The 238817-nt window shown below is 54.7% G+C and overlaps 20 protein-coding genes and 1 non-coding gene across 29 annotated transcripts; 12 read left to right on the top strand and 9 right to left on the bottom strand.

Moving 5' to 3' along the window:
• Window positions 1–70024: 70024 nt before the first annotated feature.
• On the bottom strand, window positions 70025–70718 carry LOC134428418 (basic proline-rich protein-like). Its single transcript, XM_063175136.1, has 2 exons — window positions 70569–70718; window positions 70025–70483 (listed from the first exon to the last, which is right to left on the bottom strand). Exons 1-2 carry the CDS (start codon window positions 70716–70718, stop codon window positions 70025–70027), a joined length of 609 nt encoding a protein of 202 aa, XP_063031206.1.
• Window positions 70717–80198, top strand: TGFA (transforming growth factor alpha). Its single transcript, XM_063175137.1, has 6 exons — window positions 70717–70747; window positions 74112–74165; window positions 75857–75971; window positions 77139–77288; window positions 78712–78848; window positions 79665–80198. The coding sequence occupies exons 1-6, from the start codon at window positions 70717–70719 to the stop codon at window positions 79670–79672; spliced, it is 495 nt and encodes a 164-aa protein (XP_063031207.1). The 3' UTR covers window positions 79673–80198.
• Window positions 80199–81291: 1093 nt separating this feature from the next.
• FAM136A (family with sequence similarity 136 member A) lies at window positions 81292–84231 on the top strand. Of its 2 annotated transcripts, XM_063175372.1 has the most exons (4): window positions 81292–81400; window positions 82145–82285; window positions 82647–82902; window positions 83754–84231. In XM_063175372.1, the coding sequence occupies exons 1-3, from the start codon at window positions 81314–81316 to the stop codon at window positions 82833–82835; spliced, it is 417 nt and encodes a 138-aa protein (XP_063031442.1). In that variant the 5' UTR covers window positions 81292–81313; the 3' UTR covers window positions 82836–82902; window positions 83754–84231. The 2 variants fall into 2 exon arrangements, 1 of the variants encoding a protein (XP_063031442.1); XR_010030418.1 differs by lacking the exons at window positions 81292–81400; window positions 82145–82285; window positions 82647–82902 and adding an exon at window positions 83210–83505.
• A 143-nt stretch (window positions 84232–84374) lies between these two features.
• Window positions 84375–89336, bottom strand: LOC134428567 (prenylcysteine oxidase 1-like). Its single transcript, XM_063175371.1, has 6 exons — window positions 88983–89336; window positions 88009–88215; window positions 87290–87464; window positions 86799–87010; window positions 86497–86649; window positions 84375–86110 (listed from the first exon to the last, which is right to left on the bottom strand). The coding sequence occupies exons 1-6, from the start codon at window positions 89071–89073 to the stop codon at window positions 85452–85454; spliced, it is 1497 nt and encodes a 498-aa protein (XP_063031441.1). The 5' UTR covers window positions 89074–89336; the 3' UTR covers window positions 84375–85451.
• A 355-nt stretch (window positions 89337–89691) lies between these two features.
• Window positions 89692–91291, top strand: SNRPG (small nuclear ribonucleoprotein polypeptide G). The gene is made up of 4 exons (XM_063175374.1): window positions 89692–89783; window positions 89992–90014; window positions 90471–90595; window positions 91122–91291. Exons 1-4 carry the CDS (start codon window positions 89752–89754, stop codon window positions 91170–91172), a joined length of 231 nt encoding a protein of 76 aa, XP_063031444.1. The 5' UTR covers window positions 89692–89751; the 3' UTR covers window positions 91173–91291.
• Window positions 91292–91434: 143 nt separating this feature from the next.
• On the bottom strand, window positions 91435–96162 carry LOC134428570 (prenylcysteine oxidase 1-like). Its single transcript, XM_063175375.1, has 6 exons — window positions 96075–96162; window positions 95259–95465; window positions 94522–94696; window positions 94031–94242; window positions 93238–93390; window positions 91435–92871 (listed from the first exon to the last, which is right to left on the bottom strand). Exons 1-6 carry the CDS (start codon window positions 96160–96162, stop codon window positions 92213–92215), a joined length of 1494 nt encoding a protein of 497 aa, XP_063031445.1. The 3' UTR covers window positions 91435–92212.
• Window positions 96163–96267: 105 nt separating this feature from the next.
• Window positions 96268–96338, top strand: TRNAG-CCC (transfer RNA glycine (anticodon CCC)). Its single transcript has one exon. It is a non-coding gene; the product is annotated as a tRNA-Gly (tRNA).
• Window positions 96339–97555: 1217 nt separating this feature from the next.
• Window positions 97556–109318, top strand: TIA1 (TIA1 cytotoxic granule associated RNA binding protein). 4 transcript variants are annotated; one of them, XM_063175232.1, is made up of 13 exons: window positions 97556–97635; window positions 100600–100696; window positions 101951–102044; window positions 103095–103149; window positions 103261–103298; window positions 103753–103840; window positions 104142–104217; window positions 104732–104840; window positions 105292–105387; window positions 105502–105586; window positions 106158–106281; window positions 107111–107250; window positions 108232–109318. In XM_063175232.1, exons 1-13 carry the CDS (start codon window positions 97610–97612, stop codon window positions 108341–108343), a joined length of 1140 nt encoding a protein of 379 aa, XP_063031302.1. In that variant the 5' UTR covers window positions 97556–97609; the 3' UTR covers window positions 108344–109318. The 4 variants fall into 4 exon arrangements, with proteins under 4 accessions (XP_063031302.1, XP_063031303.1, XP_063031304.1 ...); XM_063175234.1 differs by having other exon boundaries at window positions 97619–97635; window positions 101955–102044; XM_063175233.1 differs by lacking the exon at window positions 103261–103298 and having other exon boundaries at window positions 101951–102049.
• A 386-nt stretch (window positions 109319–109704) lies between these two features.
• C23H2orf42 (chromosome 23 C2orf42 homolog) lies at window positions 109705–118236 on the top strand. The gene is made up of 9 exons (XM_063175306.1): window positions 109705–109800; window positions 110746–111572; window positions 112204–112314; window positions 112690–112824; window positions 113252–113356; window positions 113972–114079; window positions 115633–115733; window positions 115806–115968; window positions 117985–118236. Exons 1-9 carry the CDS (start codon window positions 109775–109777, stop codon window positions 118170–118172), a joined length of 1764 nt encoding a protein of 587 aa, XP_063031376.1. The 5' UTR covers window positions 109705–109774; the 3' UTR covers window positions 118173–118236.
• A 654-nt stretch (window positions 118237–118890) lies between these two features.
• LOC134428519 (small ribosomal subunit protein uS3m-like) lies at window positions 118891–122540 on the top strand. Of its 3 annotated transcripts, none has more exons than XM_063175282.1 (4): window positions 118891–118956; window positions 119468–119536; window positions 119998–120109; window positions 121875–122466. In XM_063175282.1, exons 1-4 carry the CDS (start codon window positions 118930–118932, stop codon window positions 122156–122158), a joined length of 492 nt encoding a protein of 163 aa, XP_063031352.1. In that variant the 5' UTR covers window positions 118891–118929; the 3' UTR covers window positions 122159–122466. The 3 variants fall into 3 exon arrangements, 2 of the variants coding, with proteins under 2 accessions (XP_063031352.1, XP_063031350.1); XR_010030402.1 differs by lacking the exon at window positions 118891–118956 and adding an exon at window positions 122477–122540 and having other exon boundaries at window positions 119012–119536; window positions 121875–122228; XM_063175280.1 differs by lacking the exon at window positions 118891–118956 and having other exon boundaries at window positions 119017–119536; window positions 121875–122470.
• A 1668-nt stretch (window positions 122541–124208) lies between these two features.
• LOC134428528 (NPC1-like intracellular cholesterol transporter 1) lies at window positions 124209–139530 on the bottom strand. The gene is made up of 18 exons (XM_063175297.1): window positions 136532–139530; window positions 135653–135753; window positions 135393–135565; window positions 133875–134003; window positions 133035–133217; window positions 132642–132756; window positions 132057–132184; window positions 131518–131655; window positions 130578–130667; window positions 130227–130417; window positions 130010–130137; window positions 128873–128993; window positions 128690–128745; window positions 127870–128020; window positions 126848–127079; window positions 126149–126262; window positions 125240–125402; window positions 124209–124558 (listed from the first exon to the last, which is right to left on the bottom strand). Exons 1-18 carry the CDS (start codon window positions 138316–138318, stop codon window positions 124266–124268), a joined length of 4293 nt encoding a protein of 1430 aa, XP_063031367.1. The 5' UTR covers window positions 138319–139530; the 3' UTR covers window positions 124209–124265.
• A 2682-nt stretch (window positions 139531–142212) lies between these two features.
• On the bottom strand, window positions 142213–154315 carry LOC134428440 (probable ATP-dependent RNA helicase DDX56). 2 transcript variants are annotated; one of them, XM_063175160.1, is made up of 14 exons: window positions 154226–154315; window positions 153678–153839; window positions 152068–152228; window positions 150796–150966; window positions 149661–149751; window positions 148318–148562; window positions 147412–147525; window positions 146472–146645; window positions 146096–146190; window positions 145941–146014; window positions 145358–145447; window positions 144432–144537; window positions 143432–143520; window positions 142213–142347 (listed from the first exon to the last, which is right to left on the bottom strand). In XM_063175160.1, the coding sequence occupies exons 1-14, from the start codon at window positions 154286–154288 to the stop codon at window positions 142267–142269; spliced, it is 1716 nt and encodes a 571-aa protein (XP_063031230.1). In that variant the 5' UTR covers window positions 154289–154315; the 3' UTR covers window positions 142213–142266. The 2 variants fall into 2 exon arrangements, with proteins under 2 accessions (XP_063031230.1, XP_063031231.1); XM_063175161.1 differs by lacking the exons at window positions 142213–142347; window positions 143432–143520; window positions 144432–144537; window positions 145358–145447 and adding an exon at window positions 145643–145708.
• Window positions 154316–154536: 221 nt separating this feature from the next.
• LOC134428520 (transmembrane emp24 domain-containing protein 4) lies at window positions 154537–158013 on the bottom strand. 2 transcript variants are annotated; one of them, XM_063175284.1, is made up of 5 exons: window positions 157837–158011; window positions 157532–157632; window positions 157113–157238; window positions 156344–156490; window positions 154537–155153 (listed from the first exon to the last, which is right to left on the bottom strand). In XM_063175284.1, the coding sequence occupies exons 1-5, from the start codon at window positions 157979–157981 to the stop codon at window positions 155004–155006; spliced, it is 669 nt and encodes a 222-aa protein (XP_063031354.1). In that variant the 5' UTR covers window positions 157982–158011; the 3' UTR covers window positions 154537–155003. The 2 variants fall into 2 exon arrangements, with proteins under 2 accessions (XP_063031354.1, XP_063031353.1); XM_063175283.1 differs by lacking the exon at window positions 154537–155153 and adding an exon at window positions 155585–155767 and having other exon boundaries at window positions 157837–158013.
• Window positions 158014–158017: 4 nt separating this feature from the next.
• LOC134428421 (interleukin-1 receptor antagonist protein-like) lies at window positions 158018–160775 on the top strand. Its single transcript, XM_063175138.1, has 5 exons — window positions 158018–158290; window positions 158596–158891; window positions 158989–159077; window positions 159167–159297; window positions 159943–160775. Exons 1-5 carry the CDS (start codon window positions 158018–158020, stop codon window positions 160153–160155), a joined length of 1002 nt encoding a protein of 333 aa, XP_063031208.1. The 3' UTR covers window positions 160156–160775.
• A 1032-nt stretch (window positions 160776–161807) lies between these two features.
• On the top strand, window positions 161808–166407 carry LOC134428521 (interleukin-36 receptor antagonist protein-like). The gene is made up of 5 exons (XM_063175285.1): window positions 161808–161881; window positions 162025–162134; window positions 163481–163636; window positions 164220–164344; window positions 166141–166407. The coding sequence occupies exons 1-5, from the start codon at window positions 161853–161855 to the stop codon at window positions 166330–166332; spliced, it is 612 nt and encodes a 203-aa protein (XP_063031355.1). The 5' UTR covers window positions 161808–161852; the 3' UTR covers window positions 166333–166407.
• A 3336-nt stretch (window positions 166408–169743) lies between these two features.
• On the top strand, window positions 169744–174005 carry LOC134428422 (uncharacterized). The gene is made up of 2 exons (XM_063175139.1): window positions 169744–172408; window positions 172513–174005. Exons 1-2 carry the CDS (start codon window positions 169744–169746, stop codon window positions 173862–173864), a joined length of 4017 nt encoding a protein of 1338 aa, XP_063031209.1. The 3' UTR covers window positions 173865–174005.
• A 379-nt stretch (window positions 174006–174384) lies between these two features.
• LOC134428423 (PH and SEC7 domain-containing protein 4-like) lies at window positions 174385–183145 on the top strand (the record flags this gene model as incomplete). The annotated part of the gene is made up of 11 exons (XM_063175141.1): window positions 174385–174518; window positions 175105–175188; window positions 176029–176109; window positions 176726–176838; window positions 177759–177817; window positions 178390–178479; window positions 179022–179065; window positions 179546–179697; window positions 181083–181287; window positions 182384–182528; window positions 183101–183145. Coding segments are annotated over 11 exons (1152 nt in total), but the record flags the coding sequence as incomplete, so codon positions are not given.
• Window positions 183146–185714: 2569 nt separating this feature from the next.
• STARD7 (StAR related lipid transfer domain containing 7) lies at window positions 185715–191536 on the bottom strand. The gene is made up of 8 exons (XM_063175227.1): window positions 191385–191536; window positions 190646–190785; window positions 189983–190032; window positions 189270–189380; window positions 187751–187833; window positions 187197–187296; window positions 186502–186586; window positions 185715–186193 (listed from the first exon to the last, which is right to left on the bottom strand). The coding sequence occupies exons 1-8, from the start codon at window positions 191450–191452 to the stop codon at window positions 186057–186059; spliced, it is 774 nt and encodes a 257-aa protein (XP_063031297.1). The 5' UTR covers window positions 191453–191536; the 3' UTR covers window positions 185715–186056.
• A 1363-nt stretch (window positions 191537–192899) lies between these two features.
• Window positions 192900–200336, bottom strand: TMEM127 (transmembrane protein 127). Its single transcript, XM_063175293.1, has 3 exons — window positions 199196–200336; window positions 197018–197182; window positions 192900–196205 (listed from the first exon to the last, which is right to left on the bottom strand). Exons 1-3 carry the CDS (start codon window positions 199425–199427, stop codon window positions 195898–195900), a joined length of 705 nt encoding a protein of 234 aa, XP_063031363.1. The 5' UTR covers window positions 199428–200336; the 3' UTR covers window positions 192900–195897.
• Window positions 200337–200461: 125 nt separating this feature from the next.
• Window positions 200462–204216, top strand: CIAO1 (cytosolic iron-sulfur assembly component 1). The gene is made up of 7 exons (XM_063175295.1): window positions 200462–200649; window positions 201222–201370; window positions 201614–201725; window positions 202133–202224; window positions 202457–202649; window positions 203163–203241; window positions 203442–204216. The coding sequence occupies exons 1-7, from the start codon at window positions 200511–200513 to the stop codon at window positions 203683–203685; spliced, it is 1008 nt and encodes a 335-aa protein (XP_063031365.1). The 5' UTR covers window positions 200462–200510; the 3' UTR covers window positions 203686–204216.
• A 257-nt stretch (window positions 204217–204473) lies between these two features.
• On the bottom strand, window positions 204474–235953 carry SNRNP200 (small nuclear ribonucleoprotein U5 subunit 200). The gene is made up of 45 exons (XM_063175294.1): window positions 235813–235953; window positions 234653–234816; window positions 233380–233551; window positions 231615–231807; window positions 230909–230964; window positions 229929–230027; window positions 228990–229142; window positions 228568–228667; window positions 227989–228125; window positions 227607–227690; window positions 226671–226844; window positions 226072–226209; window positions 225333–225488; window positions 224508–224678; window positions 223753–223946; window positions 222834–222957; window positions 221671–221820; window positions 220855–220965; window positions 220364–220495; window positions 219814–220002; window positions 218948–219145; window positions 218355–218507; window positions 217846–217926; window positions 217428–217511; window positions 217079–217185; window positions 216881–216999; window positions 216044–216198; window positions 215291–215480; window positions 214652–214825; window positions 213834–213994; window positions 213213–213440; window positions 212518–212709; window positions 212035–212213; window positions 211328–211479; window positions 210599–210707; window positions 210250–210358; window positions 209788–209977; window positions 209184–209348; window positions 208721–208842; window positions 207845–207988; window positions 206985–207161; window positions 206207–206367; window positions 205717–205798; window positions 205277–205369; window positions 204474–205095 (listed from the first exon to the last, which is right to left on the bottom strand). The coding sequence occupies exons 1-45, from the start codon at window positions 235855–235857 to the stop codon at window positions 204952–204954; spliced, it is 6411 nt and encodes a 2136-aa protein (XP_063031364.1). The 5' UTR covers window positions 235858–235953; the 3' UTR covers window positions 204474–204951.
• Window positions 235954–238817: the final 2864 nt, after the last annotated feature.

The raw sequence follows: 238817 nt of genomic DNA on the forward strand, positions 1-238817 counted from the left end.
CTGCTCCAGGAGTTCCAAACTCTCCGCAGGCCCCGGTTTGGGCAGTGGCAAATTTCAAATTTCAGCGCAGTTCCCAGCACTGAAGCCCAGCCAACAATGGCTGCTTTGATTCTGATATTCCTGAAGGGAAAAGCAAAGAAAAGGAGCCCTTCAAGAAGCACACTGGCCTCTTTCTCCCCCAGTCCCCTGCCCTCTCATCTCCAAAGGAATTTCTTGATTGTTCTCTCCAACACCGTTACAAACTTAGCTTCAAGGGAAGGGAAAAGAGGGGTTTTTTGCCTTTTTTTTTTTGCCTTTTTCTCTCTCTGCTCCCCTGAGTGCTCCTGTTTTGAGTCCTTCAGCCTGATCTCTGTTCAGCAGGGCTCCTTTGCTGACCACAAAGGCAGCAAAGAAAACCTTTGAGCAGAAGTTACTCGCTAAGTTTGGTTTTTTTTCCAATCTTCTCAGAAAATTTCCTAATGGTGTGGGAACATCAGGAGTTCAAGGGTGCTTTCCTGCAGCTTCCACTGTTTCCCCAAAGCCTTGAAATGATATTTGAAATCCCACAGATGTATCCACACAGCCCTGGGAGTAATTCTGAGCCATTTACTTCCAAAGGTGAGTCTGCTCAGGGAAGGGGTGCGGGGTGAATGGAACAGGTCTCTACGTGATTCTTTCTTAATTTAAGGAGCCTTAGAGGTCACATGGGGTGTTGTTTTCCACATAAAAACTGCCTGTTTACCACCACACCAGGTTTATGTCTGGGACAGCTCAGGGAGAGTTCACCAATTGTAATTGGGAATTGTGGAAGGGAAAACTCGAGTCAATCCTGTTGGTTTCTCAAGAGAATCAACATTTTTGTTGTCTTGTTTACCCATCCCTGTGACGGTGTTCATGGGGGTCTGAGGATGAGGGAAGAGATGAGGATCTGACTCCATGTTTCAGAAGGCTGATTTATTATTTTATGATATCTGTTACATTAAAACTATACTAAAAGAATAGAAGAAAGGATTTCATCAGAAGGCTAGCTAAGAATAGAAAAAGAAAGAATGATAACAAAAGCCTTTGTCTTGGATAGAGTCTGAGCCAGCTGGGCTGTGTTTGGCCATTAATTAGAAACAACCACATGAGACCAATCACAGATGCACCTGTTGCATTCCACAGCAGCAGATAACCATTGTTTACATTTTGTTCCTTAGGCCTCTCAGCTTCTCAGGAGGAAAAAATCCTAAGGAAAGGATTTTCCATAAAAGATGTCTGTAACACATCCCATTTCCACTTCTTTTCAGTCCTCACTCCCACGGGCAGGACCCACTGTCCCTGGGTGCTCCCAGCCCGGTCCAACCTGGCCTGGGACACATTTCCTCACTTTAACCCAATTACCCCCTGATAACAGCAATAAAATTGGATATTTTACTCCTTTATTTGCCTTTGCAGCGGTGTCACTGTGACAACAACCTGTCCTGCTGATTACAGAATATCAGATGATGGAAAACGTTCTTTCCATTCCCCTCTCCCTCTCTTTATTTGCTCTCCAGCCTTGCCCTGTGCTTTCTGTGATGCTCAGGGGTGTTCTGCTGTCACCCCACTGTTGCTGCTGCTGGATTGGGGTCAGGAGGTGCCCCCAGGAGTGATTGACTGCAAAGGTGCAGCAGCAGATAAACCCTCCTCAAAAAGAATGGAGCCCAGGATTTATATTTAGCAATCCATTTTAGTCTCACCCATCTTTCTCAAAATGGAATTGATAATAATAATAATACCTGGCTGGACTGTGCGCTTAATGAAAAGCAGCAAATGGAAAAGTTAACAAATGTAAAAGTTGAATTTTTTTTATGGGAGCTTTGCTTTTTCCAGTAAGCTTTTAAAGCCCTGTTCTCATTGGAAGCAATCTACTGATACATTTAACAAATGTCAAGATGAAATGCTCGAGCAGAGATCAAAAGGAGCGAGGTTTTATTGTGCTGCTCTTGCAGCACTGATAGCCTGGACTGGACCTTCGTGGGAAGGATCAATAGCTTGATTTGATCAAATATGGGCAGCTATCAAAGCCATCAGGCTCTACCTAAAGGACACTTCAGATTGAGCTGCCTCCCTCGAGAGCATCTTTGATATTTGCTCGTGGCCCTGCTTGTTTGGAAGTTGGGTTTTAATTAATTTGAAATAAAAACCGCACGTGGGTTGTTGGCTGTTCCTGAGTACTCTCCACAATCTGTGGGGATCAAAGGCACCACGTGCCACTGCTGGGCCTCCTGGCTTTGAAATTTGGTGGCTTTAAAAGGCTTCAAATCCCAAGGGATTCCCTAAATGTGATGCAGTGAGGGCGGGAAGTTCAGAGGGCCTCAGAGGGGAGGACAAAACAACCCTTGTGTTGAGGAGGAGGAGAAGGGGCAGAGATGCCTCTCCCGAGTTGGAAACTCCATAATTTACCCCCAAAACTCAACAATTTCCTAAACTCCACAATTTGCCCCCAAAACCTCCACAATTTGCCCCCAATACCTCCACAATTTGCCCACAAATGTCGCCCAAGTCTTCCCCTCCCTCCCTCCATCCCACCTCCCTCATAAATGATTAAGAACATTTGCTGGTGAACTTGAAACTAACATTTGTATTTATTGGCAGAAAAATTGGTGGCCTTAGAAGACTTAAATCCCAGAAATTTCCTTAAAATTCTCTAAATTGAAGGAAAGTGATGCAGTGAGGCCTGGAAGTTCAGAGGGCCTCAGAGGGGAGGACACAACACCCCTCACACCAATGGAGGAGGAGAAGGGGCCCAGATGCCTCTCCAGAGATGAAAACTGCACAATTTCCCCCCAAAACTCCCCAGAGTGTTCCCCTCCCTCCGTGCCACCCCCACCATCAATGATTAAGAGCTTTTGGCTGGTGAACCTGGAACAAACATTTGTGTTTATCAGCCGAGCTGCCGAAAGAGGAAAGCGGTGGGAGCAGGTGGAGGTGGCGGGGATGGGGAGGAGAGAGGGAAAGAATTGGAAGGACACGGGGAGGAGAAGCAAAAAAACACCAGAACTGAGCTCCCCCCGCACTCCAGAGCAGCTTGGCTAAAGGAATAAAAGGAATGGCAGAGGCTGCAGGAAGTGGAGAGGGTTGGGATGTGGTGGCAGGTCCTGGTGGGTGGAGAGGGGGCTCAGTGAAGCCCTCGGAGCATCTGCTCTCCTCTTGACAGCAAGAGTCACTTGTAGCAATTTTCTGAACTGCAGAGATGAAGAGGGAAACGATTTTCAAAATTTTAGGTGCAGTTAAAGGTCTCTTTCAGCCTAGGATATAACCACGACACAATGAGAGGCTTTTGTTTGACGCGGGTTGAAAGTTCTGGGGATGGAAGGATTGGATTGCAAAAGAGTCTAAAACCCACCAAACCCTCTGAAATTTTCAAAATTTTAGGTGCAGTTAAAAGGTCTCTTTTAGCCTAGGATATAACCATAACACAGTGAGAATCTTTTGTTTGACTCAGGTTGAAAGTTCTGGGGAAGAAAGCGCTGGATTGCAAAAGAATCTAAAACTCCAGGTTTTTTTCCCAAAGTTAGTTTTGGGGAACCTTGAGAACATCCAGACTGATTCTTGTGACCAAAAAAAAGTGTTTGAATTTCTCCTGAGCTGCACGAGCTGCTGGGTTTGGGAGCTCACCTGTGCCCAGGTGAGGGTTTGGGTGGATGAAGGACCAGGATCAAGCAGCTCTGCAGGGATAGGTGATATTAATCCAGAAAATAATCCAGAAAAAAACCCCAGAGCCTCCTGGTGACATTGAGAGTGGGGTTTAGCCCTGATCCCAGCTCAGAGCAGTGCCAACACCCCTAGAGGTGACAGTACAGGCAGAAATGTGGCTTTTCTCTTTCCTCCTGTCCCACCTTTGCTGCTTTTTGGGCTGAATTTCAGCACAAGAGGGTCAGGAAGGAAGCTGGGGAATAAAACTCTGCTGTGCTGGTGCTGCTGGGAGGAGCCCAAGAGGCTGAAGATTGGAGGGAATATTTCAACAGTGCATTAAATCAGTCTGCAGTGAGCCTGGTTTTATTTCACTCATCACAGCAGAGCTTGTTTGGTTTTTGTCCCAAACAAATCAACAAGGGAAGGAATGGCTGTGAATCATGAATAATTCAGGTGGGAAAAGAGCTCTGAGAGCATCCCAGGGGATTTTGGGAAGGAATGAGGGGTGGGGAAGGGCTGGGATGGAATTCCTGGAAGAGCTGTGGACCCCTGGAAGTGCCCAAGGCCAGGTTGCAGCCACCTGGGACAGTGGGAGGTGTCCCTGCCATGGCAGAGGTAGCACTGGATGGGATTTGAGGCTCCTTCAACCCAAACCATCCCAGGATTCTGTGACTTTCAAACCAGCCCAGAGCCACAGGTGGATCCTTTAACTCTCTGTAAGCAGGGGAGGCTGCAAGGAAGAAAAATAAAAAATAAACAAAGAGAAAAACAACTTTCATCAGGGAGGGATCGATTTATCCCAGGCTGCTGAAGAGAAGAGGCTGCCCGGGACAGATTCTCAGTGCAGCAAACACATCAAGCACTTGTTCCTCATTCCTACAGCTGCTTTTCCCTCTCCAGAACATCTCAAACAATCAGAAATTGCTTGTGGTGCTGCTACAGAGCAAGCTGTGCTGTGTCTTTGCTCCATGGAGCCTCCAAAACAAAGCCCATGAAGAGTCTCAGCTCTCTGTGCTGCTCACCCTGCCCTTCCTTAGCAGCAGGATGAGCTTAAAAAAAGACTAAAAAAATTAAAAGTCTCTGATTCCTCGCTGCAGCCAGGACTATATTCATCACTCTGCAGTGGTCCATGGCCCAATTTCAAGATTTAAAAAGTGCAAGGGGTCAGAGTGGAAGAGAAAGAGGCAAATTCAGACACCTCTCCCAGCTCAAGGAATTTGCTCTGCTTGTGGTGAATTAATTAAAGAAATGGCAAATGTGAAGGAAGAGGGAAAAAAGAAACTCCTCACCCAAATATTCTTCCCTCTCAGAGTGCTTAAACTTATTTATGACACCCATGACACACAGCAAGTTTGCCTGAATCACCCTGAAATCCCCCCCAAGTCCAGGCCCTGCTTTGAGCCCTCTGAAAACAGAGGCTCAGTCTTTCCTGCTACTCCTTGTTTGCATTTTAGGGTCACTGCAACATTTTGATTTTAGGGTTTTTCTGAACCATTTTCACTTTAGGGTCACCCTGAACTGTTTTTATTCTGGTTTTGCACCCTAAAATCCTCCAGGGCCCAGCCCAGGCCTGTCCCTGCACCCACAGCCAGAGTGACAAATTCCTGGTTCATCATGGATTTATTCCATAATTTCAGAGAGTATTTAGGTTGGAAAAGAATAATTAAGTTGAAAAAGAGTATTTAGGTTGGAAAAGACCTCCAAGGCCATGGAGACCAGCCATTAACCCAGCTGGGTCACGGCAGACAAGGCACTGTACATAACCTGGCAATTATTACATTAATATCACTTTGTCAAGGGGTTCAAGGCCACAAATGAAATGAAAATGTTATTACAGGAGCGTGGACCCATCTCTTAGAGGCACTTAAACCTTTACTCTCTGAATGGAAGTCGATTTACCCTTAAAAACGTCCAACAATTCCCTTCTAAAGCACAGACAGGGCTGTGCACAGGGAAATGACGCAAAAAAAAATTTGGTTTTATAAAGCATAAGTAACGCTCATGTACAGAGAGAGAACAAAACCACTTCTCCTCTTCCCAAAGCTCCCTCCATGCCAGGAACTTGGGATCAATCACAGGGAGAAGCCCTGAGGTCGATGGTTCCACCCTCCTGCAAAGGGCAGTGGGTTGTTTACAGCCTCCCTGGCACCACACCACAAGAGAAGAGGAAAAATAGGTGAGGGCAGGGCTCCAATAAATCGCCAGAACTCAACTCCTGGCCTGCCTTATCCCATCCATCACGAGAAAGGAGAACCCATGCTCGTTTCCCACAGAAAAAATACGGTGGAGGTGAACTCCCCCTCATCCCAGGATAACACAGCCACCCTCCCATAAATGTCAGCTCTCAGATTGTTTTAAAAGTAATCTTTAGAGCAAGTTCCCATCCTGATTTATGGCAGGGAGAAAATGCTGGGCAGGTACAGCCCCCAGAGCCAAAGGGAGGAGGAGGAAGAGGGGGATGATGGTTCTCCTCATTTTTCAGGATTTGGGAATGGAAAACTGGGTCAGGACAAGAGGAGCAGCTCATTGAGGAGGGAGAGACAATTAGGAATAGAGCAGGTCTTGTAGATTTTGAGGAAATTTTAAATTAATATTGAAATTTAGATTTTTAAAAAGTCAATTCTCTGTGAGGCACTGAAATGGCCAAATTAAAACCACAAATAAAAAAAATGAAACTCAGCCCAAGCAAAATGGAAATGTGGCCATAGGTGGCACAGGGAGAAATTTTGAGGAGTGATTTTACAAAATCCATTGGAAATTTGTAGGTAGGCCAAACCTTTTAAAACTTTAGAGCTGCAGACTTTTGGACACTCGACCCTTCTGGAATCGCGCTTTCCATCCTCCCTGAGGAGCTCCAAAAATCTAAAATTTGCTTTCTAGGAGCAAATCAGGCCCTGTGAAATGCACCCAGTGGGAGCAGAGACCCTCTGAACAAAAGCTGCACATCAGGGCAACACAGCCAGAGCTGCTTTTGAAATGAGTTCTAAAAATCAAATCAACTTAAAAGGAAAAAAAAGAAAATTGGTGTCGGGTGCTGCTTCCACACAGAGGCCACACAAATACCCAGAGATTTCTTTCATTCCAGCACCGTTTTCCTTGAATTTCTGTAATTATTGTTGCAGTGATGAAGCATTTAATCATCCCAGAGCAAACCCTCCCCATAAACAGAGGTATTTTTAGGAGGGAAGAAAATACATCTGAATTCTCATTCACCATTTCCATTTCTGAGGCTCCACCAATTTACATTTAACACCAACTATAAAAGACACCCAAGGAATACAAGAGCTGTTTAGTCATTGGTTTAAGTCTGGATTCCTTCTTTTATTTTCATTTTTTTAAATTATTTTTTTAATATCAAACTTCTGCTTTAATTAGCAGCAAATGTAGGACACTTAGGGCCTGAAATGAGGAGACCTTCGTGCTCATTTCACTGGAGCAGCATGGCCCTCAAGTATTAATTAAATCTTAAATTGCTTTCTGGGGCAGAAGGGCTGCTCTGGTTTTTCTGGTCACAGGAGCATTATTGAAAACAGGGTCTGTGCCATGCCCAGAGACATTCCTGGATCTATGTGAGCTCCAGAAAAGTGTGAATTCAAAGGCAAACCTCAATTTTCCCCTGAAAATCCACGCTCCAAATTTATAAATGTTGGAGCAGTTGAAGCAGCCAGAGAGGGACCAGTGAGGATGAGGCAGGTGCTCCAAGTGACCCCAAAGTCTGATTTGTTCAATTATTTGGTTCCAGAGAAAAGAGGTGGGGACAGGGAAGGCAAAGGATGAGGGTGATAATGGATAATGAGGCTGGATTTCATTTACACCATGATCTTCCTGCACGCTAGCCTTAAGATAGGTTTAAAATAGGCAAAAACAGGCTTAATATAGGCAAAAAAATGACTTAAAATAGGCCAAAAAAAAAGGCTCCAATAAAGATTTTTAGCACAGGGTGCTCCCTCAAATCAGGGCTGCCACTGGGTGGGATTTAAAGTCACACCCTACCCAAACCATTGCATGGATAAATTTAAAATTCCCAAGGTCTCAGAAGACTTTGGGGCCCACAGGAGCTCAGAGCCTGGTTCAGAAAGGCTGGAGAGGGGCAGGATTTAGGGAAATTACTTGTTCCACCTGACAGAGCCTTTTGTCATCTTTATTTACCAGGATGGAATTCCAGAGCTCATCCCAGTCACCTTCCCAGGGCTGCTGAGAGAAAAACCTGCTCAGGGAAAATGCGTTTGTGAGGCTGAACTAAACCCAGGGTAAGGATTTCACTGCTCCAAATGTGATGGATTTATGGGAGTTCTGCTGAGCTAAAAAAAAAAAAAAAAAAAAAAATTGAAAAAGAAAAAAAAAAATGGATTGTCCCGGGAAGAGCTTGGAAAACTTCCAAAGCAGCACAGGGCAAACACAAAGTTCACTGATTTGTGCAGGAGCTGCCACTTTAATGTTTCAAGTTGATTAGGAGCAAAAATTAACATTTCATGAAAGCCTCTGACAGGAGCCAGGAGCCTTTCATTAAACACAAAGTGTGTAATTAGTGGTACTAATGATACCTGGGGGCTCTTTGTGCGCAGCTCATTCCGTGGGAGGTGGAACAGGGAAACACCATTTGCCCCCATTGTTGGCAGCTGAAAACGCTAAAATTCCCAATTTCTTTTCCTAATCGGCACCAAACTCCACTTTTTTAAACTTTAAACATTCACAAGGATGAGAAACCTGAATCCCAACCCGTGGGACACCAACCTCCCTGTATTAGCCTGAAAAATGAGGAGCAGACCCCACAAAACTCCTTCTTGTTTAAACCACAAAAATATTGGTGTGTTTGGGATTCATTCCCATCAAATTTGTCACTAAAATTCCCAATTTCTTTACAAACTCCACTTTTTTAAACTTTAACCATTCGCTTCTTAGTGGATACACTTTAGATATTTTTAAAACTTCTGCGCACACTTGTTTATTTATTATTGTATTAATATATAACATTAATATTTATTATAATGTAATACAAACCTTTCAATATTTATCATTCAGGTATTTTGCAGGTCATCTCCCAAATTTTTACATTTTTTGGTCCAATTCATGCAAAAAAAATGACACAGAAACACTGGAAATGGAAGAATCACCTGCATTTAGCTCATTAAACACCTACTGAGCCAGAGCGAGCACCAACCTGTATTTTGGGACTGTCTTTTCCAGCAATCCAATTCCCAATGATTTACTGCAGGCACACACAGACAATTCCCAGCTACTGACTTCAATCCTGCAGGATTTCAACCTAATTAAAAGCCCCTGAGATTGTCAACCTCGAGCTTGATTTTTTAAAATTTCTCTATAAATGTCAGAAGCAGCCAAATGAAGCCAAACAAGGGCCCAGAATCAGCTGTGTGAGTTTGGAATTTCCATAATTTCCATTTCCCACTTTTTCTGGGGTGTATTAGGCACGTGTTTAAGGTTTAAAGTGAATTTTATTTTTTTGCCACATGTATCAAAAGGCAACGTTGGATTGGATCGGATTCCGAGTGTTGCAAAACCAACACTTGGAGAGGGACGGTGGAGGGTTCAGCCCTTGAAAATTTCAGGAAAATGGCAGCAAATGGGAATTGATGGGATGCTCCTTTGGTCTGACAGCAGGAATGGGGGATTTGGGCTCCTCTCAGCTCCAGGATGAGCAGATCCACCCTGGGTTGTACTGACAACACCCATCAGCTCTCAGGGTTATTTTCCTTTATTTTGACAGCCCCAGACTCTGCAGAATCCATGGGAATCAAACCCGGGATCACGTGCCTGGGCAGGGATGCCAACCTGTCACTCTGCCTCCTCCAGAAATTCTCCTCCTGCTGATGCAACAAAGGGGAAGTGGGCTGAAGCCAGGAGAATTTTCCATTTGCAGCTCCCAAATTCCGAGTGTTTTATCCCAGGGAGCAGAAAAGTGACAACTCCATGCAGTGTTGCATCAGCAAAGGCTGAAATTCTGTTTTCTTTTTCATGAAACGTTGTGGAATCAGCCCTCCCGCTCAGCTGAGTGGGAGAAAAACACTGCCAAGGTTTCAGGGACTGGAGGAAGATTTAGGATTTTCAATTCCTCCTAAGGAAGGAAATTTTGGAAATGACATTTTTCTGTTCTCCATCCAACAGACAAAATACCTACAAAGGCATAAATATTGGAATTTAAAAACACAGTTTGCAAAATCCCTTAAAAAACAACTCACCAACAGTAGGGATGAGCACGTGGGATCTGGGATTTCACACTCCACTTGGGGGTCTGGGACTTCACACTCAGTTTGAGGGTCTGGGATTTCACACTCAGATCAGGGATCTGTGATTTCACACTCAACTTGTGGGTCTGGGATTTCACACTCAGATCAGGGATCTGGGATTTCACACTCAACTTGGGGGTCTGGGATTTCACACCCCAGCTCAGGGATTTCTTTTGGAATCAGCCCAGTTCCCATCCCTAATTCCTCTCAGGTTTGATGGATGAACCCCAATAACTCCAACCCCACAAAAACCATCCCAGGGTCCTACAGCGAGCCTGGAAATGGGGAAAGGACAGGTGACACCATCAGAAATGTTGTTGTGGCAGAGTACATCATCAAAGGGGCAGTTTTGCTGATGAAAACTCAATTTTGGAGATGAAGAACTGAAATCTGGGAAAGAGAGCCCAGCTCTGTCACGGGATCATGGAATTGGGTGGGAAAGGACCTTAGAGATCGTTTCATTCCACCCCTTGGACACTTCCCCTTATCCCAGGGTGTTCCAAGCCCTGCCCAGCCTGGCCTTGGGCACTTCAGGGATGGGGCAGATGAAGTTTCAGGATACCCTGAGCTCCAATTCTATTTTTCCTGATTATTTCCCTCTTCCTTCCCCTCACCAGGGCTGGATCCACGATGCCCAGGGCAGGTTGTCCTCATTTATCCAACCTCCATCCACCTTTTTTGGGGTCCTTTGTGTTTTCAGGGATCTCCTGCCCCTTATTTCCAGCGCATTCCCCCAAACCTTCCCCCCAGATCCAATTAAATCTCCTCCACGGGGGTTTTTTAATGGCTCTCAGCTCTCTGTTTTGGAGATTTTCACAAACAATTTATTTTCCACGGCGCCTCCAAGAGATAAAAGACAAAATGTCCGAATGACAAAGAGCAAATGGAGAGAGGGAGACTTTTAATGGTCAGGGGAGACCACTAAGCTGAGGTGTTTAATTTCCAGCGTCCTGGAATGCAACGCAGGCAGTAACAAACACCCAAATCCAGGTTTTCCATCACTTCCCAGCACAGCTCTGATTGCCCAGCTCTTTTGGGCTGGAATATGCAAACCAAGAGCAATTTATTTTTTCTTCCTGCAGTGCTTGGGAGGTTTTGAATGGAACTGAATCTGCCAGGAGAGAAATCTCTGCAGCATCACTCATCCTCCCCTTGCAGAACATTTCCTTCCAGGCACAGCAACTCCCTCCAGCAATTCATTTCAGTCAGGACAGGCATTGCTGGGAGATGAAATTTATCCCCATAAAGAGATCCAAGACTGGTCCTCTGAGCAATTTAGCTCCTGTTTTGGAGGCTCTAAATGGGACCTGGAGCACGTGCTGACACCCCAGACAGTGATTCCACCTCTGTTGTGCTGTTTTCCATTCGGTGTGATCGCATTTCCAGAAAAAAAAAAAAAAAAAAAAAAAAAAAAGAGGATTCTCTTCAACAGTTGCTAATTTGAGGGGGTATTTAAACAATCACCTGCAGAATCGTTTGCTCTCCCAGGGGGGTTAATTAGGGAAGACCAGGATGTGTCTGCAAAGGCAGGGATACAGATTCCACTGCAGCTGAAAGGAGGGAAAACACTAAAATTGATCAGCAGCAGGAACTTCCCCCCTGAAATCTGAAGATGCTGGCGAAAGGCAGCATCTAAAGCTCAGTGGCTTTAATTACCCCCGTAATTAGTAAATCTGGTTAAGGAAATAACGATTCCTGCTCCCAGAGTGGCTGGCCCAGAACAATCCTTTGGATTTTTGTTGTTATCAGTGAATTGTTGTGCTCGAGGCTGAAGATTTGAGGGGACACTCAGAGGGGTTATGGCCATAGTCACAGTCACCCAAGTGTCCCCAAATTCCTGATCTCCCTGAGCAGGCTCATAACCCTGCACAGGGCAGGTAGAAGCTCATAAATATTGGATATTTATGGAATTCTGGAATGGTTTGGGTTGGAAGGAACTTAAATCCCATCCAGTGTCACCCCAGCCATGGCAGGGACACCTCCCACTGTCCCAGGGGCTCCAACCTGGCCTTGGGCACTTCCAGGGATCCCAGCTCCTCTGGGAATTCCATCCCAGCCTCTCACCCAACGTTTCTTCTCCAAATCCCATCCAAACCTGCCCATGGAATCCTGGAATGGTTTGGGTTGGAGGAGACCTCAAAGCCCATCCAGCCCCACCATGGTCCCCACACCTCCCACTGTCCCAGGGTGCTCCAACCTGGCCTTGGGCACTTCCAGGGATCCCAGCTCCTCTGGGAATTCCATCCCAGCCCCTCCCCACCCTCACAGCCAGGAATTCCTGCCCAAAATCCCATTTAAATCTCCCCTTTCCAGTCTGAAGCCATTCCCTGTGTCCTGTCCCCCCATCCCTTGTCCAAATCCCTCTCCAGCTCTCCTGGAGCCCCTTCGGGAGCTCTGAGCTCTCCCTGGAGCTTTTTCCTCTCCAGGTTGGACCGTCCCAGCTCTCCAGATGTTCCCCAGCCCTTGGAGCATCTCCATGACCTCTGGGCTGTCCAGCAGCTCCACATCCTCCTGCTGTCCCACAAAGTCTCCTTTGAGACAAAACCAAAACCTATGAGAATCACAAATTCACTTTTTCCTTAACTTTTAATTACAGTTCTCCCTGGCTGTTGTTTGTTGTCCCATTTTTGATGATTTTTTTTCCCCTGGTAGAACATTTTTGCTCTTTCCCTGCCCCAAGAAAGATTTTTTTGGGGAAGAAAAAGCCAAAAGCAGTGCTGGAATTAAACAGGTCAAGGCACTGCTGAAGTTTTTGCCTTAAAATCCATAAAATAAATGTAATCCTGTGGAGGTAATTAGTCTGATGAGGAAAAGTGACCTTTCTAGCAGGGAACATAATTGCATTGTCATGGCCCATGATTTGACCTTCCCCCAACACAGCTAATGAGGATTGTTCTACATCCTGTTGGCAGCCAGGACATTGTTGGGAAATAAATGGCTCTTGGAAACCAAGCAGCAAAATATGAAATGCACAGAATGATGCTTATTATTTATTAAAAAAAAAAAAAATAAAATCTCTACTAATGGAATTCCTCCTGCTGCAGTAATTGGTGAGAGCTTGACAAGGTTTTTTTTTCCCCTCACATTTCCTTGTGGAGCCTGAGGTTTGTTCTATGGAACATCCCAAAGCCACTGAGATCCTAAAAATAATTTTTAAAGGGTCCTTAAGGGCCCAGAAAACAAACATTTAAAAATGACCAATTGCTCGGATTTATCTGGGGGTTATTTTTTATCCAAAAATCCCAAATAAATTCAGACATTGGAATTATATTACGTTATATTATATTATATTATATTATATTATATTATATTATATTATATTATATTATATTATATTATATTATATTATATTATATTATATTATATTATATTATATTATATTATATTATATTATATTATATTATATTATATTATATTATATTATATTATATTATATTATATTATATTATATTATATTATATTATATTATATTATATTATATTATACCATATTATACTGTATTATACTGTATTATACTGTATTATACTGTATTATACTATATTATATACCTTATTTTGTAATTATATTATTTTGTCTTATTTTGTAATTATATTATATTACGTTATATTATTTTAATAATGGGCTGTGTCCCATTTTTAAAATAATTTAAAAACCAGGATGAGGCTGAAAGTCAGAGATGCACTTCTGATGAAAGAAGAAAAGACACAAAGGCAAAAAATACCCCTGAAAAATTTTACTTTTGAGCTCTATGAGGAAAAACATTTGATGTCAGCACTTGGCACTGGTGGAGTTGGACTCAGAGATCCTGTGGGTCCCTTCCAGCTCAGGATATTCCATGATTTTGTATTCTGTGACAGCTCCAAGAGGGTGTTTGGCTCTCACCTCCCTGCACAGACACACACATTGATTTTTTTTGTGTTTAATTCTTTTCCTTCTGAAGGAATAAAGTGTCTCTCATAGCTCTGCTGCTTTGGCAGGGCTGTTTCTCCACTGAGATGCTCCAGGTACCCTGGGGGCCATTTGGGAATTGTCTGATAACACATTTCTGACATTTTCCTCACACTGAGAGGAGCCAGGTTTTCAGAACAAAATTCTCCTTTTAAGAGAGGTTTGTTTGTTTGTTTTTCATGGAGCAATTAAAACAAAAAATTGTCTTTTTTTCCTGCTCCAGCTGCAGGTTTTGTGTTTGTGTCTTAGCCTAGATAAAAGGAGTGACACCAATAGTAAATCTTTGCCTTTGTCAAAGGATTTCCACAATTGAAAACAAAATGGGCTTTTATTCCTCAGGGATTCACTATTTCTGCATCACAGGTGGAGAGAAAAGGGGTGACAATGCCCCCTGCTACAAAACAATTGAGTTCAATTTATTAAATTATTCCAACCAATTTTCCTGAATTAGTTTAATTCTTGCTTTTCCTGATGCCTCAGTGTGATATTGAAAGAAACTCTTTTTGTCCTAATAAGTCATTAAGGGATGTTCAGGAATTTTCGTTCTGTTTCCTCCAGGGTATATTTCATCACACTTCCCCCCCTCTGCCTCTTGGTATTTTCCCCCCTTTCTAAGCTAAACACGGGTGATCTTTTCAATATCCGCAGCACTGGCATTAAAAAATAAAAATTAAAAAGGTTTGAAATCATCCCATAAAATGGGAATTTTGTGTTTATGTAATGTAATAGGAAATGTTGGCTGTGCTGTTGAATTCTGCTGCTCCAACCCTAGAAAGGGAATAATTTTCTATCACGAACAGAAAGGTTATCATTTTCTATCACAAATACAGAATTTAATGCACTTCTACAAAATCCTATTGGGATTTACTCCTATTAAATTCCAAAGGACTGGAGATGCCCCCAAGGATTACTCTGATAACAGTAAGAGACTTTTGGTGGAGAATGGATCTCAGGCTGTTTTCCAGCTTCTCTTTTGCAGTTACCTGGGAAAATTTTATCACCCCTGCCCTGGGAAACACAGGTGATACAGTGATAACACTGAGTGAAAACACTCAGTGATAAAATGAAGTGATAAAGGCTGGGAAGGCGCAAGTTCCTCTGGGATTTGGGATGTCCTCACTCCATTTTCACGTTCCTCTGGGATTTGGGATTTTCCCATTTCCCTTTTCATCTTCTTCTGGAATTTGGGATGTTCCTCTGGGATTTGGGATGTCCTCACTCCCTTTTTTATGTTCCTCTGGTATTTGGGATGTCCTCACTCCCTTTATCTCCTCACTCCTGGAGCCCAGTTCCAGTGGGGGATGTCTCTCTTCATGTGGCTGTCTCTGTCATATTTTCTGAAAAATCCCTTCCCCAGAATTTCTTCTCCTAGGAAGCTTCAGCTTCTCCATGTTTTGTTCCTCTGGAATGTGATTTGGAGAAATGTTTACCCAGCATGTGAATTGTTTTTAATTCATGATCAATCACAGTCCAGCTGTGTCAGACTCTGAGTCTGTCACAAGATTTTATTATTGGTTTTTTTTTAGGCTTCTGATGTCTCCTTTCTCTTTCTTTAGTGTAGTTTTAGCATATAAATATAATATAATATAATATAATATAATATAATATAATATAATATAATATAATATAATATAATATAATATAATATAATATAATATAATATAATATAATATAATATAATATAATATAATATAATATAATATAATATAATATAATATAATATAATATAATATAATATAATATAATATAATATAATATAATATAATATAATATAATATAATATAATATAATATAATATAATATAATATAATATCAGCCTTCTGAAAACTTCAAATCAATTCTCATCTCTCCCCTCATCCTGGGGACCCTCAACCCCACAACAATTAATAACCACAGGTTTCTCCTTCCTCTGCTCCACTCCTCATGGTGTCATTAAGAGCAAAGATGTTGAGCCACAGGACATAATTAGAAAAAATCTGAGTGTGTTAGAAGGTAAGAAATCATTGTTTCTTTCGAAATATCTTTTTAAAAAAATCTGATTTTGTGCAGTGTTCTCATCCAAGCCCTGTGCTGGCTCATTTTGGCACCTTGGGAATGAATCATCAGCTGCAATTGTCTCATCTAGGAATTCCCATCTATCAGAATCCTTCTAAGAAACTTCAAGGAAAACAACAGAAAAAAAAAGCAAAATTAATTTTCAGCCCGCCCTTCCTCAGCCCCCTGTACCTGACTCAGATGAGATCAGGGATTTTGGTTCCCTGGCCAGAGCCTGGGAATTCTTCCCTATATTAAAAATAACCCACCTCAGCCTCCCACAGCACAGCAGGATCTTTCATAAAGCCTGATTTTAATCTTGCAAGAGATAATCTCACTTCTTCCTTAGGAACTATGGGAATATTTGGGGTTGATGCCCAAGGGCTGAACATCCCCCATGGAAAAAAACAAAACCTGGGTGGCCCAAAGCAGAAAATGTGTTTGATCATCCTTTCAGTGCCTTTTCTGCATTGGTGGTTCACGTTGCAGTTCCCACAGGAGTCACTGGAAGGTGGCAATGAAGGTTTTCTTCAGGTAGAGACAAAAAAAAGAGATAAAATTGGGGTTTTTTTTCTCTATGCCTACAGCACAAAGTCCATCAGGTTCTACCCTGAATTGATGAAAAATGAATTCTGTAATATTTAAGGAGGAAAAAATGTGTTTTCAGAAGGATGAGAGGAAGGAAGTCCACAAGGACAGGTGGCCAAAATCTTGTTTTCATCCCCAGACAGAGCTGTTGGGTATTGAATTTGCAGGGAGCCCCCAATGAGGGGACAGAAATGATGCATCTGAGAATGTGAATCCCAGAAATATTCTTGGGAAGAATTGTGCCTTGGGAAGAATTTCTCTGGGTAGAGAAATGTGGGGCTACAAACTCGGCTCTGACAGGCCAAGGAACCAAAACACCATCAGTCTGGGTGAACAATTTCCATATTGAATTCTACTTTTGCACAAACACAGGCACAGCAAATGAGATAAGAATTGTTTTATTCCTTTCTCTGAGGTTCAGGACAGGTATCAGGCTGTTTAATTCCCCAGCCCAGTGTCACTGTCCTATTTTCTGGAAAAATCCCTTCACCCAGGATTTTTCTCCTGTGAAGCTGAGAAGCCTCAGAGAAAAAGGAAAACGAGAATTATCTTATTTGCTTCTCTTGTGTTTTGCTGCTTTGGAATGTGTTTGGACATTGTTTATCCAACAGGGATTGTTTCATTTGTTTCTGGTGTGAATTGTTTTGATTTATTAGCCAATCAGTGCCAAGCTGTGTCGAGGCTCTGGAGAGAGTCACGAGTTTTCATTATTATCTTTTTAACCTTCTGTCTGTATCCTTTCTGTATTCTTTAGTACAACATAGTATTCTTTAATATAATATAGGTACATAAAATAACAAACTACCCTTCTAAGGACATGGAGTCAGATCCATCTTTCCTCTCTTTGTCTGGGAACCCACAAATCCAAGAGCCCAGCCCTTCCTCCCAGCCAGTCTGGGTTCTGTGATTCCCCTTTTCCCCCCCAGTACCCAAATTGTGTTGGACATTTCCTGCTGAACTCGCGGAGAGCCTCTGAAATATCCAACACTTTATCCCCAGGAGCCCCTCAGGAGTTGCTTTTTTTAATGGATTAACTATGACAGGGACTGCACTCCCACAGTTTTTTAAATATACAATAAGTATATTACATACTTTTAAAGCTATAAATAAGATTTATACACAACCCATGGGGATTTTCCATTAAAACTTCATAAATCACATTGTACATTATCCTCTTTAATCCTCAGCCTTGCCGTGGTAGTCACCAGAAAATATATTTAACCCTGTATAAAATTGATGATAAGCACGGAGAAAGAATGTTAACGAGAGCTTTTATGGGCCCTGTATTTTCTTAGCCTGATTCATTCTTTTTCCTGGCAATTATTTGTAATAGGAGCAGTTATCTCCTGCCCTTTATTAACTGAAAACTCAGGTGTTCTGCCCAGAATGGAGCCTGGGATGAGCTTTTCCTGCCTTATCCTCTCTTTAGCTGGGGGGTTCCCATTGTCTGGTGCTTGGAGAAGGCAATTTTCACATTCCACGTCTCCTCCACGCTCTCCCTGCTGATTCAGCTCCTCCTCGAGCCAATGGCATTGCCAGAGGAGCATTGATTTAATTCTGGGATCATGGAATTAAAACCCTGTCCATGATGAGCACTCCAACTCTGGGAAGGAAATCACTTTTAAAAGTCCTGGTTTCAAAAGATCTTCAGAGCTTGGTGCTGCTTTGCTGTGGTGTCTCAAGATCTGCCCTTCCCAATCCTCTCCCAGCAGCTCGTTTCCTCCAGAAATAATTTTGTTTTCCATGCAAAGGCCCCATAAAAATCCACTCATCCTTCTTCCTCCTCCTCCTCCTCCTCCTCCTCCTCCTCCTCCTCACTGTGGGTGCCCCTGGATCCCTGGAAGCATCCAAAGCCAGGCTGGAGCCACCTCGTTTATAGAAAATGTGGGAACCATGGTGGGACTGGATGGGCTTTGGAGTACCTCCAACCCAAACCATTCCAGGATTCCATGGGATGGGATTCCATTTAGATGGGATTTGGGGGAAAAAAACATTGGGAGAAGGGCTGGGATGGAATGAGATGAGGACCCATTGGTCCTGTGTGGTCTGCAGGCCAAAAGATGGTCAGGATTGTGGAGTTTGTCCCTCATCCCAAAGAATATCCTGGCTGTCACCATCCGTTGTGTTTTCCATGGCAAAACCTCCCTGATTCCACTGGAGTGAGTGAAAAAAGGCAGAGCTGGGCTTCAAACACCCTCCAGCTCCTGCAACAAGTATGAAAAATTAACATTATCACTTCAAAGAGCTCCCAGAAGTGGAGATTGTCCTGAGGGACCCGCAAGGATCAGCGAGCCCGACCCGGTGCTGGACTTCAAAACACATAAATTAAAAGACAAATCAGCCTCACATTATTTAATTGAGCAAATCACAACCAGCACTGGAGAAACTGGGCCCAAATTCCTCTTGTGTAACCAATATTTAGTCACAGAGTGTGGAAAACTGGAGCTGAGATTGACTCATTGGAGGCTCTGTTAGAAAATAGTTCCTCTCTATTTTTCCAGAGCTGCCTCATCAAACGTACACTGAGATTGGCAGCTGCTTTCCCCCATCTGCTGGGGAAATTCAGGAGGGCTGGAGGTTCATTCCAGATATTCCAGCTTGTCCCTGGCTTGCTGGAAGTGTGAGAGTGTTTAAGGTGCATGAAACCGAGCTGTAAATTGAGCAGGTTTTTGTCAGGAGATGCTGCAGTTTCTGCCTCTCCCCTCGTTCAGAACCGAACCTGCCCCAGGAGTGTTTGGACAACTCCCTCAAGGAAAAGGTGGGAACTGGGAATATCCCTTCCCACCCAGGATTGTGATTTTAATTGGCACAAAGAAATGGCCAAGGTTGGAAGGAAGACATTTGACATCAACACAAAGCAACCACGAAAAGCCCATTGCAGTTTTGGTTGGGTTTCTAAGAATTTGGAGATTGGATTAATTTAGCTTGGCTTCAACACTGATCAGCTCCCACCAGGGGAGCAAATTAATCCTTTTTGTCCTAAATTCTAATTAATTTCGTCCTAAATTCAGAGCTCAGCTGACTTTGGGCAGGGGCTTTTCTCAGGGAATGTGTTCAGCTCCATCATCCTTTGGGACATTCCCAGCCTCTCACCCCACACTGGCTCGAAACTTTGTGTGGAGATTTTATTTTAGCAGGTCTGTCTCCATGGAGAAGAGGCTGGTGGACTTTTCTGGGGATTGTGCCTTGTGTGAATATGCAGATTTCCCAAAAGTTAAATTGGAATTGTGAAAACAAATGGGATTTTATGCACGAGGATCTTTGTAAGAGCTTCATAGTGAGCATTTATTTTGTGGGATATTTGAGAGCATTGACTGGGATGGAGGGACAGGACACAGGGAATGACTTCCCATTGGAAAAGGGGAGATTCAGATGGAATTTTGGGAAGGAATTCCTTGCTGTGAGGGTGGTGAGGGGCTGGGATGGAATTCCTAGGGAAGCTGTGACTGCCCTGGATCCCTGGAAGTGCCCAAGGCCAAGCTGGGACCCCCTGGGACAATGGGAGGTGTCAAAAACAAACTTTAGGGTCCTTTCCCACCCAAACCACTCCAGAATTCCCTGCTGCCTTTCCAGCAGCTCACAGAAACGCTGGAGCCGCCGTGGCTGTGGAAATCCCTGCAGGAATTTCAGCGCTCCAACAGTGCCTCCCTTCATCCCCAGCAGCTCCAGGCGGGATGTGGGATATCCAGATGGTGCCTCCAACAGCTCCTCCTCACCAGCCTGGGCTCAGCTCTCACATTCTCCCTCCCCTGACAGGGCTCAGAGCCCGTTTGGAAAGTGCTCAGGTCCTGCAGATGGGCGGGATGTGCTCGGAAAGGCCAAACGACGCAATTAGAGCGGTTAAAAATTAATGGTGGTGGTGATTAGGAGGAGACAGGAAAGGGAGAAATACCTGCTCCAGAAATAACCAGGTTGGGTTTAACCATCACTTTTTTGGGTTTGGTTTTTTTTTATTTTTATTATTTTGGGGCTTTTTTTGTATTTTTGTAAAGTGAAGAGGCAGGTTGAGGTGGGAAATTAACTAATGTGGTTTATTTACCACGTTTCTGGTAATAACCCATAAAATTAATGGTGGTGGTGATTAAGAGGTGAAAGGAGAAGGGAAAATAACTGATCCAGAAATTACCAGGTTGGGTTTAACCATCACTGGTTGTATTTTTGTACAAAAATGTAAATTTGTATTATTATTATTATTATTAATATTATTATTAATATTATTATTCCCCCAAAGCCTGTTGTCCATAACTCACAGCAAACACAGATTATGCTCCACGCCAGCGATGCAGTTGTCATTCCTCATCCTTATTTATTAATGCTTTTTCTGAGCACTTTAGATAAGAATTTCAAAACCCAGCTCCAGCAGAGCAGCACTTTGCACATTGCACTTTAACTGGGGGAAAAACATTGTTGTCTGATTTTAATCACAAAAATGAAATGCTCCTAATAGAGCAAAAAACCCAATTTCCTGCAGAAGCACTTGGAGGCTGATGTGGCTCTGAGATTCCTGCCATGACAGGAGAGAGATGTCTTGGGCATAGGGAAATGTTCTGGATGTCCCTGAAACAAATGGAGCTGGACCATTTTGAGGGTTGCATTTTGACTTCCAATTTTCATTTGTTGATAATTAATAATTAACCTCCACCTCTCACAGTGCTTTAATTCTGGGCATCATGAGAGGAGGTAAAACCCCACCAAATGTTGAGACAGGGACAAGAGTTGAGGATGGTTCTCCAACATTGATTCCATATTTGGAGTTTGTTTTGTGCCTCCTCTTCCAGGACCCTGACCCTCCAGACCATAAATCCCTCATTATTTCCAGGCTGCAGCTCATTCTGCCCCATCCCAGAGCCATTCCCAGCGCTGAAAATCCCATTTTCCCAACAACCTTGCATCAAAACTGAACAACACCGAGCAAGGCCCTTGGTAGCCCCAGGAAGGCCATTAATTACCAGGGTGGGACAATCCATGTGCAGCACAGTAATTAAAAGTCCAGGAGCTGCAGCATTTTGTGATTAATGCCTGAGGTGGGCACTCCAGCTCCTAAAAAACTAATGGGAAGTGACTCCAACTGCACCAGGGTCCCCAGGAGGAATCCAGGTTGCTCCAGGCATATTGCACATTCCTCAGCTCATTAATTACAGCTGCTCCGAGTGGAAAGTTTATAATTAAACACATAGTTTACTCCCCAGCTTTGGGGTGGAGTAAATGAAGGGAGTTTGATTTATTTCGGGATAAGCACGTGGAGGCATTAATGGGGCGTGCAGGTGACGAGGAGGTTTTGTCTGGAGCTCATCCAGGAGCCAGAGCGGGATGATGTCATGTTTATAATCAAATTTATCAGTTTAATTACATTTCTTGGTGTGGTTTGACTCTTAAAAAAGGAGGGAATTGGAAGTTTTACGTCAGTTTGGGTCTGGCCCAGTTTGTGGCTTCTGTCTCGGTTTGGGTCTGGCCCAGTTTGGGTCTGGCTCAGTTTGGGTCTGGCGCACTTTGGGTCCCTTGTCCTTTTTGTGGCTCCTGTCTCACTTTGGGTCCTGTCTCAGTTTGTGCCTCCTGTCTTGGTTTGGGTCTGGCTTAGTTTGGGTCTGGCCCAGTTTGGCTCCTGTCTTGGTTTGGGTCTGGCTTAGTCTGGGTCTGGCCCAGTTTGGCTCCTGTCTCACTTTGGGCCTGTAAATGCTGAACCTGCACAGGGACTCCCACAGATTTCAGTGGGATTTCTTTTCATGACATTTTTTCCCACAATTTGGCTTCTCCTTGAGCTTTTATTTTGCTTCCTGCTGCAGTTCTGTGAAGTCCTGAATTCACTCTGTGAAATCCAGATCTTTAACCTCTGAAGTCCTGAATTTTTCTGTGGAATCCTGGCCTTCAATCTCTGAAGTCCTGAATTTATTCTGTGAAATTCTGGCCTTTAATCTGTGATATCCTGAATTCACTCTGTGATATCCTGGCCTTAAATCTGTGAACTGCTGCCTGTATTCTGTGAAGTCCTACATCTGATCTGTGAAGTGCTGCTCTTTAATCTGTGAAATCCCCTGTGCCAGCCCTGCTGTAAATTTATTTCCATTCCCCTGCTCAGCCCTGACTCCTGTAAATCCCAGAGCTCTGCCTGTCAGAATCGCTGTCCATCCAAGAGGCACACTTGCTCCTTCACTCCTGTGCCAGCTGGGAATTGTGCAGCTTTCCAGGGTGGTTTATTAGTGCAGGAAGGCAGGAAAATGTGACAAACACCTTCCTGAACTCGCTAAAACACCGAAATGTGTCACACGGGGAGGAGCAGCTCCGGCCTTGGGCCTGTGGGAAGGAGCAAACAGGTTTTGGGGTGGTTTACAGGGACACAGAGGCCGAATCCCCTGGAGGAGCCGTCTCAAATTGCTGTGAAACCCCAGCAAAGTCCTCTGGATGCCAGAGGAGCTGTGATCACACTCACACCTCTTCCAGCACAGGGATTATTTAATGGGGTGTTTTTAAACCTGGCTTTGAGGAGAGGTTTTGTGCCCCTGGCTGGGTCAAGGTGTCACCTGAACTGTGGCAGTGCAAGAGCTGCTGTGACACCTCGTGGTGTGTGAAAATGACCCCCAAACTATCAATTATTTGGTACAATAATTGATATTAATATTTGGGTAAAAATAAATATTGATATCGATAATATTAATTGGGTAAACGCTCTGGATTTTGCCTCCCTCCCAGGGAGGAAATCCCTCCCAATATCCCATCTAACCCCTCTTTCAGTTTGAAAAAATCCATATCTCTCATTCCCAGTCCTATAATATTATTCCAATAATTATATATATTGTTATATTATTCCAATAATGACATGTATTATTCTATTATTCAATAATAACATATATTATTATATTGTTCCAACAATAATATATATCATTATATTATTCCAATAGTCATATATATTATTATATTATTCCAATATATTATTATATTATTCCAATAATTATATATATTATTATATTTTTCCAATAATAATTCCAAACCCTCAGGTGGGCAGACACCCCAGGAGCTCCACACAAACCATGCAGCACCCTGGCCCTAAAATCCACCCACTAAAACATGCTAATCCCAAGGAAACAGCACCCAAACAGCTGAAAAATCCATTAAAATTCTATTTTTTTTGCCCTGAGCAGGCATCTAAAGCCTCATGCAGAACAGGAGATGCCTGGCCTGGTTTGTGGATGATTATTCCCCCAAACAAACCCACCAAGCTCCACTGCTCATCCTCAGTGCTGACAGGCACGAAGGTTAATTGGTCACAATTGCATCCCCAAATTCCCAGCCCAGAGAAGTGCCAGGAGCCAGAGGTAAATCACACAACCACCCACTTGCTGCCTCCGAGTTTAAATAAATAGAAATCCCAGGCTAATTAATATTTAGGAAAAGCAAAAGTTGTCATCTTAAATCAAGCTGAAACACAATAATCACATTAAGTGCTTACTTCAGCAAAATAGCCCTGAAATGCAAAGTGTTGGTGAGTTATGGGAGTATTTATCCCCTTAATTGACTCCTGGCTCTGGCAGAACTCCATTACCCAGGAGTTAGGAGGAAATTTAATTCCAATCCTCGTGTCTGCACTCAAGGACTTCTGTTGGACTTGGGTTTATTTTCAGCTGCAGCACTGAAGGGCTGCATTTTTCCAGTTGCAATCCTGCTCAGTTGAGCAACAAATGTGACATTTCGTGTTTCGTCTGCTGACCTTCCGCTCATATCTGGGAAATTTTTCATCCTGTTCTCCTTCTGTTTTCCCTTCCAGGTGTCCTTTAGGCCAAGAAGGAACTCGGTGTTTTAGCAGGCAGAGTCTGGTAAGAATTACTTAGACAAAGAGGGGGATTCAGACACTTTTTTCCTGGCCTCAGTGAACAGCTTGGGACCTCAATTTCTGTGGAATCGTGGAATATTCTGGGTTAAAAAGGGGCCTTGAGGATCTTTGAACCCTGGGATAGTGGGAGGTGTCCATGTCCAGTCTCATAGCCCTGGATAATCTTGAAATTCCTTTCCAACCCAAACCATTCCGTGAAAAGGATAATTCTCACTGCAGAATATGGAGCATTTCCTACATCAGACCCTTCAGAACATCCTGAATCCCTTTGGGACCTCTGAAATCCTCACCCTGTGAAATCCAGGAGCTCCCAGGCCAGCTCCCGGTGGATTTGTGTCATTCAGCTCCTGTGTGGCAGGGAGAGAAGGTGGAAACCTCAAAAAGGTTGAGATTAAAAGACTCTGGGCACCCACAGCTGCTTTGGAGTCCAACCAGAATTTGTGAATTTGTGTTCTCAGCAGCAAAAATGGAGTTTTATTTTTTTTTTTTTTTTTAATATATATATATTATCCAAGTGGAGCATGGCAAATCTCCCCCCAGGAATCCTGCCCTGCTTCTCCACCCCAATCATGGCCCTCCTGGCTCTGCTGTCCATGTAAAGAGCTGATGGTTGAAGGATTCCAGCTGCAATGGCCACCAAATTCCCTCCAAAACATCTTTCCCTTAAATCCCTCCCCTCTGCCAGCCAAATTCCTGAATTTCCTCACAAGGAGCCGTTTGCCGTCCCCCCAAAAGGACGTCACCAATCTTGTTGATGCTTATTGAAACTTTGCATCATCTCTGGCTTGGAGATGTATTTTTAGCTCCGTACTTCTTGAAATGTGAAAGTGTTGCTGGCCCCCAGTCAGGGAACAGCAGGGTTAATGCAGAGCCTGGAGGAGCTCTCCCATCTGTTCCAGCTTCCATCCAACCATGGAGTTTTACGAGAGCTCTCTAGGAGGGCTCCGAGTTCTCTGTTTTGTAGTATTCCCTAAAAGAAATCAAGCTTGGAAAGCTGCCCGTGCCAAACAGGAGGAGGTGAAGCCTTGGAGGAGACAAAGGAACTTGGGAACATCAGATTTCTTTCGCGTTTTTTCAGGAATTCTGTTTGTTTTGATTGACGTTGAAATTAGAGACGGAACAGATGGAGCGAGGGTACAGCAGGATGAGCCGAGCCGAGGCTCTGACACTCTAATGAGGGATGAGGAGGCAGGAGCTGCTGATTGGGTTCTTCTTTGGAGCCTAATTTGTGTTTTATTTGCCCTGATGCTTCTGCCAACAGCAACAGATTCCTAACCAGGCTGGCCCTGGACCCCTGGAAGTGCCCAAGGTCAGGATGGACGGGACTTGGAGCAATCTTGGACTGTGAGAGATGGATGGGATGGGATGGGCTTTGAGGTCCCTTCCCACCCAAATAATTCCTTTGCTCCCTCCCTCATTTGCACCCATGATCTCACCCCTTTCCAGCCCATTTTTATACCCCTCTGGTTCTTGTTAGTCGACCTCCAGCAAGTGAAGAGGGAAATTGATTGGAACTTCCCCAAAACCAGCTTTGGTTTGCTCCAAGGAAAAGGCCAGGACCTTGACAACCAACAATTTAATTGGGAAAAGGAATTTTATCTCCATTGAGAAAGGGAGTTTTTTTTCTTCATGGAGAAAATAAATTTTTTGTAGTTCCTTTTCCGCATGGAAAATCTGAAGTCCAGGCTCAGAAGAACAAATCCCTCACACTCCACATGAAAAATGCACTTTTTGAGGCTGCCCAGGTGTAACAGCCCTCGTTGGTTTGATGGCCACAGCTGTCCATTTCTGATGGAAAATTTGTGCTGATTTCACGGTGGCTGCTTGGAGAAAAGTCACCACACGTTACGGTTGTTTCATAGCTGGGGGGCAAGCGGAGAAAATTATTTAATTAGGTTTCTGTAATAACAGCTCCATTTCCAAATGGCTGCCCATGTGTATTAGCAGGGAAGGATTTCAATTACTCTGTTTCCTTTAATTCTGGGATTTTTAACGCCGGTGGAGGCAGAGAAAGGCTGAGATCAAAAACTAAACCGGGCCCTCTTTGTCCGCAGAATGTATTGAATATATTAAATTAATGTATCGTGGATGGATGGAGCATTTCACACTTCATCTCCCTGCAGCCACATCCACGTGCAAAACCCAAGCTCAGACCAGAATGAGGGTTGGAATTCCAGCTTCTCCAAAATTCCATCCCAGCCAGGAATTCCTTCCCAAAATCCCATCAAACCCTGTACCCCAGCAGTGGGAAGCCATTCCCCCTTTTCCTATCCCAGGTCTGGACTCCACAGCCCAAAATCCTCTCTTAGAGTTCAAAGTTCTGGACTCCACAGCCCAAAATTCCCTCGTAGAGTTCAAAGTTCTCGACTCCACAGCCCAAAATCCCCTCATGGAGTTCAAAGTTTCACATTTACAATATAAGAACATCAAAACTGCTTTATTTAAGAATATGTGGAACTGGAATGCTGTGCAGTTAATGAACATCCTGCTGGGAGGAATGAGGCAGATCCAGCAGGATTTAACAGCACCTGAGCAGGTGGGGCAGCTCAGCCATGTGTGTGTGTTTGTGTTTGTGTTTCCCAGGCTCTAAAATCAGGATTTATTTTATTTTATGCACCTGCAATGTGTCATTTTTTACTTTCCCTGTGCTGTGTGTCTCTCTCTTCTCAGCTTTGTTGGGAACTCTCTGTTCCTGACAGCCTTCCCCTGGGAGCAGCCGGCGCAGGGGAGACAGAGGTTGTGTCTTTCCCTGGCGGTGTTTTCCCTGTCGGATGATGGATGTCACCAAGCTCCTGGTGGCAGTCTCCGTGTCCTGGCACACCCTCAATCACTGGCTGTCCTCTTTTGCCCCCCTTTCCCCCAGCTCTCCACTCCTCACCGAGCAGTTTCCCACCTGGATGAGGGGAAACGCTCTCAGAATCTCTCATCAGAGGCAGAACCATCCCGGCATAATTGGAGGCACTGGAAAAGGATCATTTTGTGTTTCTTTTCTCCCCTAATTTACTGACAACTGTGGCAGCTGGGACTGAGGGTTGAATCACCTCCCCGAGACTCCACATTTCAATGATATTTTTATTATTTCCCATTAATCTGTCCAAGACAGGGGAGGAGGCTTTCAAAGTTCCGCAGATGGAGCAGAACACCCAGGGGCCCGTGATTTTTCAGTGGGAAACAAGCATTTAACTGCTCCTTTGTGCCTTTGAAAGCCTTCTCTGCTCAGGTTCTCCCCGTGGTGGAACCAGCCCTGGTGTGGATTAGTCCTTGTTACCTTAATTTGAGGAGAAAAATCCTTCCAAAGGTAACTTGATGTGGTTCATCCCCGTCCACGTGGGGAGGACGGTTCTGATCATCGAGGCTGTTTAATGTGCCTGACAAAAGCATCACAAGACCCAAGAGTTGGGGACCTGAAAGCAGCCAAGTTCAGGCCAGGCATGGAATTTATATTTTAAACACTGTTGAGTTGTTAACCCTGGAAATAACTTGACAGATTCTCTCTCGCTGAGTTAAATTGGTGGTGGCTGATGCTCGTTGGCACGGGGGGACCGGACCAGACCCAGCCTCATCACGTTAATGATCCCAAACTGATGCTGGATGTTTGGAGCTATGGAGCTGCTGGGCCAGGTGCTGGATCTTCCCTGTGCTGCTCTTTTGGATGAATCTGATTTTTCCGGGCTAATTAGGCTGTGTCTGAGACAGCACTTTGTGCAGCCGGTGAAAGTTGAGGTCAGGTAGATCGAAAAGAGGTTGGGCCGTGACGTGAGCATTTCCTGCTGCTGCTGTTATAAACACCAGAAAAAGCAGGATTATTACCAGATCTTGGGGGTTTTTTTCAGATTTTTATGTGCCTCTTAAAGCATTTTCTGATGCCCTAAAAAGCAGCTGAACTTTGCTGAAACCCCTCCCATGCTGTAGAAGCCGAGTAAATCCAACTGTGCTTGTTGTTCTCTGCATTGAGGGCAATGTCAGCCTCATTTCCTCCCCCTGCCTTAGCCCTTCTCCAGGGACATCTTTTGGGAAAAATCACTTTGTGCTGCTCTGTGTGACGCCCCAGACCTGCAGCCACCATGGCCAAATCATTATTTCAAGGACCAGGGAGGCTGAACTTGCCATTGACTTGAGACTCTGCTGGAATTTCACTGCCAACCCTGCTCTTCAATAGGAACTTATCTCTGTGCCACTGCAGATTTTAATGGAATTCGTGTCACAGCAATAATAGGGTCAGGCTCAGCCTGTCCCAGCACTGCCAGCAAGGTTTACTTTATTTAGTTTTATTTTCACAGCCACCAAACCCTTAAACGGAGTTTTTCTGATGGGACCTCCATGGGGAAGGTGATGGGGCCTTGGAAAAGAAAACTAAAGTCAAGTTCTAACAAGGAAACTCCTGTCACTGTCCCAGCCTCAGCAGAAAGATGGGAATTTGGTGAATGGTGAAACACAGAAACGTTGCTCCTGGCTTTGCTGCTGAGTTTTCCAGGGGGATTCACCCAGGGGTGAGAGCTGCCTCTGAACTGAATAAATCATGGAATCATTAAGGTTGGAATCATAAAGACTTTTGAGATCCCTGGAATTGCTCAAGGTTGGATGCCTTTGGAGCAACCTGGCAGAGTGGGAGCTGCCCTTGTCCATGGCAGAGGGTGGAACTGGAGATCTCTAAGGTCCCTTCCAACCCAAACTATTCCATGATTCCATTCCATGCAATGATGTCTGACCCTCTGTCCTGTTTAGTTCAAATATTATTTGTTTCAGCCGTTTTTATTGTTCTTTTTCTTGGTGCTGTGTACAAAATTGTCAGCGTCTGTTTGTACACTTTTGCATGCTTGGCCTCAGGCCAGGAAGAAGCTTCTGGTCCCTCCTGAGCTCATATCTTTAAATTTGCAAGGAGGAACAAACCCTCCAAGGAATCCCCCATGGTTCATGAGTGCCTGGGGCTGTTTACTGTAACAAATGGATTTGTGCGGCACATCCTGGCGCTCGGCTCCCCGCGGACACCGCGGCAGCAAAAGGGGAAGAAACCATTTCCAAGTCCTCAGATATTCCCTCCTGCAGCACCTGGCTGCACTTTGAAAGACAAAAGGTGCACGAGAGGTCACGGAGCTGCTGCAGCTCAATTGAAGATGTTTTTGTCAGTTGATTGAGGGGAGGTTTCAAACCTCCAGCATCAAAAAAGGCAGCGGTTAGACGGGATGGAACGGGCAGAAGTGGATGTGGGCGGCTTTGGGAATATTTTCAAGATCAGGGGCACTGGTTTGCTGTTTCTTGGGTTGGGTTAGAAAGATTGAGTTGGAAAGGATGGATGGGTTGGAAAAGTGGTCGGGTTGGAAAAGTGATTGGGTTGGAAGGGGTGGATGGGTTGGAAAGGGTCGTTGGGTTGAGAGGGTGGTTAGGTTGGAAAGAATGGATGGCTTGCTAATGATGGTTGGGTTGGAAAGGGTGGTTGGGTTGGAAAGAATGGATGGCTTGAGAATGATGGTTGGGTTGAGAAGAATAGCTGAGTTGGAAATATTGGGTTGGGTTAGAAAGATTGGTTGGGTTGGAAAGGGTGGTTGGGTTGGAAAGAATGGATGGGTTGGATGTGACATCTTTGCGGTGACGTGGGAGGGTCTCTCCTCCTGTCTGAACTCCCCCTCCCACCTGGATCACCTGAACCCCTCCAAACTCCACCAGGCTCTGCGTGCTGAGCAGAAGCTGGGGCTTGATAAAGCCCGAGTGACTCTTGGTGGGACACCAAGGCAGAGCCAAGGCACGTCATGAGCCGTGTTTGCCCAGGAGGAGACTCTCGGTGGGCTTTGATTAATAACAACCACCGATATCTCTCATCCAAGGACATGCAAATATTCACTGATTGAGGAATTCCCTGCACTCGCCGCCGTGGCGGCTCCTTGTTTGTTCTTGTGTCGTGCAAGAACTTCTGAAGGTCACATCTCAACAGCTCCAGACTTGAGGGAACGTTCTGAACATCAAAGAGAGGAACCAGGAGTGGCTGGGAGAGATAAACAGGGAAGGGAAGGGAAGGGAAGGGAAGGGAAGGGAAGGGAAGGGAAGGGAAGGGAAGGGAAGGGAAGGGAAGGGAAGGGAAGGGAAGGGAAGGGAAGGGAAGGGAAGGGAAGGGAAGGGAAGGGAAGGGAAGGGAAGGGAAGGGAAGGGAAGGGAAGGGAAGGGAAGGGAAGGGAAGGGAAGGGAAGGGAAGGGAAGGGAAGGGAAGGGAAGGGAAGGGAAGGGAAGGGAAGGGAAGGGAAGGGAAGGGAAGGGAAGGGAAGGGAAGGGAAGGGAAGGGAAGGGAAGGGAAGGGAGCCCCTCGAGTTGTTAATCCAGGAGGTGTGAAGGAATAGGAATGAGGATAAGAGGTTCTTACAGCGATGAAGATGAAGGAATAGACAGACCCTTTGTACATGTTGAGACTGAGAAAAGTGACACAAATAGGCAAACAGATTTTTTTAAAAAGTGAAGATTTCATGGAAAGTCAGTGTAGTGGCACACTGGGAGCAGAACTGATGTGTTCCCATCTGGGATTCCCATATTTTAAAGCCAAGCCCAACCTTTTAGGACCGGTCTCCCAGCTGGTGTGAGCTGCTGTACATGAAGCAATGTCAAATTATGCTCGCTGCAGATCTCTTGATCGGGATCTACGGCGGTAATTATTCATGCTCACCATTCATATTTGGGGATTAATTAACTATTCGTGGTTCCTATAAAGAATATTGTCAAGCATTTAATGGCTCATTGAGTTCAGCAGGATTTCGAGCTTCTCTCTTACGATTTCCACAGAATGGTTATTGTGATTTGTGACTCGGAGTGAGCTGTGAGCAGACCAGGAGTGTTTCTGTTTTTACCCTGTGACAAATGGCCTTTAATTGGCTTTACACGGGTTTTGCTTGGTGAGATGAGGCAGATAAAGAGAGGAGATACAGTAGAGTTATTTTAAAAAATATAAAAAAGATGCTTTTGTCCTCTTGAGTGTTCCACGTGTGGTTTTCAATTTTATCAATGAGGTTGACTATTTAAAATTAATTCCTGCACGTGTTAGACCACTGGTTTTGCATCTCCCTTCATGAAGATGTTTGAGTCAAGGTCTTCAGCCTGGTTTGAACACTCTGGAAGTGTTTTAAAAAATGTGTGGATGTGGCATTTGTTTAAATGGTTTGGCTGGGAGAAGAGTTGGATTCCATGACCTGAGAAGGCTTTTCCAATGATTTTATGATAATGTGATTTTGTACAAAAAAAAAAAAAAAACCCTTCAGGTTCTGCCTAACTCAGCTTGTTGGCTATTGAATATTTCTGAAAATGTTCATTATTCCAGTGAGAAGTGTGGACTGTCTGGAATGAATAATCCCAGCTGTGGCTGCAATGGCCTGGGGTGCTCCTGGAATGATTAATCGTTCAAGTAAGTCTTTGTAGCTCACTGCTCTGCATTTATTTCCAGGGGAAAAAAAAAAATGCATTTTTGAGAGAGTAAAAAAGGCCTTTCTTAAGGTACAGGTTGCTGTGCTGGGAAATCCTCTCAGAATCTGCTCTGTGTGAGGGTCTGAGGTGGCCAAGAGGGGCGAGGGGCATTTTTTGATTTGCTGATGTCCTTATTCCTCATATTTTCACAAGATTTGTGATGCTCAGAGCTGAGGCTGACCAGGATGAGAGAGAAAAAGAGCAAGTGACTCTTTGAGATTAATCCGGTTTACAGAAAAATTTAGGATTTTGCCACCTGCACAGAGCTGTGGCTTTAAACCAAAAGAAAGAAGTTTAGATTAAATATTGGGAAAAAATTCTTTCCTGTGAGGGTGGGGAGGACCTAGGATGGAATTCCCTGGGATGGAATTCCCTGGGATAGTGGAAGGTGTCCCTGCCCATGGCAGTGGAATTGGTCTTTAAGGTCATTTCCAACCCAAACCATGCTGGGGTTTTATTAAAAACTTTAAAGAGAGAATGGAAGGAATTGAGAGCCTGGAAGAGTTTTTGGGGATGGAAACGCTGGAATTGGGGAGGTGAGAGGCTGGGAGGGATTGCCAGCAGGAATTTCTCCTGATCCCCTAAAACATGGTCGCAATTTCCCAGTTTCTCATCGCTGTGGACGAAGGAACTGCGCCCAACTCCCTTTGGCTCCTCAGGGTCTCGGCTCAGTGAGGCGTTGGAGCATTAAATAATTCAGGGTCCTCAGCATCTGCACTGAGTGCTCACAGCATTCCAACGAGCCCGTGCTGAGGGATCAGGGGAAAAAAAAAAAAACAACAATTTCCCAAAGTAGTTTTTTGGCAATGGACCCGCTAAATCTTGAACAACTTCCTCGTGCTAAATGGTGAAGCCAGTTTGCAAATTCCTGGCGTGGAGGTGATTTCCTTGGGCCATCGTCACCTGCTGCCAACGGGGGAATAAAAAAAAAACCCAGAGGGGGGGGAAAAAAAAAAAACCTCATGAAAATATTCTTATTGATGTTCTGGCTTTGCTGAGGGAGGAGAGGAGCGTGTGTGGAGGTGGGGAGTTTATCTGGGTGAAAAGACAGGGAGAGGTGATCTCCCTGACATTTTACACTCTGGTTTTGGAGCCAGGCTCGTGCAGTGACGGAATTGTAAAAGCAAGATTTTGGATCGGGATTTACTTTGGCTTTATGGTCTCTCTCTCATGCCCACAAATAAACAAAATGTGTTTCCTTATTCCCCTCAACACTTAAAATAATAAAAGAAGCCCAGAAGCTTAAAAACCAGCGATGTAACTGATAAAGGGCTCGTGTTTATCTTCCATCTCCCCAAAATCCTCAAGGGAGCTGGTGCCTGATCCAACCTGTCCTGCAGGTCTGGTATCCAGGCTGCAGATTTATTGAGAGCCTGATCCATGCAAGGAGCTCCTGGGTGGCAGCAGAGCCTCCCCCTCTCCCTGTTCTCAGTCTCTGCCAGGTTTAAGCAGGTTTTGCTTTTAGTTTTATTTATTTTCCCTGCTTCGTTCTCTTTTTTTTTTTGTTTTTTCTCATCAGTCACTGCAGAGGCTTCGGTGAGGGCTGCCCTGACAAAAACACTGCACTGGCATCGATTTCCTTGATGCTTGAGGATGCAGAAAATAGGAGAGACCCGTTTTCCTACAATATTGAAAAGCCTTTTCCACTTTGATTTTCCCTTCCCCACTTTGATTTCCCCTTCTCCACTTTGGTTTCCCCTTCCCCGCTTTAATTTCCCCTTGTCCACTTTGATTTCTCCCTTTTCAACTTTGATTTCCCCTTCCCCGCTTTGGTTTTCCCTTTTTTCTCGCTCCCACTCCCAAACTGGCTCCCCACAAAAATCCCATAATTTGGGTTGAGTGCCAACTTGTACATAAATTAAACTCTTCATTTTGGGGTTCATGGCTGTGTCTCAATTTGCTTTAAATTTCTCCCAAATATTCCTCAGCACCATCAGAAAACCTCCTTCCTCCCCAAAAGTGATTGTGCTGCTCCCCTGCCCCAGCTGGGCTCTGATAATGCAGAATTCAGGATTTTTTTTAAAGCACAGACTTGGTTGGGGTTTTTATTTTTTGGTTGAATTCCATGGGCACAGCAGAGCTGCTCAGAGAAAATCCAATCCATCTCCTGTGAAATGAACTCAGTCATCCTTCAGTTTATTGAGTGAGAGGGAATACAAAACAAATCCACAAATGTCAAAAGCGGTCTACGAGGGATCATTCCATTCCTTCCTCCATTTGTTTCCCTGATTAAAATGATTTTTAACTGATTCCCCTCTTAATTTTAATACAGTAAAATATAATTCACTTGAACATCCTCCACAGCCCCCCCTGCCAAAGTTTGTGCTTGGTCAAATTTCCTGGAAAGAGGGGAGGGAATGACTGGGAGGGACTTGGCTGAGTCACCTCTGGAGCACCACGGAAATGTCTGAACACGACCAGGAAAATTCTTCTTGCTCCATTAAATTCACCAGTGGGTTCCCACTGGTTTTAATGGGCTGGCAAAGTGCCCCAGTGGTGATCCAGTGATTTCTTTCCAGGGGTTTGTCTTTTCTCCATGATTTTCTGCCCATGAGGTTTTTCTGGAAGCCTTGGACTGAGGATTTCTGTGGGAACACAGAATTGTAGGAGCATGGAATGGTTTGGGCTGGAAGGATTTCCAGGATTAGAAATGGATCCTTTCAGGGCATTGCAAACTTTTTCCACTCTCTCATAAATCTCTGAAATGGCTTTTCCAACATCATCCAGAGAGATTGGGCAGGACCAGCATTCCAACCCAGATTATCCAACTCAATCACCACATCCAGCCCCCAATTCCCATAAAATTCCCTGATGAGGGGGTAGCTGAGCTCACCCCAAAGCCTGGGGGGCTCTGGGTGCTCTTTGCACCATGGAAATGAGGAATGGAGCGAGCACACAATGGGGAGGGAGATGGAGAAGGGCGATCGTGCCGAGGCAGGAAAGATAATTCTGGAAAAACCTTTTCCCTCTGCTGAGGCCATTGTTGTTCTGTCAAATCCAATACCCTGGAATGAAAAGAAAGCCTTAAGAAGTTGAAATTGAGGAGTGATGAATGAAGAGCCACCAGATATTTCATTTAAGGAACTGGGTTTAACGAAGGCACCGTTAGGAATTTTCCTGAATTAATTTTAGAGCCCGCTCTGAAATTTGGGGGGAAATTTGGGCATCTGCAGAGATCCAGGTGAGTGGAAGGTCCAAGCTTTTGTGCTGGGATTTGGAGCAGCCTCAGGAATACCTTTCTCCCTCTGCCAAGGCCACCAGCCCAGGTGACAGAGCTGTGTCCCTTTGTCCCCTCTGCCCAGCCACCCCCGGGCCCAGAGCTGGCAGAGCTCTGGCAATTCCATGCAATCCCAAAGCCAGCATCAGAGGGTAAATGAAGGCTTAATTAAAAGCTGACATAGGAAGGGAAATTAAATTAATGTACTAATTAATGCTTCGGGTTTAGTCCAAATGGGAAAGTTTCTGATTCGCCTTTCCCTGTCGAAGCTCCACGCTCACCTCTGGGCACTGATGGATTTAGGCTCATTTGGCCCCAGTCCTGGAAAACATCCTCGTTAAAAATTGTGTCCAAGCCCACATTTAATTCTCTTCCTGTCGCGCTTAATTGCAGGCCTGGATAGGGCTGGGTTTAGGGATGGGATCAAAAAAAGTGGAGCTGTTGGGGAAATTCTGTACAATTCTCCCAAATGCTGATTTGACTCAAAAACCTTCAGTTACTGACCTGTATTATAATAAAATCTATTAAATTAATAATGGATCTAGTTAATCAGAATCCCAGTGGTTCTTTCAACTCAGTAATTTTTGTGGAATTGGGATTTTTGTAGCATGACTTCCTTAGGATTGAGAAGAACCTCAGAGCAGGGAGGTTTCCATGAAGAAAATCAGGAAAGGAGAATCATTGGAAGGATTGAGCACATTCTCATTTCCAAGGTTCAGAGAAGAAGAACCAAAAGGCTTCCAGAGCAATGAGGTTTCCATGAAGAAAATCAGGAAAGGAGAATCCTTGGAAGGATTGAGTACATTCTCATTTCCAAGGTTCATTGAAGAAGAAGAAGAAGAAGAAGAAGAAGAAGAAGAAGAAGAAGAAGAAGAAGAAGAAGAAGAAGAGGAAGAAGAAGAAGAAGAACCAGAACCAGAAGAAGAAGAAGAAGAACCAGAAGGCTCCCAGAACAGTGAGGTTTCCATGAAGGAAATCACAAAGGGAGAATCATCGGAAGGATTGAGCACATTCTCATTTCCAAGGTTCATTTCCTGGCCTTGGACCTTTCCAAGGATGTGGCAACCACAGATTTTTTTGCATGACACCACTTTACCTCTGTCTTTTTAAGGTGTGAGGAGCCACATGAGTCAAATTCCTGGCGGCTGTTGGTGTCAGAGGGGAGGAATGCTGCATTCCCAGCACCACACCCACCCTTTTAATCCCTCTGGATTCACATCAAATGTGTCCTGACAAGGTGAGCTTGGGCAGGAGAGCTCATGAGGTCATGGGAGGCAGGGAAAAAATGTGCTTATCAAATCAAACCCAGCTTCACAGCTCTTCCTTGTGTGTTTTGCCTTTTGGGTGGGGCCCTCACAGCTTTTTCCTCAGAGGTTTTTCTCAGAGGTTTTTCTCCACGGGGAGACGAACAGGCATCAAAAATCGGGATGCTCATTCATCTCAGAGTTGTGCTTTAAAAAACAAATTAAAGATGTTTTCATAATTATCAAGAAAAATGCCACAAGAGTGAGAAATCGCCTCAGTAGGTGGCAGCAGCTCCCTTGGAATCAGATTTTGTGGGAAATCGATGGGAGCTCCGGGAGAGGAGCAGCTCCTTGGGTGTTATTGATCCAGGACTGAGGGATGGCTCTCCCAGCCTGGGATGAGCACTTTTCTCTGCCTGCTCCGTTTTCAATCCTTTTAGCTTTAATAAAAATTGGCGCTGGAAGTTGGAGAGTCTGTTTTGTAAAGCTCAGGCTGGCGCAAGGTCTGAGGGTGGGGAAGGGGCTGGGATGGAATTCCTGGAGGATCTGGGGATCCCTGGAAGTGCCCAAGGCCAGGTTGGAGCCACCTGGGACAGTGGGAGCTGTGGGACCCATGGTGGGGCTGGATGGGCTTTGGGGTCTCCTCCAACCCAAACCATTCCAGGATTCCCTGGGCAGGTTTGGATGGGATTTTGGGGAAGAAATATTGGGAGAGGGGCTGGGATGGAATTCCTGGAGGAGCTGTGGATCCCTGGAAGTGTCCAAGGCCGGGTGGATGGAGCTTGGAGCACCCTGGGATGGTCCATGACCATCTGGATGGGTTTTGAGTCCCTTCCAACCCCAAACCATTCCATACTTTTGTGATTCCGTGATCCCATCCCTGCCTCAGCCACCCAGGAACGATCAGAAATGTTCTTTCCCCCTCTCCAAATGTTCCACCAGCATCCTCCAAATGTTCCTCAGCCGTTCATCCAAGGACCCTCGGGAATTTCTGGGAACAAGGAGTCAACGAGCTGCCGAAAAACCACATTAATGGCTGGGAATGAGCTGCCAGATGGGCTCCCTCGGCACCCGGGAAGTTTTATTGTTCCTCCAGACAGAAAACGCCTCGGGCAGTGCTGGAATCTGCATCCCAGCCAGCTGGGGGGACCGAAAATCAGGAAAAATCATCCACAAAATAAATTTTCCCTCTCAGCAAAGGAGGATCTGGGTTTCCCAGTGCCAGGTGTTGGCTCTTTGCTCTCCCCCGGACTAGGAAGGAAAACAAGAGCCATAAAACACAGCTGGGAATGTCTGAAGACAAAGGGACATTTGGAAAAAAAAAATAATAAAAATTAATTCAGCTTTCCTAATTCAGAAGTGATGGAGGTGCTGAGCAAAACCACAGCCAGGAAAAAAAAAATCCAATAATTAATTCTGCTTTATTCCAGAGTTTCCTTGGGGGAATGCTGTGATCCATGTCCGTGTGCATCCACCTGACAGGAAACTCAGCGCTCCAGGTCCTGCACCTCGATCTGGCTGGCATTGATTTAGATATCCTGCAGAACAGAGCCTTTCCCTGGGAAAAAAAAAAAAAAGAATAAAAATCCACGGATTAAAAAGCGCTCTAAAAAATGGCTCTGGGTTTGTACTAATGGAAATGTGAATTATTCAGCTCCAAAAGAGAGCAGAAGGACCACAAATTCTCTTGGTTTTGGTCTTGAAATGGGTCAGAAATGTTCCAGGGACTTCAGGATTCTCTGGGAATTCAATCCCAGCCTTTCACAGGGAGGAATTCCCTCCTAAAATCCAGTATAAACTTGCCATTCCTTCAGTTTAAACCCCTTTTGCCCTTCCATGGGTGAAGAATTCCAACCTCCAAAGCAACCAACCCAACTTTGGGAGCAGGTGCCGGGAAAGGGTGAAATCACCCAATTTTGGAACAGAGAGGAAGTCTGGACTTTTCCTGGGTCTTCTGAACGCCAAGACATCCTTGCTCTCAGTTTAATCTCGCTTGTAATTTCCATATTCTCCAAACCTTCTGCCAGGCAATCACATTTTTATAAGGTTTTCCCGTTCCATCTTGCCCGAGAGGATGGATCTGCCGCAGCTCCAGGCGAGGAGCGGGTGTGAGAAGTCACACCCTCAGCGGGCTGAGGAGCTGCTGACGGATCTCTCCAAGCCCCAAAACCGCCTTTTCCCTGCTCCTGCTTTTAGCCAGCACCTGTCAGGGCAGATTAGAGCAGGGGAGATGACGTGGGATGAAGAAAAAGAGTTCTGAGATGGGGGTAAAGCCCCACCATGGCTCAGTCAATTTCTGCTTTGTGGCCTTGCCTTGTTAGCAAAGAAAAGGGAAAAAAACCCCAAACCAGCAGTAAAATCAGCTCCTGGATGACCCGGATGTTTTCTTCACAGGGAAAATGGGGATGTTTCAAGTAAATTGCTTTTGGAATTTAAAAAAAAAAATTAAAAAATAAAAACACTTTCCCTTTTCAGCACCTCGTCGGTGGGGAGAAGGTGAAGGCTCCTTGCTCCCACACCTCCAGCCTCTTCTCAGCTGAGATCCCGGGGGAATTCCAGGAGGATCCCTTGGAATTCCCAGTCCTTGGCACTGCTGTGTTTGACATCCCAGGTCAGCACCAGCCAGGCTGGAGAGGGGCACTGGCAGGGAGAGGATGTGGGAGAACTCCAGATGAAAAACCTCTTTTGCTTTCCAAGCAAATCCTTCTGGGATATCTCAAGAAGGCTTCCAGAGCAAAATCTCAGAGCAATTTGGGAAATTCCAAAATTCCCAGAGCGGCTGTGGCTGCCCCAGAATCCCTGGAAGTGTCCAAGGCCAGGTTGGACCAACCTGGGGCAGTGGCAGGTGTCCCAGCCCATGGTGGCACTTTTAATGTCCCTTCCCACCCAAACCATCCCAGGATTTTTCATCTCTGTGGGTGCAAATCCACAGATGGAGTTGGAATCGCTTCCAGGCAATCCCAGACTCATCTCAGGGGTTTGGTCACAGAGTTTTGAGCCACAAAAAAGGCAGAACCTCCTGGTGATGGGACAAGGGGACATTGTCTGTGCAGCTCTAAATGGAAAGGACAACAACCTGGGAGCCCCAGGATTAATCTGGGCATTTCTTGGCGTTTGGAAACGGCCTCAGGTTGTGCCAGGGGAGGCTGAAGTTGGATTTTGGGATAATTTGGGATTATTTGGGATAATAAGTAAGAAAGGGCAGTGGTGCAGTGCCCATTCCTGGGGGGATTTAACAGCCCTGGGCATGTGGCTCTTGGGGACGTGGTCAGTGGTGGCCTTGGTGGTGCTGGACCCAATGACCTTAGAGGACTTTTCCAACCCAAAAAAATCCCACGATTCCCTGATTTCTGTTGTTAATTTTGCATGGTACAGCTGAAGTGAAGAAGCAAAACCAGCTCCATCCCTGTCCGAGCCACTGGGGAGATCCAGAGGGTGTGGAAATGCTCCCTTAGAATTCCAGGTCTCCCCTCAGAACCAGTTCTCTGTGCAGGGCTCATTTGTGCTTCTGGAACCAGCTTTGAGTTTGATATTTTCACCTTCCTGGGAATTCTTTCCTTTGGAAACAGCTGGAATGGCTGAGTCCTTCTTCACTGTTTCACCGGAGTAAAAAATCGCTTTCCACAAACTCTCCCTTTTATTCCTTTGAGGTTTCCTGGTTTTTATGCCAGTGAATCCATGCATTTCAAATCCCTTTCCCAAGCTCTGGAGCTGATTTCCGTGGCAGATAGGAGCAGCAGCGCCCTGATCTCAGCCACGGTTTATTTTTATTTTTATTTTTATTTTTACATTTATTCCAGGGGTTGTTTGTCACGCTGCCTGCACGGGGGGGGACTCACATTGCCGTGCTCTGGGGAGCTGTAACTCATCTTCTGTTTAATCCACTGTCTGTCACAAGCGTGGATTTAGGATGGAGCACTCGGCCCCTCCTGACATCCTTCGCAATCCTTTTCTCCGGGTGTTTTTTATTTATTCTGCGCTCTCTGCCCTTCGTTACCAACAGAAAAAGGTTGGGTTTGCAGTCGGTGTCATCTGAGGGAAAGCTCTCCCTGTGGGTTGTGTTTGTGGGGTGCCCTGATGGAGGAAGGAATGATGAATCTGATTCCATGTTCTCAGAGGGCTAATATACTATATTATATTAATTATATTAATTATATATATTATGTTATGTTATGTTATGTTATGTTATGTTATGTTATGTTATGTTATGTTATGTTATGTTATGTTATATTACATTATATTATGCTATATTATACTAAAGAATACAGAAAGGATATAAGGAATAGTACTAAATAATACTAAACTAAACTATACTAAAGAATACAGAAAGGATACAGACGGAAGGCTAAAAAGATAATAAATAAAACTCGTGACTCTTTCCATAGTCCTGACATAGCTTGGCACTGATTGGCCAATAAATCAAAATAATTCATGGCAGAAATCAATGAAACAATGACCAGTTGGTAAACAATCTCCAACCACATTCCAAAGGAGCAAAACACAGGAGAAGCAAATCAGATAATTATTGTTTTCCTTTTTCCCTGAGACTTCTCAGCTTCCCAGGAGAAGAATCCTGGGAGAAGGGATTTTTCTTTAAATATGTGAAGGTGACACCTGTGGAACGGGGCTGCATGTGGGATTCTGCCAGGAATATTTAATATCCTGGGATATTAAAGGTGTCCAAGTGAGCAGATTGGGCTGTCACTCCTGCTCTGCTTTGAGGGAAGTGGTGGAAGTTGTTCTTTCCATCCCAAACCATCCCACTGCAGGATGGTTTGGGATGGAAGGGACCATGAAGATCATCTCGTCCTACCCAGCAACAGAAATCAGGGAATCATGGAATTGTTTGGGTTGGAAGGAAGGTGTGGAGCTCCAGGATGGTTTGGGATGGAAAAGACTGCACAGATCATCTCGTCCTACCCAGCAACAGAAATCAGGGAATCATGGAATTGTTCGGGTTGGAAAAGCCACCTAAGGTCATCGTGCCCAGCCATTCCCCAGCACTTCTCTCATGGGAAGAAGGAAAAACAAAAAGGAGGCAAAAAAGAAGGAAAAGAAGGAAGAAGGCAGGAAAAAAGGAAGAAATCAGAGGGAAGGGAGAGGGAAGGGAAACAAAGGTGTCCTTTGGGGTGACATTTGCGGTGACATTTCCTGGCGGAGCGGCGCCTCCCGCCTCTCCCATCACATTAAATTTTCAGGATGTCTCAGAGCCAGGGAGCTGAGATGGATTCCTGGCTGTGGATATTTCCAGGCCCCTGCAAGAGCTCCTTCACCCCAGACAGGGGAGACAACGCGTTTACTGTGCCAGAGCCATGCCAGGGACACGGCTGGAGGGGAGGAGAGGCAGATGGAGGGGAACAGGGGGTGAAATTCAGCCTCCCTTGGATCAGCCGTGCCTGGAAATGCTGAATTTGTGATTAAGGAATAAAATATCCACCTTTCCCTTAAAATTTGTGTTGTGAAATCTGCACCCAGGATGTGTAGCTTGAGTTTTTTCTTCCCTCTGTATTTCTGTCCAATGTGCCGGTTTGGCTTTCCAGGTTTTGTGCAAAGTGAGGTGGAAAAATCTGTTTTTCTGGGCATCATTTGGGAGTGGAGAGCTCAGCCAGGCACCCCCAGCACATGAGGGCAAACCAAGGGGGAGGATTTCAGAGCAGAACATCCAACCCAAGTAAATCCATGGGGTGAAAATCCCAGTTTAACCTGGCTCTGTGAAATGTGCACAGGGCGGGGGAGAGCAGGCAAAGGCCATCCTGAGTCCTGTGTGTTTTGATATTATCATGGAATTATGGAATTGGGGTGGGAAGGACCTTAAAAATCACCCAGTTCCAGCCCAGACACCTTCCACCATCCCAGGAGGGTTCAAGCCCCATCCTTGGAGAATCCCAGGGATGATTTATCCACAAATTCCCAGGCCAACACTCCCTGTGCCTTCAAACTGAACTCCAAACTCGTCCCCAAACCGCCTCGACAGTGTCATAGCTAATGACTTTTATTAACAATGCTAATGAGATTGCTAAAAATGTTTATGGGACAAATTCATTTAGAGAGACAAAGCTGCTGGAGCACTCAGGGCTCTCCTGGGCCTGACTCTCCTGGCTGTAATTATCATTATTTCATAACCAGCCCGGGAGTTTGGATCTATTTCATTCGGATATTAAGCAATAGCTTTTCTTTTAATCTCCTCATGTTTTCCTCAGGCTTTTTGGAGGTGGTGGGGAAGATCCTGGGTAATAAAGCGTGAAAAATGTGAGAGCAGGCCCGGGGAGCGCCCGCGCCACGTCAACATCGCTCTGTCTCAGATGTTTAACACCAGCAAAACATCCAAAAGCTTTCTTTGGACTAGCAGGATCTGCTGTTCAGGGAGGTGAAACCACTCATGATCCTCTCCTCACTCTCATTTCAGCCCCCAGGATGGAATTGCTCATTGAGTTTGGGGTTTTTAGGGGAAGTTCCTTCATGGAAATTGTTGTTCAGGGAAGTGGTGGAGTCCCCATCTCTGGGGGGGGTTTGAAAATGGACTTGGGGCACTTGGGGACAACTTGGGGACGTGGGTTAGGATGGCCTGGATGGTCTTAGGGGGCTTTTCCAACCCCAAACAATTCCATGATTTTCCAACCCAAAAAATTCCATGATTTTCCAACCCAAACAATTCCACGATTCTCTGCCTCAGCGACTTCTCTAATTCCTTTTCTGAGGTTAAGGAGTGATGTAGGAGCAAGGAATTTATTGCAGTTTTGGGATTCTGATACCTGAGGGGTTTGAAAATGGACTTGGGGCACTTTGGGACATGGGTTAGGATGGCCTGGATGGTCTTAGGGGGCTTTTCCAACCCCAAACAATTCCACGATTCTCCGCTTCAGCGACTTTTCTAATCCCTTTTATGAGGTTAAGGAGTGATGTAGGAGCGAGGAATTTATTGCAATTTTGGAATCTACAGCTGAAAAACACAATCAGGGATGTCCAGAGGGGGAGCTGGGAGGTCTCTGTGCGTGGAGCTGGAGGCCAGCAAGGAATAATGAGTGGGAAATCATCCTGCCAAGGCCTCAGCTCCCAAAAAATGGCTTTTCCATCTCCGGTCCGGGGCGAGGAAGGGAAGAGAAATGAGAGAGGAGAGAGGGGAATGCGGCAGAGAGATTGATTTTGGCTGCTCTCTCCCGGAGAAAATGGAGGTGGAACAATTCCAAAGGCAGCTGGTGCTGGAATTGTTCCACCCATTAAACCCCAGAGAGGCCTTGAGCTCAGCCCTGTCACATCAGACTTGTAACAAAATAAAGGGGAAAAAAAAGGGATTTTTGAGGGAAACAACCTGGATGTGGCAGAGATTAAACTGCGGGGGATCAATGCGAGCACAAGAGCTGCTCTCCAAAATAAGGTCAGGGATGGAAGGAAATGGGAAGTGATGGGGGATTTGTCAGTGGGTTTAGGGGGAAATTCAAATCCCTGCTATCAGGGCCTCACTGAGGTGTTTTATTGGGTATTTTTAAGGGGAAAAATGGTGTTTTAAAGGAAAATAATCAGGGATGAGAAATTGGATGGAGTGTGGAGCAAGCTGGTCTAGTGGAAGGTGTCCCTTGGTTGGACTCGATGGCCTTTGGATGTCCCTTCCAACCCAAACCAGTGCAGGACTCTGTGAAATTCCAACCTAAAACCAAAAATTTAATTTCCCACTGCCTGGAATAACAGGATTGAATGGACCTATTCCTATCCCAGCTATTGCACTTTGATGTTTGAATTATATTTTTAGCAACCTTTTCCTTTGCTCTACACCAGGACACAAAAAAGAGGTAAAACTGCCTATCAAAAAGTTCCTTTTTTTAATTAAAAAAAAATATGGCTCCAGCCATTTCCTAAATGGGAATGGGAAGCTTAAAAAGCCTCTTTCCAAAATCCTTGCCTGGTTTGTTATGAATATCTTAATTAAAGGAGATTAGGGAATCATCTCCAGGGGGCCACTGGAGTCAAAGTTGGTAACTGCAACTTTCAGATGGGTCTTTTCAAGCTGTTAATTGGATGTGGTTTAATTATGGTCTGGGCTTTTCCAGGAATTAATCTTGGGGAGATTTAATATCCTGCTCCATATTCCTGATGCCACAGTCGGTGTGTGGAGGCCTGGGAAGGCTGGGGAAGGATTTTCATTGAGGAAAAAGTTCATAATTGTATCATTTTTTGTTTATTTATTTATTTTATTTATTATTATTTTGTTTAGTGTATTATTTTTGTTTATTTTCTGTTAATATTTTGTTTAATATTTATTAGTGGAAGGATTTTCTTTGAGTAAAAGGTTCAGCATTGTATTATTATTTTTTTATTTAGAATATTTATTAGTGGAAGGATTTTCATTGAGGAAAAAGTTCAGCATTGTGTTATTTTTTGTTTATTTAAAATATTTATTAATTTTTTGCTTTGGATGACCAAAAGCAACCGCGTTTTTTCCCCTTTGGAGGGGGAAATTTTCCCCAAACCTGGTCTTAGCAATGAATCCCTTCCTAGAGCTCGGTGTTGATGCGGAGTGGCAGAGGAGTGAATTCCAGAGCCAGGGAACACCCAGAGTTTTGTTCTCAGGGCTGTTTGTTGTTCCTGCTCTGATCAAACACGGCTCCGCTTCCCCCCGTGCTGCTCCAGCTTCTCCTCCTCTTTCTGCTGGAAACAGTGGGGAACATTCCAGTGAACAATGGCACCGAGGGATTCGCTTTCCTCCTCCCAGGAGCGAGCTTCTGCGGAGAACTATTGTTTCTTAATTAATCATTTATCCACTTCATTAGGTGCTGTCAGCAGCGGAATGAGAAATGGGGCTGCCGAGACGGGGATTTGTTTTGTTTTCCGGGGAGCTGGAGACCATTCCAAGGAGCAGCTGTGCCAGGAGCACTGGAAACGGGGAGTTTGGGATGAGCAGAACCAGGGCTGGGGGTCCCGGTTTGATTCTGGGGTTTAATTTGGGGTGTGGAGCTGCTGGAGAGGGTCCGGGAATGACCATGAGGAGCCAGACTGGGAGAGCTGGGAATGGCTTCAGGAAATTGGGATTATGAGAAATTTTGATATCATGGAAAATCCCTTTGCCCAGGATTTCTCTCCTGGGAAGCTGAGAAGCCTCAGAGAAAAAGGAAAACAATATTATCTCATTTCTTCTCCTGTGTTTTGCTGCTTTGGGATGTGGTTGGAGATTGTTTATCCAACAGGTGATTGTTTCATTTATTTAACGTGAATTGTTTTACTTAATGACCAATCTGGGGTTTGATTCTGGGGTTTAATTCAGGATGTGGAGCTGATGGAGAGGATCCAGGAATGACCATGAGGAGCCAGGCTGGGAGAGCTGGGAATGGCTTCAGGAAATTGGGATTGTGAGGAGTTTTGGTGTCACCATCATATTTTCCAAAAAATCTCTTTGCCCAGGGAAGCTGAGAAGCCTCAGAGAAAAGGGAAAACAAGAATTATGTCATTTGCTTCTCCTGTGTTTTGCTGCTGTGGAATGTGGTTGGAGATTGTTTATCCAACGTGGGAATTGTTTTGAATTAATGGCCAATCGCTGTCAGGCTGTGTCAGACTCTGGAAGGAGTCACAAGTTTTTCATTATTATCTTTTTAGCCTTCTCACTGTATTCTTTCTCAATTCTTTAGTATAGTTTAGTACAACATTCTTTAATATATTATAATATCAGGAAATAATAAATCAGCCTTCTGAGAACATAAAATCAGGCTCACTAATTTCTCCTCCATCTGGGGAGCCCCAAAAATCCCACATTTTTGGGGGAACAGGGATGTCCCTCCCATGTTCCTGTCCCACACATGCTGTGCCCCAGATGACACAAAAAAAAAACCGGAGAAAATCCAGAGGAAACCATGAAGGACTGGAGCAGCTCTGGAGCTGAGCTGGGAGAGCTGGAAAATGAACCTCAAACGCCCAGAGCCCGTTCAGTGATTTTATATTTCTTTAATGATCATCTGGCTTTGGTTTTTATTCGTGGAAATAAAAAGGCTGCGGTGCAAATGGAGCATGGGATGCCTCTGTGTGCATCCATCAGCAGCAATTCCTCCTTGCTCCGCAGATTCCAGTCCAAGGCAGGAGCTGAACACGCCGCATTGATTAGAACCAATTAGGAACCCTTTTTTTTTTTTAACTAAACAGAAAATTGTTATTCACTGCGGGTTTTGATCACCTCAAAAGTCCTCATTTAAAAATCAAAACCAAGAAACGTTGACCTGGGAGAACCTGGGGTGGATTTTTAAAGAATCAAAATGAGTAAAAATGGAAAAATGATTTAAAGCAAGCGGAATAGTGAAAGGATTTCTCATCAGGTGTTTTTTTCCATCTCCTTTCCTTGGAATTTCAAGCCTTGGGTTGGAACTGGATGGGCTTTAAGGACCCTTCCAACCCAAACCATCCCAGAATTCCACGATATTTATTCCAGGGAATTCTCTGGGAATTCCATCCCAGCTCCACACCACCCTCACAGAAGACAAATCATATTTGTACTAATTTTAGGTTAAAAAAAAAGCTCAATTTTTGGTTCATAACATCAATTCCAACTGGTCAGTCCTCCACACCCAGGAATCAATTCCAATTTTTGGTTCATAACATCAATTCCAACGGGTTCCTCCACACCCAGGAATCAATTCCAATTTTTGGTTCATTACATAAATTCCAATGGGTTCCTCCACACCCAGGAATCAGGAGTGGTCTGCCCTCCTTTTGGAAAGGGAACAGACAACGCTGGAGGCTCTGAAATAAAATTTAATTCACTTTCTGCTTCTTCAGGGCAGCCTGGAGCTTGTTTAGCCTCTCCTGGTATCTGAAAAATCATTATTAGGCCGATAATTTCTGATTAAGGTGCTCTAGGAAAAGGTGTCAATTAGAACTGAGCAGGTCTCGGGTATTTCAGTCCATTACCTGGAAATGAGTTATTGGGAACAAGCAGTTCCATTGATAAATGGGAAAAAAATCAATAGGTGAGATTGTTGGGATCAATACAGAGTTCATAATGGATTTCGCCCCACCTAGATTTCCAAACTTTTGCAGACTCAGTCTCAGACCTAAACTGAAGTTTCTCAGAGCCAAATTTGCAGCTGAAATCAAGTGAAACTCCAGCAAATCTTTATTTTGCCCAGAGTTCGTTCATAATCCCAAAAGTGCAGCCGCTGGGGAGAAATGAGGAGAGCCATAAAAACACGCCGGACCCTCCTGAGTGGAAATTGCCGGAAATTTTCTGGATGCAGCACATTAATGAGTGGGATGGTAATTGAGTTTAATCTTTGTTTTATGGTGCGTGGCAAGGATCAGGATGTTGCTGCGAGGCTGCTGCTCAAGGAGACTCCTTCCATCAGCGAGGTTTCATCTGAACACAGAGGGAAAAGGGAATATTTTACTGTGGCGGATTAAAAATTGGATTATAAATCCTGGGCAGGATTACTGGGGTTGACAGGAATTGGGTAACTGAGAATGTTTGGAAGAAAAGGAGGCTCAGAGGAACCTTCAGGCTCCGCACAACTCCCTGACAGCAGGAGGAATGTTACTTTTAACCTCATGTAGCAGTTTTGGTTGGCCAATTTGAGATTTTCATAATTTTGAGGTTTCCTGGTTAATGTAGTAATGAGTGTGGTTGGGTGTTGCCAATTACCAACGAGCTCACTTTGTGTTGTGAGATAGGATTAGGAGAAAAGTAAAGCAGTTTTAAAACTTTTAAAGGGTATGAAGAAAATTTTATTAATAATAAAATATATAAGGAATAAACTGTATATAATAATAATATAATATACAATAAGTACATACAATATAATATATAATAAATACAATACAATATACTATATACAATATACAACATACAATATACAATATACAATATACAATATACAATATACAATATACAATATACAATATACAATATGCAATATACAATATGCAATATACAATATGCTACATACTATATACTATATACTATATACTGTATTATATACTGTATATTGTATATTGTATATTATATTGTATATTGTATATTGTATATTATATATTATATATTATATATTATATATTATATATTATATATTATATATTATGTAGAATGTAGAATATGTAGCATATAGTATATAGTATATAGTATATAATTAATAATTTTTATTAATTTTATTTATATATTTTAATAAATATATTTTATTTCTTCCAGTAACTAAAAGTCCTTCAAGGTCAGGGTTTCCATGTGAGCAGAGCAGATCCCTCAGGGTGAAAGTTCTGCCGATTCCGGCCTTGTGCTGCTGTCTGATCCAGGTGACATCCAAGTTTTTCATTTCCCTTTCCCCCTCTCCTGCTGAGCCAGCGTTTCCCATCTCTCCATCCATCCCAGCTCCCAGCCATCATCTGCATCTCCCGGCCCATTAATTAATTTCTGTTCTAATCAAGGGACCGCATCTTTCTCTCCAGGCCCATCCATCATGCCGGGCTCTTGGTGGAGCTGCAGACGTCCATCCATCATTTCTGCTGCCTCGTTCCTCGGGGAAAGGCTGCTGTGCCAGGAATCACAAAATCCCGGAGTGCTTTGGGTTCGAGGGACCTCAAATGCCGCCCAGTGCCACCCCTGCCATGGCAGGGACAATTTCCACCGTCCCGGGGTGCTCCAGCCTGGCTTTGGAGCAGCCCACTCCAAACAGGATCATCCATCAGGTCTCCAGTGGTGCATCTCTAATTAATAAAGCATAGAGAAGCTAATTAAATGGCTGAGTTAGTGACGTCACGTCTGTGCCTTGTTAGCACCGTGCTGGTGGGACCACAGAGTGCTGCCATGACGCTCACAGGCATGAAAAATTATATAAATTCATATTTTAAAATTCTATCATTTTATTATATATTATTATATTACATAATATAATTATAATTATTAATATAAAAACCAATATATAGTAATAATATATTATTATATTAAAATTGTATACATTATAAAATTATATTAAAATTATATAAATTGTATCATTTCAAAATTTTATTATATATTATTATATAATTTGATATATTAATATTTATTAATATATAAATTAATATATAGTAATTATATATATAATTATAGAAAATTATAAAAGCTCTATAAGTTCATATAAAATTATAGAAATAAGTCCTTGATGCTTTTCTAGGGTCAAGGAGAGATTATATAAAAAGTTTATAAATCATATTAAAATTACATATATTATTGTTATTATATCATTTATATTTTTATAAATTATATTAAATTATATAAATTCATATAAAAATAGGTAATTTTGTTATATTAGTGTGGTAATTAATATAATTATAATTAATACTATATAAATATATTGTAATAATATATATTATTATATAAAAATTATATAAATTCATATAAAATTATGGAAATAAGTCCTTGAAGCTTTTCCAGCATCAAGTTGAGAGTTAAAACATTGCGGCTCCAAAGAACCAAATGGGAGGGAATCACTCTTTGCACGGGATAGAAACAACTCCCAGATGTCAGAAAGCTGCACAAAAATCCATCTTTGCACCCAGGGTGATTAATCACCAATCAGTTCTGCTGATAAGAAGGAGTTCAGGTGATAAAATCTGTGGAAGAGGGATTTTAGAACATCGAGGACCATCCACTCAGCCATGGTTTTATTTCAGTAGAATTTATTCACGTTTTCTATCAGAGAAGAGAGAATGTGGGAATGGATCCAAAATAATCACCCAGATTGGTGTCACCCTTTTTGCACCGGGTCAAAGCATCTAAAAAATGCAATAATTTTAATTTGAACAGATCAAATTCGCTCTTTAGCCCCAGATCAAATATCTGTTAATCCACACAAACAGTTTTGCTGCATAAACCACTTCAGCATTCCTCTTGGAAAAGAAATGTGAGCTCTGGATTAAGCATGAAAATAAAAAAAAAATGCTGTTTTTTATTGAATCTCTGCAGCAAAAACTGAACTTATTGGGAGCAGCTCCAAAAAACTGGATTTCTCCCTTGACTGGGCGATATTCAATGTCAAGACTCAAGTGGAGCTTGGATAATTTTAAAATATTGTATGAATAAAACGTGCAAGTGGCTTTCTCTCCGCGCTGTCACTTTGCCAGTCTCGGCTGGAGAGCGAGGCAATGATTTCCCCAGATTTTCTGCCTTTAGACTGGAACAAAAGACGTCACAGGGAGGCTGAAGAAGGAATATTTTTCTTTTTTTTTTTTTTTTGTCTTCTTTTTTTTTTTTGCCCTTGAAGGTGAAAAATAAAGAATTGGGTCTGAGAGAGGAGGGGGAGCCTGGATGTCTAAAAGCACCTGAGATGCCCTGCCCAAAACCCTTCTTTTTCTCTGCAAAAAGTTGGGATTTTTGGTTTGTGCTGATGTGTTCAGGATGATTTCCAGCCCGTCTCCTTGGAAAAAACAACCCCTTTTATTTCCCAGCCTGTTGTGTGACTCCAAATCTTCTCTCAACTCTCCTCCTGTGGCTGCAGGATGCTCAGGAAACAATTTTTGTTCTAGGAATGGTTTTTTAAACTGGAAACTGAACCCAATTTCCAAAAGGAAACAGTGCCCCGGGGTGGAAGGAAGTGCAGCAGGAAAAGTGAATTTTTTCCCTTGAGGAAACAGGGAGGGCACGTGAATTTTTTTTCTCCCTTGTTTTTATTCCAATGCTCCATCTCCCATAAGAATTTCCATAAGAAATTAATTCCCTTTTTCCTGCTGTTGTTTTGATCAGTTTTCCCCATCTTTCCCAGCTTCCTGGCTGTCTTCTTCCCATTGAATCCAGGTTTTCTTCCCATTGAATTTGGTTTTCTTCCCACTGAATCCAGGGCATTTACCCATTGAATTTGGTTTTCTTCCCACTGAATTTTGTCTTCTTTACACTGAATTTGGTCTTCTTCCAGTTGAATCCAGTTCTTCTTCCCACTGAAATTGGTATTTTTTTCAGTTGAATCCAGGTCTTCTTCCAATTGAATTCACGTCTTCTTCCCATTGTATTTGGTCTTCTTCCCATTGAATCCAAGTCTTTCTCCATTTGAATCCAGGTCTTCTTCCCATTTAATTTAGTCTTCTTCCACTTGAATCTAGATCATCTTCCCATTGAATGTGGTCTTCTTCCAGTTGAATCCAGTTCTTCTTCCCACTGAATTTGGTCTTTTTTCAGTTGAATCCAGGTCTTCTCCCCACTGAATCCAGGTCTTCTTCCCACTGATTTGGGTCTTCTTCCCACTGAATTTGGTTTTCTTCCACTTGAATCCAAATCTTTTTCCATTTGAATCCAGGTCTTCTTCCCACTGAATTTCATCTTCTTTCCACTGAATCCAGGTCCTTTTCCCATTGAATCTGATCTTCTTTCAGTAGAATCCAGATCATCTTCCCACTGAACTGGGTCCTCTTCCCACTGAATTTGGTCATTTTTCAGTTGAATCCAGGTCTTCTTCCCACTGAATTTGTTCTTCTTCCCATTGAATCCGGGTCATCTTCTAGTTGAATCCAGGTCTTCTTCCCATGGAATCCAGGTCTTCTTCCCATTGAGTTTGGTTTTCTTCCCATTGAATCCAGGTCTTCCTCCATTCCAATTCCCATCCCTGTTAGTGCCCCAGGCCTGGCTGGACAGGGCTCAGAGCCTTGGTCCAGTGGAAGGTGTCCCAGCCCTTGTTGGACTGACCTCAAGGATATTCCAACCCACCCCATCCCGTGGCTCCAGAACATTCCAGCTGGGATCTACAATCGCCTTCCAGAGGGGAACACCGCCAGTGAATTCCCTGTTAATTTGTTAATTCTCCCCCTCTAATCAACCCTCTGTAAACACCAGCCCTCGGAAAATCACCTCGGCGGCAGCACGAGCCAGGTTGGCAGGAGCAGGGAAGGGGAATTAAGGTGATTTTCCTCCTCCTATGCAAATCTCCCTGCTAATTATATTTTATTAATATCGGGAACGCCGACGCTGCCGCTCTTGTTTTCCCTCATCACGCCCGTGGTTAAAATCAAATTGCAAATGAACCAGCTCAATATTTGTCTGGATCACTTAAGCCTCTGACTTTCACTGTTCTCACAAGCAAATCCCCCAGATATAGCAGAATTTGGAGTGTTCCTTTTCCCCTTTTTCCCCTGTTTCTGAGGTATTTTGCCATGATTATTCCAAGGGTGACACTGAGATTTTGTTATGATGAATTGGCTGGGTCATTATCATCAGGAGGTGGTTGAGTTGTCTTGTATTTATAACAAGGTGCTTTTCACTGCAGAATGGTGGGAAATGGGAAAAAACACCCTTTTTTTTGTTTTAAACAGCCTGATCTCGGGCTTTTCTGCTGGAATTGAAAAGAACAATGTTACATTTTTCCCTTTTCATTCCGGAGAGAGGCTTTGAAAGGGCCTAATCAAACACAAATTGGAGCATTGGGCTTGGAGCTCTCTGCAGACGAGGGAGTCTTTGAGGTTGAAGGGTTGATAATCTCCCAAATCAGCTCTTCCAATCATCAGCAGCACCCCACAAAAATCTGGCTGTTATTTTTATGGAAAATTGTGTCAGGACCACATCCACCAAGCTGTGAAATACCCAAAATCTTGATTTTTTTAAAGTGTATAAACCGCTGGCTTTTCCTCAGTCGGGTCGAGCCTTGATCGTGCCTCTGACATTTGTTTATTTTTCGGGCCGTTTTGTTGCTCAGGTGCAGCAGCAAAGCAGAAAAAATCCTGGGGAAAAGAGACCTAAAATGTTTGTCAGGCTGAATTTGGGAGCTTCTGCTCCAGATCTGTTGTGATAGAAATGCCAAATTCCATCAGCTTCGTTTACTTCAGGTGGCTCCTGCAAATTCTCCCGCTGCCTTGTCCATCTGTTGATGCTGATGTTTCTCATTCCCTGTTTGGGTTTTTGGTTGTTTTTTTTTTTAATCTAAATGGAGAAATGAGGATTCTTTTCACCACCACGGACAAGTTGGAAAATATTCCCCGTGCTGTGGAGCTTATCCAATAAATTCAAATTTATATCAAATAAATTGATGGGTTGAGCGAGTTGGGGTTTGGAGTGGGGTTTTTTTTTCTTCCCAGAAGAAACAGAATAATTGAGATGAGAAAAATATTTTCTTAGTTGACAGAAAACGTTTAAATCCATAATTATCACTGGGAGGGAGTAATTTTTTGGTAGGCTGATGAGGGTGGGGAGTTGGTGGGGTCATGATTCAGCAGGTCATTGATTGAGGATTGATCGATTGATGGATGGATGGATGGATGGATGGATGGATGGATGGATGGATGATGGATGGATGGATGGATGGATGGATGGATGGATGATGGATGGATGGATGGATGGATGGATGGATGGATGGATGGATGGATGGATGGATGGATGGATGGATTGAAGGAATGATTGATTGATTGATTGATTGATTGATTGATTGATTGATTGATTGATTGATTGATTGAAGGAGTTGGATTCCTGATGCCTCAGGAGTGGGGCTCCAGGAGAGTGGGGACAGGAGATGGAGGGACAGGACACAGGGAATGGCTCCCACTGGGAAAGGGGAGATTTAAATGGGATTTTGGGAAGGAATTCCTGGCTGGGAGGGTGGGGAGAGGCTGGGATTGAATTCCCAGAGCAGCTGAAATCCCTGGAAGTGCCCAAGGCCAGGTTGGAGCACCCTGGTCTGTGGAAATTGTGGGACCCATGGTGGGACTGGATGGGCTTTGAGGTCTCCTCCAACCCAAACCATTCCAGGATTCCATGGGCAGGTTTGGATGGGATTTGGGGAAGAAATATTGGGAGAAGGGCTGGGATGGAATTCCCAGAGCAGCTGTGGCTGCCTCTGGATCCCTGGAAGTGTCCAAGGCCAGGTTGGAGCCACCTGGGACAGTGAGAGGTCTCTCTGCCCATGGCACTGGATGGGATTTAAGATCCATTCCCACCATTCCTTCCATTCCCAACATTCCTGCCATTCCAGAGGCTTTGGAGCTCCATCCCTGTGATGGAATTGGGCCCAGAGCTCCTCATTATCCAAGGAAAAGGGAAGAAATCCCCCCAGGAAGCAGCAAAACAAGAAACACCACACGTTATTTAAACTCTGCCTCCCTGAGCAGGGTCGTACCCCGGCAGAGGAATTATTTGGTTTGAAATCCTCACTTTTTCTATAAACGAAGATTTTCAAAAAGAAAACCTGGCTGGCAAATCTGCATTGAAGACCTAATCCAGGTGCATTGTGTCTCCTTATCCCATGAAGCTGTGCTTGAAAAAGGGGGAAGATAATGGGAGCTTTTGTCCTGTATATCTGAGGAGACTTTGGGAAGCCAAGACTTTCATGTGAGCCGTGTTAAAGGATTTTCTGCAAAATTCTCTGTCTGAGGGAGGAAAAAAAACCAGGCCTGCAGCCCTCAGGAGCTCTCATTTCGAGTTTGTTAAACCTTTAAAAAGTTTTACCTTTATTTATCTTGGGGGTTTTATTTTTCCCCTCCCTCCGGACGCGATCGCTGTCGGAAAATCCCGGTTAGGGGAGATGGCAAAGCTGAAGATTTATAAACTCAACAGAGGAGGAGCTCAGCATTTTTTCTGCATGGAAATCAGAATTCAACCCCAGCCACGTGAGAAAATTCAGGAAAAAACAAAAAAATTCAGGAAAAAATGGGGATTTGGTGAGGTTGGCTGGAAAAGCGAGATCCCCGCGGCTGGAAGCGCAGGAGGTGTCAGGGCTGAATTAGCACCATGCTCATTCCATAATTTCCTGGTGACAACCCCGGCCCTGGTGGCATCTCCAGCATTGCCTGGTCTCCAGCTGAGGAGCTCTGAAGCGCCAGATGTGAGCAGTAAATCCTGGTGTTCTCCTCTGGGAACGGGGGCAGATGCAAAGGAGGCTTTGCCAAGCTCCAGTCCTGGAGCTGGGAGTAAACTTTGGTCTCCTGCAGCAGGAGCTGAAGCTCTGAACTTCCTCATTAGTCTGATCCCTGATTAGGCTGCAGATAGGCCCTGATTAAAGTGCTCTTGGCTATTTTGGAGCTCCAGATGAATATTCATGAGCGGAGGAGAGGAGAGAAGAGTAAACAGAAAACAAAGCAGGGGCTGGCAGCCTTGCCTGGAGATCCAGGGGGAGGATCCAGGTCTGGGGCTGTGGAATCCTGGGATGGGTTGGGTTGGAGGGACCTCAAAGCTCATCCCAGTCACCATGAGCAGGGACATTTTCCACCGTCCCAGGTGGCTCTAGCCTGGCCTTGGGCACTTCCAGCGATACATGAGTAGCCACAGTGCCCCCGAATTCACTGAATCCACAATGAATTTTGTGAATTCAGCGCCAAAAATTGGATTTATTTACATGCCAAAAAAAGCCTTTTTTTCCTTTTTCTCCCTCCTTTTTTCCCCTTGGGTGCCATGGTTGAGTTGAGGGGTTGGGACATGGGTTGGACTCCATGGCCGTTAATGTCTCTTCCAACCTGGTGATTCTGTGAATTCTGTGAATTCTCTGATTCTGTGAATTCTGTGAGTTCAGTGCCAAAAATGGGATTCATTTCCCCTTTAATGTACAAAGATCAAGCCCAGGCTCAGTTTTCCAGAGGGAATGGGGCATCCTTGTCCAGGCTGATGCTCAGATCCCACCAGGACACTGCTCTGGGCCGGAATTGAGGACAAACCGGGCTGGTTTGGGGTTCAGGAGCAGAAAATCCCAAATCCTCATTTCGGGAGAGGAGATCCAGCCCCATTCCCGCAGTTCCCGTTTTCCTCGCAGGAGCTGCAAGCGCAGGTCTCTGCAGCCCTCTAGTGCCCGGAAAAAACCTGGAAAAACCGAATTTTGTGGAGTTTGGGTGAGGACAAAGGGCGAGGACAGCTGGGGCTCATCATCCTCATCCTCAGGAGTGTTCCCGATCCATTCCCCATCCTGAGGGCAGGGATGGATGGGATTTTGGGAAGGATTTTTTTTTTTTTTTTCCAACTCAGCCATGGAAAAAAAAACCATGGAAAAGGCCATGGAAAAACCATGGAAAAAGCCAAGTTTTTTCCCAGCTCAGCCAGGGAATCCCTGGCAAGGCTGTGCTGGAGGAAGGTGAGGGTTTCTCCTTGCCAGAGATCCAAAACAAAGTTTATTTTGGGGTTTAGCTGAGGCAGAACTGACTCCTTGAAGCCTGACCCCTCTCTCCCTGAGACGGCTGAGGAATCCAACGGGGATTTTCATGGAATGCCAGGAATTTGGGCTGCACAACCACTCCATGCCTCAGTTTCCCTTCCCAGGGGCTGAGCATCCTCCAGTGAGAAGCCCGGCAATGCCAGGAGGTGGCACCATCCTCCTGCCTGGAGCTGCCACCCCAAAAAAATGGGTTCTGCAGGCCGGGAAATCCTCTGGGGTCGTGGAATCGTTTGGGACCATGGAATCGTTCATTTGAGATCATGGAATCATTTATTCGGGATCATGGAATTGTTTGGGACCATGGAATCATTTATTCGGGGTCATGGAATGGTTTGGGACCATGGAATGGCTCATTTGGGATTATGGAATCATTTATTCAGGATCATTGAATGGTTCAGGATCATGGAATCATTTGGGACCATGGAATCGTTCATTTGGGATCACGGAATCATTTATTTGGGATCATGGAATGGTTCAGGATCATGGAATCGTTCATTTGGGATCATGGAATCATTTTGGATCATGGAATCATTTTTTTGGGATCATGGAATCGTTTGGGACCATGGAGTCGTTCATTTGGGATCACGGAATCATTTATTTGGGATCATGGAATGGTTCAGGATCATGGAATTGTTTGGAACCATGGAATGGTTCATTTGGGATCATGGAATCATTTATTTGGGACCATGGAATGGTTCAGGATCATGGATCCGGTTCTCCCTGCAGAGCTGCCAGCGCAGGGATCAACGGAAAATCCAGGGGGAAAATCCCTTTTTGGGGATCAGTTGGGATTTCTGGAGCTGGCATGGGATGAGCCATTCCCAAGGAGGAATTTCCCCAAGATCCGACCTAAACCTCCCCTGGTACCATTTGGAGCTTTTTCCTCCCAACCTCATTCTCCTCATCCTCATCCTCTCCACATCAAAGAATCCAAGCACAGGGAGAATCCAGGGGGCAAAATCCCCTTTTTGGGATCATTTGGGATTGCTGGAGCTGGGATGGGGTGAACATCACCCCACACCTCACCCGGGGACACTGGGACTCAGCAGGAACCAGATTTTTATGGGAAATTCTTATTCCCAGGTGCCTGTGGGTGCAGGGGGAACTTTCCAAAACCCCTGGCTGCAGGAGCAAGAGGGAAAATTGGGATTTTCTCCTTTTTTTTTTTTTATATTTCTCCCGGCGCTGCGCCCGCTGGATCAGCACCTTCACCCCGCTCCCAGCCCCACCCCAGCCGGGAGCAGGGCACCATTCCAGCCTCCCCCCGAGCCGGGATGTGTCTCGGAGCCAGGAGAAATCCGTGTCCATGGATTTTGATTTTATTTTATATTTTTTTTTCGGCGGGCTGGCCGCCGGCCGAGCCGCTTTCCCCGGCCCGTTCAAAGGCTTTTCTTGTTCCTGCAGAAGGGCTCCTTTCACAGCCGCCTTTCCTAGACAGAAATTGTCATTTTTCCCAACACAGCTTCCCTTCTCCTGGCCTGGAGCCCTGCGCCTCCCTGACGTCAGCCGCCTTTGTGATGCTCCGAATGGAATTTTGCCCTCCTGGTTCTTTTCAGAGCCTTGGAGAGAACGAGAAGGGGGTGAGGGGCAGCCATGGGGGGATTCTGGTGGAGACGGGGGCTTGGGTGTGGAGGAATTGGTGATCTTGAAGAACTTGAGGTGATGGAGAAGAAAAATTATTATTATTATTATTATTATCATCATCATCATCATCATCGTTATCAGTAATTGAACCGGCACGGAGATCCCGAGGATGTGGAGGACTTTGTAATCTTGAAGAATTTAGTGTGATGGGAGAAGAAAAATTATTATTATTATCATCACTGATATTATTATCATTATTGTTATTATTATTGTTATTATTGTTGTTATTATTATTTCAAAATGCTTATATAATATATAATATATAATATATAATATATAATATATAATATATAATATATAATATATTATATATTATATATTATATATTATATATTATATATTATATATTATATATTATATATTATATATTATATATTATATATTATATATTATATATTATATATTATATTATACATCATTTATTATATATATTATTTTATTATTGTTATATATTTTTATTATATAACGTATATCATTATAATTATATTATTGTAATACATTACATTATTATATAATTATTATGTAAGTATATAATTTATTATTAATAATAATAAAATTAAATTATTTAATTAGATTATAAAATATTATTTTTACAATTATAAAAAAATTTTAAAAGGGGATATTTAGGTGGGACATTGAAAGGAATTCCTGGCTCCAGCCCTGTCCCCACGGCAGTGGTGGCATTGTCACGCGGTTTGTCCCCTCCTTTGTCCCCTCCTTTGTCCCCTCCGGTGACTCCGGGCCGTGCCCTCACCGCTCCTGGCACTCGAAATTTTCCAGCCTGGCTCGGTCCCAGGGCCGGGGCTGGTTTGGCAGCGCAGCAGAATCGGCTCAGTGTTGTCGCCGGGGCAAAGTCCGGCTGTGCCCGGCTGTCCCCACAGGAATGTTTGTGTTGTGACGTGTCCCCTGCCCTGTCCCCTCGGCTCCTGTCCCCCGAGGGTCACACCTGGCCCTTCAGGGGGCTCTCGGGGCTCTCTATTGGGGTGGAGGGGGTGGTTCTTTGTCCCATTGCCACCTCATCCATGGAAGGGATCCTTGTGGTGCCACCTTCTGCTTGAGGGTCCCCATTGGGGTCACCAGCGCTGCCCGGGGCAGTGACACTGAAGGGGGGACACTGAATTCCCGAATTTCCCATGTGGCAGAGGGGGGGTGGTGGCTCTTCTGTGCCCCATAAGGAGCCCAAACCGGAGTTTTGGAGGGTTTGGGGCCTGGTGGTTCTTTCTGGCCCCATAAGGAGCCCAGACAGGAGCTTCGGGGTGGTTTGGGGTCTGACATCTCTTCCCTGCCGCATAATGAGACCAAACCAGAGATTTGGGGTTGTTTGGGGTCTGACAGCTCTTCCCTGACCCATAAGGAGCTCAAACCGAAGTTTTGGAGGATTTGGGGTCTGGTGGTTCTTTCTGCCTCCACAAGGAGCCCAAACCAGATCTTTGGGGTGTTTTGGGGTCTGGTGGCTCTTCCCAGCCCCATAACAAACCTAAACCAGAGCTTTGGGGCCTGGTGCTCTTCCCTGCTCCCCAGACTGGAGATTTGGGGTGGTTTGGGATCTGGTGGCTCTTCCCTGCTCCTCAGATCCAACCTTTGGGGTGGTTTGGGGTCTGGTGACTCTTCCCTGCTCCCCAAACCGGACCTTTGGGGTGGTTTGGGGTCTGGTGGCTCTTCCCTGCTCCCCAAACCAGAGCTTTGGGACGATTTGGGATCTGGCAGCCGCAGCTACGCTGCCGTGACCTTGCCGAGCTCGGCAGCAGCTCCCAGCCCTGCCCCGCAGGTGTGCCTCCCTGGGGAAGCGCAGGTGTGGGGCTGTGCGAGATCTGCGGGATCTGGAGCTCCTGGGAACATCCCGTGGCTGCGGGGCCCGGCTCTGCCGCTCCCCGGGACCCGTCGGACCGGGAGCGCGTTCCTGCCGTGCCTGCCGTGCCCGGGGCTGAGTCACGCGTGGCTCCCGCGCTGCCAGCGCTGACTCAGGGCCGTGGGAGGCGGCCGGGGTGGGTGTTCTCCCGGTTCCTGGGTGTTCTCCCGGTTCCTGGGTGTTCTCCAGGTTCCTGGGTGTTCTCCAGGTCCCTGGGTCTTCTCAGGGTTCCCAGGGATGGATGAACGGAGCTCCCTCCATGCGCCTGAGTGTTCTCCCGGTTCCTGGGTGTTCTCCCGGTTCCTGGGCACTCTCCCGGTTCCTGGGGCTCTCCCGGTGCCAGGGATGGATGAACGGAGCTCCCTCCGTGCTCGGTCCCGCGGAGCCCGGTGGACGGGCCGGCCACACCTTGAGGTGCCCGGGCTGTGCCCAGGTGCTGAGAAAGTCCCAAATCTCCAGGTTCTGCTTCTGGCAGCGCCATGCCCAGGTGTGGGTGCCATCCCCAAGGTTCCAATGTCACCCCCAAGGTCCCAATGCCATCCACTTATCAGTTATCAATGTTACTGATGCCCTCCAAGATGTAACTCCCAATGTCCCGATGTCACTCCCAGGTGCCGATGCCCCCCAATATCCCAATATCACCCCCAAGTTCCCAATGCCATCCTCAAGTTACTGATGCCATCCCCAGGTTAACCATGCCCCCCAAGGTCCCAATGTCACCCCCAGGTGCCAATGCCACGCCCAGATGGTGATACCAGTGCTGATGCCACCCCGGATTACCAATGTCCCCCATGTCCCCAGTGCCTCCCCCAGGTGCCAATGCCCTCCCCAGGTGCCAATATCCCCCCTGATCCCAATGCCCCCCCAGATCCCAATGCCCTCCACGTCCCAATGCCCCTCCAGGTCCCGATGCCCCCTCAGGTCCCAGTGCCAACCCAGGTGCCAATACCCCCCCCAAGGTCCCAGTGCCCGCCCAGGTGCCAATGTGCTAATGCCCCCCCAAGCGTCAATTGCCCCCCCAGGTGCCAATGCCCCCCCAATATCCCAGTGCCCCCCCAGGTTACCGGTGTCCCCCCAGGCTACCAATGCCCCCCAGGTGCCAGTGCCCACCCAGGTCCCAATGTCCCCCCAGGTTACCAATGCCCCCCCAAGGTTTCGATGCCCCCCCAGGTCCCGATGCCCCCCCAGGTGCCGATGGCCCCCAATGTCCCCCCAGATACCAGTGCCCATCCAGGTTACCGATGCCCCCCAGGTCCCAATGCCCCCCCAAGGTTTCGATGGCCCCCCAGGTGCCAATGCCCCCCCAGGTCCCGTTGGCCCCCAATGTCCCAATGCCCCCCAGGTGCCAATGACCCCCCAGGTGCCAATGCCCCCCAGGTTACCAATGCCCCCCCAAGGTTTCGATGCCCCCCCAGGTCCCGATGCCCCCCCAGGTGCCGATGGCCCCCAATGTCCCCCCAGATACCAGTGCCCATCCAGGTTACCGATGCCCCCCAGGTCCCAATGCCCCCCCAAGGTTTCGATGGCCCCCCAGGTGCCAATGCCCCCCCAGGTCCCGTTGGCCCCCAATGTCCCAATGCCCCCCAGGTGCCAATGACCCCCCAGGTGCCAATGCCCCCCAGGTGCCAATGCCCCCCAGGTTACCGATGCCCCCCCAGGTCTCAATGCCCCCCAGGTCCCGATGCCCCCCAGGTTACCGGTGCCCCCCCAGGTGCCAGTGCCCCCCAGGTCCCGATGTCCCCCCAGGTGCCAATGCCCCCCAGGTGCCAATGCCCCCCCAGGCCTCAATGCCCCCCAGGTTACCGGTGCCCCCCCAGGTGCCAGTGCCCCCCGTGCCCCCCGTGCCCCCGCGCGTTCCCGGATTCCCGAGCGGTCGCGCGTGGGGAGCGGGGCCGGCGGGGCCGCGGCGCTGACTCAGCTCCTGCCGGGCGGGCGCACAATGGGAGCGCTGGACAAACAGGCGGCACAGGGACAAACAGATCCCGCTTGGGGACAGCGCCAGCATTGTCACCGCCCGGACACTGAGCGCCTCTGTTCCGCCGCCGCCGCCTTCCGGGGCCTTTGCGTCCTGCCCGGGCACCGCTGGCCCTCTGCCCCGCTCCGGTGGCTCCTGGAGAAGGGAGGGACACGGGGAGGCTTCCTGAGCTTGGGCACCTTGGAGGGGTGTGGGGACATCCCACCTGAGCCTGGAGGGTGTCCTGAGAACTTGGGGTTTGGGTTTGGGGTCCCGGCACAAAACCCTGGACACCCTGGATGGACATCAGGGATGTCCCACCTGAGCCTGGAGGGTGTCCCAAGAATTTGGGGTGAGGGTTTGGGGTCATAGCACAAAATCCTGGACATCTCAGATGGATGTGGGGACATCCCACCTGAGCCTGGAGGGTGTCCTGAGAATTTGGGGTCCCAGCACAAAACCCTGGACACCTTGGATGGACATCAGGGATGTCCTACCTGAGCTGGGACACTGTCCCAAGAACTTGGGGTGTGGATTTGGGGTCCCAGCACAAAACCCTGGACATCTCAGATGGACATCAGGGACATCCCACCTGAGCCTGGAGAGTGTCCTGAGAACTTGGGGTGTGGGTTTGGGGTCCCAGCACAAAACCCTGGACACCTGGGATGGACATCAGGGATGTCCCACCTGAGCTGGGACACTGTCCCAAGAACTTGGGGTTTGGGTTTGGGGCCCCATGGCAAAACTCCTGGAAGGATCCTGAGGAGAAGGAGAAGAAGCAGGGCATTAATTTGGGGTCCCATCACAAAACTCCTGGAAGGATCCTGAGGAAGAGGAGGAGAACTGGAATGTGGATTTGGGGTCCTATCCTAAAACTCCTGGAAGGATCCTGAGGAGAATGAGAACTGGGGTGTGGATTTGGGGTCCCAGCACAAAACTCCTGGAAGGATCCTGAGGAAGAGGAGAGGACCAGAGTGTGGATTTGAGGTCCCATTGCAAAGCCAAGGAGAAGAACTGGGGTGTGGATTTGGGGTCCCATCACAAAACTCCTGGAAGGATCCTGAGGAATAGGAGGAGCAGAACTGGAATGTGGATTTGGGGTCCCACCACAAAACTCTGGAGAGATCCCAAGGAGAAGGAGGGGGACTGGAGCAGGAATCTGGGGTCCCACCACAAAGCCCTGGAAGGATCCCAAGGAGAAGAAGTGGAATGTGGATTTGGGGTCCCACCACAAAACTCCTGGAAGGATCCCAAGAAGGAGAACTGGAATGTGGATTTGGGGTCCCACCACAAGGCCCTGGAGGGATGCCGAGGATAAGGAGGAGGACCAGAGCAGGGTTTGGGGTTTCTGAGGGCGCAGCCAGACGTGCAGCTGCGCGGGTGCTCTGCGGGCTCCGGTCACCGCGGCTCAATGATCCCAGTGTGCCCAGCACGGCCAGACACGGCTGCCCGTGACCACGGAGAGCTGGGAAACCCCAAAACACCGGGCACGGGGACCTGCCAGGGCCACCACGGGGTCGTGTTCATGGCAGGACCTGCCAGGGCCACCACGGGGTCGTGGCCAGAGCAGAACCTGCCAGAGCCCGTCGTGTCCAGAGCAGGACGGTAGGAATGTGTCCCCTGTTGATGGAGTGACAAAACCATCCTTTGTCCCCTTAAAAAGAAAATAAACCCAGAAGTTTCTCTCCTCAGTGAGGTGAAAAAACATCTCATAGGACCTGGTGGACTTCACCTCAAATTTAAGGACAGGAGCCAAAAAGTCCCACCTGAGCAATTCACTAGAAAAAGAAGAGAACAAAGAAACAAATTGCCTTTGTGACGTGAGGGCACCTCTTGCACCTGGCTCGGTTTTTCTCTGTAAATAAAAAATTATTTTGCTTTTTATTAAAACCTTTTTGTTTCCAACACCACCACAGAAGCCATGCTGCTGATTTTCTGCCTTCTGAGCCGTCTTGGGTGTGAAATAAATCCCCAAGAGCTCACGAGACCTGGCTGGAGGAGACCCAAATTCCACTGGACGTGTCCAGAGCAGGACTACAGGAATGTGTCCCCTGTTGAAGGAATGACAAAACTCTCCTTTGTCCCCTTAAAAAGGAAAAGAACCCAGAAGTTTCTCTCCTCAATGAGGTGAAAAAACATCTCATGGGACCTGGAGGACCTCAAACTTAAGGATACCCAATTGGACAGGAGCCAGAAAGTCCCACCTGAGCAATTCACTAGAAAAAGCAGAGAACAAAGAAACAAATTGCTTTTGTGAGGTGAGAGCACCTCTTGCACCTGGCTGGGTTTTGTTATTTTGCTTTTTATTAAAACCTTCTTGTTTCCAACACCACCACAGAAGCCATCCTGCTGATTTTCTGCCTCCTGAGCCCTCTTGGGTGTGAAATAAATCCCCAAGAGCTCACGAGACCTGGCTGGAGGAGATTCCCGTTCCACAGGACCCGTCGGGGTCGTGTCCAGAGCAGGACCGGCCCCTGTCCCACATTCCCGGTGGGAATTCCTGCCCAGCTCCAGGACGTGCTTATCCCCGCTGCTGGAGAGGGATAAAAACATAAATAAATAAAATAACGTGGTGCTAAGTGATCCAATATTGACATTTTTGCCCGGAGCTGCCAGCCCGGAGCCGCCGGCCAACAAAGCCCTCGTCAGTGGCCAGGCTTGGAACGCTCCAAAATCTTTTATTTATGGAGGTTTTGGGCAAAAAAAAAACGGGACATAAACAGAAAAAGGGGGAGCGGGGAGGGGGAAAAAAGGGTGGGAAGGGAGAAAAACCCCCGAGGAGTTGTTTAGGAAAGGAAGAAAGAAAAAAAAAATTTGGAATAAAATGGACATTCACGGGGAAAATCGCGGCTATGAAAGAGCCTTTGAAAGGCGGCGGAAAAACAGGAGCTGGGAGATAAAGCCAGGAAAAAATTCCCAATAAAGCCCCGCTTTTAGTGAGGTGGGGGAGAGGCTGGAGGTGCTGCCTGTCTCAAAACAGGGCCAGGATGGATGAGACCCCCCCAAAATTTGGAATTTTGGAGGCACTGCCCATCCCAAAACAGCCCCAGGATGAGCCAGAACCCCAAAATTTGGGATGAGGGAAATGTCAGACACGTTGCCCTCCCAGGATAGATCAGACTCCCAAAATTTGGAATGGGGGAAATGTTAGACACGCTGCCCTTCCAGACCCCCAAAATTTAGAATTTTGGAGGCGCTGACCGTCCCAAAACAGCCCCAGGATGGAGCAGACCCCCAAAATTTGGGATGAGGGAAATGTCAGACATGCTGCCCTTCCAGACCCCCAAAATTTGGGATGAGAAGCACATTGGAGGTGCTGCCTGTCCCAAAACAGCTCCAGGATGAGCCAGAACCCCAAAATTTGGGATGAGGGAGGTGTCAGACTTGTTGCCCTCCCAGGATGGGTTAGACCCCCAAAATTTAAGATGAGTGAGATGTTGGAGGCGCTGCCTGTCCCAAAACAGGGCCAGGATGAATCAGACCCCCAAAATCGTGGATGGGGCAGATGCTGAAGGTGCCCCCTTCCAGGATGGGTTAGACCCCCAAAATTTGGAATTTTGGAGGTGCTGCTTGTCCATCAACAGGTCAGACCCCCAAAATTTGGGATGAGGGAGGTGTCGAAGGTCCTGCCCTTCCAGGATGGTTCAGAACCCCAAAATTTGGGATGACTGAGGTGCTGGTAGAGTCAGACCCTCAAAATTTGTGATGGGGAAGATATCAGAGGTGCTGCCCTTCCAAAACCAGCCCCAGGATGGGTCAGGACCCCAAAATTTGGGATGAGGGAAATGTCAGACACGCTGCCCTTCCAGACCCCCAAAATTTGGGATGGGAGAGATGCTGGAAGGGTCAGGCGCCCAAAATTTGGGATGGGGAAGATGTCAGAGGTTCTGCCCTCCCAGAATGGGTCAGACCCCCAAAATTTGGGATGACTGAGATGCTGGTAGAGACAGACCCCCAAAATTTGGGATGAGGGAGCTGCTGGAAGGGTCAGACCCCCAAAATTTGGGATGGGGAAGATATCAGAGATTCTGCCCTCCCAGAATGGGTCAGTCCCCCAAAATTTGGGATGACTGAGATGCTGGTAGAGTCAGACCCCCAAAATTTGGGATGGGAAGGACATTGGAGGTGGTGCCCTTCCAAAACCAGCCCCAGGATGGAGTAGACCCCCAAAATTTGGGGTGAGGGAAATGCTGGAAGGGTCAGAGCCCCAAAATTTGGGATGGGGCAGATGCTGGAGGTTCTCCCCTTCCAGGATGGGTCAGAACCCCAAAATCTGCAATGAGCAGGACCCTGGAGGTGCTGCCCATCCAAAACCAGCTCCGGGATGGGTCAGACCCCCAAAATTTGGGATGGGGAAGATATCAGAGGTTCTGCCCTCCCGGGATGGGTCAGACCCCCGAAATCCAGGCTGGGCCAGCAGGAACGGGCTCCTCCCGGGGTTCCAAGCCAGCAGAATTCCCTGCCCTGGGAATCCCATCCCATTTTCCCCCCTCTCCCCTCCTGCTCGGTTCCAGGGCCCCTCCGAGGAGCCCAAACCCTCTGGGCAGCGACAATTTGGGATTGTTGGAGCCCCGGGCAGGGCAGGGGGGAGCCCGAGGCCGTGTTTTCCTTCCCTCGGCCTCGTTTTCTCCTCCCCCGTCCAAGATCAACAGGGACCCGAGGGTTCCTGCCGGGCACCAGCACACAGCGCCCTTGTTCCCGCTTTTGGGGGATCTTTCCTGCTTTTTTTAGGTTTTTTTTTTTTAGTTTTTTTTTTTTAATATTGCCACGTGTAAAAAATGAGGGGTTTTTGAAGCCGTGGAAGAGTAAAAGGGGTGAGGGTTTGGATGGAGAATGTTGCTGGAATGTCTCGGGGTGTTGGAGTCGTCGCTGTGGGGGCACGGAGGGTGTTTGGAAGTCCCTAAATCCCAAAATCACGGGGTTTTTTTGGTGGATTTTCCCATTTATTGGGGTCTGCAATGTCACTCTCAAGTCTGGATAAGTCCCAAAATCCCATTTTTTTTTGGGTGGGATTTCCCATTAACTGTAGTGTTGCCCTCCAGCCTGGATAAATCCCAAAATCTCATTTTTTGTGTAGGTTCTCCCATTAACTGCACTGCCGTGTTTCAGCCTGGATAAATCCCAAAATCCCATTTTTTGGGTGGGGTTTCCCATGGAATGGGGTCTGCTCTCCAGCCTGGATAAATCCCAAAATCACATTTTTTTGGGTGGGTTTTCCCATTTATTGGGGTCTGCAGAGTCGCTTTTCAGCCTGGATAAATCCCAAAATCCCAAAATCCCTATTTTTGGGTGGGTCCTCCCATTAGCTGCACTGCCACATAAATCCCAGCCTGGATAAATCCCAAAATTCCATTTTTTGGGTGGATTTTCCCACTATTTCCTACATGTAAAGACCCAAACTGCCACATTCCAGCCCAAAAATCCCGTAGGATTTCCCGCCCCAGGAGAGGGGATGGAATTTATGCCCCTTTTTCAGGGATTTGCCCTAAATCGATGGATTTAGCCCAGATTTTACCCCAGGAATGACCCTTTAATCCCAAACCCGAAATAAACCACAAACAAAGAACGATCCCAAGAGGAAACCCCAACAGCCGGAGGCTCCCCGGGCAGGAACAATTAAAAAACCCCAAATTTAATTATTATTTATTATTGTAATCCCAAAATAAACCCTCGGTTTGGGGTTGTGGTTTTGGAACTGGGAAAAGGGACTGGGAGCCCTGGGATTCCTGGGATTTTGGAGGTCAGGAAGGGATTTTGGGATCAGGAATAGGTTTTGGGATCGGGAAGGTTTTTGGGGGTCAGGAATGTTTTTTGGGCTTGGGAAAGTTTTTCGGGGTTGGGAATTTTTTGGGGGATTTGGAAAGCTTTTTGTTGGGGAATGTTGTTTGGGGTCAAGAATGCTTTTTGGGGTCAGGAATGTGTTTTAGGGTCAGGAATGTTTTTTGGGGCTGGGAATGTTGGTCAGGGGTCAAGAATGGTTTTTGAGGTTGGGAATGCCAGTGGGGATTGGGGATGGATTTTGGGATCAGGAATGTTTTTTTGCGGCCAGAAATGTTTTTGGGGTCAGGAATGTTTTTTGGGGTCAGGAATGGTTTTTGGGGTCAGGAATGCCAGTGGGAATTGGGAATGTTTTTTGGGCCATTGCCATTCCCACCTGGCCCAGGCTGTGGGATTTTGGGATGGTCGTGGCACTGGGATGTTGAATTTTGGGATCGCATTCCGATGCACTTTGGGACGAGCCCCGCAGGGTGGGAATGCCGTGGGATCCCTGAAGGAATGAGGATCCCATGGGTGGTCCAATGGGTTCCAGTGGGATTTTGGGATGTTCAGGTCCTGGGATATTCAAGTTTTGGGACGTTCACGCTCTGGGATCGCATTCCAACGCGCTTTGGGATGTTTGGGACGAGCCGTGAAGGGCGGGAATGCTGTGGGATCCCTGCAGGAACGCGCAGCCCCCAGGGCCGCCTGTGGTCCAGTGGGTTCCAGTGGGATTTTGGGATTTTCAGGGCACTGGGATGCTGAATTTTGGCATGTTCGGGTCCTGGGATGTTCACATTCTGGAGCGTTCAGGCTGTGGGATCGCGTTCCAATGCGCTTTGGGATGTTTGGGACGAGCCCTGCAGGGCGGGAATGCCGTGGGATCCCTGCAGGAACGCGCAGCCCCCGGGGCGATCCCACAGGCTCCGGTGGGGTTTTGGGAGGAATTTGGGGTGGGATTTTGGGCGGCCTCTGTGCCGGGACTCCTCCAGAGCTTGCGGGGAGCCGGGATCGGGATCGGCGGCGTCGGGGAGCGGCGGCTGCGGCCCCTTCAAAGCGGCGCTTTCGAGCGCCGAGGGGAGATGAGATGGAATCAGATGGTATCGGCTGGGAACGGAACGGGAACAACGGGGAACAACGGGAACGGGCAGGGCCGGGCCGGGCCCGCCTCCCCCCGGGGCTGCCGCAGGCTCCCACGGGAGGGGACGGCCCGGGGACACGGGGGGGACATGAAGGGGACATAGGAGGGGACATAGGAGGGGACATGCCGGGGGACACAACAGGGGACACAGCCCGGTCCCCAAATTCACCTGGCCCCACACCCAGGGGCTTCCACGGATCAGATCTGGGGTCCTCAGGGATGATCCTCATGGATAATGGGGGATGTGCTGGCCGCTGGCCAGATTTGGGTCATTGCTGGCCAGCTTGGGGTCACCACTAAATTTGGACACCGCTGGCTGGATTTAGGTCACCACTGGCCAGGTTTGGGTCAGTACTGGCCAGGTTTGTGTCACCACTGGCCAGGTTTGGGTCAGTACTGGCCAGATTTGGGTCACCACCAGGTTTGGGTCACTACTGGCTGGATTTGGACACCACTGGCCAGGTTTGGGTCACCACTGGCTGGATTTGGGTCATCACTGGCCAAGTTTGGGTCACCACCAGGTTTAGGTCATTACTGGCTGGATTTGGGTTGCCACTCAAAGTTTTGGGTCACCACTGGCCGGATTTGGGTCACCATTGGCTGGATTTGGGTCATCACTGGCTGGATTTGGGTCACCACCAGATTTGGACACCACTGACCAGATTTGGGTCATTACTGGCTGGATTTGGGTCAGCAGATTTTGGGATGACCGAGGGTGGGGTCGCAGGATGAGGCCTCCATGGGTTTCCGGATGACCAAGGCTGGGATCAGCAGATTTTGGGTTGACCAAAGGTGGGATCAGCAGATTTTGGGGTGACCGAGGCTGGGGTCAGCAGATTTTGGGGTGACCGAGGCTGGGGTCAGCAGATTTTGGGGTGACCGAGGGTGGGGTCAGCAGGATGAGGCCTCCACGGGTTTCAGGATGACCAAGGGTGGGATCAGCAGGGTGGTGGCCCTGCAGATTTGGGGATGACCAAGGCTGGGATCAGCAGCAGCTGAGGATGACACAGGATGTGCTGGCAGGGGTTTGGCAACCCGGGAGTCCCGGGGGGGGACAGGGAGGGACACGGGGGGGGACAGGGAGGGACACGGGGGGCCCTGGTCCCAGGGAGATCTCGGGGGTCCGGGGGGTTCAGTGCGGGTGATCCCGAGGGGGGGAACCCGCAGGGTGTCCAGGGAGGGGTCCCAAGGGTGGCTCCCGCAAGGTCCCGGGGGTGGGTCCCGCAGGGTCCGAGGGGGGGTCCCCGGGGTGGGTCCGGAGGGGTCCCGGGGTGGGTCCCGGTGGTCTCGGGGGTGTGTCCCATACAGCGTCGGGGGGTCCCAGGGATGGGTCCCGCAGGGTGTCCGGGACGGTCCCACACGGTGTCAGGGGGTCCTGGGGGTGTGTCCCGGTGGTCCCGGGTGGTCCCGAGGGTGGGTCCCGGTGGTCTCGGGGGTGTGTCCTATACGGTGTCGGGGGGTCCCGGGAGCGGGTCCCGCAGGGTGTCCGAGGAGGGGTCCGGGTGGTCCCGGGAATGGGTTCCGGTAGTCCCGGGTGGGTCCAGGGGGGTCCCGATGGGTCCCGGGGATGGGTCCCGCACGGTGTCGGGTGGTCCCGGGGGTGTGTCCCGCACAGTCCTGGGGGTGGGATCCACAGGGTCCCGGTGGTCCCGGTGGTCCCGGGGGTGTGTCCCGCACAGTCCCGGGGATGGGTCCGGCAGGGTCCCGGTGGTGCCGGGGCTGTGTCCCGGTGGTCCCGGTGGTCCCGGGGGTGTGTCCCGGTGGTCCCGGGGGTGTGTCCCGCACAGTCCCGGGGATGGGTCCGGCAGGGTCCCGGTGGTCCCGGGGGTGGATCCCAGCGGTCCCGGGGGTGTGTCCCGGTGGTCCCGGGGGTGTGTCCCGCACAGTCCCGGGGATGGGTCCTGCAGGGTCCCGGTGGTCCCGGGGGTGGGTCCCAGCGGTCCCGGGGGTGTGTCCCGCCCGGTGCCCGGGGCGGTCCGGCCGTGCCGCTGCCCGCGCTGTCCCCGCCCCGGCCCGGCCGGTGCCGCCCATTTCCGCCGGGCGGAGCCGCCCCTCGGCCCCGCAGCGGCCCCGCCGCCAGCGCCCGCCCGGCCCGGCCCGGCCCCGGCCCCGCTCGCTCCGGTGCAGCCCCGCCATGGCGGGCGGCCCGGCCGCGCTCGCCCTCGGTACGTGCGGAGCTCAGCCCGGCCCGGCCCGGCCCGGCTCGGTTCGGTTCGGTTCGGCCCGGGGGGCTCCGCGCCCCCAGCCCGGCCGGACCCCGGAGCGGGGCGGGCTCGGGGGGCTCCGCGGGTGGGTTCTGGGGGTCGCGGGAACGCGGTGAAAATCCTATAAAAAATCCTATAAAATTGCTATAAAAACCCCATAAAATCCCGTGAAATTCCCCCGCGCGGGCGCTCCCGAAGTTCGTTCCCTGTGGGAAAGGCGCCTCCGCCGCGACGCGTGAGTACGGCCGCGGTCAGACGCTTAATTAGAGCGGCTAATTAGGGCTGGGGGCTAATTAGAGTGGCGAGGGGGGGTGTGCGAGGGAAGGGGGGTGGGAAGCGGGGGCGCTCCGGGCTGGAGCCGAGCCGAGCCGAGCCGAGCCGGGACGGGACGGGACGGGACGGGACGGGAGCGGGGATGCTCCCGCGGGAAGGACGGACGGACAGACGGACGGACGGACGGATCGATCCCGGTGCGGGCGGTTGAAGCTCGGCTGGCTTTGTCCCGCTGTGTCCGGCGGTGGCACCGAGCCGCAGCTCCGGTGTCCCGGTGGGAAAGCGGCTGCGCTTGGCCCTGCTCCAGCGCCCGGTGCCGCCGCCGCTCCGAGCGTCCCCCGGTGGCTCCGGCGCCGTGTCCCGGTCCCGATCCCCCACCGAGGCTCCTCCGGTGGCTCCGAGCGTCCCCCGGTGGTTCCAGTTCCGTGTCCCGGTCCGAGTGTCCCCCGGTGGCTCCGCGCCGTGTCCCGGTCCCGTTCCTCATCCAAGGCTCCTCCGGTGGCTCCGAGCGTCCCCCGGTGGTTCCAGCCCGGTGTCCCTCCTGCCGGGGCTCATCCCGAGCTCCTGTGTCCCGTTCTCTCCCGTTCTCTCCCGTTCTCTCCCGTGGCTCCGGGTCTCTCTCCGGTGCCGCTGCTCGCCCTCGGGGCGCTCCGAGCGCTCTCCGGCCGTTCCCGGTGGGATCCGGGTGGGATCGGAGCCCTCGGGGAAGGGGAACGGGAGCGCTCCGCGTCCTTGCAGCGGCGATTGGGACCGGGACGGGAATCTCGGGAGAAGCGAGCCGGGAATTACCGGGGATTACCGGGATGGAGCTGCTGGAGTCGCGGTGGGAAAGTCTGGGAGCCTTTCCGAGGGAGAGATCCCAAAGAACGGGGTGGGATGGGCTGGAACGGGGGTGGGATGGGGCAGCTCCAGCGGGGACCGGGGGTGTCCCGGGGTGTCCCGGGGGTGTCCCGGGGTGTCCCGGGGTGTCCCGGGGGTGTCCGGGGGTGTCCCGGGGGTGTCCCGGGGGTGTCCGAGTGTCCGAGGGTGTCCCGGGGGTGTCCGGGGGTGTCCGAGTGTCCGAGGGTGTCCGGTGTCCCCGGGCTGGGCCTGGGCATGGAGAACTTGCCAAGATTTTGGGGAACTTTCTGTGGGATCGGGGCTGAGGGCTGGGCCAGCCACCTGCCCACGGAGGGGAACGGAGGAGCTGGAATGCCAAGGGATGGATGCCCACCTGGGATTCCAGTGCCAAGGGATGGATGCCCACCTGGGATTCCAGTGCCAAGGGATGGATGCCCACCTGGGATTCCAGTGCCAAAGGGTGGATGCCCACCTGGAATTCCAGTGCCAAGGGATGGATGCCCTTCGAATGCCCAGGGGATGGACATCCGCAGGGATGGATGCCCACTCAGAACCCCAGTGCCAAGGGATGGATGCGCCCAGAACTGGAATGCCAAGGGGATAGATGCCCCCCAAATGCCCAGGGCATGGACGCCCTTGGGGATGGATGCCCACTGATCCCACTGGAATGCCAAGGGGATGGATGCCCACCCAGAACCAGAATGCCCAGGAGATGGATGCCCACTCAGAAATGGAGTGCCCAGGGGATGGATGCCCGCTGATCCCTTCAGGATGCCCACAGGGATGGATGCCCACTCAGAACCAGAATGCCAAGGGATGGATGCCCCCCAAATGCCCAGGGGATGGACGCCCTTGGGGATGGATGCCCACTGACCCCAGCGGAATGCCAAGGGGATGGATGCCCATTTGGAACCAGAATGCCAAGGCATAGATGCCCACCCAGAACTGGAATGCCAAGGGATGGACACCCACAGGGATGGGTGCCCACTGATCCTACTGGAATGCCCAGGGCATGGATGCCCACAGGGATGGATGCCCACTTAGGACCAGAATGCCCAGAAGATGAACACCCACTCAGAACTGGGGTGCCCAGGGGATGGATGCCCCTCATCCCACCCTGATGGCAGGGGGATGGATGCCCACCCAGAACCGGAATGCCAAGGGATAGATGTCCGTGGGGATGGATGCCCACTGATCCCACTGGAATGCCAAGGGGATGGATGCCCACCCAGAACCGGAATGCCAGGGGGATGAACACCCACTCAGAACCTGGATGCCCACTCAGAAATGGAGTGCCCAGGGGATGGATGCCCACTGATCCCATCAGGATGCCCACAGGGATGCATGCCCACTCAGAACCAGAATGCCAAGGGATGGATGCCCACTCAGGACCTGGATGCCCACTCAGGACCTGGATGCCCACTCAGGACCAGAATGCCCAGGAGATGAACACCCACTCAGAACCTGGATGCCCACCTGGAACGGGAATGCCAAGGGATGGATGCCCACTCATTCCACTGGAATGCCAAGGAATGGATGCCCAGCCAGAACTGGAATGCCCAGGGAATGGATGCCCACAGGGATGGATGCCCACTGATCCCACTGGAATGCCAAGGGATGGATGCCCACTGATCCCACTGGAGTGCCAAGGGATGGATGCCCACCCAGAACTGGGATGCCAAGGGGGATGGATGCCCACTGATCCCACTGGAATGCCAAGGGATGGATGCCCACCCAGAACTGGGATGCCAAGGGATGGATGCCCACCCAGAACTGGGATGCCAAGAGGAATGGATGCCCACAGGGATGGATGCCCACTGATCCCACTGGAATGCCAGGGAATGGATGCCCACAGGGATGGATGCCCACTGATCCCACTGGAATGCCAGGGAATGGATGCCCACGGGGATGGATGCCCGCTGATCCCACCGGGATGCCCACAGGGAATTGCTGTGTTTTCCTTCAAACTCCTGGAGATTTTTCCTTAAAAAGTCTCCAAGGGATCACTCGAGGGGGCCGTTCCTGCCACAGGGAATTCCTGCACTTCCCTTAAAAACCTTGGAGATTTTTCCCTTAAAAATTTCCTAAAAACTCCCGCGTTTCCCTTCTGTATCCCGGGGTGCTTTTGCCGACCCTAAATCCCCCTTTGGGGTTTTTTTTTGGGGGGTTTTTTGGGGGTCAGGGCGTGGCTGACCCCACTGTCCCTCCCCAGGTGTCCTGCTGGCCGCGTGCCACGCGCTGGACAACAGCACGGCCGGCCGGAGCGGTGAGTGCCCCGCGGGGATCTGGGGGCGTTTGGGGGAATTTTGGGGTTTTTTGGGGTCCCGCCCTTCCTCTCTATGGGGTTATGGGGCGCTGGGTGGGATACCGGGGCTGAGCTCTGAGGGGAAAGCCAGGAATGGTTTCCTGCTCCCAAAAAAGGGGTTCTGGCCCCAAAAGCAGAGTTTCTGGTCCCAAAAACAAAGAGGTTGTGGCCCCCCAAAAAAGAGGGTTTCTGGCCCCAAACACAAAGGGTTTCTGGCCCCAAAAGGAAAGGGTTTCCCTGCAAGGAAAGGGGGAGCTTTCAGCACCCCCAAAAAAGGATTTCCAGCCCCACAAAAAAGGGTTCCTGTTCCCCAAAAGGAAAAGGTTTCCAGCCCCCCAAAAGAAGGATTTCTGGCCCCAAAAGGAAAGGGTTTGGCCCCGAAAGAAAGGGTTTCCCTACAAGGAAAGGGTTTCCAGAAGAATCCCCAAAAACCCCCTCAGACCTGGGGACACAGGAACACCCCAGGGTGGCTCTTCCAGCTCTGGGGACACAGGGACACCCCAAGGTGGCCCTTCCCAGCTTTGGGGACATGGTGACACCCCAAGGTGGCCGTTCCCAGCTTTGGGGACATGGTGACACCCCAAGTTGGCTTTTCCCAGCTTTGGGGACATGGGGACACCCCAAGGTGGCCGTTCCCAGCTTTGGGGACACAGGGACACCCCAAGGTGGCTCTTCCCAGCTTTGGGGACACGGGGACACCCCAAGGTGGCTTTTCCCAGCTTTGGGGACACCCCATGGTGGCTTTTCCCAGCCCTGGGGACACAGGGACACCCCAAGGTGGCCGTTCCCAGCTTTGGGGACACAGGGACACCCCAAGGTGGCCGTTCCCAGCTCTGGGGACACGGGGACACCCCAATCCCATCCCACATCCCAGGCTTTGATCCAGCCCCCACCTTGGGGCTGCCATAAATCCCAAACGATCCCAGCAGGAAATTCCCTGCGGGATAATTCACACCAGGGCGGTTTGGTGGGGTTTAATGGGAACCAGGAGCGGGGCCGGGCTTCCTCCTCCTCCTCCTCCTCCTCCTCCTCCTCCTCCTGCTGAGCTCTTTAGGAAATTCCTCAGGGATTATTGAGGCTGCACCCGGCTGGGATCTTTGGGGTGGATGCACAGAGATCCCAAAGTAAACCCTAAAGCAGCTCTGCTCAACTTTGGGGTGGAGGAAATCTCCTTTTGGGGTGGGAAATATTTTGGGGTGGGAAATCTCCCTTTTGGGGCGGAAAAAACTCCTTTTGGGATGGAAAATCTCCTTTGGGATGGGGAAAATCTCCTTTTGGGATGGGGAAAATTTCCCTTTGGGATGGAAGATCTTTTGGGGTGGGAAATCTCATTTTGGGGTGGGAAAATCTCCTTTTGGGGTGGGAAAATCTCCTTTTGGGGTGGGAAATCTCCTGTGGAGTGGGAAATCTTTTGGGTGAAAAAAACTCATTTTGGGGTGGGAACTCTCCTTTTAGGACGGGACACCTCCTTTTGGGATGGGGAATCTTTTGGAACGGGAAATGTCCTTTTGGGGTGGCGGGGAGCCATGCCCGGTGTCCCTCTCGTCGCCCCAAGGCTGCTGCCACCCCAACCCTTCCCGGGGGCTGCTCCCCCATTTTTTTTTGGGGATTCTCCCCAAAATGCCCGTCTTTCTCCTCGTTTTCCCCCCCAGCCCCGGTGGCGGCGGCGGTGAGGTCGCACTTCAACGAGTGCCCGGACTCGCACCGGCAGTTCTGCTTCCACGGCACGTGCCGCTTCCTGGTGCAGGAGGAGAAACCCGCGTGTGTGTGAGTGCCTAAATCCCCTAAACCCGAAATTATGGGGGCAGGAGAAACCTGAGTGTGTGTGAGTGCCTAAATCCCCTAAACCTGAAATTGTGGGAGAAACCCGCGTGTGTGTGAGTGCCTAAATCCCCAACCATAAACTGTGGGGTCAGGAGAGCCTGCGTGTGTGTGAGTGCCTAAATCCCCTAAACCTGAAATTGTGGGGCAGGAGAAACCTGAGTGTGTGTGAGTGCCTAAATCCCCTAAACCTGAAATTGTGGGAGAAACCCGCGTGTGTGTGAGTGCCTAAACCCCTAAACCCGAAATTGTGGGGTCAGGAGAAACCGGCGTGTGTGTGAGTGCCTAAATCCCCTAAACCCGAAATTGTGGGGTCAGGAGAGGCTGTGTGTGTGTGAGTGCCTAAACCCCTAAACCCGAAATTGTGGGGGCAGGAGAAACCTGAGTGTGTGTGAGTGCCTGAATCCCCTAAACCCGAAATTGTGGGGTCAGGAGAGCCTGTGTGTCAGTGCCTAAATCCCTGAGAAACCCCAAAACTGTGGGGTCACATCCCTCAAAACTATGGGATCAGGAGGAGAAACCCGCCTGCGTGTGAGTGCCTAAATCCCCTGACCCTGAAACTCTGGGTTTGGGGTCTCAGTGATCCCAAAATTCCAGGGTCAGTGTCCTGGCCATCCCAAAACTATGGACTTGACCTGCCCTGTGTCCCTGTGTGTCCCCAGGTGTCACTCAGGGTACGTGGGGACACCCTGACCTGCCCTGTGTCCCTGTGTGTCCCCAGGTGTCACTCGGGGTACGTGGGGACACTCTGACCTGCCCTGTGTCCCCAGGTGTCACTGGGGGTATGTGGGGACGCCCTGACCTGCCCTGTGTCCCCAGGTGTCACTCGGGGTACGTGGGGACACTCTGACCTGCCCTGTGTCCCCAGGTGTCACTCGGGGTCTGTGGGGACACCCTGACCTGCCCTGTGTCCCCAGGTGTCACTCAGGGTACATGGGGACAGCCTGACCTGCCCTGTGTCCCCAGGTGTCACTCGGGGTCTGTGGGGACGCCCTGACCTGCCCTGTGTCCCCAGGTGTCACTCGGGGTACGTGGGGACGCCCTGACCTGCCCTGTGTCCCCAGGTGTCACTCGGGGTCTGTGGGGACACCCTGACCTGCCCTGTGTCCCCAGGTGTCACTCGGGGTACGTGGGGACGCGCTGTGAGCACGCTGACCTGCTGGCCGTGGTGGCAGCCACCCAGAAGAAGCAGACCATCACCGCCCTGCTCGTGGTGGCCGTGGTGGCCTCGGCCCTGCTCGTCACCGTCTGCGTCCTGGTCCAGTGAGTGCCACCGGGGCTTCCTGGGGACAGCCCGGGACAGGGGACCTGTCCCCATCCCCATGCCCTGTGTCCTTGTCCCCATCACCGTCCCCATTCCCTATCCCTGACCCTGTCCCTGTCCCCAACCCCATCTCCAACCCAGTCCCTGTCCCCATTCCCTGTGTCCCCATGTCCCCTGTCCCCATTCCCATTTCCTGTGTCCCCACCTCTGTCCCCATTCCCTGTCCCCATCCCTGTGTCCCCACCCCTGTCCCCATTCCCTGTCCCTGTCCCCAACCCCATCTCCAACCCAGTCCCTGTCCCCATCTCCGTCCCCCATCCCCATTCCCTGTCCCACCTCTGTCCCCATTCCCCATCCCTGTCCCCATTCTCTGTGTCCCCATGTCCCCTGTCCCCATTCCCATTTCCAGTGTCCCCATTCCCTGTCCCCTTCCCTGTCCCCATTCCCATTCCCTGTGTCCCCATCCCTGTCCCCATTCCCCATGTCCCTGTGTCCCCATTCCCTGTGTCCCCATGTCCCTGTCGCTGTCCCCATGTCTCCATGTCTGTGTCATTGTCCCCATTCCCCATGTCCCTGTCCCTGACCCCCTGTCACTGTCCCATCGTTGTCCCCGTTGCTGTCCCCAGCTGCTGCCACCTGCAGAAGCGCTGGCCCTCTCCCCATGTCGCATTCCCTGTCCCCATGTCCCTGTCCCTGTCCCCATGTCCCATCGCTGTCCCATTGCTGTCCCCAGCTGCTGCTACCTGCGGAAGCGCTGGCCCTGTCCCTGTCCCCATGTCCCTGTCGCTGTCCCCATGTCCCTGTTGCTGTCCCCATGTCCCTGTCCCCATGTCCCTGTCCCCATGTCCCTGTTGCTGTCCCCATGTCCCATCGCTGTCCCATTGCTGTCCCCAGCTGCTGTCGCCTGCGGAAGCGCTGGCCCTGTCCCTGTCACCATTCCCTGTCCCCATGTCTGTCTCACTGTCCCATTGCAGTCCCCATCGCTGTCCCCAGCTGCTGTCACCTGTGGAAGCTCTGGCCCTGTCCCCATGTCCCTGTCCCCATGTCCCTGTCCCCATGTCAGTCCCCATGTCCCATCGCTGTCCCACTGCTGTCCCCAGCTGCTGTCGCCTGCGGAAGCGCTGGCCCTGTCCCTGTCCCCATGTCCCTGTCCCCCTGTCCCCATGTCTCTGTCCCTGTCCCCATGTCCCTGTTGCTGTCCCCATGTCCCTGTCCCCATGTCCCTGTCCCCATGTCCCATCGCTGTCCCATTGCTGTCCCCAGCTGCTGTCGCCTGCGGAAGCGCTGGCCCTGGCCCTGTCCCTGTCCCTGTCCCCATGTCCCTGTTGCTGTCCCCATGTCCCTGTCCCCATGTCCCTGTCCCCATGTCCCTGTCCCCATGTCAGTCCCCGTGTCCCATCGCTGTCCCATTGCTGTCCCCAGCTGCTGTCGCCTGCGGAAGCGCTGGCCCTGTCCCTGTCCCTGTCCCTGTCCCGGTTGGTGCCGCGAGCCCGGAGCCGGCCCCGAGAAACCGGGGGGGCTGCTCAAGGGGGGAGCGTCCTGCTGCCACAGCGAGACAGGTGAGGGACACCTGGGGACACCTGGGGACACCTGGGACAGGGAAAGGGACACCTGAGACACAGGGGACACTTGGGACAGGTGAGGGGACATCTGGGGACATCTATGGGACACCAGGGGACACAAGGGAAACCTGGGAGCATCCATGGGACACTTGGGACAGGTGAGGGGACATCTGGGGACACCTGGGGCAGGTGAGGGGAGACCTGGGGACACAGGGGGTGGGTGAGGGAACACCTGGGACAGGTGAGGGACATGTGGGGACACCTGGGACACCTGGGACAGGGGAGGGGACACCTGGGACACAGGGGACACTTGGGACAGGTAAGGGGACATAGGGGACAGGTGAGGGGACACCTGGGGACATCCATCGGACACCTAGGGACACCTGGGACAGGGGAGGGGACACCTGGGACACCTGGGGACATCCGTGGGACACCTAGGGACACCTGGGACAGGTGGGGGACACCTGGGGACATCCGTGGGACACCTGGGGACATCTGTGGGACACCTAGGGACACCTGGGACAGGTGGGGGACACCAGGGACACTTAGGGTCACTTGGGACAGGGGAGGGGACACCTGGGGACATCCGTGGGACACCTAGGGACACCTGGGACAGGTGGGGGACATCCATGGGACACCTAGGGACACCTGGGACAGGTGGGGGACACCAGGGACACCTAGGGACACCTGGGACAGGGGAGGGGACACCTGGGGACATCCGTGGGACACCTAGGGACACCTGGGACAGGTGGGGGACACCTGGGGACACAGGTGACACCCTGGTGTGTAACCGCTGCCATTCCACGCCCACAGGTGTGTGACAGACCCGGGACCACCTGGGGACACCTGGGGACGCCCCAGGACCGTCCCCTCCCCGCCTCGGATCCTTTTTGGGGCGTTTTCCCCTTTTCCCGCCGTTTCCCCGGGGTCTCCCTCGACTCTCGGGTCGCTTTCCCGGGACTTTTCAAACCCAAATATTTGGGATTTTAACCCAAACCCCAGCCAGGATGGGGATTTATTTTTCTACAGAAAAGAAAAAAAAAACACCCAAGCCCGGCTCATTTTTGGGGACAAATCCCAGCTTTTTATTAATAATAAATGAATTTAAATCCCAGGAAACCTCCTCGGGCTGGAGGCACAGCCTTAACTCCCCCTTAGTAACCAACCCAGAGCTTTTCCCTCTGTTTTGGGGTTGTTTTTGGGGTTTTTTGGGTTTTTTTAAAGTCATGGTTACTCTCATGTCTTCTGTATATGTTGCACTGAAAGTTAATATTTAATGTTTTAATTTATTTCGCCTGGTTTAAATTAATTTTGATTCCTATAAAGATGTTCTTGTCATCGCCTGGTCTTTGGGTTTTTTTTTTCATCCTAAAAACCTGACTTGGAGTTATTTAAGATTTAGATGTAAATTATTTAGTTATTTAGATGTAAAAACAATTTTTTTTACAGAAAATTCGTGGTTTGGGGTTTTTTTGGGGGGGGATGTTTGGGAAGGAGATGCTGAATCCCACAGCTGGGAGTGGAGGGATATTCCCAGGGGTGGCTGAGCCCCAAATTCCAAAATTTTCATCCCAAATTTTGAAGCCCAGTGCCCCAATATCGAACTCAGACCCATTTTCCCATAATTTTATCCCAAATTTTGAAGAACAGTTTTAGGATCAGCCCCAAATTCCCAAATTTTCATCCCAAATTTTCAAGCCCTGATGCCCCAGTTTTGGCCCCATTCTGGGGCAGATTTGGGGCAATTCCCATCAGTTTGGGGCTGGTCCTGGAGGTTTTGGGACAATTCCTGGCAGTTTTAGGGGGATCCTCTGCAGTTTTGGGTCACTTTGGGGGTGATTCTCAGCAATTTTGGGACAATTCCCTGCAGTTTTGGGGGGGGGATTCTCCGCGGTTTTGGGGCGGCTTTGGGACGATTCTCAGCAGGTTTGGGGCGATCCCCACTAGTTTTGGGGCTGTTTGGGACAATTTCCCTCAGGTTTGGGGCGATTCGAGGCTTTTCGGTTTCCCAGCGGGTTTGGGGGTGATTCAGGGCGCTTTCGGGGCGGGTTTTGGGGCGGTTCCCGTTGATTTTGGGGGCGGTTCCGGACGGATTTGGGGCGATCCTCCTCACATTTGGGGCGGTTCCCCTCAGATTTGGGGCGGTTCCCGTTGATTTTGGGGCTGTTCCCCTCAGGTTTGGGGCGGGTTTTGGGGCGATTCCCGTTGGTTTTGGGGCGGTTGCCCTCAGGTTTAGGGCGGACCGGGGCGGGTTTGGGGCGGGTCTAGCGCAGGGCCGGGTGCGGGCCGCGGTTCGGGGCGAGTTCTAAAGCGGATTTAGAGCGGGTTTAGGGCTGGTTTAGGGCGGATCGGGGCGGGTTTGAGGGCAGGTTTAGGGCGGGCCCATGGTGGAGGCGGTGCAGGGCCGGGTTTAGGGCGGATCGGGGCGGGCTTAGGGCGGGTTTAAGGTTTAGAGCGGGCCCATGGCGGAGGCGGCGCAGGGCCGGGTGCAGGCCGCGGTGGAGAGCGCGGTGCAGGGGCTGGAGCGGGAGCAGATCCGCGGCATGCAGGTACCGGGCACACTCGGGGACACTCGGGGACACGGGGGGGACAGGCAGGGAGGGGTCCAGGACACCCACACACACACACGTGGGTGCCCGAGCAGCGCCGGGACCGGCCCCCATACACACCCTGAGACTCCCCCCCAATTCACTGTGACCCCCGCATACACCCTCTGTGCCCCCCAAGTGCATCTCCTGTGGCCCCTAAACACACCCTGTGCCCCCCACACACCCTGTGCCTTCCACACCCTGTACCCCCCCCAGTACATGTCCTACCCCTCACACATTCCCTGTGCCCCCCAACACACCCTGTGTCCGGCAAGTGCATCCCCGGTGCCCCCAAACACACCCTGTGCCCCCTAAACACACCCTGTGCACCCCCAGTTCATCCCCTTGTGCCCTGTAAACGCACCCTGTGCCCCCCACAGTTCATCTCCTATACCCCTCACACATCCCCTGTGCCCCCCAACACACCCCCTGCCCCCTAAATACATTCTGTGGCCCCCACTACATCTCCTGTACCCCTCATACATTCCCTGTGTCCCCGAGACACGCTGTGCCCTCCACGCCCTGTGCCCCCTAAATGAACCCTGTACCCCCCAAGCTCATCTCCTGTGCCCCCCAATAGACCCTTGTCCCCCGTGTCCCCAGGGTACCCCGTGTCCCCAGAGTACCCCATGTCCCCTGTTGCTCCCCATTACCCCGTGTCCCCAGGGTACCCCCCGTTAACCCCTTGTCCCCCTGTGTCCCCAGGGCGCCATGTTCCGCTGCAGCGCGCGGTGCTGCGAGGACGCCGCAGCGTCCATGCAGGAGGTGCAGCGCTGCATCGAGCGCTGCCACGCGCCCCTGGCCCGCGCCCAGGCCATCGTCACCGCCGAGCTCGAGCACTTCCAGGTGAGGAGGGGGCACCAGGACCCCCCTGAGACCCCTGGGGACAGCACTGGGACCCCTGGGACAGCACCGGGATAGCACTGAGATAGCACTGGGACCCCTGGGGACAGCACCAGGACCCCTGGGACAGCACTGGGACCCCTGGGGACAGCACTGGGAGCCCTGGGATAGCACTGGGACCCTGGGCAGGACGTGGGCCCCCAATCCCTGCACCCCCAATGCATTCCCTGTGCCCCCTACACCCAGTCCATCCCCTGACCCCCCAGTCCCCCCAGTGACCATGCCATCCCTAGGACTGGCTGAGCTGCTGCCCCCCCAGTCCCCTCAGTGTCCCCAGTGTCCCCAGTGACCGTGCCATCCCCAGGACCGGCTGAGCCGCTGCTCGCTGCAGTGCTCGGACCAGGCCAAGGACGCCCTGGACTCGGGGGGCTCGGAGCCGCGCGTGCGGGGCCAGCTGGACGCCTGCCTGGCCACCTGCGGGGAGCAGCACCTGCGCCTCGTGCCCGCCATGGCCAAGAAGATGCGGGACGGGCTGGCCAGCATCCAGCAGTGACAGCGGGGACACCCCCGGGACACCCCGGGGACGCCCCCGCAGCAGCACACACTCATTAAAGGCCAAGGTGGCACCTCCCAACAACCGCGGGTGCTGCTGGGGGTGATGGGGGAGAATAGGAGGCCCTGGGGGAACTGGGGGTGATGGGGGGAACTGGGGGGGTGATGGGGGAGAACAATGGGGACTGGGGGTGATGGGGGCGACTGGGGTGATGGGGGAGAATAGGGGGAACTGGGGGGCACTGGAGTGGGCGATAGAGGGTGATGGGGGGCACTGGGGGAACTGGGGCTGATTGGGTGGGTGCTGAGGGGACACTGCAGGTAAGGGGAGGTATTGGGGGGTGATGGTTGGGAACAGTGGCACACACACACACACACACACGCACGCACGTGTGACCCTGTGCACACACACCCTCACCCAGGTGTGCACACCTGCACACGCCCGTTGGCGCCGCACGCCGTGGGGGCCATGCCGCCGTACCCCCCCGTGTAGCCGCGCACTCCCCTCACCGCCCCCTGCTTCGCTCCCTTCCCGCCCCGCTGCCTTCCCCCGGTGCGCCGCTACTCGGGTGAGTGCGGTAGCGCCCCGAGCCCCGCCATTGGCTGCGCGGCAGGGACGGGCCGGGCGCTGCGGGCGCCATGAGCAAAGCGCACCCGCCCGAACTGAAAAAGTGCGTCCGGAGGGGTCGGGGCCGCGCCGGAGAGCGAGGGGAGCCGGGCACGGTGTGGAGGGAAGCGGGCACCGGGCACCGGAATGGCGCGTTCCGCCGCTGGCCGGTGTCCCGGCGTGCATCGCCGCTGGCCGGTGCTCCGCTGCAGTGGCGCCGGGAGGGGGGAGGCGGTTCGTGAGGGGATAATGGCGGGGGGCTCCTGCCCCGTCCCCACCAGCCGGTGCTCACCCGCTGCCTTCTCGTTGCAGGTTCATGGACAAGAAGCTGTCGTGTGAATTCTGGAACTGATCCCACCCCGATCCTCTGCCCCGGGACCCCAGCCCGCTCTGATCCCTGTCACGGTGCCCGGGGACCCTCACGGTCATCGAGGAGTCCGTGGAGATGGCGGCGGGCAACAGAACAACATCGGCAGGGTGCTGAGGGCACTGGGAACGGGGTGCTGAGGGCACTGGGAGCACTGGTGGAGCCGTGTGTGCGGAATGAGGGGGAATTTTGGTAAAGCACAGGAATGGGAATTCAGAGCTTTGGGTGCTTCTCAGCTCCCCCCCTTCCAGGTGATCCGAGGGAACAGCATCATCATGCTGGCAGCTTTGGAACGAGTATAAAACCCCTGGAAAAACCTCAAATTCCCCAGCACCAGTTCCATTCCGTTGTCCATGACTCTGCTCCTGAGTGTACAATTATTTTGGTTTTGTTATTAAATCAGTTTTGTAATGGTTGAACTAACTCAAGCCTTTCTCGCACCAGTTTTTGGTAGCTGGGTGTTAATTCCACTCCCAACCCTGGGAAAGCTCAAGGAAAACTTTAATTTATTGATGTGAATGTTAAATTTGTGCTATTTTAGGTGGTTTTCTCCTTCAAAACATGGACATTGTTAAATTCTTTATTAGCTTCATACCTGAACACAGTGATGGATGTTGGTGGTTTTTCCTCTTTCCCACCCATTTTGGCAGCTCCCACCACCCCATTCCCCCCAGTTTCCACCCTGAGGAAAAATCCATTGGCAGGAAAAGTTGGGGCAGAGGGATGGACAGCCAGGGAGTTGATATTCCCAGCTGGAGGGCACTTTTGGGGTCAATATGGCATTTTTCATGAATTCCCCAATCTCAGACAAGGATAAATCAAGGTCTTTGAGGAGTCTGTGTGAGGCAAATGTCCCAGCTTACTTGGGAACGCTTCACTGCTCCTGTTCCCTCCTGAGCTGGCCTAAGAGCTTTCAGGTAGCACCAGGGGAGGTCAAGATGAGATATTGGGAGGAATTTTGTCATGGAAGGAAGGCTTGTCCAGCCTAGGCTGTGGCAGAGTCATCAACCCTTGGAAGTGTCCAAACAACGCATGGACGCGGCACTTGAGGAGATCGTTAATGGTGAACGTGGTTGGGTTGATGGTTGGACTTGAAGGTCCTAACAACTTCGAGACTCTTGATGGTTGTGAAGGTTTTGATGTTTTTGAGGGTCTTGAAGATCCTAATGGCCTTGAAAGTTTTGATCATTCTTGGAGATCTTGAAGATCTTGGTGATCCTGAAGGTCTTGAAGGTTTTGATGTTCTTGATGGTTTTGAAGGTCTTGAAACTTGTCCAACCTTAAGGATCCCATGATCCTGTGAAACACCTCCTAGGAGGGGTGAAGCACTGAGTTCATTAGTGTTAATTATGGCATCCTGATGGTCTTGAAGGTCTTGATGTTCTTGGAGGTCATGATGATCTTGAATATCTTCCAATCTTAAGGATCCCATGATCCTATGAAACACCTCCTTGGAGGGGCAAACTATAGAGTTGATTAGTGTTAATTACAGCATCTTGAAGGTCTTGATGTTCATGAAGATGTTGAAGGTCATGATGTTCTTGAAGACCTTCCAATCCCAAGGATCCCATGATCCTACGGAACACCTCCTCGGAGGGGCGCAGCACAGAGTTCGTTAGCGTTAATTAAGCCCCGGGGGTGTGTCAGAGCTCCGTTTTGAGCCTCTCGTGCAGGTCCTCCTGGTCGACGCTGGCGCCGTGGCCGTGCCAGCGGTGGAAGGCGAGCAGGGCGGCGTTGCGGGCGGCGATGGCGCTCATCTCCATGGCGCTGGCGGCGCGCTCCAGCCCGTTCAGGTAGTAGAGCTGCTCGTGCAGCACGATGGGGGGAAACCTCTCGGGAGCGCTGTACTGGGGATACGCCAGCCACGGCTTCACCTTCACCGAGTCGTAGGAGGAGAAGAGCAAATTGAGCTGCTCCTTGCTGAGCTCCTCGTTGGAAAACACCTTCCAGACGGCCGAGGGCAGCGGCAGCGTCTCGCCCGTGCCCGCGTCACCCACGGGGGGCTCCAGGTTCACGCTGTTGAAGAACAGTTTGGGGTTGTCCGTAGTGAAAACAGCTCCAAGATGAAAATCCTGGGGGTCCTGGTAGCCAAAGAAGGAGGTGTTCAAGCGCCCATGCACCAGGGTGGTGAAGATCTGCTGGAAGGGATTGGGGAATTCCGGGATGGGAGGGTCGAAGTTGCGGAAGGTGATGTTGGCCATCTTGCGGCCGAGCGGCGCCGCGATGACCACGATGTCGTAGGTGTCCCCTGTGAGCCCCGAGGACGTGTTGTAGGTGACCTCGTAGAGCTTCACCGTGTCCCCTGTGGAGAGCAGCTCGGTTATCCTGACCCTGCTGGGAGGGAATCCCAACTGTCCCTGGCATCCCAAAATGCCACCAACATTTGGGTTCATCAATTTGTGCAGCTGGGTTTGGAGCCCTGTTTTCATGGAAGGTTTTGGATTGGAAGGGATCCCGAAGCCCATCCAGTTCCATGGCAGAGACACATTCCTCTATCCCAGCTTGCTCTAAGCCCACCCAGTCTGACCTTGGACACTTCTAGGGATGCAGGGACAGCCACAGCTCCTCTGGGAATTCCATGCCAGCACCCCAGGGAGGAATGTTCATTTTGAAACCCTCCATGGGGCCAAGATTGCTCTCCAGTGTCACCATCCCCTCCCCACTGAAGGGAACTCCAGCCCCACTCACCACCACGCTGGTGTCTGGTTTTTGGCTCTATGGACACGACTGTTCCCGGGATAACCTCGGCCTTGGAGGAGTAGATGAGGCCGGAGCACACGAGTTTGTTCCCCCCTTTCACAGACCAAAGGCCTGACTCCAGCCAGCCTGAAAGGAGAGCACCTGCAAGGAAACCACCTCTGTCAGAGCAGGGAAACACTGGAAAAACAAACTGCAAAACTGGGGAGATTAACGTCCCTTTGGGACACAGAGCTGGGAGCCAGAGAGCAGGAACCCAACATCCAGGATGGGAGGCTCCTCCACACACTCACCAACAAAGCCATTGACGGTGACCCCTTGGCCATAAGCAAACCTCATGACCGGACACACCACGTGGTTGATGAATTTCTGGGAGAAGCCTGCTTTCTGCATGGCCTCGTCGATGCTCTGGTTCAGCAGCCGCGCGAAGTCGTCGCCGCCCAGGGCGTGCAGCAGGCGCTCGTTGCTGCTGAAGGCGTAGTCGTGCATCTGGTACCGGTAGATCCTGTCAGTGCCCACAGGGATTGTCCCGTCAGTGAGCGCTGGCCCTGGCACCCGCGGGGAGCTCACGGGGTGCCTCTGGGGGACCGCAGGACAAGGAGGCTCAAGAGGGCAGGTTCAGGTTCCAGACTGGGGATTTTTATGAGGATGAAGCGGCTGCACCACCCCTGAAAGTGCCCAAGGACGGAGCTTGGAGCCACCAGGGACAGAGAAAGGTGTCCCATGGCATGAGGTGTCCTTAAGGTCCCTTTCCCACTTTTTACCCCTCAGGACCCCAGCCCACCTCATGAACTTGTCCAGGATGTCCTCCACCCACATGGACATGCGCAGGGGGTTGAGCCCATAGTGCCACAGCAGCTTGGGGCGGTTGATGAAGGACCAGCTGCTCTCCTCAAACACAAATTCCTCCCCGTTGTAAACACCTGAGGGGCTGCCCTGGAGTGTGTTGGCTGAAAGGCCTTTGGGAAAATGACAGAAAAAGGTATTTCTGGGAAAGGCAGAGCTATTCCACCTGGGTTATAACTTCCTCAGATAACCTGGCTTCGTGCTGATAAGAATGAGTGATTGAAAACTGGAGTGCCAAAGTGTGGAAAGGGGAGTTAGCCAGGGAGTGATTTGAGGTGGTTTTTGGACCTTTACGATGCCATAAGTGGGTCACTTGTGGACAGAGGTGAAACCATTCCCACTGGGATGTGGGTTTCCTTTGCCTGGAGTGGGGCATGGGGGAGGTGATGGGCTATTTGGGAAGGAAAGTGGCCTGTGAGTGGGGGATGTTGGACAAAGGTGATTACTGGGGAAGTATATGGGGGAATATTGGCAAAAGAACAGGAACTATTGGGGAAGGATATGGGGGACTACTGGGGATGGATAAGGGGCTACCAAGCCTTGTTCTTTTGAGGGATGTCCCCCAGCAGAGTGGGACCCAGAGCACAGGGGGATCATTTTCGGATCAAGGCACAATTTTGGGACTGGAAAACACCAAGGTGGGGTGTCCATGCTCACCCAGCTCCTGGACAAAATGCTTCATGTGCAGGTTGAGGGGGTGGATCACAGACCCCCCTGCCTCGTAGCTGGCCCCCTCCACATCCAGCGTGTCCAGCCGGCCGCCCAGCGCTGCCTTCTCCAGCACGTGCAGCTGCACGCTGCGGCCGAACTTCTGCCGCAGGAAATACGCGGCGGCCGAGCCGCCGATCCCGCCGCCCACCACGGCTGCGAGAAGGGGGCACGGTCACCTTCACAGCCCCATGAACCCCCCCCCTCACACACCCCCCTCACAGGCCCCTCATGGGCTCCCCACCCCAATCCCCTCACAGGAACCCCTCACAGACCCCTCAAGCACCCACCACCCTTATTCCCTCAAGGGAGCCCCCTTACAGATCCCTCACGGACCCCTGCATGACAGATCCCCTCAGAGGAATTCTCTCACACACCCCTCATGGCCTCGCCACCCCAATCCCCTCGAAGGAGCCCCCTCCATATCCCCTGGCCCTAAAGGTCCCCTCACAGGCTCCCCTTGACCTTCAAGGACCTTGAGGCGTCCCCCATTGCACCTTCCTCACAGATCCCCTCAAAGGATCCTCTGCTCACCTTCCCCTGACCCCCACAGATCCCTCACTGTTCCCCCCACTTTAGATCCCTCATGGGACACCCCCCATACTCCCTGACCCACATAGGTCCCCTCAGGGGCCTCCCATGACAGATCCATTCAATGTCCCTCAAGGAATTCCCCCTTATCCTCACGGATCCCCTCAAAGGATCCCAGGGGCACCCCCTGCTCCTCCCAGATCCCCTCATCCCTTCAAGGGACATCCCCTCACCGCGCCTGTGACAGATCTGACAGATCTGCTTAAGAGATCTCCCCTGAGCTTTCCCCTCACAGATCCCTCCCCGAGTTCCCCGTCCCTGGCAGCCGCCCTCCCTCACACAACCGCCTCCCCTGATCCCGCGGCCATGGCCCGCTCTATCCCCGTTCGCACCGATCTTGGAGGGCCCATGGCGGAGGCTGAGGGCGGGTGGGCAGAGCGCGGCGAGCAGCAGCAGCGGCAAGAAACGGCCGAGGCCCGGCATGGCGGCGGGGAAGGGCAGAGGGCGATGGGCGATGGGCGGACCGGGAGCGGGTTCGATTCCAGGGGGCGCACGGACCTTTTGTGTCCCTCTGAATTGTTATCCAGAATTACGAAATGCGTCCTTTTATCCTGAATTCCAAAGTCCTTTCTTTTACGTCATTTACTTTTAATTAATTCAGTTTAAGTCCATTGCTTTAATTTTCCCGGTCCCCCGGCCCCTCTGGCCGCCCGCCCGCCGCCATCTTGCGAGGAGCCGGCGTCCCTCGGGCTGCCCAGGGCTCACGCGGCAGCACCGGCGCACGGCGACAGCCGGAGAGGGCGGCGCCGCCGCCATGGAGGATGAAATGCCCAAGACCCTGCGCACATGTGAACATTTCACACACACACGTGTGCACATGTGGACACACATGTACAAAGGCAGACTCACACACAACATGCGCGCACACGCGCCGCACGCCGTGGGGGCCATGCCGCCGTACCTCCCCGTGTAGCCGCGCACTCCCCTCACCGCCCCCTCTTCCCCCCCTTTGCGCCCCGCTGCCTTCCCCCGGCTGCGCCGCTACTCGGGTGAGTGCGGTAGCGCCCCGAGCCCCGCCATTGGCTGGCGCGGAGAGACGCACGGCGCGGCGACGTCAGAGCGCGGCAGCGCGGCAGAGACGGGCCGGGGGCTGCGGGCGCCATGAGCAAAGCGCACCCGCCCGAGCTGAAAAAGTGCGTCCGGAGGGGCCGGGGCTGCACCGGGGGGCGAGGGGAGCCGGGCACGGTGTGGGGGAAGCGGGCACCGGAACGGCGCGGTCCGCCGCTGGCCGGTGCTCCGCTGCAATGGCGGCGGGAGGGGGCGGTTCGTGAGGGGATAATGGCGGGGGGCTCCTGCCCCGTCCCCACCAGCCGGTGCTCACCCGCTGCCTTCTCGTTGCAGGTTCATGGACAAGAAGCTGTCGTGTGAGTTCTGGAACTGATCCCACCCCGATCCTCTGCCCCGGGACCCCCGTCCCGCTCCCCTCACGGTGCCCGGGGATCCCCGCTCGCCCCCCAGCAGGGCCCGGTTTTGGGGACCCCCGCCCACCCCTCACAGAGCCCAGGGAGGGGGTCCCGGCTGCTGGGGCTGGCGCTCGGGTCTGCCCCCTGCCACATCCCTGATGGATTTCAAACCTTACTGCTCATTAATTAAAATTCTAATTCACTCATTAAGCCGTAATTCATTAACTTAACTATAAGATGAGTTGAAAACTCATTCTTTTCCCCTTATCTCATTATGGGTTGTGCTCAGTCCTTCCTTCCCATTCACCCCCTGCGGGTCCCGCTCATTCCAAGCTGCAGATCTGGGGGCAAACAGTCCCGTTTTGGGAACCGTCCCGTTTTGGGAACTGTCCCCCTTTAACCCCTGCGTTCCCGCAGTGAAGCTGAACGGCGGCCGGCACGTGCAGGGCATCCTGCGGGGCTTCGACCCCTTCATGAACCTGGTGATCGACGAGTGCGTGGAGATGGCGGCGGGCGGGCAGCAGAACAACATCGGCATGGTGGTGAGGGCACTGGGAGCACTGGGATCGGGGTGCTGAGGGCACTGGGAGTACTGGGTGTACTGGGATTGGGGTGCTGAGGACACTGGGAGCACTGGGAGCAGGGTGCTGAGGGCACTGGGAGTACTGGGATCGAGGTGTTGAGGACACTGGGAGCACTGGGATCGGGGTGCTGAGGGCACTGGGAGTACTGGGATCGGGGTGCTGAGGACACTGGGAGCACTGGGATCAGGGTGCTGAGGGCACTGGGAGTACTGGGACCGGGGTGCTGAGGGCACTGGGAGCACTGGGATTGGGATGCTGAGGACACTGGGAGCACTGGGATCGGGGTGCTAAAGGCACTGGGAGCACTGGTGGAGCTGTGTGTGGAATGAGCAGGAGGTTTGGTGAGGAACAGCAATGGGAAATCCATCTGGTTTCATCCTTGTGGGGGAATTGCAGCCCAATTTTCAGGGATTTTTGGGGAAACAAACTGAAACAAGCCGTTACTTTCAATCAGAGGAAACAGCTCTCACCTTCCCCGTTGCAGGTGATCCGAGGGAACAGCATCATCATGCTGGAAGCTTTGGAACGAGTATGAACCCCTGGAAAACCCCAAATCCCCACCCACCCCTTCCATTCCCTCGTCCACGATGCCGCCCAGGAGTGAACAATTATTTTGGTTTTGTTATTAAATCAGTTTTGTAATGGTTGACCTAACTCAAGCCTTTCTCATATCAATTTTTGGCAGCTGGGTGTTAATTCTGCTCCCAACCCTGGGAAAACTCATGGAAAACCTTTTCATTTATGGGAGTGGGTGTTAAATTTGTGCTATTTTTGGTGGTTTTCTATTTCAAAACATGGACACTTAACAATTCTTTATTAACTCCTTCATACCTGAACACAGTGATGGATATTGGTGGTTTTTCCTCTTTCCCACCCACTTTGGCAGCTCCCAGCAGCTCATCTTCTCCCTGAGGAATTTTTCTTTGGCAGGAAAAGTTGTCCCAGCTTACCTGGGAACGCTTCACTGCTCCTGTTCCCTCCTGAGCTGGCCACACAGCCTCCAGGTGGCACTGGGGGACATCAAGATGAGACACTGGGAGGAATTTTGTCATGGAAGGAAGAGTTGTCCAGCCTAGGCTGTGGCAGAGTCAGAATCCCTGAAAGTTTCCAAAAAACACATGGAGGCGGCACTTGAGGAAATCGTTAACGGTGAACGCAGTTGGGTTGATGGTTGGACTTGAGGGTCTTGAGGATCTAGAAGGTCTTGAAGGTTTTGATGATCCTGAAGGTCTTGATCTTCTTGAAACTCATCCAACCTTAAGGAACCCCTGATCCTATGAAACTCCTCCTTGGAGGCGCAAAGTATGGAGTTCATTAGAGTTTATTACAGCATCTTGAAGGTCTTGCCGTTTTTGAAGACCTTGATGGTCTTGAAGATCTTCCAGTCTTAAGGATCCCCTGATCCTATGAAACGCCTCCTTGGAGGGGCAAAGTTCATTAGAGTTAATTATGGCATCTTGAAGGTCATTATGATCTAAGACCCTCCAATCCTAAGGATCCCATGATCCTACGGAACACCTCCTCGGAGGGGCGCAGCACAGAGTTCGTTAGCGTTAATTAAGCCCCGGGGGCGTGTCAGAGCTCCGTTTTGAGCCTCTCGTGCAGGTCCTCCTGGTCGACGCTGGCGCCGTGGCCGTGCCAGCGGTGGAAGGCGAGCAGGGCGGCGTTGCGGGCGGCGATGGCGCTCATCTCCATGGCGCTGGCGGCGCGCTCCAGCCCGTTCAGGTAGTAGAGCTGCTCGTGCAGCACGATGGGGGGAAACCTCTCGGGAGCGCTGTACTGGGGATACGCCAGCCACGGCTTCACCTTCACCGAGTCGTAGGAGGAGAAGAGCAAACTGAGCTGCTCCTTGCTGAGCTCCTCGTTGGAAAACACCTTCCAGACGGCCGAGGGCAGCGGCAGCGTCTCGCCCGTGCCCGCGTCACCCACGGGGGACACCACACCCAGGCTGTTGATGAACAGTTTGGGGTTGTCCGTGGTGAAAATGGCCCCAAAGGGAAAGGCCTGGGGGTCCTGGTAGCCAAAGAAGGAGGTGTTCAAGCGCCCGTGCACCAGGGTGGTGACGGTCTGGTGGTAGGGATTGGGGAATTCCGGGATGGGAGGGTCGAAGTTGCGGAAGGTGATGTTGGCCATCTTGCGGCCGAGCGGCGCCGCGATGACCACGATGTCGTAGGTGTCCCCTGTGAGCCCCGAGGACGTGTTGTAGGTGACCTCATAGAGCTTCACCACGTCCCCTGTGGAGAGCAGCTCGGTTATCCTGACCCTGCTGGGAGGGAATCCCAACTGTCCCTGGCATCCCAACATTTGGGTTCATCAATTTGTGCAGCTGGGTTTGGAGCCCTGTTTTCATGGAATGGGTTGGACTGGAAGGGATCCTGAAGCCCATCCAGTTCCATGGCAGGGACACATTCCACTGTCCCAGGCTGCTCCAAGCTCCATCCAATCTGGCCTTGGACACTTCCAGGCAACAGCTCTGGGAATCCCATCCCAGCCCCTCCCCAGCCTCCCAGGCAGGAATTTTCACTTAGACGCTCCGAAGGCGCCGAGTTCTCCAGTGTCACCATCCCCTCCCCACTGAAGGGAACTCCAGCCCCACTCACCACCACGCTGGTGTCTGGTTTTTGGCTCTATGGACACGACTGTTCCCGGGATAACCTCGGCCTTGGAGGAGTAGATGAGGCCGGAGCACACGAGTTTGTTCCCCCCTTTCACAGACCAAAGGCCCGACTGCACCCCGGCCAGGGACACAGCACCTGCAAGGAAACCACCTCTGTCAGCAGGGAAACACTGGAAAAACAAACTGCAAAACTGGGGGGATTCACGTCCCTTTGGGACACGGAGCTGGGAGCCCAGGGAGCAGGAACCCAACATCCAGGATGGGTGTTGTAGCTTTTGTCACTCCTCACATGGGGCACCAATTGTTGGTGGACCCAGATGAAATTCCCCATTGCTGCTGGACTTGAACAACTGACAGCCAAGAGAGTGGCTAGCATCAGCCTTTTATTATACTTCAATCAAACTTCCAAACCTTTCCCCATTGACAGTGGGCTGAAATGACTGATGCTGAAGATGTGGCCAGCACCAGCCCTTTATTATCCTTTACAGTCAACTTCCATTTTTTTTCCTGTTAATGGGCAGCACCACGCAACACTGACTCCTCTCTTCCCCTTCTCTCTTCCTCCTTCCTCTTCCTCACCGCTGCCCAACCCACTCTTTTATACCACACATCCTCACTGGGCAGGCTGGTGACCTGTCCAGGGCAAGGCTGCTTCCATTCTTTGGTAATTAGTACAGCTGCCAGCTCATCGAGAACAAGGCTGCCCACAGAACCATCTCTGTTCTCTTCCAATCCATTCTCCTCACCCAGGATGGGAGGCTCCCTCAAACACTCACCTACAAAGCCAGGGATGGTGACCCCTTGGCCGTAATTCACCCTCATGGCAGGACACACCACGTGGTTGATGAATTTCTGGGAGAAGCCTGCTTTCTGCATGGCCTCGTCGATGCTCTGGTTCAGCAGCCGCGCGAAGTCGTCGCCGCCCAGGGCGTGCAGCAGGCGCTCGTTGCTGCTGAAGGCGTAGTCGTGCATCTGGTACCGGTAGATCCTGTCAGTGCCCACAGGGATTGTCCCGTCAGTGAGCGCTGGCCCTGGCACCCGCGGGGAGCTCACGGGGTGCCTCTGGGGGACCACAGGACAAGGAGGCTCAAGAGGGCAGGTTCAGGTTCCAGACTGGGGACTTTTATGAGGATGAAGCGGCTGCACCACCCCTGCAAGTGCCCAAGGACGGAGCTTGGAGCCACCAGGGACAGAGAAAGGTGTCCCATGGCATGAGGTGTCCTTAATGTCCCTTTCCCACTTTTTACCCCTCAGGACCCCAGCCCACCTCATGAACTTGTCCAGGATGTCCTCCACCCACATGGACATGCGCAGGGGGTTGAGCCCATAGTGCCACAGCAGCTTGAGGAGGTTGATGAAGGACCAGCTGCTCTCCTCAAACACAAATTCCTGCCCGTTGTAAATGCCTGCAAGGCTGCCCTGGGGTGAGGCGACCGAGAGGCCTTTGGGAAAAGGACAGAAAAAGGTAATTCTGGGAAAGGCAGAGCTATTCTACCTCAGTTATAACTTCCTAGAAATAAGCTGGCTACATGCTGATATGGGTGAGTGACTGGAGTGCCAAAGTGTGGAAAGGGGAATTAGCCCTTGATCACAGGCCAAGGAGTGATTGGAGGTGATTTTTGGGCCTTTATGATGCCATAAGTGGGTCACCTGTTGACAGGGGTGAAACCATTCCCACTGGGATGCGGGTTTCCTTTGCCTGGAGTGGGGCTGGGGTACCACAGGGGGCATGGGGGAAGTCATGGTGGGCTATTTGGGAAGGAAAGTGGCCTGTGAGTGAGAGATGTTGGACAAAGGTGATTAATAGGGAAGTATATGGGGGGAATGTTGGCAAAAGAACAGGAACTATTGGGGAAGGATATGGGGGACTACTGGGGGTGGATAAGGGGCTTCCAAGGGGATGTCCCCCAGCAGAGTGGGACCCACAGTACCCAGGGGGATCATTTTCGGATCAAGGCACAATTTTGGGACTGGGAAACACCAAGGTGGGGTGTCCATGCTCACCCAGCTCCTGGACAAAATGCTTCATGTGCAGGTTGAGGGGGTGGATCACGGACCCCCCTGCCTCGTAGCTGGCCCCCTCCACGTCCAGCGTGTCCAGCCGGCCGCCCAGCGCTGCCTTCTCCAGCACGTGCAGCTGCACGCTGCGGCCGAACTTCTGCCGCAGGAAATACGCGGCGGCCGAGCCGCCGATCCCGCCGCCCACCACGGCTGCGAGAAGGGGGCACGGTCACCTTCACAGCCCCATGAACACCCCCCTCACACACCCCCCTCACAGGCCCCTGCATCAGAGATCCCCTCAAGGGAGCCCCTTCACAGATCCCTCATGGCCTCCTCACCCCAATCCCCTCAAAGGAACCCATCTCATATCCCCTTGCCCCTCAAAGATCCCCTCACAGGCCCCCACTGACCTTCAGGGGGTCCCCCCTTGCACCTTCCTCGCAGCCCCACTCCCAACCTCCCTGACCCGACACAGATCCCTCGTGGATTCCCCCACTTCAGATCCCTCACGGAACATGTCCCCCATACTCCCTGACCCACATAGGTCCCCTCATGTCCTCTCATTACAGATCCTCTCAAAGTCCCATAAAGTCTCACTCCTTCCTCACAGATCCCCTCAAAGGGTCCCACTGGTACCCTGCGCCCTCACAGATCCCCTCACAGTTTTCCCCTCCAAATGCCTTCAAGGGATCCCCCTCACAGCGCCTCTGACAGATCCCCTTAAGAGCTCCCCCTGAGCTTTCCCCTCACAGATCCCTCCCAGATTTCCTGTCCCTCACACAACCGCCTCCCCTCAGCCCGCTGTGTCCCCGTTGGCACCGATCTTGGAGGGCCCATGGCGGAGGCTGAGGGCGAGCGGGCAGAGAGCGCCGAGCAGGAGCGTCAGGAGGCGGCGGAGGCCCGGCATGGCGGCGGGGAAGGGCAGAGGGCGATGGGCGGGCCGGGAGTGCAGCTCTGGCCGGCTGCGGACAGCGGGATCATCAAGGACACGGAGAAGCGCTGTTTTCCAGCCGCGCCGCTGGTGTAGTGGTATCATGCAAGATTCCCATTCTTGCGACCCGGGTTCGATTCCCGGGCGGCGCAGATACCTTTTACGTTTTTTTAATTATTTTAATCTGAATTTCAAAGTACAGTCTTTTGCTGCCTTTACTTTTAATTATGTTCATTTAACTCCTTTATTTGCATTTTCCCGCCCTTGCAGAAGGTGCCCCTTTCTCGGTGCCCACATGTACCTTTTTGCTCTGCTTTTAATCCCTTTTTTTAAATCTCTTTACTTTTAATTATTTTATTTTAATACCTTGGTTTTAAATTATTTTCGTTTAAACCCTTTTCTTTTAAACTCCTTTATTTCAGCTACTTTATTCTAACTCGCTTATTTTTATTCTCTCCTGCCCCGGCCTCTGTTGCTGGTCCCTACATGAACTTTTTCACGCTCTGCTTTTAATCCCTTTTCCTTTGATTTTTTAATTTTTAAATCCTCATGTTTAGTTCCTCTAATTATTAAATGTTTATAATTTATTTTAATTACTTTATTTTAGTAATCTTTCTTTTAGTCCCTGTATTTTATAAACTTTATTTCCCCACCTCATTGCCTCATTCCCAATGCCCACCTGTCCCTTTTCACCACGACTTTACTTTCAATTCTTTCATATTTAATCCTGTAATTTTAAACTCCTCCTTTTTAGACACTTCTATTTTAACTCCTTTATCTCCTTTACTTTTAATACCTTTATTTCCCAGCCCTGCTGGCCTTATTCTTGGTGCCCGCATGTCCCTTACGCGCATACCCCTTTCCAACGCGGTTTTAACTCCTTTTAATTATTTTCTTTTTACTTTTTAAATTTTAAATTTCTTTCTTTCAACACCTTTATTTTCCCACCTTTATTGCCATTTCTCTGGTCTGATGCCCCCGTTCCCTGTGTCCGCTAGCACCTTATCACCCCGCTTTTAAGCGCTTTCAACGCTTTTATTTTTAAGCCCGTTATTTTAAATCCCTTCATTTCTCACCCTTTTATTTTTAACGCCTTTTAAATCCCTTCATTTCTCACCCCTTTTACTTTTAACGCCTTTATCTTAAATCACTTTTCACCACCTTTCTCGCCATTCCCTCACGGCCGCGCATGCGCGGAGCTGCCGCGCGTCCCCGCGCCGTTCCCGCGCTCTCCCCGCGCACGCGCGTTCCCGCCCCCGGCCCCCCCCGGCCCCTCAGCCCGCCCGCCCGCCGCCATCTTGCGAGGAGCCGCCGCGGGACCGTCCGCCGGCAGGGCCGGCGCCGCTCGGGCTGCCCGGGCTGCCCAGGGCTCACGGGGCCGCCCCGGCGGGCGGGAAGAGCCGGGGCGGGCGGCGGCGGCGCCATGGAGGATGAAATGCCCAAGACCCTGTGAGTGGGGAGGGGGCGAGACCGCCTATTGTTCCCGGCTCCGCGGGGAGGGGCGGCCCGGGGTCGCCTCACGGACGGGGCCCCTCAGGGCTCCGCCGCGGAGCCTCGGCCGCCCGCAGTACTGAGGGGCAGCCGGCCCCCTCCGGCAGCGACGGAGCCCGGCTCCCGCGGTATTGCTGCCCTTTCCCCGGTGCAGTGCTGGGCACCGCCGGCCTGCCCTCCGCTCCGGGCGTTCCCCTGGGCCTCCAGCTCACACCTGGAGGGCCAGGGCTGTGTGGAAGCTGTGTGTCCCTTCCCCTGTACGTCCCAACTCACATGTGGAGAGAAAAGGGGTCTTGCAAGGTGTGTGCCCCTTGCCAGTCCATGCCAGGTCACACCCGGAGGGAAAAGCGGCCAGGAAGGTGTGTCCCTCCTTCTGGATAGAAAGGGGGTCTGGAATGTGTGTGCCACTCTCCGCAGTCCATGCCAGGTCACATCTGGAGGGAAGGCAGTGTGGAAGGTGTCCCCTCCCTGGTACATCTGCACACATCTGGAGGGAAGGGGCTCTAAGGTGTGTGTGCCCCCCTCCCTTGTCTATCCCAGCCCCTGGCAGGGCATTGAACTGGGATGATCTGAGTCCCTTCCATCCTAAACCATTCCTGGTGAGGATCCTGTCACTCTGTATGATCCACGATGGGTTTTGTGAGTGACTGGCTGGATTTTGGCCTTGGCACACAGCTGGAGCCCCCTGGCCTGCTCAGCAGCTCCCTAGGAATGTCCAGGCAGTGCCCATGAATCCAGGGCTTGTCCCAGTGTTCAAAGCACTCTCTGAACCTGTTGCTTCCCGCAGAGTGAATTAGGAGTTAAGGAGCCACGCCAGGGGAGGTTTAGGTTGGATTTGAGCAAAAGGTGCTGCAGAACCTGACTGCTGTGCACACCTGGGCTGTTCCCCTCCTTCTCCCAGGCAGGTGTTACTGGAGCAGCTTTCCCTTGTTTGGATCAGGGGAGTCAGGCCCCACTGTTGCCATCCCACCCCCAGAAGCCTTGTTCAGCAGTGTGGCAGGGAGGGAAGGAGGGAATCATTCCAAGCTGAGGGATTGTTGTGCCCTGGGACTGCGAGTGCCCACAGGACAGCAGGACCCCGACGTGCCTCACCCCAGCTGTCCTGAGCACTCCCTGCTTTCCAACCCCGCTGTTTCCCCACATTTTGGGAGCTATTCCTGCCTCTGCACACACAGTGCTGGTGTGTTTGTTTGGGAAGGTGTTTTCCCCAGCCCAAGGCTCAGATATGTGCCAGGGAATGCAGGTCCCTGTCCTGGAGCATGTGCAGCTGCTGGCACACGCAGAACATCACAGAAGAGCTGCAGGATCACTGAGTGCTGCCTTGAAACAGCCCAGGGCTCAGCAAATCCAGGCTGGGATTTCTGTCACTCCCTCCCCGAGGCTCTCTGGGGTCACACAGGGAATTGTCCCCAGCTGGTGCCATAGGTCGGGTTGGGAAGGAGCAGAAAGTGCAGCTCAGGGTGGGTGTTCAGCCTCCCTGAGCCCCCTCTCAGCTGGACTTGCTGGGGGGAGAATGCCCTGCTGTTGATTTAATTGCCTTAATGAGGTGCTCTGGTCCCTCCTTGTTTTACCATTCTGAGGAAACAAAGCCTATGAAGGGCTTTTAAAACCCAATCCTGCCTTCTGCCTAAAAGTTGCTTTAATAATTAGCACAGAGCTGCTGGATGAGCCATTCCTGACAGAACTGTGTCTCCTTCCCCCACAACCAAAGCTTGGAGCACAGACGGATCCTGGACGTGCTGCTGGCTGTTTCCTGCCCCTCTGGGGGCACTGCAGGTGCACCAGGGTGGTTCCAGGGCTGCCATTTGGCCACGATTCCTGGGCTGAGGTTTTTCCCACAGAACATTCCTGTGCAGGAACTGTGGCTGCACCTCGAGGGCTGAGGTTTCTCACTGGGCTTTTTATAAAAACCCCACGGTTTGGGCACAACAACACCAACAAAACAACAAAACAGCCACCCCTGGGCCTTGGTGGGAGTGGGGGTTTGAGCTGTGGTTGTGCTGCAGAGGCTGAGCCCTGCTCTCCAGCACGTTCCAGGCACATCTGGGGCTTCCAAAACCTCAGGGCTTTGGGGACAACCATCCAAATGTTGTGGGAAATGTGGAAAAACAGCGGCCTGAGCTGCTGGGGCAGGGATGGGGGGGTAGGGATAGGGGAGCTGGAACTTCTGTACTGGGAAATCATCATAGGAATATGGGAACTGGAGTTCCTGTACTGGGAGATCAATAGGTGTAAGAGTATGAGAGCTGGAATTTCTGTTCTGGGAAATTGTAGTAGTAATATGGGAATTGGAATTCTGTACTGGGAATTCAGTGTAGGGATATGGGAACTGGAGTTTGTGTACTGGGAATTCAGTGTAGGGATATGGGAACTGCAGTTTCTGTACTGGGAATTCAGTGGAGGAATATGGGAACTGGAGTTTGTGTACTGGGAATTCAGTGTAGGGATATGGGAACTGGAGTTTGTGTACTGGGAATTCAGTGTAGGGATATGGGAACTGCAGTTTCTGTACTGGGAATTCAGTGGAGGAATATGGGAACTGGAGTTCCTGTACTGGGAATTCAGTGTAGGGATATGGGAACTGGAGTTTGTGTACTGGGAATTCAGTGTAGGGATATGGGAACTGGAGTAGGGATATGGGAACTGGACTCTGACCTGGGAAGTCAGTTTGGAAGGTCAGCTTCATGGAGCCATGGAATCCTGGATTGGTTTGGGTGGGAAGGGACATGAACCTGCCCAGTGCCACCCCTGCCACGGGCAGGGTCACCTCCCACTCTCCCAGGGTGCTCCGAGCCCTGTCCAGCCTGGCCTTGGACATTCCCAGGGATTCTCCTCTGGGAGTTCCATCCCAGTGTCCCACCAAGCCCCTCTCCAGGCTCCAACATGTCTCCATCCCTGTCCCTCTCTGTGTTTGTCCCTCAGGTACGTGGGGAACCTCTCCAGGGACGTGACCGAGGCTCTGATCCTGCAGCTCTTCAGCCAGATCGGGCCCTGCAAGAACTGCAAGATGATCATGGATGTAAGAGCCCCAATCCTCTGATCCCCCTGCTCCCCTCAGGGTGCTGCCTCCAGGCTGTGCCTGTGCTCAGGGAGCTCCCCTGGAAACGGGAACAGCGCCCGGAATAAACCTGGGCATGGTTTGGCATCGTTTCTGGATGTGCCTGGTGGGGAATTTAGGGATGGGCATGGAGAGGGACAGTGAATCCCCTCATTAAATCAGGAGGGGATTGCCAATGAGGTTTGAAAAGGTCTTTGCCATAATTTTCACTTTCTGAAGGAGAATTGAAAGCTCTGAGAGCGTTGTTAGTCCCTGTAGGGTCAGAAAACGTGTCCAGGTGGAGCTGTTGAGGTGTCAGCAGTCAGAGACTGAGCAGAGCAGAGCCTGGCTTTGTGTCCCTAATCCTGGGGTTTTGTCCCTAATCCTGGGTTTGAGTCCCTAATCCTGGGTTTATGTCCTAATCCCGATTTTGAGTCCCTGATGCCTGGTTTGTCTCTCCGGTCCTGGCTCAGTGTCCCTAATCTCAGGTTAATGTCCCCAATCCCATCTCAGTGCCCGCAATCCCATCTCAGTGTCCCCAATCCCATCTCAGTGTCCCCAATCCCAGCTCAGTGTCCCCAATCCCAGCTCAGTGCCCCCAATCCCAGCCCAGGTCCCCAATCCCAGCTCAGTGTCCCCAATCCCATCTCAGTGTCCCCAATCCCATCTCAGTGCCCCCAATCCCAGCTCAGTGCCCCCAATCCCAGCTCAGTGCCCCCAATCCCAGCCCAAGTCCCCAATCCCATCTCAGTGTCCCCAATCCCAGCTCAGTGCCCCCAATCCCATCTCAGTGCCCCCAATCCCAGCTCAGTGCCCCCAATCCCAGCTCAGTGCCCCCAATCCCAGCCCAAGTCCCCAATCCCAGCTCAGTGCCCCCAATCCCAGCTCAGTGCCCCCAATCCCATCTCAGTGTCCCCAATCCCATCTCAGTGTCCCCAATCCCAGCTCAGGTTCCCAATCCCATCTCAGTGACCCCAATCCCATCTCAGTGTCCCCAATCCCAGCTCAGTGTCCCCAATCCCAGCTCAGTGCCCCCAATCCCAGCTCAGCTCCCCAATCCCAGCTCAGCTCCCCAATCCCAGCTCAGCTCCCCAGTCCCATCTCAGTGTCCCCAATCCCAGCTCAGTGACCCCAATCCCATCTCAGTGATCCCAATCCCAGCTCAGTGTCCCCAATCCCAGCCCAAGTCCCCAGTGCCAGCCCAGGTCCCCAATGCCAGCCCCTGTCCTGTCTCAGACAGCTGGCAATGATCCCTACTGCTTCGTGGAGTTCTACGAGCACCGGCACGCGGCCGCAGCGCTGGCTGCCATGAACGGCAGGAAGATAATGGGTAAGGTAAGCTGCCCTGCTCCTGGTGAGTGTGTGCCAGGGGCAATCCTGCCGGGAGAGGCTGTGCCAGGGGCTGGGGGCACCCAGGGGCAGATCCTGCTGGGAGAGGAGGGCTCCTGCTGCAAATGGGGGATTCTGCCTTTGGGGCAGGGATCTCAGTGGGACGGGGCTCAGAACAGGAGTTCAGGGTGTTGGGAGCAGTTCAGAGGGTTGGAAGAAATTCAGGATTTTGGGAGGAGTTCAGAGCCTTGGGAGAAGGAGTTCGGGGTGTTGGAGGAGTTCAGGATTTTGGGAGAAGGAATTCAGGGTGTTGGAGGAGTTCAGAGCATTGGGAGAAGAAGTTCAGGGTGTTGAGAGGAGAAGTTCAGGATTTTGGAAGGAGTTCAGGGTTGTTGGGAGGAGGAGCTCAGAGCATTGGGAGGAAGGTGGAGCTGGGGATGTGCAGCTGGGAGCACAATCACACAATGCCATGGCTGGGCTGCAAGGCCCCTCTGGAGATGATCTCCTGCCAGAGCTCATTCAGAGCAGTGCAAGGGCAGAGCCCAGCAGGGTTTTGATGTGTGCTGAGAAGGAGCTCCCACAGCCTTGCTCCAGCCCTCCAAGGAAAGTTTTCCTTCATCTTTTCCCTCATATTTTCCTTCTTTTCCTCATACTCAGGTGGAGCTTCCCATCTTTCAGTCCCTGCCCTGTCACTGGGCACACTGATCAGAGTCTGTCCCCATCCTGTTCACAATCACCCTTGGGACATTTGAATCCATTCCCTGTGTCCTGTCCCTCCATCCCCTGTCCCCAGTCCCTCTCCAGCTCTCCTGGATCCCCTTCAGGCCCTGGAATGTTCTGGAAGCTCTCCCTGGAGCTTTCCTTTCTCCAAGTGAACCCTCCCAGAGCAGTTAATCTAGCCTTGTTAATTTAAGAACAAACCCCCTCCCCAGAAAAATATCTTAAACCTGACTTTGCCCCCCAGCCTTGCCCTGTAGGGTCAGATTTGAGTGCTGGAGGTTTCTGAGCTTTTTGGGATTTGCCAAAGCTGATGTGTGGTTGCCATTTGCAGGAGGTCAAAGTGAACTGGGCCACCACCCCCAGCAGCCAGAAGAAAGACACCAGCAGTAAGTGTCACCTGAGCCAGGTGTGAGACAGAAACAGCACACAGAGCTCTGTGGGGATGGTTTGCATTGGAATCCTAATTGCTGATTGTGTTTGTGTTAATTAAACTTCAGGGCAAATCTGATCTTTGCCATCACACAGCGTTCACAAGGTAATTGTAATTTCTTAAACATCAAATTGTGGATCTCCAGGGTGTTCCTGAAGCTGAGTTTGGGGCTTTTTGTTTGTTTTCCATTGAACTTTTGTGGAAAAATTCCTTTAAATTCTCTTCCATTTCCCTGTAGCGTCAGGAAGGGATTTGGTGCTAATCTGTGGGCAGTTGGGATTAAAACCCAAAATGTCTCATTCTGGAGTTCTGAGGCACATTGAGCATCTCCCTCAAGGAGCATCCAGAAGGTTCCATCACTCCCAGCAGTTTCTGTGGGGAAATTATTGGAATTTCAGGCTGGTGTGGCTAAACCCCACCAGTGCCTGATTTTTACTAATGAATTTTTAATGACAGCTGAGTTTTAATAAAGAGTTTTTTTAAGAAGAGTTTTTTTTCCCTCTGCTCTGCTCAGAGGGCATCTTCAACCATTGAACCTCCTTTCTGTTTTCCCCCAAAGACCATTTCCACGTCTTTGTGGGGGACCTGAGCCCTGAGATCACCACTGAGGACATCAAAGCAGCCTTTGCTCCCTTCGGAAGAATCTCGTGAGTGTTTTTGTGGGGCAGCTCAGGGTGGGGACAGCTTTGTGTCAGTGTGTGACACTGTGGCACTGCAGGGACAGCTCTGCTCACACCTGGTTTGCTCTCCCATCAAAATTTACAGCTGCCCAAAAATGGGGTAACCAATTGACCTGAGAATTAAAGAATTCACTTAACAGGCAACACATGCCTTTCAATTCCTGCATTTTTATTTTTATTTTCTATCATTTCTATGGAGCATTTGCAATGAGCAGGTGGAATATGATGGCAAATAAATCAGATTTTAAAGGTTCCCTTTGTGCTTTAGGGATGCACGGGTGGTCAAGGACATGGCCACGGGCAAGTCCAAGGGCTACGGCTTCGTCTCCTTCTTCAACAAATGGGTGAGAGATCTTTGTTCCTTTCCTCAAAAATGGTGAAAACCCTTATTTCCCTCTTCAGTAAATGGGTAAAATCCCTTCATTTCCCTGTTCAACAAATGGGTGAGAGATCTTTGGCTCCTTCCTCAAAAATGGGTAAAAACTCAGGAGGGCACTGGGGTCACCCCCATGGCCCTGTCCCACGGGAGGGGTTGGGGACACCCCAGGGTCACTCAGGAGGGCACTGGGGTCACCCCCATGGCCCTGTCCCATGGGGAGGGGTTGGGGACACTGCAGGGTCACTCAGGAGGGCACTGGGGTCACCCCCATGGCCCTGTCCCACAGGAGGGGTTGGGGACACTGCAGGGTCACTCAGGAGGGCACTGGGGTCACCCCCATGGCCCTGTCCCACAAGAAGGGTTGGGGACACTCCAGGGTCACTCAGGAGGGCACTGGGGTCACCCCCATGGCCCTGTCCCACGGCAGGGGTGCCAGCAGTGGGGTCAGTGGGGTTTGTCTGTCCCTCTGTCCCCCGCAGGACGCTGAGAACGCCATCCAGCAGATGGGGGGCCAGTGGCTCGGGGGCCGGCAGATCAGGACCAACTGGGCCACCAGGAAACCTCCAGCTCCCAAGAGCACCTATGAGGGTGGGTGCCCACCCTGTGCCCTGGCAGCTCCTGGCATGGGGGAGCCCTGAGGTTCTGGGGTGGGAAGGACCTCAGAGCCCATCCCACCCCATGACAGGGACAGCTCCCACTGTCCCAGGGTGCTCCAAGCCCTGCCCAGCCTGGCCTTGGACACCAGCAGGGATCCAGGGCAGCCACTGCTGCTCTGGGAATTCCATCCCAAAATCCCATTTAAATCTCCCTTTTCCAGTTTGAACCATTCCCTGTGTCCTGTCCCTCCACCCCTTGTCCCCAAGCTCTCCTGGGGCCCCTTCAGGCCCCGGAATGGCTCCGAGCTGTCCCTGTAGAGATTTGCAGGTCATTCCCAACAATCCTGTTCAGTCAGGACTGGAATTGCCCCCCAGTTCCCATCCCTGCCCTTTGCAAACCCCAACCCCAATGTCTTTGAGGACCCCAAGCCCATCTTTTGCAGCGAACACCAAGCAGTTGTGCTATGACGAGGTGGTCACTCAGTCCAGCCCCAGCAACTGCACCGTGTACTGCGGGGGCGTCACCTCGGGCCTCTCAGGTACGTGTGGCCCCGCCCACCGCGCCGGCCCCGCCCACCGTGCCAGCTGTGCCTCACCTGCTGCCTGTCTGTCTGTCTGTCTGTCCGTCCCTCCGTCCGTCCTTCCTGCTCCAGAGCAGCTGATGCGCCAGACCTTCTCCCCCTTCGGGCAGATCATGGAGATCCGCGTGTTCCCCGACAAAGGCTACTCCTTCGTCAGGTGGGGAAAATGGGGGGGCCAGGGGGGAGTGGGATTGGAGTCCCAATAAATATCTGAGTAAATATCCCTAATAGATATCCCAATAAATATTCCCAATAAATATCACCAGAAAATATTCCCAATAAATATCCCAATAAATTTTCCCAATAAATTTTCCCAGTAAATATCCCAGTAAATATTTCCAATAAATATTTCTAATAAATATCCCAATAAATATTTCCAGTGAATATACCAATAAATATTCCCAATAAATATCCCAATTAATATTGCCAATAAATATTACCAGTAAATATTTCCAATAAATATTCCAAATAAATATCCCAGTATTCCCAGTAAATATTTCCAATAAATATCCCAATAAATATTCCTAATCAATATCCCAATCAATACCCCAATCAATATTCCCAATCAGTATCCCAGTCAATATCCCTTCAATATCCCAATCAGTATCCCAATAAATATCCCTTCAATATCCCAATCAGTATCCCAGTCAATACCCCAATCAGTCAATACCCCAGTCAATCAATTGATCGATCAATCAATCAATCAACCAATCAATCCCCATCCCCAGGTTCAGTTCCCATGAGAGCGCCGCCCATGCCATCGTCTCCGTCAACGGCACCACCATCGAGGGCCACGTGGTCAAATGCTACTGGGGCAAGGAGAGCCCTGACATGGCCAGCCCTGTGCAGCAGGTGCTAATTAACCTCTGCTAATTGGCTGGGGAGGGAGGGAGGGAGGGAGGGAGGTGCTAATTAACCTCTGCTGATTGGCTGGGAAGGGAGGGAGGTGCTAATTAACCACTGCTGATTGGCTGGGAAGGGAGGGAGGGAGGTGCTAATTAACCAATGCTAATTGGCTGGGAATGGAGGGAGGGAGGTGCTAATTAACCTCTGCTGATTGGCTGGGAAGGGAGGGAGGTGCTAATTAACCTCTGCTAATTGGCTGGGAAGGGATGGATGGATGGATGGATGGATGGATGGATGGATGGATGGATGGATGGATGGATGGATGGATGGATGGATGGATGGATGGATGGATGGATGGATGGATGATGGATGGATGGATGGATGGATGGATGATGGATGGATGGATGGATGGATGATGGATGGATGGATGATGGATGGATGATGGATGGATGGATGGATGGATGGATGATGGATGGATGGATGGATGATGGATGGATGATGGATGGATGGATGATGGATGGATGATGGATGGATGGATGGATGGATGGATGGATGGATGGATGGATGGATGGATGGATGGATGATGGATGGATGGATGGATGATGGATGGATGGGATGGATGGATGGATGGATGGATGGATGGATGGATGGATGGATGGATGGATGGATGATGGATGGATGGATGGATGGATGGATGGATGATGGATGGATGGATGGATGGATGGATGGATGGATGGATGGATGGATGGATGGATGGATGGATGGATGGATGGATGATGTCTGCCTGCTGGCTGCCCGGTGTGTGCCCGTGGCTGACGGTGCCCGTGTGCCGCAGGGCCAGCTGAGCTACCCGCCGGCCTACGGGCAGTGGGGGCAGTGGTACGGCGGTGCCCAGCTGGGCCAGTACGTGCCCAACGGATGGCAGGTGCCCACCTACGGCGTGTACGGCCAGGCCTGGAGCCAGCAGGGCTTTGGGTGAGTCCTGGCACCTCTGATCCCAAACTGATCCCAGATTGATCCCACAGCAGGGGGGGACATCCCAGCATGGGGGGACATCCCAGCATGGGGGGACATCCCAGTGAGGTGGGGACATCCCTAAAGGATTTTTTTCACCCCAAACCCTTTTCCCTGCAGTCTTCAGGCGTTTTTTAGTAATCCCGAAAGGGTTTTTATTTAATTGAACAATCCTTAAATGATATTTTAGCAATCCCTAAAGGGTTTTTATTTAATTTAACAGTCTCTAAATTATTTTTATTTAACAATCTCTAAACTATTTTTATTTAAGGTAACAATCCCTAAAGGACGTTTTTCCCCCCTCTTCAGGCACAGCCAGTCATCACCCCCCTGGATGCCCCCCGGGTTCAGTGTGCACCTTTTCTAGCAATCCTTAAATGATTTTTATTTAGTTTAGCAATCCCTAAAGTATATTTATTTAATTTAGCAATCCCTAAAGGATTATTTAACAATCCCTAATTATTTATTCCCCCCTCCAGCAGAGCCAATCGTCCACCCCCTGGATGCCCCCCAGGTTCAGTGTGCACCTTTTTAGCAATCCCTAACTGATTTTTATTTAGTTTAACAATCCCTAAATTATATTTATTTAATTTAGCAATCCCTAAATGATATTTTAGCAATCCCTAAAGGGTTTTTATTTAGTTTAGCAATCCCTAAGTGATATTTATTTAGTTTAACAATCCCTAAAGGATATTTTAGCAGTCTCTAACGATTTATTCCCCTCCCCAGGCCGAGCCAGTTGTCGCCCCCCTGGATGCCCCCCGGGTTCAGCGTGCACCTTTCTAGCAATCCCTAAAGGGTTTTTATTGAATTTAACAATCCCTAAGTGATATTTATTTAATTTAACAATCCCTAAATGATATTTTAGCAGTCCCTAAAGGATATTTTAGCAGTCCCTAAAGGATTATTTACCAGTCTCTAATGGTTTATTCCCCTCCCCAGGCAGAGCCAGTCGTCGCCCCCCTGGATGCCCCCTGGGTTCAGCGTGCAGGGCCAGAACGGCGCCGTGGTGCCCCCCCAGCCCGGGTTCCGCGTGGGCTTCGAGACCCCCTGAGCCCCCCCAGCGCTGAGATTGACCCAAACCCCCCCCTTTTCACCCCAGAGCCACCCCGGATGCTGGATCGCCCTCACCGCCGCCGCCTTCGCTCTTTTTTTGGGTTTGTTTTTATTTTGAAATGTGTTTTTTTACAAACACAAACTGCAGGGACTCGGCTGCCTCAGCTGAGAATCGGGGCAGGAATTGCACAAAGTCATTCTTGGGGGGTTTGTTGGTTTGTTTTTTTTTTGTTTTTTGGGATTTTTTTCCCTCAGAAAGAGCTGGGAAAAAACCGCCCCAAAAGAAGCCAAAAGTGTGGGGATCTGGAGGTGCCTTCAGCCCCACAGCTCTGTTTGAAAGGAGCCTCTTGGAGGAGGCTTTTTTACCGGAGAAATCTTCGTTTACATCCTTTTCTTGTGGATCTCAGTGTGTTTTTCAGGGTTGGGTTTTTTGCCTTATGCTGGGGAAAAAAACAAAATACAAAAATAAAAATAAAAAAGGGACTCAAAAGTGCCCAAATATCCCCACATGAGCCAAGATTCCCACCCTGGGACAGCAAAATTCCTGTTGCTAAAACAGATCCCTCCGGGGCTTGGTTGGTTTTTTTTTAATTTTTTACTGATTTCTACATTTTCCTGTACTGATTCTGTAAAATATTCCGAGCAAATTGAAGAATTTTTGCACAACCTTCGGCCACTTTTGTACGTTTTCCTTATTTAAAGGTAGGACACAAAGGAGCCTTTTGATGTGATTTATGCCTCAAATCTTCCTTTTTTTTTGGTCCTTCTTTTTGTTGTGGATATGAGATATCTCTTGGAATATAAAGTTTTTAATCCATTGTGTAAAATTCCCTCCGTAGCCCAGGTGTGTTTCACAAGGGAGTGAAGGTGAGAAGAGCTCCCAAACCTCATCTATCAGAGGCCAAAAAACGCCCTTTTTTATCCTACCTCTCGCCCAGCCTTTAAAAAAAAAACCACAAAAAACTCACAAAAATGGAAAAAAAATATGAAAAAACTTTTTTTTTAGAAAAAAAAGAAAAATGAAAAAAGTGAGCTGGTGTGTGCTGTGTTTTGTCAGGTGGTGGTGCGGCGGGGTTGAGAGGGGGCGGGTGGAGCTGCTGGGATTTGAGGGGGGAAATGGGCGGAATTTGGGTGAGAAAAGGCGAAATTTTTGGAGGGGAAAAGGGAAATTGAGGAATTGGGGAGGGAAAAAGGGAATTCTCGCCGCGGGGTCTGCTGGGAGTTGTAGTCCAAGCGTCGTGAGGGGTTTGCCTCCCCTTGGACTACAACTCCCAGCAGCCCCCGCGGTGCACCACGTGACGCCAGCGGGCCAATAGGAGCGCGCCGATGGCGGAAGTGGAGCCGCTCTGACGGCGCTGCCGGCGGCGGTAACGGGGCCCAGGTACCGGGGCGGGCCCGGCGGCGGGGCTGACGTCACGGGCCGCGAGGGATGCTGGGAAACGCCGGAAAACGCCGGTGAGGGGGGACGGGACCCCCGGGGCTGGCTGTGATAGGAACCGGGGGCTGGGGGTGAGGGGAGAGACCCCCGGGCCTGGCCGTGAGGGGAGAGACCCCCGGGTGCGAGGGGAGGTGGCGCGGGGAGTGCCAGGGTGACCATTGGGGTGGCACAGGCACTAGATAGAGTGGCACAGACGCTGTCAGGGTGGCACAGGGACTCTCAGAGTGTTCAATGGTTGGCACAGGGACGCTCAGCTGTTCACTGGGGTGGCGCAGGGACTCTCAGGGTGGCGATTGGGGTGGCACAGGGTCTGCTGGGGTGGCACAGGGACTCTCAGGGTGGTCACTGGGGTGGCACAGGGGCTCTCAGGGTGACCATTGGGGTGGTACAGGGACTCTCAGAGTGACCATTGGCATGGCACAGGGTCTGCTGGGGTGGCACAGGGACTGTCAGGGTGGCACAGGGACTCTCAAGGTGGCATAGGGCCTGTCAGGGTGACCATTGGGGTGGCACAGGGACTCTCAGGGTGGCATAGGGCCTGTCAGGGTGACCATTGGGGTGGCACAGGGACTCTCAGGATGGCCATTGGCATGGCACAGGGGATCTCAGGGTGGTCACTGGGGTGGCACAGGGGATCTCAGGGTGGTCACCGGGGTGGCACAGGGCCTGTCAGGTTGGCACAGGGACTCAGGGTGGTCACCGGAGTGGCACAGGGACTCTCAGGGTGGCCATTGGCACAGCACAGGGGATCTCAGGGTGGTCACTGGGGTGGCACAGGGACTCTCGGGGTGGCCATTGGCACAGCACAGGGACTCTCAGGGTGCCACGGGGCCCGTCAGGGTGGCACAGGGACTCAGGGTGCTCACTGGGGTGGCACAGGGACTCTCAGGGTGCCACGGGGCCCGTCAGGGTGGTCGCTGTGCCCAGGCTCCCCCTGTGACCCCTCTCCCACGTCTCCTCAGCGCCATGGACCCGTGCCCGGGCAGGCCCAAGGCCCCGTCCTTCCTGTCCGACCTGGGCAAGGCCACGCTGCGCGGCATCCGCAAGTGCCCTCGCTGCGGCACCTACAACGGCACGCGGGGGCTCAGCTGCAAGAACAAGACGTGCGGGGCCGTGTTCCGGGCGGGCGCCCGCCGCGCCCCGGGCGCCGCCGACGCCGTGCGCCTGCTGGGCGGCGCCCAGGGCCAGCTGTACTCGGTGCGCCAGCGCCAGCGCCGCTGCTTCGTGGAGCTGGGGGTGTCCGAGACGGCCATCCAGACCCCCGAGGGCACCCTGATCACCCAGCTGAGCTCGGGGCGCTGCCACGCGCCCGCCTGCGCCGGCCGGGCCGAGGGGCAGTGCCAGCACCTGAAGCTGGCGCTGGGCTGCCGGGCCGAGGCCACGGCGCTGCCGCTCAAGAGCTCGGTGCTGGGCGCGGTGCAGGCGCCCGCCGAGGCCAAGCGCAGCCTGTGGGAGCTGGCCGCCGAGCCCTCGGGGCCGCTGGTGCAGAGGGTGACCAAGAGCGTGCTGGTGGTCAAGTGCCAGGCCAGCCCCAGGCACAGCCTGGGCTACCTGCACGCCAGCTTCGGGCAGCGCCGCTTCTCCTGCGCCTGCCGCGTGCCCGGCCACGGCCGTGCCAAGGGGGAGCGGCGGGAGGACGACGAGGAGGAGGGGGAGGAAGAGGAGGAGGAGGAGGAGGAGGAGTCGCCCCCCGCGCGCTGCATCCATTTCCTGGCCTGCATCTGCGCCTTCGCCAGCGACGAGAGCCTGGCCCAGGAGTTCTCCGAGTTCCTCACGGCCGACGGCAGCGGTGGGAGCGGGCTGGGAATGCCACGGTCCCGAATGCCCTGGGCAGGGGCTGGGGGACACCCTAAAAAACCTCCTGGTCCCAAATGCCCTGGGCAGGGGGTGGGGGAACCCTAAAAACCCCCATGGACCATTCCGTGGTCCCAAATCCCCTGGGCAGGGGTTGGGGGGCACCCTAAAACCCCCACTGGTGCCAAATCCCCTGGGCAGCAAATAGGGATGGGGGGCTCACTAAAACCTCCCCCCTGGGCTCTGCCAGCAGCCATTCCATGGTCCCAAATACCCTGGGCAGAAATGGGAGCGGGCAGGGCTTGGGGGGCACCCTAAAAACTCCCACCCTGGGCCATTCCATGGTCCCAAATCCCCTGGGAAGCGATGGGAGTGGGCAGGGCTTGGGGGGCACCCTAAAAACCCTCCTGGGCTCTGCCAGTGCCCATTCCGTGGTTCCGAATGCCCTGGGCGTTGGGTTTGTGCTGCCCCGTCCTGCTGTGAGCACAGGGATCCACTGGGGCTGGGGGGCAGATCCCAGTGGCTTTGGGGTCTTTTCGCAGGGCTGAGAGCCCTGAACCCCCTCCCAGGGCAGGAACATTTGGGGTTCATTTGGGACGTTTTAGGGACAGTCCCCGTGTCCCCAGGTCTCAAGGGGACGCTGATCCCGCAGCTGCTCCGGGGCCCCGGCCCCACAGCACGGGCACGGGGGGCGGCTGCTGCCAGGGCCAGGAGGAGGAGGAAGGACCTGGGCACAGGTGAGTGTCCTGGGGAGGGCTGGGGGCTGCTCTGTGGGGTCAGATCCAGCTGTGGGACCTCTGGAGCTGCTCCGTGGGGTCAGATCCAGCTGTGGGACCTCTGGAGCTGCTCCGTGGGGTCACATCCAGCTGGGGAACCTCTGGATGAGCTCCATGGGGTCAGATCCAGCTGTGGGACCTCTGGATGAGCTCCATGGGGTCACATCCAGCTGGGGAACCTCTGGAGCTGCTCTGTGGGGTCACATCCAGCTGGAGAACTTCTGGAGCAGCTCTGGGCATTAGGAACTCGTGGGGGTCCCTGGTTGTGGTGTGGGGGTGGAAGCCCAGAGGAGGGAGGTGACGTTGGGTGGCACTTGGTGACAATCCCTCCCTCAGGCCCGCAGGTGCCCGGGCCCCTCCTGGCTCCAGAGCCAGCTCATCCCAACCCCAGGAGGAGCAGCCTGAGGAAGCTGCCCGTGGTCTCCTCCTCACCTTCCCCATCCTCATCATCCTCCTCATTGAAGAGACACGGTGAGCCCTGGGGCACTGCCAGCTCGGGGTGGGCACTGCCAGCTCGGGGTGGGCACTGCCAGCTCAGGGTGGGCACTGCCAGCTCAGGGTGGGCACGGGTTGATGGGGATTTGGGGAAGGAATTCCTGGTTTGAGGATGAGGAGGGGCTGGGATGGAGTTCCCAGAGCAGCTGTGGCTGCCCCTGGATCCCTGGCAGTGCCCAAGGCCAGGCTGGAGCCACCAGGGACAGTGCAAAGGGTGGGACCATGGTGGCACCAGAGGAGCTTTGGGGCCCTGGAGTGGCTGGGCAGTGTCACAGAGCCCTGGGGTGATGTTGGGGACACAGTGATGTCCCAGTGTCCCCTCCTTGGCTGGGCAGTGTCACAGAGCCCTGGGGTGATGTTGGGGACACAGTGATGTCCCAGTGTCCCCTCGGTGTCCCCTCAGGCTGTCCCCAGGCGCTGGATGAGTCCCAGGTGTCCCTGTCCTTCCAGGAGTGGCTGGGCAGTGTCACAGAGCGCATCCACCAGACCATGCACTACCAGTTTGAGGGTGAGTGAGCTCCTGAGGGACTGGGATTGTCCCCTGGAGGTTTTGTGGGGTCCCTGGAGCCCGGCTGGGGGAGCTGGGAATGCTCCCCTGGAGATGGGAGATTGCAGGGAGAGCTGGGAATGTTCACCCAGGGAAGGGGAAAGATCCAGAGAGAGCTTCCAGCACGTTCCAGGGCCTGAAGGGAACATTCCAGAAGAGCTGGGGAGGGGCTGGGGATGGGATGAAACCCAAGCCATTCCACAATTCCACAATGCTCAAGCCCCTCTGCTCTTTGGGGGACATTTTGGGAACACTTTTGGTCCCTTTTCGGGAATACTTTTGGTCCCTTTCTGGGAATACTTTTGGTACCATTTTGGGAACTCCGTGTCCATTTTTGGGGATCATTTGGGAACACCTTTGGTCCCATTTTGTACCCTCACCATCCATGCCATTGTCACCATGCCCTCCCCGTTCTCCTCCCGGTGACCCCAAAACAGCGACAGGGCGGGTGCGGCCTCCAAATCCCAAACATTTCCCTGGGAATTCCAGCACTGCTGACCCCATCAGCCACAGGGACATTTTGGGGTGACACTTTGGGCCCCCCAGCCCCTCCCTGATCCCGCTGTGCCCTCCCAGGCCACCCAGAGCCGCTGGTTTTCCACATCCCCCAGTCCTTCTTCGAGGCTCTGCAGCAGCGAATCTCCAGCGGCAGCGGCAAGAAGAGGCTGCCCAACTCCACCACGGGTGAGGAAAAAGGGGAAAAACGCCCCAAAAAGGGGGAGAAAACACAATAAATCCTGCTGGGAGCTGAGTGTGGGGCAAGGAGCAGGGGCACAGAGAGGATTCCGGGGTTTTTCTTGGGTGCTGGGGAGGGAAGGGGGGAAATAAAGGGGAAAAAAGGGGGGAAATAAAGGGGAAAATAAAGGGGGAAAAATAAAGGGAAAAAAAGGAGGAAAATAAAGGGGGGAAAAAAGGAGGGAAAATAAAGGGGAGGGGAGAAAAATAAAGGGGGGGGAAATAAAGTGGGGGAAAGAGGAGTGGAAAAATAAAGGGGAAAGGGGGGGGAAATAAAGGGGAAAAAAGGGGGAAAATAAAGGGGGAAAATAAAGGGAAAAAAAGGGGGAAAATAAAGGGGAAATAAAGGGGAAAAAAGGGGGAAAATAAAGGGGGGAAAATAAAGGGAAAAAAAGGGGGGAAATAAAGGGGAAAAAAGGGGGAAAATAAAGGGGGAAAATAAAGGGAAAAAAGGGGGGAAATAAAGGGGAAAATAAAGGGGGAAAAAAAGGGAAAATAAAGGGGGGAAAAAAGGAGGGAAAATAAAGGGGAGGGGGGAAAAATAAAGGGGGAGGGGAAATAAAGTGGGGGAAAGAGGAGTGGAAAAATAAAGGGGAAAAGGGGGAGGAAATAAAGGGGAAAAAAGGGGGGGAAATGTGTGGGGAAATAAAGGGGGGAAATGGGAATGGAAAAATAAAGGGGAAAAATAAAAGGGGGAAAAATTAAGGGGGGGGAAAGGGGGATGGAAAAAAAGGGAAAAATAAAGGAGGAAAAATAAAGGGGGAAAAAAGGAGGGAAAATAAAGAGGAGGGGGGAAAAGGAGGTGGAAAAATAAAAGGGAAAAAAAGGGGGGGAAATGTGGGGGGAAATAAAGGGGGGAAATGGGGATGGAAAAATAAAGGGGAAAAATAAAAGGGGGGAAAATTAAGGGGGGGGAAAGTAATGGGGGAAAAGGGGGGATGGAAAAAAAAGGGAAAAATAAAGGGGGAAAATAAAGGGGGAAAATAAAGGGGGAAAATAAAGGGGAAAAAAGGGAGGGAAAATAAAGAGGAGGGGGGAAAAGGGGGTGGAAAAATAAAAGGGAAAAAGGGGGGAAAAGTGGGGGGAAATAAAGGGGGGAAAAGGGGGTGGAAAAATAAAGGGGAAAAATAAAGGGGGGAAAATAAAGGGGGAAAGGGGCATGGAAAAATAAAGAAGAGACAAAATAAAGGGGGGGAAATGGAGAAAAATGGGGAGAGGGAGGGATGAAAAAATAAATGGGGGAAAAGAGGAATAAAAAAGAGGGGGGAGGAGGGAGAAAGGGAATTAAAAAGTGGGAGGAAGAGGAGAAAATAAAGGGAGGAATGAGGGCAAAAATAAAGGGAGAAAAGAGGCAAAAATGGGGGAAAAGAAGCAAAAAAGGGAGGGAAAAGAAGGAAAAAAAGGGGGGAAGGAGAGGAAAACCAAAGAGGGCTGATAAAAGCAAGAGGAGGGAGGCTCAGAGGGGCCGCAGCCCCCGAGCCCGCCCCGACCCCTCCCCGCAGCCTTCGTGCGCAGGGACGCGCTGCCCCTGGGCACCTTCTCCAAGTACACCTGGCACATCACCAACGTCCTGCAGGTCAAGCAGATCTTCGACACGCCCGAGGTAAGGCCGGGACACCCCCCCGGGCTCCCCCCAGCCCCGCGGGGCCGGCCCTGAGCGCTGCCCGGCCCGCAGGTGCCGCTGGAGATCACCCGGAGCTTCGTGCAGAACCGCGACGGCTCCTACGAGCCCTTCCGCAGCCCCCGCGTGGAGGTGGAGAGCGTGCCCGAGGGGCTGGGCCCGCACGACAGGCAGCCCCCGCTGCGGCCCCTGGAGCTGCAGACCTTCCTCAAAGTCGGTGAGGCTCGGGGGGCACGGGGGGACCCCAAAATAGCGCCGGGGAGGGGCAGGGTGGGACCCCAAAACAGCTCTGGGAAAGCCAGAGTGGGACCCCAAAACAGCCCCAGGAAGGGCAGGGTGGGACCCCAAAACAGCCCCAGGAAGGGGCAGGGTGGGACCCCAAAATAGCGCCAGGAAGGGCAGGGTGGGACCCCAAAACAGCCCCAGGAAGGGGCAGGGTGGGACCCCAAAACAGCCCCAGGAAGGGCAGGGTGGGACCCCAAAACAGCCCCGGGAAGGGCAGGGTGGGACCCCAAAACAGCCCCAGGAAGGGCGGGCGGAGTATGATCCCAAAACAGCTCTGGGAAAGCCAGAGTGGGACCCCAAAACAGCCCCTTGGAAGGGCAGGATGGGACCCCAAAACAGCCCCAGGAAGGGGCAGGGTGGGACCCCAAAACAGCTCTGGGAAAGCCAGAGTGGGACCCCAAAACAGTGCCCAGAAAGGGCAGGGTGGGACCCCAAAATAGCCCCGGGAAGGGGCAGGGTGGGACCCCAAAACAGCCCCAGGAAGGGCAGGGTGGGACCCCAAAACCCAGCTGGGAGAGGCACAGCATGACACCAAAACTCAGCCAGGAAGGGCAGGGTGGGACCCCAAAATAGGTCTGGGGAGGGCAGGAATGGACCCCAAAACCCAGCTGGGAAAGCCAGAGTGGGACCCCAAAACAGCCCCAGGAAGGGGCAGGGTGGGACCCCAAAACAGCCCCAGGAAGGGCGGAGTATGATCCCAAAACAGCGCCCAGAAAGTGCAGGATGAGACCCCAAAACCCGCCTGGGAGGTGTAGAATGGGACCCCAAAACAGGCCCGGGGAGGGCAGGAATGGACCCCAAAATAGCCCCCGGGTAGGGCAGAGCATGATGCCAAAACAGCGCCCAGGAAGGGCAGGGTGGCACCCCAAAATAGGTCTGGGGAGGGTAGGAATGGACCCCAAAACCCAGCTGGGAAAGCCAGAGTGGGACCCCAAAACAGTGCCCAGGAAGGGCAGGGTGGGACCTCAAAATAGCCCCAGGAAGGGCGGGATGGGACCCCAAAACAGCCCTGGGAAAGCCAGAGTGGGACCCCAAAAAAGCTTTGGGAAGGGCAGAGTGGGACCCCAAAACAACCCCCAGGAAGGGCAGAGCACGATCCCAAATCAGTGCCCAGAAAGGGCAGGGTGGGACCCCAAAACCCGCCTGGGGAGGGCAGGGTGGGACCCCAAAACAGCCCCAGGAGGTCCCAACTCTCCATAGGGTTGGGGGGCTTCAAGGCAAGGGAAAAGAGGGGTTCCGTGGGGTTGGGGGGATTCAAGGAAGGGCAGAGGGGGGGTTCCGTGGGTTTGGGGGTTCAGGGAAGGGGAGAAGGGGAGTTAATGAGGTTGGGGTTTTCAGGGAAGCAGGGAAGGGAAGAAAGGGGCGTTCCATGGGTTTGGGGGTCCATGGAGGGGCAGCAGGGAGGGTTCTGTGGGTCCATGGAGGGGCAGAAGGGGGGTCTCCATGGGGTTAGGGGGTCTCCATGGGTTTGGGGGTCCATGGAGGGGCAGAAGGGGGGTCTCCATGGGGTTGGGGGGTCTCCATGGGGTTGGGGGGTCTCCATGGGGTTGGGGGTCCATGGAGGGCCAGCAGGGAGGGTTCTGTGGGGTTGGGGGGTTCCATGGATTTGGGGGTCCATGGAGGGGCAGAATGGGGGTCTCCGTGGGATTGGGGGGGGTTCTATGGGGTTTGGGGGTCCATGGAGGGGCAGAAGGGAGGGTTCTGTGGGTCCATGGAGGGCCAGCAGGGAGGGTTCTATGGGGTTTGGGGGTCCATGGAGGGGCAGAAGGGGGGTCTCCATGGGTTTGGGGGTCCATGGAGGGCCAGCAGGGAGGGTTCTATGGGGTTTGGGGGTCCATGGAGGGGCAGAAGGGGGCTCTCCATGGGGTTGGGGGGTCTCCATGGGTTTGGGGGTCCATGGAGGGCCAGCAGGGCCCCCCGAGGCAGCCCCCCCGCCGTGCCCCCCCAGGCCACACGTCCCCCACGCAGAAGGAGCCCACGCCCTTCACCATCGAGTGGATCCCCGACATCCTGCCCCGCTCCCGCCTGGGCGAGCTGCGCCTCAAGTTCCAGTACGGGCACCACGGGGGGCCCCGGCAGCCCCCCGGCCGCGGGACCCCCCCCGAGCCCCCCCTGGGCTCCGTCGCCTTCCCCTGAGCCCCCCGAAACGGGACGGGGGGCTCCGAGTGCGGGGGGCACCCGGGGGCGCCCCCAGAATAAAGCTGTGCCACCCGCAGCGGGCTGAGCGTGTGTGTGCGTGGGCACCGGGATGGGGGGGACCCCAAAATGGGGGGGGGGACCCCTGTGAGACCCCGAAAGTGGACGGGGGACGCCTGAGAGACTCCTGGAATGGGAGGGGGGACACCTGGGAGACCCCAAGAGTGGAGGGTAAGGGGCAAGGGAGCTGGGAGACCCCCCCAAGAGGCTCCCAGTTGCTCCCAGTAAGCGCTCGTGAGGAGCCCAGTTCAGGAGTTCCCAGGACCCCCGGTACTCCCAGTATCCCCAGTGCTTGTAGTATTCCCAGTGTTCCCAGTCCATCCCAGTATCCCCAGTGCTCCCAGTCCATCCCAGTCCATCCCAGTATCCCCAGTGCTCCCAGTCCATCCCAGTATCCCCAGTGCTCCCAGTGTTCCCAGTCCATCCGGGTCCATCCCAGTATCCCCTGTGCTCCCAGTCCATCCCAGTTCATCCCAGTGTTCCCAGTCCATCCCAGTCCATCCCAGTATCCCCAGCGCTCCCAGTCCATCCCAGTATCCCCTGTGCTCCCAGTCCATCCCAGTTCATCCCAGTGTTCCCAGTCCATCCCAGTCCATCCCAGTATCCCCAGCGCTCCCAGTCCATCCCAGTCCATCCCAGTTCCCCCCGTGCTGCCCTCCCGCCGCCAGGGGGCGCTGCTGCCGCTCCCTCAGCCAAGATGGCGGCGGCCGCGCGGGGCCTGCGGGTGAGGGGAGAGCGGGAATGGGGGAAAAACATCGGGAATGGGAAATACCGGGAATGGGAAATACCGGGAATGGGAAATACCGGGATTGGGAAATACCGGGAATGGGAAATACCGGGAATGGGAAATACGGGGAATGGGGGACAAACACCGGAAATAGGGGACACTGGGAATAGGGACACTGGGGATGCGGCACACTTAGCCTGGGGCGCACTGGGCATGGGAGACACTGGGAATGGGGGTGACAAGGGACACCGGGAATGGGACACACCGAGGGTGGGGGCGCTGGATGAGAGGGCCGAGGGCTGCGGTGACACTGGGGACAGCGTGGGGACAGCTGTGGGGTCACAGCAGCGCTGTCCCCACTGCGGGGACACCGGGGCTGCTCCGCTGCTGTCGCCCAGCGGCTCCTGGGGACACGCTGGCGGTGCTGGGGACAGGAGACTGCGATGTCCCCAGCCCTGGGGACCGGGATGTCCCCTGCCAGCCGTCCCCAGCCCTGTCCCCTGTGCAGGTCCTTCCCCGTGCCCTCCATGTCCCCAGCGCCGCCCGGCAGCTCCACACCAGTCCCGTGTGCCTCAAGGTGAGTGCTCGGGGACCCTGCGGCCGTGTCCCCTTGTCCCTGCTGTTCCCTGACCCCACTGTCCCCGTGTCCCCCTGTTCCCAATGTCCCCTGACCCTGCTGTCCCCGCTGTCCCTTGTCCCCTGTTCCCCGACCCCGTGTCTCCCTGTCCCCCTATCCTCGTGTCCCCTGTCCCCTGTCGTGTCCCCTGTCTCCTGACCCTGCTGTCCCCATGTCCCCCCTGACCCCACTTTCCCCATGTCCCTGACCCTGCTGTCCCATCCCTGCTGACCCTGCTGTCCCTGATGTCCCCCGTCCATGTGTCCCCTGTCCCTGACCCCGCTGTCCCTGTGTCCCCAGTGTCCCTTGTCCCTGTCCCCAATGTCCCCTGTCGCTGACCCCGCTGTCCCTGTGTCCCCAATGTCCCTTGTCCCTGTCCCCAATGTCCCCTGTCCCTCTCGCTGATGCCGCTGTCCCCGCAGGCGCGGGCGGCGCGGGTGCGCGCGGGCAAGGGTGACAAGCTGGTGACGTACGAGCAGGCGCACGCCCCGCACCACATCGGGCACCGCAAGGGCTGGCTGTCCCTGCACACCGGTGCGTGACACGGGGACAGGGGACACGGGGGACATGGGGGGACAGGGAGGTGGCCTGTGGGGGCACGGGAGCGTGGTGGGGACGGGGCAGCGTGGGGTACGTGGGCACCGTGGGAGCCTGGTGGGGACAGTGACGCGTGGTACCCATGGGCATCCTGGGGACAGGTCACACAACTCCTGTGGTGCCAGGACCACGGCTGGGCTGGTGCCACCAGTGCCACCGGTGCCAGTGTCCTCAATGTCCCCAGTGTCCCCAGTCTCCCCAATGTCCCCTGTGGGTCCCCCCAGGTAACCTGTGTGGCGAGGCAGGTGCAGCCCAGCAGGGAGGTCACCCAATGCCACACGTGTGTCCCCAATGTCCCCAGTGTCCCCAATGTCACCAGTGTCCCCAACGTCCCCTCTGTCCCAGGTAACCTGTGTGGTGAGGCAGGTGGGCAGTGACCCAGTGTCCCCAATATCCCCAGTGTCCCTAATGTCCCCAGTGTCCCCAGTGTCCCTAATGTCCCCAGTGTCCCCTCTGTCCCAGGTAACCTGTGTGGCGAGGCAGGGCTGGCCCAGCAGGCAGTGACCCAATGTCCCTAATGTCCCCAGTGTCCCCATTGTCCCCAATGTCCCCAGTGTCCCCAATGTCCCCTCTGTCCCCAGTGTCCCCAATGTCCCCAGTGTCCCCAAAGTCCCCAGTGTCCCCAGTGTCCCCTGTCCCCCCAGGTAACCTGTGTGGCGAGGCAGGCAGGCAGTGACCCAGTGTCCCCAGTGTCCCCAATGTCCCCTGTGTGTCCCCAATGTCCCCAGTGTCCCCAATATCCCCACTGTCCCCAGTGTCCCCTCTGTCCCCAATATCCCCAATGTCCCCTCTGTCCCCAGTGTCCCCAATGTCCCCTGTCCCCCCAGGGAACCTGTGTGGCGAGGCAGGCGGGCAGTGACCCAGTGTCCCCAAAGTCCCCAGTGTCCCCAATGTCCCCTGTCCCCCCAGGTAACCTGTGTGGCGAGGCAGGCAGGCAGTGACCCAGTGTCCCCAATGTCCCCAGTGTCCCCAATGTCCCCTCTGTCCCCAATATCCCCAATGTCCCCAATGTCCCCTCTGTCCCCAGTGTCCCCTCTGTCCCCAAAGTCCCCAGTGTCCCCAGTGTCCCCAGTGTCCCCAATGTCCCCTCTGTCCCAGGTAACCTGTGTGGCGAGGCAGGCGGGCAGTGACCCAGTGTCCCCAATGTCCCCAGTGTCCCTAATGTCCCCAGTGTCCCCAGTGTCCCCAATGTCCCCTCTGTCCCCTCTGTCCCCAGTATCCCCAGTGTCCCCAGTGTCCCCAATGTCCCCAATATCCCCAATGTCCCCAGTGTCCCCAATGTCCCCAGTGTCCCCAGTATCCCCAGTGTCCCCAATGTCCCCTCTGTCCCCAAAGTCCCCAGTGTCCCCAATGTCCCCTCTGTCCCCAATGTCCCCAATATCCCCTCTGTCCCCAGTGTCCCCAAAGTCCCCAGTGTCCCCAGTGTCCCAAATGTCCCCTCTGTCCCCAATGTCCCCTCTGTCCCCAGTGTCCCCAAAGTCCCCAGTGTCCCCAGTGTCCCCAATATCCCCTCTGTCCCCAGTGTCCCCAAAGTCCCCAGTGTCCCCAATGTCCCCTCTGTCCCCAGTGTCCCCTCTGTCCCCAATGTCCCCAATGTCCCCAATGTCCCCAGTGTCCCCAAAGTCCCCAGTGTCCCCTCTGTCCCCAGTGTCCCCTCTGTCCCCAGTGTCCCCAGTGTCCCCAGTGTCCCCTGTCCCCCCAGGTAACCTGTGCGGCGAGGCGGGCGCGGCCCCGCGGGCCCTGGAGGACGCGTTCCTGCGGCGCTTCCTGGCCGGGACGTTCCCGGGGCTGCTGCTGGACGAGGCGGTGCTGAAGCGCCGCGGGAACCTGCTGGTGCTCTGCGCCCTCCTGGCGCGGGCGCTGCCGCCCCACAAGCTCTACTTCCTGCAGGGCTACGCCGAGACCCTGCTCGGCCACTTCTACAAGTGCCCCGTGCGCCTGGAGCTGCAGACCCTGCCCGCCCGCCTGCCATACAAGTTCATCTAGGGTGAACCGGGAAACGGCCCTAAAAATCCTGTAAATGGTCCTGGAAAACCTGTAAATGTTCCTGGAAAACCTGTAAATGGTCCTGGAAAACCTGCAAATGGTCCTAAAGGAGTGATCTGGCGTGTGCCCTATAAGTTCCTCTAGAAATAAACCTGTAAATGTTTCCAAAAAACCTGTAAATGTTCCTAAAGGACTGCTCTGGGATGTGCCCTACAAGTTCCTCTAGGAATAAACGTGTAAATGCTTCCAAAAAACATATAAATGGTCCTGAAAAACCTATAAATGTTCCTGGAAAACCTGTAAATGTTTCCAAAAAACCTGTAAATGTTCCTAAAGGAGTGATCTGGGGTGTACCTTACAAGTACCTCTAGGAATAAACCTGTAAATGTTTCCAAAAAACCTGTAAATGTTCCTAAAGGAGTGCTCTGGGGTGTCCTCAGTGTGCCCTACAAGTTCTTCTAGGGATAAACCTGTAAATGGTCCTGAAAAACCTATAAATGTTCCTAAAGGAGTGCTCTGGGGTGTGCCCTACAAGTTCCTCTAGGAATAAACGTGTAAATGCTTCCAAAAAACGTATAAATGGTCCTGAAAAACCTATAAATGTTCCTAAAGGAGTGCTCTGGGGTGTGCCCTACAAGTTCCTCTAGAGATAAACCTGTAAATGTTTCCAAAAAACCTGTAAATGTTCCTAAAGGAGTGATCTGAAATGTCCTCAGTGGGCTCTACAAGTACCTCTAGGAATAAACCTGTAAATGTTCCTAAAGGAGTGCTCTGGGATGTCCTCAGTGTGCCCTACAAGTTCTTCTAGGGATAAACCTGTAAATGTTCCTGAAAAGCCTATAAATGTTCATAAAGGAGTGCTCTGGGGTGTGCCCTACAAGTTCCTCTAAAGATAAACCTGTAAATGGTCCCAAAAATTCTGTAAATGTTCCTAAAGGAATGATCTGGAAGGTCCTGAGTGTGCCCTACAAGTTCCTCTAGAGAATAAACCTATAAATGTTCCTAAAGGAATGATCTGGAACGTTCCCAGTGTGTCCTACAAGTTCTTCTAGGAATAAACCTGTAAATGGTCCCAAAAAAATCTGTAAATGTTCCTAAAGGAATGATCTGGAAGGTCCTGAGTGTGCCCTACAAGTTCCTCTAGAGAATAAACCTGTAAATGTTCCTAAAGGAATGATCTGGGATGTTCCCTACAAGTTCCTCTAGGGAATAAACCTATAAACCTATATATAAATGTTCCTAAAAACCCTATAAATGTCCCTAAAGGAGTGCTCTGGGATATCCCCTCTGTGCCCTACAAGTTCCTCGAGGGAATAAACCTGTAAATGTTCCTAAAAACCCCAGAAATGTTCCTAAAAAACCCAGAAATGTTCCTAAAACCCCCAGAAATGTTCCTACAGGAGTGCTCTGGGATATCCCCTCTGTGCCCTACAAGTTCCTCGAGGTGAATAAACCTGTAAATGTTCCTAAAAACCCCATAAATGTTCCTAAAAAACCCAGAAATGTTCCTAAAAAACCCATAAATGTTCCTAAAAACCCCAGAAATGTTCCTACAGGAGTGCTCTGGGATATCCCCTCTGTGCCCTACAAGTTCCTCGAGGTGAATAAACCTGTAAATGTTCCTAAAAACCCAGAAATGTTCCTAAAAACCCCAGAAATGTTCCTACAGGAGTGCTCTGGGATGTCCCCGCTGTGCCCTACACGTTCCTATAGGGCCGGGAATAAACCCAGAAATGCTCCCAAAGTCCCTGTGCCCCACACGGCCTCAACATTCCTGTGTCCCACGTGCTGTCCCCATGTCCCCACGGTGTCCCTGTGTCCCACAGTGTCCGTGTGTCCCACATGGTGTCCCCACTGTCCTTGTGTCCCACATGGTGTCCCCATGTCCCCACAGTGTCCGTGTGTCCCACATGCCCTCCCCATGTCCCCACTGTCCCCGTGTCCCCACAGTGTCCCCACAGTGTCCCACACGCCGTCCCCGTGTCCCCAGCCCTGTGACACTGTGCGGCGCCTCCCCCCCCCGATCCATCCCAGTCCAACCAGTGCAGGATGTGACAAAACCAGTTTAAATAGAAAGGGGGGAGGGGCACGGGGGGGCGTGGGGGGCTCAGCCCTTCCTGGAGCCCTTGTCCTTGTCCTTGTCCTTGTCCTTGTCCTTCCCCTTGCCCTTGTCCTTGTCCTTGTCCTTGTCCTTGCCCTTCCCCTTGTCCTTGCCCTTCCCCTTGTCCTTGTCCTTGTCCTTGTCCTTGTCCTTGTCCTTGTCCTTGTCCTTCCCCTTGTCCCTGTCCCTGTCCGTGTCCGTGTCCGTGTCCTTGAAGCCGGGGTTGGCCAGGCCCAGCCCTGTCCCCTGCACGGTGTCCCCCGGCGTGTCCTCCCCCGGTGGCACCTGCAGCGCGGGCCCTGCGGGGACAATGGGGCATTGTGTCACTGTCACTGTCCCCAGGCCCTGGGGACAGCGGTGTCACTGTCACTGTCCCCAGGCTGAGGGGACAGCGGTGTCACTGTCCCCAGGCTCCGGGGACAATGGGCGCAGTGTCACTGTCACTGTCCCCAGGCTGAGGGGACAATGGGCACCGTGTCACTGTCACTGTTCCCATGAGTGACACAGTGTCCTCATGCCTGAGGTGACACTGTCCTGGTGTAACCCCGTCCCTGTCCCCATGTCCCCGTCCCTGTCCTGCTGTCCCTGTCCCTCTCCCCAGGGGTGTCCCTGTCCTGTCTGGGTGTTCCTGTCCCGGTTCCTAGAGAGGTGACACTGTCCTTGTCCCGGTGACCTTGTCCCCAGGGGTGTCCCTGTCCCCATGTCCCTGTATCCCTGTCCCTGTCCCCATCGGTGTCCCTGTCCTGGGGGAGGTGACGCTGTCCCTGTGCCCGTGTCCCTGTCCCCAGGGCTGTCCCCTGTCCCCATGTCCCTGTCCCCAGGGCTGTCCCCTGTCCCCATGTCCCTGTCCCCAGGGGTGTCCCTGTGCCCGTGTCCCTGTCCCCAGGGGTGTCCCTGTCCTGGGGGAGGTGACGCTGTCCCTGTCCCCGTGTCCCTGTCCCCAGGGGTGTCCCTGTGCCCAGGGCTGTCCCTGTCCGTACCCACGTAGCTGAGCAGCACGGGCAGGAACACGAGCCCGTGTGCCAGCCCCAGCAGGGTGACGATCAGGTTGAGGCGGAAGAAGAAAATCTGCACGAGCCGCGCCTTGGCGAAGGCCAGCACCACCACGCCGGGCAGGTTGGTCATGGCCACCCCCGCCACCACCTGCGGGGACAGCGGCGACAGCGCCGCGCTCGGTGACACCGCCCCGGGAGGGACAGGGACAGCGACCCCCACAGGGACAGGGACCCGCGGTGACACCGCCCCGACAGGGACAGGGACAGCCATGCTCGGTGACACCGCCCCGACAGGGACAGCGACCCGCGGTGACACCGCCCCGACAGGGACAGGGACCCGCGGTGACACCGCCCCGGGAGGGACAGCCATGCTCGGTGACACCCCCGGAGCAGGAGGTCCCCCAGTGTCACCTCCCGGTGCCAGGAGAGTTTGGGGTCCCACGGTGCCACACCTGGACCGGGAGGTCCCACGGTGCCACCTGCCACTCCCAAAAGATGCCACGGTGCCACCCCGCACCCACAGGAGGCTTTGGGGTCCCCCAGTGTCACCTCCCAGCCCAGGAGGTCCCACGGTGCCACCCCCCAGTCCCAAAAGGTCCCGCGGTGTCACCCCCAGCGCCAGGACAGTTTGGGGTCCCCTGGTGCCACCCCCAGGACAGTTTGGGGTCCCCTGGTGCCACCCCCTGCCCAGGAGGGAATCCCACAGTGCCACCCGCCAGCCCAGGAGGGCTTGGGGTCCCCCAGTGTCACCCCCACCCCAAAAGGTGCCCCAGTGTCACCCCCAGCCCGGGACAGTTTGGGGTCCCTCAGTGCCACCCCCAGGACAGTTTGGGGTCCCTCGGTGCCGCCCCCACCCCGGCAGGGTTTGGTGCCCCTCGGTGTCCCCGTGCCCACCTTGCTGCCCATGGTGACCGTGGCCTCCTTGGCTCGTGCCACCCGCGTGGGCTGGCGGCTGCGGGCGAAGGCGCAGGTGATGTGGGACACGAACTCCACCGAGATGCCCACGGCCTGCGGGCACAGCGGGCTGGGCTGGCACCCCGGGCACTGCCTGTGCCACCAGAGCCACCCCCGTGCCACCAGAGCCACTCCTGTGTCCCCAGAGCCATCCCTGTGCCCACAGAGCCACCTCTGTGCCTCCAGAGCCACCCCCGTGCCACCAGAGCCACCCCCGTGCCACCAGAGCCACCAGAGCCACCCCTGTGCCCCCAGAGCCATCCCTGTGCCACCAGAGCCACCCCCGTGCCACCAGAGCCATCCCTGTGCCACCAGAACCACCCCAGTGCCACCCCATATGTCCCAGCTCCTGCTGCCACCCCCCTGTGCCCACAAAGCCACCCCATGTGCCACCTCACCTGCTCAGTGCCACTCCATGTCCCCCGTGTCCCTGTGCCACCCCAAATCCCCGTGCCACCCAACGTGCCTTGTGTCCCCGTGCCACCCAAGGTGCCCCACATCCCTGTGCCACCCCCCGTGCCCTGTGCCCCACGTCCCTGTGCCACCCCCCGTGCCCTGTGTCCTGCTGTCCCCCGTGCCCCACATCCCCGTGCCACCCCCCGTGCCATGCCCCGTGTCCCGCCGTCCCCGTGCCCGCACCGCCACCAGGTTGATGAGTGCCACGGCGTTGTAGGGCACTGCCCAGAGCGCCATGCAGCCCACGGTGCCCAGCAGTGCCATGGCGATGGTCAGCAGCGTGGCCAGGCTGGAGCGCCCGTCCATGCCCAGCAGCAGGAAGGACACGGCGAAGGTGGGCACCAGGCACAGTGCCAGCGTCAGCAGCCCCTCGGGCACCACCGTCAGGTACTGCTCGTAGTACACGTACGTCACCCTGCGGGGTGGCACCGCGCTGGCACCGGCCGGGGCACCGGGCACCCGGGGAGGGGCACCGGGCACCCCAAAACGGGCACCGGGCACCCCAAAATGGGCACCGGGCACCCCAAAATGGGCACTGGGTATCCCAAAATGGGCACTGGGATCCCAAAACGGGCACCGGGCACCCGGGGAGGGGCACCAGGCACCCCAAAACGGGCACCGGGCACCCGGGGAGGGGCACCGGGCACCCCAAAATGGGCACCGGGCACCCCAAAATGGGCACCGGGCACCCGGGGAGGGGAACTGGGCACCCCAAAATGGGCACCAGGCACCCCAAAAAGGGCACCGGGCACCCGGGGAGGGGAACTGGGCACCCCAAAATGGGCACCGGGTATCCCAAAATGGGCACTGGGATCCCAAAATGGGCACTGGGCACCCCAAAATGGGCATTGGGCACCCGGGGATGGGCACACAGTATCTCAAAATGGGCCCCGGGCACCCTGATATGGGCACTGGTATCCCAAAATGAGCACTGGGCACCCCAAAATGGGCACTGGGATCCCAGAATGGGCACTGGGCACCCCAAAATGGGCACTGGGTATCCTGGTATGGGCACCCAACAAGGGCACTGGGGCACCCCCAACATTCTGGAATGGGCACCCTTCACTGGGGCGCCAACTCGTGATCCCCAACAGGGGCACTGGGGCACCCCCAGCACCCCAGAGCGGGCACCCTGACCTGGGCACCGCTCCCCGCCCTCCCTCAGCGGGCACCCCCGTGCCCCCCGGGCTGGCGGTGCCACTCACGTGTAGGGGAAGACGCGGAAGGCGGGGTCGGTGCCGGGCACGGCGCGCAGGGTGGTGGTGATGTACTCTGCCAGGGCGCGGGCGGCGCGCAGGGCACCCGTGTACTCCTGCGACGTGCGCAGCGGGCGCTGGTACGCCATGAACCGGGTGGCTGCGGGCACGGCAGCGTCAGTGCCAGGCGGCAGGCACCGCGGGGCAGTGGGCACCACGGGGCAGTGGGCACCACGGGGGCAATGTCAGCGCGGGGTGGTGGGCACCGCGGGGCAGCGGGCACCACGGGGGCAATGTCAGCACGGGGTGGTGGGCACCGCGGGGCAGCGGGCACCACGGGGGCAATGTCAGCGCGGGGTGGTGGGCGCCACGGGGGCGGTGGGGACCATGGGGCAGCGGGCACTTGGGGACAATGAATGGGCGCCACAGGGACAGCGGGCACCGTGGGGGCAGTGGTGACTCCAGGGACAGCAGGCACTCTGGGGGCAGTGGGCACTCTGGGCGCAGTGGGCACCACAGGGACAGCAGGCACCGCAGGGACAGTGGGCACTATGGGGAAGTGGGCACTTGGGGACAGTGGGCACTATGGGGAAGTGGGCACCACAGGGGCAGCGGGCACTTGGGGACAGCGGGTACCACAGGGCAATGGGTATCAAGGGGGCAGTGGGCACTCTGGGGGTAGTGGGCACCGCGGGGGCACCGTCACCACAGGGCAGTGGGCACCATGGGGGCAGCAGGCACCACAGGGGAAGTGAGCACCAGGGGGGCAGTGGGCACCCTTGTGGGCAGTGGGCACCCCAGCCCCCGTGCCCGTGCCACCCTCACTCACCCAGGATGGTGCCATTGTCGTCCATGCTCACCGAGGTGTCGTAGGCGCCCAGGCCACTGCGGGGACAGGGGGGGTCAGGGGACATGGGGGACACCCGGGGGACAGCCAGGACAGCCAGAGGGGACACAGGGTCAGGGGACGCCCAGGGCGGTGCCAGGGCGGTGCCACCGTGGTGCCACTCACCCCTTGGGGCAGTGCAGGGAGGGCCGGTCCTGCAGGAACCAGGGCAGGAACCGCTGGAACTCCTCGTCCGTGGGGCGGCGCAGCCGCTTCAGGCACTGCCCCAGGATGCAGCTGGGGTCAGCTGTGGGCACGACGGGGCAGTGTGGGCACCGGGCACCACCGTGGGCACACACGGGGTCAGCGTGGGCACACACGAGGTCAGTGCGGGCACACGGGGTCAGTGCGGGCACCGGACACCGCTCACCCCGCTGGGCACCACCACAGGCACACAAAGGGCACGTGGTGGCCGTCACAGCAGGCACCAAACTGGCACCCAGTGGGCATCACAGTAGATGCCAAATGACCACTGTGGTGGGCACCCAATGGACACCCAATGGACAGCCAGTGGGCATTCAATGGGCACCCAATGGTCATCATTGGTACCCAATGGCCCCCTTGGTGGGCACCCAATGGCCACCCCATGAGCACCCAATGGCCGCCATGATGAGCACCCAATGGGCACCCCCGAGCCCCCATGGTGGCACCCAGCGGCCACCCAACAGCCACCAGGGTGGGCACTCAATGGATACCCAAGAACCCCTTCATGGTGGGCACTCAATGGCCATTCCATGACCACCCAATGGGCACTCAATGACCACCATGATGAGCACCCAGTGGCTGCCATGATGAGCACCCAATGGGCACCCCCGAGCCCCCATGGTGGCACCCAGCGGCCACCCAACAGCCACCATGGTGGGCACTCATTTGCCATGGCGGTGGGCACTCAATGGATACCCAAGAACCCCTCCATGGTGGGCACTCAATGGCCACTCCATGACCACCCAATGGGCACCCAATGGCCCCCATGGTGGGCACTCAATGGGCACCTCCTGGCCCCCTGGTGGGCACTCAATGACCACCATGATGAGCACCCAATGGCTCCCATGGTGGGCACTCGATGGCCACCCCATGAGCACCCAATGGGCACCTAACAGCCGCCATGATGGGCACTCAATGACCACCATGATGAGCACCCAGTGGCTGCCATGATGAGCACCCAGTGGGCACCCCCTGGCCCCCATGGTGGGCACTCAATGGCCACCCCATGAGCACCCAGTGGGCACCCCCTGGCCCCGCGGTGCCCCCGGGCGCACTCACAGCTGGTGGAGGGGCAGAACTCGCCCTTGTGCTGCCCGCTCAGGTGGACGCGGCAGCAGCGCACCGTGGGGTTCAGCCAGTCCAGGAAATCGTCCAGCCACGAGGTGGCCGGGATGGCCAGGTAGGACCTGCGGAGGGCACGGCGCAGGGAGGGGCTGGCAGGGCCGGGCGCTGCCGCCCGGGCTCGGGGGTGCCCGCGGGTGGGGTGGGCACTCACACGTTGGGGTAGCGCGTGGCCAGCTGGATGCTCTGCGTCAGCGAGTTGGCGTCGCAGCCCGAGCTGGAGCAGATGGCGTTGGTGCCGTTCTCCGAGGAGAAGTTGTACCCGCCCGTGGTGACGAAGTAGGTGGGCACGCCCACGGCCAGGTACCGGTTCATGGCCGAGTAGTACTCGAGCAGGTACGAGTCCTGGGCACGGCTGGCATCAGAAGGGGCACCCCAGGGGCGCCCCAGAGGGCACAGAGGGGGCTCAAAGGGGCGCAGAGGAGGGAAAGGGGCACGGGGGCCCAAAGGGACACTGAGGGGCAGAGAGGGGTCCCGGTCTCCCCCATGCCACCCCTGTGCCCACCTCGGGCAGTGCCAGCTCCTGGTCCAGCCCCACGGACACGTGGAAGAGCAGGAAGAGCCCGGAGCAGGCCAGGAACAGGAACAGCAGCACCTGGGGAGGGGGCTCTGCTCAGGGACCCGGGCACCAACACCCCCAGAGACCCCCCGGGCACCAACACCTCCAGAGACGCCCCTGGCACCAACACCCCCAGAGACCCCCCGGGCACCAAAACCCCCCAGAGACCCCCCGGGCACCAACACCCCCAGAGACCCCCCGGGCACCAAAACCCCCCAGAGACCCCCCGGGACCCCAAACCCCCCCCACGGCCCCTTGTGCCACCCCCAAACCCCCCCACAGCCCCTTGTGCCACCCCCAAACCCCCCAGAGACCCCCCGGGACCCCAAAACCCCCCCACGGCCCCTTGTGCCACCCCCAAACCCCCCCACAGCCCCTTGTGCCACCCCCAAACCCCCCAGAGACCCCCCGGGACCCCAAAACCCCCCCACGGCCCCTTGTGCCACCCCCAAACCCCCCCACAGCCCCTTGTGCCACCCCCAAACCCCCCCACGGCCCCCCTGTGCCACCCCCAAAACCCCCACGGCCCCCTTGTGCCACCCCAAAACCTCAGAGAACCCCCAGACCCCCAAAACCCCTGACAGAACTCTGGTGTCACCCCAAAACACCAAATCCCTCAGGTCCCCCCAATGCCTCCCTGCCCCCCATGCCCCCCGTGTGCCCCCCAATGCCCCCCATTTGCCCCCATGGCCCCCAATGTCCCCCAATGCCCCCTTGTTCCCATGCCACCCGTGCCCCCCATGTCCTCCAATTCCCCCCATGCCCTCAATTGCCCCCAGTGCCCCCAGTGCCCCCCATGTCCCCATGCCCCCAATTCCCCCAATGCCCCCCGTGCCCCCAATTCCCCCAATGCCCCCCGTGCCCCCCGTGCCCCCCGTGCCCTCACCACGGCGGGTCTCACGAGGGGGTGCAGCAGCACGGGGGTGTAGCAGCGCTCCAGGAAGGGGCGCAGCAGCCCCCGGCCCGCCCCGGCCGTGCCCCCCTTGCCCGTCCCGCAGCAGCAGCAGAGGTCGAAGCGCCCGGCCTGGGTTGGCACGGCGGGGTTGGCACGGGGAGGTTGGCACGGCAGGGTTGGCACGGCTCCTCCACAGCCCCCCCCCCCGTGCCCTGTGGGTGTGCCCTGCCCAGCCTGGGCACTGCATGGGGACCCTCACCCACCCTGGGCATCCTTACACCCACCCCGGGGGCTTCGTGGGCACCCTGTGCCCACCCTAGGGACATTCTCACCCACCCCGTGCCCACCCTGGGGATCCTCACACCCACCTCGGGATCCCCCTGCCCGCCCCGTGCCCGCCCCGGGGTCTCCACGCCCACCCTGGGGACTTCTCACCCGCTGTAGGGACCCTCTCACCCACCCTGGGGTCCCCGTGCCCACCGTGTGCCCGCCCCTCGCACCCGGCCCGTGCCCCTTCGCCCCGGTGCCACCTCCTGTCGCCGCCTGTCGAGCGCCACCAGTGCCACGAAGCCGGACATCTGCAGCACGAAGTCCAGCGCGATGGCGAGCGCGGCCGTCAGGGCGAACGTGCGCACGGCGGGCATGGACGAGAGGGCACCTGCGTGCCCGGGCACCCCCCGGGTCACCGCAACGTCCCTGGCACCCCCTGGTCCCCCTTGGCATCACCAGGACCCCGTGCCAGCCCCCCCAGACCGCACCACACCCCCCGGCCCGTGCCCCTTGTCCCCCGTGTCCCTGTGCCCACCCTGTGCTCCCTGTGCCCACCCCCGTGCCACCTCCATCCCCAGTGCCCCCCGTGCCGTCGGTGTCCCTGTATCCCCGGTGCCCTCTGTGCCCCCCATGTCCCTGTGCCCACCCTGTGCCCCCCATGTCCCTGTGCCCACCCTGCGCTCCCTGTGCCCCCCATGTCCCTGTGCCCCCCATGTCCCTGTGCCCACCCAGTGCCCCCCATTCCCTGTGCCCCCTGCATGCCCCGTATCCCTGTGCCCACCCTGTGCCCCCCATGTCCCCGTGCCCCCTTTGCGCCCCCGGTGCCCGCGGTGCCCCCTGCTCACCGAACAGGAAGCAGATGGTCTCGGAGAGGCTGCAGAGCAGCATGCTCGGTGCCACCTGTGCCAGCACCCGCCCCAGGTGCTGCTCCCGCGTCTCGCCCGGCTCCCGATGCGACTGCTGCTGCCACGGGGGGGGGTCAGGGGCACCCGGGGGCACCCGGGGCACCCCCAGACCCAGGGAACGCCCAGGGGGCACCCCCGGATGCCAAATTCCCCCATGCCCACAAATGCCAGCCTTGCCCCATGGGGATGCCTGTCCTGAAATGTGCCCCCACCCCTGATGCCACCCGGTGCCCTCCAGCCCCCCGGTGCCCCCATCCCCAATGACACCCCCATTCCCCGGTTCCCCCCGTGCCCCCCGGTGCCCCCCGATGCCCGCGGTGCCCCCGTGCCCACCTGCAGCTCCTGCACGAAGATGAAGATGTTGTCGGCGCCCACGGCCAGCACGAGGAAGGGCACGACCTCGATGATGATGAGGGACGAGGGCAGCCCCAGCAGTGCCAGCAGCCCCATGGCGGCCAGCACGGCGCCCAGCACCACCACGATGCCCCCGAGCGCCAGCGTCACCTTGGACTCCACCTGCGGGCACCGCCGGGTGGGCACCCCCGGGTGGGCACCGCCGTCAGAACCCCCGGATCGGCACCCCCAGAACCCCTGGATTGGACCCCCGGATCGGCATCCCTGGGTCAGCACCCCCAGATTGGCACCCCCGGGTGGGCACCGCCGTCAGAAACCCGGGATTGGCACCGCCGGGTGGGCACCACGGGTCGGCACCCCCAGATTGGCACCGCCGGGTGGGCACCACGGGTCGGCACCCCCAAACGCCCCGGACTGGCACCCCTGCATTGGCACCTCCGAACCCCTCCCGGGCCGCTGCCACCCCCCCGCAGTGCCCCTGGGACCACCGGGCTCCACCCGAACCCCCCGAACCTCCCCGGATGTTCCCGATCCGCGACCCCCCCGAACCCCTCGAATGCCCCCGAACCGACACCCCCGGGGCTCCCCGGTGCCACCTCCGCGCCCCCAGGGCTCAGCGGGTCCCTGTGCCACCCCCGGTGCCCCCAAACCGGCCCTTTCCAGGTCCCTGTGCCACCCCCGGTGCCCCTCGTCTCACCAGGTCCCCGTGCCACCCCCGGTGCCCCTCGTCTCACCAGGTTCCTGTGCCCCTCTCGGTGCCCCCCGGGCTCACCGGGTGCCCGTGCCCCTCCCGGTGCCCTCGCGGTGCCCCCCGCTCACCAGGAGCCTCCTCCAGGCCGTGTACTCGCCCAGGGCCAGCGCGATGTAGGCGAACACCAGCAGGTAACTGACGGCGAACACCGGGATGTCCTCCCCGCTCGTGCGGTTGATCTCGTCCTCCAGAGAGCGCTGAGGGCACGGCGACAGTGAGGGGACACCGGGGACACCGGGGACACCGGGGACACCGGGGCACCGAGGGCACAGCGGGGCACGGGGGCACAGAGGCGGGACAGGGGCAGGGAGGGCACTGCGGGCACCACGGGGACACGAGGAGCACAAAGGGCACTGGGGACACAGAGGAGGGACAGGGACGTAGGGGGCACGGGGGGCACCGGGGGGCACGGGGGGCACCGAGGGCACCGGGGACACCGGGGCATAGAGGGGGGACAGGGACACTGCGGGAACCTGGGGCATGGGGGACACTGAGGACACTGGGGACACAGAAGGGGCACAGGGACACTGAGGACATGGAGGGGACATAGAGCGGGACAGGGACGTGGGGGGCACTGCGGGCACCAGGGGCATGGAGGGGACACGGGGGCACTGCGGGCACCAGGGGCATGGAGGGGACACGGGGTTCACCGAGGCCAATACGGACAGGGTGACACGGGTGACACCAGGGACACAGGGGGCACAGGGACACTGGGACATAGACAGGGGACAGGGACGTGGAGGACACGGGGGTCACCAGGGGCATGGGGGACATGGAGACATGGAGAGGACATGGGGACATAGAGTGGGACAGGGACATGGGGGGCACTGCGGGCACCAGGGGCATGGGGGACACTGGGGACATGGAAGTGGCACAGGGACAACGGGGACACTGAGGACGCGGAGGGGACACGGGGGCACTGCGGGCACCAGGGGCATGGAGGGGACACGGGGTTCACCGAGGCCAGTACGGACAGGGTGACACGGGTGACACCGCAAACACGGGGGGCACCGGGACACTGGGGACATGGAAGGGACGTGGGGACACGGAGGTGGCGTAAGGGACACGGTGACACGGGTGACACCAGGGACACGGAGGGCACAGGGACATGGGAGGGGACACAACAGCCACACAGGGACACAGAGGGGACACGGAGAGGACAGGAAGGGGACACAGAGGGGACATGGAGGGGACACGGAGGGGACACAGCGGTCACACGGGGACACAGAGGGATATGGGGGGGACGTGGAGGGGACACGGCGGTCACACGGGGACACAGAGGGATACGGAGAGGACATGGAGGGGACACGGAGGGGACACGGAGGGGACACGGCGGTCACACAGGGACACGCAGGGGACACGGCGGTCACACAGGGGACGCAGAGGGATACGGAGAGGACATGGAGGGGACACGGAGGGGACACGGAGGGGACACGGCGGTCACACAGGGACACGCAGGGGACACGGAGGGGACACGGCGGTCACACAGGGACACGCAGGGGACACGGCGGTCACACAGGGACACGCAGGGGACACGGAGGGGACACGGCGGTCACACAGGGACACGCAGGGGACACGGTGCCCACCTCGGCCATGAAGGTGACCGAGAGGTTGTGGCGGTGGCGCCGCTGGAAGTCGCGCACCACGCTCAGGAACTGCCGCTCCCAGCTCAGCGCCCACTCCAGGCGCGGGTCCCCCGCGGGGAAATTGTTCAGCGAGTAGGTGACAATGAGCGCCTCGGCCTCCGTGTACTCGGACTCTGCGGGGACACGGCGGTGACACCGCGGGGACACCCCCGGGGACACCCCCGGGGACACCCCGGAGCCCCGAACGCCCCGCACCGTACCGCGGTACCCGCCCAGCGCGATGTACGGGAACACCGGCCCGCCGTACTCGGCCATGCAGCTCAGCTCCAGCGCCGTGATGTCCTTGAAGGAGAGCGGGGAGCTGGCGGCGACAGGGCCGGGCCGTCAGCGGGGGCTGTGCCCGCCCGGCCCCGGCCCCGGCCCCGCTGCCACCCGCGGGCACCCGGCTGGCATGGGGGATGCGTGGGTGGCACCCTGAACCCACGGCCTGGCACCCCAACAGTGATGCGGGACCCTGAACCCACGGCCTGGCACCCCGGCTGGTGTGGGACATGCGGGTGGCACCCTGAACCCACAGCCTGGCACCCCGGATGGCATGGGGGATGTGCGGGTGGCACCCTGAACCCACGGCCTGGCACCCCGGATGGCATGGGGGATGCGGGTGGCATTCTGAACCCATGGGCAGGCACCCCAGAGCGATGGGGACATGTGGGTGACAGCCCAACAGCGATGGGGGACAGCCAGGTGGCAGCCCAGAGACACAGTCTGGCACCCCAGAGTGATGGGGACGTGCAGGTGGCACCCCAAACCCACATGGGCATCACCCCAACCCCATAGCTGGGCACCCCACGGTCACCGTGCCACACGGGGCACTCCACAGATGTCACCCCAGCCCCACACCTGGGCACCCCGCGGGCACTAAATCACGGACAGAGCCCCCTGGGCATCACCCTAGCCACACGACTGGGCACCCCATAGTCCCCACGCCACGTCCAGCACCCACAGATGCCACCCCAGCCCCACAGCTGGGCACCCCGTGGGCACCACGCCACGTCCAGCACCCTTGGGGCACCCGAACCCCACACCCGGGCACCCCGCAGCGACCGTGCCCCGCCGTGCCCCCCGCCCGCGGCACCCACTTGACGCAGTAGATGAGGTGGTCGTGCCAGTCGACGGCGCCCTGCACTTTGCCATCCTGCTGCCAGCCGCGGAGCGCCAGGCGGCTGCGGTTGTTCTGGAAGTACTGCGTGACGCTGGACACGGCGCAGTCGCCCACGCCGGGCGCCGCGGGGTTCAGGGGGGCGTAGCACACGTCCCGCAGGGTGACGTTCCTGCCCCGCGCCCACGCCGCGGTGCCCGCCAGCTCCTCCTGCAGCTCCAGCAGCGCCAGCAGCACGTCCTGGGCCAGCACCCCGCTGAAGTTCTTGGTGCCCAGCACCACCGAGTCGTAGGCGGTGGTGCCCGGGCGCCCGGGCGCCGTCACGATCACCTGGTTGGTGCGCAGGAAGGGCCCGAAGTGGCGGTCGTGGAACTCCTTCTCCTGCCTGGCGCGGCTGCCCGGCGCCGACCAGAGCTGCACGGGGTCCGTGGTGAGCCGCAGGGTCGCCAGCCCGGCCGAGAGCCCCGCGGCCACGGCCACGGCCACGGCCAGCACGGCCAGCGGCCAGGTGGCCACCAGGGTGCCCCAGCGGCGGAACGCCCGCTCCAGGCCGCGCTGCCAGGCCTCGCTGAGCCGCCGCGAGCACCCGCGGGCACGCGGCCTCGGCGCCGCCTCGGCCTCGGCCCGGCGGCACAGCACGGCCAGCAGGAAGGCCAGGGCCAGGCCGGCGAAGAGCAGCGCGCAGATGACCAGCACGCCGTCGGCGCGGCCGATGCGGAACGGCGGCGGAGGGTCGGCGGGGGGCACCGTGGGCGGGCACGCCCGGGGGCAGTCCTGGCACGAGCACGGCTCCTGCTCGGCGTCGGGCGCTCGGTCGCAGCCCCAGACGGGTGCGTCCAGCGGGGCGATGCCCTGGCCGGGCTCGGAGCCGTCGGGCAGCAGCTGGAAGTCGATCTGCAGCGGCGCCAGCCCGTTGTTCTTGTCGCCCTGGAAGTCCAGCCAGCGCTGGGCCGTGCACAGCTGGGCACCGTAGCGCCCGCACATGGTGGCGATGGCGTAGCCGCCCGTGGCGGGCATCCGCACGTCGCGGCACGAGGCGAAGGCGGCCTCGGCGTAGCGGCTGCGGTAGAAGAGCTGGTACTCCAGCACGGCCCGGGCGCCGGGCAGCGCCGCGTAGTCGGCCACGCGGGTGACGTTGGTGAACAGGCTCTGGTCGGGGCTGCAGATGTTGTGGCAGTAGAGGTTGGCGAAGTTGCGGGCGCAGGACGGGCACCGTGCCAGGACGGCGCCCGACAGCTCCACGCTGCGGCGCAGCGCGACCAGCTGGGCGTAGCTGCAGCAAACCCGCGCGGTGCCGTCGTCGCCCGCGGCCAGCTCGGGGCACACCACGCGCAGCAGGGACAGCAGGGCGCCCCGCGCCTCCCGCGCCGGCGTGTTGGACAGGCAGGGCACCTTGGAGGGCACCAGAGACGAGTTCACCTCGGGGTTGCGGCCGCACTCGCCATAGAAGGCGCAGACGCCGGCCTGGTGCACCGGGGTCAGCGACGGCGACGCCTGCGGGCACAGGGACGGGGCGGTGGCACGGCGGCGGCACCTCGAGGGGTTCCTGATGGGCACCGAGGAGGTGTCGCCACAGCTCCGGCGCCTTCGGTTCCGCCAAACCGCGCCCAGATGGCACCAGTGGGCATCGTGGCATTGTACCCACGTTCTGCCACCTCCGGTTCCTCCAAACGTCACCCAGTGCCCACCACAGTGGTGTCCCCTCCGTTCTGCCACCCCAGTTCCTCCAAACGTCACCCAAATGTCACCAGCGGGCACCACGACCATGTGCCCATGGCTCTGCCACCTTCAGGTCCTCCAACGACACCCAAATGGCACCCGAAGGGCACCACGGCATCATCCCCACGTTCTGCCACCCCAGTTCCTCCAAATGTCACCCGAATGCCACCCAAAGGGCACCACAGCGGTGTCCCCATGGCTCTGCCACCTTTGGTTCCTCCAAACCGCACCCGGATGGCACCAGCGGGCATCGTGGCATTGTACCCACGTTCTGCCACCTCCAGGTCCTCCAAATGGCACCCAAAGGGCACCACGGCGGTGTCCCCACGGCTCTGCCACCTTTGGTTCCTCCAACCACACCCAGATGGCACCTAAATGTCACCCGATGCCACCCAAAGGGCACCACAGCAGTGTCCCCTCCATTCTGTCACCCCAGCCCCTCCAAACGGCACCCAAGTGGCACCCAAGTGGCACCTGATGGGCACCGCAACATTGTCCCCACTCTGCCACTCTCAGCCCGTCCAAACGTCACCCAAATGCCACCCAAGGGGCACCTGATGGGCACCATGGAGGTGTCCCCCTGCTCTGCCACTCTCGGTCTCCCCAGTGCCACCCAGCTGTCACCGGGTGCCACCCGAGGGCACCACAAGGAGCGGCTCTGCCACTCCCAGCTCCTGCACATCAGCCCTGACTGGCATCCAAAGGGCACCAAGGGGTGTCCCCACCCTGCCACCTCTGAACGCCACCCAGGTGTCACCCAGTGGGTGCCACAGCGGCGTCCCCAGCTCTGCCACCTCTCAATGTCACGCTATGGGCACCCAAAGGGCACCCAACGGGCACCCAAAGGGCACCACAGCAGCGTCCCCCTCAGCCCCTCCCAAATGCCACCAGGTGGGCACCACACCCGTGTGCCCCGAGCTCTGCCACCCCCAAACCTTCCAAATGCCACCAGGTGGGCACCACACCCGTGTGCCCCGAGCTCTGCCACCCCCAAACCTTCCAAATGCCACCAGGTGGGCACCGCACCCGTGTACCTTGAGCTCTGCCACCCCAAACCGTCCAAGTGCCACCGAGATGTCACCAGGCGGGCACCACAACGGTAGCCCCAGCTCTGCCACCCTCGGCCACCCAAATGCCACCGGGTGGGCACCGCACCCGTGTCCCCTCAGCTCTGCCACCCCCAAACCTTCCAAATGCCACCAGCGGGCACCGCACCCGCGTCCCCCCGGCTCTGCCACCCTCAGCCCCCCAGATGTCCCCGCTCCGCTGCCACCCCCGGTGCCCGCCCCGTGCCCTCCCGGTGCCACCCGCGGCGTCGCCGTCCCTACCAGCGCCAGGAGCGCGGCCAGGAGGGCGCCGGGCAGTGCCAGGGAGGCGGCCATGACGGGCTGGCAGCGCTGCCCCCCGGTGCCAGCCGCGCCTTTAAGGGCGGGCAGGGCAGCGCTGGCCTGATGGCAGCGGGGCCAATCAGCCCCGGGCGGATCGATCATTAACCCGATCGATCGATCGATCCGGGCGGGCACGGGGCGGGCACGGGGCGGGCACGGGGCGGGCACCGCCACGGGGGAAAACGGGAGCTCGGGGTGGCACCGATGGGCATCAAAATGGGGAGAAAACGGGGGAGTTGTGGGTGGCACCAATGGGCACCGGAATGGGGATGAAAATGGGGATTTGGGAGTACAGGGGGGCAGTGCCAGCAGGGCACTGAAATGGGGACGAAACAGGAATTGATGAGTTCAGGTTGGCACCAGGGGTGGCATCAGGGGCCACCCACGGGCACCAAATGGGGAATTGGGCAGTTCAGGGTGGCATCGGGGGCACCCACGGGCGCAGATTTGGGGATGAACGCAGGAATTGGGGAGCACGGCTGGCACAGGGTGGCAGCAGGACGTCACCCACGGGCGCCTGTGACAGTGGCAGTGCCACATCCCGGGGGTGACGCCCCGCTGTGCTGTGCCAGGGCCATCCTGGTGCCATCCCAGCGGTGCCAAAGCCATCCTGGCGCCATCCTGGGGGTGCCAGGGCCGCCACGGTGCCCTCTGTCCCAGTGACATCCCGGCGGTGCCAGTGCCACGCCTTGTATGACAGTGCCAACCTGATAGTGCCAGTGCCATCCTGATAGTGACAGTGCCAACCTGATAGTGACAGTGCCATCCTGATAGGGACAGTGCCATCCCGGCGTCATGCCCATGTGACAGTGCCGTGCCATCCCCGTGTGACAGTGCCATCCTGATAAGGACAGTGCTGTGCCATCCCAGTGTGACAGTGCCATCCCCGTGTGACAGTGCCATCCTGATAGGGACAGTGCCATCCTGATAGGGACAGTGCCATCCCGGCGTCATGCCCATGTGACAGTGCTGTGCCATCCCCGTGTGACAGTGCCATGCCCATGTGACAGTGCTGTGCCATCCCCGTGTGACAGTGCCATCCCTGTGTGACAGTGCCATCCTGATAGGGACAGTGCCATCCCGGCGTCATGCCCATGTGACAGTGCCGTGCCATCCCCGTGTGACAGTGCCATCCTGATAAGGACAGTGCTGTGCCATCCCCGTGTGACAGTGCCACCCGGTGCCCTCTGTACCCGCCGGGTTCAGGCCCTTGGACCCCGCTCGGTGCCACCCCTGTCCCCGATGTCACCAGGGCGGGGCGGTGCCACACCCAGCCCGGTGCCACCCCCGAGCCCGTGCCAGGTCCCTGCAGTGTCCCCGGGGGTGCCAGCCCCCCAATGCCATCGGTGCCATCCCCCCAGTGCCATCGGTGCCACCCCTGGGTGCCCCTGTACCGCTGTTTACGGCCCCGGTGGCCTTGGGGACAATAAGGGGGCACAGATAACGGGCACAGAGATAAGGGGGGCACAGATAACGGGGGCACAGATAACGGGGACACTGCCCTGGCACCTTTGCCCACAGCAGCGTCCCTGTCACCCGCCTGGCACCGCGCCCAGGGACACCGGGGGACACCGGAGCGGCTCCTTGGCACCTTTATTTGTCACCAACCCCCGTGGCGCCCTCAGGGTGGCACAGGGGGCGACAGGTGGGTCCGCAGGCTGGCACAGGGGGTGTCCCCAGGTACCCACAGGTGTGCCAGGTTCGGGAGGTGCCCAGAGGCTGCCCCTGAGGGTGCCAGGCTCTCAGGGGGTGCCCAGGGGGTGCCCAGGGTGTGCCCAGGGTGTGCCAGGCCCAGGGGGTGCCCAGGGGGTGCCCCCAGGGTGTGCCAGGCTCTCAGGGGGTGCCCAGGGGGTGCCAGGCTCAGGGGGTGCCCAGGTGTGGCCAGGGGCTCAGAGGGTGACACCGGCATCCCCAGGCTGGCACAGGGGGTATCCCCAGGTGTGCCAGGTTCGGGAGGTGCCCGCTGGCCCTGGGGGTGCCAGGCTCTCAGGGTGTGCCCAGGGGGTGCCCAGGGGGTGCCAGGCTCAGGGGGTGCCAGGCTCTCAGGGGGTGCCCAGGGGGTGCCCAGGGTGTACCAGGCTCTCAGGAGGTGCCCAGCGGGTGCCAGGCTCAGGGGGTGCCCAGGGGGTGCCCAGGGTGTCCCCAGGGTGTGCCCAGGGGGTGCCAGGCTCTCAGGGGGTGCCAGGCTCAGGGGGTGCCAGGCTCTCAGGGGGTGCCAGGCTCAGGGGGTGCCCAGCGGGTGCCAGGCTCAGGGGGTGCCCAGGGGGTGCCCAGGGGGTGCCAGGCTCTCAGGGGGTGCCAGGCTCAGGGGGTGCCCAGCGGGTGCCAGGCTCTCAGGGGGTGCCCAGGGGGTGCCCAGCGGGTGCCAGGCTCTCAGGGGGTGCCCAGGGGGTGCCAGGCTCAGGGGGTGCCCAGCGGGTGCCAGGCTCTCAGGGGGTGCCCAGGGGGTGCCAGGCTCAGGGGGTGCCCAGCGGGTGCCAGGCTCTCAGGGGGTGCCCAGGGTGTGCCCAGCGGGTGCCAGGCTCTCAGGGGGTGCCCAGGGTGTGCCCAGCGGGTGCCAGGCTCTCAGGGGGTGCCAGGCTCAGGGGGTGCCCAGGGGGTGCCAGGCTCAGGGGGTGCCCGTTGCCCCCCGTTTGTTCCCTCGCCGGGTGAATCTGAAGCTCTGCAGGGGATTCCCGGAGCCGCGGGGCTGGGGAGAAACGGGGAATGAGGGGGGATTTGGGGGGTTTGGGGGATTTAGGGGGGATTTGGGGGGGATTTAGGGGGGGAATTGGGGGATTTAAGGGGGATTTAAGGGGGATTTGGGGGAGTTTGGGGGGATTTGGGGGGATTTGGGGGATTTGGGGGGATTTGGGGGGCATTTAGGGGGGATTTGGGGGATTTGGGGGGGATTTGGAGGGGGTTTGGGGGGGATTTAGGAAATTTAGGGGGGATTTGGGGGGGATTTAGGGGGGATTTGGGGGGATTTGGGGGGGATTTAGGGGGGGAATTGGGGGATTTAAGGGGGATTTGGGGGATTTAGGGGATTTGGGGGGGATTTGGGGGGGATTTGGGGGGGATTTGGAGGGGTTTGGGGGATTTAGGGGGGATTTGGGGGGATTTGGGGGATTTGGGGGGGATTTAGGGGGGATTTGGGGGATTTAGGGGGGATTTAGGGGGGATTTGGGGGGATTTGGGGGATTTGGGGGGATTTAGGTAAATTTGGGGGGTTTGGGGGGATTTGGGGGAGGTTTTATGGGGGATTTGGGGGGAAACTGCAAGGGGGGGAATTTGGGGCTTCTGGGGGGATTTTGGGGTTCAGGGGCTTTGGGGGATTTGGGGAGAATTTGGGGAGGGAATTTGGGGGATTTCGGGAATTTTAGTGGGGGGAATTTGGGGGATTTTAGGGAGGGAATTTGGGGGATTTTGGGGGGGAATTTGGGGAAATTTCAGGGATTTTGGGGGGGAATTTGAGGATTTTGGTCGGGGGGAATTTGGGGAATTTTTGGGGGGGATTTTGGGGTGGGGATTTGGGGGATTTTGGTCGAGGGGAATTTGAGGATTTTGGGGGTGGGGATTTGGGAGATTTTGGAGGATTTTGGTCGGGGGGAATTTGGGGAGGGGATTTGGGGGATTTTGGGGGGGAATCTGGGGGATTTGAGGATGGAATTTGGGAGATTTTGGGGGGGAATTTGGGGAGGGAATCTGGGGGACTTTGGGAGGGAATTTGGGGGATTTTGTAGGGATTTTGGGGGGGAATTTGGGGGATTTTTTAGGAATTTGGGGTCCCTCACCTTCTTCCCCCCTCGCCGGGCCCCGGCCCCGCGGGGACATTTCCTCTTTTTGGGGTTGGGGTCGGCAATGCCGCGGAGACTGGGGGGCACTGGGGGGCACCAAGGGGGTCAGTGCACCCCAAAACCACCCCTCAATCCCAGTCACCCCAATTCCTACCCCAAAACCACCCCCAAACCCTAATTTCCCCAATTTCTCCCTTTTTCTCCCACAAATTTTCAAATTTCCCCCCCATTTTTCCCCCCATCCCCTTTTCTGCCCCATTTTGGTACCCAGGTATTCGGGCACACATCCCATGTGGGGCTGACCCCATTCCCAGTTCCCCATTTCCCATTCTTTCCCCAAAATTTCAATTTTTTAACCCAGTTTTTCCCAAAATTTCGAATTTTCCCCCATTTTTTCCCAAAATTTCCCCCATTTTTCCCCAATTTCCCCCTTTTTTGCCCCATTTTTGGGTACCCAGGTACTCAGGCACGTGGCCCAGGTGGGGCTGATCCCATTCCCACTTCCCCATTTTTCTCCCAAAATTTCACATTTTTTCCCCATTTTTGCCCCGTTTTTTCCCCAAATTTCAATATTTTTCCCCATTTTTCCCCCTTTTTTCCCAATTTCCCCCTTTTTTGCCCCATTTTGGTACCCAGGTATTCGGGCACACATCCCATGTGGGGCTGACCCCATTCCCATTTCCCCATTTCCCATTCTTTCCCCAAAATTTCAATTTTTTAACCCAGTTTTTCCCAAAATTTCGAATTTTCCCCCATTTTTTCCCAAAATTTCCCCCATTTTTTCCCAATTTCCCCCTTTTTTGCCCCATTTTTGGGTACCCAGGTACTCAGGCACGTGGCCCACATGGGGCTGATCCCATTCCCAGTTCCCCATTTTTCTCCCAAAATTTCACATTTTTCCCCCATTTTTGCCCCGTTTTTTCCCCAAATTTCAATTTTTTTCCCCATTTTTCCCCGTTTTTTCCCAATTTCCCCCTTTTCTGCCCCATTTTGGTACCCAGGTAGTCGGGCACGTGGCCCATGTGTGGCTGCACGTTGGCCGGGTGCAGGGGCCGGTCGTGCCTCAGCGCCTGCAGGTCCCGGGGATTGTCCTCAAAATACACCTGGAATTCATTAATTAACCATTAATTAACCCTTAATTAGCCCTTCATTCATCCTTAATTAAGAATTAATCAATAATTTGTCCATTGCAGCAGGGAAATTCCTCCCCCAGAGGCGTTAAAATGGCAAAAATCAGGTTAAAATGGAGGGGTTGGGGAGGAAATCCCAAAAAGATTTGGGGTTTTTAGCCCCATTTTGGGGTTTTTAATCCCAATTTTAGGGCTTTTAATCCCAATTTTGGGGGTTTTACACCAATTTTGGGGGTTTTATCCAAATTTTGGTGGTTTTTAATCCAAACGTTGGGGGTTTTATTCACATTTTGTGTATTTTTTTATCCCAATTTTGGGGAATTTTTTATCCCAATTTTGGGTATTTTGAATCCCATTTTCTAAAGCATCCATCTTAATTTTTGTGGGGTTTTTTATCCCCATTTTGGGGTTTTTTATCCCCATTGCAGAGGTTTTAACCCCATTTGGGGGTTTTTATCCCCATTTTAGGGATTTTTATCCCAATTTTGGCTATTTTTACATCCCCATTTCGGGTGCTTTTAATCCTATTTTTTTTCAAGCTTCCATTTTCATTTTCGTGGGTTTTTTATCCCCATTTAGGAGGTTTTTATCCCCATTTTAGGGTTTGTTTTTTTTTTTTTGACTCCCAATTTTATCTCAATTTTGGGGTTTTTTTTAATCCAATTTTTGCTTTTTTTGGTTTTTTTTTTTTACCCAAATTTTGGGGTTTTTATCTCAATTTTGGGTTTTTTTAATTTCTGGGGGGTTTTTTACCCAATTTTTGGGGTTTTCACCCCAGTTTTGGGGGTCTCACCTTGAGCTTCTCGGAGTTGAGCAGCTCCTGGCGCAGCTCCCGCAGCCGCGCCTCGCGCACGGCCTGCTTGGTGACAGCGCGCATGGCGTCCTGGGGACATTGGGGACATTGGGGACATTAATGACATCATTGGGGACATTGGGGACAGGCCTGCTTGGTGACAGCGCGCATGGCGTCCTGGGGACATTGGGGACATTGGGGACATTGGGGACATTAATGACATCATTGGGGACATTGGGGACAGGCCTGCTTGGTGACAGCGCGCATGGCGTCCTGGGGACATTGGGGACATTAATGACATCACTGGGGACAGGAGGGACAGGCCTGCTTGGTGACAGCGCGCATGGCGTCCTGGGGACATCAATGACATCATTGGGGACATTAATGACATCACTGGGGACATTAATGACATCATTGGGGACAGGCCTGCTTGGTGACAGCGCGCACGGCATCCCGGGGACATTGGGGACATTAACGGGACACTGGGGACAGGCCTGTCCCCTCAGTGTCCCCCTGGTGTCCCCTCAGTGTCCCCCTGGTGTCCCCTCAGTGTCCCCCCGGTGTCCCCTCGGTGTCCCCTCACCCTGCAGCGGTAGCGCAGCGTCTCGATCTCCTCCATGCGGAACTCGTAGGGCTGCAGCATGGACTGCCCGTTCTCTGCGGGGACACGGGGCCACCTCAGTGTCACCTCAGCGTCACCTCAGCGTCCCCAGACCCCCTCAGTGTCCCCAGTGTCACCTGCTGCCAGCGTGTCCTCGATGCGCCGCAGCCCCTCCAGCTCGTCGGGCAGTGCCAGCGTCAGCGCCGTGCCAGGGCTGTCCCCACGCGCCGTCCTGGGGACAGGGACACCGTGGGGACACCGTGGGGACAGGACACAGGGACCACGGGGACAGGGACACCGTGGGGACAGGGACAGGACACAGGGACCATGGGGACAGGGACACCGGGGACACCCTGGGGGCACCCATGGGGACAGGGACACGGTGGGGACAGGGACACAGGGACACCCTGAGGACAGGGATAGCGTGGGGACAGGGACAGCAGGGACCACGGGGACACCCTGGGGACACCACGGTGACTCTGGTGGCCCCGTGGTGGTGGCCCTGTGCCACACCTGCCCACACGGTGGATGTAGGTCTCCACAGAGTTGGGCACGTCGAAGTTGATGACGGCGGCGACGTTCTGGAAATCGATGCCACGAGAGACCCCGAACTCGGGGTCCTGGGGACACTGCGCCTGCTTGTCACCCTGCTTGTCACCCTGCTTGTCACCCTTCTTGTCACCTTTCCTGGGGGGACACGGGGACAGTCAGGGACAGGGGGACACCGCGGGGACTGTCCCTTCCTGTCACCCTTCCTCCCCACACAATGGGGTCAGGGACACGGGTCCCAGTCTCCAGTCCCACCCACTGTCCCTGCTGTCCCCAGTGCCATCCCCAGTGTCCCCAAGATGTCCCCAGTCTGACCCGGCTATCCCCAATGTCCCCTTGCTGTCCCTATTGTCTCCAGTCCGACCTGGCTGTCCCCAGAGTCCCCAGCGTCCCTGCTGTCCCCAGGCTGACCTGGCCATGTCCTGGCTGTCCCCAATCTGACCTGGCTGTCCCCAGTGCCACCCTGCTGTCCCCAATGTCCCCACAGCCACCCCAGTGTCCCCAATGTCCCCAATCTGACCTGGCTGTCCCCAGTGCCACCCTGCTGTCCCCAATGTCCCCACAGCCACCCCAGTGTCCCCAATCTGACCTGGCTGTGCCTGCCCTGCGCGGGCGGTGCCAGGGGGGCTCTGGCCATGCCCTGGCTGTCCCCAATGTCCCCAGTGTCCCCAGTGCCACCCCAGTGTCCCCAATGTCCCCAGTCTGACCTGGCTGTGCCCGCCCTGCGCAGGCGGCACTGGGGGGCTCTGGCTGTCCCCAGTGCCACCCCAGTGTCCCCAATGTCCCCAATCTGACCTGGCCGTGCCCGCCCTGCGCGGGCGGTGCCGGGGGGGCTCTGGCCATGCCCTGGCTGTCCCCAATGTCCCCAATGTCCCCATTGCCACCCCAATGTCCCCAGTCTGACCTGGCCGTGCCCGCCCTGCGCGGGCGGTGCCGGGGCGGCTCCGCCGGCCCCTCCTCGTCGGTGGCCACGATGTAATCGTAGAGACCCCGGTTGAACTGGGCAATGACGTGGCACCTGTGGGACAGGGACAGGGACATCATCCCGGTGACACCCGGGACATCCCAGCGTCACCGGGCACCCCGGGACACGAACGGGAATTAAAGGCACAAATGGAAATTCCAAAAAACACCACCCCATAAACCCCATAAATCCCACCCCACCGTCTCCCCTCAGAAATCACCGGGGTCAGGTGAAAATTCAGGAATTTAGGACTCAAATGGCAATTCCCATAAACCCCATGCCATGAATCCCTCAGGACTCACCGGGATCCCACAGGCAGCAGCGGGTTGAGGACTCAATGAGGACACAAATGGCAATTCCCAGAAACCCCAGAAACCCCAGAAATCCCTCAGGACTCACCGGGATCCCACAGGCAGCCGCGGGTTGAGGGCACAAATGGCAATTCCCACAAATCCCACCCCACAAACCCCACAAACCCACCAGGACTCACCAGGATCACACAGGCAGCTGCAGATTGAGGACAAAACCAGGAATTCCCACAAACCCCACCCCATAAATCCCACCCCATTCTTTCCTCTCAGAAATCGCCGGGATCAGGTAAAAAACCCAGGAATTTAGGACTCAAATGGGAATTCCCACAAACCCCACCGCACACAACCCCCAGGACTCACCAGGATCCCACAGGCAGGAGCAGGTTGAGGACTCAATGAGGACACAAATGGCAATTCCCACAAACCCCACCCCATAAACCCCCCCATACCCACCACGACTGGGCGGGCAGCAATGGGTTGAGGGCACAAATGGCAATTCCCACAAACCCCACCCCACAAACCCCCCCATACCCACCGTGAGCGCGCGGGCAGCTGCGGGTTGAGGGCGCAGGCGGCGATCCCGAACTGCTCCAGGAACAGTTTGACCCTGAAGGCCCGGGCCAGGCTGCCCACGAAGAGCAGCGCCCGGCCCCGCAGCAGCCGCAGCTTCAGCAGCGCCGCCAGCAGCAGGAACTTGTCCTCCTCCGTGGGACAGCGCAGCTGGAACTGCTGCAGCTGGGAGCTGCCCGGGAGACGGGGCTCGGGGGGCAGGACGTGGACCTGGAATTGGGGGATTTGGGGTTAAAATCCTGAAATTGGGCACTGGGGAACTGCTGCAGCTGGGAGGTGCCGGGGAGATGGGGCTTGGGGGGCAGGACGTGGACCTGGAACAAGATTTGGGGTTAAAAACCTGAAACTGGGAACTGGGAACTGCTGCAGCTGGGAGCTGCCTGAGGACACAGGGCTCTGGGGGCAGGACATGGACCTGAAACAGGATTTGGGGTTAAAAACCTGAAATTGGGAACTGGGGAACTGCTGCAGCTGGGAGATGCCCGGGAGACGGGGTTCGGGGGGGAGAACTTGAACCTAAAATTGGGATTTGGGGTTAAAAACCTGAAATTGGGGATTGATAACTGCCAGGGAGACAGGGCTCGGGGGGCAGGACATGGACCTGGAACAGGATTTGGGGTTAAAATCCTGAAATTGGGGATTGATAACTGCCAGGGAGACAGGGCTCGGGGGACAGGACATGGACCTGGAACAGGATTTGGGGTTAAAAACCTGAAACTGGGAACTGGGAACTGCTGCAGCTGGGAGCTGCCAGGGAGACGGGGCTCGGGGGGGAGAACTTGAACCTAAAATTGGGATTTGGGGTTAAAAACCTGAAATTGGGGATTGATAACTGCCAGGGAGACAGGGCTCGGGGAGCAGGACATGGACCTGGAATTGGGGGATTTGGGGTTAAAAACCCAAACTGGGCACTGGGGAACTGCCAAATCCCAAACTGGGCACTGGGAACTGCCCGGGAGATGGGGCTCAGGGGGCTGGACATGCACCTGGAACAGGAATTTGGGGTTAAAAATCTGAAACTGGGGACTGGGAACTGCCGGGGAGTTGGGGCTCGGGGGGCAGGACATGGACATGGAATGGGATTTGGGGTTCAAACCCCAACACTGGGCACTGGGGAACTGGAATGCCCAGGGAATCTGGGCTCAGGATCCCAAAACGGGCACTGGGAGCAACTCTGGGGACAGAACCTGCACCTGGAACAGGATTTGGGGTCAGGAACGGGAAACGAGGGATTTGTGTTTCAGTGTGGAACCCCCAGAGCTCACTCCAGACCCCCCCAGAATGACCCAAACCCCCCAAATTCCTCACGGGGTTGTGCAGCACCAGCTCCTGCAGCGCCTCCAGCTCGGGGTTCAGGGTGGCCGACACCAGCAGGGCCTGGTAGATCTTGGGCATGTGGCTGGGGGGGCATGGGGGGGTCAGGGGCACCCCAAAACCACCCAGAACACCCCAAAACCACCCAGAACACCCCAAAACTGCTCAGAACACCCATAACCCTTCAGTGCCCCCAAAAAAACCTTCAAGACCCCAAGATCCCAGTGCCCCCCAAATTCTCAGCACACCCTGAAATCCCAAAACCTCCAGCGCCCCCCAAAATCTCTCAGGGAACCCCAAAACTTCACAAACCCCAAAGCCTTCAGCGTCCCCTCCCTGTCCCCCCTGGTGTGCCCCCATTGTCCTCTCAGTGTCCCCTCCCATTGTCCCCACGTCGCCCCCTGTGCTCCCACACTGTCCCCCCTTCCTGTCCCCCCAGTGTCACCCCTGGGTGTCTCTTCCCCGTCTCCCTGTGTCCCCTCCCATTGTCACATTGTCACCCCCAATGTCCCCCCTGGTTGTCCCCTTGGTGTCCCCTCCCTGTCCCCCCAATATCCCCTCCCTGTCCCCTGTGTCCCTCTCTGTATCCCCTCCCTGTCCCCCCAGGTGTCCCCTCAGTGTCCCATCCTTGTCTCCCTGAGTCCTTCTCTCTGTCCCCTGGTGTGCCCCCATGTCCCCTCAGTGTCCCCTCGGTGTCCCCTGGGTGTCCCCTCGGTTTCCCCTCCCTGTCCCCCCCATGTCCTTCTCTGTGTCCCCCCACGTCCCCTCGCTGTCCCCCCCCATGTCCTTCTCTATGTCCCCCGGGTGTCCCCTCCCTGTCCCCAGTGTGTCCCCCGATGTCCCCTCAGTTTCTCCTCTCTGTCCCCGCCATGTCCTTCTCTATGTCCCCTCCCTGTCCCCGGTGTCCTCTGGGTGTCCCCTCAGTGTCCCATCCTTGTCTCCCTGAGTCCTTCCCTGTGTCCCCTGGTGTGCCCCCCATGTCCCCTCAGTGTCCCCTCGGTGTCCTCTGGGTGTCCCCCCCCCGTCTCCCCGATGTCCCCTCGGTTTCCCCTCCCTGTCCCCCCCATGTCCTTCTCTGTGTCCCCTCCCTGTCCCCCCGTGTCCCCCCATGTCCCCAGCGTGTCCCCACCAGAGCAGGGCGCGGATGTCGTCCCCGAAGCCGAAGGACAGCAGCAGATCGGCCTCGTCCAGCACCAGCAGCTCCAGCCAGGGCCGCAGTGCCAGGCTGTGCCCGGCCACGTGTGCCAGGACGCGGCCCGGCGTGCCCACCACGATGTCGGGCTGCTCCATCAGCACCGGCCTGGGGACACACGGGGCTCAGTGACACCCAGGGGACACCCAGGGGACACCCAGGACATTGAGGGGACAGCCAGGGGACACTCAGGGAGGGGTCAGGTCAGGCACATGGAAGGGACACCTGGAGAGGAGTCAGGGACACTGAGGGGACACTCATGGGACACCTGGAAAGGAGTCAGGGACATGGAGAGGACACCCAGGGGACACCTGGAGAGGAGTCAGGGACACTGAGGGGACACTCATGGGACACCCAGAGGGGTCACGGGGGCCAGGGACATTGAAGGGACACCCAGGGGACACCCAGGGAGGGGTCAGGGCCAGGCTGTGCCCATCCAGGTGTGCCAGGACACGTCCAGGTGTGCCCACCACAGTGCACCAGCCTGGGGACACGGTGGGCAGGTCAGGGACACCGGGGTGGCTCTGGGGACACTGGGGTGGCTCTGGGGACACCGGGGTGGGTCAGGGGACACCAGGGTGGCTCTGGGGACATCAGGGTGTGGTTGGGGACACCAGGTGGGTCAGGGGACACCAGGGTGGGTCAGGGGACACCGGGGTGGCTCAGGGGACACCAGGGTGTGGTTGGGGACACCGGGGTGGCTCAGGGGACACGGGGGTGGCTCTGGGGACAGCAGGGTGGGTCAGGGGACACCAGGGTGTGGTTGGGGACACCGGGTGGGTCAGGGGACATCAGGGTGGCTCTGGGGACAGCAGGGTGGGTCAGGGGACACCGGGGTGGCTCTGGGGACACCGGGGTGGGTCAGGGGACACCGGGGGGCTCAGGGGACACCGGGTGGCTCAGGGGACACCGGGGTGGGTCAGGGGACACCGGGGGGCTCAGGGGACACCAGGTGGCTCTGGGGACACCGGGGTGGCTCTGGGGACACCGGGGTGGGTCAGGGGACACCGGGGTGGCTCTGGGGACACCAGGTGGCTCTGGGGACACCGGGGTGGCTCTGGGGACACCGGGGGGCTCAGGGGACACCGGGGTGGCTCAGGGGACACCAGGGTGTGGTTGGGGACACTGGGTGGCTCAGGGGACACCGGGGTGGCTCAGGGGACACCGGGGTGGCTCAGGGGACACCGGGGGGCTCAGGGGGTGGCTGACCGCTGCTCGGCGAGGTCCGAGTGGCCGCAGAGCTCGGCCACGCGCAGCTGGCGGGCGCAGAAGGCGGCCAGGCGGCGCAGGGTGTGCCCAACCTGCCGTGCCAGCTCCGCAGAGGGCACCAGCACCAGCGCCCGCACGGCCTGCGGCACGGCCGGGGACGCCTGGGGACACGGGAGGGGACACTGGGGTCACTGGGGGCACGCGGGGGGGACAACGGGGTCAGCCCCAGGGGCCCCCAGGACACCCCAGTGTTCACATCCCCTCAGTGCCCCCAGTACAGCCCAGTATCCCCAGTGCTCCCAGTACCCCCAGTACCTCCTTGATGTCCAACAGCTTGTGCAGCACGGGCAATCCCAGTATCCCCAGTTCCCCCCAGTACCCCCAGTTCCCCCCAGCATCCCCAGTTCCCCCAGTACCTCTTTGATCCCCAGCAGCTTGTGCAGCACAGGCAACCCCAGTACTCCCAGTACCCCCAGTATGCCCCTCCCAATATTCCAGTTCCTCCAGTACCTCTTTGATCCCCAGCAGCTTGTGCAGCACGGGCAGTCCCAGTTCCCCCCAGTATCCCCAGTTCCCCCCAGTATCCCCAGTTCCCCCCAGTATCCCCAGTTCCCCCAGTACCTCCTTGATCCCCAGCAGTTTGTGCAGCCCCAGTTCCCCCAGTTCCCCCAGTACCCCCAGTATCCCCAGTTCCCCCCAGTACCTCTTTGATCCCCAGCAGTTTGTGCAGCACGGGCAATCCCAGTACTCCCAGTATCCCCAGTTCCCCCCAGTACCCCCAGTATCCCCAGTTCCCCACAGTACCTCTTTAATCCCCAGCAGCTTGTGCAGCCCCAGTTCCCCCCAGTATCCCCAGTTCCCCCCAGTATCCCCAGTTCCCCCAGTACCTCTTTAATCCCCAGCAGTTTGTGCAGCACAGGCAATCCCAGTGCTCCCAGTATCCCCAGTCCCCCCAGTACCTCTTTGATCCCCAGCAGTTTGTGCAGCCCCAGTTCCCCCCAGTTCCCCCCAGTATCCCCAGTACCCCCAGTACCCCCAGTTCCCCCCAGTTTCCCCAGTACCTCTTAGATCCCCAGCAGTTTGTGCAGCACGGGCAATCCCAGTATTCCCAGTTCCCCCAGTATGCCCCCCCCAGTCCCCCCAGTTTCTCCGGTACCTCTTTGATCCCCAGCAGTTTGTGCAGCACGGGCAGTCCCACACTCCCAGTTCCCCCCAGTCCCCCCAGTCCCCCCAGTACCCCCAGTATCCCCAGTACCCCCAGTACCTCTTTGATCCCCAGCAGTTTGTGCAGCACGGGCAGTCCCAGTTCCCCCCAGTACCCCCAGTTCCCCCCAGTTCCCCCAGTCCCCCCAGTACCTCTTTGATCCCCAGCAGCTTGTGCAGCCCCAGTTCCCCCAGTCCCCCCAGTTCCCCCAGTACCCCCAGTACCTCTTTGATCCCCAGCAGCTTGTGCAGCACGGGCAATCCCAGTATTCCCAGTATCCCCAGTTCCCCCCAGTACCCCCAGTACCTCTTTGATCCCCAGCAGCTTGTGCAGCCCCAGTTCCCCCAGTACCCCCAGTTCCCCCAGTCCCCCCAGTATTCCCAGTTCCCCCCAGTTTCCCCAGTACCTCCTTGATCCCCAGCAGCTTGTGCAGCACGGGCAGTCCGTACGCTCCCGTTTTCCCTGACCCGGTCCTGGCCCGGGCCAGCAGGTCGCGGCCCTCCATGGCCAGCGGGATGGCGCGGGCCTGGATGGCCGTGGGCACTGCCCAGCCCAGCTCCGCCACCGCCTGCGGGCAACAGAGCTCGGTGTCACCTCGGGGACACCGCAATGGTGACAGTCCCGGTGCCACCCCCTCCCCATGGGGACAATCTCCAGTGCCCTCCCACCCCAGGAGACTCCGGTGTCCTCTCAGCGCCCCCCCGCCCCTGAAGGAATTCCAATGTACCCTCCCCTCAGAGGGACACCAATGTCGCCGTCCCCTCCCCTCAGAGGGATCCCAGTGTCCCCGCGCCCTCAGAGGGTCCCCAGAGCGACCCCGGTGTCCCCATCCCTTCTCCCCCCGATCCCTCCCCTCAGAGGGACCCCTCACCCCTGCCGGCACCCCGGCGATCGCTGCCTCCCCAGTCCCCCGCTATCCCCCGCCGAACTCGCCCCCGGCCCCGTTGCGCTCACCCTCAGCAGCCGCCCGTCCAGCCCCATGTGCTCGAACCCCTTCGCCTCCATCTCCGCCGCCATCTTGGCCCCGCCGCGCACGCACTTCCGGTCTGGCGGCCCCGCCCACCGGCACTTCCGGCGCGCGCGCAGAGCGCCGCCATGGCGGCTGAGGGCGCCCCCCGGCGGTGGAGGACCGAGAGCGCCCCGACACCCCAAAACCCGCCCCGGCACCGATTTTGGGGCTGAAAACGGCCGGGTTTGGGCAGCAGCCGAATGCCTGCAGCGCCACGACCCCCTTTCCCACCCCAAAACGCACCCACAACTCTTGGTGGAACAAAAAAACCTTTATTTCCCCCCCAAAAAAAACACCTTGGGGGGTGGCGCCTTTCTCTGCTCCCTCCATGGCAAGCAGGGCACCCCAAAATCCGCAGGGAGCGCCCCAGGGTGGGTGGGATGGGTTTGGGGTCCCTCCCCAGCAACCTGGGATGGGTTTAGGGTGCCAGAAGGGAGTGAGGGACCCTCCCCAGCACCCCAAAGTGCGTGGGATGGGTTTGGGGGACCGTCCCTAGCACCCCAAGGTGGGTGGGATCCCCCATTACAGGGTCAGGAGTGGGTTTTGGGGATCCCTCTGGGATCAGGGTTGGTTTTGGGGTGCTCCCCGAGGTGAGGGTGAGGTTTGGGGCACACCCTGGGATGGGGGTGGATTTTGGGCTGTCTTTTAGGGTTGGGGTCGGTTTCGGGCTGCCCCCAGGTTGGAATGGATTTTGGGGTACCCCTCGAGGGGGTTTTGGGGGGGCTAGACGAGTTTCTTGGCCTCGAAGAAGCTCTTGAGGTGCCGCATCTGCCAGAGGCCGGTGAGGATGAGGATGACGGTCTGGGCGATGGACCACCAGAGCACGCGCTGGTTGGTGCTCTCGCTCGTCATGCGGAACCGCTCCTCCCGGTACTGAGGGCAAAGCCCCAAAGATTCACCCCAAAACGCCACAAATCCACACCAAAATCCCATAAATCCACACCAAAATCCCATAAATCTACACCAAAATCCCATAAATCCACACTAAAACCCCATAAATCCACACCAAATCCCATAAATCCACCCCAAAACCCCACAGATTGGCTGGTTGGTGCTCTCGTCATGCAGAACCTCTCCTCCCGGTACTGAGGGCAAAGCCCCAAAGATTCACCCCAAAACCCCACAAATCCACACCAAAACGCCACAAATCCACACCAAAATCCCATAAATCCACACCAAAATCCCATAAATCCACACTAAAACCCCATAAATCCACACCAAATCCCATAAATCCACCCCAAAACCCCACAGATTGGCTGGTTGGTGCTCTCGTCATGCAGAACCTCTCCTCCCGGTACTGAGGGCAAAACCCCAAAGATTCACCCCAAAATCCAATAAATCCACACCAAAATCCCATAAATCCACACCAAAATCCCATAAATCCACACCAAAGCTGCAGGTTCACCCCAAAACCCCAAAAATCTACCCCAAAACCCCACAGATTGGCTGGTTGGTGCTCTCGTCATGGGGAACCGCTCCTCCCGGTACTGAGGGGAAAACCCCAAAGATTCACCCCAAAATCCCACAAATCCACACCAAAACCCCATAAATCCACCCCAAAGCTGCAGGTTCACCCCAAAATCCCATAAATCCACCCCAAAACCCTGTGAATTCCACCCCAAACCCTCAGATTGACCCCAAAACCCATGAATTCAACCCCAAAAATTCACCCCCAAAACCCCACATGAATTCACCCCAAACCCTCAGATTGACCCCAAAACCCCATGGATTCAACCCCACAAATTCACCCCAAAACCCCAAAGACTGACCCCAAAACCCCACAAATCCACCCCAAAACCCCAAAGACTGACCCCAAAACCCCACAAATCCACCCCAAAACCCCAAAGACTGACCCCAAAACCCCACAAATCCACCCCAAAACCCCTGAGAAACCCACCTAAAACCCAAAAAACTCACACTGAAACCTCACAGACTGACCCCAAAACCTTACATGAATCCACCCCAAAACCTTTCGGACCGACCCCAAAAATCCATGAATTCACCCCCAAACCCCCCTGGTGCCCCCGGTGCCCGCGGTCTGACCCCGAGAGGTGCCCACCTACCCTCTGGTAGTTCTGCTCCTTCTGGATCTGCTCCACCTGGTCGAGCAGCTGGCGCGCGCGGAGCTGCAGCTCCGTCAGCTTGTCCTTGGCGGCGATCTCGGGGTAGTTGTTGGTGTGCTCGCCCACCTGGATGTCCAGGTGCACCCGCTGCGGGACAGGGCACGGGCTGGCACCACGGCTGGCACCAACCATGGCACCAGTAATGCCATCAATATGGCACCAACCATGGTTCCAACCACAGCAACGATCGTGACTCCACTAATGGCACCAACCATGGCTCAAACCAACCATGGCACCAGTAATGGCACCAACCATGGCTCCCAACCATGGCACAACCACGGTCCCAGCGTGGCACCAGTAATGGCACCAACCATGGCTCCAATCACGGCACCAACCACGGCTCCCAAACATGCCAAACATGGCATTGGTAATGGCGCCAACCATGGCACCAACCATGGCTCCAGCCATGGATCCAGCCATGTAATGGCGCCAACCATGGCACCAACCACGGCATCAATCATAGCAACAACCTCGGCACTAACCATGGCACCAGTAATGGCATCAACCATGGTCCAACCATGGCACCAATCACGGCTCCAACCACGGCACCAGCAACGGAACCATCAACGGCACAGCCATGGGTAGGGCACAGGGCTGTCACCAGCGCTGGCACAGCCATGAGAAGGGCATGGGGCTCCCCCAGGGCTGTGCCAGGGCCATCCCTGAGGGTGTCTCAGGGCTGTGCCAGGCTGGCACAGGGCATGGTTACCAGCTTGCCCCCGGCGAACAGCGCCATGCGGGTGGAGTTGGAGTGCAGGCAGATCTGGTGCTCGCCCGGCGTGTGCGACGTGAACGTGAAGCGCCCCTCGGAGCCGTACTGCCGCGACATCACCACCTGTGCCAACGTGGGAACAGCGTCAGGGCCATGGGCATGGCTATGGGCACCACCTGTGCCAACGTGGGGACAGCGTCAGGGCCATGGGCACGGCCACTGGCATCCCGTGGGGACACTGTCAGGCCATGGCACTGGCATCCCATGGGGACACTGTCACTCCCGTGGGCACTGGGGCACAGCCTGGGGATTGCCCAAACGCCCCCCGCCAAAGACCTCTCCCCATGCCCAAGGGATGCCCAAGGGATGCCCAGGAGCCCCTCCCCGTGCCCACGAGGTGCCCAAGTTCCCCTCACCTTTCCGTCGGGGTCCTTGACCTCCACGTGCATGCCCAGCCCGGGGGTGGAGGGCAGGAAGGACTCGGACTGTTTGTCCCACAGCTGCGTCCGGTAATTGCCTGGCACGGAGCGGGCACAGGGCTCGGAGCCGACCCCCGTGCCCGGTGGTTCCTCCCGCTCCCCCCCCGCCAATCCCTCAGTGGTTCCCCCCGCTCCCCGCCAATCCCCCCGGTGGTCTCTCCCATTCCCCCCCCGCCATTCCCGGTGGTCTCTACCCCCTCACGCCCCCCGCCATTCCCGGTACTCCCCGCCGCCGCCCGCACCGATGACCATGGTCTCGTCGGGGATCTCCTCGATGAAGCAGCGCTTCTCGGTCTCTCCGATGTGGAAGTAGAGCCCGTGCGCGCCCCAGCCCAGCAGCAGCACCGCGGCCATCGCCGCCCTCATCGCATCCCACAGCGCCGCCATGATTCCTCCCGCCCGCCCGCCGGGGGCGCTCTGCGCATGCGCCAGCGCCTCACCCTGCTCAACTCGCATGCGCCGCACTCTCAGCGCAGGCTCCGCACACGCGCAGTGTGGCCCTCACCGCCGTGTCTCGCTCTGCGCATGCGCAACACCCACGGCCACTCAGGGCTCCCCACGCCACCCGTGTGCTTCCCGCAGCTCCCGCAGCGCGCATGCGCGCTCTCCGCCGCGGTGGCGCAGCGGGGAGGGCGCCGCTCTCGCACTGCTAAGATCGCAAGTTCGATCCCCGCCACAGCCATCGCGGGGGTCGCGGTGTCCCCACGCGTGTCACGCTGTCACCTTCCCTCCCTCGCCATGTGTCCCCTCGTTTGTCACCCCGCGGGGGTGCTGAGCAATGGCGGGGGCGGGGCGCGCCCTTCTCAGCAGTGTGGCAACACCGGCAACTTTCTTCCTTCCTTCCTCCCTTCCTCTCCGCCGCCCGCAGCGCCCGGAGCCGGGGGTCCCACTGGAACCGGGGGTAGCACCGGAGCCGGGGGTGTCACAGCGGAGGCAGGGGCGTCACAGGAGCCGGGGGTCCCAGAGCAGCCGGGGCCCCAGCGGAACCGGGGGTCCTACAGGAACCGGGGGTCGCACCGGAGCCGCGGTCGCACCGGAGCCGGTGTCCCAGCAGAACCGGGGGTCCCATGGGTGAGCGCTGCCCGGGGACCCCGCGCGCGGCCCGGAGGGGACGCGGAGCGCCCGGCACGGCCGGTGCCACCGGGAGGGGTCCCCGAGGCTCGGGGGGCGCGGGCAGGGGGCGCGGGGGGCTCCGCGTGGCCGCCCTCAGCCTCGCCCTCCTCTTCCTCCGCGCAGAGGCCGAAGGCTTCGCCCTCTGCCACGCGCCCGCGCTGCAGACCAAGGTGTTCCAGTACCGGTAAGGGACGGCCCGGGGGTGGCACGGGACGGGGGTGGCACGGGACGGGGGTGGTGGCACCGAGCGGTGGCACCGCCGTCCCCGCTTTGCCCGCCAGGCTGTGGGACGTGAACCAGCGCTCGCTGTACCTGCGCGATGACCAGCTGGTGGCCGGGCACCTGCAGGGCGCCAACGCCGCGCTGGAAGGTGACACGGGGGGACGCGCTTGGGGACGCGCGCGGGGACAGCCGCGGGGACACGCGCTGAGGGTCCCCGTGTCACCCACCCACCCGCAGAGAAAGTGTTCTGGGTGCCCAACCGAGCCCTGGAGCCCGCGCGGCTGCCGGTGATCCTGGGGATCCGGAGCGGCTCCCGCTGCCTCCGCACCGAGCGCGGCCCCGCCGGAGAGCCCCGGCTGCGGCTGCAGGTGCGGACAGCGGGGACAGCGGGGGGACAGCGAGGGGACAGCGGGGGGACAACGCAGGGACAGCGAGGGGACAGCGGGGACAGCGGGGGGACAGCGAGGGGACAGCGGGGACAGCGGGGGGACAACGCAGGGACAGCGGGGACAGCGGGGACAGTGTAGGGAGAGCGGGGATACCGTGGGGACAGCGAGGGGACAGCGCGGGGAGAGCGCGGGGACAGCAAGGGGATGGGGACACCAGGGATGGTGACATTGAGAAGATGGAGATCCAACGGGGTGGGGACACTGCAGGGACATGGGAGGGAAGGGGCTGGGGACACCAAGGGGACGGGGACATCATAGGGACACCTAAAGAGATGGGCACACCGTGTGGGTGGTGATGAGGACGGGGACACGAAAGTTTTGGGGAGGGGACACGGGGACCTCAGGGATGGGACGTTGTGGGGGGGGTGGGGGACACAGGGACCACGGGGACTGCGGGCATGGGGACACTGGGACTGTGGGGATGGGGACATGGGGACGTCAGGGATGGGACACTGTGGGATGGGGACATTACGGGCAGTGCCCACACCGCACCGCGGCGCTGGCACACGGTGCCCGCGGTGCCCGGGCGCTGTCCCCGCGGGTGACACGGCGCTGTCGCCGCAGGACGTGGACATCCGGGAGCTGCCCCGCGCCGGTGACAGCGGCGCCGCCTTCACCTTCTTCCGCTCCTACCGGGACGGGCTGTGGCGCTTCGAGTCGGCCGCGCACCCCGGCTGGTTCCTGTGCACGTCCCCGCGCGGCCACCAGCCCCTGGCGCTCTGTCGCCACCGCGATGTCACCTCCAACCTGCTCGACTTCTACTTCCAGCTCTGCTGAGCGCCCCCGGGCCCCGCGCGGGGACAGCGGGGACCCGGGGCGGTGGCATCTTCCCGGGGAGGGTGGCATCACCCCTAGAACGGTGACATCTTCATCTCAGGGTGGTGGCATCTTCCTGGGGAGGGTGGCATCACCCCTAGAACGGTGACATCCCTCTGGGGAGGGCGGCATCTCCCCCAGAGTGGTGACATCCCGCTGGGGAGGGTGACATCCCGCTGGGGAGGGTGGCATTCCCCTCAGCACGGTGGCATCCCCCTGGGGAGGGTGGCATCTCCCCCAGAGTGGTGACATCCCCCTGGAGAGGGTGGCATCACCCCCAGGACGGTGACATCCCCCTGGGGAGGGTGGCATCACCCCCAGGACAGTGACATCCCCCTGGGGAGGGTGGCATCTCCAGGCATCTGTCCCCCATTCCCTGTCCCCCCGGGTGGTGACACCTTCCTCCCAAGGTGGTGACATCTTCCTGGAGAGGCTGGCATGCCCCCCAGCCTGGCGACATCCTCACCCAGCGGGGGTGACATCCTCGCTCCTCGGCGACATCTTCCCCAGGACGGTGACATCCATCCCGGACCGTGCCACCCCCCCTTGCTCCGGGGCGGTGCCATCCCCCTGGGGACAGCGACATCGCCCTGGGGACAGCGCCATCCTCCCTTGCTCCGGTGCGCGAATAAAGAGATGCCGATGGCAGCGGTGTCCGAGTGTGGGTGGTGGCACAGGGGTGGTGGCACACGGGTGGCAGGGCGGGGCTGGTGGCCCCGCTGGATGTGTCACCGCCGCGGAGTGGCCGCTCTTGCGCCACCCGGGCGATGGGGACACGGCGGGACGTCCCCAACGGGCGGGGGTGGCGCGGCCCCTTCCCGGATCCCGCGGGGCGGAACGGGGACAACGCGACACGGGGGACACGGCGGGGACAGCGCGGGGACAGCGTGGGGACAGCGCGACACAGGGGACAGGGGGCACACGGGGCGTGGGGACAGGGAATGGGGGACAACAGGGACAGGGAATGGGGGACGATAGGGACAGGGATGGTGGCATTTGGAGGACAGGTCACCATGGGCACAGGGCACACGGGAAGGTGGGGACAGGGAGTGGGGGACAATAGAGACAGGGGACATGGGACTTTGGGGACAGGTCACCATGGGGACAAGGCACGCAGGACCTTGGGGACTGGGGATGTGGCACCTCGGGGACAGAGCTCACAGGGCTTTGGGGACAAGGGACACGGGGATGGGACACTGGGGACAGGGCTAACAGCACCCTGGGGACAACACTCATGGTGACAATGGTGACAAGGCGATGGCACCACAGGGACAGGGCACAGGGGCCACCCACAGGGCACCATGGCACAGGGGACAGGCCTGGCACAGGGGACATTCCTGCCGTGGTGGCCGTGAGCAGCACCGGGGACGCTGGCAGCAGGTGGCATTTCACCATCGCTCGGTGTCATTGTCACTGTCACCTCCCCTGCCAATTAGCGGGGCGGGCTCTGTCCCCGCCCCGCCCGGCTCGATAAAGGCGCTGTCACCCGCGGGGACACGGCCCAGAGGACGCGGGACAGGATCCCGGGAGGTGACACTTCCACAGGTGCTGCTCCGGGGACAGGGACACGCTCGGGGACAATCCTGCTGGCAGGCAGCGCCACCTGTGCCACCTGTGCCACCTGTGCCACCTGTGCCACCATCTCCGCAGGCCCAGCCATGTCACGCGCATCCAGAGCCGCCCTCAGGTGAGCGGGGACAGCGTGGGGACAGCGTGGGGATGGCATAGGGACATCATGAGGACAAGGTAGGGACAGCGCTGTCCCCTGCCTCGCGCCCCGGCAGTGCCACCTCCCCGGTGTCACCTGCCCTGACCCGTCTGTCCCCACAGAAGGACACCCCGGGGACACCCTCTGGGGGTCATGGCGGACAGCGGGGACACGGCCGAGGGCGTCACCGACCCCGACATGGTGGCCTTGTTCGACGACTTCCTGGGGAAAGGTGGGTGCGGGTGTCCCCGCGTCCCTGTCCCCGTGTCCATCCCTGTCCCCGTGTCCCCGTGTCCCCGTGTCCATCCCTGTCCCCGCGTCCCTGTCCCCGTGTCCATCCCTGTCCCCGTGTCCATCCCTGTCCCCGTGTCTCCACGTCCCCTGTCCCTGTGTCCCTGTGATGTCCTCATGTGCCACATCCTCTGGGTGTCCCCTCTGTGTCCTCGTGGTGGTCCCGTGTCCCCACGTCCCCCTGTCCATCCCTGTGTCCCCATGTCCCCGTGTCCCCATGACCCCCTGTCCATCCCTGTGTCCCCACGCTCCCATGTCCCCACCTGTCAGTCCCCCTGTCCTTGTGTCCACCTGTCCATCCCTGTGATGTCCCCATGTCCCATATGCCCGTGTCCCACATCCCCACCTGTCCGTCCCCATGTCCCATGTCCCTACCTGTCCGTCCCCCCGTCCCACCTGTCTGTCCCCATGTCCCCATGTCCCACCTGTCCTGGTGTCCCTGTGTCCCCATGTCCCACCTGTCTGTCCTCGTGTCCCCGTGTCCCATGTCCTTACCTGTCCATCCCTGTGTCCCACCTGTCCATCCCGCTGTCCCCATGTCCCCCCTGTCTGTCCCCATGTCCCGTGTCCCACCTGTCCGTCCCCATGTCCCCATGTCCCATGTCCTTACCTGTCCATCCCTGTGTCTCACCTGTCCATCCTGCTGTCCCCGTGTCCCACCTGTCTGTCCTTGTGTCCCCGTGTCCCATGTCCCCATGTCCCCCTGTCCATCCACATGTCCCCATGTCCCACCTGTCTGTCCCCATGTCCCATGTCCTTACCTGTCCGTCCCTGTGTCCCATCTGTCTGTCCCCATGTCCCCATGTCCCACCTGTCCTGGTGTCCCTGTGTCCCCATGTCCCCGTGTCCCACCTGTCTGTCCCCGTGTCCCCGTGTCCCATGTCCTTACCTGTCCATCCCCCTGTCCCACCTGTCCGTCCCCGTGTCCCTGTGTCCCATGTCCTTACCTGTCCATCCCCCTGTCCCACCTGTCTGTCCCCATGTCCCCATGTCCCACCTGTCCTGGTGTCCCTGTGTCCCCATGTCCCTGTGTCCCACCTGTCTGTCCTCGTGTCCCCGTGTCCCATGTCCTTACCTGTCCATCCCCCCGTCCCACCTGTCCGTCCCCATGTCCCCATGTCCTATGTCCTTACCTGTCCATCCCTGTGTCTCACCTGTCCATCCTGCTGTCCCCATGTCCCCGTGTCCCACCTGTCTGTCCCCGTGTCCCCGTGTCCCATGTCCTTACCTGTCCATCCCGCTGTCCCTGTGTCCCACCTGTCCGTCCCCGTGTCCCCGTGTCCCCAGAGGTGACGGTGCCCTTCGGGGAGGTGACACCGGCGTCACAGCCCAAGCCCCAGCCGTACCACTACGTGCTGCGGGACACGGAGCAGCAGGGGCTGTGCCTGCGCCACGGACACCTGGTGGCCACCAGCCTGCAGGGGGCCAACGCCGCCCTGGAAGGTGGGTGACACCCGGGGGGTGACAATCCATGGGTGACACCTGGGGACAGCGGTGACACCGCAGGGGTGACACCCGGGGGGCGGGCAGGGGTGACAATCCATGGGTGACACTGCCAATGGGTGACAATCCATGGGTGTCCCTCTGGGGGCCACCAGCCTGCAGGGGGCCAACGCCGCCCTGGAAGGTGGGTGACACCCGGGGGGTGACAATTCATGGGTGACACCCGGGGGGTGACAATCTGTGGGTGACAATCCATGGGTGACACCCTGGGGACAGCGGTGACACTACCAATGGGTGACAATCCACGGGTGACACCTGGGGACAGCGGTGACACTGCAGGGGTGACAATCCGTGGGTGACAATCCATGGGTGACACCCTGGGGGGGGTGGACAGGGGTGGCACTGCATGGGCGACACTGCCAATGGGTGACAATTCATGGGTGTCCCTCTGGAAGGACAGCGGTGACAATCTGTGGTGTCCCTCTGTAGGGACAGGGGTTACAATCCATGGGTGACAATCTGTGGGTGACACCCTGGGGGGGACAAGGGTGACACTCCATGGGTGACACCCCACGTCCCACAGAGCCCATCAGCGTTGTCCCCAACCGGCACCTGGAGCGCCGGCGCACTCCCCTCATCGTGGGCATCCGCGGTGGCACCCGCGCCCTGTCCTGTGGCACCGGCCCCGAGCCCCGGCTGAGCCTGGAGGTGACACGGGGGTGGCACGGGGGTGGCACAGGGGACACGGGGGTGGCACAGGGGCTGGGGGTGACACGGGGTGACTCAATGTGGGGCAGTGGGGACACAAAGGTGGCGCAGGCCAAGGTGGGACAGCTCAAGATGGGTCAAGGCAAGCTGGGCAACGCAAGGTGGGCAACCCGAGGTTGGTCAACACAAGTTGGGTCAATCCAAGATGGGTCAACTCAAGGTGAGCCAATCAAGGTGGGAAACCCAAGGTGGGGACATCCAGAGATGGTTGGGACACAAAAATGGGTCAATCCGAGGTGGACAGACCAAGGTTGGTCAACTCAAGGTAGGGCAACCAAGGTGGATCAACCCAAGGTGGGTCAATCAAGGTGGGTCAACTCAAATTGGGTCAGTCCAGGTGGGGCAACGCAAGGTGGGCAACCCAAGGTGGGTCAGCTCAAGTTGAATCAACTCAAGGTAGGTCAGCTTGAGATAGGTCAAGCTACTTTGGGTCAATCCAAGTTGGGTCAACTCAAATTGGGTCAACGCAGGTGGGCAACCCAAGGTGGGTCACTCAAGGTGGGTCAACTCACATTGGGTCAATCCAGGTGGGTCAACTCAAGGTGGGGACATCCAGAGGTGGTTGAGGCCCAAAGTTGGGTCAGTCCAGGTGGGTCAGTCAAGGCGGACAACTCAAGGTTGGTCAACTCAAGGTTGGTCAATGCAAGGTGGTCAATCCAAGGTGGAGCAATCAAGGTGGGGACATCCAGAGGTGGCTGGAACACAAAGATGGGTCAATCCGAGGTGGACAACCCAAGGTGGGTCAGCTCAGTTTGGGTCAATCCAAGGTGGGTCACTCAAGGTAGGTCAACCCAAGTTGAGTCAATCAAGGTGGGGACATCCAGGGGTGGTTGGGACAATGTGCTGGTTTGACCAGGAAGTGGGAATTCTGGGATGCCGTGGTCAAACCAATGGGTGCTCAGATTTTGATGGCTCAGCCCAAGGTGGGTCTGCCCAAGGTGGAGAACCCAAGATGGACATCCTGGGAAGGGCCATCCCGAGGTGTGGTGGGCACCCAAGGCTAGGTCAGCCCGAGGTGGGGCACCCGGGAGTGGCGTCACCCCAAAGCGATGCCAACCTGGAGGCGGGGTCACCAGGAAGTGGGGATTCCCCAGGGCGGGGTGATGATGGCATCACCTGGGGGTGTGGTCACCTGGGGGTGTGGTCCTGATGTTGTCATCTGGAGATGGGGGTTCCTTGATGTGGGGCCACCTGGAGGTGAGATCAGTGTGGGCTCCTCGAGGTGGAGTCACCTGGGGGTGGGGACACCTGGACATGAGGTCCCCTGGAGATGGTGCCACCTGCAGATGGGTCTCCCTTGAGGTGATGTCACCTGGATTTGGGGTCACCTGGGGATGGGAACACCTGGAGATGATACCACCTGCAGATGGATGTTCCTTGAGAAGGGATCACCTGGGGATGGGAACACCTGGAGATGGGGTCACCTGGACATGGGGTTACCTGGAGATTGGGTCTATGTGGGTTCCTCGAGGTGGTGCCACCTGTAGATGGTTGTTCATTCAGGTGATGTCACCTGGGGATGGGGACACCTGGACATGGGGTCACCTGGAGATGGTGCCACCTGCAGATGGATGTTCCTCGAGGTGATGTCACCTGGACATGGGGTTACCTGGAGACTGGGTCTGTGTGGGTTCCTCGTGGTGGTGCCACCTGCAGATGGTCGTTCCCCGAGGTGGCGCCACCACGCCGCTGCTGCCACCATTTGGTGCCACCATTTTGTGTCCCCTGCCCGGCAGGACGTGGGGCTGCTGGACCTGTTCTCGGGGGACAAGGACAGGGCCCTGCCCTTCACCTTCTACAAGACCTTCGGGGGCTCCACGCACACCTTCGAGGCCGCCGCCTTCCCCGGGCTCTTCCTCAGCACGGCCCCGGAGGAGCCGCTGGGCCTGGCCCCGGGCGCCACGGCCTTCTACCTGCGCCGCAAGTGACACCTGGGGACATCCCTGGGGCTGGGGACATCCATGGTGCCACCACCGCCTTCTGCATCTGGGGACATCCATCACGGGGACATCCCTGGTGCCACCACCGCCTTCTACCTGCACCGCAAGTGACACCCGGGGACATCCCTGGGACTGGGGACATCCATGGTGCCACCACCGCCTTCTGCATCTGGGGACATCCATCATGGGGACATCCATCATGGGGACATCCCTGGTGCCACCACCGCCCGCCTTCTACATCTGGGGACATCCATCATGGGGACATCCCTGGTGCCACCACCGCCTTCTACCTGCGCCGCGAGCGACAGTGCCACCAACCAGGGGCATCCATGGTGGGAGGGCATCCAGAGCTTGGGGACGTCCGTGGCTCGGGGACATCTGTGGGCGAGGGGACACCGAGGGCTGTTGTCACTGCCCTGTCAATAAAGCGCCATCTGCTGCTGTCACCTCGTGGGTGTGACCTGTGGGGGCAGGACAGGACCCTCCTTTTGGGGGTCAGAATGCTCCTTTTTGGGGTCCAGAACCCCCTTTTGGGGTCAAAACCCTTTTTTGGGTCAGAATCTTCCTTTTTGGGGTCCGGAACCTCCTTTTATGGTCAAAACCCTTTTTTGGGGTCAGAATCTTCCTTTTTGGGGTCCGGAACCTCCTTTTTTGGTCAAAATCCTTTTTTGGGGCGCTCAGGACCCTCCCCCCGTCAGCCCCGCCCCTTCCCTTCAATTAGGGGGCGTGGTCTAGCTTGATGGGCGTGTCCATCACACCAACATCATCAAACCCCTCCCCTTATGGGCGCGACCACGACAGACCACGCCCCCAAGCCGTCCACCGCACGCCCCGCCCCTTTCATCATGCTGGGGGGCGTGGCCTCACTCAGAGGGGCGTGGCCGACCGCAGAGGCGTGTCGTGCATACTAATGAACAATTACCCCGCCCATTGTGGGCGTGGTCAGACCAGACCACGCCCCCGCGCGGCGCTGCTGGTAAGGGAAGGGGGAGGGGAGGGCAGGGGGCGGCCCCGGGGGTGTCCCCAAAGCCCGGGGAGGGTCCGGGGGTCCCCAAAACGTCCCCGAACCCCCCCAGGACCCCCCAAATCAGGGGAAACCCCCCAAAATCCGGGGGAACCCCAAAAACTCCCGGCCCCGCCCCCATAACCTTTGGCTCCCCCCCTCCGCCCCCCTAAAATTTGGGGTCGCCCGGAACTTTTGGGGTCCCCCCGACCCTCTTGGGGATCCCAGTTAACTTTGGGGTCCCCCTCCTGGTTTTCAGGGTCTCTTTTGGGGTCCCCTCAACTCTTGGGGTCTCCCCGGAACCCTCAAAGTTCCCTGCCCCCCCTCTCTGGGGTCACCCGGAAATTTTGGGGTCCCCCTGGCCCCCCCATTTTGGGGTCCCCCATAAATTTTGGGGTCCCGGGCCGGATTTTGGGGTCACGCGGGATTTTTGGGGTCCTGATCGGGATTTTTTGGGGTCTTGGGTGGGATTTTTGGGGTCCCGGATTTTGTGGGGTTCGGGAGTTTTTTGGGGGGTCCCGAAGCTTTTTAAGGATCCCGGATATTTTGGGGGGTCCTGAGTTTTTTTTGGACGATCCCGGATTTTTTTTTTTTTTTTTTTTGGGATCCCGGCAGTTTTTTGGGGGTTCTGAATGAGATTTTTAGGGTCCCAGATTTTGTGGGGTCCGGGATTTTTTTTTGGGGGTCCGGCTTTTTTTTGGTATCCCGTTTTTTTGGGGGGGGGATGATCCCGGAATTTTTTTTGGGGGGGGGTGGTCCCGGGTGGGATTTTTTGGGGAATCCCGGGAGTTTTTTTGGGGGGATTTCGGGGTTTTTTTTTTTTTCCGGTTGGAATTTTTGGGGTTCCGCGGGTGGCTTTTGGGGTCCCCCTCCCCCCGTTTCCTGTCCCGGCGGGGCGGAAGCGGCCGCGGGTGACGCGGGTGACACGGGGACGGTGACGCGGGGTGGCCGCGGGGACAGCGGCGGCGGCACCGGGAGGTGACAGCGGCCGGGGACACCGGGGCACGGCGGGACAGCGGGTGGCGGCACCGCCACACCGGGAGGTGACACCGGGTGGTGACACCGACACGAGGTGCCCGCTGTGACACCGCGTGGTGACACCGGGAGGGTGACACGGGGGTGGCCGCGGTGGCACCGGGTGGTGACAGGGACGAGGTGGCACTTGCAGGTGACACCGGGGGAGGGTCGGGGAGACCCCCGGAGCCCTCGCTGTGCCCTCCGCCTCCTCCTCGCTGCCCTTCCTCCTTCCTCCTCCGCGCCCTCCGTCCCTCCGCCGAGCACTTCCTTCCTCCTCCTCTCTCCTTCCTCCTCCTCTGCACCTTCCCTCCCTCCTCCCGCACTTCCTCCCTCCCTCTCTCGAATCCTTTTTCCTCCTTCCTTCCTCCATCCCTCCCTCCTTCCCTCCCTCTCCCCACTCTTTTTCCTCCTTCCTTCCTCACTCCCACTCTCCCTCTTCCTCCTCCATCCCTCTCCCTCCTCACCTCTTTCCCTCCCTCCTTCATCCCTCCCTCTCTCCTTCCTCCTCCTCTGCTCCTTCCCTCTCTCCTCCTGCACTTCCTCCCTCCCTTCTCTGGAATCCTTCCCTTCCCTTCCCTTCCCTTCCCTTCCCTTCCCTTCCCTTCCCTTCCCTTCCCTTCCCTTCCCTTCCCTTCCCTTCCCTTCCCTTCCCTTCCCTTCCCTTCCCTTCCCTCTCTCCTTCTTCCTCCTCCCTCTTTCCCTCCCTCCTTCATCCCTTTCTCCCTCTTCCTCCTCTCCCCAGGCTCTCCCCACACCACGGTCACTCCTCTGGACACTCCGGCCACTGCAGAGCCACTGCCTGAGGTCCGGCACTGACCCACGGTCACTCCTCCGGCCGCTGTGGAGCCACCCTAGGGAGGGTCCAGCACTGCCCCACGGTCACTCCCACCCTCTGGCCATAGGGAGGGTCCGGCACTGCCCCGTGGTCACTCCGCCAGCCGCTCCCTGAGCTCCAGCACTGACCCACGGTCACTCCTCCGGCCGCTGTGGAGCCACCCTAGGGAGGGTCCAGCACTGCCCCGTGGTCACTCCTCCAGCCGCTCCCTGAGCTCCAGCACTGACCCACGGTCACTCCTCTGGCCACTCCAGCCGTTGTGGAACCATTGTCCACTCTCTGGCTGTAGGGAGGGTCCGGTACTGCCCCATGGTCACTGCAGGGCCACTGTCCACTCTCCGGCCGTAGGGAGGGTCCAGCATTGCCCCATGGTCATTGCACATCCACTGTCCACTCTCCGGCCGTAGGGAGGGTCCGGCACTGCCCCATGGTCACTGCAGGGCCACTGTCCACTCTCCGGCCGTAGGGAGGGTCCGGCACTGCCCCATGGTCACTGCAGGGCCACTGTCCACTCTCCGGCCATAGGGAGGGTCCGGCAGCGCCCATGGACCCCCCCAGGGCCCCCCCTGCCCCCCCCGTGGCGCTGCCGGCGCTGGACGCCATCGCCTTCTCGGGGGGAGGGGCCGAGAGCCCCGCACGGACACTGACCCCTGCGCTGACCCCTGCAGTGACCAGTGCAGTGACCCCTGAAGTGACCACTGCAGAGAGCCCCGCACGGACACTGACCCCCACAGTGACCCCTGAAGTGACCCCCGCAGTGACCCCTGCACTGAGCCCTGCAGTGACCCCTGAGCTGACCCCCACACGGACACTGCTGACCCCTGCACTGCCCCCTGCACTGACCCCTGCACTGACCCCCTCCTTGACCACTGCCCAGACCCCCACCTTGACCATGACCCCCACCCAAGCCACTGCACTGACCACTGCCTTGACCCCCACCCTGACCCCCACCCTGACCCCCACCCTGACCCCCACCCTGACCCCCGCGCTGACCCCCGCGCTGACCCCTGCTCCGGCCGCAGTCCCGGACGTGTTCTGGGCCAGCCTGCTCCGTGCCCAGCTCTGTGTCCAGGAGCTCCAGGGCGCCATCGAGGGACAGACGGACACTGGGGAACAACAGCACCAGGACCTGGCCCAGGACCACCTCCAGGACCATCCTCAGGACCACCACCAGGATGGGGCTGGGAGCATCTCCCAGGAGCTCCAAGGCCAAGAATCCAGGTTTGAGGAGATCTTCCAGGTATTCGTGGATGAGAACATCTCACCCAAAGCCGTGGTCACACATGACAACATCTCACCCAAACCCATGGATGACAACATCTCACCCAAACCAACGGTCACACACGAGGACATCTCACCCAAATCCATGACCATAGATGGGAACGTCTCCCAGGAGCTCCAAAGCCATGAATCCACGTTTGAGGAGATCTTCCAGGTGTGCATGGGTGAGGACATCCCATCAAAACCCACGGCTGTAGATGAGGACATCCCACCCAAATCCATGGCCGAGGATGAGGACATCCCATGCAAATCCATGTTGATGGATGAGAACATCTTCCAGATGTCCACAGATGGTTCCATCCCACCCAAATCCATGGCCATGGAGCTCTCCCAGGAGCTCCATGACCATGAATCCACGTGTGAGGAGATCTTCCAGGCGTGCACGGATGTGGACATCCCACCCAAATCCATGCCCATGGATGAGAACATTTCCCAGGTGTTTACAGATGGCTCCATCCCACCCAAATCCATGACTGTGGGTGGGAGCATCTCCCAGGAGCTCCAAGGCCATGGATCCACGTTTGAGGAGATCCTGCAGGTGTCCATGGATGAGGACATCCCACCCCAGGCCATTCCCGGGCACCAAAGCTTTGAGTTCTTCTTTGGGGGCATCATGTCCATGGGTGGTGACACCTCATCGTGGACCGTGACCATGGATGGGATCGCCTCACCCCAATTCATGACCACAGATGGGACCTTCTCTCCAGAGCACCTGGCTGTGGATTCAAGGATCTCACCTGAGCCTGTGACCATGGATGGTCCCACCTTGGCCAAGAACGTGACCATGGATGGTCCTGCCTCACCCAGGTCTGTGACCATGGATGGTCCCACCTCACCCAGGCCCGTGACCCCTGATGAAGCGATTTCTCCAGAGAACGTTCCCATGGATTCCAGGATCTCCCCCAAACCCATGGCCATGGATGGTCCCATCTCCTCCAGGCCCCAAGCCCCCAGACTCAGCCAGGAGGGAGAGGAACGTGACGATGATGGTGACAACCACCATGACCATGATGACCACCGTGACTGTGATAACCGCGATGGCCACAATGACCTTGATGACCACAAAGACCATGATAACCACCATGATCACCATGACCTAGATCACCATGATAACCACCATGACCTCAATGACCATGATGACCACCATGACCTGGATGATCACAATGACCACGATGACCACCATGACCTCAATGACCACAATGACTTCAGTGACCTCAATGACCATAATGACTGTGATGACCACCATGACCACAAGGACCATGATGATGACAATGACCTAGATGACAACCATGACCATGATGACCACAAAGACCACCATGACCACCATGACCACCGTGACCACCACCATGAGCTCAATGACCTTGATGACGACAAAGACCTCAATGACCACAAAGACCATGATGACCACCATGACCTTGATGACCACTATGACCACAATGTCCACCATGACCACGATGAGCACAAAGACCATGATGACCGCAATGACCGTGATGACCACCATGACCGTGATGACCACCATGAGCTCGATGACCACAATGACCGTGATGACCACCATGACCACCATGACCGTGATGACCACCATGACCACGGTGACTCCTCCCATGAAGATGAACACAAGGAGAACCTGGATGAGGAGGACCTAGATGAGGAGAAGAACATGAACGAGAAGAACCTGGATGAGGAGGATCTGGATGAGGACGTGGATGAGGACCTGGATGATGAGGAGAACCTGGATGAGGAGAACCTGGAGGATGACCTGGATGATGAGGAGGACCTGGACGAGGAGCCCCATTTCCACACCAACCCCCTGTTCCAGCGCCCGCTGCCCCCGGGGGTGCCCCCCTGGCGTCCCCACGGTGCCACCCTCGATGCCACCCTCGGGTGCCACCGCCCAGGAGCCGCCACCACCACCACCACCACGGGCTGGGGTGAGTGGGGCACCCCAAATTTGGGGGGGATTGGGTTAATTTGGGGAGGGGTCCCACCAATCCTGATGGAGACCCCCCCCCCTTGGTGTCTTCTCCATCCCCAGGACCACCCAGAACCCCGGAATTTGGGGACACCCCGGATCCGCCTCCAGAATTTGGGGACCCACCAGAATTTGGGGATCCCCTGGAATTTGGGGACCCCCTGGAATTTGGGGACCCCCCCTTGGTGTCTTCTCCTCCCCCAGGACCACCCAGAACTCCAGAATTTGGGGACCCCCCGGATCCGCCTCTGGAATTTGGGGACCCCCTGGATCCACCCCTGGAATTTGGGGACCCTCCCAAATGGGTGGACCCAAAATGGGGGGGGCCGGACCCCCCCACCCCCCTGGAGGAGCCCCCCAGTTCCTGGGACCCCCCAGATTTGCCCCAAAATGAGGGACCCCAAATCCCCCCAGATTTACCCCAAAAACCCCAAAGCCCCCCAGATTTACCTCACAAAGAGGGACCCCAAATCCCCCCAGAACCCCCAAATGTGCCCCTAAAAGAGGGACCCCAAAAACCCCAAATCCCCCCAGATTTACCCCAGAAAGGGAGACCCCAAAACCTCACAGATTTACCCCAAAAAGAGGGACCCCAAAACCTCCCAGATTTACCCCAAAAAGAGGGACCCCAAAACCCCCAAATCCCCCCAGATTTGCCCCAAATCCCTCCAGTTTTACCCCAAAAACAAGGACCCCAAAACCTTCCAGAATTACCCCAAAAAGAGGGACCCCAAAACCTCCCAGAACCCCCAAATGTGCCCCTAAAAGATGGACCCCAAAACCTCCCAAATTTATCCCAAAAAGGGAGACCCCAAAACCTCCCAGAACCCCTAAATTGGCCCCAAAAAGAGGGACCTCATAGCCCCCGAATCCCCCCAGATTTGCCCCAAATCCCCCCAGATTTACCCCCAAAAGGGAGACCCCAAAACTTCCCAGATTTACCCCAAAAAGAGAGACCCCAAAGCCCCCAAACGCCCCCAAATTTACCCCAAAAAGAGGGACCCCAAAACCTCACAGCACCCCCAGATTTATCCCAAAAAGGGAGACCCCAAAACCTCCCAGAACCCCTAAATTGGCCCCAAAAAGAGGGACCCCAGAGCCCCCAAATCGCCCCATTTTTACCCCAAAAAGAGGGACCCCAAATCCCCCCAGATTTACCCCAAAAATGGAGACCCCAAAGCCCCCAAATGCCCCCAAATTTGCCCCAAAAAGAGGACCCCAAAACCTCCCAGAACCCCCAGATTTACCCCAAAAATTGGGACCCCAAATCCCCCCAAATTTGTCCCCAAAAGAGGGACCCCAAATCCCCTCAGAACCCCCAAACTGCCCCCAAAAAGAGCGACCCCAAATCCCCCAGTTTTGCCCCAAAAAGAGGGACCCCAAAGACCCCAAATTCCCCCAGATTCACCCCATAAATGGGAACCCCAAATCCCCCAAAAATGGGGACCCCAAACCCCAAATTTCCCCCCAAAATGGGGGGTCCAGAGCCCCCTCCACCCCCTGACCGCCCTCAAACCCCCCCAAAGCCCCCGGGGCCCCCCCAGAATCCCCCAAAATCTCCCCAAATCCTTTCAGGACCCCCCCAAAATGCCCCAAAATCTCCCCAGATCCCCCCTGAGCCCCCCAAAATTCCCCCAAAATCTCCCGAGGTTGCCCCAGGACCCCCCAAAATCCTCTCAGGACCCCCCCAAAATGCCCCAAATCCACCCCAAACCCTCTCTGAGCCCCCCCAAATCCCCCCTTATTCCCCCCAAATACCCCCACGACCCCCCCAAATCTCCCCTAAGCCCCCCAGAAATGCCCCAAATCCACCCCAAATCCCCTCAGGACCCCCCCAGAATGCCCCAAATCCACCCCAAATCTCCCCTAAGCCCCCCAAAAATCCCCCAAAATCTCCCCAGATCCCCCCAAATCCACCTCAAACCCCCCCAGGACCCCCCAAAATCCCCTCAGGACCCCCCAAAATCCCCTCAGGACCCCCCCGGGCCCCCCCCAAGCCCCGGGATTTTTGGGGGGTCCCCCCCCGACCCTGAGGAGCCGCCCCCCAAAACCAGCCTGGAGCCCCCCAGGTGAGGAACCCCCCGAGACCCCAGACCCCATTAGGACCCTCCCCCCTTTTCCCCAAAATCCCCATTTCCCACCCCAAAATTCCCATCTTCCCCCATATTTTTCTTCTAAATTCCCATCTCCCCCCCCCCCAAAAATCCCAATTTTCCTTCCAAATTCCCATTTTCCCCCCCAAAATTCCCATTCTTCCACATCTTTCCCCCAAAAATTCCCAATTTTCCCCCTCAAAATTTCTGTTCCCCTCCCCCATTTTCTCCCCCCAAAATTGCCAATTTTTCCCCCTAAATCCCCATTTTTCTTCCCAAAATTCCAAATTTTTCCCCTCCAAATTCCCATTCTTCCCCAAAATTCCCATTTCCCCTCAATTTTCCCCTAATTTTCCCCCAAAATTCCCATTTTCCCCTCACACAAAATTCCCGATTTTCCCCCCTCAAATCTCCAGTTTTCTTCCCAAAATCCCAATTTTCCCCCATATTTTTCCACCAAAATCCCTATTTTCACCCCAAAATCCCCATTTTCCCCTCAAAAATCCCCATTTTCCCCTATTTTTACCCCAAAAATCTCATTTTTCCTCCATTTTCCCCTCAGGGAGGACCCCCAGGCCCTGGCCCGGCGCCTTTTCCGCCTGGACGGGGTCAGGAAGTCCCAGGTGGCCTCGTACCTGCGCAAGGAGTGAGAGATTGGGGGGAAAAACAGGGAATTTGGGAAAATTGGGGAAAAAATGGGGTTTGGGAAAAAAAAAGGGAATTTTGGGAGGAAAAATGAGGGGTTTGGGGAAAAAAAATTGGGGAAAACGGGGGAAAAAACGGGATTTTTGTGAGGGGAAAATGGGAATTTTGGGGGAAGAAATGGGGAGAAAAGAGGATTTTTGAGAGGGAAAAATGGGGGGGAAATGGGGAAAAATTGAATTTTTTGGGAGGGAAAAATGGGGTTTTTTGGGGGGGAAAATGGGGAATTTTAGGTGGGGGAGAAAAGGGGATTTGGAGGGGAAAATGGGATTTTTTTGGGAAGAAAAATGGGGAATTATGAGGGGAAAAAATGGGGATTTTTGGGAGGGAAAAATGGGATTTTTTTGGGGGCAAAATGGGAGAAAAAAGGGGAATTTTAGGGGAAAATAGGGGAATTTTAGGGAGGGGAAAATGGGATTTTTGAGGGGAAAATGGGGATTTTTGGGGGGAGAAAAGGGGAATTTTGGGGAAAAAATTAGGAGAAAAAGGGGAATTATGAAGCGCAAAATGGGGATTTGTGAGGAAAAATAGGATTTTTGGGAAGGAAAATGGGGATTTTGAGGGTAAAAGTTGGGAGGAAAATGGGAATTTTGGAGAAAAAAATGGGAAATTGGAGGAGAAAAATGGGGATTTTGAGGGAGAAAAAAGTGAATTTTGGGGAAAAAATGAGGATTTTTTGGTGGGAATTATGGATTTTTTTTTTGGGGGGAATAGAGGATTTTTGTGGGAATTGTGGATTTTGGGGTGGGAATTGAGGATTTTTGTCCCAAATTTTCCTTCCCAGCACGGAGTTCAGCGCTCGGGTGGCGCGGGAGTACCTGGAGCTCTTCCAGTTCCAGGGGCTGAGCCTGGAGCAGGCCCTGAGGTAAGAACTGGGGGGAAAATTGGGAATTTTGGAGAATTTGGGATTTTTAGAATAATTTGGGGATTATTTGGGGGGAATTCGGGGTTTCAGGGAGGGATTTGGAGGGATTTTTGGGGGAACTTTTGGGATTTTTTTGAAAGATTTGGGGCTATTTTTCGGATCATTTGAATTATTTGAGGATTTTAGGGGGGATTTTGGGGCAACTTTGGGTTGGATTTGGGACTGTTTGAGGCAATTTTGGGAGATATTTTGGGGCAATTTTGAGGCAAATCTAGAGGGTTTTTTGTGGGGAAATTGGAGGGAGTTTGGAGGGATTTGGGGGGATTTTTTTGAGGGGATTTTGGGGCAACTTTGGGAGGGATTTGGGGATTGTTTGGGGAAATTTGAGGGGATTTTTTGGGGGCAATTTCGTGGGGGAATTTGGAGATTTTTGTGGAGAAATTCGGGGGAGTTTGGAGGGATTTTGGGGGGGGATTTTTTGCGTCATTCCGGGGGAAAATTTGGGGGATTTTTGGGAGGGGTTTGGGGGGGGATTTTTGGGGATTTTTTTGGGGCGGTTTTGTGGTATCTCAGGGCGGTTTTGGGGTCACTTTTGGGGTTTTTGGGGGTGCCCCAGGCAGTTCCTGCGGGCCCTGGTGCTCTCGGGGGAGACTCAGGAGCGCGAGCGAGTCCTGGGGCACTTCTCGAGCCGCTTCCACCGCTGCAACCCCGGGCTGTTCCCTTCGGCTGGTGAGACCTGAAACTGACCCTAAATACCCCAAAACGGACCCTAAATATCCTAAAACTGATCCTAAATCCCTGCTGCAACCCCGGCACCTTTCCCTCAGTTGGTGAGACCCCAAAACTGACCCTAAATACCCCAAATCCACCCCAAATCCCTGCTGCAACCCGAGGGCTTTTCCTTCTGAGGGTGAGACCCCAAATCCACCCTAAACCCGACCCTAAATACCCCAAATCCACCCCAAATCCCTGCTGCAACCCCAGCGCCTTTCCTTCTGAGGGTGAGACCCCAAACACACCCAAAAACTGACCCTAAATATCCTAAAACTGACCCTAAATCCCTGCTGTAACCCTGGCACCTTTCCCTCGGCTGGTGAGACCCCAAATCCACCCTAAAACTGACCCTAAATACCCCAAAACTGACCCTAAATACCCCAAACCCACCCCAAATCCCTGCTGCAACCCCGGCATGTTTCCTTCTGAGGGTGAGACCCCCCAAACCCACCCTAAAACCCACCCTAAAAAACCCAAAACTGACCCTAAATCCCCGCTGCAACCCTGGCGCTTTTTTGTCGGCTGGTGAGACCCCAAATCCACCCTAAAACCGACACCAAATACCCTAAAAATTACCCCAAATCCTTGCTGCGACCCCAGCACCTTTCCTTCTGCTGGTGAGACCCCAAATCCACCCTAAATACCCTAAAACCAACCCTAAATACCTAAAACTGACCCTAAATACCCTAAACCCACCCCAAATCCCTGCTGCAACCCCGGGGCTTTTCCTTCTGCTGGTAAGACCCCAAATCCACCCCAAAACCGACCCTAAAAACCCCAAATCCAACCCTTTAGGGGATTTTGGGGTCCCTTCAGGGGTTTTGGGGTCCCTTTGGGGGGATTTGGGATCCCCTAAAACCCCAAATCCCCCCCAGACTCCGTTCACACCCTCACCTGCGCCCTGATGCTGCTCAACACCGACCTGCACGGCCAGGTGAGACACCCCCCAAAAAAAACCCCAAAAAACTCCCAAAAAAACACCCCAAAAAACCCCAAATAGCCCAGAATAACCCCAAATCCCCAAATGTCCCAGAAAAACCCCCAAAATAACCCTAAAAATTACCCCAAATCTGCTCAAAATACCCCAAAATCCAACGGAGCTCACATCCAGGTAAGGCAACCCCAAAAATGACCCTAAATACCCAAAAAAACCCCAAAAATCCCCAGAAAATCCCCTAAAATCCCCACGTGGAATTTGGGGAGGGGGATTGGGGTGGATTTGGGATTTTGGGGTGGATTTGGGGGCAGATTTGGGATTTCGGGGCAGATTTGGGTTGGGTTTGGGGTGAATCATCCCCGGGGTTCCTTTTGGGTTTTTCTCCTTTTTTGGGTTGATTTTGGGGCCAATTTGGGTTGCAGATTTGGGGCAGTTTTGGGGCAAATTCAGGGTTTTTTTTTAACATTTCTGAGGTGATTTTGGGGCATTTTGGAGCATTTAGGGGCGGTTTGGGGGCAGATTTTGGGGTTTTTTCCTGTTTTTGGGGTGACTTTGCCCCCACCCTGCAGCGTCTGGGCCGGGCCATGAGCAGCTCCGAGTTCGTGACCAACCTGAGCGGGATGATGGACGGGCAGGACTTCCCCCGGGAGCAGCTCAAGGTGCCAAAAAAACCCCCAAAAACTCCTAAAAATTCCTAAAAATATCCTTTAAAAATCCCCCCGAAAATACCCCAAAAAATCCGAAAAATTCCCTTAAAAATCCTAAAAAAATACCCAAAAAATCCTAAAAAGATCCCCCCAAAAAGCTGAAAAATATCTGAAAAAAAAATCCCAGAAAAGTCCTAAAGAAGAATCCTAAAAGATACCCAAAAAATAAAGATTGAAAATCCTAAAAAAATCCCCCGCCAAAATGAAAAAAAAAAAAAACTTTAAAAAATCCTTTAAAAAAATCCCCAAAAAAATCCTAAAAAAAAGCCCCACAAAAGCCCCAAAAATGGGGGGAAAAATCCTAAAAAAGTCCTAAGAAAATCCCCCCAAAATCTGAAAACAAATCCCAGAAAAACCCCCAAAATATCTTTAAAAAATCCCCCAAAATTTTTTTATATCCCAAAAAAATCCTTAAAAAATTAGAAAAAAAAAATCCCAAAAACCCCCTAGAAACCCTAAAAAAAACCCCTAAAAAATCCCAATTTTCCCCTCAGGCTCTGTACGGTTCCATCCGCAGCCGGAAACTGGAATGGGCAACGTGAGCGGGAATTTATGGGATTTTGGGGGGAATTTATGGGATTTTGGGGGATTTGGGTTGGGTTTTGTTGGATTTTTGTGGGATTTTGGTTGAATTTTATGGGATTTGGGTCGGATTTTATGGGATTTCGGTGCCACATTAATGGGATTTGGGTTGGACTTGGTGGGATTTTGGGTTGGACTTGGTGGGATTTTCTGCTACTTCGCCACCAATTTAATGGGATTTTTGTGGGATTTTTGTGGGATTTGGGTTGGATTTTGTGGGATTTTCTGCTATTTACCATCTATTTAATGGGGTTTTTGTGGGATTTGGGTCAGATTTTAAGGGATTTGGGTCAGATTTTAAGGGATTTTGATGCCGAATTTATGGGATTTTCTGGGATTTTGTGATATTTGTGTCAGGTTGTTTTGGGTCAGATTTTCTGGGATTTTCTGCAATTTCCCCACCAGTTTAACGGGATTTTTATTGGGATTTTCACAGGGACGACGAGGACGAGCCCGAGTCCCAAAAGGCCAAAAAAGCCCCAAAATTCCCAAATCCCGAAATTCCCCCGGAACTCCTGGGGGGCCCCGGCCCCGCCCGCAGGGGGGTCCTGGCCAGGAAGGTCCTGGCAGAGAGCGATGGCAAAAAGGGTCGGTTTGGGGGATTTTGGGGAATTTGGGGGATTTTAGGGGATTTTATGGGATTTTATGGGATTTCTGGGAGAATTTTGGGGGATTTTGGGGGGATTTTATGGGATGTTTTTGGTACGTTTATGGGATTTTTAGGGGGAAGGTCCTGGCAGAGAGGGACGGCAAAAAGGGTCGGTTTGGGGGATTTGAGGATTTTAGGGGATTTTTATGGGATTTTAGTGGAATTTGATGGGATTTGGGGTGGATTTGTGGGAATTTTGGGGGATTTGGGCTGGATTTATGAGATATTTTGGGATTTCAGAATTTTGGGGGTTTTTTTCCCCCCACAGGGCCCTGGGTCTGGCGGGGTTGTTTTGGGGTGGATTTAATGGGATTTTTGTGGTAATTTAATGGAGTTTGGGGTGGAATTTATTGGAATTTTGTGGGAATTTAATGGGATTTTATCAGGAATATTTTAGGATTTATTAATTTGGGGATTTTTTCCCCCACAACTCCCTGGGGCCGGCGGGGCTGGTTTGGGGTGGATTTGGGATTAATTTAATGGGGATTTTGTGGGAATTTAATGGGATTTTGTTTGGGATATTTTAGGGCTGGTTTGGGGTGGATTTGGGGGAATTTAATGGGATTTGGGCTGGATTTGGGGTGGATTTACAGGAATTTCATGGGATTTGTGGTGGATTTAATGGGGTTTTATTGGGAATATTTTAGGATTTAATAATCTTTGGGATTTTTCCCCCACAGCTCACTGGGGCTGGCGGGGCTGGTTTGGGGTAGGATTTCATGGGATTTTGTGGCAATTTCATGGGATTTGGGCTGGAATTTTAACGGGATTTCATCAGGAATATTTTAGTATTTACTGATTTTGGGATTTTTTTCCCCCCAGCCCCGTGGGGCCGGCGGGGCTGGTTTGGGGGTGGATTTGGGATTAATTTAACGGGATTTTGTGGGAATTTCATGGGACTTGGGGGAATTTAATGGGAATTTCATGGGACTTGGGGGAATTTAATGGGAAATTCATGGGATTTGTGGTGGATTTAATGGGGTTTTATTGGGAATATTTTAGGATTTAATAATCTTTGGGATTTTCCCCCACAGCTCACTGGGGCTGGCGGGGCTGGTTTGGGGTAGAATTTCATGGGATTTGGGATGGAATTTCGACGGGATTTCATCAGGAATATTTTAGTATTTACTGATTTTGGGATTTTTTTCCCCCCAGCCCCGTAGGGCCGGCGGGGCTGGTTTGGGGGTGGATTTGGGATTAATTTAACGGGATTTTGTGGGAATTTCATGGGACTTGGGGGAATTTAATGGGATTTGTGGTGGATTTAACGGGGTTTTATTGGGGATATTTTATGATTTACTAATTTTGGGGTTTTTTCCCCCAGCCCCGTGGGGCCGGCGGGGCTGGAAGCGTTTCAGGGCTGAGCTCCGGGGGCCCCTCCTGGCGCTGCAGAGGGACCCCCCCGAGGGCCCCGAGGAGGTTTTGGGGCTGCCCCACGCCCTGGCCCAGCCGCACCCCAAATACACCAAGCGCCCCAACGTGTTCCTGCTGCGCACCGGGGACCGGCGCGAGTTCCTCTGCCAGGCACAGTAAGGGACCAAAAATACCCTAAAAACCCCCCAAAAAAAGGAGGGAATCCTAAAAAAAAAAAAATAAAAAAAAATTCTAAAGCTGGGAAAAAATTCTAAAGCTGGGGAAAAAATCCTGTAAGGATAAGTGGCTCGGAAAGGGTTAAAAAAGGCAAAATTGTGAAAAAATGCAAAAAATCTTAAAAAAATTGCAAAATACTAAAAAAATTCAAAATCCTAAAAAAATGCATAATCCTAAAAAAATGCCGGGTCTGGGAAAAAATCCCAAATCCTAAAAAACACCAAATATGGGAAAAAATTCCAAATATGGAAAACAACCCCAAATATAGAAAAACCCCCAAATATGGGAAAAATCCCAAATATGGAAAAAAAATCTCCAAATATGGGGAAAAATTCCAAATATGGAAAAAATCTCCAAATATGGGAAAAAATTCCAAATATGGAAAAAAAGCCTAGTATGGAAAACAACCCCAAATATGGAAAAATGCCAAATGTGGAAAACAACCCCAAATATGGAAAAAAAAAAAAAAATATCCCAAGTATGGAATAAAAACCAAATATGGAAAAAACCCCAAATAAAAAAAATATCCCAAATATGGAAAAAAATCTCAAATCCTGAAAAGAGTCCTAAATCTAAAATCCTAAAAACATAATTTGGGATATTATTGGGGTATTTTAGGGAGTAATTTTTGGAATATTTTTGGGGTATTTTAGGGGGTATTTGGGGGGAATTTTTGGAGAGGAAATTTGGGGGTAATTAAGGGGTATTTTTGGGGTAATTTTGTGGTATTTTGGGGGGAATTTTCAGGGGGATTTTTGAGGTATTTGGGGGGTATTTTTAGGCTACCTTAGGAGGAATTTTTGGGGGAATTTATTTTGTATTTTGAGGGATATTTTTGGGGTATTTTGGGGTTATTTTAGGGGCCATTTTACAGATATTTTTGGGATATTTGTGGGGTAAATTTGGGCTATTTTTGGGGGTAATTTGGGGGTGCTTGGGCTTCTTTGCAATACTTGCGGTTTTTGCGGCGCGCGGGACGCTTGGCGGGTGTGACGTCGTCGTGACGCCGCTGATGACGTCACCGTGACGTCACAGGAGCCCCCGTGAGCTGTCCCAGTGGGTGTTTGGCATCAACGTGGCCGCCGCCCTCTGCTCGTCGCCGCCGTTCCCCGCGGCTGTGGGGTCCCGGCGCCGCTTCGTGAGACCCATCCTGCCCTCGGCGCCCAGCCGCTGCCCCCCGGTGAGGAACACCCCAAAAACCCCCCAAAACACCCCAAAATCACCCCAAAAATCCCACAGAAATATCCCATCCTGCCCTCGGCGCCCAGCTGCTGCCCCCCGGTGAGGAACACCCCAAAAACCCCCCAAAAACCCCCCAAAACACCCCAAAAATCCCACAGAAATATCCCACCCTGCCCTCGGCGCCCAGCCGCTGCCCCCCGGTGAGAAACACCCCAAAAACACCCCAAAAACCCCCCAAAAACACCCCAAAACCCCCCCCAAAAACACCCCAAAAATCCCACAGAAATATCCAAAAACCCCAAAAGCCCCATTAAAATATCCCATATCCCACAGAAACCCCAAATCCCATCAAAACCCCAAATACCTCAAATGCCCCCAAAACTCTCAAATTTGGTCTATGCCACCCCAATGTCCCCAGTGTCCCTTTTGTCATCCCCATGTCCCCAGTGTCCCCAATGTCCCTGTGCCACCCCAATGTCCCCAGTGATGTCCCCAGTGTCCCCAGGAGCAGCAGCAGGGCCAGCTCCATGTCCCCAGTGATGTTCCCATTGGTGTCCCCAATGTCCCCAGGAGCAGCAGCAGTGCCAGCTGCGCCGCTGGTTGGGGGGACAGTGACCCCAATGTCCCCAATGTCCCCAATGGTGTCCCCAATGTCCCCAGGAGCAGCAGCAGTGCCAGCTGCGCCGCTGGTTGGGGACAGTGACGTGCCAGCTCCTGGAGCACCAGCGGCTCCTGCCCGAGGGACGGGGACGGGAGCAGGAGGAGCACCGGGCACACGGGGACTTCCTGCGGCATGAGGTGACAATGGGGACATTGGGGACATCGGGGACATTGGGGGGGATGGGGACATTGGGGGCAATGGGGACACTGGGGACAATGGGGACACCGGGCACACGGGGACTTCCTGCAGCATGAGGTGACAATGGGGACAATGGGGACATTGGGGGCAATGGGGACACTGGGGACAATGGGGACATTGGGGACAATGGGACAATGGGGACACCGGGCACACGGGGACTTCCTGCGGCACGAGGTGACAGTGGGGACATCGGGGACATGGGGAGCAATGGGGACATTGGGACACTGGGGGCAATGGGACAATGGGGACATTGGGGGCAATGGGGACATTGGGGACACCGGGCACACGGGGACTTCCTACGCCAGCAGGGGACATTGGGGTGGCACAGGGACATTAAGGACATTGGGGACATTGAGGAGAATGGGGGCAATGGGGACATTGGGGACAATGGGGACACTGAACACACAGGGACTTCCTGTGCCAGGAGGTGACAATGGGGACATTGGGGCAATGGGGACACTGGGGTGGCACAGGGACACTGGGGACACTGAGAGGGCAATGAGGACAACGGGGACATTGTGGATACTGGGACAATGGGGACAAAGGGGACAGTGGGGACCCTGGATTGAGGACAGTGGGGACAGTGGGGGGACACTGGGGTGGCAAAGGGACATCGGGGACATTGAGGGGGCAATGAGGACAATGGTGACATTCGGGGATTGGGGACAAGGGGAACGCTGGGGGCAATGGGGACATTGGGGACATCAGGGAGACCCTGAGGGATTGGGGACATCATTGGGGTGGCACAGGGACATCGGGGACACTGAATCGAGGACAGTGGGAACAGTGGGGACACCAGGGAGTGACACAGCGACCAGGAGGAGGGAGGGGGTGACCCGGTGCCACTGGGAGGTGCCACCCCGGTGCCACTGGGGTGACATCGGTGCCACCCCGGTTGGTGACGCGCGTGTCCCCGCAGCGCCAGCGCTGCCTGACCTACGTGCAGGCGCTGGGGGCGTGGCTGCGCGGGGACAGCGGGGACGGCGCCACCCTCGGGGACAGCGGCGGGGACCTCGGGGACGCCCTTGGGGACAGCCCCGAGTGTCCCCCCGTCCCCGCGCCGCTCACCAAGTGCCACTCGAGCCCCTCGCTGGTGACAGAGCCGCCCCCGGGCCGCGTGCGGCGCCACATCTCGGAGCGCAGGGCCACGCGCGTCATCGTCCCCAAGCGCCACCGGGACAGGCTGTGACAGACCCGGATTGTCCCCTGGAGTGTCCCCGAGTGCCACCGGCACCAACTGCGACACCCCCGTGGGGACCCTGCCACAAAGTGCCACCCCCTGACACAGGGGACATCCCCAAGTGCCACCTCTGTGACAGGGACGGTCCCCAAAGTGCCACTCCTGTGCTGTGACAGGGACACTCCCAAGTGCCACCCCAGGTGCCACCCCAGGGACAAGGGACAGTCCCCAATGTCCCCTCCATGGGACAATTTAAGTGCCACCCCCTGTGACAGGGACACTCCGAATGTCCCCTCCCTGTGACAGGGACAGCCCCAAGTGCCACCCCTGTGAAGGGACAGTCCCCAATGTCCCCTGTGTGGGACAAGGGACACTTTTTAAGTGCCACCCCCTGTGACGGGGACACTCCCAATGTCCCCAGTGTCCCCTCTTCCCCCCGGTACGAGGCTTTTTTGGGGGGGTCCCGCTCTGAGCTCCCCCGGGATTGGGAACAACTCAGGGAAATCCCCAAAATCCCAAAAATCCCCAATTTCCCATTCCCAGAATTCCCAAAAATCCCAAGCCCAATTTCCCGTTCCCAAAAATCCCCAAATTCCCCGTTCCCAAAAAACCCCAATCCCAAAAAACCCCAACCCCAAAAATCCCATTCCCAGAGGAATTTGGGGATAAATCTGGGATTTCTGGGGGGAATTTGGGATCCCCTCGCTGCGGTTGTGCAATAAAGGTTCAGAATTCCGGAATTTTGGAGAATTTTGGGAATTTTAGGGGTGGAGGAGGGAGGAATTTTGGGAAGAGAGAAAATCCCTGAGGGTGACGACCCCAAAATCCCAAAAAACCACCACAAAATTCCCTTTTTTTGCCAGCCCCAAGTCCTGGGAAATCTGAGCCCAATCCCAAAAATTCCAACCCCAATCCTGGGAATTCCAACGCCAATCCCAAAAATTCTGACCCCAATTCCGGGAATTCCAGCCCCAAATTTGGGAATTCTGACCCCAAATCCCAAAAATTCCCAAAATCTTGGGAATTCCATTTTCTTTCCCATTTTACTCCCAGGATTTCTGGGCCAATTCCCATTTATTTCTCCCATTTCATTCCCATTGCTTTTACAACAATTTCCAAATTTACTCCCAATATTTCCAGGACAATTTTTAGGATTTTTTTCCCAGTTTATTTCCAGTGCTTCTGGGACAACCCCCCAGAGTTTTTTTTTGTTTTTTCCCCCAGTTTATTGCTGGCATTTCCCCATCCATTCCCAAAGTTTTCCTGGGGATTTTCCAGGAATTTTTTTCCGCCATTTTGTGGCCGTTTTCCCGCCATTTTCCTTCTTCCTTTCCGCCATTTTGTGGCCGTTTCCCCGCCATTTTCTGATCGTTTTTCCGCCATTTTGTGGTCATTTCCCCTTTGTTTTCCCACCGTTTTTCCAGATGTTTCCCTGCTGTTTTCCCACCATTTTCCAGATGTTTTCCAGCTGTTTTCCGGCCGTTCCCTCAGGCGTACTCCAGGTGCTGGGCGGCCCCGCGGGGCTCGGGGCCCTTGGCCGGGCTCAGGTAATCCCTCAGCTCCAGCTCCATCTTCTTGGCCTTCAGCGCCGCCGAGTGCAGCTTCTCCAGGAACTCCGGCATCCCTGGAGACCCCAGAGGGTGGGAAACCCTTCTCCCAAATTTTCCCCCTTTTCCCCCAATTTTCTCCTTGTTTTCCCCAATTTTTTCTCCATTTTTCCCCATTTTTCTCCCAATTTTTTACCATTTTTTCGCCATTTCCCCCCCAATTTTTCCTCAATTTCTCCCACTTTTTCCTCTAACTTTTTTCCTCTTTTTCACCATTTTTCCCCCCAATTTTCCCCCCTTTTCTCCCCCAGTTTTTCCTTCTCTTCCTCCCCTCTTTTCCTCAAGATTTCCCTGGAATTTTGGGGGTTTTTTTGGGAATTCTCACCGCTGGACACCATCCAGCTGAGGCAGTAGCGCGGGAACACGGTCTGGGGGTTGTCGCTGTACGTCAGCAGGTAATCGAAGCCGTTCTGGAAAACACCAAAATCACCCAAAATTCCCCAAAATCCCAACAATCCCTGGCGGGAATCGGCCCAGAAACCACCCCCAGATCCCAAATTCTCCAAATTATTTGGGGGCTTCCCCAATTTTTGGCCATTTTCCACCCCCTTTTCCGAATCCCACTCCCAAACCTGATCCCAACCCCCCCCAAAATCCTGGGATTTCCTCAGATTTCCCAGTTTTTCTGTGGTTTTTCCCAGTATTTCCCAGGATATTCCCAAGTTATTCCTGGTATTTTCCCAGGATTTTCCCCAGTTTTTCCAGGATGTTTTCCCAGAATTTTCACAGATTTTCCCCAGTTTTTCCAAGATTTCCCAGAATTTTCCTGGGATTTCCCCCCAATTTTCCTGGGATTTTTCTGTGATTTTTCCAAGATTTTCCCCAGATTTTTTTCCAAATTTTCTGAGATTTTCCTGGATTTCCCCCCAATTTTCTCACTATTTCCCCCCAGTTTTCCCAGGATTTTCCCCCAGTTTTTCCTGTGATTTTTCCCACTATTTCCCCCCAGTTTTTCCCATGATTTTCCCCAATTTCCCCCTGGATTTTTCCCAGTTTTTCCAGGATTTTGGGCATTCCCACCTCGTCGAAGCCGCGGTGGGGCCGGATCACCATGTGGGATTCGTAGCTCCGAACCCGGACGTGCTCGGGGTCCTCGGGAATCCCGGGATGCTCCACAGCCCTGTGGGGAATATTTGGGAATTTTTCAGGAATTTGGGACCACCCCAAAAAGAATCTGGAGGTGGGGGAGAGGGAAAATCCAAAAAATTCCTGGGAAAACGATGAGAGTTGGGATTTTGGGGTGGGAATTCCATGGGGGATTTTTTGGGAATTCTATGGGGGATTTCCAGGAATTCAATGGGGTTTATTTTGGGAATTCCATGGGGTTTTTTTTTTGGGAATTCTGTGGGGTTTCTTGGGATTTCCAGGAGGGATTTTTTGGAAATTCCATGGGGGGATTTTTAGGAATTCCATGAGGTTTTTTCTGGGATTTCCCCGTGGGTTTTTTGGGGAATTTTGTGGGGTTTTTTTTGGGGAATTGCAGGGGACTTTTTGGGGGAATTCTGTGGGGTTTTTTTGGGAATTCCACGGGTTTATTTGGGAATTCTGTGGGGTTTTTTTGCGGGATGCCCCACCTGGAGACGAGCACCATGAGGTTGCGGTCGCTGTCGACGCTGTAGCGCCGGACGTAAACGTAATCCCGGGAGTACATCGGGTACTGCAACGGGGTCAGTGGGGTCAGGATCCCAAAGTGGACCCCAGACCCCGTCCCAGATCCCAAGGAATGGAATCAGCCACTAGCCCAGGTCTAGATCCCAAATCCCAGATCCCAAAGGGATTCCAAGGAATGGAGTCAGTCCCAAATCCCAAGTGGCTCACTGGGAGCTGTGTGACCCAGTGGATGACCTTGGATCCCAGATCCCAATCCCAAACCCCAAATCTCAAATCCCAAATTCCCTTTGCTCACCAGGAGCTGGGTGACCCCATGGATCACCTCAGACCCCATGGCTGGATCCCAGTCCCAGATCCCAAATGCCCAATCCCAAATCTCTCACCAGGAACTGCATGACCCAATGGATCCCCTCTGAGCCCGTGGCTGGGGCCCAATCCCAAATCCTAAACCCCAAATCCCTCAATGCTCACTGGGAACTGTGTGACCCAGTGGATCCCCTCAGATCCAAACCCCCAAATTCCAGATCCCAAACTCCAACCCCGTTTCTCACCAGGAACTGTGGGGATTTGGGATCACATCAGATCCCAAACCCCAATCTCAAATGCCAAAGGATCCCAAATCCCCTGTTTCTCACCGGGAACTGTGTGACCCAGTGGATCCCCTCAGATCCAAATCCCAAACCCAAACCCCAAATCCCAGATCACAGAGGATCCCAAATCTCTCACCGGGAACTGTGTGACCCAGTGGATCCCAAATCCCAAATTCCAGACCCCAGATCCCAAATCTCTCACTAGGAACTGTGTGACCAGTGGATCCCCTCAGATCCCAGTCCCAAACCCAAACCCAAACCCCAAATTCCCAATCCCAGATCCCAAAGGATCCCAATCCCAGACCCCAAACCCCGATCCCAAATCTCTCACCGGGAACTGTGTGACCCAGTGGATTCCCTCAGATCCCAGTCCCACATCCCAAACCCCAAATCCCCAATCCCAAATCTCTCACCGGGAACTGTGTGACCCAGTGGATCCCAAATCCCAAATTCCAGACCCCAGATCCCAAATCTCTCACTGGGAACTGTGTGACCCAGTGGATCACCTCCGATCCCAGTCCCAAATCCCAATCCCAGATCCCAAATTCCCAATCCCAGATCCCAAAAGATCCCAAATCCCAAATCTCTCACCGGGAACTGCGTGACCCAGTGGATCCCCTCAGATCCCAGTCCCAAATCCCAAACCCCAAATCCCCAATCTCTCACCGGGAACTGCGTGACCCAGTGGATCCCAAATCCCAAATTCCAGACCCCAAACCCCAATCCCAAATCTCTCACCGGGAACTGCGTGACCCAGTGGATCCCAAATCCCAAATTCCAGACCCCAAACCCCAATCCCAAATCTCTCACCGGGAACTGTGTGACCCAGTGGATCACCTCAGATCCCAAATCCCAATCCCAGATCCCAAATTCCCAGTCCCAAATCTCTCACCGGGAACTGCGTGACCCAGTGGATCACCTCCGATCCCGTGGCCGGGTCCCGCTCCACCACGTCGAGCTTCAGCACCAGCGAATCCCACTGCTTGCGGTACTCGGTGTCCAGCTGGGAAATATCCCAAAAAAACCAGGAATTCCAGGGAAATCCCGGAAAAATGGGGACAGGGAAATCCCAGACATAAACCCGGGACAATGGGGAAATCCCGGAATTCTAGGGAAAAATGGGAGCAGGGAAATCCCAGAAATAAACCGGGGACAATGGGGAAACCCTGGGAAATTGGGATTGGGGAAAAACCCGGGAATAAATCCCAGAGTTCCAGGAAAAACAAGAATCAGGAATGCCAAGAGAACCTGGAATTCCAGGGAAAAATGGGATCTGGAAACTCCTAGAATTCCAGGAAAAATGGGATGGGGAAAACCTGGAATTATGAGGAAGAATCAAGAGGGAGAAACCCCAGAGTTCCAGGGAAAATCAGGAGCAGGAAAAATCCTGGAATTCCAGAGAAAATTGGGATGGGTTGGGAAAACTGGGAAACCCCCAGAATTCCAGGAAAAAACAGGGAAAAAATCCCTCCCCTCCCCTGATCCCAAAGAACCTTCAGGGGAGGATCCGGAATTCCCAAAGATTCCCAGCCCTGGAGTCAAATCCTGGCAAGAATTCCAAGAATTTCCAAGGAATTTTGGGGAATTTTTGGGAATTCTGCTCACCTGGACGTTGAAGAATTGCCTGGGAGTGACGTCGGTGTAGGAGCCAAAAACTGCAGGAAAATCCCAAAAATCAGCAAATCCCAAAACCCCAAAAATCCACAAATCCTGGGAATTGAGGGACCACGGGAATCCCAAAATCCCAGGAATCCCAAAATTTGGGAATTTCAGGAATTTTGGGGAAGTTGGGAATTGGGTGAGTTGGGAATTGGGGAATTCAGGGATTGGGGAATTTGGGATCTTGGGAATTTGAGAATGGAGGAATTTGTGAATTTGGGATTTTGGGAATTGAGGATTTAGGGGATTCAGGGATTTGGGATTTTGGGAATTTAAGGGATTTAGGAAATTTGGGAATTTCAGGGATTTTAGGGAATCTGACAGTTTGGGATTTTGGGAATTGAGGATTTAGGGGATCCAGGGTTTTGGGATTTTGGGAATTTCAGGAATTCAGGGATTTGGGATTTTTAAATTTTGGGAATCTGAGAATTTTGGGAACTCAGGGTTTTGGGAATTTGGGGATTCGGGAATCTGGGATCTGGGGGAATTTGGGGTTTCAAGATTTTGGGAATCCGGGAATTTTGGGGGTCCAGGATTTTGGGAATTCGGGAATCTGGGATTTTGGGGAATCTGGGATTTCGGGAATTGGGGATTTTGGGAATTCCCCACCTCGGTACTGGAACAGGGCCGAGCCGGGGATGGGGCGGCGCCAGAGGCGGAACCGCTCCCGCTGCATCACCGGCTCCCAGCCCCGCTCCTGCTCCGGGAACGCCGCGGGATCCTCGAGCTGCTGCAGCGCCTGCGCCGACCTGCGGGGGATTCCCGGTTTTGATGGGACACCGGGAGCCAAATCCCTGATTTTTATCCCCAGTGTCCCCTCTGTCCCATTCCCGGTATCCCATTATCCCCCCGTTCCTGTTATTCCCGGCACTCCCCCATCCCCGTTATTCCGTCACCCCAATATTCCCGTTTTTCCCAGTGTTCGTCCCGTTTCTGTTATCCCCCCATTCCCGCTATAATCCCGGTGTTATTGCCGCCGTTATTCCCGGTGTTATTCTCGTTATTCCCGGTACTATTTCCGGTATTTTTTTCGGTATTCTCCCACCATTCCCGCCGTGATTCCCGGTATTCCCGCCATTATCCCGGTGTTATTGCCGCCGTTATTCCTGTATTAGCCCAGTCACTCCCGGTGTTGTTCCCAGTGTTATTCCCGGTTTTATCCCCATTATCCCCAGTATTATTCCCGCCGTTATTCCTGATGTTATTCCCGTAATTCCCGGTATTATTCCCATTGTAATCCCCATTATCCCCGCCGTTATTCCCGGTGTTATCCCCGCCATTATTCCCACTGTTATTCCCGGTGTTATCCCCGTAATTCCCGCCGTGATTCCCGGTGTGTCCCGCTCACCGCCTCAGCTCCTCCTCCTCGATGCGCTGCCCGTCCCACACGAAGGCCCCGGCACCGATCGCGGCCATCAGGGCGCCCCGCGGCGCTCCCAGCCCGCACCGGCTCCGGGAACCTCCCCAGCGGCCGCGTCCGGAGCCGCCGCTCCCGGTTCCTCTCCCGGTGCCGCGGGCCGCGTCTCCGGGCCCGCCGCGCTGCCGGGCCCGGCGCGCCGTCCCGCAGGCGCAGTGGCGGGCGAGCAGCGCCAGCAGCAGCGGCAGCGGCGCGGGGCCGGGGGCGGCTCCGGGGGAGGCCCCGCCGGTGCCTCCGGTGGCGCCGCGGGCGGCGAGCGCGGCCAGCGGCCGCCACATGCCGGCCCCGCCGCGCCGCGCGTCGCGCTCCAGCGCGTCATCGCCGCGCGCCGCGCCGCTATTGGCCGGCGCCGCACCGCCCCGCGAGCTGATTGGTTGGAGGGGATGAAGCCGCGCCCAGCAGCGCGTGATACCGGAAGGGGGCGTGAGGGCCAGAGGGAATCGGGGGCGAAGCGGTGGGCGGGGCTTGTGCGTGACCACGCCCCCTGATCTGCTATGGCGCCGGGGGTGTTTTAGGGGATATTTGGGCGTTTTGGGGGGTTTGGAGGCGTTCTTTGAGCTTGTTATGGGGCGCTGTGAGCTCTGGGCCGTCCCTGCGATCCCATTGGTCCGAGCAGTGCCGCGCCCGCGCGGTGATTGGCTGGAGGCTATGAGGCCACGCCCGCCCCGCGGGTGATACCGGAAGTGGGAGCGGCAAGGGCGAAAAGAAAGGGGCGGGGCTTGAACGGGCGGAGCAAAAGTGGGCGGAGCTTGGCTGTGGCCACGCCCCCTGCGGAGGGTCGGGTTATGGGGGATTATCGGCGGTTCTGGGGTCGGGGGATTCAGGGGATTTTTGGGGGAATTATTGGGGGTTTTGGGGTCATATTTGGGGCTTTGGGGTCGGGGATCTATAGGGGATTATGGAGGGTTATGGGGGATTATTGTGGATTACAGAATCTGGGGGTTTATAGGGGATTATTTGAATTATGGGGGATTATTGTGAGTTATAGGTTTGGGGGCTTTTAGGGGATTATTGGGGGTTATGGGGTCGGACAATACTTGGGATTATTGGTGTTATTGACAGTTTTGGCACAGGAGATTATAGGGTCCACGGTTTATGGCTGCTTTTTGGGATCCAGCCCTGTTCTATAGGATCCAGCCCAATTTTATAGGATCCAGCCCATTATTTTTAGGATCCATCCCCATTTTTTCGGGATCCATCCCCATTTTTTCGGGATCCATCCCCATTTTTATGGGATCCATCCCCATTTTTATGGGATCCATCCCCATTTTTTCGGGATACATCCCCATTTTTCAGGCTCCACCCTCCCCATTCCCAACCACGCCCCCCCCGGTCTCTTTTTTCCCCCCTTTATTCCCCCAAATTCCACGTCCAATCCCAAATCCCAAAATCCCCGAGCAACCCCTCCCATCCCTGTGGGATTTTTTTGGGAATTCTCTCAGAAAATCCCATTTTCCACAGATTTATTGGCGCCCTTTTTGCATATCCAGGGGGAATCCCGAAGCTTTTCCCGGCGGATCCCAAATCCCGGGATTTTCCCCCGAGGGTTTTTGGGTTAATTTGGCTCCTCCCGAGCCTTTCTCGGGAGTTTTAATTTTTTTTTTGTGGAATTTTTTATTTTTCCAGGATTTTTCTGGGATTTCCATCCCGGGGGAGCTCTTGCATAGCCAGGGGGAAGAAAAAATGGGGAAAAAAAGGGGAAAAAAAGAGCAGGAAAATGGGGATAAAAGCAGGAAATTTGGGATAAAAGCAGGAAAATCGGGATAAAAGCACCAGGACCTCCAAGGAGTTGGATCCTGGGGTTAAAATTCCCTAAAAATTCAGGAGATTCCCTAAAAAATCCCCCCTGAGCCGAAGCGTTCCAGGAATGGGAATTTTGTTGGAAATTTCAATCCTGACGGGATTTTTTTTCCTATTTTTTTTTGTTGTTTTGGCCCCAAAAATTTCTGGGAAAAATCAGAGCGGGGGAAAAAATTGGGAATTTTATGGGGGAAAAATGGGATGGGAGTGGAGGGGTTTGCATAAAAGCTCCGGGTTTTTCCAGCAGGGCTCATCCCGATTTCCCAGGGAGGCCGAAATTCCCAAATTTTGTGGGATGATCCCAAAAAAAAGCCAAAAAAAAAAAAAAAAAACCCCAAAGGCGATCCCGGAATTCCCAGAGCCTGGAATAAAGTGCAGAATGTCCATGGGGGGGGATAAAGGGGGGAGCGGGGATGGGAATTCCCAAATTTTTAAATAAGGGGAGAAATGTGGGAAAAGGGGGGAGAGCCGGGGGAGGGGATGGGGTGGGGAATGGGGGACCCCAAAGTCGGGGATCCGGTGGGAATTGGGGATCCCAGAGTTCTCATTCCACGGGGAATTCCAGATCCCAAAGTTCTGGAGCCGTTGGAAATCGGGGATCCCAAAGTTCTTGGTCCATGGAGATCCCAAAGTTCTGGATCCACTGGAAATTTGGGATCCCAAAGTTCTTGATCCGTGGAGATCCCAAAGTTCTGGATCCACTGGAGATTGGGGATCCCAGAGTTCTCATTCCAGGGGGAATTGGGGATCCCAGAGTTCTCAATCTGTTGGGAACTGGGGATCTCAAAGTTTTTGATCCATTGGGAATTCCTGATCCCAAAGTCCTCGACCCATGGAGATCCCAGAGCTCTCATTCCAGGAGGATCCTAAAGTTCTCAACCTGCTGGGAATGGGGGATCCCAAAGTTCTCAGTTCATGGAGATCCCAAAGTTCCTGATCCGTTGGGAATTGGGGATCCCAAAGTTCTCATTCCAGGGGAATCCCAAAGTTCTGGATCCGTTGGGAATTGGGGATCCCAAGGCTCTCAGTGCTTGGAGATCCCAAAGTTCTCACTCCATGGGGAACTGGGCATCCCGAAGTTCTCGATTCATTGGGAATTGGGGATCCCAAAGTCCTGGATCCATGGAGATCCCAAGGTTCTCACTCCATTGGGAATTGTGGATCCCACTCCCCTCATTCCAAGGAAAACCCACCTGGAGCAGGAGAGCCACGGAACCAACTCCGGGATCGAGGCCCCTGGAAGATCTCCTGGGATCCACCTGGAGAAATCCTTCAAGAGCTCCTGGGATCCACCTGGAGAAATCCTCCCCTGGAGGAACTTCCAGGCTCTGCTCCAACAAGTCCTTCCCTGGGAGAACTCCCAGGATCCACCTGCAGAAACCCTTGGCTGGAAGAACTTCCAGGACCTGTCCAAAGCGTCCTTCGCTGGAAGAGTTCCTGGGATCCAACCTGGACAGATCCTCTCCTGGAAGAACTTCCTGTCTCCATCCAGACCAGTCCTTTGCTGGAACATCTCCTGGGATCCACCTGGACAGATCCTCCCCTGGAAGACCTCTTGACATCTCCCCAGCCAACCCTCCCACAGCACGTCCCCCACCCCAATGACGATCCGGCCTCTCTGTCCACTCGATCCAACACCATCATGGTGGCCACCAATGCGATGACCAGGATCGAGGTGACCACGATCATGGTGACCAGGATCAAGGTGACCAGAATCATGGTGGCCACCACCACGATGACTGGGATCACGGTGATCAGGATCATGGTGGCCACCATCACAATGACCATGATCGTGGTGTCCGGAATCACGATGACCACGATCATAGTGACCATCGGTGGCCACCATCGTGATGACCACCCATCACGGTGACCAGGATCAAGGTGACCAAAATCAAGGTGACCACCCATCACGATGACCGCTATCATGGTGGCCACCATCGCACTGACCAGGATCATGGTGATCATGGTGACCAGGATCATGGTGGCCTCCATCACGCTGACCACCATCGCAATGACTGTAATCATGGTGGCCACCACCACAATGACTATGATGATGGTGACCAAAATCAAGGTGACCACCCATCACGATGACCGCCATCTTGGTGGCCACCATCACAACAACCACAATCATGGCGACCGGGATCAAGGTGACTACCCATCACAATGACCAGGATCATGGTGATTGGGATCATGGTGGCCACCATCACAATGACCGGGATCAAGGTGACCACCCATCATAATGACCGTGATCATGGTGATCATGGTGACTGTGATCATGGTGGCCACCACCACAGTGACCATGATGATGGTGACCACAATCAAGGTGACCACCCATTACAATGACCGCCATCTTGGTGGCCACCATCCCAATGACCAGGATCACGATGACTGGGATCACGGGGGCCACCATCATGATGACCACCATCACAATGACTGTGATCATGGTGGCCCCCATCTCTATGACCAGGATCATGGTGACTGGGATCATGGGGGCCACCACCACAATGACCATGATCACGGCAACCAGGACCAAGGTGACCACCCATCACGATGACCGCCATCATGGTGCCCACCATCACGCCGACCACAATCATGGTGATCGCGGTGACCGGGATCGTGGTGGCCACCATCTCTATGACCAGGCTCAGGGCGTGTACGCGGGTGGCGGCTGGAACTGGTTGACCACCTCGTAGTCGGGCCCGTAGGGCTCGGCCTCCTCCATCTCGGAGAGCAGCTCCAGGGCCTGCTCCTCCTCCTCGCTGGGGTAGTGCCGCAGCAGGTTGGCGGCCGTGGCCAGGATGGAGGCGCCGCCCGCGCCCGCCACCAGGTAGAAGCTGACGGCGAAGGTGACGAACACCTGCGAGCCGTGGTACTTCTTGTGCTGCTGCTGCTGCGCCAGGAGCAGCTCCGAGGCCCAGTAGCAGAAGCCGATCACCGTGGCGCACTGCAGGACTGGAAAAATGGGGAAAAACGGGTTAGATTTGGGAAAAAAACGGGGAAAAAAACCAAGAAAAACTGGGTAAAAATGGGTTAGATTGGGGGAAATTGGGTCTGGGGTCTCCAGGAGCAGCTCTGAGGCCCAGTAGCAGAAGCCGATCACCGTGGCGTGCTGCAGGACTGCAAAATGGGGAAAAAAGGGTTAGATTTGGGAAAAATTGGGAAAATTGGGTTAGATTTGGGAAAAAATGGGAAAAAACCATCAAAAAATGGGTAAAACTGGGGTGGGTTTGGGGTTTGGGGTCTCCAGGAGGAGCTCTGAGGCCCAGTAGCAGAAGCCAATCACCGTGGCGCACTGCAGGACTGAAAAATGGGGAAAATTGGGTTAGATTGGGGAAAAAAATTATAAATTTTTTTTTTAAATGGGTTAGATTTGGGAAAAATTGGAAAAACTGGTAAACACATGCAAAAATGGGTAAAATTGGGGTGGGTTTGGGGTCTGGGATCTCCAGGAGGAGCTCTGAGGCCCAGCAGCAGAACCCGACTGCTGTGGCACACTGCAGGACTGGGGAAAAAACATGGAAAAAAATGGGTTAGATTGAGAGAAAATGGAAAAAAAAAAAAAAAGAGTGAGATTGAGGGAAAAATAGAAAAAATATTGGGGGGATTTTTAGGGAGAATTTCATCCCTTCCATTTAATCTTTGGTGTTTTTCTGGGTGAAATTTCGTCAATATTTTTAAATTTTTGGGGGATTTTTGGGGTGCATTTAATTGCTTTTTTAAAAAAATCTTGGAGGGATTTTGGGGTAGTTTTGGGGTGCCCCCACCTGTGAGGATGTGGGCGAAGGCGTAGCGCCGGGTGATTTTCAGGGCCGGGTGTTTGGGCCCGAAGACGTCGAGCAGGAAAGCGCCGAGGCTGCACAGGATGCCCAGGAAGCAGAAAGCAGCAATGACCCGCAGCAGCAGCACTGTCTGTGGGTTCATGCAGAAATCTGGGGGAAAAAACGGGAAAAAAACAGGATAAGAGCAAAGAAAATCTGGATTTTTTAACAAAAAAACCTGATTTTTCAGCAAAAAATTCCAAGTTTCTGCACAAAAAATCTGATTTTTTTTGCCCTAAAAAAAATTGAATTTTCTGCCCAAAATTTGGATTTTCTGTGAAAAAAAACCCCAGATATTCCGCCTAAAAAATCAGTTTTTCCACCTAAAAAATTCTCCCCAAAAATCTGCTTTTCCAACCAAAATATTTGGATTTTACGCCCCCAAATAATTCACTGTTCTGGTAAAGGGATCCGGCCCAGCTAGAATTTGGGGAGGAAAAGTGGATTTTTTGGGGGATTTTTTTGGGGGGATTTTGAGCAGGTTTTTTGAGATTTTTTTGGGGAATTTTTGGGGATTTTCGGGGAACAAATCCAAACATTCCTTTAAATGCCGACACCCCTTTGAGCCGATCCCTGTAATTAGGGACGGCTCGTTAATCAGGGGTGAGTTGTTAATTAGGGACAGGTCATTAATTAGGGGTGACTCTTTAATTAGGGGTGAGTTCCTGTGCCCGAGGGGGAGGAGCAAGGCTGGAAAAATGGCAACGGGAAATTCCACGGGAATTTCACGGGAATGGGGAGGGAGGAGGGAGGAAGAGGATGGAGGGAGATGGGTTTGGACAAGGACACAGGAGAATGGACGAGGATGGAAGGGATGGAAGGTTCTGGAAGGGACAGGAGGACACAGAAGGTTTGGAAGGGACAGGAGGACACAGAAGGCTCTGGAAGGGACAGAAAGGACTGGAAGGGACAGATGGACACAGAAGGGTCTGGAAGGCCACGGAAGGTTCCAGAAGGGTTTGGAAGGGGACAGAAGGACACAGAAGGTTCTGAAGGGGTCTAGAAGGGGACAGAATGCCACAGAAGGCCATGGAAGGTTCTGGAAGGGGACAGAAGGGGCAGAAGGTTTTGGAGGGGTCTGGGAGGGACAGAAGGCTCTGGAGTGGACAGAAGGCCACAGAAGGTTCTGGAAGGGGACAGAAGGACACAGAAGGCCGCGGAAGGTTCCAGAAGGGGACAGAAGGACACAGAAGGTTCCAGAAGGGGACAGAAGGACACACAAGGCCACGGAAGGTTCCGGAAGGGGCAGAAGGACACAGAAGGCTCAGGAAGGGATAAAATGGACAGAAGGCCATAGAAGGTTTCAGAAGGGGACAGAAGGGCCACAGAAGGTTCTGGAGCGGACAGAAGGACACAGAAGGTTCCAGAAGGAACAGAACAGAAGGGACAGAAGGCCACGGAAGGTTCTGGAAGGGGACAGAAGGACACAGAATGCCACAGAAGACCACAGAAGGTTCCAGAGGGGGACAGAAGACAACGGAAGGTTTCAGAAGGACAGGAGGACACAGAAGGTTCTGGAAGGGGACAGGAGGCCACAGAAGGCCATGGAATGTTCCAGAAGGGACAGGAGGACACAGAAGGTTCCAGAAGGGACAGGAGGACACAGAAGGTTCCGGAAGGGGACAGGAGGCCACAGAATGTTCCGGAAGGGACAGGAGGACACAGAAGGTTCCAGAAGGAACAGAAGGGGCAGAATGTTCCGGAAGGGGACAGGAGGCCACAGAAGGCCATGGAATGTTCCAGAAGGGACAAGAGGACACAGAAGGTTCCAGAAGGGACAGGAGGACACAGAAGGTTCCGGAAGGGGACAGGAGGCCACAGAGGGCCATGGAATGTTCCAGAAGGGACAGGAGGACACAGAAGGTTCCAGAAGGGACAGGAGGACACAGAAGGTTCCAGAAGGAACAGAAGGGGCAGAATGTTCCAGAAGGGGACAGGAGGCCACAGAAGGCCATGGAATGTTCCAGAAGGGACAGGAGGACACAGAAGGTTCCAGAAGGGACAGGAGGACACAGAAGGTTCCAGAAGGGACAGGAGGACACAGAACGTTCCGGAAGGGGACAGAAGGACACAGAACGCCACAGAAGGGACGGAACGTTCCGGAATCCCGCCACCCCCGCTCACCTCTGAGCAGCTCGGGCTGCACGAAGCCCAGCACGTCGGCCACGCCCAGCTCCTGGCGGGCGCAGGTGCCGCCGTGGATGCGCAGCCAGGCGGGCTCGGCCAGCGCGGTGCAGAGCGCGGTGATGGCCAGCGCCCCCGGCAGCGCCGACGCCAGGCTGCGCTCCGGCTGCTTGGGCAGCGCCGCGCCACGCCGCCGCGACGGAACCGGGCCCGCCGCGCCCGCCGAGTACATGGCGGGGAGGGGACGGGGACGGGACGGGAACGGGGCTACGGACACCGGTACTGGGTCACCCGAACCGGAACTGGCACCGGCAATGGAACCGGGAATGGAACCGGGACCGGGGTTATGGACGCTGGCCCTGGGTCACCAGAACCAGGACTGGAACCGGGACTGGGATCACAAATGGAACCGGTACCGGGGTTACGGGCACCGGTACTGGGTCACCGGAATCGGCACCGTAACTGGGACTGGAACTGAAACTGGAACCTAGACCGGCACTGGGACTGGAACCGGTACCGGGGTTATTTACACCGGCCCTGGGTCACTGGAACTGGGACTGGCACCAGGAATGGGACCGGGACTGGAACCGGTACCGGCACTGGGGTAAGGGACACCTGCTCTGGGTTACCAGACACCTGCTCCGGGCCCTGGTACCGGTCACTGACACCCACTCCGGATCACCAGGACCGGTTCCGGGTTACCAGCACCGGCTCCAGGTTCCGGGATACCCTGTACCGGCCCTGGGATCTCCGGTACCGGTTCCCGACTCGCGGCACCCTCCCCGCGTCACCGACACCCGCTCCGGGTCACCGCTACCGGCTCCGGGACCCCCGACACCCGCCCCGGGATAACCGGTACCGGTTCCGGGACCCCTGGCACTGCCCCGGGACAACCGGTACCGGTTCCCAACTCCCGGCACCCTCCCTGCGTCACCGACACCCGCCCAGGGATAACCGGTACCGGCTCCTGGACCCTGACACCCCTCCGGGATAACCGGCACTGGCCCTGGGAACACCGGTACAGGTTCCGGGACCCCCGACACCCGCCCCGGGTTCACCGGCAGTGGTTTCCGACACCGGTCCCGGTCGCTCCGAAGGCGCTGAGCCCGGCCCCGGGACAGGCGGTGCCGGTGCCGATCCCGGGACAGGCGGTGCCGGTGCCGATCCCGACCCCGCCGGGCCCCGGCAGCGGCTCCGGGCCCTCCTCACGGCCCCGCCCCGCCTGGCTGCGCTTCCGCTTCCGCTTTCTGTTCCGCTTCCTGTCCGGGGCGGTGTCGGTTCCGGTTCCGGTCCCGGTGTCGGTTCCGGTGCCGCCATGCCCGAGGCGCTGTCGCTGCTGTGCCGGGTGTCGGCGCACCCCGAGTCCCGCTGCTGGGCCCTGGCCTGGAGCCCCAGCGGGGCCCTGCTGGCGTCCTGCGGCGGGGACCGGACCGTGCGGGTGTGGGGCCGGGAGGGTGAGCGGGGACCGGGAACGGGAACGGGACCGGACCGTGCGGGTGTGGGGCCGGGAGGGTGAGCGGGGAACGGGAACGGGAATGGGAACGGGAATGGGACCGGACCGTGCGGGTGTGGGGCCGGGAGGGTGAGCGGGGAACGGGACCGGGACCGGGAACGGGACCGGACCGTGCGGGTGTGGGGCCGGGAGGGTGAGCGGGGAACGGGAACGGGAACGGGAATGGGACCGGACCGTGCGGGTGTGGGGCCGGGAGGGTGAGCGGGGACCGGGAACGGGAACGGGACCGGACCGTGCGGGTGTGGGGCCGGGAGGGTGAGCGGGGAACGGGACCGGGAACGGGATTGGACAGTGCGGTTGTGGGAGGGTGAGCGGGGAAGCCGGGAATAGGAACGGGACCGAACCGTAAGGATACGGGGCTGGGAGGGTGAGTGGGGAAAACGGGACCGGGACCGCACTGGGAGGGTGTGGGGAAACCGGGAGCGGGACCGTGCGGGGGGAGCGGGACAGACACGGGGCTGAGCGGGACCGGTCCCGTGTCCATCCCGGTGTGTCCCGGTGTCCCCATGGCAGGCTCGGGCTGGGCGTGCCGGGCGGTGCTGGCGGACGGGCACCAGCGCACCGTGCGCCGCGTGGCCTGGTCGCCGTGCGGGCAGTTCCTGGCCTCGGCCAGCTTCGATGGCACCACCTGCGTGTGGCGGCGGCACGAGCACGGCTTCGAGGTGCGGCGCTGCCGCCGGTGTCACCCCTGTGTCACGCCCCTGTGTGATCCGTGTCACCTCCCAGTGTCACCTGTGTCCCCGTCATTGCCTCCTGTCACCCCCAGACCCTTTCCCAGCCTTCCAAATCTTCCCCAAATCTTCCCCCCAGACCTCCCCAATCCCCCCCAATTACCCCCCCGTGTCCCCCAGACCCATTCCCACCCCCCCGTGTCCCCCCCGTGTCACCGTGCCCTGTCCCCACAGGTGGTGGCCACGCTGGAGGGACACGAGAATGAGGTGAAGTCGGTGGCCTGGGCACCCTCGGGGTCACTGCTGGCCACCTGCAGCCGTGACAAGAGCGTCTGGGTCTGGGAGGGTGAGCGCTGACCACTGACCACACTGTCCCCTGTGTCCCCTGTGTCCCCTCACTGTCCCCTGTGACCCCTCACTGTCCCCTCACTGTCCCCTGTGACCCCTCACTGTCCCCACACTGTCCCCTGTGTCTCCTCACTGTCCCCTGTGTCCCCACACTGTCCCCTGTGTCCCTTCACTGTCCCCTGTGACCTCTCACTGTCCCCTGTGACCCCTCACTGTCCCCTGTGTCCCCTCACTGTCCCCTGTGACCCCTCACTGTCCCCTGTGTCCCCACACTGTCCCCTGTGTCCCCTCACTGTCCCGTGACCCCACACTGTCCCGTGTCCCCACACTGTCCCTGTGACCCCACACTGTCCCTGTGTCCCCTCACTGTCCCCCATGTCCCCTCACTGTCCCCTGTCCCCGCAGTGGACGAGGAGGAGCAGGAGTTCGAGTGTGTCAGCGTGCTGAGCGCCCACACGCAGGACGTCAAACACGTGGTGTGGCACCCCAGCCAGGAGGTACCTGGGGACACACCTGGGGACACACCTGGGGACACCCCAAACTCCCACAGGAACCCCAGAGACCCCCAAGCCCCCTAAAACCTGCCAGGGTCTCCTTCCTGCCCCCAGTATCCCCAATGTCCCCAACAATGTCCCCGTTGCTGTCCCCAGCTGCTGGCCAGCGCCAGCTACGGTGACACGGTGTGATCCCTGTCCCCAGTGTCCCTGATGATGTCCCCCTCGTCCCCAGCTGCTGGCCAGCGCCAGCTACGATGACACGGTGCGCCTGTACCGCGAGGACGAGGACGACTGGGTGTGCTGTGCCACCCTGGAGGGTCACACGTCCACCGTGTGGGCAGTGGCCTGGGAGCGCTCGGGCCAGCGCCTCGTGTCCTGCAGCGACGACCGCACCCTGCGCGTGTGGCAGCGCAGCGAGGGACAGGGTGAGGGACACGGGGACACTGGGGACATTGGGGACATTGGGGACAGGGACACGGTGAGGGACATGGGGACACTGGGGACGTTGGGGACAGGGACACGGTGAGGGACATGGGGACGTTGGGGACAAGGACTGGTGTTCTGCAGTGATGACTGCGCCCTGCGTGTGTGGCAGCGCAGCGAGGGACACAGGGACACGGGGACATGGATGGGGACTGGGGACAGGGACATGGCTGGGGTCACTGGGGACATGGGGACAGGGACATGGGGACATGGCTGGGGTCACTGGGGACATGGAGACAACAGGGACGGGGGGACAGCAGGGACAGGGATGGGGATGGGAACAGGAGACGGGGACAGGGATCAGGAGTTGGGGACGGGTGACAGGGATGGGGACAGGCATGGGGACAGGGGACTCGTGTCCTGCAGCGATGACCGCACCGTGCGGGGGTGGACACCCCAATGTCCCCACTGTCTCTGCTGTCCCCAATGTCCCCGCTGTGTCCCCCTGTCCCCAGGCGGTGGCTCGGAGCACAGCTGGCAGTGTGTCTGCACCCTGTCCGGGTACCACGGGCGCAGCATCTACGACGTGGCCTGGTGAGCACCGGGGACATTGGGGACATTGGGGGCATCAGGGACACTGGGGACACCTCACTGGGTTCCCTTCCCATTACCCCCGTGCACCTCCAGGTGCCACCACCCTTGTGATTCCTCCAGGTGCCACCTGTCCCCCGTCCCCTCCCTGAGCCCTGTCCGTGTCCCCAGGTGCCACCTGAGCCCTGTCCCTGTCCCCGCAGGTGCCACCTGACGGGCGCGGTGGCCACGGCGTGCGGTGACGACGCCGTGCGGGTGTTCGAGGAGGTGTCCCCGGCGTCCCCGGTGTCCCCAGTGACGTTCAGCCTGGCCGCCCACGTGCCGCGGGCGCACGCCCAGGACGCCAACGGGGTGGCGTGGCACCCGCGCGAGCCGGGGCTGCTGGCGTCCTGCGGGGACGACGGGGACATCGCCTTCTGGCAGTACCAGCGCCCCGAGGGGCTCTGAGCCACCACGGGGACACCACGGGGACCTGCAGGACAGCCCAGGGGGCTCCAGAACCTTCTGGGGCCTCCAGAACCTCCCCATGGCCTCCAGAATCACTCAACGTTCTCCAGAACCTTCCCATGGTCTCCAGGAACCTCCTGTGGCCTCCAGAACATCCCCACAGCCTCCAGGACACCTTGAAAACCTCCAGGAACGTCCTGTGGCCTCCAGGATCACCCAATGTTCTCCAGAACCTCCCCCATGGCCTTCAGAAGCTTCCTGTGGCCTCCAGGACACCGTGGGAACCTGCAGGAACCTCCTGTGGCCTCCAGGAGCACTCAACATCCTCCAGGAGATCTCAGTGGCCTCCAGGATTCCCCAGTGTTCTCCAGAACCTCCCTTGTGGCCTTCAGGACCTTCCCAAGTCCTACAAGACCCCGTGTTCTACAGGTCTCCATCCAGGACCTCCTGGTGTCCTCCAGGACATCTTCCAGGACTTTCCCAAGTTCTCTAGGACTTTCCCAGTGTCCTCCAAGATCCCCCAAGTTCTCCAAGACCAGTGGCCTCCAGAACCTTCTCAAGTTCTCCAGAACCTTCCCAAGTCCCCCCAGCCCGTCCTCGTGTCCCTCCCCAGTTGGGTTTGGGATCTCAACAGCCAATAAACCCCAGGATGGCCCAAAATCGCCCCGATCCCACAAGGACCTGATGGGAGTTTGGGGTCTGGGGGTTCGGGATCGGGGAATTTGGGATCCAGGAGTTTGGGACTGGAGGATTTGGGATCCGGGAATTTGGGGTCCAGCACTGAGTCTGAGTCACATCCTGAAGTTTACTCCAACCTAAAAAAAAAAAACTCTGTACAAAACATCCAAACCCTAAAAACCAACGGGAACGCAGGAGGGGGGCCTGGGGGATTTTATGGGATTGTTGCTGGGATCCTGTGGGATTTCGATAGAATTTTCTGGTATTTTACAGTATCTGGGCGGGGTTTCACTGGGATATTTTGGGATTTTGGGGATTCTGTGGGATTTTGCTGGGATTTTTTTGGTTTTTACTGAGATATTTTGGGATTCTGTGGGATTTCACTGGGATAATTTCGGGATCCTGAGCGCCATTTGGGATCCTGAGGAATTTTTTTAGGATCCTGAGGGACTTTTTAGGATTCTCTGGGCCATTTTAGGATTCCGTGGGATATTTTGGAATTCTGAGGGTTTTCTCAGGGCCATTTGGGATCCCGATGGATTTTGGGGATCCCGATGGATTTTGGGGATCCCCGGGGCCGCGTGGGGCTCAGTCGGAGTCGGAGTCGCTCTCGGCCTCCTTGACGTCCACGCTGAATTTGTACTCCTGGTCGCAGCCCATGTAGGCGTCGCTCATGAAGAACAGCGTGTAGTGCTGGGTGCCCGCGGCCGGGGCCACGAAGTCCAGCTTCACCTGGGGACAGGGACACCACCACGGCGTCACCAAGTGTCACCTGGTGTGACCCAGCCTGTGGCACCACGGTGTGACCCAGCCTGGTGTCGCCCACCCAGCCCGTGGCACCCACCCTGTGTCACCACCACGGTGTCACTCGTGTCAGCCCGCCATTGTCACCCCAGTGTCACCCCAGTGTCACCTTGGCCTTCTGCTGCAGCGTCAGGCGTTTGATGGAGATGAGGCTGTTGGACTTGGAGTCGCCGATCACCACCCACCAGCCCTCCTCACGCTTCTGTGGGGACAGCAAGGGGACATCGGGGACATCAGGGACACTGTCACAGCATCCACCACCCCCATCACCACCCACCAGCCCTCCTCACGCTCCTGTGGGGACATCAGGGGACATTGGGGACATTATTGGGATGGATGGGATGGGTGGGATGGGGATGGGTGGATACGATGGGGATGGATGGATGGATGGATGGATGGATGGATGGATGGATGGATGGATGGATGGATGGATGGATGGATGGATGGATGGGATGGGGATGGATGGATGGATGGATGGGGATGGATGGATGGGATGGGGATGGATGGATGGGATGGGGATGGATGGATGGGATCCCGACCCCACGGTACCTGTGGGAACAGGGGTGCGATGACCGGCCCGGTGACCTCCTCCTCACGCTCCAGCTGCACCAGCACCACCACGGGGCCACCACTGGGGACAGAGATGGGAACAGTGACCACAAACCCCAAACCCCGTCCCAATCCCAAACCCCATCCCAATCCCATCCCACACACTTGGAGACACACAACAGGATCAGCAACAGTAGGACCACACCATGATCCAGATCCCAAACCCGATGACCCCAATGATCCCAATCCTGATCCCAATCCCATACAGACCTTTGGATGCTGTCCCTGTCCCCCACCTCATGGGACAGCTCCATGTTGGGGTAGCGGTTGAAGAACCATCCCCAACCCAATGATCGCAATAAACTCAATGATCCCAACAATCCCAACGACTCCAATGGCCCCAATCCCATCCTAATGAGCCCAATCCCAACCCCAATGACCCCAGTGACCCCAATCCCAACTCCAATGACCCCAGTGACCCCGCTCTCACCTGCGGATGCTGTCCCTGTCGCCCACCTCGTAGGACAGCTCGATGTTGGGGTAGCGGTTGCAGAAGCGCGCCACGTCGGCGATCTGCGCCTCGGGCAGCTGCAGCAGCGCCGTGCGCTCCTCGTCCTCCATCTCCATGATGTCAAACACGCTCTCCACGCCCTGAAACGCCCACAGTCGGCCCGAGGTGTCCCCAAGGTGTCCCTTGGGTGCCCCTGGATGTCCCTTGGGTATCCCCAAGGTGTCCCTCGGGTGCCCCCTGGATGTCCCCGAAGTGTCCCTTGGCTGCCTTTTGGGTGTCCCTAGGGTGCTCCTTGGATGTCCCTTGGGTATCCCCAAAGTGTCCCCAAAGTCTCCCTTGGGTGTCCCCAGAGTGTCCCCTGGGTCCCAAGGTGTCCCCAAAGTGGCCCACAAGTGTCCCACAACTGTCCCCGAAGTGTCCCCAAAGTGTCCCTTGGGTATGCCCAAGATGTCCCCAAAGTGTCCTCTGGGTGTCCCTTGGATATCCTCAGAGTGTCCCCAAGGTGTCCCTAAAGTGTCCCTTGGGTATCCCCAAGATGTCCCCAAAGTGTCCTCTGGGTGTCCCTTGGATGTCCCTTAGATGTCCTCAGAGTGTCCCCAAGGTGTCCCCTGGGTGTCCCTTGGATATCCCCAAAGTGTCCTCATGGTGTCCTCTGTGTCCCAAGGTGTCCCCAAGATGTTCCCAAGGTGTCTCCTGAATGTCCCTTGGATATCTTTAGAGTGTCCCCAAGGTGTCCGCAGGTGTCCCCAGGCCGTACCTTGTCCGTGCAGCGTTTGATGTGCTCGGAGGTGAAGTGGGGCAGCTGCTTCAGGTACGAGTCCTTGGACCACATGGCCTGGGTGACCATCTGGGCCAGCTCCATGGCGGCCAGCGCCGGGCTGAGCCACCCATTGCTGGACAGCACGTCCACGCAGGCCTGGATCAGCCGGATGGCCTGGACAGATGGACAGGGATGGTCAGGGACATGGACACGGCCACCCATTGCTGGACAGCATGTCCACGCAGGCCTGGATCAGCCGGATGGCCTGGACAGATGGACAAGGATGGTCAGGGATGGTCAGGGACATGGACACAGCCACCCATTGCTGGACAGCACGTCCACGCAGGCCTGGATCAGCCGGATGGCCTGGACAGATGGACAGGGATGGTCAGGGACATGGACACGGCCACCCATTGCTGGACAGCACGTCCACGCAGGCCTGGATCAGCCAGATGGCCTGGACAGATGGACAGGGATGGTCAGGGATGGGCAGAGATGGGCAGAGATGGGCAGTGGCAGCCAGGGATGGAGACCTCATGAGATGGACCCAGGCTGGAGCAGTTCCTGCAGAACTGACCCCATGGAAGAGTGACCACATGGGGCAATCCCTGGGGAACTGACCCCATGGGATGGAGCCAGGCTGGAATTCCTGCAGAACTGACCCCATAGATGGATCCACCATGGAATTCCTGGAGAACGGCCCCCATGGGATGGAGCAATCCTGGAGAACCTCACTATCCCACCCCACCCCAAATCCAGCCCGTTTTCCCATGACGGATGGGGGGTCTCTCCAGCTCCTCACCCCAAGAACCCTTTGCTGCGCTCCCCGTGCCCCGAGCGGGGTTTTGGGGTCCCACCTTGCTGAGGATCTCCTCGGTGTCTGACTGCAGCTCGGCGCTCAGCTGCATGCGGGACAGGTGGGCCTGCAGCAGCAGGTTGGTCTTGACGTGGGGGTCGTTGAATTTGGGGTTGGTCAGCTTGTGGGGCACCTTCTGGGACAGCTGCGGGTGGAGGAGAAACCCTTTAGTGCCCAAACCCCAAATTGGGGCTTGACCCCAAAACCAGCTCCATCACCGGGGTGGAGGAGGGAGAGAGGTTTGGGATTGTGGAATTAATGGAGTTGGGATTGTTGAGTGGTCATCCTATTCCACCTCATCCCAATCCCATAGATACCATTCCATCCCATCATTCCCATTGATCCCATCCCATCCAATCGATCCTACTGATCCTATTCTCAACCCATCCCACTGATCCTGTTGATCCCATCCCATTGACCCCAATGATCCCATCCCGATCCCAGACCTGGCACAGCAGGTTGTCCTTGTGGTGCTGGATGGGGATGTTCCCATTGATCCCATCCCATCCATCCCAATGATCCCCATCCCATGGATCCCATTGATCCCATCCCATTGATTCCATGGATCCCAATGATCTCATTGACCCCATCCCATGGATCCCATTGATCCCATTGACTCCATGGATCCCATCCCATCCCATTGATCCCATTCCATTGATCCTATGGATCCCATTGATCTCATGGATCCCACCCCAATCCCAGAGCTGGTGCAGCAGGTTGTCCTCGTGCTGCCACATGGGGATGTTCCCATCGATCCCATCCCATCCCATGGATCCCATTGATCCCATCCCATGGATTCCATGGATCCCACTGATCCCATTCCATGGATCCCATTGACCCCACTGATCTCATCCCATTAATGCCACAGATGCCAGACCTGGCGCAGCAGGTTGTCCTCGTGGTGCCGGATGGGGATGTTCTCGTACTCGGCGGCGTTGGAGATGATCTCCAGCAGCCCCCGCACCTTGGTCTTGGCGTTAAGGGACATGCTGAACAGTTCTGGGGGAAAACATACAAAAATCAGGGGTTCTGGGGAGAAAACACATGAAAACTGGGAATTTTGAGAAGAAAATACAAAAAAATTGAGAATGTGGGGGGAAACCCAAAGCCAGGGATTTTTCTGGAAGGAAAATCAACAAAACCAGAGATTTTTTGGGACAACACCCCAAAATTGGGAGTTTTTAAGGGTAACACCCAAACCCATGGATTTTTTTGTGAAACCCCAAACCCCATATATATTTTTTGAGGGAAATTCCCAACCCCGTGGATTTTTTAGGTTCAAACCCCCAGCCCCATGGATTTTTTTGGGGAAAAGGGCGGAATCCCGGGGTTTTGGGCACCTATGGTGGTGTAGTTGATGTAGTAGTAGGCGGCGATCATGCCCAGGTTGAGGGGGGCCACGTCCATCTCGTCCTCGATGCTGATGCACTTGGACTGCTCCAGGTCGCTGAGGGTCTGCTCCACCAGCTCCGACAGGTGATCCGACAGGTGCCGGTGGGACACGCCTGCGGTGGGATTGGAGGGTCATGGGAATGATGGGATTGGGATGGGAATGATGGGATTGGGATGGGAGTGATGGGATTGGGATAGATGGGATGGAATGGGAATGATGGGATGGGATGGGAATGATGGGGTTGGGTGGGATGGGAATGATGGGATTGGGATGGGAGTGATGGGACTGGCATGGATGGGAATGATGGGGATGGGAATGATGGGATTGGGATGGGAAGGATGGGATGGGAATGATGGGACGGGAATGAAGGGACGGGAATGATGGGATCGGGATGGGAATGATGGGATTGGGATGGATGGGAATGATGGGATTGGGATGGATGGGAATGATGGGATTGGGATGGATGGGAATGATGGGACTGAGATTGGAATGATAGGATTGGGATGGATGGGGTGGGGTGGGATGTGATGGCACGCAGAGCCCATTCCCACCTTGCAGGTTGTAGTAGTTGGGGTTCTGGGTCATCCTGCGGTACAGGAAGGTCCAGGTCAGGTAGTCCACGGCGTCCTGCTTGTTCTCGATGGTCTTGGTGACAATCTCGGCGTTGAAGTGGTCGTGCATGCAGTGGTCCAGGTGGGACTCCACCGGCAGAGGCTCGTACAGGAACTTCTTGAAGAAATCCTGTTGCAGGATGGGGCAGGAAAAGGGAAAGAATTCAAGATTTCATCCCAAAAATAGTGTGGGAACACCCTCTCTGCTGGGAGGGTTTGGATTGTCCTCATGGTGATCCCAACCATGGGTTGAGGATGAGTGAGGGTTTGGATCCTGTCCCATTCCTTTCCATTCCATTCCATCCCATCGATCCCACCCCAACCCTGGTGAGGCTCATCCACCATCTGGAGGAGGCCAGCCCCGGCTGGAATCCCAGGAACGCCCCCAGATCCATGTCCCACCTTCTTGGAGCCCTGGCACATGATGACGCAGCGCCCCTCGTCGTCCTGCAGCGGGCGGTTGGCGTGGCCGACCATCTGCAGCACGTCGTAGATGGGGTAATCCACGTACCTGCAGGGCCAGGGCGTCAGCAGTGCCCCAGGGACCCCAATTCTAATCCCAATCCCATCCATCCTCTCCTACCTGGGATCCTGATCCCATCCTGTTCCCAATCCCATTCATCCCATCTCACTGATCCCTGTGATCCTTTTGATTCCACCCCATCCCATCCATTCCTATCCCAATCCCACCCCATGGATCCCATCCCAATCCCAAACCCATCCCACGCCGCGGGGCCGGGGCGGTGCTCACGCGTGGATCTTGCCGTTGTAGTACTGCGTGTCCATGATGATCACCAGGTGTGCCGAGATGTTCATGCCCCAGCAGAGGCTGCGCGAGGCCACCATCACCTGCACGGCTCCTGGGGGTGGGAGGGCACCCGGGGTCAGGGGGACAGAGACCCCGGGATCAGGGTACGCGGAGAGAGGGATGGGGAAGAGCCCGGAATTTCTGGGGTGGGAGGTGGAGATCCATCCAATCCCAGTCTCTGTCCCAGCCATCCCAATCCCATCCTTTCCATCCCAATCCTGATCCCATTTTATCCCATCCATCCCATCAATCCCAACCCCAAAATCAATCTCATCCCACCCCAATCCTGATCCCAATCCCAATCTCAATCCCTTCCCATCCTATCTAATCCATCCCATGAATCTCAGCCCCAAAATCAATCTCATCCCATCCCAATCCCAATCCTGATTGCAATCCCAATCTCTATCCCATCCCATCCATCCCAACCCCAAGATCAATCTCACCCAATCCCAATCCCGATCCTGATTCCAAACACAATCTCTATCCCATCTCCAAAATGAGTCTCATCCCATCCCGATTCCAATCCCAATTTTTATCCTATCTCATCCTCTCCATCCCATTCCATCTCATCAATCCCAACCCCAAGATCAACCTCATCCCATCCCAATCTCTATCCCTTCCCATCCCCAAGATCAATCCCACCCCACGCCGCTGCCCCCGCTGTGCCCTGACCGGAGCTGAAGAGCTGCTCCACCACGCGCCGCTCCATGGCCGTGAGCCCCTCGTGCAGGTACCCGACCCCGTTCACCAGCGTCTCCTTCAGTGTGGGGTCGCTCAGCTTCTCCAGGTACGGCACCAGGTCCTTCTCGGCGCAGTGCAGGAACCTGGGGGCATCCAGGAGTTGGGAAAGGCCTTTGGGATCACCCATCCCATCCTAGACTCAATCCTATCCCATCCCATCGACCCATTGCCCCCTTTGATCCCATCCCCTTAATCCCACTGATTCAAATCTCAGTCCCAATCCCATCCCATCCAATCCCACCCCACGATCCCCCTCTTCTCCAAGCCAAGTCCCCTCAGCTCCCTCAGGAATTCCCCATCTCCACCTCCAACCCCATATCCCACCTCTGGATGTTCTCCAACCCCATAATCCTACCCTGGATGTTCTCCAACCCTATAAACGTACCCTGGATATTCTCCAACCCCATATCCCACCCCTGGACATTCTCCAACCCCATAACTCATCCCAGATCCCTCAGGAATTCCCCATCTCCACCGCCAACCCCATATCTCACCCCTGGATGTTCTCCAACCCCATAACTCATCCCAGATCCCTCAGGAATTCCCCATCTTCACCTCCAAGCCCATATCCCAACCCTGGACCTTCTCCAGCCCCACAACCCATCCCGTGGTGTCCCCAGGTGTCCCCCAGGTGCCACCTGTGGTGCTGGACGTCGGAGGCACAGGTGGTCAGGATGTTGATGGCCGTGAGCCGGGTCTGTTTGCGGGACGGGACGAAGACCAGGACGGGTTTTTTGGGAGAGTGCTTCATCACGGCGTGGTACACGGGCTTGGCCATGGACAGCAGCCGCGTCTGCGTGTGGCTGATGTTGAAACCCTGCCAAAAACCCCAAAGCCAGATGGATCACAAAGGATTCCCTGCCAAACTGGTGGGAAATCCTGGAAAATCCGCATAATTCCAGCATGGTAATGACTGATCCTTGGATTGGTGATCAATGGCCAATCCCAATCTCAGTCTCAAGGGATCATGGCCAAGAATGACCAACAATCCCAATGGATCATGACCAAGAATAACCAACAATCCCAATGGATTATGGCCAAGAATAACCAATGATCCCAATGGATCATGGCCAAGGATTCCCAAAGATCCCAAGGGATTTTCCCAAGAATCCCATCCCTACCTGGATGTGCAGCTCCAGGGGCACGGGGCGCACGTTGGGGTGGAAGTTGAAGGTGGCCGTGGCGCTGCAGCCCAGCCAGTGCGCCACGTCCTTGGCGTTGGACAGCGACGAGCTCAGCGCCACGATGCGGATCGGCCGCTCGATCTGCGACGAGATGTAGCGCATGCGCGAGCAGATCACCTCCAGCACGGGCTGTGGGGATAAACGGGATTGGAAACGGGATTGGGAATGGGATCCACGAGCAGGTCATCTCTAGCATGGGCTGTGGGGAATAAATGGGATTGGGATGAGATCCAGCCAGGAGAACCCATAGAAACTCCTCCTGAGCTTCCTGAGAGACAAATGGAACAGGATCAGGATCAGAAAAGGGATCAGGATTGGGATCAGGACCTGGATCAGAAGCAGGATCAAGAGTGGGATCAGAAGCAAGATCAGGAATGGGATCAGGAGCAGGATCAGGATCAGAAATGGAATCGGGACCAGGAACAGAAGCAGGATCAGGAGCAGGATCAGGACTGTTCCTGGCTGAGATCCATCCAGGACATGCCATGTAAACCCCTTCTGACCCTCCCATCCCATTCCCATCCCATCAGATCAATTCCCACCAGCAAAACCTTCTCCAAAACAACTCAAAACCCCACTGGGAACCTCCCATTCCAGTGGACCCATCCTCACCCCACTGCCAGGACTCTCACCCCGTTCTCGCCCCCGATCAGGTGCACTTCATCCACGATGAACAGGTTGACGTTCTGGACGTTCTTGCGCTGCTTCCAGCGGCGGGAGAGGATGTCCCACTTCTCCGGGGTGCTGATGATGATGTTCCCTTTGCCCAGCAGCTTCAGGTCCGTGCTGGTCTCCCCCGTGAGCAGCACCACCTTCTTGTTGAGGCGCTCCTGGAACTTCTCGTACCAATCCATGAAAACCTGGGGAAACGGGGATTGGCCTTGAATTCAGGAGGGTTCCCAGAATTCATACAGGGGAGGTGGTGTTACCCCTGAAATTCCCAAATTCCTCTCAAATTGAGGAAATTCCCAGCAAATTCCCTTTGAAATGGGGCAATTCCCTCCAAATTCCTCTCAAAATGGGGCAATTCCCACCAAATTCCTCTCAAAATGGGGCAATTCCCTCCAAATTCATCTCAAACTGGAGCAATTCCCACCAAACTGTGGCAATTCCCTCCAAACTCCCCCCAAACTGAAGCAATTCCCACCAAATCCCCCCGGAAGCAGCAGGACAGTCAAACCCCGAGCGGATCCCAAAGAATTGCGGGGTGAAGGTGGGAAAATTCCCTTCTCCAGGGAATTCCTGGCGCCCACCTGCTCGGCCAGGGCCTCCATGGGGGTGATGTAGACGCAGCGGCCCTCGGAGTTCTGCAGGAGCATGCGCAGGATGGCAAACTCGGCGCAGATGGTTTTGCCACTGCCCGTGGGCGCGCCCACGAAGACGTTGTCGTCGCTGTTGTACACCGTGTTGAACACTGGGCAAACGGGAAATTCCCGGGGGTTTAGAGGGAAAAAAAAAATTTGGGAATGGGGTGAGGATCCAGCTGGAGGGAGAGATCTGGGGAATGTCTTTAGGGATAAATCACTGATCACAAAATTTTGGGAGAGCGGATAATCCATGGATCCAAACCTTTGGGACAGGATAAACCACAGATCTGAAAACTCTGGGAATAGGGGATAATCCATAGATCCCAACCATGGATCCCAAAACTGTGGGAGAGGGGATAAACCATGGATCCCAAAACTCTGGGAACAGAGACAAACCACGGATCCCAAAATTTTGGGAGAGGGAATAATTGCAGATCCCAGAACTCTGAGAGAGTGGATAAACCATGGATCCCAAAAGTCTGGGAATGGGGATAAACCACGGATCCAAAAATTCTGGGACAGGATAAACCACACATCCAAAATCTTTGGGAATAGTGAATAATCCATGGATCCCAAAAGTCTGGGAAAGATGAAATTCATGTGGAACAAGCAGAAGGACCAATCACAACCTCCAGAACCCGCTGTCCCCATCAAAAACCCCAAACCGTCAAACCGCCACGCAATTCCCCATCCCCCCAAAAAATTCCTCCCAAAACCACCAAATCCTGGTAAATCCCGTCAGGATGAGGGCCTGGAAGCCCCACCTTGAGTCTGGATGGGGTTGAAGAAGGGGAACTTGTCCTGGTAGAGGCTCTCGAAGGCGCTGTTGCGCAGCGCCGACACCGGCAGCGGCTGCAGGTCCAGCAGCTCCGTGGGCGGCGGGTATTTCTCCGGAAGGATCAGGTGCCGGAAGGAAACGGGGAGCTGGGTCTCACAGGCTGGAGGAGGGAAAGAATTCCTGGAATTTTCCATGTGGATGGATCCAGGGGGTCTGGATTTGCCATGGGGGTGAGGTTGGAAAGAGGGGAAGGGGATGGGAAATGGATGGCGGAGGTTTGGGGTGAGGGAAAAAACCCAGATTCCAAAGGTTTGGGAATAGGAATAAAAAACAGATCCCAAAGCTCTGGGAGAAGGGATAAAAAACCCCAGGAAAAACCAGGAATAAACCCCAGGAAAAACTCCAGAATAAACCCCAATAAAGAGGCACTCACAGAGCCATAAAACCTGGGATAAACCCCAGGAAAAACCAGGAATAAAATCAGTAAAATCCAGAAATAAAACCCAGGAAAAAACAGGAATAAATCCCAAGAAAAAATGGGGGAAAAAGCAGGAAAAACCCAGGAATAAAAGCAGAAAAAAACAGGAATAAAAGCAGGAATAAACCCAGGAAAAGGGGCACTTACAAAGCCAGCGGTCGGACACCACCCGGATGAAATACTGAGGGGGCAGGGGCTCGAAGACGGGCACAAAAAACGTCACCAGGTGCTCGTCCTGGGCATATTTGGCCTTGAGCAGGAAATATTCGTGATGCAGGATCACCTCGCTGTCCACGTCTTCCACCAGGATCCAGAAGGCCTCAGAGGAGCCGTGAACCTGGAAAAAAAAAGGGGAAATTCTCAATTCCCTGTCCCAGCCCTCACAATTCCAAGTGTTCCGTCTGCAAAATGGCTCCTTTTCATCCCAGAATTGTGTTTTTAAACCTGAATCCCAGATTTTCTGGTTTTGCACAATCCGGGCATTTTCCCTTGATGATTTTCACAATCCTGCCCCATAAATCCCAGTTTTCCCCTCAATCAGGGCATTTTCCCCTCATGATTTCCACATCCTAGCCCCAGAATCCCCCATTTTCCCTCACATTTTCCCTCAGGATTTCCACACCCCAACCTCCCAATTCCCCATCTCCCCTCACAATTTCTATACCCCAACCCAATAAATCCCATTATTCCCCCCAATCAGGACATTTTCCCCTCATGATTTCCACATCCTAGCTCCAGAATTCCCCCTTTTCCCTCATGATTTTCACATCACAGCCCCAGAATCCCCAATTTTCCCTCACAATTTCCACCTCCCGACCCCAAATCCCCCCTTTCCCACCCCAAATCCCCCTTGCCCACCCCATAACCCACTTTTCCCACCCCAAATCCCCCCTTTCCCACCTTTTCGTCCCACTGGAAGTCGGGCGCGATGGTGAGCTCCACCTTGAGTGTGGAGCGCGTGATGGGCTGCAGGTGCACAGACAGCTCCAGCTTCGGGAACAGGTGCACGTATTTATGGATGGTTTTCCCCATTTTCGGCATCCGGATAAGCTCTCCTGTGAGGGAGAAAAAAATAATAAGGGATGGGGTCAGGGAGGATCCCAAAAAGAGCGGGATTCGGAGGGTGAGGCCTTTGCGGCTGGTCCAGACAACCAGTGAAATTCATGGAGAAATTTCCCAATTTCTGAGGGAAATTCCCCCATTTATGAGTAAAAGTCTCCCATTTCTGAAGGAAATTTCCCAATTTCTAATGGAAAATTCCTCATTTCTGAGAGAAAAACATGGAGGAATTTCCCCATTTCTGAGGGGATACGCTGCAGAAATTCCCCATTTCTGAGGGAAATTGCCCCATTTCTGAAGGAAAATCCTGGAGAAAATCCCCTATTTCTGAGTCAAACTCCTTAATTTCTGAGGGGAAATTATTGGAGAAATTTCCCACCCTCATAACAAAGAATTTTTTTCTCAAAATCCCATCTAAACCAGGATTTGGGGGATTTTAACCCAGATTTGGGAGATTTTTGCCCAGACTTGGGGCATTTTCCCATGCCACAACCCCAAACCCCTCCCCAGCCTGGACTTGGGGGATTTTAGCCTGAATTTTGGAGATTTTAACCAGAATTCAGGGGATTTTAACCCGGATTCAGGAGATTTTAGCCCAGATTCAGGGATTTCTCCCATGCCACAATCCCAAACTCCTCCCCATCCCCGATTTGTGTGATTTCCCCTCCATTTCAGCACCGATCTCATTGTGGTTGAGGTCGTAGAGGCGCTCGAAGGGGAAATTCTTCTTCTCTATCTTCTTCACCACCTCCTCGGGCAGCTTCTTGAACTGGCGCAGGGGACACATGGACTGCCACCTGTGGGGACAACTCAGGGACTCAGGGAACTGCAGGAATTTGGGGGAATTTTGGGGAATTCGGCGGGGTCAGGACTCACATGCGCTTGTCGATCATCTTGCAGAGGTTGAGGGTCTTGTCGGTGAGCTGGGCCCAGCCGCGGTTCAGGACGATCTCAAAGATGGCTCTCATCAGCCTCCCGGCCGACTGCGGGGCAGGGAAGGGTTTTGGGGTCACATCCTGGGCATTCTCAAATTCCCATCCCACCCTGTGTGCCAGCTCGGAGGGGTTTGGGTGGGAATGACCAAAAGTCCCAATTGGTGCCACCACAACCGGTGCCATCGCACAGCGTCGGCCTTGGACACCTCCAGGGGTCCCAGGTGCTCTGGGAATTCCATCTCAACCCCTCACCAATCCCACTGGGAATTCTGAGGGAATTCCTGGCTCACCTGGGTGACGTAGACCATGTCAGCCATGAGGGCAAACCCCTCCAGCTTCAGCTGCGAGATGAAGGCCTGGAGCAGGACGTTGATCTGGGAACGGTGATGGAAAAACCCTCAGGGAATATCCCAAGAAAGCTGCTTTGCCTGGAGCTTCATTCCCAAGGAAACCTTTCCCTGTTCCCCAATTTCCCAAAAAAGCTGCTTTTCCTGGTTCCAAATTTCCAAGGAAACCTCCTTTTCCTGGTCCCAAATTTTCCAGGCAATCTGCTTTTCCTGCCACCCAATTCCCTTCTCCCACCTCCCTTTCCATCCTCCCTCAATCCCACAGATCTCCTGGATCTCTCTGAGCTTCCCAGCCCCATCCAGGACATCCCAGAGAGGGTAGGGAGCAGAATTCCTGCTGGGAATTCCCAGCAGGGCTCACCTTGGCACTGGGCTCCTCGATGCTCTCCTTCACCGGGATCGGGACTCGCTCCAGAAGCTTCTGCAGCTCCAGCTTCTCCTCCTGGGAAAAACAGGGATGGATGGTGGGTGATGGCTGTTGAGTGTTGCTGGGTGATGGTTTTTGGGTGCTGTTGGGTGATGTTCATTGGGTGTTGGGTGACAGTTGTTGGGTGCTGTTGGGTGTTGTTGAGTGATGGTTGGTGGCTGTTGGGTGATGGCTGTTTGATGTTGGGTGTTGAGCAATGGGTGTTGTTGGGTGCTGTTGGCTGTTGTTGGGTCATGGCTGTTGGCTGTTAATCAATGGCAGTTGGGTATTGTTAGGTGATGGTTGTTGGGTGGGGTTGGGTGGTGTTGGGTGTTGGCTGTTGTTGGGTGACAGCTGTTGGGTGTTTGATGTTGGACATTGGGTGTTGGGTGACGGCTGTTGGGTGTTTGATGTTGGACACTGGGTGTTGGGTGACGGCTGTTGGGTGCTGTCTGTTCCCGTACCTCACGCACGGTGATGTTGCGGAACTCTGAGGACAGGGAGAAGACGCGGAACAGCTCGATCTCGCTCAGGGTGGGTTTCAGCAGCTGGTTGTACGTCTGCACCGTCTCGTTGGTGATGTAGTAATGGCTGGCGATGCGGCCCAGCTCCGTCACCTGCCGGGACAGTCAGGATAAACCACGGGAACAGTCAGGATAAACCACGGGAACAGTCAGGATAAACCATGGGAACAGTCAGGATAAACCATGGGAACCGCTGGGATAAACCACAGGAACGGTCGGGATAAACTACAGGAACAGTCAGATAAACCACGGGAACAGTCAGGATAAACCATGGGAATGTCTGGGACAAACCATGGGAATGGCTGGGACAAACCACAGGGTCAGGATAAACCACAAGAATGGCCAGGATAAACCACGGAATGGCCAGTAGTACAGCCAGAACAACTGGGAGGAACCACAGGAATGGTGAGGAGAAAAATGGCCAGGAGAACAATGGGAATGGCCAGGAGAAACCCACAAGAACCTCCCACCTAAAAATCCCCATTTTTTTTCCCCCTCCCACCCAGAAATCCCCATTTTTTTTGCCATCCCACCTGGAAGTTCCCGGTTTTCTTGTCGTACTTGACCAGGTTGTTCTTGTCGAGCATCAGGGCCGCGGTGTGGACGAGGTCGAGGCGCCGCTGCTCCAGGAGCGGATCCGCCTTCAGGTCGTCGTGGGAGATGCCGTAAAGGGTCGGCGACCGCAGCATCCGGATGTACAGGTAGGTGTAGCCCAGCCAGTTCACAGCATCCTACAGAATTCCCAAATCCTCAGTGATCCCTGGGATTCCTGGCATGCCCAGGGAGCTCCAGAGCGGAGCTGAGCCCAGGAAAATCCCACAAAACAGAGCCGGGAAATCCAGGGAAATCTGCTTTTATTGGTGTTCAAGTTTCCCAGAAAAGTTGGTTTTCCTTGCCCCTAATTTCTCAGAAATTGGGAATTTCAGGAATTTTACAGGGAAAATCCCTGGTGCACCATTTCCCTGAAAAGCTGCTTTTCCTGGTTCCTAATTTCCCAGAAAATCTGCTTTTCCTGGTGTCCAATTTCCCTGCAAAGCTGCTTTTCCTTGCCATAAATTTCCAAGGAAATCTGCTTTTCCTGGTGTCCCAATTCCCTTTACCCACATATCCTGGAAAATATTCTGGCATTAACCCTAAAACACCCTCAGATTTTCCATTCCCACCCTAAAAACCCTTTCAAGAACACCCCAAACACCCCAATCCCAAAAATCCCCACCTGGGATTGGGCACGGAATTCCTGAGGGATTATCTCAGGTGGGTTTGGGCATGGAATTATCTCAGGTGGGTTTGGGCATGCAATTCTTGAGGGATTATCTAAGGTGGGTTTGGACAAGGAATTATCTCAGGGGGCAGAACCACGGCCACAAATCCCTGCAGAAAATCGGGAATTTCACCCAACCTTGGCATTCTGGACATTCCCGAGCACGGCCTCGGCGTTGAGCATGTCCGGGAGCTTGGCCACCATCTGGCTCTCGATGGGCAGCTGCTGGTTGAGCAGGGACAGGTAATACTGGAGCTCTCCGTGGGAAGTGATGAGAATTCCTTCTCCTTTTGTGTCGTACTGGGGCCTCCCGGCACGGCCCAGCATCTGAAACCAGGAGAAACAGCTCAGGGAACTTGGAATTCCTGAGAGATCATCTCAGGTGGGTTTGGGCATGGAGTTATCTGAGGTGGATCTGGGCATGGAATTCTTGAGGAAATATCTCAGGTGGGTTTGGGTGTGGAATTCTTGAGGGATTATCTCAGGTGGGTTTGGGCATGGAATTATCTCAAGTGGATCTGGGCATGGAGTTCTTGAGGAATTATCTGGAATGATCTGGACATGGAATTCTTGAGGAACTTTTCCCCCTCCTCTGCAACCTCACAACACCATGAAGATCGAGGAGGAACTCCAAAACTAGGATGTTGGATGGGATTTGAGGCCAGGAAGGTCCTCCTGGAGGTCCCACCTGGAGGATGTCCAGTGCTCCCAGCTCTGTCCAGCGCCCCTTCTCCGGGCTGTACACCTGTGTGCCTTTGATGATCACCGTGTGCGCCGGCAGGTTCACGCCCCAGGCCAGCGTGGCCGTGGACACCAGGACCTGCAGGGAAACTGGGGTCAGATCCAGGAGGAACCTTCAAATCCACTCAGGAACCTCCAAATCCACCCAAAATCTAGGATCAGATTCACCAGGAACCTTCAAATCCAACCAGGAACTTCCAAATCCATCCTGGAACCTCCAGATCACACGAGGAACTTCCAAATCCATCCTGGAACCTTCAGATCCAACCAGGAACTTCCAAATTCACCCAAACCCTCCATTAAAAACCTCCTTTTCCACCCAAACAACTCCATTTTCATCTCCCATTTCATCCTTGAGGCAAATCCCTTTTTTTCCACATCAGAGCAGGATCCCAAATGAAATTTTTTTGGGATTTAAATCTGGAATTGGGGTCCCACCTGGATGTGTTTGTCGGCGAACAGATCCTCCACCAAGGTGCGGTCGACGCGCGTCATGCCGGCGTGGTGGATGGCGAAGCCGTAGGGGAGGAGATCCTTCAGCTCCAGGTTCTGGGGGAAAACAAACCCCAATAAATTCCAGGGAAAAATTGGGAAAAGATTCCAAGGGAAAAGTTTGGGATCACCACAGGGTGGGGCTGGACAGGGTGGAGAAGTCGTCACGGCGTGTCCAGCATAAAACCTCTTGGATCCACCAACTTTTCCTTGAGGGAATTTTCCCAAATTTCTCCACTTCCTCCGTGGATAAAAGGCCAGAAATGGCCTTTTCCCCACCAGATTTTCCCAATTTTTCCTGCTTTTTCCGTGCTGGATTTTCGTACTTTTCCCCATTTTTTCCCTGCCACATTTTCCTGATTTTACCCAATTTTTCCTGCTTTTTTCCCCTGCTGGATTTTCCTGCATTTTCCATACCAGATCTTCCCAATTTTTCCCTGCTGGATTTTCCTGCTTTTTCCCAACTTTCCTACATTTTCCCTGTCAGATTTTCATGATTTTTCCCAATTTTTCCTGGGATTTTCCCTGCTGGATTTTCCCTACCAGATTTTCCCAATTTTTCCGTGCTGGATTTTCCTGTGTTTTCACTGCAGATTTTCCCAATTTTCCCCTGGATTTTCCTGCATTTCCCCTGCCAGATTTTCCCGCTTTTTCTGAATTTTCCTGCATTTTCCCTGCCACATTTTCCTGACTTTCCCCAATTCTTCCCGCTTTTCCCCTGCCGCATTTTCCCATTTTCCCCCCATTTTTCCCCAGGCTCACCTTGCACTGCTCGGCCTCCGTCCGCAGCACCTCGGTGGAGGCCGAGCCCTCCCTGAGGAACAGCCCCAGCGTGTCCTTCTCCAGGCACATGTCCCGGATGGCTCGCGCCGTCTTGCCGGTCTCCTTCCGCGAGTGCACGAACACCAGCACCTGCAAAAACCGGGAGCAGCTGGAGAAAACCTGGGATCAGCCTGGGAAAAAAACAGGATCAGTCTGGAAAAGGAGCTGGGATCAGCCTGGGAAAAACTGGGATCACTCTGGGATCAGCCTGGAATCAGCCAGGGAAAAACCAGGATCAGCCTGGGAAAACCTGGGATCACAGCTGGAGAAAACCTGGGATCAGGCTGGGAAAAGAGCTGGGATCAGGCTGGGATCATCCTGGGAAAAGAGCTGGGATCAGCCCAGGATCAGCCTAGGAAAAACCAGGATCAGTCTGGGATCAGCCCAGGAAAAACCAGGATCAGTCTGGGATCAGCCCAGGAAAAACCAAGATCAGCCTGGGAAAAGAGCTGGAATCAGCCTGGGAAAAACCAGGAACAGTCTGGGAAAACCAGGATCAGTCTGAGATAAGCCTGAGAAAAACCAGGATCAGCTCCTGGGATTAGCCTTGGATTCCTGGGAAAAGAGATGGAACCAGCCTGGGAAAATCCAGGATCAGCCTGGGAAAACCTGGAATCAGCCTGGGATCAGCCTAGGAAAAAACGGGATCAGCTCCTGGGATTAGCCTGGGATCAGCCCGGGAAAAGAGCTGGGATCAGCCAGGGAAAAACCAGGATCAGTCTGGGGAAAAAATGGGATCAGCTCCTGGGATCAGTCTTGGATTCCTGGGAAAAGAGCTGGGATCAGCCTGGGATCAGCCTAGGAAGAACTGGGATCAGACTGGGAAAAGTGGGAAAAGGGTGGGAGACTGAGGAAAGAGCTGGGATTTATCCAGGTGGAAATCCCTTTATCCCAAAAGGAAAATTCCAAATGAATCACCCCAAAAATGGGAAATCCCAAAAGCTCCACTCCACCAAACTCCTCTGCAGGATCAGCATCACAAAATGGGGTAAAAAAAGGGGAAAAAAAAATCCCATTTTTTTCAATAGGATTAAGGTGGAATTTTTGGGAATAATGGGGAAAAAATGGGAAAAAAGGTGGGATTTGTGGCAATGAGGTGGGACCTGGTTCTTGCCGGCGTGCTCCATGATCTTCTCGTAGACGATCTCGTTCATGATCTGGAAGCGTTTGATGGCTTTCTTCTCCGTGATGCCCACGTAGGTCTGCTCCAGGGGCACGGGCCGGAAGCTGGGAGGGAAAAATCCGTGGGATTTATGGAAAAAAAATCCATGGAAAAGGGGGGAAATGTCAGTGGGATTTGTGGGAAAATATCTGTGGAAAACGGGAGATTTATGGGGAAAAAATCGGTGGAATTTATGGGGAAAAAGTCCATGGAAAAATGGAATTTATGGAAAAAAATATGTGGGATTTATGGGAAAATATCCATGGAAAAGGGGGATTTATGGAAAAAAAAAATCAATGGAGTTAGTGGGAAAATATCCATGGAAAAATGAGATTTATGGAGAAAATGTGGTAAAAGAAATCCATGGAAAAGGAAATTTATGGAGAAATGTGATCAAAAAAATCCATGGAGAAAAGGAATTTATGGAAAGAGCACCATGGAAAAAAAATCCATGGAAAAGGGAATTTATGGAGAAAATGGGACCAAAAAATCCATGGAAAAGGGAATTTATGGAGAAAATGGGACCAAAGAAATCCATGGAAAAAGGAATTTATGGAAAGAGCATCATGAAAAAATCCATGGAAAAGGGAATTTCTGGAGAAACCACCATCAAAAAAATCCATAGAAAAGGGAATTTATGGAGGAAACTGCAACCAAAAAAATCCATGGAAAATGGAATTTATGGAGAAACCACCACCAAAAAATCCATGGAAATGGAATTTATGGAGAAAATATGACCAGGAATCCATTGAAAATGGAATTTCTGGAGAATCTGTGACCAAGAACCCACAGAAAATGGAATTTCTAGAGGATCTGTGACCAAGAACCCACAGAAAATGGAATTTCCCCGTTCCCCGTACCTGTTGTCGAAGTAGAAGAGGCCCTTGGCCGGGTCCACGCGCAGGAAGGTGGCCACGTCCTCGTAGTTGGGCAGCGTGGCGCTGAGCCCCACCAGCCGCACGTCCTCCTGCGTCATCTCGATGTTGCGGATGGCCCTGGCCACCAGCGACTCCAGCACGGGCCCGCGGTCGTCGTGCAGGAGGTGGATCTCGTCCTGGGACAAGGGAGAGCGCAGGGATTGTCCTCCCTCACTTGATCACAAAGTTTGTCTGGTTCCACTGTGGGTGTCAGGGTTGGGCGGGCCCAAGGTTCTTCACCCCCAAAGCCCGGATCCACCTTGAGGAACATCAAAACTTCTCCACCTCCAAACCCAGATTGAGGTTGTCCACCCCAAACCCCAGATCCACCTTGAGGAACACCTGAGGTTCTTCATCTCCAGACCCCAGATCCACCTGGAGAAACCCTTTGAGGTTGTCCACCCCAAACCCCAGATCCACCTTAAGGAACATCTGAGCTTCTCCACCTCCTGACCCCAGATCCATCTGGAGAAACCCTTTGAGGTTCTCCACCCCAAACCCAAGATCAACCTTGGGGTTCTCCACCCCAAACCCATATCCACCTTGAGGAACCCTTTGAGCTTCTCCACCCCAAACCTCAGATCCATCCTGAGGTTCTCTAGCCCCAAACCCATATCCACCTTGAGGAACACCTCGAGGAGCCCCAAACCCAAGCTGCACCTTGAGGAGCCCCCTCCGTGCCCTCTCCAGACGCTCACCAGGATGACCAGGCGCACCAGCTGGGTGTAGGTGCGCTCGCCGCCCTTGCGGGTGATGATGTCCCACTTCTCGGGCGTGCACACGATGATCTGCGTGGCGCTGATCTCCTCCTTGCACAGCTGGTGGTCCCCGGTCAGCTCGGCCACCGTGATCCCGTAGGTGGCCAAACGCTGGGAAAGACACATGGGATGAGCATGGAGAGACCTTTCCATGGAGGAACAATCCCAAAATCCCACCCAAATTCCTCCTGGTGTGGTTTGAGGGTGTTCCCTGAGATGAGATCCCAAATCCCACCTGGATGTCCTCTCCTGCCAGGGAGGTGTGCAAAGCCCCATGATCCTCTTTTCTCTAAGCTCAGTTCCTTTCCCAGATCCCTCAGGAATTCTCCATCCCTGAAGTTTTTCAATCCCATAACCCATTCCAGATCCCCCAGGAATTCTCCATCCCTGGACCTTCTCCTACCCCATATCCCATCCCAGACCCTCTTCTTCTCCCACCTGAGCTCCTTTCCCAGATCCCTCAGAAATTCTCCATCCCTGAAGTTCTCCAACCCCATATCCCCTCCCAGATCCCTCAGGAGTTCTCCATCCCTGGACCTTCTTCTACCCCATAACCCATCCTAGATCCCTCAGCAATTCTCCAGAGCCTTCTCCTTGTTCTCCAGCCCCTTCCCCACCTCTGTTCCCAACCCCTCCGTGATCCCAAGCCTCCTCTTAGATCTGATCCAACTCATCTCCAACCCCAAACCTCCTCTGGGACCTGATCCCAAGCCTCCCTTTGGACCTGATCCCAAACCTGGAGCTCCGACCCCGCTGGTCCCTCACCTTGCTGAAGCTCCCGACCATCTCCTGCACCAGGGACCTCATGGGTGCGATGTAGATGATCTTGAAGTCGTCCACGTTGATGGTGCCGTCCATGTTGATGTGTTTGCCGATCTCCCTCAGCATGCACATCAGCGCCACGTTGGTCTTCCCCGCGCCCTGCCACCGAGACATTCAGTCCCAAAAAATCCCTAAATGTCCTGGAGCTATCCTGGACAGGTCCAAGGTTCTCCACGCCAGACCCCCAGATACACCTTGGGGAACCCTGAGGTTCGCCAGCCCCAAACCCCAGATCCATCCTGAGGAACACCTCGAGGAACTCCCTGAGCTTCTCTAACCAAACCCCAGATCCACCTTGAGGAACACCTTGAGGAACCCTGAGGTTCTCCACCCAAAACCCCAGATCCACCTTGAGGAACCCTGAGCTTCTTCAACCCTAAACCCCAGATCCACCTTGAGGAGCCCTGAGCTTCTCCACCTTCAAACCCCAAATCCACCCTGGGGAACACCTCGAGGAACTCCCTGAGCTTCTCCATGCCAAACTCCAGATCCACCTTGAGGAACACCATGAGAAAACCTGAAGTTCTCCACCCCAAACCCCAGATCCACCTTGAGGAATCCCTGAGCTTCTCCACCCCCAAAACATGTACCACATTCATCTTCCCCATGCCCTGAAATGGAAACATTTCACCCCCAAAAATCCCAGAATTCTTCCCAAAAGCCCCAGAACCCCAAATCTCACCGTGGGGGCGCAGAGCAGCAGGTTCTCATCAGACTCCAGCGCTGCCCGGAACAGTTTGCTCTGGATCCTGTTGAGGGTTTTGAAGCCCTCAAAACCAGCCTGAGCATATTTGGGGAGTTTTTCCACAGAAACCAATTGCTGGGAAGAGGGAAAATGTGGAAAAAAATGAATTTAGGGAATTTTCCAGGTCAGAAAATAAAAATTTAGGGGTGGGAATGAGGGAAAATTCAATTTTTATCATCTTAGATTCCATGGAAAAGTCAAATCCTCAAATCTCAAACTGAAACCAGTGTTAGGGAAAATATTTGGGATTAATCCCAACGTGGACACAAAAAAAAAAAAAAAAAAAAAAAAAAAAAAAAAAAAAAAAAAAAAAAAAAAAAAAAAAAAAAAAGAAAAATGAATCAATTTTTTTCAATTATTTTGGGGACAAACCTCATCAGCTCCAAAGGGTTTGGGTTTTCATGGAAAAAATGAAAATAAATCAAATTTTTCCCATTTTTTTGGAGGGACAAACTTGGTCAGCTCTGAAGGGTTTGGGTTTTCATGGGAAAAAATGAAAATAAATCAATTTTTTGGGGGTTTTTTGGGGAACAAACCTCGTCAGCCCCAAAGGGTTTGGGTTTTAGGGCAGGAACGTGAACTTCCTCGTATCCCTTGCGCTGTCTCCGGAAGGATCCGTCCGGGAGCTGGCACCTCTTGTTGGCCATGAAGTGACTGCCCTGGGCAAACACCAGGTCCTCCAAATCCAGCACCTGCCTGGGAGCCAGAGCCTGGAAAATAATGGGGAAAATGAGAGAAATGGGGGGAAAAAAAGTTTAAAAAAATGGGGAAAAGGGGGGGAAAAGAAAGGGGAAAAGAAAGGGGAAAAGAAAGGGGAAAAGAAAGGGGAAAAGAAAGGGGAAAAGAAAGGGGAAAAGAAAGGGGAAAAGAAAGGGGAAAAGAAAGGGGAAAAGAAAGGGGAAAAGAAAGGGGAAAAGAAAGGGGAAAAATGAGGGGGAAAAATGAGGGGGAAAAATGAGGGGGAAAAATGAGGGGGAAAAATGAGGGGGAAAAATGAGGGGGAAAAATGAGGGGGAAAAATGAGGGGGAAAAATGAGGGGGAAAAATGAGGGGGAAAAATGAGGGGGAAAAATGAGGGGGAAAAATGAGGGGGAAAAATGAGGGGGAAAAATGAGGGGGAAAAATGAGGGGGAAAAATGAGGGGGAAAAATGAGGGGGAAAAATGAGGGGGAAAAATGAGGGGGAAAAATGAGGGGGAAAAATGAGGGGGAAAAATGAGGGGGAAAAATGAGGGGGAAAAATGAGGGGGAAAAATGAGGGGGAAAAAGGAAAGAAATGGGGAAACAATGGGGGGAAATATGGTGGGGAAATATGGTGGGGAAATATGGTGGGGAAAAGTAAAAATAGGAATTGTTTCTCCTCATGTTTGAAAGAAAAGCTGCAGATTCCAAGTGGGACTCCATCTTCCCTGTGGGATCAAATGTTTTTTGGGATAGCTGGGGGTGTTGTGGGAGCAAATCCCAGGATTTTACCTCTCCTCCCTGGTCCAGGTCCATGGATTCCAGGTCGGTGTCCATGCGGGACTGGCGCACGCGTTCCCGCCGGGAGCGTTCCTCCTGAGGGGAAAAAATCAGGATTCAACTCAGGTAAGAGGCTCAGAGTCCTCCAAAGTGCTCCTGTTCCCTAAAGTTTTTAGGAATAAAACAGGAATAACCATCTTTATAAACCAGGAATAATAATTTTTGGCGGGAAAACCAAATTTCCCCTCACAAAAATGGCTCCTACCAGGAGTGTTCCTCCTGAGGGGAAAAATCAGGATTCACCTCAGGTAAAAGGCTCAGACTCCTCCAAGCCCCCATTGCCAACCCCAACCCCAAATCCCACAAATCCTATAAATCCCATAAAATTCCTGACCCGGATCAGATCCTCTTTTTCTGTTTCATGGAGCTGGTAGAGGAATTTGGAGAGCTCGGGGTCGGCCTCCATCTTGCCCATGATGCGTTCCTTCTCCGCCTCGCTCTGTGCGCTGGCCAGCAGGGTACAGTACAGAACTAGGAAAAAAATCAACATTTTTGGGATTTTTATGGGTTTTTTTGGGGACTTGGACAACATTTGTATGGGAATTTTATGGGATTTATTGGTATTTTTTATAATGGGATTTTCAAGAGAATTTTTTGGGATTTGTTGCAATTTCTATGGGATTTTTTAATGGGACTTTATATTAATTTTTTGGGATTTCTATGGGTTTTTATCTGAATTTTTTTTTTATTTTTATGGGATTTTATCTGAATTTTTTTGGGACTTTAATGGGAATTTTGGGGATTTTTAAAATGGGATTTTTAATGGGAGTTTTGGGGACTTTTATGGGATATGCTGTGAATTTTTGGGATTTTATGAAATTTGATGGCCTTTTTTTGGGATTTTGATGGATTTGATGGTTTTTTTTGGGATTTCATGGCCAGAATTCCATTGGAAAAGGAAAACCAAACTCACTCATCATCCTGTGCTGCCTGAGGACCTTGATGAAGTCGAAGGTGTTGAAGCCCAGCAGCAGCACCAGCTGGTTCTCACATTCCCGGTCATCGCTGGCAGTCTGGGGGGAAAAAAACATGAAATTCTCACACCCAGGGAATCCACATCCCTGATTTCCATGGGATGGAGGTGAGGAGAGGTTGGGAAAAGAGAGGAAAAAATCCTAGAAGCTAAAAAATTATCTTAAAAGCTAAAAAACAAGCCAAAAAATTCCCATTTTCCCTCAAAAATATGGAAATTGGGAAGGAAAAGACCCCATGGACGATTTCCAAGGGAAAACCACCCCAAAATCCCATAAAGTCCCAAGGAATTAATTTTAACCCAAAATCCCAATTTTTAGAGGGAGAATTCTCCCAAATCCCAAGGATTTGGAGACCACAGACCTTGAGGATCTCCAGGACCTCGTCCGCCTTTTTCTGGGACACGATGGCGTCGTCGTAGAAGCGGCTGAGCTGGCGCTGCAGCCAGAAGGCGTCGATGTCCCGCGGGTGCAGATCCTTCTTCTTGGAGCTCATCAGCTCCCCCGAGGCCACCAGCTGCAAAATCCCCAAAATTCACATTATTCCTGGGATTTGAGGAAGTTTAGGGCCATGAAATCCCAAAAAATCCCATAAAAATATCATTATTCCCAAGTTTTCAATGTCCTGTGGGTGGCAGGTTCTTCTTGGAGCTCATCAGCTCCCCCAAGGCCATCAGCTGCAAAATCCCAAACATTCCCATCAAAAGTCCATAAAATCCAAACGAATCAAATAAAAATCCTGAAAAACTCCAAAAATTCCCACAAAAATCCCATCAAAATAAAAAAAAATACCATCAAAAAAACTTCCAAATTCCCATAAAAATCCCATTTAAAACATCCCATTAAAATCCCAAAATTCCCATAAAAATCCCCATAAAAATCGCCATAAAAATCCCACTTAAAAAATCCCAACAAAAAATCCCATTAAAATCCCAAAATTCCCATAAAAATCTCATTTTAAAAATCCAATTTTAAAACACCTCATTTTAAAAAGTCCAATTTCCCAAAAATTTGCCCAAAAATCCCATGAAAAAAAACCCACCAAAACCCCATCCAAAAAATCCCATTTACAAATTCCCATTAAAATCCTATTTAAAAAAATCCCATTTAAAATCCAAAAAAATTCCCATTAAAACCTCATAAATACCCCAAAACCCCCCCCCAAAAAAAAAAACCAAAAAATTCCATTAAAAACCCCAAAAAACCCCATAAACATCCCATAAAAACCCCCAAAATTCCATAAAAACCCCAAAAATCCCCACCAAACCCCAAATATCCCATTTCCCAGCAATCCCACACTCACGTTGGCCGACAGCGTGCAGCGCACCACGGCCTCGTCCCCCTCCAGGTCATCGTCCGACGCCTCGTCCCGAACCTCCCCGTAGATGTCCTCGTCCCCCTCCTGTGGGGACAGCCCTGATTTTATCCCTTTATTCCTCAAAAATCCCTTTATTCCTCAAAAATCCCACTTTTACCCTTCGTTTCCCCTCAAAAATCCCTTTTTCCCCCCTCAGAAATCCTTTTTTTTTTGCCTCTTTTCCCCCCCAAATTCCATTTTATTCATTTCCTCCCAAAACATGGGATAAAGGGAAATGGGACAAAGGGAAATGGGACAAAGGATAAAGCAAAATGGGATCAAGGGAAATGGGAATGGGATCAAGGGAAAAGGGATAAAGAGATAAAAGGAAAAGGGATAAATGGAAATGGGAATGGGATAAAAGTGGTCCCACAAGGAAAATGGACACAGGGAAATGGGATCAAGGGAAATGGGATCAAGGTGGTGCCATGGAAAGAATTGGATAAAGGAAAATAAATGGGATAAAGGGAAATGGAAATGGGATGGAGGGAAATGGAAACGGGACAAAGGAAAATGGAAACGGGATCAAGGGAAATGGGATCAATGGGGAACCAGGAGGAAATGGGACACAAGAAAATGTGGGGAATCAGGAGGAAAATGGGATAAAGTGAAATGGATTTAAGGGAAATGGAAATGGGATTTAAGGGAAATCGGATAAAGGTGGTTCCCTGGAAAAAATGGAATAAAGGGAAACGGGATAAAAGAAATAGGATGGAGAGAAATGGGATAAAGGAAAATGGGATCAATGGGGAACCAGGAAGAAAATGGGACACAGGAAAACGGGATTAAGGAATGTGGGATAAAGAAAAGTGGGTAAAGTGGAATGGGACACAGGAAAATGGGAATGGGATTTAAGGAAAATGGGATGGAAAGGCAATGGGACAGGGGTGACCCCACAGGAGCCGGGCTGACGGAGCCGTCCCCACCTCCTCGTCGGACTCGAACTGCACGTTCACCCCGTAGGTCTCATCGATGTTGTCATCTGCAGGGAACAGGGCATACAATGGCTGGGAATGGCTGGAATTCCACATGGGATCCACCCAGAATTCACCCAAAATGCACCTACATGGAATCCACTGGGAATGCCTGGAATTCTGACGGGGATCCACATGGAATCCACCCAGAATTCATTTGGAATCCAACCAAAATTCACCCAGAATTCACTGGGAATTCCCTCAGAATCCACTCGGAATTCCGCATGGGATCCACCCACAATTCACCCGGAATCCCAAAAAAATCCCCCCAAAAAATAAATAATAATGCTGACAGGATAAAAAAACAAATCCTGAAAAAAACCAATAAAACTAATAATATAATAATATATATGTATATAGTAATATTGAAAAAAAATTAAAAAAAACTTCAAAATTCCTCCCAAAATCGCAGAAAAAAATTGCAAAAAAAGTTACCAAAAAAATCCTAAAAAAAATCCCCCCAAAAAATAAAAAAATTTAAAAATATACATAAAGTAATAGAGGAAAAAAAAAATTTAAAATTCTGAAAAAATCCTCCAAAATGAAAATAAAAATTGTGAAAAAAATTGCAAAAAATCCTTAAAAAATCCAAGAAAATCCCTAAAAAATCCCCCCAAAAAATCAAAAAAAATCCCCAAAATTCCCAAATTTGCCCTACCCATGTTCTGGATGTCCTTGTCCCCGCCGTAGTCGGTGATCTTCTTGCCCAGGTTGACCAGCACGTGGTAGCGCGTGTCGTCAGTGGGGCCCAGCAGCAGCTCCACCTCCTTGCGCCGCTCCTTGTCCCGCAGCTTCTCGTTCTTCAGCACGGCCAGGACCTCGTCCGCGGCCCCACACAGGATGTCCCGGGGCTGGGGAGGGACAGGACACCGGGAATGCTCAGCTGGGACCAGGCTGGAGCCACCTGGGACGCCGGGAGATGTCCCAGCTTGTGGTGGGACCAGGTGAGCTTTGGTGTTCCTCAAACCCAAACCATCCATGGTTCCTTCTGGAGATTTGGGTGGGATTTTGGGAAATAATATTGGGTGAGGAGCTGGGATCCTTAGAAGTGTCCAAGGCCAAGTTGGAGCCACCTGGGACACTGGGAGATGTCCCAGCTTGTGGTGGGACCAGGTGAGCTTTGGTGTTCCTCAAACCCAAACCGCCCGTGGTTCCTTCTGGAGATTTGGGTGGGATTTTGGGAAGGAGCTCTTCCTTTTGGGAGTGATGAGAAGCTGGGATCCCTGGAAGTGTCCAAGACCAAGTTGGAGCCATCTGGGACACTGGGAAAGGTCCCAACTCATGGTGGGACCTGATGAGCTTTAAGGTTCTTTCCAACCCAACCTATTCCATGGTTCCATGTGGAGATTTGGGTGGGATTTTGGGAGGAAATACTGGGTGAGGAGCTGGGATCCTCAGAACTGTCCAAGACCATTCTGGAGTCACCTGGGACAGTAGAAAGTGTGGGACCCATGGTGGGACCAGATGAGCTTTGGTGTTCCTCAAACCCAAACCATTCCATGATTCCACGGGCAGGTTTAGGTGGCATTTTGGGAAATTATATTGGGTGAGGAGCTGGGATCCTTAGAAGTGTCCAAGACCATTCTGAAGCCACCTCATCCAGTGAAAAACGCCCCAGCTTGTGGTGGGACCTGATGAGCTTTAGTGTTCCTCAAACCCAAACCATTCCATGATTCCATGCAGGCATTTAGGTGGGATTTTGAGTGAGGAGCTGGCATGGAATCCCCAGAGAAGCTGGAATCCCTGGGAGTGTCCAAACCCAGGTTGATCCAGCAGAAAACATCTCAACCCATGGTAGAACTTCATAACTTCTACAACCCCTTCTAATCCAACCTATTCCATGGTTCCATGTGGAGATTTGGGTGGGATTTTGGGAAGAAATACCGGGTGAGGAGTTGGGATCCTTAGAAGTGTCCAAGACCAGGTGGGAGCTACCTGGATCTATGCAAAGTGCAGGACCCATGGTGGGACCAGATGAACTTTGCTGTCCCTCAAACACAAACCATTCCATGGCTCCATGTGGAGATTTGGGTGGGATTTTGGGAAGAATTGTTGGGTGTGGGGCTGGGATGGATTCCCAGAGCAGCTGGGATCCCTGGGAGTGTCCAAACCCAGGTTCATCCAGTAGAAAACATCCCAACCCATGGTAGAACTTCACAACCCCTTCCAACCCAACCCATTCCATGGTTCCATGTGGAGATTTGGGTGGGATTTTAGGAAGGTGGTGGGATGGACTCTCCAGAGCAGCTGGGATCCCTGGGAGTGTCCAACCCAAGTTGATCCAGCAAGAAAACATCTCAACCCATGGTAGAACTCCACAACCCCTTCCAACCCAACCCATCCCACACCTCCCAACCTCATCCCACGGGGCCACCAGGGCTGGACCCCCAATCCCAAACCCCAGAGGTGCCCCCAAACCTCACCTGGTCGCCCAGGGCAGCCTGGATGAAGCTCAGGAGAACCTCGTAGGTCTCTCGTGTCTCCTTGGTCTTGGGCTTGTAGATGATGCCCACCATCTCGTCGATGCCCTCGGACAGCAGCGTGTAGCCCTTCATCTTGTTGATGTCGTGCCTGTCCTCGTCCCTCTTCCTCCTCCTGGCAAAATTGGGGAAAACTGGGAATTAGGGGTGCTCAGGGAGCAATTCCTGCTTTTTCTGACCCATTTTTTTCCCAAAAAAAACCCACGATAAAAAATTGATTTATTTTCATTTTTTTTGTGATGATTTTGGTGGCTTCCTATTGGGGTTGGTTTGGAGTTTTGGGTTTTCCAACCCTAAAAATTCCCTCAGGGCCAAATCCTGCTTTTTCCAGATTGATTTACTCCAAAAAATTGAAAAAAATTGATTTATTTTCTTTTTTTTTTAGATGATTGTGGTGGCTCGTAGTTGGGATTTGTTTGCGGTTTTGGGTTTCCCAACCCCAAAAGTTCCTTCATGGCCAAATCCTGCTTTTTCCAGATTAATTTATTCCAAAAATTTGAGAAAAAATTTATTTATTTTTCTTTTTTTTTTAGATGATTTTGGTGGCTCACAGTTGGGTTGGTTTGGAGTTTTGGGTTTCCCAATCCCTCATGGCCAAAAAATTTACTCCAAAAAAATTGAGAAAAAGTTGATTTATTTTCATTTTTTATGATAATTTTGGTGGCTCTCAGTTGGGTTTGTTTGGGATTATTGGGTTTTCCACCCCAAAAATCCCCAAAAATGTTGAGTTGGAAAAGGGGAAGCTCCAAAAAAAAAGAGATTTTTTTTGGGATATTTAGCACCAGAAAAAGCAAATTTTTTTGGGTATTTTACACCAAAAAATGCATTTTTTTTTATATTTGGCACCAAGAAAAGCAGCATTTTTTTGGATATTTAGGACCAAGAAGAGAAGATTTTTTTGGGATATTTAGCACCAAAAAACCCCTTTGTTTGAAAAATTTGGCACCAAAATATGAGATTTTTTTGGAAATTGGGCACCAGGAAAAGCAAGTTTTTTGGGATTTTTAGCACCAAGAAAAATATTTTTTTTTAATATTTACTACCAAAAAACCCAAATATTTTGGGATACTTAGCACCGAAAAAAATCCAATTTTTTGAGAAACCAACCACCAGCAAAAACCAACTTTTCCGAACCCAAACCAGAACCTCTCCCAGAATTTCTCCCATGATCCCAGGATGAAAAATTCCCTGAAAATTCCCAATTTTTCCTGCTCACTTGGCTCTCCTCTCCTCCTGCATTTGGGGTTTGGTTCTCTGGGCCTTGTCCCCCATGCGGGTCCCCTCGAGCTTCCCCACCAGGGACAGAACCTCCCCCGTGGGCTCGTCCCGGCGTGTGCGGTCGATCAGCGAGCGGTCGGCCTGCAGCACCAGGTTGGAGTTCTGGGGGAAAAACCGGGAAAAATGGCATTAAAATGGGATAAAATGGAGTCAAAATGGGATAAAATGGCGTCAAAATGGGATAAAATGGCGTCAAAACGGGATTTAAATGGGGTAAAATGGGATAAAATCGGGTAAAATGGGATTTCCCATTTGATCAGCGAGCGGTCGGCCTGGAGCACCAGGTTGGAGTTCTGGAGGAAAAGGGGAAAAATGGCATTAAAATGGGATAAAATGGTGTCAAAATGGGGTAAAATGGCGTCAAAATGGGATTTAAATGGGGTAAAATGGGATTTAAATGGGGTAAAATGGGATTTAAATGGGGTAAAATGGGATTTCCCATTTGATCAGCGAGCGGTCGGCTTGGAGTACCAGGTTGGAGTTCTGGGGGAAAAACCGGGAAAAATGGGATTAATATGGGATAAAATGGGATTAATATGGGGTGAAATGGGATTTAAATGGGATTTCCCACTAGATCAGGGAGCGGTCGGCCTGGAGCACCAGGTTGGAGTTCTGGGAGAAAAAATGGGAAAAATGGCATTAAAATGGGTTAATTTGAGGTGAAATGGGATTTAAATGGGGTTAAATGGGATTAATATGGGCTACAATGGGATTTAAATGGGGTTAATATGGGGTAAAATGGGACTGAAATGGGATTTGGGGTGACGGGAATTGGGTTGAGGGGATGAACCGGGGCTGGAAGAAATCGAGGGGGTCCCAAAATGGGATTGGGGGGGGTCCCAAAATGGGATTGGGGGGGGTCCCAAAATGGGATTGGGGGTCTCAAAATGGGACAGGAGACCCCAAAATGGGGCTGGGGAACCCCAAACCGGGACAAGGGAATCCCAAACTGGGGTCCGAGGACCCAGTACAAGGCTGAGGGTCCCATACCGAGTCCCAGCTGGGGTGGAGGGAGCTCACGGTAACGTGATGGGCTCACCGTACCGGGGTGCGCTCATGGTAACGGGACGGGGTTCAGGGCACCGAGCGCGCACTCACCGCCTTGTACTCATACTGCAGGCTACGGGCGGTCACGTCCGCCATGGCTGCGCCGGGAGCGGGGCCCCGAACGGGGCCGGGACCTGGAGCGGAGCCGGGAACGGGAGCGGGCCCTGATGAAGCCGCACGGCCGCCGCACCGGAAGCGCCTTCAGCAGAACTTCCGGGTTAGGCGGAAACGCGCCTGCGCACGCGAGAACTAGGCTCCGCCCATTACTCATTTTTATTGGTTGATAGCCGCTATATCACGCCCTCACGCCAGGAGCTGCCTGTGATTGGTCAGACGGGCACCCGCCATGATTTTGATTGACGTTCAAACGCCTGAAGCTGGCTGGGCGGGGCAGGGGGCGCGGTCAGTTCGAAGTTCGCCGCTTCCTATTGGTCGATTATGTGAAAACCACGCCCTCTGATTGGACCACGCCCCTTTCCGGTGTGAGGGCACATGTGGTGCCCGCGGAGGGGGGAGGCGACGCCCCCGAATTGTCCCCGAGGAGGGCACTGAGGGGCATTTGGGGGGCCCCTGGGCATTGAGGGGTTTCTGGGTACTGGGGTGGCCCCTGGGCATTGAGGGGTCTGTGAGCATTTGGGGGTTCCGGGCAGTGTGGGGTCTCTGGCATTGAGGGTCTCTGGGCACTGTGGGTTCCTTGGGCATTTGGGGGTCCCCAGGCATTGAGGGGTCCCTGGCCATTTTGGGGTCCCCGACTGCCCACCAGGGTTGTGTCCCCGTTCATTTTGGGGTGCCAGGGGATGCGGGCAGCCCCTCCCTCTCCCCATTCCCCTCCCTTGCTGGCTTTGGGGTCACAGCTCAGTGCCCGCTGCGGTGCCCTCATTATCTCGGCCCCGTTAATTAGCGGAGCGCGGCGCCAGCCCCTGGAGAGGTGCCCGGCGGCCGTGCCAGCTCGGCCGTGTCCCAGCAGGGGTGGCACCACGTGGCACTTGTCCTGTCCCTGGAGGTGACCTGGCTGTGCTGCCACACCTGGTGCCCACCTGGGCTTTGTCCTTGTCCTCTCTGGGAAGGGATTCTGGGCACTGGGATGGCACCAAGGTGGCACCAAGGTGGCACTGGGATGGCATTGAGGATGACACCAGGGATAGCACTGGTCAAACTGGGATGGACTGGGATGAGCTGAGCCAAACTGGGATAGGCCGAGCCTGGTTAAGCTGGGCTGAACTGTGCCAAACTGGGGTGGGAAAAACCAGGCTAAGCCGAACCAAGCCAGGCCAGTAAAGCCAGGCTGGATTGACCCGGGTTATACCAGACTGGGTGAACCCAAGCTGGGCTAAACCAAGCTGGATTGAGCTGAGCCTGGTTAAATTGGCCTGAACTGGGCTGAGCCCAACCGGGACACTGAACTGGGCCAAGCCTGGCTGAGCCAAGCAAGGCCAGTGGGCTCAACTGGGCCTAGTGGTTCTGGATGCGACCCAAACCGAGCCGAGCTGGGCTGGGCCAAGCCTAGTTGAGCCAACTGGTCCCGGTAAGACCCGACTGGTTCCGAGCGGACGCGGTTCCGACTGGACCGGGGTCCGATTAGAACCGAACGGTTCCGATCTGACCCGAGCGGTTCCGATCCGGACTCTCTCCGATCGGTTCCGATCAGACCCGAGCGGTTCCGATCCGATCAGACCCGACCCGAGCGGTTCCGATCTGACCCGACCCGACCCGAGCCCCCTCCTCTGAGGGGGTCCGTGACGTCACGTGCGGGGCGGGGCCGCTCGGGGCCGCGCCGCGCGCTCCCCTCAGCGCCGCTCCCGCCTCCCGCGCCCCGGCCGGGCCCCCCCGCGCCCCCCGGAACCCCCGCCCCGCTCCGCCGCCTCCCTCCGCCGCCCCGCCCGGGCCCCCGCCCCGCTCCGTTCCGCCGCCCGCCTCCCGCCGCCCCGGCCGGGCCCCCCCAAACCCCCCCCCCCCCCGCCCGCCCCGCTCCGCCGCCGCCCGCCCCGCCGCCGCCGCCGCCGCCGCGCCCTGAGGTGAGTGCGGGCCCCCCCCCCGCTCCGCCCCGGTATTGTTGTGGCGGAGCCGCGGGGGCGGGAGGAGGAGGGGGAGGCGCTTTGTTCCTCCCGGTACCGGGAATCGCCGCCGGCTCCCCCCCCGCCCCCATCCCCACCGCGATCCGCCCGTGGATGGGGGGGCCGGAATCGCCCCCTCCGCCGCTCGGAGCCGTCGGTGCAGCGGGAAATCACCCCCACGGTAACGGCGGCGGGGAGCGGGGGGTGCCGGGGGCGCGTGGCTTGGGCGGGCAGCGCCGTGGGGAGCCGGGGGGGCACCGCCGTGGTGGCACCGTGTGGGGACCGGGGGTGGCACCGTGTGGGGACCGGGGGTGGCACCGTGTGGGGACCCCCCTGGCCGGGCCCCTCAGGGCGCTCCCGGAGCGTCCAGCGCCAATCTCGGGGTTTGGCTTTGGCTGTGGTACCCCGAGGGTGCTGTCCCCGCTTTGGGCACCCGGCCGTGCCCCTGGCACCCCGGCCGTGCCCCGTGGCCTGTGGCACCGTGGCCGTGCTTTGTCCCTGTCGCCGTGCCTGTTGCAAGCCCAGCTGTGCCTGTTGAGCCCCGGCCGTGCCCGCGGCGCCTTGGCCGATCCTGTGGCACCCCAGCTGTGCCCAGGACACCCCAGACTGGCCCAGGGCACCCCGCATTTGTCTCTTGTGCCCCGGCTGTGCTCGTGGCACCCCGATTTCTGCCCGTGGTACCCTGGCCAGGCCTGTGACACCCCCCCCCCATCTTTGCCTGTGGGACCCCAATTCTCCATGTGGCACCTCAGCTGGCACCCCAAATGCGCCCGTGACACCCCAAATGTGCTTGTGGCACCCCAGCTGTGCCCAGGGCACCCCAGATGTGCCCCTGACATCCCAAACGTGGCTGTCACACCCCAGATGTTCCTGTGACACCCCAGATGTGGCTGTCACACCCCAGATATGTCCCTGGCACCCCAGCTGTGCCAATGCCACCCCAGATGTGGCTGTCACACCCCAGATGTGGCCGTCACACCCCAGATATGTCCCTGGCACCCC

This window comes from Melospiza melodia, chromosome 23, assembly GCF_035770615.1.
Source record: "Melospiza melodia melodia isolate bMelMel2 chromosome 23, bMelMel2.pri, whole genome shotgun sequence".
NCBI lineage: Eukaryota > Metazoa > Chordata > Aves > Passeriformes > Passerellidae > Melospiza > Melospiza melodia.

Excerpts from the sequence above, each read along its gene's own strand:
- TGFA (XM_063175137.1), top strand. The coding sequence starts at position 70,717 with ATGGCGGGCGGCCCGGCCGCGCTCGCCCTCG. Across the intron at positions 75,972-77,138 it reads GAGGAGAAACCCGCGTGTGT|GTGTCACTCGGGGTACGTGG; the intron begins GTGAGTGCCTAA and ends CTGTGTCCCCAG. Across the intron at positions 77,289-78,711 it reads ACCGTCTGCGTCCTGGTCCA|CTGCTGTCGCCTGCGGAAGC; the intron begins GTGAGTGCCACC and ends TGCTGTCCCCAG.
- LOC134428422 (XM_063175139.1), top strand. The coding sequence starts at position 169,744 with ATGGACCCCCCCAGGGCCCCCCCTGCCCCCCCCGTGGCGCTGCCGGCG. Across the intron at positions 172,409-172,512 it reads CACCACCACCACGGGCTGGG|GACCACCCAGAACCCCGGAA; the intron begins GTGAGTGGGGCA and ends CTCCATCCCCAG.
- TMEM127 (XM_063175293.1), bottom strand. The coding sequence starts at position 199,427 with ATGTACTCGGCGGGCGCGGCGGGCCCGGTTCCGTCGCGGCGGCGTGGC. Across the intron at positions 197,183-199,195 it reads GCAGCCCGAGCTGCTCAGAG|ATTTCTGCATGAACCCACAG; the intron begins GTGAGCGGGGGT and ends TTTTTCCCCCAG. Across the intron at positions 196,206-197,017 it reads CTTCGCCCACATCCTCACAG|TCCTGCAGTGCGCCACGGTG; the intron begins GTGGGGGCACCC and ends CCATTTTTCCAG.
- LOC134428421 (XM_063175138.1), top strand. The coding sequence starts at position 158,018 with ATGCGCCAGCGCCTCACCCTGCTCAACTCGCATGCGCCGCACTCTCAG. Across the intron at positions 158,291-158,595 it reads CAGCCATCGCGGGGGTCGCG|GAACCGGGGGTCGCACCGGA; the intron begins GTGTCCCCACGC and ends GGGGTCCTACAG. Across the intron at positions 159,298-159,942 it reads AGCCCCGGCTGCGGCTGCAG|GACGTGGACATCCGGGAGCT; the intron begins GTGCGGACAGCG and ends CTGTCGCCGCAG.
- FAM136A (XM_063175372.1), top strand. The coding sequence starts at position 81,314 with ATGGCGGAGGCGGCGCAGGGCCGGGTGCAGGCCGCGGTGGAGAGCGCG. Across the intron at positions 81,401-82,144 it reads AGCAGATCCGCGGCATGCAG|GGCGCCATGTTCCGCTGCAG; the intron begins GTACCGGGCACA and ends CTGTGTCCCCAG. Across the intron at positions 82,286-82,646 it reads CCGAGCTCGAGCACTTCCAG|GACCGGCTGAGCCGCTGCTC; the intron begins GTGAGGAGGGGG and ends TGCCATCCCCAG.
- SNRNP200 (XM_063175294.1), bottom strand. The coding sequence starts at position 235,857 with ATGGCGGACGTGACCGCCCGTAGCCTGCAGTATGAGTACAAGGCG. Across the intron at positions 226,845-227,606 it reads ACCTGGACCAGGGAGGAGAG|GCTCTGGCTCCCAGGCAGGT; the intron begins GTAAAATCCTGG and ends ATTATTTTCCAG. Across the intron at positions 217,512-217,845 it reads TCGAGGAGCCCAGTGCCAAG|ATCAACGTCCTGCTCCAGGC; the intron begins GTGAGCCCTGCT and ends CACCGTTCCCAG.
- LOC134428440 (XM_063175160.1), bottom strand. The coding sequence starts at position 154,288 with ATGGCGGCGGAGATGGAGGCGAAGGGGTTCGAGCACATGGGGCTGGAC. Across the intron at positions 147,526-148,317 it reads CAGCTGCCCGCGCGCTCACG|GTGCCACGTCATTGCCCAGT; the intron begins GTGGGTATGGGG and ends CCTGTCCCACAG. Across the intron at positions 144,538-145,357 it reads TCAACTCCGAGAAGCTCAAG|GTGTATTTTGAGGACAATCC; the intron begins GTGAGACCCCCA and ends AATGAATTCCAG.
- SNRPG (XM_063175374.1), top strand. The coding sequence starts at position 89,752 with ATGAGCAAAGCGCACCCGCCCGAGCTGAAAAA. Across the intron at positions 89,784-89,991 it reads CACCCGCCCGAGCTGAAAAA|GTTCATGGACAAGAAGCTGT; the intron begins GTGCGTCCGGAG and ends TTCTCGTTGCAG. Across the intron at positions 90,596-91,121 it reads AGAACAACATCGGCATGGTG|GTGATCCGAGGGAACAGCAT; the intron begins GTGAGGGCACTG and ends TCCCCGTTGCAG.
- C23H2orf42 (XM_063175306.1), top strand. The coding sequence starts at position 109,775 with ATGCTGGGAAACGCCGGAAAACGCCG. Across the intron at positions 112,315-112,689 it reads GAGGAAGGACCTGGGCACAG|GCCCGCAGGTGCCCGGGCCC; the intron begins GTGAGTGTCCTG and ends TCCCTCCCTCAG. Across the intron at positions 115,969-117,984 it reads GCAGACCTTCCTCAAAGTCG|GCCACACGTCCCCCACGCAG; the intron begins GTGAGGCTCGGG and ends GTGCCCCCCCAG.
- CIAO1 (XM_063175295.1), top strand. The coding sequence starts at position 200,511 with ATGCCCGAGGCGCTGTCGCTGCTGTGCCGGGTGTCGGCGCACCCCGAG. Across the intron at positions 202,225-202,456 it reads TGTGGCACCCCAGCCAGGAG|CTGCTGGCCAGCGCCAGCTA; the intron begins GTACCTGGGGAC and ends CCTCGTCCCCAG. Across the intron at positions 203,242-203,441 it reads AGCATCTACGACGTGGCCTG|GTGCCACCTGACGGGCGCGG; the intron begins GTGAGCACCGGG and ends CTGTCCCCGCAG.
- LOC134428520 (XM_063175283.1), bottom strand. The coding sequence starts at position 157,981 with ATGGCGGCGCTGTGGGATGCGATGAGGGCGGCGATGGCCGCGGTGCTG. Across the intron at positions 157,239-157,531 it reads TCAAGGACCCCGACGGAAAG|GTGGTGATGTCGCGGCAGTA; the intron begins GTGAGGGGAACT and ends ACGTTGGCACAG. Across the intron at positions 155,768-156,343 it reads AGGAGCAGAACTACCAGAGG|TACCGGGAGGAGCGGTTCCC; the intron begins GTAGGTGGGCAC and ends TTTTCCCCTCAG.
- TIA1 (XM_063175232.1), top strand. The coding sequence starts at position 97,610 with ATGGAGGATGAAATGCCCAAGACCCT. Across the intron at positions 102,045-103,094 it reads GAACGGCAGGAAGATAATGG|GAGGTCAAAGTGAACTGGGC; the intron begins GTAAGGTAAGCT and ends TGCCATTTGCAG. Across the intron at positions 103,150-103,260 it reads CCAGAAGAAAGACACCAGCA|GGCAAATCTGATCTTTGCCA; the intron begins GTAAGTGTCACC and ends ATTAAACTTCAG.
- LOC134428418 (XM_063175136.1), bottom strand. The coding sequence starts at position 70,718 with ATGGCGGGGCTGCACCGGAGCGAGCGGGGCCGGGGCCGGGCCGGGCCG. Across the intron at positions 70,484-70,568 it reads CGGGGACAGCGCGGGCAGCG|GACCCATCCCCGGGACTGTG; the intron begins GCACGGCCGGAC and ends GGGACCCTGCAG.
- LOC134428528 (XM_063175297.1), bottom strand. The coding sequence starts at position 138,318 with ATGGTCGTGGTGCCCGCTGGTGACATTTGGGTGACGTTTGGAGGAACT. Across the intron at positions 132,757-133,034 it reads TCTTCGTGCAGGAGCTGCAG|CAGTCGCATCGGGAGCCGGG; the intron begins GTGGGCACGGGG and ends CCGTGGCAGCAG. Across the intron at positions 130,138-130,226 it reads GCCACGCGCTACCCCAACGT|GTCCTACCTGGCCATCCCGG; the intron begins GTGAGTGCCCAC and ends TGCCCTCCGCAG.
- LOC134428521 (XM_063175285.1), top strand. The coding sequence starts at position 161,853 with ATGTCACGCGCATCCAGAGCCGCCCTCAG. Across the intron at positions 161,882-162,024 it reads GCATCCAGAGCCGCCCTCAG|AAGGACACCCCGGGGACACC; the intron begins GTGAGCGGGGAC and ends CTGTCCCCACAG. Across the intron at positions 164,345-166,140 it reads AGCCCCGGCTGAGCCTGGAG|GACGTGGGGCTGCTGGACCT; the intron begins GTGACACGGGGG and ends CCTGCCCGGCAG.
- LOC134428519 (XM_063175280.1), top strand. The coding sequence starts at position 119,189 with ATGGGGGTGACAAGGGACACCGGGAATGGGACACACCGAGGGTGGGGG. Across the intron at positions 119,537-119,997 it reads CCAGTCCCGTGTGCCTCAAG|GCGCGGGCGGCGCGGGTGCG; the intron begins GTGAGTGCTCGG and ends CTGTCCCCGCAG. Across the intron at positions 120,110-121,874 it reads CTGGCTGTCCCTGCACACCG|GTAACCTGTGCGGCGAGGCG; the intron begins GTGCGTGACACG and ends CTGTCCCCCCAG.
- STARD7 (XM_063175227.1), bottom strand. The coding sequence starts at position 191,452 with ATGGCCGCGATCGGTGCCGGGGCCTTCGTGTGGGACGGGCAGCGCATC. Across the intron at positions 190,033-190,645 it reads GGCCCTGTTCCAGTACCGAG|TTTTTGGCTCCTACACCGAC; the intron begins GTGGGGAATTCC and ends ATTTTCCTGCAG. Across the intron at positions 186,587-187,196 it reads CCCACCGCGGCTTCGACGAG|AACGGCTTCGATTACCTGCT; the intron begins GTGGGAATGCCC and ends GGTGTTTTCCAG.
- LOC134428567 (XM_063175371.1), bottom strand. The coding sequence starts at position 89,073 with ATGCCGGGCCTCGGCCGTTTCTTGCCGCTGCTGCTGCTCGCCGCGCTC. Across the intron at positions 88,216-88,982 it reads CCATGGGCCCTCCAAGATCG|CCGTGGTGGGCGGCGGGATC; the intron begins GTGCGAACGGGG and ends CCCTTCTCGCAG. Across the intron at positions 87,465-88,008 it reads GCATTTTGTCCAGGAGCTGG|GCCTTTCAGCCAACACACTC; the intron begins GTGAGCATGGAC and ends ATTTTCCCAAAG.
- LOC134428570 (XM_063175375.1), bottom strand. The coding sequence starts at position 96,162 with ATGCCGGGCCTCCGCCGCCTCCTGACGCTCCTGCTCGGCGCTCTCTGC. Across the intron at positions 94,697-95,258 it reads GCATTTTGTCCAGGAGCTGG|GCCTCTCGGTCGCCTCACCC; the intron begins GTGAGCATGGAC and ends CTTTTCCCAAAG. Across the intron at positions 92,872-93,237 it reads AACCAGACACCAGCGTGGTG|GGGACGTGGTGAAGCTCTAT; the intron begins GTGAGTGGGGCT and ends TGCTCTCCACAG.